The following is a 288358-nucleotide window of genomic DNA, read 5'->3' on the forward strand; positions in this document are numbered from 1 at the left end:
AAAATTTCTACTGGTTTACTAACATCCTTCAAGAAAAAAAATGTCACCAAGTCAGGTAGCATCCATGGAGGGGAATAAACAGTCAATGTTTTTGACCAAGACCCTTCATCAGTCCTGATGAAGGACTCGGAGCAAAACATTGATTATTTATTACCCTCTATAGATGCTACCTGACCTGCTGAGTTCCTCCAGGTTTTTGTGTGCGTTGCTCTGGATTTCCAGCATCTGGAGAATCAATTGTGTTTAGAGAAACATGCCATTTGGCCGAAATGTGACTCTAGAGCCATCAATTTGGTTGACCTCCTCAATTTCCAGCTTTGCCAGTAATGTCCACTTCCTTAGAGAATCTTCTAAACTCATTTTTTAAAGATGTGAATATCACTAAAACAATAAAACTGATTAAGTATGTGATTGAGATGAAGACCCCTGATTCCTAATTGCTCAGTTACCTTTCATTGGTTAGCCTACTCATATGATAGAAATGTGGGTGGAGCCTCAGTTTCTTTAAAGGGAGAGAGCTAAACTGGGAGCAGGTAGTGTTGAGGATTGCATTAACAGCATCTGCCGAAGGTAAGGATGGTTTGTTCAGCTGTATTGCTGTTCTGTGAGCTTTATGTCCTTGTCTCACCATTAATGTTTTTTCTCCTTTCTCTTTCAGTCATTCCCTACACACTCTAAGCCATGGCTGATGATGAAATTGCTGCGCTGGTGGTGGACAATGGATCTGGTATGTGCAAGGCTGGGTTTGCGGGCGATGATGCCCCAAGAGCTGTGTTCCCCTCGATTGTGGGACGACCTCGACACCAGGTGAGTCCTACTCCAGTGGAAATACTGATTTGGGGTTTTCACCTGAAATGTTGATAATTCTTTCTTTCTTTGTGTACTTCTTACACCCTTTCCCCCTTCCCTGCAACAGATGTTGTCTGACTTGCTGAGTTTTTCCAGCAGAGTGTTTGTTACCTCAGATCCCAGCGTCTGCAAGCCTCAGATTTCAGCATCTTTCCAAGCCTTAACTCCTGTAGTATATATATCTCACCATATACAATATATGATCTTGAGATTCAGTTTCTTGTGGGGAGAGTCAATAAATCTAATAACCATAATAGAATCAATGGAAGACCACACCCAACAGGGCAGACAACCAGTGTGCAAAAGGTAACAAACTGTGCAATAGAAAAAGAAAAACATAATAAATATCAAGAACCAAGAGATGATGGGACATGTGAAGTTATTCCCCCACCCCCCAGTTCAAGAGCTTGATAGTTGAGGGGTAATAACTGCTTCTGAACTTGGTTATGTGAGTCCTGAGGCTCCTGTACCTCCTTCCTGATAGCAGCAGCGAGAAGAAATTTAATAAAAATACCGCTTTGGATGTTGAGGGGAATGAACTAGCAGGGCAGAGCTGCAGTGACTGGGTCTCTAGCATTAAGTCTGGTGCAGTGGCTCAGAAGGGAAGAGAGATGAAGAGGACTGCAGGAGTGAGAGGAGATTCCATAGTTAGAGTAATGGAGATGGGGGTGGTGGGGTAAGAGAAAATCTGCAGATGCTAGAAATCCAAGCAACACACACAAACTGCTGGAGAAACACAGCAGGCCAGGCAGCAGCTATGGGGAGGGAAAAAGGTACTTCGACCTTTCAGGTCAAAACCTTTCAGCAGTACCGTGATGTTTCAGACAGACTCCCTTTGGAAGTCCTGTCGAAGGGTTTTGGCCTGAAGTATTGACAGTACTTTTTTCTATAGATGCTGCTTGGCCTGCTGAGTTCCTCCAATATTTTTTGTGCGTTGTAATGGAGATGAGACCCTGGACGCAATAGAGATATTGAGTTAGTATATTGCCTCACAGGGATCAGGAAATGTCTTTGATTGGGTCCATGGCATTCTAAGGTGGGGGAAAACAGGATCAGTATAGAATCATTGTGGGTAGAGCTAAGAAAAGGCAAGGGTAAATAGACCCTGATGGGTGTTGTACACAGAGCTCCAAACAGTAGCAAAGATGTGGTCTACAAATTACAATGGGAGATAAAAATACATGTCAAAAGGGCAATGTTTCAAGAGTCATGGGGGTTTCAATATGCAGGTATATAGGAAAAATCGGGTTGGAGCTGGATCCCAAGAGGGGGATTTTCTAAAATGCCTACAAGATGGCTTTTTAGAGCAGCTTGTGGTTGAGCCCACTAGGGGATCAGCTATTCTTGAATGGGTGTTGTGTAATGAACCAGAATTGATTAGCACACTTTAGATGAAGGAACCCTTAGAAGGCAGTGATCGTAACATGCTAGAATTCACCCTGCAACTTAAGAAAGAGAAGCTAAAGTCAGATGTATTGGTATTATAGCAGGGCAAAGTGAATTAGAGGCATGAGGGAGGAACTGGCCAAAATTGATTGGAAGATAACACTAACAGGGATCATGGCAAAGCAGCAATGGCTGGATTTCCTGTGAACAACTCAGAAGCTGTAGGACAAGTACATACCAAAGAAGTATTCTAAGGCAGGATGACGCAACCATGACTGACAAGAGATGTCAAAGCCAATTATGAAAGCCAAAGAGGACCTATAATACAGCAAAATTAGTGGAAACTTGGAGAACTGAAAAGCTTTTTTAAAAACCAACAGAAGGCAACTAAAATGTCATAAAGATGGAATACAAATATAAGCTAGCCAATAATATTAAAGGAGAGTACAAATATAAGCTAGCCAATAATATTAAAGAGGATGACAAAAGTTCCTTCAGATGTACAAAAGAAAAGCAAGAGTAGATATTAGACTGCTGGAAAATGATGCTAGAGTGGTAGTACTGGGGACAAGGAACTGGCAGATGAGCTGAATAAGTATTTTTCATCAGTCTTCACCATGAAAGACACTAGCAGTATGCCAGAGGTAATGTTCGGGAAGCAAAAAGGCTAAAGAAGTATTTAGACAGATTAGGAGAATAGGCAAAGAAGTAGCAGATGAAATAGTGTTGGGAAGTGTATGGTTATGCACTTTGGTAGAAGAAATAAAAGCACAGACTATTTTCTAAATGGAGAAAAAATTCAAAAATCTGAGGTACCTTTCAATTCTTGGGCTATTGCCATTTTCTATGTTTCTTTCTTCTGCAGGTGTACTGTTGATTCTAACTAAGTAGTTTGAAGTCAGTAGGAGGCACAGTGTTTAAGCACTACATACAAGTACAATACAATCAGATCTGTCTGTTAGATAAAGTGGTAAACATAGGCATGAGTGGTTGTTCCACATCGAGATCTTGGAAAAGAGTAATCAGAACACCATCTTATTACCTTCCTAATATTTTGCTACACTGTTTGCAGCTTGAACTGAATTTTCTGATTTGGTTACCTTCCAAGGGTCTGACTAGATTTAGTGCAGCTGTTAATTACTGGGTGACTCATCTAGTGGAGTTCCATTTCTCTGCCAAATTGAGAACTGAATTTGATCGTCTGAAATGCAAATAAATAATATCCTTTGAGGTTGTATATTTGCTGTATTTTCTGCTCTAAAACAACAATCCTACATGTAAATAGGTTTGAACAATAGCAAATAACCTTAATCCACGCCCAGGGTGAACAAGGAATGTCTCCCTGTTTTTTTGTAAATATTTAATTTCAGAAAATTACAAAGAATAAATGTGATGATAAATAGTGAGAAAAATAATATTAACCCTCCCCCCTCCCCTTAACCCTTATCTAAAGAAAAAAAAGAGAAAGATTGCCTGGATATCGGAGGATCACCATTTGCTCCATGGAGTTCAAAATAATTTTAATATTTATTTTTACTTTCCCCAATTACTTTATAATTTTATCTTCAAAGGACCTATGTATTTAATCCTCTTTTGTAGGTATGGGAGCCAAATTTTCAAAAATATATCATATTCATTTCTTAGATTGTATGTAATTTTTTCAAGTGGAATACAACTATGTATTTCATTATTCCAACGATCCATAGTTAAATATAAATCAGATTTCCAAGTAACTGCAATAACTTTTTTGGCTACTGCCAATGCAATTTTTATAAATATTTTCTTATGCTTATTCAATTTAAGTTTCTATATTGTCCCTTCGATGTCTCCTAATAAAAATAATACTGGACTATGTGGGAGTTGTACTCCAGTAATTCGTTCCAATAAAAGTCTTAGATTTATCCAAAATGGTTGAATTTTAAAACAAGACCAAGTAGAATATAAAAAAGTACCAATTTCTTGATTACATTGAAAACATAGGTCAGACATATTTGAATTTAATCTATTTATTTTCTGTGGTGTTAGATTAATACAATATAATTTTTTACATCAATTATATAAGTCGAACATTTATTGTATTTCTCATACTATCAGAACATATTCTTGATCAGTTTTTTCATCAATTTTAACATTCAAATCAGATTCCCATTTTTGTCTTGATTTATGAATTCCTGATTTAATTGTCTGTTTTTGAATCAAATTATACATACAAGATGTAAATTTAAATTTTTCCTTTTCAAATTAATATTTCTATTTCTCTAGATTTTGGCATCAACATTGTTTGACCCAGCTTTTCTCATAAATAAGCCTTTAATTGAAAATAACAGAAAAGAGTGTTATTTGATATTTTATATTTTTTAATTGATCAAACGACATCAGTCCCCTTTTGGAACCAATTATGTAAAAGTTTATTATCCATTGTAAAAGGAGCAAGCCTATTTAGAATTAAAGTTCTTTTTGCTAATAAAGATTTCTTTATCTCATCATCCATATTTACCTTATTCCATAAATCAATCAAGTGTCTTAATATAGGAGATTCGTTTTTTTTCCCGTATCCATTTAGATTCCCATTTATATATAAAATCTTCTGGTATATTTTCTCCTATCTTATCTAATTCTATTTTAATCCATGCCGGTTTTTCTTCATCAAAAAAAGACACAATAAATCTAAGTTGATTTGCTTTATAATAATTCTTAAAATTTGGAAGTTGTAACCCTCCTAAATCAAATTTACATGTCAATTTTTCCAATGATATTCTTGACATCTTTCCTTTCCAAAGAAATTTCCTTACATATTTATTCAGTTCTTGAAAAAACTTGAGGTAATTGTATTGGTAAAGTTTGAAATAAATATTGCAATCTAGGAAATATATTCATTTTTACAGCATTAACTCTACCTATTAATGTTATGGGTAACATCATCCATTTATCAAGATCCTCTTATTTTTTTCAAAAATGGCAAATAATTTTGGTTATATAAATTTTTTACATCATTATCAACTCTAATACCTAAATATTTTATCCCGTTTATTGACCATCAAAATTGAGTTACTAATCGACATTGATTATAATTTCATTTGTTAAGGGGTAAAATTTCACTTTTATCCCAATTTACTTTATACCCTAATACTGTCGTGGTTTCTCATGCCCCAGAAACCACCAGGAGACGCAGAAGATTCTTCAAGAAGTATTAAACTTTAATTTGCAAATCAAAGCTGAGACAGTCAGTGAGCTAGTCGCTGATTGCCCACCGATCCATGGACATAGCATTTTTTATAGCAATCTCCTGGTTTAGTTGCATTAGCATCGGTCTATAGTTTTGTATCACACGTACATCCGCCACTATTGTTTCTACCCATTGACTTAATCATGTTCCAATCTACATCTCTTAGCTACCTGTCATTAACACACCATTGTCTTCTACATTCTTAAGATTTCATTCTCCTACTAAATTGGGTACACGCATAGCAAATAGCAAACTCAGACTACATAATTTACATCTCTTAGCTTCCTCTTATTAACACACCATGGTCTTCTACATTCTTAAGATTTCATTCTCTAGCAAATAGCAAGTTGCAACTTTTATACTCCAATAAACCCCAGTACTGTATGTGCCGTTTAAGAATAGCTTCCAATAAACTAAACATCACTGCAGACAAGGTCTTTCAGCCACTTAAACCTTTACTGATTTTGGTGATCCTAATTGCATAGATACAGGCATCTCACAGAAAATTTTGCCTTTGCCCTGTTTCTTCATTCTAGGGTGTGATGGTGGGAATGGGTCAGAAAGACAGCTATGTTGGTGATGAAGCCCAGAGCAAGAGAGGCATCCTGACCCTAAAATACCCAATTGAACACGGCATTGTGACCAATTGGGATGACATGGAGAAGATTTGGCATCATACCTTCTACAACGAGCTGCGAGTGGCCCCAGAAGAACACCCTGTCCTCCTCACAGAGGCTCCCCTCAATCCCAAAGCCAACCGTGAGAAGATGACCCAGATCATGTTCGAGACCTTCAACACTCCAGCCATGTACGTTGCCATCCAAGCTGTGCTGTCCCTGTACGCCTCTGGCCGTACCACTGGCATTGTGCTAGATTCTGGGGATGGTGTGAGTCACACTGTGCCAATCTATGAAGGCTATGCCTTGCCACATGCCATCTTGCGTCTGGACCTGGCTGGCCGGGATCTCACTGACTACATGATGAAGATCCTGACCGAGCGTGGGTACTCCTTCACAACCACAGCTGAGAGGGAGATTGTCCGTGACATCAAAGAGAAGCTTGCTTATGTGGCCCTAGATTTTGACTCTGAGATGCAGACAGCCAGCTCATCCTCGTCCTTGGAGAAAAGCTACGAGCTTCCTGATGGCCAGGTCATCACCATTGGCAATGAGCGTTTCAGATGCCCAGAAACCCTCTTCCAACCCTCCTTCATTGGGATGGAATCTTCTGGTATTCATGAGACCACTTTCAATAGCATAATGAAATGTGATGTAGACATCAGGAAGGATCTGTATGCCAACACAGTCCTGTCTGGTGGAACCACCATGTTCCCAGGAATTGCTGACCGAATGCAGAAGGAAATCACAGCCTTGGCTCCAAGCACCATGAAGATTAAGATCATTTCTCCACCAGAGAGGAAGTACTCAGTGTGGATCGGAGGATCCATCCTGGCTTCTCTCTCTACCTTCCAGCAGATGTGGATCAGTAAGCAGGAGTATGATGAGTCTGGTCCCTCCATTGTCCATCGCAAGTGCTTCTAATTTGTTGGAGATTGGAACTGATTTAACCTTGACTAAATTGCATCTTTATTTGCTTTTGCAACTTGAATTTGGGGTGGTGTGGTGGTGATTGCTCTTCATTCTTGAATTCTCCTAGTGTGGTTCAGAACAAGGTGAGGACAGATTGCTTTGGATGTTCTGACATGTTGGAGATTTTTATTCAAGTTAGAAGCCAGTGATAGTCACACTCTATCCTTGCAAATTTGGTGCTTTGAAGTTTTTTAAACTGTCAAAAGCATTTGTGATCACCAACTCAATGTATGGAAGTAGCAAATTTTGTTGTTTTGACCATGAAGTTCTAAATTGTCACAGGAGGATCCAAGAACTTGAAGTTAATCTCCATATGTTCAGTGGCTAATCTCCATATGTTCAGTGGCTGAATTTTCAATTCTGTATAATTTGGCATAGGATGTTGTAGGAAATGTGTGAACTGTGTAACAGCTGATGATCCTGAGTGGGTTTGGGGGTGGGGATGAGGGAAGGGAATAAGTTCTCTTGTTAAGTTGTCAATCACAGTTTAACTGTGGTTATTATCAAACATTTAATAAAAAAAAGTTGTATTTGGACATGATTTCATCTGTCTTGTAGTTTCTCCTGCACCTCAAACTTCATTTTCTTGCAGCAGGTGTCCATTTGGCCCTTGCCTTGAGTTATCTATTTTATCCCACTTACCCTGGTGCTGCTTCCATAACCATGGAATTTCAGTGATACCAGGTAAGGAACAGTTGCCTGACAGATGATCAGTGTAGGAATTAAAGGGACCAAGGCATTTCTTTGCATGGGGCGGGGGGAAGGGGAGGGAAGCTGGTACAAGGAAGGTTGTTACATTATAAATAGGCTCAGCAAGGATTATGGAAACACAAAAGACTGATGTTGGAATCTGGAGGAATAAACAATCTATTGGAGGAACTATGACTCATGAGACATCTGTGAGGATGAAAAAGAGGAGTTGTTTTGGGTTGAAACCTTGCATCACCACTAATTATTCTGGGATGATTGGAAATGGATCTCAAAGGGAAGCAAAGCTGTAGCTCAACTAGTTCAAGTCAAGGTTATTGCCATTGAAGTATATACATGTATATTATGTGTATAACAATATAATGAACATAGAAACAAGACAACATTTCTCTAAACCAGGGTGTAAAGCGCAAAACATACGGTAAGTATAAAATCTACAGATGAATCACACACAAATAACAAACTGAAGTGCATTAATATTAAACATTGTAAGGTACAGAACAGATAACTAGTGACACTTTGAATATAAAGCAGCAGGGAGTTCAGAACCCTAATGGCCTGGGGGAAGAATCTGTTTCATCTGACTGTATTTGTTTTTGTGCATGATAGTCTCTTGCCTTTTGGTAGAAAATCAAAGGGGATGATGAATGGATGGGATCCTTAAAAAATACTTCTGTAAAATGCAGTTAAGATTTGGGGGGGGGGGGGGTTCAGAGAGGTGATATTAAGGGACCAAGTGAGGTCATCTGTGATGTAAACTCCCAGGAACTTGGTGCACTTAACTTTCTATGGAGGAGCCATGTATTCGTAGAGGGGGATGGTTTGTCTGCATTTTGCTGAAGTCCTCAATTAATTTCTTTGTCTTCTCCATGTTTGGGCTTGGGTTGTTCTTCTCACACCAATCCGCTAGCCACTCTACTTCCTCTATACTCTATCTCGTAATCATTCTTGATGAGGCCAACCACTGTTGTTGAGCTGGATTCTACAACAGTTATGCATTAGTAGTGTGAACAGCAGCAGGCTACGCACACAGCCTTGGAGTGCCAGTGCTCAGCAGAATGGGATGAATGTTCTGAAATTCTCCGATGTGAGGGCTGCAGATGCTGGCTGAGCTGATAAGTTAAACTGCTTAACTCCATCTTGTGTTAAGGAGTGAGTAATATAAAAAGTAGTTTTATTTTGAATATGGGATAATGATTAAGTGTACAGTCTATGTATTTTGGATTATTCAAGATGGTGACTTAAGGGGAAGAAAGGATTGAGCAAAGGATTCATTCTTGGATGGAAACACTTAGACTTTTATAGTGACACGGCCAAAATCTTGGGTCAAAAATCTGCTGGAAATACTCAGCAGATTGGGTTGCATCTATAGGAAGAGGGGAAGTAATTTTATGTTGAGACAAATAACTTTAAAACCAGTAACAGTTAGAAAATTGATAATAAACACACAGAAATTAAAAGGAAATGGAAGGCAAGGTCTGGGATGGAATGTTTGGACTAATTGACAATAGTGTAATGCTCTAGGGTATAAATATATTGCTGCTTCCACTGCATCAGTTCTGCCTTTGACCAGCTGAGAAGTATTTGATGTCCAAGAGATCAACTCAGCACTGTTCAATGATCTCCTGTATTCTACAGAGACATGGACAAAATGCAGCTGGCACCTCAGTACTGAATTGGTGCAAAAGTCACTGCATGATTAGTGACTCAATGCCCTCCATTCAACATCAGTTCCACCTGAAACATGCATTGGTCTGACCTCCACAAAGATTTCCAGAGGAAATGCTTTAAAGTAACTATCCTGAAATCTCCATGATAAGGTAGAATCCTTAACAACTATGTTATTACCTAGCCTGAAAATGGAGAGGCGCACCATAAACAAACATTTACAAAACTGCTTGAATTTCCAGCATCTGCAGATTTCCTCGTGTTTGCTTTACAAAAATACTGCTAGGCCTTGAAGACCTGAGTTAAAAGGAGAAGTTGGGCAGGTTGGGACTTTAATTCCTTGGAACGCAGGACACTGAGGTGACATAGAATGACAATACAGCACAGTACAGGCCCCTCAGCCTATGATGTACTGACATATAAACTTACTTCATGATCAGTCCAATGCTTCCCTCGATACAGCCCATAAACAAACTACAATCTTTCTCACATCTGTCCACATTTAATTGTATCAACCTTGACCACCATCCATGGAAGCGTGTTCCAATCACCCACTAACCCCCTATGAAGAAATATACCCACTGTGATTATATATTTAAAAAAGAACACATCTCTCTTAAATACAAGAGATTCTACAGATGCTGGAAATCCAGAACAACACAAAATGCTGGAGGAACTCAGCAGGTCAGGCAGTATCAATGGAAATGAATGAACAGTCAGCATTTCAGGCCAAGACCCTTCATCAGGACAGGAAACTAAGAGGGAAGATGCCTACCTCTCCCAAAACTTTCCTCCACTCACCTTAAATGGATATTCTCTGGTTTTGACTATTGCTGCCCTGGTTTTTTTTTAAAAAAAGGTGTGCACTCTACCTATACCACAAATTATTTTATATACCTTGTCAAGTTGCTTCTCATTCTCCATTGCTCCAAAGAAAAAACTCTTAACTCACTCAACCTTGCCACATAGACACATTTTCTAATCCAGGCAGTTTTCTGGTAAATCTCTTCTGCACCTTCTCTAGCTTCCATGTCCTCTCTACTATGAGGCAACCATAACTGTATTCTCCCAAGTATGGTTTAGCCAAGATTTTATAGATCTTCTGGCTCTTGAACTCAATCTCCTGACAAATTAAGGCCAGTCAACCTTATACCTTCTTAACTAACTTTTAATCTCGTTTAGCAGCTTTGAGGGATTTATGGACTTGGACCCCAGGATCTCTTTGCCTCCCCCATCCCACACACTACTAAGAATCCTGCCATTTGCCTTCTATCCTGCCTTCATGTTCAATCTTTTAAAGCAAATCACTTCATACTTTTCCAGATTGAAATCTTTCTGCAACTTCTCCCCTCAGTGCTGTTCCCTGTCTATATCCTATTGTAACCTGTAATCACCTTCCCCACTAACCACATCACCTCCAACCTCTATGTAGTCTGAACTCTCAGCTTCCTCATCCATTTATAAAAATCACAAAGAGGTGGTGTCCCAGGACAGGTGTAGAACACCACTAGTTACTGACCTCCAGGCAAAATAAGCTCTACCCAGCCAAGCTCCCTTGGATCCATGCCTCATGCCTTTCTGGATGAGCTTACTATGAGGAACCTTGTCAAACATCTTACTAAAAGCCACTTATACCACATCCACCACTTTACCTTCATCAATTTGTTTTGTCAGCTCTTTGATAAACTCAATCAAGCACATGAGGCAAAACCTGCCCCTCACAAAGTCAAGCTGACTATCCATAATAAGACTAAGGTTTTCCGAATGCTTACAAATCTTGCCCAAAAGATTACTCTCCAATACTTTCCCCACCACTGACTTAAGACTCAACAGTCTATAATTCCCAGGATTGTCTCTATTACCTTTCTTGATACTACATTCTCAGAATAACATTTGCCATCTTCCATTCCTGTGGTACCACTCCTGTGGCCAGGAAGAATGCAAAGATTGTTGCCAAGCCTTAGCAGTTTCTTCCCCTATTCTGCCCCCCCCCTTACCCTTTCTCTTCTTCTCATTTGTCCATCACATTCTTTTGGGGCTTGTCTTTCCCTTTCTCCCACAGTCCACTACTTTCCAATTAGATTCCTTCTTCAACTCTTTACCTTTTCCACCTATCACCTCTCAGCTTCTCACCACCTCCACCCTTCACCCACCTACCCTCCCCCGTACCTGGCTTCACCTATCACCTTCCAGCTTGCACTCCTTCTCCTTCCCCACATTCTCATTTTGGCTTCTTCTCCCTTCCTTTCCAGTCCTGATGAAGGGTCTTGGCCTGAAACATCAACTCTTTATTCCTCTCCTAACTGCTGCCTGACCTGCATGCTGTATTGTTACTCTGGATTTCCAGCAACTGCAGAATCTCTTCTATTCCAGATATGTGTTTCCCCTTTTATACCTGAGCATCCTATCATGTTCCTGTGTTTCACATACATATAGAATGCTTGGGGTTTTCCATAATCCTACTTGCCAAGGTCTTCTTGTATCCCCTTCTAGCTCTGATTTACACTCCTAAGATACTGTTTAATACCTTCAGTTAGCCCTTTCCCAATTAAATACTTTCCCATACTGTCTACTATCTTCATCCATGGCAATGTTAAAGTTCAGGGACATATATTCACTATCTCTAAAACGCTCCCCCCACTGAGAAGTCTACCATGGGACCAGGATCATCGCCTAATCCTAGATCCAGTAGGGCCCCTCCTCCAGTTGGTCTGTCAGGAATCCTTCCTGGACATACCTAAAAAAAATTCTGTCCCATAAGACAATAAGACTTGGAGAGGAATTAGGCCATTCAGCCCATCGAGACAGCTCCATCATTCCATCCTGGCTGATCCCAGATCCTACTCAACCCCATACACCTACCTTCTTGCCATATCCTTTGATACCCTGATCAGGAAACTACCAAATTCTACTTTAAATATACCCATGGACTTGGCCTCCACCACAGTCTGTGGCAGAGCATTCAAAAGATTCACCATTCTCTTGTTAAAATAATTCCTCCTTACCTCCATACTATAAGGTCATCCCTCATTTTTGAGGCTGTGCCCTTTAATTTTGGATACCCCCACCATAGGAAACATATTCTCCACATTCACCCTATCTAGTCCTTTCAACATTTGGTAGGTTTCAATGAGATCCCCCTGCATTCTTCTAATTTCCAGTGAGTACAGGCCCAAAGCTGCCAAACACTCCTCCTAAATTAGTCCCGTCATTCTCAGAATTATCTATTATCCAAATCATGGACAAACAATGCGAAAAGTAGCAGTCCCGTATTGGCCCTTGAGGAACACCACTAGTCACTGGCTGCCAACCAAAAAAGGCCCCCTTTATTCCCATTTGCTGCTTCCTGCCTGTCAGCCAATCCTCCATCCATGCCAGCATCTTTCCTGTAATGCCAAGAGATTTTATCTTGTTAAGCAGCTTCATGTGTGGCGCCTTATCAAATCCCTTCTGAAAACCCAAGTAAGTGACATTCATTGCCTCTCCTTCGTCCACCCTGCTTGTTACTTCCTCAAAGAACAGATTTGTCAAGCAAGATTTTCTTTTACAGAAACTATGCTGACTTTGACTTATTTTATCATAGTCTTCAAGTACCTGTGCCCTGAAACCTCAGCCTCAGTAATAGATTCCAACACTTTCCCAAACACTGAAGTTAGGCTAACTTGCTTATAATTTCCTTTCTTTTGTCTTCCTCCCTTCTTAAAGAGAGGAGTGACATTTACAATTTCCCAGTCTCCAGAGCCATGCCAGAATCAAGTGAAAGATCATGACCAGTGCTTCCTTTATCTCTTCATCAACCTCTCTTAGGACTCTGGGATGTAGTCTTATCTGGTCCAGGTGGCATATCCAACTTAAGACCTTTGAGCTTGCTTAGCACTTTTTCCTTTGTAATAGCAATGGTACTCACTCCTGCTCCCTGACATTCACAGACCTCTGGCACACTGCTAATGTCTTCCACAGTGTCTTCCAAAGTTCATCTGCCATTTCTTTGACCTCATTACTACCTCACAAGCATCATTTTCCAGTGGCCCAATATCAACTCTCACCTCCCTTTTTCTCTTTATATAACTGAAAAAACTTTTAGTATCCAGTTTTATATTGTTGGCTAGTTTGCCCTCATATTTCTTTTCCCTTCTTATAGCTTCCAAAGGTTCAAAGATCAAATTTAATGTCAGAGAAATATATACAATATACATCCTGAAATGTTTTTTCTTCCTAAACATCCGTGAACACAGAGAAGTGCCCTAGTGAATAAATGACAGTTAAATGTAAGAACCCAAAAGTACCCCCCCAGTTCTGCCCTCCCCCCACTGGCAAGCAACAATCTCCCCTCCTCCTCCCCCCACCGGCAAAAATAAACGCGCATCTGTACTATCACTAAGCCCAAGCATGTGCTAAGCAATTGCAAAAACACAGACCAAAGTTATCCCAAAGGCTTTGCATTTCATCTGAAATTCGACAACCCACAGGTTCTCTCTCTCCCTGGCAAGGGTGAGGGAGGTATCCCCCATTTTCACAGCGAGCGGGAAACATAACAACATGCTGGTTTACAATGTTAAAAGTCCATTTCATTGCTTTTTTCAAGCTCTGTGTCCAAAGATCGCAAAGACTTCAGGTCTTCAGGCCCGCAGTGAAAGACTTTCTGGCCTCCCCGACGACACACGAGTCCCCTGCACTGACCCTCTATCCACCCATCTGCAGAGACCCGAGGTCTTAGGCTTCCGAATACGATCGAGATTCTCAGGCCAAATAGCGGTAGTTGTGGAACCCTGAGAATCGGTCCCATTCCTGCAAAGAACCGTTGCCTTTTGTTTAAAGATTCTCGATCATCCAACTTCCCATTCATTTTTGTTGCCTTATGTGCCTTTTTCTTGGCTTTTATGCAATCCTTAACTTCCATTGTCAGCCACAGTTGCCTACCCCTGCCATTTGAGGACTTCTTCTGTGGAACTATCTATCCTGTGTCTTGTGAACTATTCCTAGAAACTTCTGCTCTGTCGTCATCCTCGCCAGTATCCTCCTCCAATCCACCTGAGCACGCTCCTCTCTCATGCTTCTGTAATTCCTTTTATTCCATTGCAAAATTGATATGTGTGACTTATGCTTCTCCCTCTCAAATTGCAGTATGAATTCAATCATATTATGATGACTGCCTCCTGAGGGTTCCTTTACATTAAGCTCCCTAATAAGATCTGAGTTATTACACAACACCCAATCTAAGATGGCCTTTCCCCGAGCAGGCTCAAGCACAAGCTGCTCTAAAAAGCCATCTTATAGATATTCAACAAATACCCTATCTTGTGATCCGACACCAACCTGATTTTCCCAATTCCCTTGCATATTGAGATCTCCCATTACAAATGTGACATTACTCTTATTACATGCCTTTTCCAGCTCCCTTTGCAATCTGAACCCCACATCTTGGCTACAATTTGGAGGCCTATATATGATTCCCATAATGGCTTTTTACCCCTTGCAGTTTCTTAACTCCACCCACAAAGATTCAACTTTCTCTGATCCTATGTCACCTCTTTTTAAAGATGTAATTCCATCTCTTACCAACAGAGCCACACCACCTCTTATGCCTTCCTGTCTGTCCTTTCTATACAAAATATATCCTTTGATGTTAAGCTCCCAGCTACAACCTTCTTTTAGCCACGACTCAGTAATGCCCACAACATCATACCAACCAATCTGTAATTGCGGCATGAGTTCATCCACCCTATTTCAAATGCTACACGCATTTAAATATAGCACATTCAGTCCTGCATTCTTCACCCTTTTGAATTTTGCCTCTGTGGTACAATTTAACTCCTTGCTCTGTAGCATTTGTACCCAACCATTGGCTTGTCCTTCCTTACATTCATATTTCATCCATCATCTAATTGTAAACCAGCTGGCTCATCTTCAGCTCTATCATAATACTTCCAATTCCCCTGCCATATTCATTTAAACCACTCTCAACAGCTCTAAGAAACCTGCCCGCAAGAATATTGGTCCCCCTTGCATTTAAGTGCAACCTGGCCATTTTGTACAGGTCACATCATCCCCAGAAGAGGACACAATTATCCAGAAATCTGAATCTTTGCTCCTTGCTCCAATTCTTCAGCCACATATTTATCTGCCACCTCATTCTATTCCTATCGTCACTGAAGCATGGCACAGGCAGCAATCCCAAGATTACTACCCTTGAGGTCCTACTTCTCAGCTTCCTTCCTAACTCCCAGTATTCTGTTTTTAGTGCCTCCTCCCTTTTTCTACCTATGTCATTGGTACCAATATGTACCACAACTTCTGGCTGCTTATCCTCCCTTTTCAGGGTATCGTAGATGCATTCAGAAACATCGGGGACCTGGCATTGGGGAGGCAAACTACTATCCGTGTTTCTTTTTTGCACCCACAGAATTGCCTATCTGTCTCCCTAACTATTGAGTCCCCATCTAAACCTTTTGCACTAAGGAGGTGTAAATCAATACCAGGGACTTTATAAGGTGCATTAAATCATGAGGGGCAGAGATAGGGTTAATTCCCACAGTTTTTTTCCCAGGGAAAGGAAGTCAAAAACTAGAGGTACACACACAAATGCTGGAGGAATTCAGTAAGTCAGGCAGTATCTATAGAGGGGAATAAAGATTTGATGTGTTGGACTAAGATCCTTCATCAGGACTGGAAAGAAAGGGGACAGAAACCAGAATAAGAAGGTGGGAAGAGGGGAAGGAATACAAGCTAGCAGGTAATAGGTGAGACCAGGTGAAGGGGAAGGTGGGAATGAAATAAAAAGCAGGAAAGGGATGGGTGTATAGGCCGAAGACAAAGAAACCTGATAGAAGAGTACAGTGAACCATGGAAGAAAGGAAGAAGGAGGGAAACTACCAGCATAGTTAAAGGAGAAAGATTTAAAAAGGGCCTGAGGTGCAACTTATTCACACTGAGAGTGATGGGTATATGGAATGTGCAGCCCGAGTGTTAGGGATTATTCAGGAGTTACGGAATTATGTGAATATATCAAGTACAAATTCAAACTAGAACTAGTCTTTAGTTCTTAATCTAAATTGGAAGCAGTAATCAGTATGAAGTTAAAGGGAAAATTTAGCAAACAAACAGTACTGTCTGCTGAGCACAGGCTGCAGGCCCAGAGCAGAGGGTTGGCTGCTAAGAAATATGGTCTACAAGGTGGTAACCATGATAGGTTCTCATTTGCATCAGCGAAACCTTAGTCAAAGGGATTATGTTTATTATATTGCATCAAACCAGACAGCTATGAACTAAGTTATTTTCACCATTGTAACCAAGTTCAAGGAAGTTTGCAGACCAGATCGTGCATTGCTGATCTATCAGTAGTTGATATATCTCTGTACTCAGAGCATCAGCCCTTACAAAACTTACCTTTGGTGTCTGGGTTCTCTGTCTGTAGAAGTTATAAGACCAGCTGTGTGAAGTAGGTTGTTGCAGCAACTGCATTGAACCTTTTGAGGTGTGTTATTAATTACAATTTGCTTCCACTGTAAATATGAAGTTCAAAGGAATTATCTGTCAGACTCAAAATATTGAAGTAAACAATGCCATTGTAGCTCATGAAAATGTATTGAATCACATACTGTTACGATTGTCCTCAAGAGTATAAAATCTTCATGCAATTTGATTTTGGGAGTCTTTACCAAGAGAGTTTCTAAGAGAATGCCTGCTTGTGGTGATTCATATCCACCAGCTTCTTCAGTGACTTAATTATAGTCTCAAAGCAGAGGTAATAGTTAAGGCAAATACAATAACAACGTTCAAAATACATTTATAGAGGTAAATTTAGCAGGTGCATAGTTAGGAAAGTTTTAAAGGGATAGAGGTCAAATGTGGGCAAAAAGAACTAGCTTGAAATGGCATCTTGATTGGCAGAGACCAATTAGGCTGAAGGACCTGCGTCTGTGTCATATTACTCATTGACTCAAAAAGGTAATATCTTAAGTCATGGCAGATTCACATTCAGATTCAGATTTATTTATTTATCACATTTCTGTTATCAACCAACACAAGAAAGGATGTGCTGGGGAGACCCCACAAGGGTCACCATACGTTCTGGTACCAACATAGCAGGAACACAATGTTCAGGAGAACAACACAAATATCAACAACAGTAATATAAAAAAAGCAAAACAAAGACAACAGGAAAACAAGATCCTTTCCCACACACCTACACATACAGGCCTCCAAGCTCAGGTCAGGCCATTTCCACCTCTATGACTCAAGTTCTTTAAATAAGAGAACACAACATCCTGCCTTTAACACCTGAAATGATCAAACCTCTCAAGATCTTGAAGTATTTTGACACGGTGGATGCAGAGAGCACATTTCCTCTTGTAAGTGAATCTAAAACCAAGTTTCACGTTTAAAAGAAAAGTCACCTAGCTAAGATAGAATTGTGACAATTTTTCTTCTCTCAGAGGCCATGAATTTTTTGAATTCTGTTCTTCAAAATGTGGTGAGAGAAGATCCTTTGAATATTTTAATGCGGAGTAGTGAATTACAGATAAACAAGTAGATGAAAGGGTACTAGGGATATATAGGATGGTGGAGTTGAAATTGCATTAATAACCAACACACGCAAGGATGTGCTGGGGGAAGCCCGCAAGTGTCACTACACATTCCTGTGCCAAAGTAACATGCCCATACTTTGACAGGAATATGAAAGGTCTGAGGATCCCATGCAGAAATGAAGTGAAGTAAGTTATCCTTGCAAAATAATTTAGAGTAATTTCATGTCTTTATACTGTACTGCCTCATTGGGAGACCAGTCAGTAGGGATTGGTTATAAAATTTCTTCACTGACACACAGGTGCACCTCAAAGATACATGCTTGGCCGTTTGCTCTATTCTTTCTATATCATGGCTAAGCACTGCACAAGTGCCACAGATTACACCACTGTTGTTGGTAAAATATCAAATTATGACAAGGAAGCAAACAGGAGTGAGATAGATTGGCTGGTTGAGTGGTGTCACAACAACAATCTCACCATCTGTGGACTTCAGGAAGAGGAAGTTTTAGAACACACACCAGTCCTCAGCAGTGGAAAAGGTGAGCAGCTTTAAATTCCTGAGCGTCAACAACTCTGAAAATCTGTCCTGGGCCAAACACATTGGTGCAATCATGAAGAAGGCATGCCAGCAGCTCTACTTCATTAAGAGTTTGAAGATCTTTGGTATGTCACTAAAGAGTCTTGGAAATTTCCATAAATTAACAATCTAAATCATTTTTCCAGTTGTATCACAGTCCAGTATGGAGTTTCCAACGCACAGAAATGCAAAAGGCTGCAGAGGTTTGTAAACCATTAACAGAGGAGTCTGTGGACCCCAGATTGGGAGCCCCTGCTCTAAAAGCTGTAACATCATAAAGAACCCTCACCAACAGAGACATGCCCTTTTCTTGTTATGACCAAGAAGGTATAGGAGCCTGAAGACTCACTCACTGTTCTAAGATCAGCTTCTTTCCCTCTACAATCAGAAGTCTAAACAATTCATGAACACCACATTCTTTTTTGCAACACACACAAAATGCTGGTGGAACGCAGCAGGCCAGGCAGCATCTATAGGAAGAAGCACTTCTGCCATTTCGGGCCGAGACCCTTTGTCTGCCCTGACGAAGGGTCTCAGCCGGAAACGTCGACAATGCTCCTTCCTATAGATGCTGCCTGGCCTGCTGCATTCCACCAGCATTTTGTGTGTGTTGTTTGAATTTCCAGCATCTGCAGATTTCCTCATGTTTACTTTCTTTTTTGCACTGTTTACTTATTTTGTAATTTATCGTAATTTTTATATCTTTGCACCATACTGCTGTTGCAAAATAACAAATTTCATTTAAGACAGTGATTATAAAACTGATTCTGAACAAATACTGTGAAGAAGTTTTGGTTGATCTCCTGTTCAAGGAGAAAATGGCCCTCAAGCTACTGACATATAGAGGGTTTGTATTCATTTGTGGTTTCAGCTAACAAGGCTTAATGACCCTGTTCCAGGGCAGACTGAAAATAGCTTCCTGACAGGATAAACCTCTCACCTGAGTGTTTCCACCCTCTTCCAGTGATTGGCTCCTTGGTCTTCCTGCTCTTCGGAACTGAGGGTGATTTCTCCTTATAAGGGAAGGAATAGGTTCCTGCTCAGGGAGGCACTCTGCAAAGCAAAGCCTTCCCTTCTTTGACCCATGTTCAGGCATGTCTTAAGAAGGTAAAAACAAAACTGGTAAAGGAACAGGGGGTGGGGGGCACATCAAGACACATCTTGATGCAAGATGTTGATAAACAAGAGAAAATCTGCTGATGCTGGAAATCTGAGCAACACACACAAAATGCTGAATAAACTCAGCAGGCCAGGCAGCATCTATGGAAAAAAGTACAGTTGACGTTTTGGCTGAAACTAGTCAGCAGGACCCTGAAGCCCTGAAGAGTTTTGGCCCGAAATGTCAAATGTACTTTTTTCCATAGATGCTGCCTGGCCTGCTGAGTTCCTCCAGCATTTTGTGTGTGTTGCAAGATCTTGATAGATCATGCAAGATGAGTCCTGATGGAGAGTGTTGACCCAAAATGTTAACTATGCCTCCACCGTTGCTGCTCAACCTCCTGAGTTCTTCCATCAGTTTTTTTTGTGCCAGACTCCAGCAGATGCTTATCTAAGAGGTATTGACTTCCAGGAGTACCTGGTAACACAGGTAACATACCCCTACTCAAGGATTTAGAAACAGTTTCCATACCTCCATGATCCAATTTCTGAATGGTCAATGAACTCACGAACACTACCTCAACATTCCTTTTTTGCATTATTTATTTTTGTAATTTATAGATTTTTATGTTTTACACTATCTGCTACTGCAGAACAATTAACTTCACATCATGTTAATTGGAGTCAGGAGACAGGTAGTCCTCGGAGTCAGGAGATAGGTAGTTGGGTGACTGTCAGGAGAGGGAAGGGGAATAGACAGGAAGAGCAGAGCACCCCTGTGGCCGTTCCCCAACAATAAGTATACCCTTTTGGATACTGTTGGTGGGGACGACCTACCAGGGACAAGTTGCAGTGGTTGCATCTCTGGCACTGTGATGCACCATCAATAACTCTTGGAGACGTGAGTCGAGATAGGCTTTTATTAGCTGGAAGAAAGCATTATTAGCTGGAAGAAAGCACCATCAGCAGCAAGAGACCACCACACAACATCCTGGAGACTGAGGGAGGAGCAGTGCCTCCAATCGCCTTTATACAGGAGTCTGTGGGAGGACAGGACCTCCAGGATAGCAATCTCAAGATTGCTACCAGTGCCACATGCAGGTGGGTTTAGAAATAATAAGATAGTGCAGATCAACACATGGCTGAAGACATGGTGCAGGAGGGCGGGCTTCAGATTTAAAGATAATTGGGCAGTTTTCCAGGGAAGGTAGGACCTGTTCCGGTGGGACGGTTTACATCTGAACTGGAGGGGGACAAATATTCTTGCAGGTTAAGTTTGCTAGAGAGGCTCCAGTGGATTTAAACTAGATATGGGGGGGGGGGGGGGGGGGAGGGGAACCAGAGTGTAGGAACAGATGTATGGGAGAAGGAAGAAAAAGAAGACAGTAAAGTTTTTTGTACTGTTAGAGATAAACAGAGAGAAAGAGGTGGAGAATTTCTTAAATGTATTTATTTTAATGCTAGGAGCATTGTAAGAAAGGTGGATGAATTTAGAGCATGGATTGATACCTGGAAGTATGATGTTGTAGCTATTAGTGAAACATGGTTGCAGGAGGGGTATGAATGGTAACTAAATATTCCTGGATTTTGTTGCTTCAGGTGTGATAGAATCAGAGGGACAAGAGGGGGAGGTGTTGCGTTGCTTGTCAGAGAAAATATTACAGCGGTGCTCTGGCAGGATAGATTAGAGGGCTATTTGGGTGGAATTGAGGAATGGGAAAGGTATAGTAACACTTATAGGGGTGTATTATAGACCACCTAATGGGGAGCGAGAATTGGAGGAGCAAATTTGCAAGGAGATAGCAGATATATGTAATAAGCACAGGGCTGTGATTGTGGGAGATTTTCATTTTCCACACATAGACTGAGAAGTCCATACTGTAAAAGGGATGGATGGTTTGGAGTTTGTAAAATGTGTGCAGGATAGTTTTTGCAGCAATACATAGAGGTACCATCTAAAGAAGGGGCAGTGTTGGATCTTCTGTTAGGGAATGAAATAGGTCAGGTGACAGAGGTATGTGTTGGGGAGCACTTCGGGTCCAGTGATCACAATGCCATTAGTTTCAATATAGTTATAGAGAAGGATAGGACTGGACCCAGGGTTGAGATTTTTGATTGGAGAAAGGCTAACTTTGAGGAGATGCGAAAGGATTTAGAAGGAGTGGATTGGGACAATTTGTTTTATAGGAAGGATGTAATAGAGAAATGACAGTCATTTAAAGGTGAAATTTTGAGGGTACAGAATCTTCACGTTCCTGTCAGGTTGAAAGGAAAGTTTAAAAGTTTGAGAGAGCCATGGTTTTCGAGGGATATTGGAAACTTGGTTAGGAAAAAGAGAGATATCTACAATAACTATAGGCAGCATGGAGTAAATGAGGTGCTTGAGGAATATAAAGAACGTAAGAAGAATCTTAAGAAAGAAATTAGAAAATCAAAAAAAAGCTAAGAGGTTGCTTTGGCAAGTAAGGTGAAAATAAATCCAAAAGGTTTCTACAGTTATATTAATAGCAAAAGGATAACAAGGGATAAAATTGGTCCCTTAGAGAATCAGAGTGACAGCTACATGTGGAGCTGAAAGAGATGGGGGAGATTTTGAACAATTTCTTTTCTTTGGTATTCACTAAGGAGAAGGATATTGAATTGTGTAAGGTAAGGGAAACAAGTAGGGAAGTTATGGAAACTATGATGATTAAAGAGGAGGAAGTACTGGCATTTTTAAGGAGTATAAAAGTGGATAAATCTCCAGGTCTTGACAGGATATTCCTAGGACCTTGAGGGAGGTTAGTGTAGAAATAACAGGGGTTCTGACAGAAATATTTCAAATGTCATTAGAAACAGGGATGGTGCCGGAGGATTGGCGTATTGCTCATGTGGTTCCATTGTTTAAAAAGGGTTCTAAAAGTAAACCAAGCAATTATAGGCTCATCAGTTTGATGTCAGTGGTGGGTAAATTAATGGAAAGTATTCTTAGAGATGGTATATATAATTATCTGGATAGACAGGGTCTGATTAGGAACAGTCAACATGGATTTGTGTGTGGATGGTCATGTTTGACAAATCTGATTGAATTTTTTGAAGAGGTTATGAGGAAAGTTGATGAGGGTAAAGCAGTGGATGTTGTCTATATGGACTTCAGTTAAGGCCTTTGACAAGGTTCCACGTGGAAGGTTAGTTAGGAAGGTTCAATCGTTAGGTATTAATATTGAAGTAGTAAAATGGATTTAACAGTGGCTGGATGGGAGATGCCAGAGAGTAGTGGTGGATAACCGTTTGTCAGTTTGGAGGCCGGTGACTAGTGGTGTGCCTCAGGGATCTGTACTGGGTCCAATGTTGTTTGTCATATACATTAATGATCTGGATGATGGGGTAGTAAATTGGATTAGTATGTATGCAGATGATACTAAGGTAGGTGGCGTTGTGGATAATGAAGTAGGTTTTCAAAGTTTACAGAGAGATTTAGGCCAGTTGGAAGAGTGGGCTGAGTGATGGCAGATGGAGTTTAATGCTGATAAGTGTGAGGTGCTACATTTTGGTAGGAATAATCTAAATAGGACAAACATGGTAAATGGAAGGGCATTGAAGAATGCAGTAGAACAGAGTGATTTAGGAATAATGGTGCATAGTTCCCTGAAGATGGAATCTCATGTGGATAGGGTGGTGAAGAATGCTTTTGGTATGTTGGCCTTTATAAATCAGAGCATTGAGTATAGGAGTTGGGATGTAATGTTAAAATTGCACAAGGCATTGGTAAGGCCGAATTTGGAGTATTGTGTGCAGTTCTGGTCACCGAATTATAGGAAAGATGTCAACAAAATAGAGAGAGTACAGAGAAGATTTACTAGAATGTTACCTGGGTTTCAGCACCTAGGTTACAGAGAAAGATTGAACAAGTTAGGTCTTTATTCTTTGGAGCGTAGAAGTGTGAGGGGGGGACTTGATAAGAGTATTTAAAATTATGAGGGGGATAGATAGAGTTGACGTGGATAGCCATTTTCCATTGAGAGTAGGGGAGATTCAAATAAGAGGACATGAGTTGAGAGTTAGGGGGCAAAAGTTTAAGGGTAACATGAGGGGGAACTTCTTTACTCAGAGAGTGGTAGCTGTGTGGAACGAACTTCTAGTAGTAGTGGTAGGGGCAGGTTCGGTATTGTCATTTAAGGTAAAATTGGATAGGTATATGGACAGGAAAGGAATGGAGGCTGCGTGCAGGTCAGTGGGACTAGGTGAGAGTAAGCGTTTGGCACAGACTAGAAGGACCGAGATGGCCTGTTTCTGTGCTGTAATTGTTATATGGTTATATCATGTTAGTGATAATAAAGCCAATGCTGATTCTGCAATGGAGGGAAGAAAGGAGGAGCAGTAGGGACAGAAGGGTAGGAGTTGTGAAAGAGGCAGCTGCAAGAGAGAAGGATGTTGTGTGGCAGGGGAATAACAATTGACCAGCTGCAAGTGACTCCATTCCCTTGTCATGCTTATAATTTGAAGACCCTCTCCTGCAACAATTGTACAAGGTGGCTCGACTCCTGATTAACCAGGGACCATCCAGCCAAGCCCCAGCTGAGGACACCCATATCCCAGGAAAAAGATGGGCTGGGGTATAAATATTATACATAAAATCATGTCGGGCTACACTGTACTGTGACAGGAATCTGAGTTTGCTTCGTCCCTTTAACGAAGGGACTCAGCAGCCTCTGCAGGTTAATTACCAAATAAGGCAAAGTCTGCAGTCTGCGAGCCGGCAGAATGCACAAAGTTTAACCCTTGGCGTGCTGGCCGCTCTTGCTCAAGGTGTGTCCGCAGTATTGATGTGTGTGTTGTTTGGATTTCCTGATTCTGCAGATTTTCTCGATTGTATCGATGCTCCGTGTCTAAGTCATCATCCCAGAGAGGCTGCGTGAACAGGGATTTCCAGGACATCTCGGACCAGAGCCGGGACATTCCTCTCCCATATTATTATCATTTTGACAAGATTGGGTGATGGGGGGGAGGAGGGTTCCGGCTTTTTGTCTCAGGACTAATTCTACCACCCCTGAGCTACTGACGTTAATCGCTGTCCGATTAAAGCACTGTATTCTTTTTATATTTTCAAATCGTCCTTTGGTTTTGCAGCTGCCATTCCTGGGATATCTTAGAAACATTTAAGGGTGTGGCGAACAATTGGGAAATCAGCGGGTCCTTCATCGCGCGCGTGTGTGTGTGTGTGTGGGGGGGGTGAACAGTCGACGTTTTGTGTCTAAACGCTGTATCAGGCAGGACTGAGCCACGCCAGAATGGAAGTAGACCAGACTGCATCTGCAATCTCTTGTCCCTACAGCCCTCCCAGATCTCTGCGCTGTTTTAAATTCTAATCATGGACTTTAATCACTCCCTATGCCTCTAATAAGCCCGGCCCCAGACTCGTCAATTCTTTCTCCACGACCTCCCTATCTCTGCTTTTAAAGTATTTCTTCACTCCCCCTCCCCCCACGTGCGATGCGATTTTGGTTACTAATCTCTCCCTTTGTCTGCATCAGGAAGGGGTAATTTTACAGGTGCTGGGTATTGCGAGATGAATCAGGTATTGCCCTGAGCACAGTGCGAAATGATGATGAACAGCCGAATAGGTAAAGCTCGAGCAATGATTTGCTCAATGATCAATGCATGTTGAGAAATATCAAAAGTGGGTAAACTCTACCCGCCTGATTGTGAATATTAAAGAAATACATAAATGAATGAACATTTCCACTATGATTTGATTTAGTCCCATGGAAACCGAGCTGTGGCTCTGCCCCCGGGATCTCATTGGCTGGCTGTGACGTGACTGTCTGTCGGTGTGTCTTCGTGCTCCATAAAGAGAGGGGGACTGTGCGATGAGGTCTAGTTTGTCGCAATAGCTTTGTTCTCTTGACTTGGTTGGTCCTGATGCATTGTTTGGTTTAGTTTGGTGGATTGAGGCGCTGTGCTTTGTGTTCTTGACTCACTATTTTTTTCCCCTTTTATCTTTCAGTCATTCCCTCCGCGCTGTAAACCATGGCTGATGATGAGATTGCTGCACTAGTTGTGGACAATGGATCTGGTATGTGCAAGGCCGGATTTGCGGGAGATGATGCCCCCAGAGCTGTGTTTCCCTCCATTGTGGGGCGGCCTCGACACCAGGTGAGTTATTCACTGAAAAGCCTCAACTCCTGCAACATAGGAGATTTGCGGGCGATGTCCTAGCTCAGGGCTTGAGAGTTGATTGTAGACTTTGTGATTATTTACTTTTGGAAGAGATTAGAGAGTAACTAAGTGTTGGAACCTTATTGGGAGAGGGTGGCTCAGTGTGATGTGTGAGTGCGGTGCCGGTGGGTAAATGGCCCCAACCCAATTATGGCGCTTTATTTGGGCGGTTGGCATAAACTGGATCATGGTCTCCATGAGAACATTTTTTTGTTAATGTGTTTGGGATGGTATTGTTGACTTTATAATGGAATCTCCTAGAGTCTTAAAGACAAGAGATTCTATAGATGGAAAATTTGCCAGCAATACACAAAAAACAGGAATTTAACATGTATGGAGAGGAATAAACAGTCGATGTTTTGGGTCGAGACTTAATCAGGACTGAAAGGAAAGGGGGATTTCGGCTTGTGCTCTCTTCCACCTGACTAGCGAGTTCCTCCAGCATTTTGTGTGTTGCTCTAATCTAGGCCCTTTTTATTACTGGTTCTTATACCCCGACTTTGAGGGCAAGAACTGGGTAGGTCTGGAATATATTAACCCTTCCTTGCCCTTGCTCAGTGATGGCGTTGAAAGGAATAGAACAATTGAAGGGGAGGCTCTCTAACGTAACGTCGGATTTGAATGGTTCTTTTGTGTAGCAACAGAATTATGGGACTAACAAAGGGCTGTATTTGCATGTGAATAAATAACGAAGGAAGTGAACAACGTCGTTGGGGTATAAAGTACAAAACTGGAAAGGTTATGTTTCTGTTATTACAAGGCATTGGTGAGGCAGCAATTGAAGCACTAAGCAGTAATTTCCTTGTTTAAGGAAGCTATATGCATTTGGAAATTAAGGTTATAATAGGCTATTTGCAATGTGAAAATAGTTGGATACCTTTAGAAATGTATTTTTTTAGGAGTTCTGTAAAATGACAGGATACATAAAACTCAAGGATCTGAGGCATCTTAACGAAATCGATGTGGACATGCTACTTCTGGAAGAATCTAGAATTTGTGGGTTGCACATCAAAGATGTGAGATAGGATTTCAGGCTGGTTAATTATTAGAACTCTTGGGAGTGGTGGTGGAAGGAGAGATTCTGAATATGTTTAAGACAAAAGTAGGTAAATGATAAAGCAATGGGATAAGTTGCTTGCTATACATTTGAGTTGCCATTAGATCAGCTTTTCGAGGTTTTTGTGTATACTAACATTTTATCTGGTTCACTAAATATCCCTTTATAAAGGCCTTCCCATCTCAATTTGTGTGACTTTTTTCCTGGAATGGAAAAATAATCCTGCCATTTCAGCACATACAAAATCTAAAAATTGTTGGAATTTTTTTTTCAACTTGGTCTGTATCAGTGGAGAGAAATGGTTAATGTTTTAGCTCTGGATTTTTCAGAACTAGGAAATAATGAGATGTTAAGATGCAAATGAGAGGAGGAAAGGAGAGAACAATGGGAGGTCTGTCTGTTGGATACAAAGCAGGAAAGGCAGTGGTAAAAAGACCAGAAACAATAGGTGTCTTGTGTAAATAAGAACAGTGAGACTATCTAAAATTGAATGTGAGACCAGAAGGCTGCAGAGTAATAAAGCATTAAATGATGGCTGTGCCTGTGACATCCACATCCTGTGAATGTTACTTTTTCGAAAAAGCCATAGATTCTTTTGCCAGTGCAGTGAATGAAAATCTAATTGGTCATTGTGAACAATGTAATATCTGTAATGTACAGCACAGTGTGTGATGCTAGTTTGATTATTTTAATCTTCAAATTCCTTAAGTTTGGAATTTTCTATCAGGGCTGACTTGCCAATCTCTTGTCTAAAAATTGACATCCTGCTTAATAAGTAACAATACATGGCGACAGGAAATTGTACAGCAGTTCACTACGTTAGTGATTGTGAGTTTATAAACTACAATACGATATACAATAGATACTTTGATTTGTGTGCAATATCATATTCAAGGTGACCCTGACCAGTAGTAAAAGTGGAAGGTGGAGTGGTGGAGAGTCAACTCATTAAACTAATTTCAGTACAAAGTTCCCTCCTTATCTTGCCCCATCATAAACTAATCTAAGACTTTTGTTTCACCAATTATGGAATTGACTGCAGTGGCTGCCTCACAGTTCTAGTGACTCAATCCTGACTCACTGTGCTGTCTGTACAAGTTGCATGTTGAAGGTCTTTATTTACACAGTGGGCTGAAGAGCTAGTTTCTGTGTTGTCTATACAAGACCATAAGATATAGGAGCAGAATTAGGCCATCTGGCCCATCAAGTATGCTCCACCATTTCCTTTCAGCCCCAATCTCCTGCTTTCTTCCCATATCCTTTAAGTGGGACTATCAGATTGATCCATTTAAAAAACAATTATTCTATTAGAGATGTTCAATCAGCATCCTCTACTGTCAACCAGCCAATGAATGCCAGTTTTGATGACAATTTTCCGTTGATGGAGTAGAATTTTTCAGGCTCTGGAGAAACACTGTCCTGCCAGGCTTCCCTCAGTGCCTTAGAAGTGGCAACACGGGTAGTGTGGTGTAGGTGTTTGGTATACTTCATTGGTCAGGGCTCTGTATACAAGAGTTAGAATGTCATATTTACAATGGTACCAGAGCCTGGTGAGATGGGACTGCAAGTGGTAAATCTGCAGCAACAAGTAATCCAATTTGAAGTGGTGGGGTGGGGGAACTGTCAGAATTTCGGGTCAAAATCCTGCATCAGGATTGGAAGGTGAGAGGGGAGATGTCCAGTATAAAGAGAAACAGATGTCTAAGACAAGAATATGAAGTAATTGGTGGACTAGGGTGGAGTGAAAGATGAGTGCTTGTGAAAGATGAGTGCTTGTGCCAGACAGGCTCTTCCATCAAAGATGTTGGGTGAAATCACACTTTAAATATTGTGCAACTTTGATTTACATAGCTATTAGAAAAATGTCATTAAGGATGGGGCAGGGATTGGAGAGCTTGAGTTGTAAGGAAAAATGGGATGGGACTGATTTTGCTGAAATACAAGGGCTGAGGGGTAATTTTATGGGGGTATAAAATGATGAAAGGCATGAATGGTCAGTTTTTACCCCAGAATAGGGTAGTTTGAAAATTGGATGTCATGGGTTTAAAGTGAGAAGAGAGATACAAATGGGACCTTATGGGGAAATTTCACAGAGCATAGTGTGTATTTAGAATGGGCTTCCAGGTAGTTGGATAAGTGTGGATAGAGGTTTAGTGGGATAGTGGCCACACACCCCACTAAATTGGAACTAGCTCGGATAGACGTCTTTGTCAGCATGGACAAGTTAGAACGAAGGGCCTATTTCCATCCTTTATAACTCTGGTTACTTAACTAACATGAAATTGACACTCAGATATAATAGTGAAGATTTTTAGCCTCTATCCTTCAGAATGTGTTCTAGACCTGTGATTTTTGTGTAAATTTTCCAACTTTCTGATAACAAAGTTCTGACCCTTTTCTATTTGACCTGTGTAGGCTGTTTTGTACATCCTTATTAACATGGAAGAATTGCCTCTGAAGAAAATGGTTTGAGATTACTGATTGCACATTGACTGTACTTGCCTGTCTCCCCAAACCCCATGCCCAGCATTTACTGAAAGAGCTGTGCAAATATAGTAAAGTTGCCCCTTCTTCCTCTGTCACCCTTCACAGCAAGTGCAGTCTAGATTAAGATTTGTCTTGTGCCACAACTTCAGCTCTGCACGAAGGTAGCAGATACTTGTATATGACAATGAAAAGCTGGTATTGTGGCCTGACAAACAGATTTGCCCCTTACTATAAGTCTCAATCATCAAATGCCTGTTATGCTGCTGGCTTTTAGAGGCAGCAATATTGTTCACAATGGAGATCTTGTAAACACATGGTAGTAGATGAGGCGTGGGTTCAAGAGCAGAAAGGACCACTTGTGGTGCAGTATTATCCTGTGTAATAGTCAAGGCATTTGGAAGGCCAATGAATTCCAAAACATTGCCTCAGTGACAATCCCTGAAAGACAAATCAAGAAATGGATCCACTCCTATTTCCTTGCGAGTAGTTGATATGTCTCAAGTGTTGCATTAATACATTCCAGATAACCCTCTTTAAAAGATGTCTTGTTGCAAAGATTACAAAAGCTTCTCTTTGTATTGCTTAGCAAGAGAACTGTCTCCTCTGCTGTATTAATTCTGCAGTTGCTAAAAAGGTCTTGGCTGAATTTTAAATCGTCCTTTGTCCCATTTTTCCATTCTAGGGTGTGATGGTGGGAATGGGTCAGAAAGACAGCTATGTTGGTGATGAAGCCCAGAGCAAGAGAGGCATCCTGACTCTGAAATACCCAATTGAGCACGGCATTGTAACCAACTGGGATGACATGGAGAAGATTTGGCATCATACCTTCTACAACGAGCTGCGAGTGGCCCCAGAGGAACACCCTGTCCTCCTCACAGAGGCTCCCCTCAATCCCAAAGCCAACCGTGAGAAGATGACCCAGATCATGTTCGAGACCTTCAACACTCCAGCCATGTACGTTGCCATCCAAGCTGTGCTGTCCCTGTACGCCTCTGGCCGTACCACTGGCATTGTGCTAGATTCTGGGGATGGTGTGAGTCACACTGTGCCAATCTATGAAGGCTATGCCTTGCCACATGCCATTTTGCGTCTCGACCTGGCTGGCCGGGATCTCACTGACTACATGATGAAGGTCCTGACCGAGCGTGGGTACTCCTTCACAACCACAGCTGAGAGGGAGATTGTCCGTGACATCAAAGAGAAGCTTGCTTATGTGGCCCTAGATTTTGAATCTGAGATGCAGACAGCCAGCTCATCCTCGTCCTTGGAGAAAAGCTATGAGCTTCCTGATGGCCAGGTCATCACCATTGGCAATGAGCGTTTCAGATGCCCGGAAACCCTCTTCCAACCCTCCTTCATTGGAATGGAATCTACTGGAATCCATGAAACCTGTTTTAACAGCATCATGAAATGTGATGTGGACATCAGGAAGGATCTGTACGCCAACACAGTCCTGTCTGGTGGAACCACCATGTTCCCAGGAATCGCTGACCGGATGCAGAAGGAAATCACAGCCTTGGCTCCAAGCACCATGAAGATTAAGATCATTGCTCCACCAGAGAGGAAGTACTCAGTGTGGATCGGAGGCTCCATCCTGGCTTCTCTCTCTACCTTCCAGCAGATGTGGATCAGTAAGCAGGAGTATGATGAGTCTGGTCCCTCCATTGTCCATCGCAAGTGCTTCTAAATCATTGGAGATTGGAACTGATTTAACCTTGATTAGATTGAGATGGAAATGTTGCCTTTTCATTCTCATTTCTCCAAATATTGCCTGCCCAGTTAACTTGAATTTTGTTAGGCCTTTGGGGTTATGATGTAAGTTTTAGTGACAACTGTCTATCTGATTCAAGAATGGTTGGGTTGCTCACAATCCTACAATATTAGGATACCTGAGAGAAACAATATTGATTTCCAGCTACCAGATAGACAGGCCTCTTACAGTACATAAATGTGAGTGAATTTGAAGGACAAAAGTCCCTGTGGTTTGCCCTCCTACATCTGATATCAAATTGTGAATTGGGAAAGAGACAGTTTTCATTTTTGCTTTGACAGTTGTCTTGAGCAGAATGGGACAATACACAATTGCCCTGGGGGGTTTGGGTTTCTGGGGAATGAGAATCATCTCATGGAAGTTTTCATCTCTGCTGGAAATGGTTGCAAAATATTTGTTATTGCAAAAACATTTAATAAAAATGCATTTGAACAACATGTTTAATTACTGCTACTGTATCTAACCACCTTTTCCATAAATACTTCAAGTAATTGCACTGAACTTTTCTCAATATTTCTCTCACTGCAGGAAAGTTGTGAAGTGGCACCTCAGACTTGGTGTTTGCTCCAAGATAATGGTTTTTTTAAAAAAAAAACAGCTTCTCAAAAACAAGAGCATACGTAGATTAAAATTACTTTGGTATATGACCCCCCCCCCCCCCCACCCTCCATACCTCTAGTCCTAGATTCCTCCAGAAGAGAAAGTACCTTGTCCTTGTACCCCATCAAGGCTCCTCATCTTGCTTTAATCAAGCAGTACTTTAGTCAAAGCCTCTCTGAATGTGATGTGCAATCAATCAAAGGCTTGACATTGCAAGGTGTCTGCAAATTAATAGGCAGCTGTGGCCTGTTTAAACCTGCCTTGGTAGAGATGGGAGGGCAGAACCATCAAAACACTTATTTGCAATTAGTCAAATTAATCCTTGGTTCTCTAGCTGTTAACCATATTTACCTGAAGATGCAGTAAATTTGGTTTATAGATGAGATGTATAACTAGAAATGTCTAGAGCAGATGGTTATGATTTTTGCAGAAAAAGAACTATGATCAGGTGTTCATAAGGCCACTGGGTTCTAGGCCCACCAAGATTCCGATCTAGGCTAGTCCTGCTTGGCCCATAATCCTCTGACACATTTCCGTCCATGGACCTGTCCAAGTATATTTTAAAAATGCACTCCCAGCTTAATGGCATCTTTCCTATAGCAGAGTAATGAAAGCTGAACATAATATTCCAAAATCTGGTGTCACTAGTGTCTAGTACAACTGTAATGTAAAATCTCAACTTCTGATTGATGAAGGCCATTGTGACCACTTTTTTGGTATAATTTTTTGGTATAATTGCTTATTAATGTAAATAACCAGCCAATCAGACATGGCCATTAAAATGAGGAAGAAATGTGACCTAAGTAGAAATATTGATGGTTCCAGATGGAGTGGTTTGAGTATCTTAGAAACTGCTGATCTGGGATTTTCATGCAACACTGTAGAGTTTGCAGTGAATGGTGTGGAAAAACAAAACAATGTGCACACACTCATGACCCTCCTGAGTAAAGAAATTTTCCTTCAACCTTTTCATCTTTCACTCATAAGTTATGAACTCTACTTCTGGGGAAAAAGCCTGTTTGCATTTACCTCATCTATACCTTTAATAATTTTGTGCACCATTATTAGAACTGCACACAATACTTCAAATTAGGTCTCACCAACATATTATTTGGATGTTTAACATAACCTAACATCCCATCTCCTGGACTCAATACTTTGATTTATGGATCACCAATGTAGAAAAGGTTTCTTTATGATCCTATCACTTCAACAAGTTACAGACCTGTAGCCTCTGATGCATTAATTCTACCATATTCTTTAATCCCCTGCCATTCGCTACGTAAGACCTATACCTGGTTGGTTCTACAGAAGTGCAAAATCTTGCACTTGTTAAATTCCAAATGCCATTTCTCCAGCTGATGCAGATCCCTCTGCAAGCTATGATAGTCTTCCTTGTTGTCCACTACAGTTCCAATGTCGGTGTCATCTGAAAATTTGCTGAAGCAGTTAAACACATTATCATCCAGATTGTTGATATAAATGACTAACAATGGACCCAGCACCAATCCCTGCAATCAACTACTACCGCTCTCTGGCTTCTCCCACAAAGCCAATGTCTAATCCAATTTACTAACCTCAACTTGAACGCTGAGCAACTGAACCTTCTTAACCAACCTCCCAAGTGGGACCTTATCAAATGCCTTGCCTTCATCCACTTCCTTGAAAAACTCTTAAGGGTGGTTAGACTTGACCTGCCATGCTGATTATCCTTAATCAGTCCTGTCTATCCAAATACTCATGTATCCATTCCCTTAGAATACCTTCTGGTAACTACTAATGTCAAACTCAATGGCCTATAATTTCCTGGTTTATGTTAAGAGACTTTCTTAAATAGCGGAACAACATGAGCTATCTTCCAATCCTCCGGTATCTCTCCTATTACTAAGGATGCTAGGGCCCTGGCAATTTCTGCACTTGCTTCCTGTAAGGTCTGAGGGAACACCTTGTCAGGCCCTGGGGATTTATCCACCCTGATTTGTCTCAGGATAGCAAACACTACCTCCACTGTAATCTGTATAGGGTCCACAAAGTTGATCCCACTTTGCCTTCGCCTCACTTCTATAGGCTGTGTTTATCTCCTGAGTAAATGCAGATGCAAAAAAAATTGATCTTTCCCCATCTGTTTTGGCTCCACACATGGATTACCATTCTGATCTTCCAGAGGGCTAATATTGTCCCCTGTAACTTTTTTGCTCTTAACCTATCTAGAATCCCTGAGGATTCTCCTTCACCTTGTCTGAAGGCAACTTCATGCCACCTTTTAGCCTTTCTGATTTCTTTCTTAGGTGCATTTCTTTCTTTCTTGCATTTCTTACACTCCATAAGCACCTCATTTCTTCCTACCTGTTTAAACCCGATATGCACCTCCTTTTTTTCTTAACCAGGGCCTCAATATCTCTTGAAAACCAAGATTCCCTACATTTGTTATCTTTACCTTTTGTTCTGACAAACACAAGCTTTGTACTCTCAAATTTTCACTTTTGAAGGCTTCCCACTTACCAAGTAGATCTTTGCCAGAAAGCAGCCTGTTCCAATCCACATTTGCCAGATCCTTATGATACCATCAAGATTGACTTTTCTCCAATTTAGAATCTCAACCAGTGGACCAGTCCTATCTTTTTGCATATTTACTTTAAAACTAATGACATTGTGATCACTAGATGTAAAGTGTTACCCCACACAAACTTCTGATACCTGCCCTGTCTCATTCCCTAATATCAGATCAAGTATCGCACACTCTCTTGTTGGGACTTTTACATACTGATTAAGGAAACTTTCCTGAACATATTTGACAAACTTTATCCCATCTAGTCATTTTACAGTATAGGAATCCCAGTCAATATGTGGAAAGTCAAATCACCTACTATAACAACCATGTGTTTCTTGCAACAGTGTGTGATCTCTTTACAAATTTGTTCCTCTAAATTTCATGGACTGTTGAATTATCTATAATATAGCCCTATTAACATGGTCGTACCTTTCTTATTTCTCAGATCCATTCGCAATGCCTCACTAGACTTGCAGGTTGAGTCAGTGGTGAGGAAGGCAAATACAATGTGAGCATTCGTTTTAAGCAGGCTTGAATACAAGAGCAGGGAAGTGATGCTGAGGCTTTATAAAGCACTGGCGAGGTTTCGCCTTGATTATTGTGAACAGTTTTGGACTCCTCATCTCAGAAAAGATGTGCTGGCATTGTAGAGGGTCCAGAGGCAGTTCACAAGGATGATTCTGGGAATGAAAGGGTTATCATTTGAGGAACGTTTGCTGGCTCTGAGTCTGTATTCACTGGAATTTAGAAGGATGAGGGGGGATCACATTGAAACCTTTCAAATGTTAAAAAGACCTAGACAGAATAGATGTGGAAAGGATGTTTTCCATGGTGGGGGAGTCTAGGACAAGAGGGCACAGCCTCAGAACAGAGGGGTGTCCATTTAAAAGAAAGATGCAGAGAAATTTCTTTAGTCAGAGGGTGGTGAATTTGTAGAATTTGTTACCACAGGCAGCTGTGGAGGCCAGGTCATTGGGTGTATTTAAGACAGAGATTGATAGGTTCTTGATTGGACATGGCATCAAAGATTACGGGGTGAAGGCCAGGGAATGGGGTTGAGGAGGGGAAAAAGGAATCAGCCATGATTGAATGTTGGAGCAGACTCGATGAGCCAAATGGCCTAATTCTGCTCCTATGTCTAATGGACTTATAGTCTTGTTTAGATAAGTTCTCCAGTCTGTCCTGACTGAGCAATGCTATGACATTTTTCTGACTAGTAACACCATCCTTCCTCCTTTAATCCTTCCCCCTCTGTCATGTATAAAGTAACAGAACCTCGAATATTGAACTGCCAGTCCTGCCCCTTCTGCAACCAAGTCTCATTAATGGCTACAGTATTATAATTCTATACCTGAGCTCATCCATCTTTCCTACAAAACTTCTTGCATTAAAATATAAGCAGCTAGGGACACTAGTCACACTATACTCAACCTTTTGATCCCTGACTTTATCTAAGGTCTTCTGTCTCCACAACCTCTCTACTAACTGTTTTGGCACTCTGGTTCCCATCCCCTGCAACTCTAATTTAAGCCCCACTGTGCAGCACTAGCAAACCTTTCCGCTAGGATATTAGTCCCCTTCTAGTTCAGGTACAAACCTTCTTTTCTGTACAGGTCCCGCCTTCCCTGGAAGAGAGTCCAATGACCTAAAAATCTTATGCTCCCTGTCCTACACCAACTCTTTAGCCATGTGTTAAACTGTATAATCTTCATTTTTCTGGCCTCACTAGCATGTGACATGGGTAGCAATCCTGTGATTGCAACCCTGGAAGTCCTGCTCTTTAAGTTAGCACTTAACTCCCTGAACTCACTTTGCTGAATCTCATCACTCTTCCTACCTATGTGATTGGTGCCTACATGGACCACAGTCTCTGGCTGTTCTCCCTCCCAAATAAGAATGCTGAGGACTCGATCCAAGATATCCCTGACCCTAGCACCAGGGAGGCAACATACCACCCAGGAATCACATTCTCATCCACAGAACCTCCCTTCTGTTCCCCTAAATAACAAATCCCCTATCCCCACAGCTCGCTTCTTCTCTCCCTTTCCTTCTGAATCACAGAGTCGGACTCAGTGTCAGAGACCTTACCGCTGCCTTCCCTCATCCCATAAGAGGAACATTCCACAGTCCTGCCTGGCATCTTTACTGTCCTAACTGAGCAAGTGTAAAGAAGGCAAACAAAAATCTACTTACAGCTTATCTTTTGTCTTCTCTGACTGAATCCTTGAAGGGCTAAAGCCTCAAAATCTCCTCTCTAATTCTGACTACTACAACCATGGCAGCTGCAAAGATGCAGCTCCCCCAGTGGAGATTTTGAGGCTTTTAGCTTTCAAGGCATCAGTCAGAGAAGGCAAAAAATAAGCTGTAAGTAAATTTTTGTTCCACTTGCCCTTGTCTTACCTTAAGTTTTTCTTGCTAATAAATCCTGAACGCTGATTGGCCACTACTGAAAGCCAAAACTGCTCTGATTTGTTGCATTTTCTACTTGATCAGCAAACCTGAGTGAAATACGTCTTCTCACGTTTTTGATCTCTCCAATTGGCCGCTGCTCAAAGTCCCCTCACCTATCTTCCCAAAATACAACACTCATATTTCTGAATTAAACTGAATTTGCCATTCTTCAGCCCACTTACCGAGTTGATCAAGACCTTTCTGCAAATCCTGATAACCACGTTCACTATCACCTAATGATGCATTAGTATAGTCTATTCAGCAGATGATTTAATCAAATCTCCCCCCCCCCCGTGAATAATTTCAAAAGTGATTGATAGGTTGAAGTTCATAGAACCAGTTTTACTAGATCGGCTAAGAATTTGCTTAATATGCAGTCTCTATCAAGATAGTGACTCTGATTTAGCTATTATTTAGGTTTGATAAGATGGTTTTGGGGACAGAGAGGGGAGTTGGGGATCAGGTTAGGGTTCAGGAACAGAAATATTGAGGAATTAGAGGTCAGGCCAGAGTCTAGGTGTTAGAAGGCCAGTGATATGGACACAGGAAATATATCTGTGATCAGATATTGGGCTGGCAGACCATCAAGGATGAAGTCTGGTGCCCCCTACCCAGGTCAGTGAGGGCAAGTTCCAGGATTGAATTTCTGTGAGGGCCAGTGATTCCCTAGATACATGAGACGGCCAGACCAGAATTCAAAGCCTAATGTTCACAATCCCATAATTGGTAAATCCAGAGTTTGAGGCCTGGAGTTCAGGGTTGTCATCCAGGATTCTCCCTCATTTGTCATCATTGGCAAGTCCTGAGCTCAATAGCAAAGACTGAAGCTCGAAGGTCAATAAGAAGACCAGATATCAAGGCTTAATAGCCAAAACCCTGGGTCTGCAAGTTCACTAGGGAAGTCGAAGGCCCAGTGTCTGTGGATCCATGAGTCTGCTGGAGAACTAGAGCAGGCCTATCCTAGGACTATGTGTGTGTGGGTGGGTCAGAGGGAGGTAACAGTGAAATGAATTGTTTATATAAGTGTCTCAACTCATTCTGGCCTCAGCATAGCATGGCCACCAAGTTCACAGAACACAGAAGCAACAACAATAACAGAGAAACAAACCAGTTATGTACATGTGTTAAGTGAATCTGAATGCATAATAAGGTTTATATTCCTCAGTGTATTCTTCAGAAAATGGTCTGTTTGAAAAGTTTAGGGGTAACAAACAGGAAGTGGGAGGAATTCACAATTGAAGTTCTATTTCTAGAGTCAATAAAATCTTATTAATGCATCTGATGGGCAAGAATGGCCATGATTAGATGCAGTGAATTTAACAGTGGATCTGGGTCATGGTAAGCAATGAAATGGTTTTGTTCTCAGAAGCCGTATTTTCCTCTTTCACACAGCTGGCAGTAGTGGTGCAGCTACAAAGGCCACAGCTATATGTCAAAACCCAGGTTCAATCTGATCTCCAGTGCTGGTTGTGTTGGGTTTGCACATTCTCTCTGTGAGCATGTGAGCTTCCTCCTACATCTTAAAGGTGTGTAGGTTGGTACATTAATTGATCACAATAAATTGTCCTTAATATGTGCCCTATATATAGGTGAGAGATAGGATCTAGGGGAATCTGATGAAAATGTGAGGCAAATTTTTAAACAGTGGACTAATGTAGGATTAGTATAAATTGGTGGTGATGAGTGGCACTAATTCAGTGTGTCAAAGAATCCGATTCCATGCCATATCTCTATAAGTATGAAGTGGCATAGTTTCTGGTGGTTGTAATTAATCCTCTCATAGAAGAGCAGTGGCCTTGTTTTAAGATACTGTAAATGCCCCCTCAAACAGTTGAGAGTGAAATAGCCCTGCTCAATGCTGCTGTATGTGCCCCCTCTCAGTGTTGTTCTAAGTTATCCCATCCTGTTGTCATTAACTGGAGAGGGAAGTTCTCTCCATGAAAGATGAGGTGTATAGAAATCTGTTTTTTTCTCTGGAGATACCTACTTACGTATTGCACTCTTTCTGCCATCCTACCCACTTGGTTGATCTGTGTCCAGTGCTTACTCATGACACCAGAATCAATCTCTATGTAGGTTTAACAGCTGGACAGCTCAGTCACACAGCACAGTAACAATCCCTTTCATCCACCATATCCATGCTGATCATCAAGTACTCATCTGCACCATTCCCATTTACCAGCAATTGGTCTATGAATTTCTATGTCTGGTCAATTGAAGTGTATATATATTGTTACATTATACAGTATATCTTATACATTGTTGGAGTGCCTGTCTCTACCTACTACAGAGGCAGCGAATTCCAGTTTCCAAACATCCTGTGCATAAAGAAATTTCTTCCTCAGATCCCCTCTAAACCCTAGAGTCTAGTTTTAGACATCTATACAGGAAAAAAGATCCTACTATCTTTTGTAGTAACTGTCCACACGCTCCTGATTTCCATGTTGATTAAAAATTATGTTTATTGACTATAACTCTGCCTTCAATACTGTAATTTCAAGCAAACTCAATACCCGAACTCCAGACCCTGTCAGTCAACACTTCCCTCTACAACTGAATGCTTGACTTCCTGACATCCTTACAACCAGTAAGGATTTGCAGCAACACCTCCATCATGATTATTCAACAATGATACTCCACGAGGCTATGTCCTTAGCCCTGTACACTCATGACTGTGTGGCTAGATTCTGCTCTAACACAATCTACAAGCTTGCAAATGATACCACTGTAGCAGAATGTATCTCAAAAACGATGAGATGGAGTACAGGAAGGAGATAGAGAGCTTAATGACATGGTGTCATGATAACAAGCTTGCCCTCAATGTCAGCAAAACTAAAGAGATGATAATTGACTGCAGGAAGGGGCAGTGCACATGTTTCTGTCTACAACAACGGTGTTGAGGTTTAAGAATTCCAATTTCTGAGGAGTGAAATATCACCAATAACCTGTCCTGGTCGAACCTTGTTGATGTCACTGCCAAGAAAGCTCACCAATACCTTTAGTTCCTCAGGATGCTAAAGAAATTTGAAATGTTCCTGTTGGCCCTTACCAATTTTTATCAATGCACCATAGAAAGCATCCTAACTAGATGCATAATAGCATTGTATGGTAACTGCTCTGCACGTGGCCACAAGAAACTGCAGAGTTGTGGATACAGCTCAGCACAACATGGAACCTAACCTCCCATCTATGGACTATATTTCTTGCTACTTCAGTAAATTAGCCAGAATCATCCCATTCTCTCTTTTATCCTCTTTCACTGGTTAAAGATATAGAATCCTGAAAGCAGGTACCACCAGCCTGAAGGACAGTTTCTGCCCCACTGTTATAAGACTATTAAATAGCTCTCTAGTATGATAAGATGAACTCTTGACCTCACAATCTACCTTATTATGAACTTGCACTTTATCGTTTACCTGCACTACACTTTCTCTGTAGTTGTTACACTTTATTCTGGATTGTTATTGCTTTACCATGTTCTACCTCAATGCACTGTATCTCGCAATGTGTAACAATAATAAACCAATACCAATACCCTAATTTCAGATGTCTGTGCTAAGGGCAAAAGTCTCTTACTGTCTATCTGTTTCTCATAACTTTACATACTGTACCTCTATCAGACACTCCCCCAAACTTGTCATCAGAATTAAAACAAACCCTGACTCTCCCCGTAACTGAAATGCTCCATCCCTGACAACATTCTTCCTGGTCAATCTCCTCTGCACCCTCTCCAGTATAATCATATCCTTACTACAGTATGGCAAATGAAACTGTACACAGTTTTTGTGGCCTAACCAATGCCTTATCAAATTGCATCAAATCCTCCCTGCACCTTTATTCCATGCCCCGTCTAATGAATCCTGTGTGCCTTGTTCATCACTTTATCTACTGTGCTGCCATCTGCAGGATTCTTTGACTTGTACACTGAGATCTTCCTGTTTCTCAATACATGCTAAGTATTACCCTTATTAGTCCTCCTGTAGTGCACCTCCTCACAGTTCATAAGGCTTTAAATTCCATCTATCATTGCTTCATCCATTTACCCACTGATCAATATCATCCTGTAGCTAATAAACATGCTTGAATCGACAGCACAACTGAGATACTGAGGGAACACAGACAGTTCGAAGTAAATTTATTATCAATATATAAATGTCACCATATACAACAGATCAGTGATGGAACGAGTGAAGCTGAGTGAAGTTATCTCCTCTGGTTCAAGAGCCTGATGGTTGAGGGATAATAACTGTTACTAAACTTGGTGTGGGTCCTGATACTCTGGTACCTGCTTCATGATGGCAGCAGTAAGAAGAGGACATAGTCTGGGTGGTGGGCGGTCCTTAATGATGGATGCTGCTTTTTTGTGTCAGCACTCGTGAGTAGATGTGCTCAATGGTGGGGAGAGCTTTACCCATGATGGACTGGGCCATATCCATTACTTGTTGAGGATTTTCCATTCAAGAGTATTGATGTTTCCATACCAGGCCAGTCAATAAACTCTCCACCACATAGCTATAGAAGTTTTTGATGACATGTCAAATATTTGCAAACTTCTAAGGAGGTAGAGGTGCACTTACATACTGGGTCAAGGACAGATCCTCTGAAATGTTGGAAGATTTCAGCAAGTCATGCAGCATCATCAGGACTTGAGTGTGTTGGTAGAAGAAAGAAAAGCATGGTAGAGGGTTGGTGATAGTGTTAGATGAGTGATAAAATGGAAGGAAAATGTGAAAGGAGAGGATTGGTGGTCCTACAGTAGAAGAAATGTTGGAGTGGTGATACAGAGACTGAATTAGGATATAAGAAAATAGGAAGAGGAGCTCCTTAAACCTGCCTTATCATTCAAAATGATCAGGGCTAATGTCTCCTGCAAAAGATGTAAGGGAGGTTAAACAACTGAACTAGCAGAACTCAGTATGGGACCTAACTTACTTGGAAGTAACCGAGAGCTATTATTACAAACTGTTCCTTAAGGTAGCTCATCTCTTTCTCCTGGGTAACTAGACACAAGCATGAATGCCGGCCCTGTCACTGACACCCACATCCTGGAAGAAGTAGTGACAAATGGTTCAGTGGGCTGGTGTGCAAACCTGTGGCACAATGCAACGTGAAGACCACATCCTGTTTAATTGCTGCCTTGCCCTGATGATTCACTCTGACAGGAAGATCTCACTCATAGGCAGTTCCGAGCTTGTTCAGCCCCTTTAACGGTTAAGGTGTGGCTCAAGCAGTGTTTGCAGGTTATTTACCAAATAAGGCAAAGACTCTGTACTTTTCAAACCAGCAACTTGTGCAGGGTTTAACCCTTGGAGAACTGAAAAACTCTTGTTCAAGATATGTCTAGTGCCAACATTCCCTACTCCTGCTACCACTTGAGGGGCTGAGCCTTACTGGCCATGGTGCTTTCCTGAGAAGAAAAACTGACAGTATTTTGAAGACTGACATATGCTATTTTAGAATTTGCTTTCTTGTTTTCAAAACATTCCAAGTTCTCAGACATCCCTACATCTGTAACCCCACCAGGTCCTACATTTCTTCCAGTTTCTGTAACTTCATCCGGCCCCCATACCCCTTCCTGTCTCTGTAATCCCCATCCAGCCCCCATACCCCTTCCTGTCTCTATAATCCCATCCTGCCCTCATACCCCTTCCTGTCTCTATAATCCCATCCAGCCCCCATACCTCTTCCTGTCTCTATAATCCCATCCAGCCCCTATACCTCTTCCTGTTTCTGTAACCCCCATCCAGTCCCTACACCCTCCTCTAACCCAATCCTGTTCCTATGCCCCTCCGTTTCTGTAGCCTCCCTTGTTCTTACACCTCCTCTCTAATCCCTCCAGCCCTATACATCTCCCTCTGTGATCCCCTGCCTCTTTACCCTATTTCTATATATCCTCCCTTGCCCCAACCCCTCCAACCACTACACCCCTCTTTCTCTGTAATTCATCCAGCCCTGCACTGCTCCCTGTCTCTGTGACCACCTCTAGGCCCTACACCTCTCCTCTAACCCACTCCTGCTGCCTATTGCTATTTCCTCTTTAGTTTCTGCACTCCTCTCTCTAAACCCTCCAACCCTCATAGCCCTTCTTTCTATAACTCCTTCCTGCCCCTATATCCCCTACACTCCTCCCTCTCTCTAACCCCCTCCCAATCTCTGTACCTCTCTCCTGTCCTTGTACCACTCCCATTACTGTGACTCAGTAAACAACTACTTCCCTCACCCCCTCCAGTTTAATACTCTCCCTGTCTAATTGGTTGGTTGTTGCTTGACTGCAGGTTTGTGATTGTGGATGATTGGCTCATTGAGTGGCAGGATTCAGGCTCTGAGTCAGCAACAGGTAAACTGCATTCCATTCCTTATAGGGAAGAGTGCCAGCTCAGGTGAAGCAGACAGTCGGTTACTGAAAATTGGTCTGAAAGACATGATATTTCTGCCTCTTAAGGGAAGCAATAGTCCTTTGTTCCCACTCTGCACTCAGAGTGGCTGCAGATCCCAACACAAGAAGTTTGGAATTGAATTCAGTAAATTTGGAAGTCTGACTAAATGGCCAAGAAAACTTCAGTTGGTTCAATCTCAGGAATGAAAAAAAGCTAGTCCTTCTGGGTCAACATTCGACTCCAGTCTTTGCCACATCCCTTACAGCACAAAGTATAGTTATTAGCTTAAAAATTAGCTTTATTTAACCAATGTACAGCAAAACATACAGTGAAATATGTTGTTTGCGTAAACAACCAACACAGTCCGAAGAGGTGCTGGGGGTAACCCGAAGGTGTCATCATGATTCCAATGCCTAACATGTCCACAGTTTATTAACCCATACACCTTTGGAATGTAGAAGGAAACTGGAGCGCTTGCAGGAAACACACACAGTCACGTAGAGAGAATGTTCAAACTCCTTACAGACAATGGCAGAAGGAAATGAACCCCGACTGCTAGCACTAGAAAATGTTATGTAATAGTGCCGCCCTAATTCTCCTCGGTCCTGATGCAGGGTTTTGACCAAAAATGTCAACTGTCCCTCTGTCTCCTCGAATGCTGCCTGCCTGACTGGTGAGTTCCTCCAGTGGGTTGTTTTTTTGTTCCAGATTTCAGCATTATGCTTTCAGTTTTACTGTAATCCTGCCTACATCCCAAGGGAAATTTTATAAAACACTCTTTTTATTTGGGAGTAATCTTCCTTGAAAGCCCAGCATTCACTAAATGGAGAGGGGCACTGAATCCCATTAATCCAGGACTAATGAGTTACTTTGTTTATAATAGGAAGAAAAGAAGAGCAACAAAGTATTTCCATTGCTACAGTAACTTTTTAAATTTTTAGGCAGTGTCTCAGGATTTAGGATGACTTACTACCAGTTGGTTCAGTGAGTCTTGAGGTTGGGAGACCAAAGGGATCTCCAAGCACTTCCACAGATCCAGTGGGTTGGTATTTTATCAGGTGGTGAGTTCTTCCTAATGAAAGGCACAAAGTTCTCTGTGTTATCATAAACACTCGTTCACTTTGGGTGATCGTGGGCCAGGTAGACCCACGAGTCAGTGAGGATATTGCATTTCTTCACAAAAGCTTTAGGCATATACTTGAATCTTTTTCTCTGTCCACCCTGCTATGCAATCTCTTTGCATAGCATAGCTCAGAAGTATAGTCTGGTCTGATGCAAACATGGCTTGTTCAATATATCCTCAATAAAGGAGTTTGGAAAAAGAGTCTTTGACCTGAAACATTAACTCTGTTTCTCTTTCCATGGATGCTCATGGAGTGTTTCCTGGATTTTTGAGTTGTTATTTCAGTTTCTCATCATCTGGAGGTTTTTGATTTCCACAAAATAAAGATGAGGCAAAACAATAAGAATTATATGAAGAAAAATGTTCTAAAGCAATGAATTGATATACAGTGGAATATATTGATGAGGAAGTAGTAGAAGTTGATCCAAGTGTGGTATTTAAAGGAGAACTGTATAAGTATCTGAAAGGAAAAAGGTGGAAAGTAGAACTGGCAAGATTACCCTTATTTAGATCTATTGTAGTAGAGACTTGACAGGAAACTCTGCTGTAACTATTCTATGATTGCCTGAAAACCACTTACCTTGAACTGATATTAGTTTTCAGATGAATAGCAGGCAAAAAGAACAGGAAGACACCACCCACTTTGTTTCACAAATGGTCATGATTTTTTTAAGTCTCGTGGTTAATCTGGCAAAAAGTGGTGCAGCTAAGAACACAAAAAAAGGGGTGGGATTAAGTCATTTGGCCCATTGATCCTGCTCTACCATTCAATACGACTATGACTGTTTTACCAATGTCATTGTGTTTATTTCAGTTTGCTGTGTAAATTATGTATAATTCATGTTAATTTAAGTTATATTAATTTATGATTGTCATGTACAATGCTGCCACTATATAAAAGCTACTTTACAAGGCCTGGGTATGTGTGTCCAGGTTCCTTAAGACTGCCAAAGCCAGAAGAAGTAGTGGGGATAGGCCCCCACTTCCTCTTAAATGCTCCCAATGGTATGTGTCTCAAAAAGCTTCTGACAATCAAGTCCAGCTCCTGGCCTTCAATGTGTGGCTTAGCTACCTGGCCTAGCAAAACTGTATCTACTGACAGAAGGGGCAAAGTTTGGTTACTGGCTTCAGGCAGATGGGGCTCAACAGCCGTGTTTGGGGGTTCATCTAGAAGGAAAATTCTGATCTCAAACCTCTTCTGCCTTGTGGCTATGCCCAGTCGTGGGGAAGGCTTCAGGGGTAAATCCGTAGGGAAAATTCCAAAGCTGGAGTCCCTAAGGCAGTCCTATGTTGAGTTCAATACTGACTGGCAACTCATGTGATGCAACTGGTGCAAACTGTATCTGTCTCTGCTGTTCCTTTGGATTCATCAGCTGTGTGAAGAGGGAGAGCCTGTTGTATGGGCAACAGCTTGCTCTCCATATCATACTACCCTGGCTTGCATATCACATAGACAGCTAGTACGAAATATCTGGGATCAACCCCGACTTACAGATGGCTTAATGTGTGTCCATGACAATATATTTGAAAGCAAAACACCAATTTCCAGCATTATCCCCATATGTCTTAATTCCTTTAATGCCCAGGAACGTTTCTCTCTTTTGAATGAAACTGGTGGGTGAGCTTTCACAGCCCTCCAGATTAGAGATTTCCAAACGTTCACTACTTTCTGCCTGAAGGAACATCTCAATTCAGTTCTAAATGGCTCTCTCCTTCTGTTGAGATCCACTGTGTCATACTCATAACTCTTAGACAGAAGACTGGATTTAGCTTTTACTCTTCAATCCTGCACTGAGCAATTTGCAAAATATTTTATTCTCAAGTCTGTGCAATGACAGGGGAGAGTACAACACAGTGAGTATTTCCTTAAACTTCAGGAAGAATATTTTTGCTTTCTGCCACAACTAAAGTCCCCCAAGTGGGATCATTCTAGTAAAATTCTCCCCAAGAACCTTCTGCAAGGCCAGATATTCTCCTTGAATCATGGGACTAGAACCGAACCTTTAACCTAGCTTAAGTCTTTCTTGCAAAATTGTGGTGTGATCTACTTTCTTGATCTGCTGCTCTCCTGGTGAAAGCACTTCCTCAGTGTTGCTGGGGAGGGAGTTCCATGATTTAGATTAGCAGTGAAGAAGGAATGGGGATATATCTCCAATTTGTGATGCTGCAGGGATTGAAGGGAAACTTTCAGTTGGTTGTGTTCCTCTGGGCACAAGAAGGGTGGGCTTGGGGATGCTGTTGGACAAATAACTGAAGCCTGCACTGACTGCAGCCAAGGAGCATCAATGGTGGGAGAGGAAGGTTTAGGGGTGTGACCTGTGGTACGTCCTAAAGGATGAGCCATGAGTCTCCCACTACAATCCAGGAGCCAGGGTCAAGTGGCAATTCAAGGACATCTTCAAGAGGCACTTGAAAAAGGCAGCTTCCATCACTAAGGACCCTCACCATCCAGGACATGCCCTCTTGTCATTACTACTATAGGGGAGGAAATACAGGAACCTGAAGACTCATTCTCAGTGATTCAGGAACAGCTCCTCCCCCTCTGCCATCATGATCCAAGTTTTGCTGAATTCTCAGTGCAAGATTGTAGAGAAAGAGCTAAATCCACAGTCTTCTAAGAATTATGAGTATGACACAGTGGATCTCAACAGAAGGGGCTAGCCAATTAGGACTGAACTTAGATGTTCCTTCAGGCAGCAAGTGGTGAACATTTGGAATTCTCTATTCTGAATGAACCTCATTTTGTTTTTGCTATATTTATTAATTTTGAAATTTTATGCCTTTGCACTCTTGCCACAAAATAACAAATTTCATGTCAATAAACCTGATTATGATTCAGATTGCCAGAAACATTTGCCAGGTCAGGTATCATCTATGGAAACACAAACAAAGCCAACATCCGTGGCCATGGAACCTTTCCAATCTGATTACCCTTCAATGCCCACCTTGAAATCCTGCTCCTCCTTTCAGGATTTCCATTACAAATAAAAAGAGAAAATCTGCAGATCTCTTTCACCATTTAGATGCAGTATGATGTATGCTTTTAATGAGGTTTTTCTGTTCTTTTCTATTCAGAATACTGACTGACCAGCTAATAGTTAACGTTTTTGTTTCGGATTCCCAGTACCAGCAGCTATTTTACCTCAGGTTCTCTCTTCGCAAGGTGGCGACCCCCTTCCCACAATGCTACGCTTCCGAGCTTACGTGCTCTCTGCAGAAGGCGGGATAATCACCGGGTGAGTCGCTGATTGATTGACAACTCGTCAGGAGCGGTGGAGGGCGAGGCAGGCGGCAGTAATTGGACATAAGGCGAGTTGACACTGGTGATTGGACATAAACTGTATGGGTCGGCGCCGGATTTTCGGGTAGTTCAACGGGCGGAGTCAACGCTGTGACAGATGGGCGGAACAGCCTCTGCGTAATTGGTGAGGGATCGGGGTCAATGGTTTTGATGGACGGATCTGCCTCGACGCCGGGGATTGGCTTGGGGGCGGGCTCACGGTGGTGATAGACAGTTGGAGGGTGGGGTCAGCACCGGTGCTGAGAGGGGCGGTCTTCGCTGACGGATGGGCGGGGTAATTTCAGAGATAATCACCGGCGTGGGCGGTGATGGATGGGTTTGAGGCCTGACAATGTTTGTGTGAGAAACAGCGACGCGCAGGTTGACGATAGTGGCATGGAGAACGGGGCAACAGTGAGTGGAAGGCGGAGAATGGGGGCTAGGATTCAGTCTGGCCACCCCAGCCAAAACTGTCTCCACCTTGTACCCTAATTAGAGCTAGGGTAGGCCTCATCGGCCTGGAGAGAGGCAACCTAGACGCTCCAGGGGTAGGGTAAGGTGGGTGAAGTTAGGAAAGGATAGGTTAGGTTCGGTTGAGGTGGGGGTAAGGCAGAGGACAGGGTTCGGGTTGGGATAGGAGTTAGGCAGTTGAGGGTATGAGTTGGGTTGGGATGGGGGTTGAGGGTCAGGTTTGGGGTGAGGTTGAGGTAATGGGCTGGGGTGAGAGTAGGGATGGATTGGGGGTAGGACTGGAAGTGTCAGGGTTGGAAGGACTGGTGGGTAAAATTGATTTTGGGGGTGATGGGACTGCCAGTGGGGTGGGAGGTCAGTCAGTTTGGCTGAAATCAGTGGGTAGAAAAGGGATGACATGGAAATGAGGGGGAGAGTGGTGGTAGTGGGGTGGTATGGATGACTGGATCAGGTGGAGGTGATGGGAGGAGAAATGTTATGGCTAGATCTTGGCTGTTCTTTGAGCAACTTCCCATCAACCCCACCCCTTCTTTGCCTCGTCCTGCCTGTCCTCTTTTCTGCCCTGCACATCCGCCCCCCCCACCACTGCTAGGGTCTCCATTGGCTTTGGCCAAAAGTGTAATTCCCTTACACCCTTACCCAGCTCTGTAGCCAGTTGGGGTGCTGGGAACAGAAGGCAGTGCGGTACACAAGACATTTTTGTAATAATGTGGGTTGTGTTTCAGCAAACCATCAATGACCTATTCCTTACTCTGTACGAAATGGGCTTTGAGGAGAGACAGGTGCAGGCTGCTCTCCAGGCTGGAATCCTCAATGTTCAGGACGCTGCTGAGTGGTGAGTGAGTCTGTTCTGAAACCCAGAGAAAATGCTTGCAGTTATAAGCCCTCATCCTTGAATTAAAATGTCCCAAAACACTGTCCAGATTCTCTCAAAAATGACATAAGTGTACAACAGGAGATGGTGACCAGAAGGGTACAGAAAATTTATGTCCAGTCTCTTTGGACTTTCTCGTCCCTATTTCTTGTCCCTTTTGATTCCCACATTTGTGTAAAAATATTAACTAACATTTTTCAGCTTCAGAATCCTGCTGTTGCTGCTAGCAAGTGATCCATCCAAATGCTCCTGATGTTCTTCAAAGAAGTTGTCTCAGTGCCTGTCAAAAATTCTTTCCTTACCTAATAAAACAATTAGCCCTAATCTACTCACCTTTCTGGGCTTCTGCACTTCAAAGTACTTGGGTTTCAGAGATCTCTGACAAGAGAGAAAGAGGGATGTGTATCGAAATTATTTACCAGTGTTTCCTCTTCATCTCTCAGTTCTTGCAGCAGTATTGTGCATTGACCCAGCCAAGTTCCTGGGTCAAAAATACTTTATTTATATATATATAAAACTGTGGAGTTTTTGATACTTCTATAATTATTGAACAATATTCCCATGTTGGAAACGCTCAATAGGTCAGACAGCATCTGTAGAATGAGAAACAGTTCAGCTTAAAGGAGATTCTGACATGTGGTTTTTGACCCGAAACATGAACTTTTTTTTCCACAGAATTTGCTTGACCTGTTGTGTTTCCAGCATCTTTTATTCTCACAATGTTTGATTTAATTTAACAATTCCTTGCAGTAAATCTTGAAATAACTTTTACTGCCTTTTTCCTATCAAACCTGTTCATCTGTAGGTTGCTGCAAGGAGGGGAGTGCACCACACGACAACAGGAGTCAGTGTCCTTAACAGCTGGGGCAGTATCGGCATTTAATCCACCCCTCGTCGGGAGAGCACACAGCAGTGTGGTCAGCCAGAGAGGCAACACTTCCAGCAGTGTAGAACCCCAGCAAGGTAAAGGGATGTCAAGATGCCGAGCCAGCCAATGGAGGGTGGATGGGATGTCCTGATTAATGGGGAGTGTTTTGCAAGGGGAGCTGACTAGAATTTGGAACAACTGTGGTTTAAGCATGTAGTAGTAAACTGATGGTTAGTGTCAGTACTTGGGAAAGACTAGTAATGAGTACAACAGATAATCCGCTGGAAAAATGTAGCAGGTCTAGCAGTGTCTGTGGAGGAGAAAGGAGTTAAGTTACTAGTGTTGGAACTGGGAGGGCAGCTGTTAACAGCACTGGGATGGGGTTTACTAAAGTCAACAGAGGGAGATGAACCAGCTTTATAATGTCAAAAGTGTCATAATCCCAGTTGAGTCCTCAATGTCTGTGTAGCCACTGATCTCTTACCTGATTACAATTCCACAACAAACCGTTTGTAGCAAATAATGCAACATCTACCTAGTGTTTGTGTAGTTATATTGAGGAGAGGAGGAATCCACATTCACTCCTGATCACAAATCAAGTGGTCCCAAATCAAGATTAAGCCATGCAGCTTGTCAGCTGCCCCAATAGTGATCCCGAACTGAAAATCAAGCTGTCAATGATTTTGTTCTCTGCCAGTGTGAGGAGTAGCAACAATATAGTCCAAAGGCTCTCAGCACAGAAGCCCAAGCCTGTGCATCCACAAATCTTTCTAGATGGCAGAACAAGTTGAAAACACAGTTAAAGCATAAGGGATTCTGAGTTTTGTAAAGGTGTAGAGTACAAAAGCGGGGAAGTTAAGCTGAACCTTAGAACATAGCACAGGAACAGCCCTTTTGACCCACAATGCCTGTGCTGACCACGATGGCAAATTAAACCAAATCTTCAGTGCAATGAGTCCTGAGTTTGATTTACTATTGCCGGGTACAAACTGAAAGCTGCCTAAGTGCTTGCTCCTATTTGGCAGTGTCAGTATGTCATCTTGGCACTTTTGTCTCTGACTGTGGATGCAAATCACATTCACGGAATTGGTAACTTGCACCAGCTCTGAGGGAGTGCCACACTGTCGGAGGGGACAGGACTGAGAGAACAACAGGCTTTCCAAGGGACAGCACAGAGGGAGCATTATACTGCTAGAGGGGAGGACAGTACTAAGGTAGCACTGCTGTTGGTGCACCACTGGGGATTGCTGCATAGTTCAAAATGCTAACTTTCAGGTGACATGCTAAGTTGATGCCCTGTTAATTTTATGTCCATCGGGGGAAGATCTTGTGGTCCAATATTTACTTATTCAACCAGTATCATTGAAACAGATTGTATAGACAGCTCATAAGAGATTCTGCAGATGCTGGAAATAGTGAACAACACACACAAAATGCTGGAGAAAATCAAGTCAGGCAGCATCTATGGAGGATCATGATGAAGGGTCTCAGCCCAAACATTGACTGTTTATTCCCTTCCATAGAAGCTGCCTCATTTGCTGAGTTCCTTCAGCATTTTGTGTGTCGGATGGGTAGTTGTTAGTTTTTATCCACTGATTTCCATGCTTCCTAAATTATAATCATGTCTCCACTTCAGAATGTGGTTTGGTTATCATTGACATCTGTTGTGAAAGTTTTTGTCCTGTAGCAACTCTACCATGTTATTCCTGTTTTGCAGTATTTATTTTTGTAACCTATAGTAATAACTTTAAAGCACTTTGAAAAATCCTAAAAGTCTGAATGCTGCTGGAGATGTTGAAATGTTTTTCTTCAAGTACCTGGTGTTGTACTTTTTTGGGTGATTATCTCCTTTTGTCCTTTATAAGGTATGCAGCATAAGATTTTGCTCAAAACTCCTTGCCATAAGCAGTCAGTTGCTTCCTTGAATGCTCTCTGGAGCCACTCAGAATAGTGCAGCTTGTCAATCACTTAAATGCCCAAGCAGGATCTGAGGAATTATCACAACTGTTCATTCCTTGTGACCACAGGAATGAGAGGGGACTGTTCTGCTTCAAGATACAAAAAACTGCAGATGTTGGAATCTGGCACAAGCATACTCAGCAGGTTCAGCAGCATCTGTGGAAGGAAATGACACTTGCCATTTTTGGTCAAGACCCTTCATTTGGACTGAGAGTTAGAGAGGAGACAACCTTTTTCTACTATCTCCCCTATATCTTTCAGTCCTGAAACATCAATTGTTCATTCTCCTTCTTATTCACTGCCTGGCCCACTGAGTTCCTCTAGTAGTTAGTTGCTCATTTCAACTTTGAGCTTATTTCCCTGGTACAGCTTGGCGGGGGCAATCTATCTCAGTCTGAACTTCCCATTTCCACAAGTTTTTTAACCTTGCCCTCTGAGGTCAGATCTCCAGGTTTAAGTTTTCAAATGATGTGTAGTCTTTTTTTGATGGAGTAAGAATTCCTGCCTGGAATTTTGTGTGAAGAATCACTTACTGACCTTTGAATAACTTAATTGTTCTCACTGAGGAAAATGATTTTCAATTCTTTTAATTATTTCGTATTGCCATTGATACTTTTTGCCAGTGGAATTACTGTATTTCCCATTTACACACTCAGAATTTTGAAGTCTTTTTTGTCCATGCCTGCCACATGGCCTTCCTTTTCTACCTTCCCTTCTCTGATAGTACTTGATTGTTTTTGTTTGCTTCTTTGGTGTATCCGTTTCTTCCTCAGCATTGTCCCTCTCCAGGAGAAACCATAATTTGAAGGAGTTCGAGGAGCAGCAGAGGGAGCGTGATGCTCGACAAATCAAAGCTGAGAGGCAAAAGAAGCAGAAGGTAAATAGTAATGATGCAGAGCTCCCTCTGCCCTACCTCTCTCCTTGGTGGTGGCTAAGGTACAGTTCCTTAATTCCTTTACCTCAGTGCCCCTTGCCACATGTCAGCTTAGTATCTGGGCCCCAGTGCTATGCCTGGTCTGTTCATTTCTGGATGTGTGGAGTCTGATCGATTTCAGCAGGACGTCGCCAGCAAGATGCAGACGAAAGACTGACTGCAGTTGAAGCTCCTTCTGGGAGGCCTTCCCCAAGACTCCTCAGCCTGAAAGCTGAGACTTCGATTCCAAGTCTGTGTTACTTGCAATGGGGGCATTTTTACGGGCTTAGGGAGTTCAAGGTCTGTTTTCCAACACCCATCTAGGTGGCCTGCCTTTGTGATAGACCCAAGATATTGCACATGTGGGATTACCATTCAAGAACCTGTTACTTATTTCCCAGCACTTTCCCCAACTCCATCACTTCATCCCTGGCCTTTACCGTCAAGGCATCCAGGGACACAACAAGAACACCTATTAAGGGATGCAAGTATATTGGCTTTTCCTTCATCAGCACTGCCTCTGACTGCTTTAGCCCTTCATCTGATGTCAGTACAGGAACCCATTCACCTCAGACCTTGTATAGATTGAAGTGGTGGTCCACCTGCTGCTCCTGAAGCCAGTGATGCACCCCAATGTTTTAAGTCTGGTTTCAACTCACTGACCTTTGTTGAAGAGGCACAGATGAACAAATGAAGCAGTAAAATCAAGGTTTGGGTTTGACTGAACTTGGCCTATGTCATGGCTAACAAGGCGTTTGAGCAAAATGGTAGCCACGTTAAAGTATTTAGCAGGCATTGTCTCCTTTAAGAAAGGAACAGCAAGAAATGTAAATCTCTAGGGACCAAGACAGAGTTGCCCTCTAAGAAATGCGGGGAACTTTCTGCAGCTGAAAATTGAGCCATTTCATTTGAGTTTATAATATATTTTTTAATATGGAAAATTTGTGCATAGCTGACATCATAATGAAATTTCTGTTTGCCTAAATGGAATGGGAGCTACCTATGTAAACAGATCAAACTCCATTGCACTCTACAATGAATAGTGGTTCTGCATTGCCATAACTGGACTGCTCTGATTTGCAGCCAGGAGATAATGAGTGGGATATGGATGGAAAACGAGTTTGGATGTCTTTGAAGTGTCCTGGTGGGACTGCTAGGTCATGGTAGGGACATGCGTAAGCTATGGCTCAACAAGTAACACCCTCTCCTCTGAATCAGAAAGTTGTGCCTTCAAGTTCAATTCCAGAAGAAAAGCTAGGCAGGCACTGCTGAGGGTGTTTGGAATCCGGACTGGAAATGTTCTTCAAGGTCAGGACAGATTTTTAGTTTTTTTAAAAGTAACACTTAAATAACATTTTCCCCCAATGTAGAAAAGTTGTCTCCCACCCTATCATTCCACTTCACTTGCAAAGGTCTGTGCTGTGACTGGGATCTCAGATCTAGACATGCAAATGGCTTCTAAATGTTTCTTGATTGCCTCTAAGCATAATGAATAAGCCAATAGCTGATTTATAATTTGGGGCAGTGGGTGAAGGGCTTTGTTGGGGTTTATGCTTAGTTTTCCATTGGTTTTGGGGATAGTGATTTACTTCCTTGATAAGCAGTCATTTGTTTGTTTTATCATTGTAGGATCATGAATTGGCATTGAAGAGAATAGCCGATGATCGTGAAAATCTGAAAGCAAAATTGCTGCCAACCTGCCAGCCTGATCCTCCTCCACAGAGCCAGAGGTTCGGGGACAAACTTCAAACAGCAGCGGGCAAACATTGCATCCTTGTGGTGAGTCGTGCCAAGCCAGGGTTCAGAATCAGAATCGGGTTAAATATCACTGGCAAATGTGAGATTTGTTTTGCAGCAGCAGCAGTACGTTACAATACTGAGAAACAAAAATACTGAGGTAATATGAGTTCATTATCTGTTCAGAAATATGATGGTGCAGGGAAGAAGCTGCTCAAAAAATGTGTTTGTCAAAATGTTGATGGAGAAGATCCTGAGAGGCAGGATTTATGAACATTCAGAGAGGCATAATATGATTAGGAATAGTCAGCATTGCTTTGTGAAAGGCAGGTTGTGCCTTACGAGCCTGATTGAAATTTTTGAGGATGTGACTAAACACATTGATGAAGGTAGAGCAATAGATGTAGTGTATATGGATTTCAGCAAGGCATTTGATGAGGTACCCCATGCAAGGCTTAGGGGACCTTGCTTTGTGGATCCAGAACTGGCTTACCCACAGAAGGCAGAGTGGTTGTAGACAGGTCATATTCTGCATGGAGGTCAATCACCAGTGGGGTGCCTCTGGGATCTGTTCTAGGATCCTTTCTCTTCATGATTTTTATTAATGACCTGGATGAGGAAGTGGAGGGAAGGGTTAGTAAATTTGCTGGTGGCACAAAGGTTGAGGGGTATTGTGGATAGTGTGGAGGGCTGTCAGAGTTTACAGCAGGACCTCTGCTGTAGACATCGATAGGATGCAAAACTGGGCTGAGAGGTGTCAGATGGATTTCAACCCAGATAAGTGTGAGGTGGTTCATTTTGGTAGGTCAAATATGATGGCAGAATATAGTATTAATGGTAAGGTTCTGGCAGTGTGGAGGATCAGAGGGATCTTGGGGTCCGAGTATATAGGACACTCAAAGCTGCTGCACAGGTTGACTCTGTGGTTAAGAAGGCATACAGTGCATTGGCCTTCATCAACTGTGGGATTGAGTTTAAGAGCCAAGAGGTAATGTTGCAGCTATATAAGACCCTGGTCAGACCCCACTTGGAGAACTGTGCTGAATTCTGGTCACCTCAGTACAAGAAGGATGTGGAAGCAATGGAAAGGGTGCAGAGGAGATTTACAAGGACGTTGCCTGGATTGGGGAGCATGCCTTATGGGAATAGGTTTAGTGAACTCTGCCTTTTCTCCTTGATCGACAGAAGATGAGAGGTGACCTGATAAAGGTGTATAAGTTGATGAGAGGCATTGATCATCAGGGGCTTTTTCCCCAGGGCTGAAATGGCTAACACGAGAGGGCACAGTTTTAAGGTGCTTGGAAGTAGGTACAGAGGAGATGTTGGCTAATTATTTCTACGCAGACAGCGATGAGTGCGTGGAATGGGCTGCCAGCAACGGTGGTGGAGGCAGATACGATAGGGTCTTTTAAGAGACTCCTGGACAGGTAAATGGAGCTTAGAAAAATAGAGGGCTATGGGTAACCCTAGGTAATTTCTAAAGTAAGTGCACGTTTGGCACAGCATTTTGGGCCAAAGGGCCTGTATCGTGCTTTTAGGTTTTCTATGTTTCTGTTTTCAGACTTCTGTGCCATTTCCTTGATGGTTCATGCTCTGGGTGATGGGATTCTTAATGCTGGATGCTGTCTTTTTGAGGCATCGCTTTTTGAAGGTGTCTTGGATGCTGGGGAGTCTAGTGCCCATGATGGAGCTGGCAGAGTTTACAACTTTCTGCAGGTTTTTCCAATCCTGTTTAGTATCCCATCCATACCAGAGGGTATTGCAACCAGTTAGAATGGTCTCCACAGTAGTCTGTAGAAGTTTGCAAGTGTCTCAAACTTCTAATGAAATATAGCCACTGTCATGCCTTTGTTCTAATTGCATCAATCTGTTGGGCCCAGGATAGATCCTCGGAGATGTTGACACCCAGGAACTTGAAGCTGCTCAGCCTTTCCACTTCCGATCCCTCAATGAGGACTGGTGTGTGTTCTCCCCGACTTTTCCTTGCTGAGGTCCACAATCAGTTCCTTGCTGTTAATGACATTGAGTGCAAGGTTGTTGTTGTGACACCTGTAAACCAGCTGCTCTATCTCACTCCTGTACACCACCTCGTTACCACCTGAAATTCTGCCAATAGTTGTCGACGGCAGATTTGTAGATGGTGTTCCAGTTGTGTGTAGCCACAAATTGTAGGCGTAGAGAAAGTAGAGCAGTGAGCTAATCGCACATCCTTGAGGTGCACCAGTGTTGATCCTCAGTGAAGAGATGTTATTTCTGATCTGCACAGACTGGTCTCCCAGTGAGGAAGTCAATCTACTTGCAGAGGGAGGGAGGTTGAAGGCCAATGTTTTGGAGCTTGTTGATTAAAAGTGAGGGTATGATTGTGTCAAATGCTGAGCTGAAATCAATAAACAGCAGCCTGATGTAGTTATTGCCAGCTGATCTGGGGCCGAGTGGAGAGCCTGTGAGACTGCATCTGCTATAGACCTATTGTGGTGATAGACAAATTGCAGCAGGTCCAGGTCCTTGCTTAGGCAAGAGTCAATTCTAGCCATGACTAACCTCTCAAAACACTTCACAGTCGATGCAAGTGTTACTGGGCAATAGTCATTGAGGCAGCTCACCCTGGTTGCCCTTTTGAAGCAGGTGGGAACCTCCATCAGCAGTGAGAGATAGAAGATACCCATGAACACTCCTGTCAGAAGGTTAGCACAGGTTTTCAGAGTCCCACCTGCTACATCAGGATATTCTCCCAGGATAGTATCAGCTCATTAGTCTGCTTGGTAATCCAAAGTCACAAACTGCAGATGGTGCAAATCTGAAACCAAAGCATTATTTGCTGGAAACACTCAGCAGATAAGGCAGTACCTGTTAAGAAATAAACTGGGCTAATGCTTTAGTTTTAAGACCCCTTGGAAATAGGGAAAGAGCTTTTTAAACAGTCCCAGACCTGACCTGCTGTCTTTTTGATATCAACAGTTGCAAGAAAAAATTTATGAACTCTCTCCAATTACCTGATTTTCTGCATTAATTACTCATAAAATATGGTCTGATCTTCATCTAAGTCCCAATAATAGACAAACACAATCTGCCTAAACTAATAACACACAAACGATTATGCTTTTCATGTCTTTATTTAACACATTGTTTAATCATTCACAGTCCAGACTGGAAAAAAAGTATGTGAACCCTTATATTTAATAACTGGTAGACCCTTCTTTAGCAGCAATAACCTCCACCAAATGTTTGCTGTGGATGCTGATCAGACTTGGCTAGCGGAGGAATTTTAGACCATTCTTCCGTACAAAACCGCTCCAGTTCATCAATATTTCTGGGATACCTTGCATGAACAGCCCTCTTCAGGTCATGCCACAATATTTCGATTGGATTAAAGTCTGAACTCTGACTTGGCCATTCAAAAACACAAATATTCTTTTTAAACCATTCTGTTGTTGATTTACTCTTGTGTTTAAGATCATTGTCTTGTCTTCTATTAAGTTTCAGGTGACAGACCACGACCCTGATTCTCCTGTAAAATGTTTTGATACAATTTTGAATTCATTGTTCCCTCAATAATTGCAAGCTGTCCAGGCCCTGAAGCATCAAAGTAGCCCCAAACCATGATGCTCCTTCCATCATGCTTCACAGATGGGATATGGTTTTTATGTTGGTGTGCAATGCCCTTTTCCTTCCAAACATAGCAGTGTGCATTTCAGCAAAAAGTTTAACTTTCGTCTTTCCACAGAACATTGTCCCATAAGTCCCAAAAGACCTCATACAGGTGGCCTTTTGCAAACTTGAGACACGCAGCAATGTTTTTTTTGGAGAGCAGTGGTTTCCTCCATGGTGTCCTTCCATGAACACCATTCTTCAGTATTTTTCTTATAGTGGACACATGAACAGAACTTTAGCAAGCTCTAGAGATTTCTGCAGGTCTTTTGCTATTACTTTGGGTTCTTTTACACCGCCCTCAGTATTGTCATTGTGTTTTTTTGGTGTGATCTTTGCGGGATGCCCACTCCTAGGGAGAGTAGCAGCAATACTGAATTTCCTCAATTTGTAGACAATTTCTCTTTCTGTGGACTGATGAACACCCTGGTCTTTAGAAATGCTTTTGTAGCCTTTTAAAGCATCATTCATCTCTACTATTCTTCTTCTAAGGTCCTCAAACTTGTTTTGATGGAGGCATGGTGCACATAAACAGATCTTTCTTGAGAAGAGCAGGCTCAGAGTCAGGTTTATTATCTCCGGCATGTGTTGTGAAATTTGTTAATTTAGCAGCAGCAGTTCAATGCAATACATAATATAGAAGAGGAACAACATAACTAAGTAAGCAAATCAATTCCAGTACATATATTTTGAATAGATTAAAAATTGTGCAAAAACAGAAATAATATATATTAAAAAAGGTTCAATGACCATTTAGGAAATGGATGGCAGAGGGGAAGAAGCGGTTCCTGAATCGCTGAGGGTGTGCCTTCAGACTTCTGTATCTCCTACCTGATGGTAACTGAGAAAAGGGCATGCCCTGGGTGCTGGAGGTCCTTAATAATGGACACTGCCTTTCTGAGACACTGCTCCTTGAAGATGTCCTGGGTACTTTTGTAGGTTGGTACCCAAGATAGAGCCGACTAATTTTACAACCCTCTGCAGCTTCTTTCAGTCCTGTCCAATTGCTTCCCCATACCAGACAGTGATGCAGCCTGTCAGAATGCTCTCCACAGTATATCTATAGATGTTTTTGAGTGTATTTATTGACATACCAAATCTCTTCAAATTCCTAATGAAGTATAGTTGCTGTCTTGCCTTCTTTATAACTGCAACGATACGTTGGGACTAGGTTAGGTACTCAGAGATCTTAAAACCCAGGAACTTGAAACTGCTCAATCTCTCCACTTCTGATCCCTCTATAAGGATTGGTATGTGTTCCTTCGTCTTGCCCTTCCTGAAGTCCACAATCATCTCTTTCGTCTGTAGGTAACCTGACTTTGTGACTTTTTTTTTAAAGGGCAGGGCAACTCTACAACCCACATCTCCAATCTCATCTCATTGATTGGAACACCTGACTCCAAACAGTTTTTGTAGAAGGCATTACCCCAGAGGTTCACATACTTTTTTTGAACCTAGACTATGATTATTTAAATGGTCTACTCAATATTGACGAAAAGTACAATTGTTTGTGATAGTTTAGGCCAGGGGTCGGCAACGTTTACCACTGAAAGAGCCAATATGGACCCATTTCCCACAGAAAAGAAAACACTGGGAGCCACAAAACCCGTTTGACATTTAAAATGAAATAACACTGCATACAACGGTTTTTTTTTGCCTTTATGCTATGTATAAACAAACTATAATGTGTTGCATTTATGAAATTGATGAACTCCTGCAGAGAAAACGAAATTACATTTCTGCATGCAACAAAAACATTTTGAACTCCGAAAAAAAGACGTTGGGTTGAAGGTTACTCCATAGTTAGCCTACCTTGGATCGAAGAATTAAAAGAAAGCGTGCACTGGCGGGTGTCAGGCATTGGCAGTGGTGATGTATATTAATAGCGATAAAAAAACACGTTGTAGCGGTGTGCTACACGCAGCGCTAAAATAACGACACTGTAGTCAAAGATAACTTTATTCGAACTAAACGGCCTTGCTTTAAAGCCTCCCTCAACCCGTCCCCGTGGGCGCGGATGCTCCAAAAGACACGTACTCACAAACCCCCGTAGGTTATCTCCCTTAGCCGGAACGGTGGCTAATTGTGAGCCGGTTCGGATGTGCTAGGAAATGGGGTCTCCACAATGTTTTATTTAGATTGTACAAGATCACCATAATCTTCAAATTTCAAATTACCTTTCAAAAACTAACAAACCACGGGGAGCCGCAGCACAGAGAAGAAAGAGTCGCATGCGGCTCCGGAGCCGCGGGTTGCCGACCCCTGGTTTAGGCAGATTATGTTGTCTATTATTGTGACTTGGATGAAGTTTCTGAGTAATTCAGAAAACCAGGTAATTGTAAAGGGTTCACAGACTTTTTCGTGTAATCGTACTCCTTTTATTTCAATTTTTATAAGTTATCAGCCACCTGCATCTTAATGAAGAGTCTCGGCCCAAAGTGTTGACTGTTTGTTCCCCTCCATAGATGCTCCCTTTCTTGCTGAGTTCCGCCACCATGTTGTGTGTGTTGTTCAAGATTTACAGCATTTGCAGAATCTCTTTTGGTTTTTTTTCTCCCTCCTATTATTACTTAAATTCTTGAATGCATCTCTAGTACTGCCCTCAATCACTCTCCGTGACAAAGTATGTCTTTGCTGTTGTCTGGGTTGTAGATATTTTGGTGTTGCATATACATGTCCTTGATCCCTCTGCTGTTTTTTCTCCTTCCTCCAGATCAGGCTTCCATCGGGAGACTCGCTGCGGGAGAGATTCCGGGAGGAAGACACACTGCAGAGCGTGAAGGAGTATATTACACAGCAGTGCCCTGAGCTGTTGTCCATCTCCCTTCTCCAGGGCTTTCCCAAGAGACATTTCACAGACTCTGAGCTCGTCAGCACATTGGCAGACCTGGGGCTGAGTCCTACTGCCACGCTGTGTGTACGGAATGAGCAGTGCCTAGCTACTGCCTCCTCAGGACTGCTGCTGGATACCCACATGCTGAGGATGCCCAGTGGGGATATTGTTGTGCCAGAGCAGCAGGCTGGAGCGTCTGCATCCCAGCTGTGCTTGCAATCACAGCACTCCACTCCCCGTACTTGGGGGCGAGGAGAGCTTCTGGGTTACAGGGTGATCGACAGCCCGCCATCCTCTAACATGGACGAACCTCCATCTGCTCCAGGACACAGGATCCAGTCAGATGTGAGAGAGGGTGGGATGGGAGAACTAATGGAATCTCCATCAAGATCAAGATCAGCACACAGCTGGGGTGAGAAGTATGAACAGTGGCCCACACCACAGACACAATCCTTAAACCCCTGCCCCCTCCTCCCACTCCCCATGAATTAAACCTCAATGCATCTTGTATGTTGAATGGAATTACTGTGAGCAAGTGGAATCGTGTTAACACTTTCCAATAATACTCTCCATGTTGTCTTCTTGAATTCCCAGGGCAGGGACAGGACAGGTTAGACACAAGAGTAAATCATAACACAAGAGATTCTGCAGATGTTAGAAATCTTGAGCAACACACAGACACAGTAAAATTCCCTCTGTACATTCCCATCACATATACGCAAGGAAGAGACAGCATAGACTAGAATCAGGGCAAGGCTCTCCTCATTGTCTCATCAAACACTCCATGGGCAGGGTCAGTATAGATTAAATACAGAATAAAATTCAATGGTGTTAGCTCACATACTCCCAGGTCAGGGAAGGCTCTGTTGGGTGTCTTCCTCTCCACCATTACATGAAATGCCTGCTGTTATCACCTTGGGTTTGCCCTGTCCCACAGCATTTGCATTCTGAGTAAGACTGGCAGTTTTCTTTCAGCGGAGGCATCAGTTAGCCTGACAGTCTGGATAACAATTTTAATCCTGTTGAGTTGGATTCCAGGCAAAGCTTGAGTCAGACTTCAGCATCCAGTCTGAAATGCTGGATACCTCTCAGCTGCTAATTCCACACTTTGCTTTTATTACAGGGCGGGGACGAAGGCTGGCTGCAGCTGGTAACAGCAGCCACCCTAATGAAGAGAAGCCCGTTGGAGATGTCGCAGAAAGGGAGGCAGAGATTCTCATCCCACAGCATCTGCTGATCCCTCCTGGTTAGTTAACCAAGATAAAATAACAGCTTGTCTCACTGAGCATCATAGAATGCTTTACAACCTGCAAAGTATGCTTCAGAAGTGTTGCCGCTGCCTTACTGAAGAAAATATACCAGCTTATTTACAGCAACTACATATGTGCTCATGAACAGGCAAGAGGCTGTAAATGTCAGTGTGTTTCTTACAGTAGGAATGTTTAAGCAATACTTTTTTGCCACCGAGGGAACTCCCTCCTTTTCAGATTAGTGGCCTGAGATGATGTCCTGTAAGGTAAATTCAAGGAATTAGATTCAGATTAATTTACTTATTACATGTACATCGAAACATACAGTGATAAGTGTTGTTTCACTTCCAATACAACCTAAGGAAGTGCTGGAGACAGCCTGCACTTGTTGCTGGTATGCCCATAATATTCAGCAGGACACAAGGAATAAAACTTAATATTAGCAAAACAAGCCCCTTCCTCCCACCTACCTATGCACACTTGCACTGCAGCAGACTCACAGACATCGAGCCTCTGATTTCCCCCAGTGAATTAAGAGGTCCCTCAAAGAGAAAGACCTCAAAAATAGTAATGTCAAGATTACCACCAATGCCCTATCTGTCTCTATACTCACTAACATACTGGACCCAATGAAAAGATTGTCCCAGAAATCCAAATCCCTCCCTTCTGCACGGAGTAATTGGTTGTGGGGAAGTTACTAGCTATAAATTAGGATGGGTTAATTCCAGTAAAACCAGGACTGTTGACAATCGTAGGGTTGAACAATATTTAAATAGAACCTCAAAATAAATCTAAAGTAAATTTCAAAGTCAGCTTATTATCCAAGTATATGTATGTCACCATATACGATTCTAAGATTAATTTTCTTGCGGGCATTTGTGGTAAATACAAAGAAACACAAATGAATCAATGAAAAACTGCACACATCCAAGTCAGACAGATAAAATAATATGCAAAAGACAACAAACAGCAAATACAATAAAAGAAAGAAAAATATTAAATAAATAAGCAATAAATATTGAGAACTTGAGTTGTAGAGTCCTTAAATGTGAGTCTGTAGGTTTGTGGAATCAATTCAGTGTTGGGTGAGTAAAGTTATCCCCTCTGGTTCAAGAGCCAACTTGTCCATGCTGACAAAGATGCTTATCTGAACTAATCATATTTGCCTGCATTTAGCCCGTATCCCTATAAACCTTTCCTATCCTTGTACTTGACCAAATGACATAAGTACTTCTCAACTACTTCTTCTGGTCCACTGCCTTGATTTGCAGGTATCAACGAGCAAGTTCTGGTTAATAACCATAGAAGACTATAACAAACTGCACAGTGCTACACTGTAGATAAGACAATACCAGCCAATGACTGCAAGAGACTACAAAGAGTTGTGAACATAGCTCAGCCCAGCACAGAAACCACCCTCCCCTCCATGGACTCTGTCTACGCTTCTCGCTGCCTCAGTAAAGCAGCCAGCATAATCAAAGACCACGGACATTCTCTGTTCTCCCTCTTGCATCAGACAGAAGATAGAAAACCCTGAAAGCAAGAATCACCATTTTCTATCCTGCAGTTAAAAGACGATTAAATAGTCCCCAGTATGAAAGATGACCTCACAACCTACCTCATTATGGCTGCCTGCACTGCAGTCTCTCTGTAACTAACATTTTTTACTGCATTTTGTTATCCCTTGTACTACCTGAATGTACTGTGTAATGAATGATATGCGAGACAAGCTTTTCCTTTATTTTCAAATATTATTATTCAAAAATAGCATAAGTACATCGAAGTAACAACACTTATAATGCCTCAAAAAAGAAAGACAAGCTTTTCCACTGTACTTCAGTACATGTGACTATAATAAACTAACAATCTTCAAAATTTGCTTTTAAGCCTTTGACCCAGAACTGATCTTTCGCCAAAATGGAAACCGTATCAGAAGTGGGTTTGAGCCTCGGTATCAGTGGCCTCTTCAGGGTAACCGTCTTAGGTAGGTGAAGCAGCTTCCCATTGTGTTTCTCACTGTTATTTATTCAGAACTGTTAATGCATTGAAATGTTCCAGTGTATCTGAGAGGAGTATGACCAGACAAAGTTCAACACTGCAGGATAGTCATTTTACCCTGCCCTTAGAATAGGTGTTACCCTGTCTCTGTGCACACATTGATGACTGCTAGTGACTGAATGCTGACTTGCATTTTTCTTCACTATCACCTCTCAATGTTTCTTTGTGAATGCCTGTCTGAGTATGATGTGGATGAGCTTTAATCTATATATGAGGTGCGTAAAACCACGCTGACCATGGAATCGGGGAAAACCTCTTGTGAGCCAGCAGACATTACTAGTTTCCTCTCCAGGACACCAGACATTAGCAAAATCTTAGCAGAGAAGGCATTTGGCACAGTCAGACCCATCTCAATGGTTTTTACTGCCTGGACTTGTAAAGGACAACCATAATCAGGGCAATTAGGAGTCTGAGGTCATCCCCAAATTGAACCAAACCTTTCCATACTGGGTGCCCAACGATCATGTGTGTGTTGTCCATGCACTGAGATTGTGAGGATTAAGCATGGAAGGAATTTTGGTCTGTATTTCTTTTAAAAATAACTTCACTTGCATTTTCAATTTGAAACATTGTCCTCTTTATCCACAGTTCATGCCAGCACTTGCAGTATCCATCAGTCCCCGAAGACCACTGGAGTGTGGGAATGTGTGATGGAATGATGTAGAGGGAGGTCCTTTCTGTGTCTGATTCTGATAGTGTGTGATGGAATGGAGGATGCTTTATTCTATGTCTGACCCCGGGAGTCATGGGACAATGTGAAAGGAGCTTTAACTTGTTTTTAACCCATGCCTTGGGAGCGATGGCAGGACAGTATAGAGGGAGCTTTACTTTGCCTTTAACTTGTACTGTACTTGCCCTGGAAGTGTGATACGTAGCTCCATGGGGAAAGCTTTACTGTTCATTCACTGGACAGTTTGACAGGACAGTTTAGAGTGAATGTTACGCTGTTTCTGTGCACACACTAATTTTTGCTAGTAATAAAATAGTAACTTATAGTTTTCTTAATGGTGTCATCTCTGCCTGAGTTGGTGTTTCATTCTGAATCCCCCTGCAGGGAGGGTAGAGAGGAGCCAGCAGTTCGGAAGAGTCAGGAGCAGCAGGATCTGCCCAGTGTCTTGGCTCAGGCAGCTTTGGATCGCCTGAACAAAGCAGCAGAGAGGCAGTCTCACCACTCGCCGCTGTCCTCACAGAAGAAGCTGTGCCGAGCCACACCAGTGCCTTCTCTCTTCAGTCTGGCAATTGGTAGTGCAGTGGTGCTAATGGCAGGTTGGTATTAATGGTGTGGGAGCAGTGGGCACCAGCAGGTAGCTTCACTCTCTGATCCCGGGAGTATGTGATAGGATGGTGCAGAGGGACGCTCACTATGTGTCTGACCCCAGGAGTATATGATGAAATAGTGTGGATTAATCTTCACTCTGTGCCTGATCCCAGGAGTGTGTGATGGCATGGTCCAAAACATCAACTGTTTACTCCCTCCATAATTGTGCCTGAATTGTTGAGTTCCTCCACCATTTTGCATACAGTATGTTGCAGTAGATTGAAGAGCAACTTTCAGAAGGCAGCCAGTTAAGTGACAAGAATCTCAATGTTTTGGATTGTGGACAGATGAATTAAAGATGAGATTTGTGTGGAGCTTGAGCTTTCATCAAGAGAGAAACTTTTACCTCAGTCATCTGTAGAAACTGGAATCTGAACCAGAATGGTCTCTGGGTTAGAGCAAGTTTTGGGAAGGACCTTTGGTGGCTGTGGTTGGAGTAAAGCTGTCTCTACACAGTCATTTCAAAATACTTATAGGGCACAAACACAAGATGCTACAGATGCCAGTACGTCTTAAGCAAAATAAAATGTCTGGAGGAACTCAGCAAGTCAAGCATCATCCAAGGAGGGGAATAAACAGTTGACATTTCTGGCTGACACCTTTATTGACTCTGGAAAGGAAGAGGTAAAAGCCAAAATAAGAGTGTGGGAGGTGAGGAGGAGAAGTGCAAGCAGACAGGTGAGATGCAGTTCCCTCTGCCTGTCCTGTCATGGAGTGCCAAGGCATAGGTTAGACAGTGAGGAAAGTTAATCAAAGTTAAGTTCATTGTCATATGCACAAATACACATATATATGCACAGATGCAATGAAAAACTTACAGCAGCACCACAAGCACATAGCATCAGATAAGCAACATTCACAAGGAAAAAATAAACACATTTTTAATAAGTAAGAAGCAAAAAAGTCTAGTGTAAAGTAGTCAAAGAGATCATAGTGTTACTAAACTGAAATGATTAAGGTTGTGCTAGCTGGTTGAAGGGAAATAGCTTTCTTGAACCTAGTGGTGTGGGATGTGTCTGTAATGTATTGAGCTCCATTACTCTCTGTAGCTTCTTACATCCTGCACATTTAAATTGCTGTATCAGAGTATAATACAACCAGTCAAAGTATTTTGAATAATACATCTCCACACTAACGTAGTCAGGGATAGTTCAAGTGTGTATGATGATGACGCTCCATGTAAGATCAGCTGTACTGGGTGACCTGCTGTGTTTCAGATGTTTGTTACTGGAAGGACCCTATTGGTTTCACTGAAGTTTTTATTCCTAGTGCCCAGTATGCAGTACAGTCGAAGCTTGGCTTCTCTCACCCCAGAGCTGGCGGAACATCTCCTCCACTACATGATCAATGAGCGTCTCCTTCGGCCCAAATCCTTTGAGATTTTCTTTGGCTGTCAGATTCAGAAGCTGGTGCTCGATTGTTACCCATACACCACCAATGAGCTCCTGAGGAAACTGCGAGCATTCCACTCCCTCAAGCACCTCAGCCTCTCATCCTGCTCCCTAATCACAGGTACAGTTGCAGATCTCTGGCCTGTCATGTATGCCCTTGCTGTTTCTCCTGCACCTCTACCAACTTTTCATTGTGACATTGTACTGTATTGTGGAGTAAATCTGATAAATTAGTTTATTATTACATACTGAGGTAGGTGATAATAAATATCACATTGTGGTATGTGGTGTGTGGTAAAAAACTTATACATACCATTCATACAGATCATTTAATTAAAATAGTTCATTGGTGGGGTAATTTCAGGGGAAAAATAACTGCAGAATATAGTGTTAGAGAAAGAACAGGCAGACAACAAGGTGCAAGGCATGTGAGGTCAAGAGTCTATCTCATACTAGATACTATTATGTCCTTGAGCCTGGTGTAAGTTCTTTCAGGCTTTTGTTTCTTATTCCCTATGGGAGAGGGGAGAAGGAAGAATGTCTAGGGTGGCACACAATGCTGGAAGAAGTCAGCAGGTCAGGTGGCATCTGTGGAGAGGAATAATTTTTTTAAATTTCAAGCTAAGACCCTTCATTAGGACTGGATAGGAAGGGGAAAGAAGCCTGAATAAGAAGGTGGGAGGAGGGGAAGGAAAGGAGTACAAACTGGCAGGTTATAGGTGAAGGGAAGGTAGATGGGTGGAAAAGGTAAAGGGCTGAAGAGGGAATCAGAGGAGAGGAGAGTGGAACAGGGAAGAAAGGAAAGGAGGAGAGACATCAGTGGGAAGTGATAGGCAGGTGAGAAGAGAAAGGGTAAAAGGAGCCAGTATGGGAAATAAAAAAAGAGAGGGGGGTGGGGAGAAATTACTGGAAGTTAGAGAAATCAACAATCATGCCATCGGGTTGGAGGCTACCCAGACGGAATATGAGGTGTTGCTCCTCCAACCTGAGAGTGGCCTCATTGTGGCAATAGAAGAGGCCAGAAAATGACTTATGGGAAAGGGGAATGGAATTAAAATGGCTTAATTCCTATCTGGTGGAGGGTACAAAAGCCTGATAGCTTGTACCACCAGACTCCAGGACAGCTGTTATAAGACTATTGAATAGCCCCCTTGAATGATAAGATTGACTCTTGACCTTACAATCTACCTTGTTTCTGTCTTGCACCTTATTGTCTGTCTGCACTGTAACTATAATACTGTAGCGGTGTGCTACACACAGCGCTGAAATAACAACACGCAGTCGGTAAGTCGTTTGGAGACTAGTTTATTCAAACTTCGCGGCGCTGGTATTTAATCCCTAGCGCCCGCCCTCTCCAGGCGGAAATAACGTCAGAGTTGCATTACCAAAGTCTCCCCCCGCGCGCTGGCTATTTGTGAGCCGGTTCGCCTGCGCAGAAAGTGGGTCGACACATACCCCCCCCCCCCCCCCAGAACTGGCGATACACCCCCCAATGTCCACGGTCCAGATCAGTCTCTGTTTGGGAGGTCTGCCTCTGCGCTGCGGTGCCTGAAACTCGACCGGCTGTGCCAAGTCCGCATGAGCTGGTTTGAGTCGGTCCACCGTGAGAACTTCCTCTCTCCCCCCAATGTCCAGAACGTACGTGGACCCGTTGTTGTTGATCACCCTGAATGGCCCCTCGTACGGCCGCTTTAGCGGTGCCCGGTGTCCGCCCCTTCGTACAAGCACAAACTTAGTTCTGCAGGTCTTTGGGTACATGGGTCGGGGTCCGTCCATGCTGTGAAGTTGGTACGGGGGCCAGGTTGCCAAGCTTTTCGCGTAGCCTGTCCAGGACTGCTGCGGGTTCTTCCTCTTGCCCCCTTGGGGCTGGTATGAACTCTCCCGGGACGGCCAGGGCGCGCCATACACCAACTCAGCCGATGAGATGTGCAGATCCTCTTTGGGCGCTGCGCAAATTCCAAGCAGGACCCAGGGAAGTTTGTCCACCCAGTTAGGTCCTCTCAGGCAGGCCATGAGAGCCGACTTCAAGTAACAGTGGAAGCATTACACTAGTCCATTCGACTGTGGGTGGTAGGCAGTTGTGCGGTGTAGCTGCGTTCCCAGCAGGCTGGCCACAGCCGACCACAGGCTGGAGGTAAACTGGGCGCCTCTGTCAGAGGGAATGTGGGCTGGTACCCCGAAGCGTGCTACCTAGGTTGCGATCAGTGCTTGGGCGCTGGAATCGGCAGATGTGTCGGTGAGCGGGACCACCTCTGGCAACCTCATGAACCGGTCTACCATAGTTAGGAGGTACTGCGCTCCTCGAGACACTGGTAGGGGGCTCACCATATCCACATAAATGTGGTTGAACCTCCGGTGGGTGGGTTCGAACTGTTGTGGCGGGGCTTTAGTGTGCCGCTGCACCTTAGCTGTTCGGCACTGCGCGCACGTTCTGGCCCATTCACTGACCTGCTTGTGAAGTCCGTGCCACGCGAACTTGCTGGAGACTAGCCAGACAGTTGTCCTGAAAGATGGGTGCGCCAAACCGTGTATGGAGTTGAAAACTCGCCGCCTCCAGGCTGTCAGGACGATGGGGCGAGGTTGGCCGGTAGCCACATCACACAGGAAGGTCTTATCACCTGGGCCTACAAGAAAGTCCTGCAGCTGCAAACCCGAGACTGCGGTCCTGTAGCTGGGCATCTCGTCTGCCTGCTGTGCCTCCACCAGTGCTGCATAGTCCATCCCCAGGAACAGGGCCTGGACAGCTGGTTTGGAGAGTGCATCCGCCACGACGTTGTCCTTTCCCGAGACATGCTGGATGTCCGTCGTGTACTCGGAGATGTAGGACAGATGTTGCTGCTGGCGAGCCGACCAGGGATCGGACACCTTCGTGAACGCGAAGGTCAACGGTTTGTGGTCCATGAACGCGGTGAACGGCCTGCCTTCTAAGAAGTACCTGAAATGCCAGATTGCCAGATACAGTGCCAATAGCTCCCGGTCGAAAGCACTGTACTTGAGTTCGGGTGGTCGTAGGTGCTTGCTGAAGAACGCCAGGGGTTGCCAGTACCCCTTGATGAGCTGCTCCAGCACCCCACCGACTGCTGTGTCGGATGCATCCACCGTGAGGGTGGTCGGAACGTCCGTTCTGGGGTGCAGCAGCATTGTGGCATCTGCCAGGCTTCCTTGGCTTTAACGAAAGCGGCTGTGGCCTCGTCGTCCCAAGTAATGTCCTTGCCTTTACCCGACACACAGCACTGAAATAATGACACGCAGTTGGTAAGTCGTTTGGAGACTAGTTTATTCAAACTTCGCGGCGCTGGCATTTAATCCCTAGTGCCTGCCCTCTCCAGGCAGAAATGATTACCAAAGGTGCATTACCAAAGTCTCCCCCCGCACACTGGCTATTTGTGAGCCGGTTCACCTGCGCAGAAAGTGGGTCGCCACAGTACTTTATTCTGTGTTCTGTTACTGTTTTCCGTTGTACTACCTCAATGTACTGATGTGATGAAATGATCTGTGTGGATATTTACCTTGGTACATATGACAATAATAAATCAATTTATTAATTTTTTTTCACCTGCCTGTCTGTCCACTCAAATTCTCTTGCTTTCTCTTGTTCTAGATTCTGGTTTGGAGGTTTTCACTTCTTTGCAGAGGCTGCAGTATCTGAACCTGGCAGTGTGTGTGAAACTTACCGACAACTGTCTGTGCAGCATTAAAGGTTTGTGCCTGATCCACCCAGACAGGTGGGACAGTTTCAGGGGGCTGTGCATAGTGTGTTGATTCCACATTGATTCTCTAAAGTCCTTTTAAATTTGTGGGGTGACTTCCTGAACATCACTTCCCTGTGTTGGGCAGCTGAAGTTGGCTGGTGGCTTGGATTGCTTGAAATGGTTGTTCAGTGGAAGGGAGGCACTGAGAGCAGAAGGGAGAATTTTGGGAGGATTCAGAATATAACGTGTATCTTATTTTATCCTAACTGCCTATACATGATAGGCAGTTCCTTTCTTCTTTTTACCTGGGCCTCAACATTTCTTGATTACCAAGGCTCCCTAAACTTGTTATCGTTTTATTCTAATAGGAACATACAAATTCTGTACTTTCAAAATTTCATTTTTGAATGCCTCCCACTTAACATCCTTTTGCTAGAAAACAACATATCCCAACCCTTGTCTGCCAGAACCTTCTGATGACATCAAAACTGGCTCTTCTCCACTTCAGAATCTCAACTCGAGGACCAGTCCTGTCTTTCTCTATAATTATGGTCTCTAGATCCAGAATGTTTCCCAACTTACCTGCTCTGTCTCATTCCCTAAGAGGTGATCCAGTATAAAGTTTTCTATCATTGAGGCCTCTATATATTGATTCAGGAAATTTTCCTGATCACATTTGACAAACTCAATCCCATCCAGTCCTTTTAGAGTATGGAAATCTAGTCAATATGTGGAAAGTTGAAATCACCTACTAACACAACTTTATTACTTACGTGTCTGTTATCTCTACAAATTTACTGCTGTAAATCCCACTGATTATTGGAAGGACTATAACACAGTCCCATTAATGTAGTCATCCTCTTTATTGTTCAGTTCCACCCATATTGCCTCAATAACATAGTCCTCCTCTTTGTCCTGTCTGAGCACTGCTGTTACATTTTCCCTGGCAAGTAATGCTACCTCTCTCCCTTTAATGTTTCTCCCTCTATAACCCCAGAATATTGAGATGGCAGTCCTGCCTTTCTGCAAGTCTTCCTAATAGCTACAACATCATAATTTTATGTGCTGTTCCCATGCACTAAGTTCATTCTATAATATAACTTGCATTGAAGTAGATGCAAGTCAGATCACCATGCTCAAACTTTAAATTTCTGTGTTTGCTTGCAAGCTTAACATTTATTTTCCCCACAGCCCTACACTTGCTACCCTGGCACTCTGGTTTCCACACCCTTCAAATTTAGTTTAAAAACCCAGGATCAACTCAAATAAACCTTTCTACAAGGATATCAATCCCTCTCCAGTTCAGATACAAACCATCCTGTTTGTACAAGTCTCATTTACCCTAAACAAGAGCCCAATGATCCAAGAACCTGAAGCTCTCCCTTCTGCACCATCTGCTTAGTCACAGAATTACACTATCTTCTTATTTCTTGTCCCACAAGCATGTGGCATGGGTAGCAATCCTGAGATTAGTACCCTGTCCTTTAACTTAGATGAAAGTACACTGCTGAAAGGTCAATACTGCAGACTTCCTGTAGTGTTTTTATCCTTAGATTCTGGTTTTGAGGCAGTGTTCTGGGTCATTTTCCATGGTCTATACCTCCTCTTCAGAATTCCATCCAGTAGACGTAGCAGTAAATCGCAAATGTAAACCTGTCCCCTGAGGATTGCATAAGGTCATTGTGTCCTTATTGTTTCTGAAGTGGGGCTTGCTCTACACGTTACAGTCTGCACCAGAGTCCCATTGTTGCTCTTCACCAGTTGTCTCTTCTTCATTGCACAGAACATGGCCAAGCTCTGAGTCAAATGTTTACCAGAAATTTGTACTCCAGGAATGGAGTAGACCATAGATCAGTACATCACTTGGCCCATAATGGCTGTGCTGACCATGATGCCAAACGAGGTTAATCTCACCTGCCTCCTCATGGTCCATATCCCTCCATTCTGTGCCAGCTTGTGTATCTGTCTAAACACTTGTTAAGTGCCATTGTCATGTCTGCTTCCACCACCATCCCCAATAGCACATTCTGGGGGGGGGGGGGGGGGGAATTACTTGCCCTGCACAACTCCCTATAACCTGCTCCCTCCCACAAAGCTATGTCCTCTAGTATTCAACATCTGTACCCTGGGGGGAAAAATCAAGTTGTCTAGCTGGTCTTCATTTTATAAACCTCTATAAGGTCACCCCTCAGCCTCTGATCTCCAGAGAAAATAATCCAAGTTTATCTAATCTCTCCTTATAGCTCTCACCCTCCGATCCAGACAACATCCTGGTTAATCTCTTCTGCGCCTTCTTCAAATCCTCCACGTAATAGGAGGATTAGGACTGCACATAATACTCAAACACAGCAAAGGGTGCAAGGAATTCTGGTGGCAATGGTTTGGGTGTGGTTTTACAGTATTTGTACTACCTATGTTCCATAGAGAACTGGTTGCAGGGGTTTAGTCAGCAGGTCTATAGGAACAGATGGATGGGTGTGTATAGGGAATGAGAACAGCTGAAAAAGGTAACCCAGGATAGTGGAGGCAGAGGACAGGTATGACTGTTAAACTTCCCACTGTCCTAAGACATCAGCACAGAACTGTAGGAGAAATCTGCTTTTTTCTTAAAGGTCTTAGGTGCCTTTCCCACCTGGTCCTGGATCAAACCAAAGTAAGCGACTCAGGAGTGATGGATTACCTGGGCGATGCTCCCACGTCACTCGTCCACCTCAGTCTGAATCAAACAGGTGTCAGTGATCGGGTATTGGCTGTGCTCCCTTCTGCAGTTCCACAACTTCGCTACCTCAGCATCAAGCACACTAAGGTCAGTAAGTGGGTGGGCTTGCTGCCAGGCACTGCCAGAGGTGTGATCCACCTCCAGTGCACTATAAAGGTAGCTACACTCTGGGGTTTGATAACCTGCTCCTCCCGAGATGCTAATATCTTTTGCACTCTGTCTTTTTGCTCGTGATCAGATTGGTCACAAGCATGCATACGCTGATCTACACTGGCGGGGGGGGGGGGGGGGGAGCTGGTCACTGAGGAAGAGAGTCATGAACAGACTCACACTCCAATCTTTTTGGTGTTTGTGCACAAATAATTCTTACTCTGTGTTAAATGTTGCTGGCTGCAGTGAGAACTTGAGGGAAAACAATGAACTTGAGTTGCTGTAAAAGCATCTGTTCCCTGGCACTGTTCTGTTTTGTTCTTGCTCTCTCCATCTCCAGGTCTGTGATGTTTCAGCCTTGAAGGATCTCCCATCTCTTCAAACCCTGCACCTGGACAACACAAGCATCAGTGAGAGTTCCCTCCAGGCACTGGGTTCCCATTCCACCCTCTCTTCACTCAGTGTGTCTGGCCTGCTATCTCTGGGTGGCGATGTCACCCTACAAATGATCTCGGGTAGGTCAACAGTGGCCACATTGAGCACTGTCCACACTATCTCCTCTGGTTTTCTGCTCAGTCCATTTTGCATCTGTTCTTGGGATGAAGCTTTCCATTCTAGAACAAATAAGATTTCCTTTTTCAAAGAACAGGGCTTCCCTTCCATCAGTTCAATGCTGTCCTCACCAACATCGCTTCCTTTTCCCACATGTCTTCACCCCAATCTACTGCTGCATAACAGGGATAGGAGTTTTCGTGATCTTATCTACCACTTCATGAGTCTCTGTATCCAACACGTCATTCTCCATATCTGCCACCTACATTGGGGTCCTACCATTAAAGCACATTTTTCCTTCCTTTCCCTACTCCCTGTGTTCAGTAGGGATTGCTTTCTACCTGATTCCTTTGTCCACATTTTTCTCCCCACTGATTTCCATCCTAGCACTTATCTCTGAAAGTGTGATTAGTGCTACCACTCACTCTGCTATATCACCTCCCTCACCACCTTTCAGGGTCCCAAACAGTTCTTCCAGGTGAGGTGACACTTCACCTGTGAGTTAGTCAGGGTCATTTACTGTATTTTGTGCCCCTGAAATGGCCTCCTCTACATTGGTGAGACCAAATGTAAACAGGGGACTGCTTCATCACATACTTTTGCTCCATACACTGCAAAAAGCAGGATCTCCTGGTGGCTACCCATCACCATTCTGACATGTCTGTCCAAGGCCATAGGCACCTTATATTCTGCTACAGTAGCATCCAAGCTGGTGACATGAACACTGATTCCTCTTAACTTCTGGTAATCTCTCCTCCCTCTCTCTTTTTCCATTCCTCATTTTGGTTCCCCTCTCTCCTCACCTCCCTCTGATACCCCTCCTTATTCCCTTTCTTCCATGGCCCACTGCCCTCATTTGTCAGATTCCTCCTTCAGCCCTTTACCACTTCCACCTTGCCCCCTCAGATCTTACTTCAGCAATTCCCCCGCCCCCCCCCAGCCAACTTCCTCCTCACCTGATCTTACTTGTCACTTGCCAGCAGGTACTCCGCCCTCTCCCTCCACCTTCCTATTCTGGCTTCTGCCCCATTCCTTTCAAGACCTGTTGAAGAGTCTCAGTCTGAAACAACTATTTATTTCCTGCAGCAGATGCTGCCTGACCCACTGAGATCCTTCGTGTATGTTGCTCAAGACATGGGAGTGGAATTAGGGCTAACTAGAGTCTGGGTTTTCAGCTTCAGAATAAGCATCAGCCCATCTCATCTCATATACTTAGAGGAAGAATCTCCTCTGAGGCTCGAGATTTTGAGGGCGACACGGCAATACTATTGCAGTGCCAGTGACCTGGGTTCAATTCTGCCGCTGTCAGTAAGGAGTTTGTATGTTCTCCCCATGACCGCATGGGTTTTCTCTCGGTGCTCTAGTTTCCTCCCACATTCTTAAGATATACAAGTTATTAGGTTAATTGGTTACATGAGATTAATAGGGCAGCACAAGCTGATTGAGCTGTAAGGGTCTGTTACTGTGCTGTATCTCTAAATAAATAAATGACTATTTGGAATTCTGTACCACAGTGAACCTGTGAAGGCAGTGTCATTGAATGTGTTCATGAGGGAGGGCAGCAGATATTTATCTGTAAGAAAGTTGAGAATAGGATGAGTGCAGGCCAAGGTTGTATCGACCATGGTCACATTGAATGGTAGACTAGACTTTCGACCATATGATATAAGAGCAGAATTAGGCCATTCCCATTGAGTCTGTTCTGCCATTTTATCATGGCTGATCCAATTTTCCTCTCAGCCCCAATCTCCTGCTTTCATATCCCTTCATACCCTGACCAATCAAGAATCTGTCAACCTCTGCCTTAAATATACAATGCATGAAGACTTGGCCTCTACAGCTGCTTGTGGCAAAGAATCCCACAGATTCATCATTTTCTGGCTAAATAAATTCCTCCTCATCTGTTCTAAAAGGACACCCCTATATTCTGAGGCTGTGTCCTTTGGTCTTGGACTCTTCCACCATAGGAAACATCCTCTCCACGTCCACACTATCAATGCCTTCCACCATTTGATAGGTTTCAATGAAGTTACCCCTCATTCTTCTGAATTCTAGTGAATATAGGCCCAGAGCCATCAAAAGCTCTTCATTTGACAAGCATTTAGAGGTCCGATGTCCTGTTTTCACTATTGTTTCTTAAATTTTTAAGGAACTTTACTCTGTATCTAACCAACATTGTTTTTGCCCTGAGAGTGTTTGGTGTGGAGGAAGCTTTACTTTGAATCTAACCTGTACTGTCTCTACCCTGGGAATGTTTGATGGGCTGGCATTGAAGGTGATTTACTCTGGATCTAACTGACAGTGTTTCTGCCCTTGTTTACAAAATAATTTTATTATAAATTCAAACAATTGTATAAACACATTACAAACAAAAAAAAAGACAAATCATGACCAGCACAGACTAAACTAACACATTCCCATCATCAAGAATGGCATTTATCCCCTGCGATGCCCACTGGTCTCAAAACACCTCCATGTCACCTCTAGATATTGCTTATTCTTTCTCAACTATCTAGGCATGGACATAACCTCTGAACATTGCTAGGCAGTTAGCTGAGACAGAATCCTTTGCTGCCCACCTCCACACCCACTGGTAGTTATCTTGGCCAGCCTCAGGAGCAGGTTAACTATGACATCCCCTTCTCTTCCCCCACCCCACTTCTGTACTGATTGTCCAGTGATAAAGGGGGTGGGGTTAAGATGTATCCAGAAAGCACTGGAGAGAGCTTTAATCAGGTGTAATTTGTGTTTGGAACCCTATCCAACTGCAGTGAAAATGTGATCTCTGTGTGAAATGGGCTGAGAAACACCCCTCTCATTTTGTTCCCTTACCCCTAGGTCTTAAGTTGATTCACCTGAAGCTGCCGGACAGACACTCAGTTAGTGATCATGGTCTCCGCTTCCTGTCTCACTTGGATCGACTGCTAGAGTTGGACCTCACTGATTACACTCACATCACAGATGAAGGTGTCAGCCATCTTGGCCGGCTGCTGAGGTGAGCAGTGCCCTGTTCCTAGCCAACTACACAGAGGGCCATGGACAAGTGGTTGTGAGACAAGGCACAGGACACTGACTGGGTGGGAACGGGAACTACCACCCTAAGCAGCCACTGAATACTTGGGAAAAGGACTCTAGAAAATAGGAGGTCATTCGGCCCTTCAGACCTGTCCTGGGGTTCAATGTGATGATGGCTGTTTCATGTTTGGCTCAGCTTCTATTCTCCACCAGTTCCACATCACCCTCACAGCCTGCAAGTAGGATGTGTGCTATAACTGCTCCTGCACCGCCTTCCTCACCGCCATTCAGGATCCTAAAGAGTCCTTCCAGGTGAAGTGACACTCCATCAGTTGCACCTCCACTACATTAGTGAAAGCTCGACGCAGGTTGGGAGACCGCTTTGCCTTTTCTCTGTTTGCTGCAAAAGGCAGGATGTCCCTGTTGGTGCCCATATCAGTTTGACATCCCATTCCTTTACTGACATGTCTGTCCATGGCCACCTCTACTGCCATGATGAAGCCACATTCAGGTTAGAGGAGCAACACTTCCTATTCTGCAAAGGTAACCTTCAACTTGATAGCATGAACATATATTCCAATAATTTCTGCTAATTTCTCCTCTGCTCCTCTCTCTCTTTCTCCTTACCTGCCCATCACCTCCCTCTGATCGTCCTCTTCCTTTTTTCTATGATGCAGTCTTTTCTCCAATTAGACTTCTCCTTCAATCCTCTACCTCTTTCACCTCTCCCCTCTCAGCTTCACCCCCTCTTCCCCACCCACCTACCCCCTCACCTGGTCTCACCTGTCACCTGCCAGCTTGCACTCTTTCCTGTCCCCTCCATAGATGCTGCTTGACTTGCTGAGTTCCTCCAGTATATTGTGAGCATTGCTCAAGATTTCCAGCATCAGTAGAACCTCTTGTGTTTATGATACACCATCACCACAGCCTAGTGGTCCTGAGGATAGGCCTGAAAGCACCAGGTTTGAACCACACACAGCCTCTGATCACCATCCTGTGACAGCAGCTGGAGCAGCAGTTCCAGTTCATGCAGACCCTTTGTGCAATTACACACAACCATTGTGTGTTTGTGGGGAGCATCTCTGAAGATGGGCTGTTACTGTGGACCCTGTGCTGCATTGTGCACTCCTGAGTGCCCAGTTGGGTTACTTACAGGCATCGTGTGTGGGACTGCATGATATTCTGCTTTGTTGTTGTTATTATGCATGTACCAAAGATAGCTCCATTGCCACTGTTATAAGACTGTTAAATAGATCTTTAGTACAAAAAGTTGGACTCTTGACCTCACAATCTAACTCATTGTGACCTTGCACTTTGTTTACCCCCACTGCACTTTCTCTGTAGCTGTTACACTTTATTCTGAATTCTATTATTATTTTACCTTATTCTACCTCAATTCACAATTCACCATGCAATGAATTGATCTGAATAAATATTATGCATTAGAAATTTTTCAACTTTACCTTGGTGCACATGATAATGATAAACCAATTCCAGTACCATTCAGTTGCAGTGTTTCAGAGTGCAGCTTGTGACAATGTGTGTGCACAGTGGTTCTTTATTCACAGGGTGTTGTCTGCAGACTCTCACTAAAGGCTTCTGTCCACCTATGCAGGCTGACCAAGCTGTCCCTGAGCAACACCCTGCTGACAGATGCTGGGCTGGTTCACCTGCAGCCCCTGCTGCACTTGGAGGAGCTGTGCCTCGACCGCACCAGTGTGGGTAGTAGGGCAGTGGCCCACTGCATCAGGAACCTGCCCCACTTACAGGTCTGCGGCAGGGCTTGGTGGTGGGTGGTACTGGGGGATCCATGTAATGCTTTACAGCACCAGCAGTTGTGGTCCAGTTTCTATCACTGTATGAGGAGTTCTCCCTGTGACTATGTGGGTTTCTTCCAGTTGCTCCAGTTTCCTACATTCCAAAGACGTAAGCTGTAGGTATGCAATGTTGGTGCCAGAAGCATGGTGACACTTGTGGGCTGTCCTCAGCTCATATTCATTATATGATAGTCATTGATTTCAATAACACATTTCACTGTATGCTTCAATGTACATGTAACAAATAAATCTAATCACTTATTGTAATCTTTTATTTCCCAGAGAGGGCAGGAGGCTGGTGCTGTACTGTCTTCCCTTCTGTAGGTGGCCTCAGTTTTATACCTGGGCAATTTTGGGTTGAACAAAACCTCGCTGTGAATCAGCCAGTAATCCAGACTCTTTTCCCCCACCTGAGGAAGGTTCTCAGCGTGAAATGTTGTCTGTTCATTTCTCTCCATGGATGCTGCCTGAGCAGCTAAATTCCTCCAGCAGTTTGTGCATGTTTGATTCCTCCTGCCTCCAATTTTTTTTAATTTAGAGATATAACATGGTAACTGCCCAATGGGCCCACACAGCCAATTACATCCATGTAACCAATTAACCTACTAACCTGTATGTAGGAGGAAACCGGAGCACCCAAAGAAAATCCATGTGGTCATGGGGAAAATGTACAAATGCCTTACAGACAGTGAAGAATTGAACCTGGGTTGCTGGTTCTGTAATAGTGTTACACTAACTGCTATGCGACAATGCCACCCGAAACTTATGTTCAAATTTTTATTCCTGAGTACGTTGTAACAAACTTCACTTAGAGTCATACAGCATAGAAACAGGCTCTTGTGACCAACTCGTCCATGCCAAATAAGATGCCTATCTAAATTTGCCTGCATTTGACCTATATCCCTCTACCTTTCCTATCCATGTACTTGTCCAACTACCTTTTAAATGTTGTTAATGTACCTGACTCAACCACAACCTCTGGCAGCTCATTGCATATACTGACCACCCTCTGGGTGAAGAAGTTACCCCACAGGTCCCTTTTAAATCTTTGCCCTCTCACCTTAAACCTTTGCCCTCTAATTCTTGATTCCTAAGCCCTGAGAAAAAGACTGTCTATTCAATCTGCCTATGCCCCAAAACTTCCTAATTTGGGCTCAGTGGGGTTTGAATTCCTAGTGTTCAGATTACTGGCGCAGGACCTTTCACACCATTGATGTACAGTGAGTTTGGAGCCCACATTGAGTCACAAGAGCACTAATGCACAAACAAGGCCATCTAGTCCATGCTGAATTGCTATTCTCCATCGACTTGCACTTGAAACATTGTCATCCATACTTCTCCCATTCATGTATGTACCTATCCAAATTTCTCTGCACCCATCACTTCTGCTGGCAGCTCATTCTACACTGGCACCACCTTCTGAATGAAGAAGTCACCCTTCATGTTCCCCTTAAATATTTCACCTTTCACTCTTAACCCATGACCTCTAGTTATTTATTTAGCAATAAAGTGGGAGTAGGCCTTTACAGCCTTCAACCCAGAGCATCCCAACAACCTCTAACAAACCTGATTAATCCTAACCTAATTATGGGATAATTTACAAAGACCAATTAACCTAGCTGGTACGTCTTTGGACTGTGGGAGGAAACCAGAAGACCCAGAGAAAATCCATACATTCCACAGAGACTTCTTACAGAATGGCACTGGAATTGAACTCCAAACTCCAGAATGCCCTGAGCTGTAATATCATTGCACTAACTGCTAAGGTGACACCAAACTCTGGAAAAAGCCTGCATTCACCCAATCTATACCCCTCAATTTGTATACCTCTATCAAATCTCCCCTCATTCTCCTACTCTCCAGGCAATAAAGTCCTAATCTAGTCAACTTTTCTCTATAACTCATCTTCAAATCCTGGAACCATCCTTGTAAATTTTCTCTGCATTCTTTCAAAATTATTTATATTTTTCCTGTAGATAGGTGACCAGTACTATACCCAGTGTGCCAAATTTGGCCTTGCCAGCATCTTGTACAACATTAATATAACATCCAAACTCCTATATTCAATACTCCCGATTTATGAAAGCCTGTATGCCAAAAGTTCTCTTTATGATCTTTCTACCTGTGAAGCCACTGTGAAGGAATGGACTGTATTCCTGAATCCCTTTTATTCTACCACATTCCTCAGTGCCTTACTGTTCATTGGGAGAACAAACCATGGTAGGATTTACTCTAAGTGGAACACCTCACATTTGTCTGCATTAAATATCATTTGCCTTTTTTTTTAGCCCACTTTTCCAGCTGGTCCAAATCTTGCTGCAAATTTTACTAGTCCTTTTTTTTTTTGCTGACAATATGCCCGCATCTGCAAGTTTGCTGATCCAGTTTCTTCCCAAAAGTGTCAATGCAAGTAGATAGAGTGGTAAAGAAAGAATATGACATGCTAGGAGTGCTAGGAGCCTGAGAGTCAAGAAACGTTACAGTTGTATAAAACTTTGGTTAGGCTGCACTTGGAGTATTGTGTGTAATTCTGATTGCCCCATTACAGAGAGGATGTGGAGGCTTTGCAGAGGGTGCTGAAGAGATTTACTAGGATGCTGCCTGGGAGTGTGCTGTAAGGACATGTTACATATACTTAGACTGTTTCCACTGGAGCATCAGAGACTGAGGAGAGAATTGAGCAGGGCAGCACAGCAGCATAGCAGTGAACATATGCTATTACAGTGCCAATGACCCTGAGTCAATACTGCTGCTGTCTATAAGGGTGTAATACATGGGTGTAAGGGGGTGACACAGGCATTTTGGGCCATAAGGGCTGTTACCATACTATATCTCTAAATAAAATAGGCATTTGTCTCCTGGCAAACCTTTCATGTAACTTTGTTCTGTACCTGAGACAGAGCTGGGTTCATACCCATGTACTGTTATCGTCTTAAGTTCAGAATTCTCTGGGGGGGGGGGGGGGGTGGTTGGTGTGGGGAATCTGAACATACTTCAGAGTGGGTGCAGGGAAGGGGAGGGACCAGGTGAATAATCACACTGTTCAATGATGTTTAACTGCAGGTCTTGAGCTTGGCATCGACCAGTATTGGGGACACGGTGGTGACACAGGGGCTGAGGCACTGTTTGCAGCTGCTGAAGGTGAACCTGAGCCAGACTCGCATCACAGACCGAGGTACTACCCTTCCCCTGTTTCCTTATGGAACCCCCGGGCCTAGATCGCCCCACCTTCCAGCTCATTGACAAATGATTGCATTCATTCCAGACATTACCCTCTGCCACTGGCCAGAAGATAAAAGCCAGGAAGCTACCACCAGGCTCGAGCACAGCTTCTGTCTCATTGCTATTAGACTTTTGAACAGACCTCTTCTACAATAAGATGGACTCTTGGCCTCACTATCTATCTCTTTATGATCTTGCACTGATCATTTACCTGTACTGCACTTTTTCGGTAGTTTTTACTTTATTCTACGTTATTATTGTTTTATCTTAATCTGGCTCAGCGCACCGTGTAATGATTTGATCTGTATGAACAGTGTTCGAGACAAGCTTTTCACTGTATCTTGGTACCTGTGGCAATAATAAACAGAAAAAGCCACAGTGTACCTTCAGTATGCTCCACCTACCACCTTCTCTGTGAAGAAATTGCCCCTCACATCTCTATTAAATCTCTCCCTCTCACCTTAAATGTGAACCCTCTATTTTTGAATTGACTGGGGGTGGAGGGAGAAGACTGTATTCACCCTATCTACACTGTTCATCATTTTATGCACCTTTATAAGATCACCCCTCATTCTCCTACACTCTAATGATGTCCCAGCCTCCCCTACCTCTCACTATAATTCAGGCCTTTAAGTCCTGGTAACTTTCTTGAGAAATCTTTTGTCCACTCTTTCCAATTAAATGACTCATTTCACATAACAGGGTGACTGAACCCATACATAGTACTCCCAGTGTAGCCTCACAGATATCACGTGATGGGAATGTAACCTCCCAACTCCTGTACTTAACGATGAAAGCCAGTGTACCAGATGCCTTCTTCACCACCCTACTTTTGACACATAGTGTAGAAGGAGTTAATTTCTCAGACTGATGTGATGTAGACCGGGCTAATGGATTACCTTGTGTACTCTGGTTTCTAGGCCTGAAGAACCTAAAGCAGACTAAGGTGGTCCAGGTGAACCTTGACAGAACAGGTGTGACGCTGTCTGGTGTCAGTGCACTATTGGCAGAATGCCCCAGAATCACCAGTATCCGTGCTAACAACCTGCATGCCCTCCCTCTGGACCAGGCCTCTGATGAGGAAATGGTGGCTGAAGACTGAAAAGCATCCTGTGGTGAAAGGATGGTGTGTGAGTGACAGGACGCTGCTAACTTGTGCTCTCCCTGCCTTGGGAGTGAGAGTGGAGAGGGAGGATTGTGTTGCATCTATCATGTTTTGATTTATTTTGGAAAATGAACAGGGAACTTTATAATCCATGCTGTTCCTGCCCTGGAATGTGTAACAGGACAGGATAGCAGGAACATTCACTCTGTCTGACCCTGGGAGTGTGTGATGGGTTCACTCTGTGTCTGACTCTGGCAGTGTACGATAGGAATCTTACTTTGTATCCAACTCATGCTGTTCCCCGCTTTTCCCCTGTTGTCCTTGTTGCTGAATTTGGATGAGGAGAGTTTTGGAAGAATATTCCCTGCAACGTCCCTACAATGACCAGCCCCCTGAAACCCAACATACCAGCAAACACCACACTTTGAGGGTTGGGTGTGTTGAAATTTTGAACATGTCAGCTTGTACAGGGAGCGTAACTGCCAGGTTCAGCCTGACAGAAGCTGCTGTGATCGTGGGTATCTAATCCATAGGAAGTGAGACTTGCCTGGAACGTCTGGGAACTGATCCCAATGGGTGGGGTTCAGATATGGTATCCATTTCTCGCCCACCACCCTCACCGTCTCCCAGTGGCCTTGCAGGTGTGAATGGTTTATGTAAACTGATATTTCACAAGTAAATCACTTTGTCCTGGCACTTCTGTGTGGCTCCAGTTATTTTCTGCAATCAAAATGAATCACAATCACAATGTGCTTTAAAATAGAAATGACTGCTGTAATCGAACAAATGGGTCAACTTAATTATTGTACAGCCTTCTCCCATAGCAGCAAGAGTTTGAAGGCTTAAATAGCATTTCAGTGTCTCATCTGAAATAATGTGTGATAGCACTGTAACATAGCAGCTAATGTAATGCTATTAACCCAGGTTCAATTCTGCCATTCTGTAAGGAGTTTGTATGTTCTCCCTGTAACCATGTGTGTATCCTCACACAGTTACCATACTGTATTTCTAAAAAAGATTAAACTCCATTTTCACTCCCTTGCCACTGACTTTCTGACAAGAGTCATTTCCTCCCTGCCCCTCTGACAGTGTACCACTCCATTGATGAAGTCCAACTCTTGTGGCTGAAGCTATTTGCTGCTTTGTGTTTAGATAACCGGAAGCACAGTGAAGCAATCTTCCCTCTCTCCCTGGGCCTATTTCCTGTCATGCCTATGTACCTAGATTTATGTCCCTCTCTGCTTCCTTGACCCCTCTCATTCCTAGTCTCTTCCAGCTATAAGGAAGTCCAAAAACGTGTGGAGTAACCTTCAGTCATTACTCCTGGTGGGTGGATAACTCCAGGAAGGAATGAAAAGACTGGTGGAATGTGTATTTTACAAGTTCTGAGAGCTATGGCATCATAACTTCCAGTAGGGAGCCAGATTAATATTTTCCACAGTCCCACAAAGAACAAGAGACTGGGACAGATTTGACCATTCCCTCAAGGAGATAGTGTAGTCACAATAGGCCAACTCATCTCTTAATTAGATATTTGGGGGTGTGTACAACCAAAAGCTTTTCACTGTAATGTGACAATAATAAATCAATTGCTAATTGGAGTTAAGGACATCAAGCTTAGAGAAAGAGCCAATCAGGAATGACTGGGAATGTCATTGGGAAAGCACACCCATTCACCAGTTAAAATGAGTACAATTTATTTCCTGAATTAATTTTACATCATTAGTACATTCACAATGTGCCAGAAGTTGGTCTTACTGGAATATTTATATATTTCTGTATAGTTTATGTATATATTTCACAAAGGATGAGAGATGGTTGGTGATCACACTGATTGGTCAGCATGCAGACAGTGGGGAAAACACCTGGGCTGGGGAGGAGGGGGTTTCAGTGGAAGGGGAAGCTACATCAATACAGTACACATACATTCATTCACGTAGTGAGTCACTGTGGGCAGATAGCTTGGATGGGAACAGGTGTCCAGCAATCACTGACCTGGCTGTGACTGCTGGGGTTGGTACAGAACAGGGACTGAGACAGTCATATTTCCCTCGGCGGAGAGGTCAATGACAAGAGGAGTGGATGGGATTGAAGCTATTAATGGGCTGGGAGGAATGTTCAGAATAAAGACAAGACGAGACTGCAGATGCTGGATCCGGAGCAATAAATAATCTGCTAGAGGAACTCTGTGTCAAGCAGCATCTGTTGGGTGGGGGTAAAGGATCTCTCCAGGTTTTGGGTTGAGTCCCTAGATCAGATCAAAACTGAGTTCCTCTAACATTTTGTTTTTCTGATTTCAGAATCAATGTTCCCAGCCAGTTAGTGGGTCTGGAACTAATTGCTGGGTTTTCTCACTGTGAACAGGAGGGGAAGACAGAATGGAATTGGTGTGAAAACAATCCAGTGTAAGCTGGAGAGGAGGAGCAAGGGATCAGGTGGTTGGATCTTACAATCGGTCCTTCACATGCTGTGACTGTTGGAGTGAAGAGGTTCTAAACACAGGGTGAGGTATTATCACTGTGGGCTGCATCTGTAAATGAAATTCACAGTAAAACCTCCAATGGGGCCAACTGAGGTTAATGTAGATTGTCCTGAAGCCTGGAGGTTTCACACTCCCCATGTCACACAAAGACATGGCAGATGCTTGTACAACACTATCCAGGCAATACATACAGACCACTAAATAATCCACAGACCCAAAACATGAGAAATACTGTGCTGAGGAAGGGCCACCTTGTGTGAGGGGCTGTGCTGAGATGGGTAGTACTAAGAAGTATCACACAGTGGGAAGAGCAATGTTAAAGGAGCAACATAATGGAAGAGGCAGGGCTGAGGGAGGTACTGAGGGATTGTTGCACTGTGGAAGGGGGGGTTAGTAGAGGCACTTTCTCTTAATAAAATATTAAACCATAGCCCTGTGTCAGTATGGGGGCCAAACTGAAGATCACCCTCCCACACATTTTAGAAAAAATCCCATATTCAAGCAGTAAAGCCAAGAATAAACACACTGGATGGTGTGTAAACAAAGGTTTTGCATCGCATCTTAACATTAATTAATAAATAAATACAATTGCAAATAATTCATCTGGCACCCACTAGTCCAGTGGGATGTGATTGACCCATTTCCATGCTGTATGACTGTGACTTACAAATACTGCAGTCTCTCCCACTTCCCTGTGTTTTACCTTCTCAGGTACAGTAACTCCAGAGCCACCCACTCGACCCACCACTCCTTCTGAACCATTAAACTGGGGATTGGGTCATTCTCAGGTTGTGGGTTTGTGCTAGTCTGGCCATTGACCTTTCTGACCCTCAGGCTCTTTTCCACCTGAGCCTAGGGCAGAGGGTGATGGTCCCAGCACAAGATTGGGGGGGGGGGGGTGCAGGGAATACATGCAGCAGAGCCAAGCATGGAGTTGAACTATTCTGTCCCACTACCCTTCCCCACAGTCAAACCCATGCCAGAGGGAATGAGGAAACTCTGAAACCCTGGAAAACAAGAGTCTGAAATCTCCAGGCCAGAAACTCCATCTTGCTCTCCCTAACCCCTCCAAATTCAAACCTCAAGAGGGATCAATCCAGACCACAAAGATGACATATTGCCAGGGGTGGGAGGGAGGTGATACTGGTGGAACTGTTAACCAAGATGTGGAAGGGTGGAGGTAGATGGAAGTGTTGATAGAGGTGTCTCCTGTACAGTAATTACAGCAAATATTTACCAGTGGCACTGTGGAGTGCTTGACTTCTAGTGTAGGAGAGGGGTCAGCGATCAGTCCCTGGTCTCCGCCACGTCCCCTCTGTTGGGATTGACTCGAAGCGGCGCCATGCAGTGCTTCTCCTCTCCCTACTGCTGCCTGTCCTCCTTCCCCACCGACCCACCATCTTTCCCAGGGTGTCAGCAAGCAAACTCCTCAAAGTTACCCAGGGTGTGGTGGCGGGGTAGCACGTTGGGGGTGAAGCCCAGACTGTCTGAGTGGCTCCGCAGTGTGTCGCAGGTACTCTGAAAGGGAGGGAAGGAGAACAACATTACACAGGTGGGGAGGGCAGTTTCGAAGCTGCATTCGGTCACTGTCCCTGCGTAGAAACCACAACCCCAAACCCCCACCCCTACCTCCATCCAAATGCCCCCATTTTTCAAATAATGTGTCAACGAGTCACAGTCGCATTCTGGACACATGTGAACGCATGTGTACTGTACATTTATGTATTCCCACAGCAGCACAGATGTTTGTATGTGTATTTGACTGTTACAGATGTTTTAATTTGTCTGTAAGTGTATGTGCATGGGAATATTTGACAAGTGTACATATGAACAGTATGTAAGACCAAGCCTTTCACTGTATCTTGGTACACAATCATGGAAAAATACAGCACAGAAACAAACCATTTGGCCCATCTAGTCCATGTTGAACCATTTAAACTCCTATTGATCAACAGTGGGACCATGCAACTCAATACCCTGACCATTCATGTACCTATCCTAACTTCTCTTAAACGTTGAAATTAAGCTCGCATGGACCACTTGAGCTGGCAGTTTGTTCCATACTCTCATGACTTTCTGAGTGAAAATTTCTCCTTAAAATGTTCACTCTTTTACCCTTAACCCATGACCTCTTATTGTACACCCACCCAACCTCAGAGGAAAAAGCCTGCTTGCATTTCCTCTATCAATACCCTCCTAATTTTGTATACTTCTATCAAACCACCTCTCAATCTTCTACAGTCCTAACCTATTCAATCTTTCCATATAACTCAGGTCATCCAAACCTGATAACATCATCATAAATTTTTTCTGCACTCTTTTATTTACATCTTCCCTGTAGATAGGTGTAACAATTGCACATAATATTCCAAATTAGGCCTTACCAATGTCTTATACAACTTCCAACACAATATAACCTCCTTCACTCAATACTTTGATTTATGAAGGCAAGTATGCCAGAAATTTCTTTATGACCTTATCAAACTGTGATGCCACTTTCAATGAATTAAGAACCTGTATTACCAGATCCCTCTGTTCTATTGCACTCCTCAATGCCCTACCATTCACTGTATAAGACCTACCCTTGTTGGACCTACTGAAGAGCAACACCTCACACTTGTCTGCATTAAGTTCTATCTGCCATTTTTTAGCCATTTTCCCAGCTGGTTCAGATTCTGCTGCAAGCCATGAGAATCTTCCTCGCTGTCCACTACACCCCCAATCTTGGTGTCATCCACAAATTTATCATCCAGATCATTGATAATAGATAACAAACAACAAAGGATCTAGCACTGATCCTTGCAGCTCTCCACTAGTCACAGGCCTTCAGTCAGGAAGGCAACCATCTACTACCATTCTCTGGTCTCTCCACAAAGCCAACATCTAATACAATTTATTACATCAACTTAAATGCTGAGTGACTGAACCTTCTTGACCAGCCTCCCATGTGGAACCTTGTCAAATGCCTTACTAAATTCCATGCAGACAACATCCACTGCCTTGCCTTCATCCACTTTTCTGGTAACTTCCTCAAAAACGCTAGAAGATTGGTTAGACATGACCTACCAAGCATGAAGCCATGCTGACTATCCTTTATCAATCCATGCCTATCCAAATACTCAATTATCCTATCCCTTAGAATACCTTCCAATAACTTTCCCACTACTGATGTGAGATTCATCGGCCTATAATTTCCTGGTTTATTTTTAGAGCCTTTCTTAAACAGCATAACAGCATTGGCTATCCTCCAATCCTCTGGCACCTCATCTGAGCTAAGGATGATTTAAATATCTCTGGTAGGGCCCCTGCAATTTCTGCACTTGCCTCCTCCACAGTCCGAGGGAACACCTGTTCAGACCCTGGGGATTTATCATCCTGAATTCAGCCCAAGATAGCAAACACTTCCTCCTCAGTAATTTGAATAGAGTCCATGAAGTTGATGCCATTTTGCCTTACTTCTATAAACTTTTGTGTCCTTCTGAGTAAATACAGATGCAAAAAATGCATTTAAGATATACGCCTCCCCATCTCTTTTGGCTCCACGCATGGGTTACCATTCTGATTTTCCAGAGAACTAATTTTTTTCTTTGCAATCCTTTTGCTCTTAACATGTCTGTAGAATCCCTTAGGATTCTCCTTCACCTTGTCTGCTAAGGCAACCTCAAGCCTTTTAGTTTTCCTGATTTCTTTCTTAAGTGTTCTCTTGCATTTCTTATAAGTACCTCATTTCTTCCTACCTGCCTATACATGGTATACACCTTTTTTTTTAAACCAGGGCCTCAATATCTCTTGAAAACCAAGGTTCCCTACACCTGTTATCTTCACCTTTTACTCTGACAGGCTCCATGCGAGCTTTGTATTCTCATTATTTCACTTTTGAAGGCTGTGCACTTACCAAGTACACCTTTGCCGGAAAACAGTCTGTTCCAATCCACACTTGCCAGATCCTTTCTGATATCATCAAAATTGGCCATTCTTCAATTTAGAATCTCAACCCAAGGACTAGACCAATCTTTTTGCATATTTACATTGAAATTACTGGCATTGTGATCACTAGATGCAAATTTCTGTCATGATAATAACAAACCAATATCAATGCATATATATATGTGGATGCCTATCTATGCCCACATGGGTCATTATGTTAGATTACATGTCTGCGTGCGCCTGCCGTGTGTGCTGCAGGAGCACCATGTCTTTACCAGGTTGTCAGAGTGGCTCCTCTTTGGCCTCTTCCTGCGCTTCACATAACTCAACATTTTGTCCTTTAAAACCTGAAGGGCAGAAAGAGAAGCTGGTCAGGACACAATGGGGGAGGTTGAATAACCAGCTGGAGGAACAGTCTGGGGAGGTAGAAGGCTAGTCAACCATTTGGATCAAGATCTTGTATCAAGGCTGAGTGTGCAAAGGGGAAATGGCTAGTACAAAGAGGCAAGACAAGGGCTGGGTATGTGATAGGCAGAGCAGGTGAGGAGGTGGTGGTGGGCAAATGAAGTCAGCTGAGGGGAGGGGTGAGACAGAGGCAGAGCTGGTGGGTATTGGGTGCAGAGGTGGGATCTGATGCAAGGAAGGTGATAAGTGGTGCCAAATTCAGGTGGGGTAGATGGTGATAGGTGGAACCAGGTGGACCAGGGAGAAGGGTGAGATGGTGAACCCAGAAAGGGAGGGAAAGGAGCACAGGGAGTGAAGGTTATCTGAAGCAAGGAAATTCAATGTTCATACCAGGCAGAATATGAGGAATTCTTCCTGGACTTTAATTCAGATGGTGCAAGGTGTTGTATTTCAGGAAGACAAATCAGGGTAAAGCTTTCACAGTGAACAGCAGGGTCCTGAGGAACAAAGGGACCTAGGAGAACATGATTCCCTGATTGACAGGGTGGTGAAAAGGCATGCGGTATGCTGATTTTCATCAGTCAAGGCACTGAGTTGATGAGGCTGCATTTGGAATATTGTCGTTAGCTTTGGTCATCCTGCTGTTGGAAAGATGTCATTAAACTGGCAAGAGTGCAGAGGATATTTACAAGGATGTTGCCAGGACTTCAGGGGAAGGATGAGACTGTTAAATTGGAGCATAGCAGAATGAGAGGGTAACATTGCAGAAGTCTATAAAATCATGAGGGGCATAGACATAATGAATGGACAGTCTTTCTCAGGGTTGTGGAATCAAGAATTAGAAGACATTAGTTTGAATTGACAGAGGAGAGACTTAATAGGAACCTGAGGGGCAACTTTTGCACCCAGTGTGTGATCAGTATATGGAATTAGCTGCCAGAGGAAATGGTTGAGGCAGGTACTCTAACACAGACGTAGATAGGAAACGTTTGAAGGGATATGGACCAAACACAGAAAATGGAATTAGTTAAATGAGAGCCTTGGTTAGCATGGATGAGATGGGCTGAAGGGTCTGTTTCCATGACTGTTGATGTTGGATCTTGCCTGGCAGTAGAGAGGACTGAGGGCAGACACATGGTGTGAGATGGGAAGAGGAGGTGAAATGACAAGTAACACGGGTGGCCAGGATGGCTGATGGCAGACAGGGTGTTCATGTTCCACAAACAGTCAGTGAACTAGACATTCAGCACTACACAGTCCTTCTCATGAAAACATGGCTCCAGACAACTCTTACCTCATATAAATAGTCAATAATTTCCAGAATGGTTAAAATACTGGCTCCAATGAACAAGCCCATTTGTCCACCGATATCACCTGTGAGATCAAACAGCCAAGGTTAGTGATCAGACCCCTTTCAATGGTTCCATGTTTGGAATTGTCAGCCAAGGAAGGGAGGGAAGTTCCTGGTGGGTGGGACAATAGCATAATGGTTAGTATAACACTACTACAGCACCACTGACCCGGGTTCAATTCTGCCACTGTCTGAAAGGAGTTTGTATGTTCTCCCTGTGACCACATGGGTTTCCTCCAGGTGCTTTGGTTTCATCCCATATTCCTAAGATGTACAGTTAGAATTATCAGAATCGGGTTCAATATCGCTGGCATATGTCATAAAATTTGTTGTTATGCAGCAGCAGGACATTGCAATACATAATACTAACTGTAAATTGCAGTAAATATATATAGTTAAGTTAAATAAGTAATGTAAATAGAGAAAAATTAGAGGTTATGGAAAAGGTATTAACTTACGTGATGCTATTTTCATGCCCAGAGTGTGGTGATGCTTGCAAGCTGCGTCATATCCTCAGACTATATTGGTTGTTGATACAAATGACACATTTCACTATGTTTTGGTGGACGTGACAAATAAAGCTAATCTCTAAGTACCAAGGGTTGGAGACAGTTAATGGGATCAGAGGGTAAGGACAGCAGCAATGCCAGAGGTTGCTGCTTGTTGCATTTCTTGCATTGGAGCAAGAAAGCATTAGCCAAGGAATGCTGCAGATGATGAGAGAACAGTCCATCTCTGCCTCTCCCACTGGTGAGGATTGGGTTGGGAGCTTATGACCTTGGGGCTTCAGGGACTGAGACTGACAGGGGGTTGGGGGTGGAGAGGGCTGGTCACTTCTTTACCAGAAAATAATTAGTCCATTTACCAAAGACCCTGACTAAACCATGAAATCCAGGTCTTCTTCAGGTACAGACAGCCAACAGATTTGGGCTGCCAATTGCTTCAAAGGACTGAATGGCCTCCTCCTTTACTTACTGAAATGGTTGAGGTAGGGAGTTCCAAGATTCAGAGACACAAAAGACTGTAGATGCTGGAATCGAGCAACACAAGATGCATGGGTTGAACAGCATCTGTGGAGCGAAATGGATGGTGGACATTTTGGGTTGAGGCCCTTCATCTACATTCACTTTGAGTCTTAGCCCAACTATTTCCATCTGCAGATGCTGCCCAACTGGCTGAGTTCCTCCAGCAGCTCATCTTACTCCAGGATTTTGGCCTGGTGATAAGGCCATAAAACAGAATTAAGCCATTTGGCCTGTGTGTCAGCTCCGCCATTCAACCATGGCTGATTTGTTTCCCTCCTTCTCATTTGTACCTCATTCTGCTGTTTTTCCCCTGTAACCCTTGACACCCTTACTAATCAAGAACCTATCAATCACCACTTTAAATATACACAATGACTTGGTTTCCACAGCCATCTGTGGCAATGAATTACACACATTCACTGTCCTCTGGCTGAAGAAATTCCTCCTTATCTATGTTCTAAAGGGACTGTGCCCTCTGGTCCCAGACTCATAGAACATAGAACAGTACAGCACATTACAGGCCCTTTGGCCCACAATGCTGTGCCGACACTCAATCCCCGCCTCCCATATAACCCCCCACCTTAAATTTCTCCATATACCTGTCTAGTAGTCTCTTAAACTTCACTAGTGTATCTACCTCCACCACTGACTCAGGCAGTGCATTCCACGCACCAACCACTCTCTGAGTGAAAAACCTTCCTCTAATATCCACCTTGAACTTCCCTCCCCTTACCTTAAAGCCATGTCCTCTTGTACTGAGCAGTGCTGCCCTAGGGAAGAGGCGCTGGCTGTCCACTCTGTCTATTCCTCTTAATATCTTGTACACCTCTATCTTCTCCTCTCATCCTCCTTCTCTCCAAAGAGTAAAGCCCTAGCTCCCTTAACCTCTGATCATAATCTATACTCTCTAAACCAGGCAGCATCCTAGTAATTCTCCTCTGTACCCTTTCCAATGCTTCCACATCCTTCCTATAGTGAGGCGACCAGAACTGGACACAGTACTCCAAGTGTGGCCTAACTAGAGTTTTATAGAGCTGCATCATTACATCACGGTTCTTAAACTCTTATCCCTCGACTTATGAAAGCTAACACCCCATAAGCTTTCTTAACTACCCTATCTACCTGTGAGGCAACTTTCAGTGATCTGTGGACATGTACCCCCAGATCCCTCTGCTCCTCCACACTACCAAGTATCCTGCCATTTACTTTGTACTCTGCCTTGGAGTTTGTCCTTCCAAAGTGTACCACCTCACACTTCTCCGGGTTGAACTCCATCTGCCACTTCTCAGCCCACTTCTGCATCCTATCAATGTCTCTCTGCAACCTTCGACAATCCTTTACACTACCTACAACACCACCAACTTGCCAACCCACCCTTCTACCCCCACATCCAGGTCATTAATAAAAATCACAAAAAGTAGAGGTCCCAGAACAGATCCTTGTAGGACACCACTAGTCACAAACCTCCAATCTGAATGTACTCTCTCCACCATGACCCTCTGCCTTCTGCAGGCAAGCCAATTCTGAACCCACCTTGCCAAACTTCCCTGGATCCCATGCCTTCCGACTTTCTGAATAAGCCTATCGTGTGGAACCTTGTCAAATGCCTTACTAAAATCCATGTAGATCACATCCACTGCACTACCCTCATCTATATGCCTGGTCACCTCCTTAAAGAACTCTACCAACAATCTGCCCTTCACAAAGCCATGCTGACTGTCCCTGATCAGACCATGATTCTCTAAATGCCCATAGATCCTATTTCTAAGAATCTTTTCCAACAGCTTTCCCACCGCAGTCTTAAGGCTCACTGGTCTATAATTACCTGGACTATCCCTACTACCTTTTTTGAACAAGGGGACATTTGCCTCCCTCCAATCCTCCAGTACCATTCCCGTGGACAATGAGGACATAAAGATCCTAGCCAGAGGTTCAGCAATCTCTTCCCTTGCCTCGTGGAGCAGCCTGGGGAATATTCCGTCATAATGTATTTTAACAACTCCAACACCTCCTCTCCCTTATTATCAACATGCTCCAAAACATCGACCTCACTCATATTGTCCTCACCGTCATCAAGTTCCCTTTCAGTGGTGAAAACCGAAGAGAAATATTCATTGAGGACCTCGCTCACTTCCACAGCCTCCAGGCACATCTTCCCACTTTTATCACTTTTACTTACCTTCACTCCTGTCATCCTTTTGTTCTTTACATAATTGAAGAATGCCTTGGGCTTTCCTTTACCCTACTCACCTTCTCATGCCCTCTTCTTGTTCTTCTCAGCCCCTTCTTAAGCTCCTTTCTTGATACCTTGTATTCCTCAATAGACCCATCTGATCCTTGCTTCCTAAACCTCATGTATGCTGCCTTCTTCCACCTGACTAGATTTTCCACTTCACTTGTCACCCATGGTTCCTTCACCCTACCATTCTTTATCTTCCTCACCGGGACAAATTTATCCCTATCATCCTGCAAGAGATCCTTAAACATCGACCACATGTCTATAGTACATTTCCCTGCAAAAACATCATCCCAATTCACACCCGCAAGTTCTAGCCTTATAGCCTCATAATTTGCCCTTCCCCAATTAAAAATTTTCCTATTCTCTCTTATTCTATCCTTTTCCATGATAATGCTAAAGGTCAGGGAGTGGTGATCACTGTCCCCCAGATGCTCACCCACTGACAGATCTGTGACCTGACCCGGTTCGTTACCTAATACTAGATCTAGTATGGCATTTCCCCTAGTCGGCCTGTCAACATACTGTGACAGGAATCCATCCTGGACACACTTAACAAATTCTGCCCCATCTAAACCCTTGGAACTAATCAAGTGCCAATCAATATTAGGGAAGTTAAAGTCACCCATGATAACAACCCTGTTATCTTTGCACCTTTCCAAAATCTGCCTCCCAATCTGCTCCTCGGTATCTCTGCTGCTACCAGGGGGCCTATAGAATACTCCCAGTAGAGTAACTGCTCCCTTCCTGTTCCTGACTTCCACCCATACTGACTCAAAAGAGGATGCTGCTACACTACCCACCCTTTCTGCAGCTCTAATAGTATCCCTGACCAGTAATGCCACCCCTCTTCCCCTCCCCCCATCCCTTTTAAAGTACTGAAATCCAGGATTTGAACTCTCCAACTATTTGAAACATCCTCTTCACATCCACCCTATCTACCCATTTCAATATTTTGTACATTTCAATGAGAACCCCTCCAAATTCTTCTAAACTCCAGCAAGTACAGAGCTATCTAATAGTCCTCATCTGATAACCCTTTCATTTCCAGGATCATTCATGTGAACCTCCTCTAGACCCTCTCCAATAGTCTTTCCTAGTGATGGGACCTAAAACTGTTCACAAAACTCCAAATGTAGTCTGACAAATACCTTAGAAAGCCTCAGCTAAAGGAATGGTGATATATTCCCTAGACAGAATGGTGTGCCTGAGATGGGAACCTGCAAGACGGTGGTGCCCCCCGCACCTGCTGCCCTCATCCTCCTTGGTGAAAGAGGTCCCAGGCTTGGGAGGGGCTGTTGGAGTAGACACTGTGTGCCAGTGCGTGAGGGAGGGAGTGTTCAAGGAAGAGGACAGGGTGCTGATGAACATAATTGGGAAGAGGGACAGGAGTGGAAGGAAGATCTGGAAAAGCAGAGACCCCAGAACTACACTTGAGGGTTCACCCGGCAGTCCCAGGGAGGTGATGGATAAGTGCAGAATAGGAACACTCACCTAGCAGCCCAGCCATCTCATAAGCTTTCTTCTGTTCGATGGTCTCGTAGTTAAGGGCCTCGAAGAAAATATCCAAAACCAGTATGTTCTCCCTGGAGAATGGATGTACTGAGAGAGATTCTGGGTGCCTCTTTCTCCTCGTCTCCCAGCATCCCACCTCCCTTACACTCACCTCCTCCCCCACATCTCCTTTTCCTCCTTTACTAATCTCCCCTTCCTTTTACCAATATCTTCTTCTCCTCCCTCTCCCTTCCTCTCATCTTCACTTCCCTCAACCCTTTTTCCTTACCCACCCTTACTCTTTCCTTCCCTACACCAATATCACTCTCTTTCGTCTTCCATCCCCTTGATTTTGTCCCCATCCCCTCCCCTTCTCTCCCTCCTGCTCTTATCCCCCTCCACATGGATGACCCACCAGCCCCTCCTCTCCTTCTTCCCCTATCCCCTCATAAATCACTCACACATGCATCAACCTCTCCCCTACCCTACTCCCAGTAACAGGTACGTATGTGGATACTCACGCTATGTATTGCTCTGTTTTATTAAACTTTTTGGCGAGAAATTTTGCGGAGGCTTTGCTGGGTATCTTCACCATGGAAATCTCCTTCCCAAATCGTGTCACATTACATGGGGTCTCACAAAGGCAATATTTACTGTCCTGTTCTACTAGAAACTCTGTGTGAGCACAAGTAGGGAAAGCAGAGTGAGAAAGAGCAACAAAGCAGAGAAAATTGGTAAATCAGTTTATTATTGTCACGTGTATCAGTATAACAGTAAAAATACTTTGCTTTGCATGCCATCCAAACGGATCAGTTCACAACATCTGTGCGTTGAGGAAGTAGACAGTAAACTAATAACAGAATGCAGAATAAAGTATTACAGTTACAAAAAAACCGGTGCAGGCGGACAATAAGATGCAAGGTCACAATGAGGCATATTGAGGTCAAGAGTACATTTTATTGTATCAGGAGACAATGCAAGGGAGGAGATGGAGAGAGGGATAAGGAGTGGGGAGGGAGAGAAAAATTTAATGGAAATGTAGAGGGAAAGGAGAAAATATGAAAGGAGTTACAGAGAAAAAGAGAGAAGGAGGATGGAGAGAGATGGATCATAGGACAGGAGAGAAAAATAGGGAACAGAGTGAAGGATAGAAAAACCAAAGGTAATGGTTGGGGGAGGAGAGGGAAGGAAGAAACAAGGTGAGAAAAAATAGTCCCAGTGGGGAGAGATGGAAAGGAAGTGGAAAAGAGAGAGAGAGAGAAATATCAAGCTGAATGAGTATGATTGGGAATGACAGAGAGAATAGAATGCGAAGAAAGCATTAAACAAGGGAAGAGAGCAGGATGGACCAGGAAAATAGTATCAGAGAGAGCAGAAAGGAGCAAGAGTGATGAAGTCACAGGGATGGAAGTCAGGGGGCGGGAGGATAGCGAGAATGAGGCACACACAGAAAACTGAGACTGAAAGAAAAAGGTTAGAATGAGGAGATGGAGAGAGTGTAGAAGAATGAGGGAGTGTGGAGGAGAAATGGGAAGAGGCCAAAACAGTTAGGAAATATCCACAGCCAGAGAGAATGGGAAGCAAGTTGAATATTGGGAACAGCAAGAGCAAAGCACTGGGTGTTTCCAAAGCTGTCATCCACCTCCACCTGCAGAGCAAGTGAAGCCTGAGAGCTCCTGTCTGAAGTCAAAACCCAGATATCGCATGAAGGATGAAACTTGATAAATCAGCACATGGCTGAACCCCTGACCAGGTAACTCAAGTCTCCAAGCAATGGGACAATGATCTTGATCGGACTGATACCTCAGACATGTGGGGCTGGCCTTGAGAGATTGGATCATGACGATTCATTGCTAGAGGGTCTCAGTAAGCGGGAGATCCCATGATACAGGAGTTGGAGGGGGGCTCATCTACTTAGGACCCCAGGCTTTGGTGGCACAGCAATGGAAAATGCAAGTAGTTTCAAAATCCTGACAGTGCACATCACATACAACCTCATGTGGTCCCAAAACACATCCTTAACAGAGTCTGGAAAGCTCACCATCACCTTTATTTTCTGAGGAAGCTGACTTTGCATATCCATACTCAAGTCATTCTACAAATGCACAGCAGAAAGCATCCTAACAAGCCACATCACTGCTTGGTATGCAACTGCATTGCGGCAGACTGGAAGGCTGTACAATGGGGACTCGATACTGCTCAGTGCATCACTGGCACCAGACTACCTGCTATCAAGGACATATATACAGAAAGGTGCTGGGAAAAAGGCCAGTAACATCATGAAGGATCCCACCCACCCTGCTCACATTTTGTTTCTCCCACTCCCATCAAAGAGGTGGCTATGCAGCTTCCATGCCAACACCACCAGTCTCAAAAACAGATACTTTCTCCAAGCAGTAAAACTGATTAACACCTCCACCCACTAATTCCTCCACTACTTTACTATTTCCTGTCAGTCACCTTATGTACAGCCTGGAATCACTTTATGGACATACAATCACTCGATGTATATAAGCTATCTGTGTATTTATATTTATTGTCTTTTTATTTTTTTTATTATTATTATTGTATTCTTTTTTTTGTACTGCATCAGAACTGGAGTAACAATTATTTAATTCTCCTTTCACTTGTATACACCTCCAAGAGGACCACAACCTTGATGTTGTGTTTCGAGCCTTGCATGTCTCAATGACCTGGAGAGCTCTTCTTGCTGGAGTCTGGGCTTTATGCTTTGCCTCTTGGTGGGTCACAGGACAGAGACCAGACTAAGAATGGTCCACCAGTCCTCCAGGTTCGGGGGTTCAGTTCAGGGCTACCAACCCTGACTGGTAAAACAAAATTGTTACGGAAATAGCAATGAAGGATCCTTCTACATTTGAAGGTGACTGTATTCCTGAGTTTTCAGCCAGGATTTGCATGACTGACAGTAGTGAAAACCGAAAGGCAGCTACTGACATGATGAAGGAAGCCCTGAACACCATCAGTAATACAGGACATTCATTGCTGCCCCTATTGCCAGTGGCATAATGGGCAGTAAGTACACGTGTGCAGGAAATGACATTAAAAAATCTTGAATTTTTAGTGGTTATCTTGGTCAACATGGACCAGTTGGGCCAAAGGGCCTGTTTCCCTTCTGTGTGACTCTAAAAGGGGTCACTTTTCAGGATAGAGAAGAAGAAATGTCTACACCCCGAAGATGGTGAATCATTAGGATTCTCTTTTGAAGGATCAACGTGAAGATTGGTTATTAAGAGACTGAATGGGTTGCCCCTGACTCACCTAGAGCTGGATCAGCACAATTCTTGTACTGCTCAGGAGTGCAGACATCTGCATTACCTGGGGGAGAGAAAGACAAAATTCAAAATAAAATTATTTTCAAAGTACATATATGTTTACGATATACTACCTTGAGATTCATATTCTTGCAGGCACTTACAGGAAAAATAAAGTAGTACACTGGAATTTTCAAAAAAAAACTATACATAAACAAAGACAAGCAACCAATGTGCAAAAGAGGACAAAATGCAAAATAAAAACTGAGTACAAGAGTTATAAAATGATCTTGCAGTAAAGGAGCCATTAGGAGGTAGTGATCATAATATCATAAGTTTTTATCTGCAATTTGAGAAAGATAAGGGCAGCTCGGAGATGTCAGTGTTGCAGTTGAACAGGGGAAACTATGGAGCCATGAGGGAGGAACTGGCCAAAGTTGACTGGACGGATAGCCTAGCAGAAAAGACAGTGGAACAGCAATGGCAGGTATTCTTGGGAATAATGCACAAGGTGCAAAATCAGTTTATCCCCCAGAGAAGGAAGGATTCAAAGGGGGGAAAGGGGCCACAGTGGTTGACAAAGGAAGTCAGAGATTGCATAGCATTAAAAAAAAGGAAGTATGACAGAGCAAAGGTGAGTGGGAGGACGGATGATTGGGAAGTTTTTAAGGAACAACAGAACTTAACTAAAAAGACAATACAGGGAGAAAAAATGAGGTACGAACACAAGCTAGTCAGGAATGTAAAGGAAGATAGCAAAAGCTTTTTTAGGTATGTGAAGAGAAAGAAGATAGTTAAGAACAATGTTGGGCCCTTGAAGAATGAATTGGGCGAAATTGTTATGGGAAACAGAGAAATGGCAGAAGAATTTAATGAGTACTTTAGATCTGTTTTCACTAAGGAAGACACAAGCAATCTCCCAGATGTATGGATGGGCCAAGGACATAGGGTAACAGAGGAAATGAAACAGATTGACATTAGGAAGGGAATGGTGATGAGAAGACTGATGGGACTGAAGGCTGACAAATCCCTAGGTCCAGATGGTCTGCATCCTAGGGTACTAAAGGAGGTGGCCCTGGAAATTGCGGATGCATTGGTAATCATTTTCCAATGTTCCTTAGATTCAGGATCAGTTCCTGAGGATTGGAGAATGGCTAATGTTATCCCACTTTTTAAGAAAGGAGGGAGGGAGAAAGCAGAGAACTATCGAACTGTCAGCCTGACATCAGTGGTGGGGAAGATGCTAGAGTCCATTATTAAGGATGAAATGGCGGCATATCTAGATAGCAGTGATAGGATTGGGCCGAGCCAACATGGATTTACCAAGGGTAAATCATGCTTGACTAATCTGTTGGGAGTTTTTCGAGGATGTAACCAGGAAGTTAGATGGGGGAGCTCCAGTGGATGTAGTGTACCTCGATTTTCAGAAGGCATTTGATAAGGTCCCACAAAGGAGATTGGTGGGTAAAATCAAAGCTCAGGGCATCGGGGGGAAGACATTGACATGGATAGAAAACCGGTTGGCAGATAGAAAGCAAAGGGTAGCGGTGAATGGGTGTTTCTCGGAATGGCAGGTGGTGACTAGTGGGGTGCCACAGGGCTTGGTATTGGGACCACAGCTGTTTACAATTTACATCAACGATTTGGATGAAGGCATTGAAAATAACATCAGCAAATTTGCTGATGATACTAAGCTGGGTGGCAGGGTGACATGTGATGAGGATGTCAGGAGAATTCAGGGTGACTTGGATAGGCTGGGTGAGTGGGCAGATACTTGGCAGATGACATTTAATGTTAATAAGTGTGAGGTTATCCACTTTGGGACTAAGAACAGGAAGGCAGATTATTATCTGAATGGTGTAGAGTTAGGTAAGGGAGAAATACAAAGAGATCTAGGAGTCCTTGTTCATCAGTCACTGAAGGTGAATGAGCAAGTGCAGCAGGCAGTGAAGAAGGCTAATGGAATGTTGGCCTTTATTACAAAGGGAATTGAGTACAAGAGCAAGGAAATCCTCTTGCATTTGTACAGAGCCCTGGTGAGACCACACCTGGAGTATTGTGTACAGTTTTGGTCTCCAGGGTTAAGGAAGGACATCCTGGCTGTAGAGGAGATGCAGCGTAGATTCACGAGGTTAATTCCTGGGATGTCTGGACTGTCTTACGCAGAAAGGTTAGAGAGACTGGGCTTGTACATGCTGGAATTAAGGAGATTGAGAGGGGATCTGATTGAAACATATAAGATTATTAAGGGATTGGACAAGATAGAGGCAGGAAATATGTTCCAGATGCTGGGAGAGTCCAGTACCAGAGGGCATGGTTTGAGAATAAGGGGTAGGTCATTTAGGACAGAGTTAAGGAAAAACCTTCTCCCAGACAGTTGTGGGGGTCTGGAATGCACTGCCTCGGAAGGTAGTGGAGGCCAATTCTCTGGATGCTTTCAAGAAGGAGCTAGATAGGTATCTTATGGATAGGGGAATCAAGGGATATGGGGATAAGGCAGGAACCGGGTATTGATAGTAGTTGATCAGCCATGATTTCAAAATGGCGGTGCAGGCTCGAAGGGCCGAATGGTCTACTTCTGCACCTATTGTCTTTTGTCTATTGTCAATTGAATCTATGTAAACTTCTAAGAAAGTAAAGGCGCTGTTGTGCCTTCTTTGTGATGATACTTACATGAAAGCAGCTTCAGAGGCTTTCCAAACTCCCAGGACTCACGAGGAACTCAACAACCACAGTACGTTATTTATATAGTGCCTGTTATTACATCCCAGCAACTCAGCCATGCTCGGAGTTACCGGGTCAGGGAGCAGAGAGGTACAGGGTCACAGAAGAGAGGCTGAGGTTCAAGGAGAGAGGTCAGGATTCCAAGGGCATTATTAGTGAACCTAGTCTGAAAGATCAGTAAAGTGGAGGGGTTAGAGAGGACAGAAGGTCAATGTGAGATCGGGGTTGTTTTGGGCACAGTCAGAGATTGGGATAATTTTATATTTACTATGTTTGATGCATTGGGAGATCAGGTGAGAGGCATAGATAAGGTAGACCGAATCTTTTCCACGGGAGAAATGTCAAACACCAGAGGACATGCTTTTAAGGGTAGAGAGGGGATATTTAAAGATGACATGAGGAGCAAGGTTTGTTTTAACATGGGGAGTGTTAAGTTGGGATAGGATACCAGCGGAAGTAGTGGAAACAGACAGTTTGGTGGGGTTTAAGAGGTTTTAAGATAGACACATGAATATGAAGGGAATGGGGGAGGAGGAGAACTCTGTGGGACAAATGGCCTATCCAATGTTGTACTGTTCCATGTTCTCTTTCAGGACCTGGCTAGGAATGGCTACACACAAAAGACACAGCAGGAGCCCAGAGCCAGGAGCCCAATGCTCTCTCATTGTGGGATTGACCTTGACCTCAGCACCACTTCCCTGCTCTCTCCCCTTTAACTCTCCAATGAAACCTCTCCACAGATATTTTCAGAGAATCCGCTTCCACAGACCCCAGAAGAGAAGCCAAGTAGTTAACACCTCCGTCTCCTTCTGAAATGGGGAACACCCTCATTCTAAATGAATTCCCCTGGTACTTGATACTCCCAGTGGGGGATACCCTCCCATTCTGTTAATTCCCCCCCAACCCTTGTCTCAATAACATCCACTGTCATTCTTCCCAACCCCACTGAGTGTTGGCCCAACCTCCCTCATACAACCGGTGACCCTACCTAGCACAGCCTCGCAGCACAAGCACGTAAATACAGTACACGGGTGTCCGGGGCTTGCCTCACCATTGCCTGTGAAGGTGCATCAAAACCTAGCACCATTTTTACCCCTCTCCACTGAAATAAACAGTTAAGCCTTCAAATTCCATCTGGAGCAGCTGAGAATTTAAATTCAAGAAATTAAATTAGAACAGTACAGCATAGAGAGGGCTTTTCGACCTATTAGGTTGTGCTGACCTTTTAACCTACTCTAGGATCAATATAGCCCTTTCCTAATACATGACCCATAACCCTCCATTTTTTCTCATATCCATGTGCTTAAGGGCCTCTTAAATATCCCTATTGTTTCAGCCTCTACCAACACCCCTGGCAGTGAGTTGCAGACACCCACCACCCTCTGTGTAAAAGGTAAAAACCTTCCAGCTACATCTCCCTAAACTTTCCTCCATTCATCGTAAATGGATGTCTCTGGCATTGGACATTGCCACGCTGGGCTAAAAGGTGCTGACTGTCCACTCAATCAATGCCTCCAGTAATCCTATACAGTGGATTCCAGTTAATTGGGCCAACAGTTAATTGGGGCAGCCGCTTATTTGGGCCAACTCTTCATCAAACTAATCATGAAAATAGCCATGATTCCCTTTGTTTATATGGGGCACTATGCGGCTTAATCGGACAGGAGACTTGCTGAACAGTTTCTAACTAGCGCCAATCGTGTGCACTTACATAGCCATTAGACACTACATCATGTCTAGAGTGAAGAGTTCTTAAATAGTGTCAGATGCGTGTGTTTGTATTCAAAAATCAATAGCTTTTGCTACTGATGGTTGGTGAGAAATAAGCAGTACAACATTTCAGAACCGTTTTGCTCACTATGATTTCAAGCATTCAGGCTTGGAGATGCCAGAAACAGCGAGGAGTGAAAATGAAATGATTTCACTGTTTCAACAAGTTAGGGACTATGAAGAATTTGAAGATATTGACAATCATCTTGAATGTCACAACGAAAATGAAGATTTGGAGAATGTAATCATCAAAAGGATTGTATGAAGGCAGTCCATTATCTACACTAGGTTTTGCTCATTTACAGTCAATCAAAAGAACTCACTGTACTCTGGATTACTTCCTCAGTCAATAATTACTAGGAACATATACACAGTTTTATAGTGCTGTAGTAGTTCTAATTTCATCTGTTTTTCATTTAAACACTTAATTTGTTACTCATTTAAACAGTAGTTTTTTTTAAAAATACCTTTTTAACAATTTCCATGAAACTTTGGCAGCCACTTAGTTGGGCCAAAATATACTGGTCCTGGTGCATCCCAATTAACAGGAATCCACTGCACATCTCTATGAAATCGCCTCTCATCTTCAGTTGCTGCAAAAAAAGGCTGAGCTCACTCAACCTTACCTCATAAGACATGCTCTCTAATCCAGGCAACATCCTGGTAAATCTCCTCTGCTCCCTCTCTAAAGATTCCACATTTTTCCTATAGTGAGGTGACCAGAATGCAACAGAGTACTCCAAGTGTGTCTGACAGTTTTACAGAGCTACAACATTATCGCGTGGCTCTTGAACTCAACCCCCGACTAATGAAGGCCAGCACACCATACCTCTTTTTAACCACCCTATCAACTTGCGCAATAAACATAGAAACATAGACAAACCTACAGCACAATACAGGCCCTTCGGCCCAGAAAGCTGTGCTGAACATGTCCCTACCTTAGAACTGCCTAGGCTTACCCATAGCCCTCTATTTTTCTAAGCTCCATGTAGCCATCCAGGAGTCTCTTAAAAGATCCTATCGTTTCCACCTCCACCGCCACTGCCAGTAGCCCATTCCACGCACTCACCACTCTCTGCGTAAAAAACGTAACCTTGACATCTCCTCTGCACCTACTTCCAAGCACCTTAAAACTGCGCCCTCTCGTGCTAACCATTCCAGCCCTGGGGAAAAGCCTCTGACTATCCACACAATCAATGCCTCTCATCATTTTATACACCTCTATCAGGTCACCTCTCATCCTTTGTCGCTCCAAGGAGAAAAGGCTGAGTTCACTCAACCTATTCTCATAAGGCATGCTCCCCAATCCAGGCAACATCCTTGTAAATCTCCTCTGCACCCTTTCTATGGTTTCTACGTCATTCCTATAGTGAGGTGAACAGTATTGAGCACAGTACTCCAAGTGGGGTCTGACCAGGGTCCTATATAGCTACTACATTACCAGTAATATACAAAATATATTTGAAGTAAAATAAATTTGAAGATCTTTGAATGTAGATGCCAATGTCCCACAATCCTTCTCAATTACTCACCATACCTGCACAACAACCTCTGTGTTTTCACGTACCATAAACCCCAACCATCCGTTGCCTCATTTCATAGTCTCACCCCATTCAAATAATAATTTGGTTTTTCACTCTTCTTTCCAGAATGGATAACCTCACTGAAGCCCACCATTGGTCAGGGTTGACCATGGATGTTGTGTCCTAGCCCTCTATATGACACCAGTATTTATTTACTTAGAGATACTGCGCTAAATAGGCCCTTCTGGCCCTTTAAGCTATGCCAGCAGCAACCCACTGGTTTAACCCTAGCCTAATCATGGGACAATTTACAATGACAAATTAACCTACTAACTGGTACAACTTTGGACTGTGGGAAGAAACCAGAGCAATGGAGGAAACGCACGCATTCCACAGGGAAGACATACAAAGGGGGCGTAAAAACTACTTACAGAGGATGCCGGGATTGAACTCTGAACTCTATTGCCCCGAAGTGTAATCACATTGTGCTAACCAGTACACAAGCCAGGGCAATACGATGTGGTGAACAGCCTGTCGCCCATGTAGCAGGCCCCCCCTCTCCATGCAGCTAATGAATCCAAAGGAAAGGAAGAGACTGATACAGTTTGGCATCAGCAGCGTACAGGGGTTGCTAGTCAATATTGAACTCAATGTAGAACTGCCTTAGTGACTCCAGTTCAGGGTTTGTTCCTGAAATCTTCCCCATGAGTGGGTATAGCTGCAAGGCAGTGGAGGTTTGAGATCAGAGTTTTCCTTCTCCCAGAAGAGCTGCCAACCACAGCTGACAAGCCCCATCTGCTCAAAGCAACTGGTTTTAAGGTGCCAGTAACCCACCTTTGTCAGTTCTGCCAGGCTTAGTGAAGGACACAAGCTGGACTTTGTAGTCAGAGGCACGCCATTGGGAGCATTTAATAAGTAATGGGAACTTATCCCCAATCCCCACCCCCCCCCCCCGCCATGACAGCTTTAAGGAACCATAACCTCACATTCTTCCACAAATTGTTTCCTACATATCTTTTTAGGATTTCTGTATCTGCCTCTTACTAACCCATCTATCTTTGTATCGTCAGCAAATTTGGCACAGTCCCCTCATCCATAATATCTTTGATAGTCCAGGGCCCAACATTCACCCCTGTTACACATTACTTGTCACTGATTGCTAAGCCAAAGGGAATCCATTTATTCTCAATGTCAGTTTTCCTTCCCAATCCAAACTAATTAAAGATTAATCCTCCAAGCACTCTTATGCAGTAAACTTTTATGTGTGACCTTATCTAATGCCTTCTGGAAATCTAAGTATACTACATCAACTAACGCTCCTCCATCTACCCTATTTGTCAAGGCTTGGGGCAGTCAACCTCATTAGGAAAGGGTTGGATCTCAGGACATCACAAGAAGGCCAGTAAGGGGTCACAAGAGGTTGAGATGGGTGTTGGGGCTCTGGGAAAAAAGAATGAGGTGGGGGCTGATGGAGGCTGGGGTGAGGTTGGTGGGAGTTGGGGTGGCTACCTCCCACTGTACCTGGCATATGTACCATGCGACAGTTACAGTTCTCCACCAGGTACCGCGTCTCACAGTCGATCCTGCATGCCGTGATACTGTAGGTGCTGAAGAAACCAGAATTCAGAGTGGCTGCTCTGCAGTCGCCCCACGGAGGTGGAAGGTAGAGTATCTGGAGGGGTGGAGACAGAGAGAGATTGTCCCTATAGCTGCTGAATAAGAATCGTACTCTGAGGAGTGCTAATGAAGCTGGGGTTCTCAAGTTGATCTACCCAGATAACAGTATGGCTTTTAACCAGGTCTAAGGGGGAGAAAGGAGGGGCAAATCAGATTCAAAACAGATGCTGGGGCAGGAGGGGTAAGGGAATGGCTTCCAGGTGTTTTAGGGACTGAAAGACTGTCACCTGGGGAATTTCACAGCTCAGGCCTCAAGCGCTTGGTGCTAAATACATTACACTTTAGCGTAGAGTGCACGAGGAGGAAGTCTGCAGATGAATTAACAACCTGCCATGTGTTGACAGTGAGACTTTATAGCTTTAAACCATTAGAGAAAAGTGATGGTCTGCTCAGTTGATAAATATATGATGATATCTCTGAGGAAGGGTGACAATGAATGGGAAGAGGGTGGGAGGAGTGGGGGGACCTTGGAGTGCACACCCACACTCTTAAAGGAAGCAGGACAAATTAATAATGAGGTTATATGAAGGCTCACAGGATACAAGATTTATTAGCAGACGAGTTATGCTAAAACCGGGAACATTAAGGGTGCCACAAATGTGTGATGGCTGTGGACGGGGTGTAGAGGGGAAGGTGCCTGACCCTTGTGATTGTAGGTGGGCTGCCTTCCCTTCCCTGAACCGAAGGTGAGGGCATACTGAAATGAAGCATGGAGATTTACAGCCGTTGAGGCAGAAACCCCCATCGCAGTTCCACAAAACTGGTGGGGGGGTCGCAGAGGGGGTAAGGAGCTATTGAGTCTGCTCCAAACCCAGTGCTGGAAGTGGGGTCACTGGGGAGCTCTGCTACAATAGTGTCAAGGTGTTTGGCCAAATGGCTTCCAATGTTGAAATTTTCCAGGATTCTGATCCTTCTGTTCCTACCCCACAACACAGAATGACCCTGAGCCCTGAGATAATGGGACAAAGAGAGGAGGTAGGAGTGTGGGGGGGGGGGCAGAGGAGGGTTGGAGTGTGGAAAGGGGGGTTAGGAGTGTGGGAAGGGGATGGGGGGGTTAGGAGTGTGGGGAGGAGACAGAGGGGGGCAGGAGTGGGGAGGGGACAGAGGAGGTTAGGAGTGTGGGGAGGGGACAGGGGAGTTAGGAGTGTGGGGAGGGGACAGGGAGGGTTGGAAAGTGGGGAAGGGTTGAACAGTGGGGAGAGACAAGAGGGTTGGAGAGTGGGGAGGGGATGAGGAGGGGTAGTTATGTGGGCATTTGTAGGTGGGTAGTTGCGTGTGGGGTGGGTTTGATGGGAACAGAACTGACGGCGAATGATTACATGATGGGGAACAATTGGGAGGCAGCCAGGATCTGGTAGGTGGACGGTCAGCACTGAATAATACACAGCAAACAAATGGGACCCCTACCCGCTGCTCTTGGGTGGAGACGAAGGTCTGGAAGCCTGGTGCCACCCCGAAGCCAAGTTCATGGATGTAGGGAGGCTCATCCTGCGTGTGGATCTGGATCTTAAGGCCAGCTTCGAAGGACGTTTCCTCTGGACCGATGGATATTGGAGGGAGGGTGGGGGGGGGGGGGGACAGAGGCAATGATCAGCAGAAAGATTCAGCCGCCTGACAGCTGCAGCCCTCCATCCCAAAGACACCATGTCCCACAACACTGTTCCACCAGCAGCTCTGGTAAACAACACCAATCTTTGGCTTGTACCTTGTGGGTGGGGACAGCATTTAGTCCCCAGCCACAATGCCAGCATTTATTAACCATCCACAAGGACAACATTTGTACCCCATCCCTCTCTGTCCTTGACGACCCTCTGACCATTCATGGGAGACACACATCACCCACTCCAGGCAAGGAAGGGTTTTCACCATCATTTGGCGGTTCATGACCTTTGTTACCAAGACCAGAGTCTGATTTATCAGAGGAACCAAATTTAACCTCTGGCAGCTGTGGTGGGACCAAACCCCCGAACAGGAACACCCATGGAAATCCCATTATCAGAGGGACTACAGCCATTGGAGGAGCCACCACCTCAGGGACAGTGGGGGAACAGCCAATAAATGCTGGTCTCACTTGTAAGATCCCCAAATGATATTAACCTTCCCAGGATTCGCCACCATTCAGTCTTGTTCCTCCCCTCTCCCATCCACCATCCATTACCCTCACCCTTCCATCCTCACCTCTCTTCTCCCTGTCCATCCCCCACCTTACCTTCCCCATTCCCCACCTCCCTCCCTCACTTTCCCTCTCATCTATCCCACACCTCCCTTTACCTGCCCCCCACCCTCCACCACTTCCTCAACCCATTCATCTGCATGGCCTCCTATCCTTCACATCCTCTCTCCACCATCCATCTCCTCCTTTTTCTCTGGCTTCTCCCTCACACCTCCATGCCCATCTCCTTCTCAGCCACATCCACCTTACCTTCTCCCCTCACTCAGCTCCCTTCTCTGTCCCCAATCTACCTCACCTCTCTGCAATCTCTTTCATTCCCAAACACTTCAAACCTTCCTTACTTTCCCCATTCTTCCTCAACCCTCTTTCATCTTCTCCCTCCAATCCCTCCACCTCCCCATCCCCTTTCTCTCAATCCTGCCCATCTTCTACCACCCTACTCCTTTCTCCATCTCCATCCCTTCTTTCTCCAATTCCTCCATAGCCCTCTTCCTCAATCTTCTCCCCTCCAATCCCCCTCATCCGCTCCCCTACTCTGCCCTCCTCCCCACCTCTTCCACTCTACTCGCCCCCTCCCACCTCCTTCCCTTCCCCTCCCAGCCTCCCTATCTTCATCCTCTGACCCTGTGCTGTATAGGGGCCCTGTGCACATACCGGTCTTGTCCCACACGGGCAGGTAATCGTCCTGCTGGATGTCCAGCATCACCTCTAGGCCATTGCCGGTGCCGCCCTTCATCGTGGTGAGGAGAGGATAACCCTCCTTCCCTGAGTTAAAGGTGTAGCATTTCCCGTACCGAGTGAAAATCTGCGGACACAGTGGCAGGGAGTTGGGGTGTTAAGCCAGCTCAGGAGCCTGCCCCTCCCGCAGCACGCTCCCCTTCCCACCAATCCCATCAACAGGCTCCTTCTGAGGACATCTCTGCCTCCATGCCCTGGGGTCTCCCCCTGCCCCCGTATTAAGAGCTAAGGGTCATGATACCCCAACAACGAGTCACAGGGTGGGGGCAAAGGGTGGTATGGGAGGGTGACATCTCAATCCAGAGAGCAGCACATAGAACTGAGGCTGCAACAAGCAGTGTGCTGGAGCAACTCAGTGGGTTGAGCAGCATCTGGGGAGGGAGAGGAAATGTTGACATTTCAGGGTTGAATCAGGACTGAAAGGGGAGAAGGGAAAGGATGAGACAGGGATCCAAGCTGACTGGTGGACTGAGAAGGGGTAGAAGATAAAGAACATTTGTCTCAGAAAGGTGAGGGGAGAGGCTTCGAGTCTCAACCCTCCTCCTCTCCATACCGACCATCTCCCATCTCAGCCGGCACTGGGTTTAGATCCAAAATGGACAATTCCTTTACCCCACAGATGCTGCTCAACCTGCTGTTTCCCCCAGCAGATTCCAGCATGTGCAACCTCTTGTGTCTCCATAAACTGAAGGGTTGTTCTGAGGGAGGAGGGAGGAGGGAGGAGATGATGCACCATATATAATGGCATGTGTGAGTGCTGCTGTCCGTTTGAGTATCTGAAGGCACTGTTCTTCAAGTTCACTTCAGCCTGCACTCCTAAATTACAATCACCCAGTTCTGTGGGGAAGGGTGGGGGGGGGTGTAGGTTGTTGGGGGAGAAACATGGTATGCTTGCTCGGAAGCTCAGTATGCTTGGTCAAGAAGGCCATTCCTAGATCCAGGCAATGGGAACTCTGCCCAAGCCAACTGCCTGCTCCTCTTCCAGGGCTACATTCATGCCCAGGTATCCTTGCAGAGGGAGTACATGATCATCATGAGTACAGTGGATGATTTTGTAGATTACAGTGTTTTGTCGATTTTAGTAACTGCATTTTAATTTGAAATCATTAACAGTGTTGTAAACCCCTGACCTTTGTTTGTGTCTGAATAAACTTCTGTACATTTGTAAGAAAAAGTGATACTGAGAGAGAATCACACTGTGGGAGGAAAAGAAGAGGGGCAATGCGGCAGGAGGGTCAGTACTGAGGGAGCAACACTGCGGGAGGGACAGTACTGAGGGAGCAACACTATGGGAGGGTCAGTACTGAGGGAGCAATACTGTGGGAGGGACAGTACTGAGGGAGCAACACTGCGGGAGGGACAGTACTGAGGGAGCAACACTATGGGAGGGACAGTACTGAGGGAGCAACACTGCGGGAGGGACAGTACTGAGGGAGCAACACTGCGGGAGGGACAGTACTGAGGGAGCAACACTGCGGGAGGGACAGTACTGAGGGAGCAACACTGCGGGAGGGACAGTACTGAGGGAGCAACACTGCGGGAGGGACAGCACTGAGGGAGCAACACTGTGGGAGGGACAGTACTGAGGGAGCAACACTGCGGGAGGGACAGTACTGAGGGAGAAACACTGCGGGAGGGTCAGTACTGAGGGAGCAACACTGCGGGAGGGACAGTACTGAGGGAGCAATACTGCGGGAGAGACAGTACTGAGGGAGCAACACTGCGGGAGGGACAGTACTGAGGGAGCAACACTGCGGGAGGGACAGTACTGAGGGAGCAACACTGTGGGAGGGACAGTACTGAGGGAGCAACACTGCGGGAGGGACAGTACTGAGGGAGCAACACTATGGGAGGGACAGTACTAAGGGAGCAACACTGCGGGAGGGACAGTACTGAGGGAGCAACACTGTGGGAGGGACAGTACTGAAGGAGCAACACTGTGGGAGGGACAGTACTGAGGGAGCAATACTGCGGGAGGGACAGTACTGAGGGAGCAACACTGCGGGAGGGACAGTACTGAGGGAGCAACACTGTGGGAGGGACAGTACTGAGGGAGCAACACTATGGGAGGGACAGTACTGAGGGAGCAACACTGTGGGAGGGACAGTACTGAGGGAGCAACACTATGGGAGGGACAGTACTGAGGGAGCAACACTGCGGGAGGGACAGTACTGAGGGAGCAACACTGTGGGAGGGACAGTACTGAGGGAGCAACACTGTGGGAGGGACAGTACTGAGGGAGCAACACTATGGGAGGGACAGTACTGAGGGAGCAACACAGCGGGAGGGTCAGTACTGAGGGAGCAACACTGTGGGAGGGACTACTGAGGGAGCAACACTGCGGGAGGGACAGTACTGAGGGAGCAATACTGTGGGAGAGACAGTACTGAGGGAGCAACACTGCGGGAGGGACAGTACTGAGGGAGCAACACTGCGGGAGGGTCAGTACTGAGGGAGCAACACTATGGGAGAGACAGTACTGAGGGAGCAATACTGTGGGAGGGACAGTACTGAGGGAGCAATACTCTGGGAGAGACAGTACTGAGGGAGCCGCACTGTGGGAGGGACAGTACTGAGGGAGCAATACTATGGGAGAGACAGTACTGAGGGAGCAACACTGCGGGAGAGACAGTATTGAGGGAGCAACACTGCGGGAGGGACAGTACTGAGGGAGCAACACTGCGGGAGGGACAGTACTGAGGGAGCAATACTCAGGGAGGGACAGTACTGAGGGAGCAACACTATGGGAGGGACAGTACTGAGGGAGCAATACTGTGGGAGAGAGTACTGAGGGAGAAACACTGTGGGAGGGACAGTACTGAGGGAGCAACACTGTGGGAGGGACAGTACTGAGGGAGCAACACTGCGGGAGGGACAGTACTGAGGGAGCAACACTGCGGGAGGGACAGTACTGAGGGAGCAATACTGTGGGAGAGACAGTACTGAGGGAGAAACACTGTGGGAGGGACAGTACTGAGGGAGCAATACTGTGGGAGAGACAGTACTGAGGGAGCAACACTATGGGAGAGACAGTACTGAGGGAGAAACACTGTGGGAGGGACAGTACTGAGGGAGCAATACTGTGGGAGAGACAGTACTGAGGGAGAAACACTGTGGGAGGGACAGTACTGAGGGAGCAACACTATGGGAGAGACAGTACTGAGGGAGAAACACTGTGGGAGAGACAGTACTGAGGGAGAAACACTGCGGGAGGGACAGTACTGAGGGAGAAACACTGTGGGAGGGTCAATACTGAGGGAGAAACACTGTGGGAGGGACAGTACTGAGGGAGCAATACAGTGGGAGGGACAGTACTGAGGGAGCAACACTGTGGGAGGGACAGTACTGAGGGAGAAACACTGCGGGAGGGACAGTACTGAGGGAGCAACACTATGGGAGAGACAGTACTGAGGGAGAAACACTGTGGGAGGGACAGTACTGAGGGAGCAATACTGTGGGAGGGACAGTACTGAGGGAGAAACACTGCGGGAGGGACAGTACTGAGGGAGCAATACTGTGGGAGGGACAGTACTGAGGGAGAAACACTGCGGGAGGGACAGTACTGAGGGAGAAACACTATGGGAGAGACAGTACTGAGGGAGCAATACTGTGGGAGGGACAGTACTGAGGGAGCAACACTATGGGAGAGACAGTACTGAGGGAGAAACACTGTGGGAGGGACAGTACTGAGGGAGAAACACTGCGGGAGGGACAGTACTGAGGGAGAAACACTGCGGGAGGGACAGTACTGAGGGAGCAATACTGTGGGAGGGAGAGTACTGAGGGAGCAACACTGTGGGAGGGACAGTACTGAGGGAGAAACACTGCGGGAGGGACAGTACTGAGGGAGCAACACTGTGGGAGAGACAGTACTGAGGGAGAAACACTAAGGGAGGGACAGTACTGAGGGAGAAACACTGTGGGAGAGACAGTACTGAGGGAGAAACACTGTGGGAGGGACAGTACTGAGGAAGCAATACTATGGGAGGGACAGTACTGAGGGAGCAACACTGTGGGAGAGACAGTACTGAGGGAGAAACACTGTGGGAGGGACAGTACTGAGGGAGCAATACTGTGGGAGAGACAGTACTGAGGGAGAAACACTGTGGGAGAGACAGTACTGAGGGAGAAACACTGTGGGAGGGACAGTACTGAGGGAGCAATACTGTGGGAGGGACAGTACTGAGGGAGCAATACTGTGGGAGAGACAGTACTGAGGGAGCAATACTGTGGGAGGGACAGTACTGAGGGAGCAATACTGTGGGAGGGACAGTACTGAGGGAGCAAAACTGCGGGAGGGACAGTACTGAGGGAGCAACACTGCGGGAGGGACAGTACTGAGGGAGAAACACTGTGGGAGGGACAGTACTGAGGGAGAAACACTGCGGGAGGGACAGTACTGAGGGAGAAACACTGTGGGAGGGACAGTACTGAGGGAGAAACACTGTGGGAGGGACAGTACTGAGGGAGAAACACTGTGGGAGGGACAGTACTGAGGGAGCAACACTGCGGGAGGGACTGTACTGAGGGAGCAATACTGTGGGACGGACAGTACTGAGGGAGAAACACTGCGGGGTGGGAGGGACAGTACTGAGGGAGCAACACTATGGGAGAGACAGTACTGAGGGAGCCGCACTGTGGGAGGGACAGTACTGAGGGAGCATTACTGTGGGAGGGACAGTACTGAGGGAGCAACACTATGGGAGGGACAGTACTGAGGGAGCAACACTGCGGGGGGGTCAGTACTGAGGGAGCAACACTGTGGGAGAGACAGTACTGAGGGAGCAACACTGTGGGAGGGACAGTACTGAGGGAGCAACACTGCGGGAGGGACAGTACTGAGGGAGCAACACTGCGGGAGGGACAGTACTGAGGGAGAAATACTGCGGGAGGGACAGTACTGAGGGAGAAACACTGCGGGAGGGACAGTACTGAGGGAGAAACACTGCGGGAGAGACAGTACTGAGGGAGAAACACTATGGGAGAGACAGTACTGAGGGAGCAACACTATGGGAGGGACAGTACTGAGGGAGCAATACTGTGGGAGGGACAGTACTGAGGGCGCCGCACTGTGGGAGGGACAGTACTGAGGGAGCAACACTATGGGAGGGACAGTACTGAAGGAGCAACACTGTGGGAGGGACAGTACTGAGGGAGCCGCACTGTGGGAGGGACAGTACTGAGGGAGCAACACTGCGGGAGGGACAGTACTGAGGGAGCAACACTGCGGGAGGGACAGTACTGAGGGAGCATTACTGTCGGAGGGACAGTACTGAGGGAGCAACACTATGGGAGGGACAGTACTGAGGGAGCAACACTGCGGGAGGGTCAGTACTGAGGGAGCAACACTGCAGGAGGGACATTACTGAGGGAGCAACACTATGGGAGGGACAGTACTGAGGGAGCAATACTGTGGGAGGGTCAGTACTGAGGGAGAAATACTGTGGGAGAGACAGTACTGAGGGAGCAACACTGCGGGAGGGACAGTACTGAGGGAGCAATACTGTGGGAGAGACAGTACTGAGGGAGCAACACTGTGGGAGGGACAGTACCGAGGGAGCCGCACTGTGGGAGGGACAGTACCGAGGGAGCAATACTGTGGGAGAGACAGTACTGAGGGAGAAACACTGTGGGAGGGACAGTACTGAGGGAGAAACACTGCGGGAGAGACAGTACTGAGGGAACCGCACTGTGGGAGGGACAGTACTGAGGGAGCCGCACTATGGGAGAGACAGTACTGAGGGAGCCGCACTGTGGGAGGGACAGTACTGAGGGAGCCGCACTGTGGGAGGGACAGTACTGAGGGAGCAATACTGTGGGGGAGACAGTACTGAGGGAGCAACACTGTGGGAGGGACAGTACTGAGGGAGCAACACTGTGGGAGGGACAGTACTGAGGGAGCAATACTGTGGGAGAGACAGTACTGAGGGAGAAACACTGTGGGAGGGACAGTACTGAGGGAGCAATACTGTGGGAGAGACAGTACTGAGGGAGCCGCACTGTGGGAGGGACAGTACTGAGGGAGCAACACTATGGGAGGGACAGTACTGAGGGAGCAATACTGTGGGAGGGACAGTACTGAGGGAGCCGCACTGTGGGAGAGACAGTACTGAGGGAGCAATACTGTGGGAGGGACAGTACTGAGGGAGCAATACTGTGGGAGGGACAGTACTGAGGGAGAAACACTGTGGGAGAGAAAGTACTGAGGGAGCAATACTGTGGGAGAGACAGTACTGAGGGAGAAACACTGTGGGAGGGACAGTACTGAGGGAGAAACACTGTGGGAGAGACAGTACTGAGGGAGCAATACTGTGGGTGGGACAGTACTGAGGGAGCAATACTGTGGGAGGGACAGTACTGAGGGAGAAACACAGTGGGAGGGACAGTACTGAGGGAGAAACACTGCGGGAGGGACAGTACTGAGGGAGAAACACTGCGGGAGGGACAGTACTGAGGGAGCAATACTGTGGGAGGGACAGTACTGAGGGAGAAACACTATGGGAGGGACAGTACTGAGGGAGCAACACTGCGGGAGGGACAGTACTGAGGGAGCAATACTGTGGGAGGGACAGTACTGAGGGAGAAACACTGCGGGAGGGACAGTACTGAGGGAGAAACACTGTGGGAGGGACAGTACTGAGGGAGAAACACTGCGGGAGGGACAGTACTGAGGGAGAAACACTGCGGGAGGGACAGTACTGAGGGAGCAATACTGTGGGAGGGACAGTACTGAGGGAGAAACACTCTGGGAGAGACAGTACTGAGGGAGAAACACTGCGGGAGGGACAGTACTGAGGGAGCAATACTGTGGGAGGGACAGTACTGAGGGAGAAACACTGCGGGAGGGACAGTACTGAGGGAGAAACACTGTGGGAGGGACAGTACTGAGGGAGAAACACTGCGGGAGAGACAGTACTGAGGGAACCGCACTGTGGGAGGGACAGTACTGAGGGAGCCGCACTATGGGAGAGACAGTACTGAGGGAGCTGCACTGTGGGAAGGAGAGTACTGAGGGAGCCGCACTGTGGGAGGGACAGTACTGAGGGAGCAATACTGTGGGAGAGACAGTACTGAGGGAGCAACACTGTGGGAGGGACAGTACTGAGGGAGCAACACTGTGGGAGGGACAGTACTGAGGGAGCAATACTGTGGGAGAGACAGTACTGAGGGAGAAACACTGTGGGAGGGACAGTACTGAGGGAGCAATACTGTGGGAGAGACAGTACTGAGGGAGCCGCACTGTGGGAGGGACAGTACTGAGGGAGCAACACTATGGGAGTGACAGTACTGTGGGAGCAATACTGTGGGAGGGACAGTACTGAGGGAGCCGCACTGTGGGAGAGACAGTACTGAGGGAGCAATACTGTGGGAGGGACAGTACTGAGGGAGCAATACTGTGGGAGGGACAGTACTGAGGGAGAAACACTGTGGGAGAGACAGTACTGAGGGAGCAATACTGCGGGAGAGACAGTACTGAGGGAGAAACACTGTGGGAGGGACAGTACTGAGGGAGAAACACTGTGGGAGAGACAGTACTGAGGGAGCAATACTGTGGGTGGGACAGTACTGAGGGAGCAATACTGTGGGAGGGACAGTACTGAGGGAGAAACACAGTGGGAGGGACAGTACTGAGGGAGAAACACTGCGGGAGGGACAGTACTGAGGGAGAAACACTGCAGGAGGGACAGTACTGAGGGAGCAATACTGTGGGAGGGACAGTACTGAGGGAGAAACACTATGGGAGGGACAGTACTGAGGGAGCAACACTGCGGGAGGGACAGTACTGAGGGAGCAATACTGTGGGAGGGACAGTACTGAGGGTGAAACACTGCGGGAGGGACAGTACTGAGGGAGAAACACTGTGGGAGGGACAGTACTGAGGGAGAAACACTGCGGGAGGGACAGTACTGAGGGAGAAACACTGCGGGAGGGACAGTACTGAGGGAGCAATACTGTGGGAGGGACAGTACTGAGGGAGAAACACTCTGGGAGAGACAGTACTGAGGGAGAAACACTGCGGGAGGGACAGTACTGAGGGAGCAATACTGTGGGAGGGACAGTACTGAGGGAGAAACACTGCGGGAGGGACAGTACTGAGGGAGAAACACTGTGGGAGGGACAGTACTGAGGGAGAAACACTGTGGGAGGGACAGTACTGAGGGAGAAACACTGCGGGAGGGACAGTACTGAGGGAGCAATACTGTGGGAGGGACAGAACTGAGGGAGCAATACTGTGGGAGGGACAGTACTGAGGGAGCAACACTGTGGGAGGGACAGTACTGAGGGAGCAATACTGTGGGAGGGACAGTACTGAGGGAGCAATACTGTGGGAGGGACAGTACTGAGGGAGCAATACTGTGGGAGGGACAGTACTGAGGGAGCAACACTGTGGGAGGGACAGTACTGAGGGAGGAATACTGTGGGAGGGACAGTACTGAGGGAGCAACACTGCGGGAGGGACAGTACTGAGGGAGCAACACTATGGGAGAGACAGTACTGAGGGAGAAACACTGCGGGAGGGACAGTACTGAGGGAGAAACACTGCGGGAGGGACAGTACTGAGGGAGCAATACTGTGGGAGGGACAGTACTGAGGGAGAAACACTGTGGGAGGGACAGTACTGAGGGAGAAACACTATGGGAGGGACAGTACTGAGGGAGAAACACTGCGGGAGGGACAGTACTGAGGGAGAAACACTGTGGGAGGGACAGTACTGAGGGAGAAACACTACGGGAGGGACAGTACTGAGGGAGAAACACTGCGGGAGGGACAGTACTGAGGGAGAAACACTGCGGGAGGGACAGTACTGAGGGAGAAACACTGTGGGAGGGACAGTACTGAGGGAGAAACACTGTGGGAGGGACAGTACTGAGGGAGCAACACTGTGGGAGGGACAGTACTGAGGGAGAAACACTGCGGGAGGGACAGTACTGAGGGAGAAACACTGTGGGAGAGACAGTACTGAGGGAGAAACACTGTGGGAGGGACAGTACTGAGGGAGCAATACTATGGGAGGGACAGTACTGAGGGAGCAACACTGTGGGAGAGACAGTACTGAGGGAGAAACACTGTGGGAGAGACAGTACTGAGGGAGAAACACTGTGGGAGGGACAGTACTGAGGGAGAAACACTGCGGGAGGGACAGTACTGAGGGAGCAACACTATGGGAGAGACAGTACTGAGGGAGAGACAGTACTGAGGGAGCAACACTATGGGAGAGACAGTACTGAGGGAGAGACAGTACTGAGGGAGCAATACTGTGGGTGGGACAGTACTGAGGGAGAAACACTGCGGGAGGGACAGTACTGAGGGAGCAATACTGTGGGAGAGACAGTACTGAGGGAGCCGCACTGTGGGAGGGACAGTACTGAGGGAGCAACACTATGGGAGTGACAGTACTGTGGGAGCAATACTGTGGGAGGGACAGTACTGAGGGAGCCGCACTGTGGGAGAGACAGTACTGAGGGAGCAATACTGTGGGAGGGACAGTACTGAGGGAGCAATACTGTGGGAGGGACAGTACTGAGGGAGAAACACTGTGGGAGAGACAGTACTGAGGGAGCAATACTGCGGGAGAGACAGTACTGAGGGAGAAACACTGTGGGAGGGACAGTACTGAGGGAGAAACACTGTGGGAGAGACAGTACTGAGGGAGCAATACTGTGGGTGGGACAGTACTGAGGGAGCAATACTGTGGGAGGGACAGTACTGAGGGAGAAACACAGTGGGAGGGACAGTACTGAGGGAGAAACACTGCGGGAGGGACAGTACTGAGGGAGAAACACTGCGGGAGGGACAGTACTGAGGGAGCAATACTGTGGGAGGGACAGTACTGAGGGAGAAACACTATGGGAGGGACAGTACTGAGGGAGCAACACTGCGGGAGGGACAGTACTGAGGGAGCAATACTGTGGGAGGGACAGTACTGAGGGTGAAACACTGCGGGAGGGACAGTACTGAGGGAGAAACACTGTGGGAGGGACAGTACTGAGGGAGAAACACTGCGGGAGGGACAGTACTGAGGGAGAAACACTGCGGGAGGGACAGTACTGAGGGAGCAATACTGTGGGAGGGACAGTACTGAGGGAGAAACACTCTGGGAGAGACAGTACTGAGGGAGAAACACTGCGGGAGGGACAGTACTGAGGGAGCAATACTGCGGGAGGGACAGTACTGAGGGAGAAACACTGTGGGAGGGACAGTACTGAGGGAGAAACACTGTGGGAGGGACAGTACTGAGGGAGAAACACTGCGGGAGGGACAGTACTGAGGGAGCAATACTGTGGGAGGGACAGAACTGAGGGAGCAATACTGTGGGAGGGACAGTACTGAGGGAGCAACACTGTGGGAGGGACAGTACTGAGGGAGCAATACTGTGGGAGGGACAGTACTGAGGGAGCAATACTGTGGGAGGGACAGTACTGAGGGAGCAATACTGTGGGAGGGACAGTACTGAGGGAGCAACACTGTGGGAGGGACAGTACTGAGGGAGCAACACTGTGGGAGGGACAGTACTGAGGGAGCAACACTGCGGGAGGGACAGTACTGAGGGAGCAACGCTATGGGAGAGACAGTACTGAGGGAGAAACACTGCGGGAGGGACAGTACTGAGGGAGAAACACTGCGGGAGGGACAGTACTGAGGGAGCAATACTGTGGGAGGGACAGTACTGAGGGAGAAACACTGTGGGAGGGACAGTACTGAGGGAGAAACACTATGGGAGGGACAGTACTGAGGGAGAAACACTGCGGGAGGGACAGTACTGAGGGAGAAACACTGTGGGAGGGACAGTACTGAGGGAGAAACACTACGGGAGGGACAGTACTGAGGGAGAAACACTGCGGGAGGGACAGTACTGAGGGAGAAACACTGCGGGAGGGACAGTACTGAGGGAGAAACACTGTGGGAGGGACAGTACTGAGGGAGAAACACTGTGGGAGGGACAGTACTGAGGGAGCAACACTGTGGGAGGGACAGTACTGAGGGAGAAACACTGCGGGAGGGACAGTACTGAGGGAGAAACACTGTGGGAGAGACAGTACTGAGGGAGAAACACTGTGGGAGGGACAGTACTGAGGGAGCAATACTATGGGAGGGACAGTACTGAGGGAGCAACACTGTGGGAGAGACAGTACTGAGGGAGAAACACTGTGGGAGAGACAGTACTGAGGGAGAAACACTGTGGGAGGGACAGTACTGAGGGAGAAACACTGCGGGAGGGACAGTACTGAGGGAGCAACACTATGGGAGAGACAGTACTGAGGGAGAGACAGTACTGAGGGAGCAACACTATGGGAGAGACAGTACTGAGGGAGAGACAGTACTGAGGGAGCAACACTATGGGAGGGACAGTACTGAGGGAGCAATACTGTGGGTGGGACAGTACTGAGGGAGAAACACTGCGGGAGGGACAGTACTGAGGGAGCAATACTGTGGGAGAGACAGTACTGAGGGAGCAACACTGTGGGAGGGACAGTACTGAGGGAGAAACACTGTGGGAGGGACAGTACTGAGGGAGAAACACTGCGGGAGGGACAGTACTGAGGGAGAAACACTGCGGGAGGGACAGTACTGAGGGAGCAACACTGTGGGAGGGACAGTACTGAGGGAGAAAAACACTGCGGGAGGGACAGTACTGAGGGAGCAACACTGTGGGAGGGACAGTACTGAGGGAGAAAAACACTGCGGGAGGGACAGTACTGAGGGAGAAACACTGCGGGAGGGACAGTACTGAGGGAGCAACACTGTGGGAGAGACAGTACTGAGGGAGCAATACTGCGGGAGGGACAGTACTGAGGGAGAAACACTGCAGGAGGGACAGTACTGAGGGAGAAACACTGCGGGAGAGACAGTACTGCGGGAGAAACACTGCGGGAGGGACAGTACTGAGGGAGCAATACTGTGGGAGGGACAGTACTGAGGGAGCAACACTGTGGGAGGGACAGTACTGAGGGAGCAATACTGTGGGAGGGACAGTACTGAGGGAGCAACACTGCGGGAGGGACAGTACTGAGGGAGCAACACTATGGGAGAGACAGTACTGAGGGAGAAACACTGCGGGAGGGACAGTACTGAGGGAGAAACACTGCGGGAGGGACAGTACTGAGGGAGCAATACTGTGGGAGGGACAGTACTGAGGGAGAAACACTGTGGGAGGGACAGTACTGAGGGAGAAACACTATGGGAGGGACAGTACTGAGGGAGAAACACTGCGGGAGGGACAGTACAGAGGGAGAAACACTGTGGGAGGGACAGTACTGAGGGAGAAACACTATGGGAGGGACAGTACTGAGGGAGAAACACTGCGGGAGGGACAGTACTGAGGGAGAAACACTGCGGGAGGGACAGTACTGAGGGAGAAACACTGTGGGAGGGACAGTACTGAGGGAGAAACACTGTGGGAGGGACAGTACTGAGGGAGCAACACTGTGGGAGGGACAGTACTGAGGGAGAAACACTGCGGGAGGGACAGTACTGAGGGAGAAACACTGTGGGAGAGACAGTACTGAGGGAGAAACACTGTGGGAGGGACAGTACTGAGGGAGCAATACTATGGGAGGGACAGTACTGAGGGAGCAACACTGTGGGAGAGACAGTACTGAGGGAGAAACACTGTGGGAGAGACAGTACTGAGGGAGAAACACTGTGGGAGGGACAGTACTGAGGGAGAAACACTGCGGGAGGGACAGTACTGAGGGAGCAACACTATGGGAGAGACAGTACTGAGGGAGAGACAGTACTGAGGGAGCAACACTATGGGAGAGACAGTACTGAGGGAGAGACAGTACTGAGGGAGCAACACTATGGGAGGGACAGTACTGAGGGAGCAATACTGTGGGTGGGACAGTACTGAGGGAGAAACACTGCGGGAGGGACAGTACTGAGGGAGCAATACTGTGGGAGAGACAGTACTGAGGGAGCAACACTGTGGGAGGGACAGTACTGAGGGAGAAACACTGTGGGAGGGACAGTACTGAGGGAGAAACACTGCGGGAGGGACAGTACTGAGGGAGAAACACTGCGGGAGGGACAGTACTGAGGGAGCAACACTGTGGGAGGGACAGTACTGAGGGAGAAAAACACTGCGGGAGGGACAGTACTGAGGGAGCAACACTGTGGGAGGGACAGTACTGAGGGAGAAAAACACTGCGGGAGGGACAGTACTGAGGGAGAAACACTGCGGGAGGGACAGTACTGAGGGAGCAACACTGTGGGAGAGACAGTACTGAGGGAGCAATACTGCGGGAGGGACAGTACTGAGGGAGAAACACTGCGGGAGGGACAGTACTGAGGGAGAAACACTGCGGGAGAGACAGTACTGAGGGAGAAACACTGCGGGAGGGACAGTACTGAGGGAGCAATACTGTGGGAGGGACAGTACTGAGGGAGAAACACTGTGGGAGGGACAGTACTGAGGGAGAAACACTGCGGGAGGGACAGTACTGAGGGAGCAATACTGTGGGAGGGACAGTACTGAGGGAGCAACACTGTGGGAGGGACAGTACTGAGGGAGAAACACTGCGGGAGGGACAGTACTGAGGGAGAAACACTGCGGGAGGGACAGTACTGAGGGAGAAACACTATGGGAGGGACAGTACTGAGGGAGAAACACTGTGGGAGGGACAGTACTGAGGGAGCAATACTATGGGAGGGACTACTGAGGGAGCAACACTGTGGGAGAGACAGTACTGAGGGAGAAACACTGTGGGAGGGACAGTACTGAGGGAGCAATACTGAGGGAGGGACAGTACTGAGGGAGCAATACTGTGGGAGAGACAGTACTGAGGGAGAAACACTGTGGGAGAGACAGTACTGAGGGAGAAACACTGTGGGAGAGACAGTACTGAGGGAGAAACACTGTGGGAGGGACAGTACTGAGGGAGCAATACTGTGGGAGGGACAGTACTGAGGGAGCAATACTGTGGGAGAGACAGTACTGAGGGAGCAATACTGTGGGAGGGACAGTACTGAGGGAGCAATACTGTGGGAGGGACAGTACTGAGGGAGCAAAACTGTGGGAGGGACAGTACTGAGGGAGCAACACTGTGGGAGGGACAGTACTGAGGGAGAAACACTGCGGGAGGGACAGTACTGAGGGAGAAACACTGTGGGAGGGACAGTACTGAGGGAGAAACACTGTGGGAGGGACAGTACTGAGGGAGAAACACTGCGGGAGGGACAGTACTGAGGGAGCAATACTGTGGGAGAGACAGTACTGAGGGAGCAATACTGTGGGAGAGACAGTACTGAGGGTGCCGCACTGTGGGAGGGACAGTACTGAGGGTGCCGCACTGTGGGAGGGACAGTACTGAGGGAGCAACACTATGGGAGAGACAGTACTGAGGGAGCATTACTGTGGGAGGGACAGTACTGAGGGAGCAACACTATGGGAGGGACAGTACTGAGGGAGCAACACCGCGGGGGGGGTCAGTACTGAGGGAGCAACACTGTGGGAGAGACAGTACTGAGGGAGCAACACTGTGGGAGGGACAGTACTGAGGGAGCAACACTGCGGGAGGGACAGTACTGAGGGAGAAACACTGTGGGAGGGACAGTACTGAGGGAGAAACACTGCGGGAGGGACAGTACTGAGGGAGCAACACTGCGGGAGCGTCAGTACTGAGGGAGCAACACTATGGGAGAGACAGTACTGAGGGAGCAATACTGTGGGAGGGACAGTACTGAGGGAGCAATACTCTGGGAGAGACAGTACTGAGGGAGCCGCACTGTGGGAGGGACAGTACTGAGGGAGCAATACTATGGGAGAGACAGTACTGAGGGAGCAACACTGCGGGAGAGACAGTATTGAGGGATCAACACTGCGGGAGGGACAGTACTGAGGGAGCAACACTGCGGGAGGGACAGTACTGAGGGAGCAATACTGTGGGAGGGACAGTACTGAGGGAGCAACACTATGGGAGGGACAGTACTGAGGGAGCAACACTGTGGGAGGGACAGTACTGAGGGAGCAACACTGTGGGAGGGACAGTACTGAGGGAGCAATACTGTGGGAGAGAGTACTGAGGGAGCAACACTGCGGGAGGGACAGTACTGAGGGAGAAATACTGCGGGAGGGACAGTACTGAGGGAGAAACACTGCGGGAGGGACAGTACTGAGGGAGAAACACTGCGGGAGAGACAGTACTGAGGGAGAAACACTATGGGAGAGACAGTACTGAGGGAGCAACACTATGGGAGGGACAGTACTGAGGGAGCAATACTGTGGGAGGGACAGTACTGAGGGCGCCGCACTGTGGGAGGGACAGTACTGAGGGAGCAACACTATGGGAGGGACAGTACTGAAGGAGCAACACTGTGGGAGGGACAGTACTGAGGGAGCCGCACTGTGGGAGGGACAGTACTGAGGGAGCAACACTGCGGGAGGGACAGTACTGAGGGAGCAACACTGCGGGAGGGACAGTACTGAGGGAGCATTACTGTCGGAGGGACAGTACTGAGGGAGCAACACTATGGGAGGGACAGTACTGAGGGAGCAACACTGCGGGAGGGTCAGTACTGAGGGAGCAACACTGCAGGAGGGACATTACTGAGGGAGCAACACTATGGGAGGGACAGTACTGAGGGAGCAATACTGTGGGAGGGTCAGTACTGAGGGAGCAATACTGTGGGAGAGACAGTACTGAGGGAGCAACACTGCGGGAGGGACAGTACTGAGGGAGCAATACTGTGGGAGAGACAGTACTGAGGGAGCAACACTGTGGGAGGGACAGTACCGAGGGAGCCGCACAGTGGGAGGGACAGTACCGAGGGAGCAATACTGTGGGAGAGACAGTACTGAGGGAGAAACACTGTGGGAGGGACAGTACTGAGGGAGAAACACTGCGGGAGAGACAGTACTGAGGGAACCGCACTGTGGGAGGGACAGTACTGAGGGAGCCGCACTATGGGAGAGACAGTACTGAGGGAGCCGCACTGTGGGAGGGACAGTACTGAGGGAGCCGCACTGTGGGAGGGACAGTACTGAGGGAGCAATACTGTGGGAGAGACAGTACTGAGGGAGCAACACTGTGGGAGGGACAGTACTGAGGGAGCAACACTGTGGGAGGGACAGTACTGAGGGAGCAATACTGTGGGAGAGACAGTACTGAGGGAGAAACACTGTGGGAGGGACAGTACTGAGGGAGCAATACTGTGGGAGAGACAGTACTGAGGGAGCCGCACTGTGGGAGGGACAGTACTGAGGGAGCAACACTATGGGAGGGACAGTACAGAGGGAGCAATACTGTGGGAGGGACAGTACTGAGGGAGCCGCACTGTGGGAGAGACAGTACTGAGGGAGCAATACTGTGGGAGGGACAGTACTGAGGGAGCAATACTGTGGGAGGGACAGTACTGAGGGAGAAACACTGTGGGAGAGAAAGTACTGAGGGAGCAATACTGTGGGAGAGACAGTACTGAGGGAGAAACACTGTGGGAGGGACAGTACTGAGGGAGAAACACTGTGGGAGAGACAGTACTGAGGGAGCAATACTGTGGGTGGGACAGTACTGAGGGAGCAATACTGTGGGAGGGACAGTACTGAGGGAGAAACACAGTGGGAGGGACAGTACTGAGGGAGAAACACTGCGGGAGGGACAGTACTGAGGGAGAAACACTGCGGGAGGGACAGTACTGAGGGAGCAATACTGTGGGAGGGACAGTACTGAGGGAGAAACACTATGGGAGGGACAGTACTGAGGGAGCAACACTGCGGGAGGGACAGTACTGAGGGAGCAACACTGCGGGAGGGACAGTACTGAGGGAGAAACACTGCGGGAGGGACAGTACTGAGGGAGAAACACTGTGGGAGGGACAGTACTGAGGGAGAAACACTGCGGGAGGGACAGTACTGAGGGAGAAACACTGCGGGAGGGACAGTACTGAGGGAGCAATACTGTGGGAGGGACAGTACTGAGGGAGAAACACTCTGGGAGAGACAGTACTGAGGGAGAAACACTGCGGGAGGGACAGTACTGAGGGAGCAATACTGTGGGAGGGACAGTACTGAGGGAGAAACACTGCGGGAGAGACAGTACTGAGGGAACCGCACTGTGGGAGGGACAGTACTGAGGGAGCCGCACTATGGGAGAGACAGTACTGAGGGAGCCGCACTGTGGGAGGGACAGTACTGAGGGAGCCGCACTGTGGGAGGGACAGTACTGAGGGAGCAATACTGTGGGAGAGACAGTACTGAGGGAGCAACACTGTGGGAGGGACAGTACTGAGGGAGCAACACTGCGGGAGGGACAGTACTGAGGGAGCAATACTGTGGGAGAGACAGTACTGAGGGAGAAACACTGTGGGAGGGACAGTACTGAGGGAGCAATACTGTGGGAGAGACAGTACTGAGGGAGCCGCACTGTGGGAGGGACAGTACTGAGGGAGCAACACTATGGGAGTGACAGTACTGTGGGAGCAATACTGTGGGAGGGACAGTACTGAGGGAGCCGCACTGTGGGAGAGACAGTACTGAGGGAGCAATACTGTGGGAGGGACAGTACTGAGGGAGCAATACTGTGGGAGGGACAGTACTGAGGGAGAAACACTGTGGGAGAGACAGTACTGAGGGAGCAATACTGCGGGAGAGACAGTACTGAGGGAGAAACACTGTGGGAGGGACAGTACTGAGGGAGAAACACTGTGGGAGAGACAGTACTGAGGGAGAAACACTGTGGGAGAGACAGTACTGAGGGAGCAATACTGTGGGTGGGACAGTACTGAGGGAGCAATACTGTGGGAGGGACAGTACTGAGGGAGAAACACAGTGGGAGGGACAGTACTGAGGGAGAAACACTGCGGGAGGGACAGAACTGAGGGAGAAACACTGCGGGAGGGACAGTACTGAGGGAGCAATACTGTGGGAGGGACAGTACTGCGGGAGAAACACTATGGGAGGGACAGTACTGAGGGAGCAACACTGCGGGAGGGACAGTACTGAGGGAGCAATACTGTGGGAGGGACAGTACTGAGGGAGAAACACTGCGGGAGGGACAGTACTGAGGGAGAAACACTGTGGGAGGGACAGTACTGAGGGAGAAACACTGCGGGAGGGACAGTACTGAGGGAGAAACACTGCGGGAGGGACAGTACTGAGGGAGCAATACTGTGGGAGGGACAGTACTGAGGGAGAAACACTCTGGGAGAGACAGTACTGAGGGAGAAACACTGCGGGAGGGACAGTACTGAGGGAGCAATACTGTGGGAGGGACAGTACTGAGGGAGAAACACTGCGGGAGGGACAGTACTGAGGGAGAAACACTGTGGGAGGGACAGTACTGAGGGAGAAACACTGTGGGAGGGACAGTACTGAGGGAGAAACACTGCGGGAGGGACAGTACTGAGGGAGCAATACTGTGGGAGGGACAGAACTGAGGGAGCAATACTGTGGGAGGGACAGTACTGAGGGAGCAACACTGTGGGAGGGACAGTACTGAGGGAGCAATACTGTGGGAGGGACAGTACTGAGGGAGCAATACTGTGGGAGGGACAGTACTGAGGGAGCAATACTGTGGGAGGGACAGTACTGAGGGAGCAACACTGTGGGAGGGACAGTACTGAGGGAGCAATACTGTGGGAGGGACAGTACTGAGGGAGCAACACTGCGGGAGGGACAGTACTGAGGGAGCAACACTATGGGAGAGACAGTACTGAGGGAGAAACACTGCGGGAGGGACAGTACTGAGGGAGAAACACTGCGGGAGGGACAGTACTGAGGGAGCAATACTGTGGGAGGGACAGTACTGAGGGAGAAACACTGTGGGAGGGACAGTACTGAGGGAGAAACACTATGGGAGGGACAGTACTGAGGGAGAAACACTGCGGGAGGGACAGTACTGAGGGAGAAACACTGTGGGAGGGACAGTACTGAGGGAGAAACACTATGGGAGGGACAGTACTGAGGGAGAAACACTGCGGGAGGGACAGTACTGAGGGAGAAACACTGAGGGAGGGACAGTACTGAGGGAGAAACACTGTGGGAGGGACAGTACTGAGGGAGAAACACTGTGGGAGGGACAGTACTGAGGGAGCAACACTGTGGGAGGGACAGTACTGAGGGAGAAACACTGCGGGAGGTACAGTACTGAGGGAGAAACACTGTGGGAGAGACAGTACTGAGGGAGAAACACTGTGGGAGGGACAGTACTGAGGGAGCAATACTATGGGAGGGACAGTACTGAGGGAGCAACACTGTGGGAGAGACAGTACTGAGGGAGAAACACTGTGGGAGAGACAGTACTGAGGGAGAAACACTGTGGGAGGGACAGTACTGAGGGAGAAACACTGCGGGAGGGACAGTACTGAGGGAGCAACACTATGGGAGAGACAGTACTGAGGGAGAGACAGTACTGAGGGAGCAACACTGCGGGAGGGACAGTACTGAGGGAGCAACACTATGGGAGAGACAGTACTGAGGGAGAGACAGTACTGAGGGAGCAACACTATGGGAGGGACAGTACTGAGGGAGCAATACTGTGGGTGGGACAGTACTGAGGGAGAAACACTGCGGGAGGGACAGTACTGAGGGAGCAATACTGTGGGAGAGACAGTACTGAGGGAGCAACACTGTGGGAGGGACAGTACTGAGGGAGAAACACTGTGGGAGGGACAGTACTGAGGGAGAAACACTGCGGGAGGGACAGTACTGAGGGAGAAACACTGCGGGAGGGACAGTACTGAGGGAGAAACACTGCGGGAGGGACAGTACTGAGGGAGCAACACTGTGGGAGGGACAGTACTGAGGGAGAAAAACACTGTGGGAGGGACAGTACTGAGGGAGCAACACTGTGGGAGGGACAGTACTGAGGGAGAAAAACACTGCGGGAGGGACAGTACTGAGGGAGAAACACTGCGGGAGGGACAGTACTGAGGGAGCAACACTGTGGGAGAGACAGTACTGAGGGAGCAATACTGCGGGAGGGACAGTACTGAGGGAGAAACACTGCGGGAGGGACAGTACTGAGGGAGAAACACTGCGGGAGAGACAGTACTGAGGGAGAAACACTGCGGGAGGGACAGTACTGAGGGAGCAATACTGTGGGAGGGACAGTACTGAGGGAGAAACACTGTGGGAGGGACAGTACTGAGGGAGAAACACTGCGGGAGGGACAGTACTGAGGGAGCAATACTGTGGGAGGGACAGTACTGACGGAGCAACACTGTGGGAGGGACAGTACTGAGGGAGAAACACTGCGGGAGGGACAGTACTGAGGGAGAAACACTGCGGGAGGGACAGTACTGAGGGAGAAACACTATGGGAGGGACAGTACTGAGGGAGAAACACTGTGGGAGGGACAGTACTGAGGGAGCAATACTATGGGAGGGACTACTGAGGGAGCAACACTGTGGGAGAGACAGTACTGAGGGAGAAACACTGTGGGAGGGACAGTACTGAGGGAGCAATACTGAGGGAGGGACAGTACTGAGGGAGCAATACTGTGGGAGAGACAGTACTGAGGGAGAAACACTGTGGGAGAGACAGTACTGAGGGAGAAACACTGTGGGAGAGACAGTACTGAGGGAGAAACACTGTGGGAGGGACAGTACTGAGGGAGCAATACTGTGGGAGGGACAGTACTGAGGGAGCAATACTGTGGGAGAGACAGTACTGAGGGAGCAATACTGTGGGAGGGACAGTACTGAGGGAGCAATACTGTGGGAGGGACAGTACTGAGGGAGCACAACTGTGGGAGGGACAGTACTGAGGGAGCAACACTGTGGGAGGGTCAGTACTGAGGGAGAAACACTGCGGGAGGGACAGTACTGAGGGAGAAACACTGTGGGAGGGACAGTACTGAGGGAGAAACACTGCGGGAGAGACAGTACTGAGGGAACCGCACTGTGGGAGGGACAGTACTGAGGGAGCCGCACTATGGGAGAGACAGTACTGAGGGAGCCGCACTGTGGGAGGGACAGTACTGAGGGAGCCGCACTGTGGGAGGGACAGTACTGAGGGAGCAATACTGTGGGAGAGACAGTACTGAGGGAGCAACACTGTGGGAGGGACAGTACTGAGGGAGCAACACTGCGGGAGGGACAGTACTGAGGGAGCAATACTGTGGGAGAGACAGTACTGAGGGAGAAACACTGTGGGAGGGACAGTACTGAGGGAGCAATACTGTGGGAGAGACAGTACTGAGGGAGCCGCACTGTGGGAGGGACAGTACTGAGGGAGCAACACTATGGGAGTGACAGTACTGTGGGAGCAATACTGTGGGAGGGACAGTACTGAGGGAGAAACACTGCGGGAGGGACAGTACTGAGGGAGCAATACTGTGGGAGGGACAGTACTGAGGGAGAAACACTGCGGGAGGGACAGTACTGAGGGAGAAACACTATGGGAGAGACAGTACTGAGGGAGCAATACTGTGGGAGGGACAGTACTGAGGGAGCAACACTATGGGAGAGACAGTACTGAGGGAGAAACACTGTGGGAGGGACAGTACTGAGGGAGAAACACTGCGGGAGGGACAGTACTGAGGGAGAAACACTGCGGGAGGGACAGTACTGAGGGAGCAATACTGTGGGAGGGAGAGTACTGAGGGAGCAACACTGTGGGAGGGACAGTACTGAGGGAGAAACACTGCGGGAGGGACAGTACTGAGGGAGCAACACTGTGGGAGAGACAGTACTGAGGGAGAAACACTAAGGGAGGGACAGTACTGAGGGAGAAACACTGTGGGAGAGACAGTACTGAGGGAGAAACACTGTGGGAGGGACAGTACTGAGGAAGCAATACTATGGGAGGGACAGTACTGAGGGAGCAACACTGTGGGAGAGACAGTACTGAGGGAGAAACACTGTGGGAGGGACAGTACTGAGGGAGCAATACTGTGGGAGAGACAGTACTGAGGGAGAAACACTGTGGGAGAGACAGTACTGAGGGAGAAACACTGTGGGAGGGACAGTACTGAGGGAGCAATACTGTGGGAGGGACAGTACTGAGGGAGCAATACTGTGGGAGAGACAGTACTGAGGGAGCAATACTGTGGGAGGGACAGTACTGAGGGAGCAATACTGTGGGAGGGACAGTACTGAGGGCGCCGCACTGTGGGAGGGACAGTACTGAGGGAGCAACACTATGGGAGGGACAGTACTGAAGGAGCAACACTGTGGGAGGGACAGTACTGAGGGAGCCGCACTGTGGGAGGGACAGTACTGAGGGAGCAACACTGCGGGAGGGACAGTACTGAGGGAGCAACACTGCGGGAGGGACAGTACTGAGGGAGCATTACTGTCGGAGGGACAGTACTGAGGGAGCAACACTATGGGAGGGACAGTACTGAGGGAGCAACACTGCGGGAGGGTCAGTACTGAGGGAGCAACACTGCAGGAGGGACATTACTGAGGGAGCAACACTATGGGAGGGACAGTACTGAGGGAGCAATACTGTGGGAGGGTCAGTACTGAGGGAGAAATACTGTGGGAGAGACAGTACTGAGGGAGCAACACTGCGGGAGGGACAGTACTGAGGGAGCAATACTGTGGGAGAGACAGTACTGAGGGAGCAACACTGTGGGAGGGACAGTACCGAGGGAGCCGCACTGTGGGAGGGACAGTACCGAGGGAGCAATACTGTGGGAGAGACAGTACTGAGGGAGAAACACTGTGGGAGGGACAGTACTGAGGGAGAAACACTGCGGGAGAGACAGTACTGAGGGAACCGCACTGTGGGAGGGACAGTACTGAGGGAGCCGCACTATGGGAGAGACAGTACTGAGGGAGCCGCACTGTGGGAGGGACAGTACTGAGGGAGCCGCACTGTGGGAGGGACAGTACTGAGGGAGCAATACTGTGGGGGAGACAGTACTGAGGGAGCAACACTGTGGGAGGGACAGTACTGAGGGAGCAACACTGTGGGAGGGACAGTACTGAGGGAGCAATACTGTGGGAGAGACAGTACTGAGGGAGAAACACTGTGGGAGGGACAGTACTGAGGGAGCAATACTGTGGGAGAGACAGTACTGAGGGAGCCGCACTGTGGGAGGGACAGTACTGAGGGAGCAACACTATGGGAGGGACAGTACTGAGGGAGCAATACTGTGGGAGGGACAGTACTGAGGGAGCCGCACTGTGGGAGAGACAGTACTGAGGGAGCAATACTGTGGGAGGGACAGTACTGAGGGAGCAATACTGTGGGAGGGACAGTACTGAGGGAGAAACACTGTGGGAGAGAAAGTACTGAGGGAGCAATACTGTGGGAGAGACAGTACTGAGGGAGAAACACTGTGGGAGGGACAGTACTGAGGGAGAAACACTGTGGGAGAGACAGTACTGAGGGAGCAATACTGTGGGTGGGACAGTACTGAGGGAGCAATACTGTGGGAGGGACAGTACTGAGGGAGAAACACAGTGGGAGGGACAGTACTGAGGGAGAAACACTGCGGGAGGGACAGTACTGAGGGAGAAACACTGCGGGAGGGACAGTACTGAGGGAGCAATACTGTGGGAGGGACAGTACTGAGGGAGAAACACTATGGGAGGGACAGTACTGAGGGAGCAACACTGCGGGAGGGACAGTACTGAGGGAGCAATACTGTGGGAGGGACAGTACTGAGGGAGAAACACTGCGGGAGGGACAGTACTGAGGGAGAAACACTGTGGGAGGGACAGTACTGAGGGAGAAACACTGCGGGAGGGACAGTACTGAGGGAGAAACACTGCGGGAGGGACAGTACTGAGGGAGCAATACTGTGGGAGGGACAGTACTGAGGGAGAAACACTCTGGGAGAGACAGTACTGAGGGAGAAACACTGCGGGAGGGACAGTACTGAGGGAGCAATACTGTGGGAGGGACAGTACTGAGGGAGAAACACTGCGGGAGGGACAGTACTGAGGGAGAAACACTGTGGGAGGGACAGTACTGAGGGAGAAACACTGCGGGAGAGACAGTACTGAGGGAACCGCACTGTGGGAGGGACAGTACTGAGGGAGCCGCACTATGGGAGAGACAGTACTGAGGGAGCCGCACTGTGGGAAGGAGAGTACTGAGGGAGCCGCACTGTGGGAGGGACAGTACTGAGGGAGCAATACTGTGGGAGAGACAGTACTGAGGGAGCAACACTGTGGGAGGGACAGTACTGAGGGAGCAACACTGTGGGAGGGACAGTACTGAGGGAGCAATACTGTGGGAGAGACAGTACTGAGGGAGAAACACTGTGGGAGGGACAGTACTGAGGGAGCAATACTGTGGGAGAGACAGTACTGAGGGAGCCGCACTGTGGGAGGGACAGTACTGAGGGAGCAACACTATGGGAGTGACAGTACTGTGGGAGCAATACTGTGGGAGGGACAGTACTGAGGGAGCCGCACTGTGGGAGAGACAGTACTGAGGGAGCAATACTGTGGGAGGGACAGTACTGAGGGAGCAATACTGTGGGAGGGACAGTACTGAGGGAGAAACACTGTGGGAGAGACAGTACTGAGGGAGCAATACTGCGGGAGAGACAGTACTGAGGGAGAAACACTGTGGGAGGGACAGTACTGAGGGAGAAACACTGTGGGAGAGACAGTACTGAGGGAGCAATACTGTGGGTGGGACAGTACTGAGGGAGCAATACTGTGGGAGGGACAGTACTGAGGGAGAAACACAGTGGGAGGGACAGTACTGAGGGAGAAACACTGCGGGAGGGACAGTACTGAGGGAGAAACACTGCGGGAGGGACAGTACTGAGGGAGCAATACTGTGGGAGGGACAGTACTGAGGGAGAAACACTATGGGAGGGACAGTACTGAGGGAGCAACACTGCGGGAGGGACAGTACTGAGGGAGCAATACTGTGGGAGGGACAGTACTGAGGGTGAAACACTGCGGGAGGGACAGTACTGAGGGAGAAACACTGTGGGAGGGACAGTACTGAGGGAGAAACACTGCGGGAGGGACAGTACTGAGGGAGAAACACTGCGGGAGGGACAGTACTGAGGGAGCAATACTGTGGGAGGGACAGTACTGAGGGAGAAACACTCTGGGAGAGACAGTACTGAGGGAGAAACACTGCGGGAGGGACAGTACTGAGGGAGCAATACTGTGGGAGGGACAGTACTGAGGGAGAAACACTGCGGGAGGGACAGTACTGAGGGAGAAACACTGTGGGAGGGACAGTACTGAGGGAGAAACACTGTGGGAGGGACAGTACTGAGGGAGAAACACTGCGGGAGGGACAGTACTGAGGGAGCAATACTGTGGGAGGGACAGAACTGAGGGAGCAATACTGTGGGAGGGACAGTACTGAGGGAGCAACACTGTGGGAGGGACAGTACTGAGGGAGCAATACTGTGGGAGGGACAGTACTGAGGGAGCAATACTGTGGGAGGGACAGTACTGAGGGAGCAATACTGTGGGAGGGACAGTACTGAGGGAGCAACACTGTGGGAGGGACAGTACTGAGGGAGCAATACTGTGGGAGGGACAGTACTGAGGGAGCAACACTGCGGGAGGGACAGTACTGAGGGAGCAACACTATGGGAGAGACAGTACTGAGGGAGAAACACTGCGGGAGGGACAGTACTGAGGGAGAAACACTGCGGGAGGGACAGTACTGAGGGAGCAATACTGTGGGAGGGACAGTACTGAGGGAGAAACACTGTGGGAGGGACAGTACTGAGGGAGAAACACTATGGGAGGGACAGTACTGAGGGAGAAACACTGCCGGAGGGACAGTACTGAGGGAGAAACACTGTGGGAGGGACAGTACTGAGGGAGAAACACTACGGGAGGGACAGTACTGAGGGAGAAACACTGCGGGAGGGACAGTACTGAGGGAGAAACACTGCGGGAGGGACAGTACTGAGGGAGAAACACTGTGGGAGGGACAGTACTGAGGGAGAAACACTGTGGGAGGGACAGTACTGAGGGAGCAACACTGTGGGAGGGACAGTACTGAGGGAGAAACACTGCGGGAGGGACAGTACTGAGGGAGAAACACTGTGGGAGAGACAGTACTGAGGGAGAAACACTGTGGGAGGGACAGTACTGAGGGAGCAATACTATGGGAGGGACAGTACTGAGGGAGCAACACTGTGGGAGAGACAGTACTGAGGGAGAAACACTGTGGGAGAGACAGTACTGAGGGAGAAACACTGTGGGAGGGACAGTACTGAGGGAGAAACACTGCGGGAGGGACAGTACTGAGGGAGCAACACTATGGGAGAGACAGTACTGAGGGAGAGACAGTACTGAGGGAGCAACACTATGGGAGAGACAGTACTGAGGGAGAGACAGTACTGAGGGAGCAATACTGTGGGTGGGACAGTACTGAGGGAGAAACACTGCGGGAGGGACAGTACTGAGGGAGCAATACTGTGGGAGAGACAGTACTGAGGGAGCCGCACTGTGGGAGGGACAGTACTGAGGGAGCAACACTATGGGAGTGACAGTACTGTGGGAGCAATACTGTGGGAGGGACAGTACTGAGGGAGCCGCACTGTGGGAGAGACAGTACTGAGGGAGCAATACTGTGGGAGGGACAGTACTGAGGGAGCAATACTGTGGGAGGGACAGTACTGAGGGAGAAACACTGTGGGAGAGACAGTACTGAGGGAGCAATACTGCGGGAGAGACAGTACTGAGGGAGAAACACTGTGGGAGGGACAGTACTGAGGGAGAAACACTGTGGGAGAGACAGTACTGAGGGAGCAATACTGTGGGTGGGACAGTACTGAGGGAGCAATACTGTGGGAGGGACAGTACTGAGGGAGAAACACAGTGGGAGGGACAGTACTGAGGGAGAAACACTGCGGGAGGGACAGTACTGAGGGAGAAACACTGCGGGAGGGACAGTACTGAGGGAGCAATACTGTGGGAGGGACAGTACTGAGGGAGAAACACTATGGGAGGGACAGTACTGAGGGAGCAACACTGCGGGAGGGACAGTACTGAGGGAGCAATACTGTGGGAGGGACAGTACTGAGGGTGAAACACTGCGGGAGGGACAGTACTGAGGGAGAAACACTGTGGGAGGGACAGTACTGAGGGAGAAACACTGCGGGAGGGACAGTACTGAGGGAGAAACACTGCGGGAGGGACAGTACTGAGGGAGCAATACTGTGGGAGGGACAGTACTGAGGGAGAAACACTCTGGGAGAGACAGTACTGAGGGAGAAACACTGCGGGAGGGACAGTACTGAGGGAGCAATACTGTGGGAGGGACAGTACTGAGGGAGAAACACTGCGGGAGGGACAGTACTGAGGGAGAAACACTGTGGGAGGGACAGTACTGAGGGAGAAACACTGTGGGAGGGACAGTACTGAGGGAGAAACACTGCGGGAGGGACAGTACTGAGGGAGCAATACTGTGGGAGGGACAGAACTGAGGGAGCAATACTGTGGGAGGGACAGTACTGAGGGAGCAACACTGTGGGAGGGACAGTACTGAGGGAGCAATACTGTGGGAGGGACAGTACTGAGGGAGCAATACTGTGGGAGGGACAGTACTGAGGGAGCAATACTGTGGGAGGGACAGTACTGAGGGAGCAACACTGTGGGAGGGACAGTACTGAGGGAGCAATACTGTGGGAGGGACAGTACTGAGGGAGCAACACTGCGGGAGGGACAGTACTGAGGGAGCAACGCTATGGGAGAGACAGTACTGAGGGAGAAACACTGCGGGAGGGACAGTACTGAGGGAGAAACACTGCGGGAGGGACAGTACTGAGGGAGCAATACTGTGGGAGGGACAGTACTGAGGGAGAAACACTGTGGGAGGGACAGTACTGAGGGAGAAACACTATGGGAGGGACAGTACTGAGGGAGAAACACTGCGGGAGGGACAGTACTGAGGGAGAAACACTGTGGGAGGGACAGTACTGAGGGAGAAACACTACGGGAGGGACAGTACTGAGGGAGAAACACTGCGGGAGGGACAGTACTGAGGGAGAAACACTGCGGGAGGGACAGTACTGAGGGAGAAACACTGTGGGAGGGACAGTACTGAGGGAGAAACACTGTGGGAGGGACAGTACTGAGGGAGCAACACTGTGGGAGGGACAGTACTGAGGGAGAAACACTGCGGGAGGGACAGTACTGAGGGAGAAACACTGTGGGAGGGACAGTACTGAGGGAGAAACACTGTGGGAGGGACAGTACTGAGGGAGCAATACTATGGGAGGGACAGTACTGAGGGAGCAACACTGTGGGAGAGACAGTACTGAGGGAGAAACACTGTGGGAGAGACAGTACTGAGGGAGAAACACTGTGGGAGGGACAGTACTGAGGGAGAAACACTGCGGGAGGGACAGTACTGAGGGAGCAACACTATGGGAGAGACAGTACTGAGGGAGAGACAGTACTGAGGGAGCAACACTATGGGAGAGACAGTACTGAGGGAGAGACAGTACTGAGGGAGCAACACTATGGGAGGGACAGTACTGAGGGAGCAATACTGTGGGTGGGACAGTACTGAGGGAGAAACACTGCGGGAGGGACAGTACTGAGGGAGCAATACTGTGGGAGAGACAGTACTGAGGGAGCAACACTGTGGGAGGGACAGTACTGAGGGAGAAACACTGTGGGAGGGACAGTACTGAGGGAGAAACACTGCGGGAGGGACAGTACTGAGGGAGAAACACTGCGGGAGGGACAGTACTGAGGGAGCAACACTGTGGGAGGGACAGTACTGAGGGAGAAAAACACTGCGGGAGGGACAGTACTGAGGGAGCAACACTGTGGGAGGGACAGTACTGAGGGAGAAAAACACTGCGGGAGGGACAGTACTGAGGGAGAAACACTGCGGGAGGGACAGTACTGAGGGAGCAACACTGTGGGAGAGACAGTACTGAGGGAGCAATACTGCGGGAGGGACAGTACTGAGGGAGAAACACTGCAGGAGGGACAGTACTGAGGGAGAAACACTGCGGGAGAGACAGTACTGAGGGAGAAACACTGCGGGAGGGACAGTACTGAGGGAGCAATACTGTGGGAGGGACAGTACTGAGGGAGCAACACTGTGGGAGGGACAGTACTGAGGGAGCAATACTGTGGGAGGGACAGTACTGAGGGAGCAACACTGCGGGAGGGACAGTACTGAGGGAGCAACACTATGGGAGAGACAGTACTGAGGGAGAAACACTGCGGGAGGGACAGTACTGAGGGAGAAACACTGCGGGAGGGACAGTACTGAGGGAGCAATACTGTGGGAGGGACAGTACTGAGGGAGAAACACTGTGGGAGGGACAGTACTGAGGGAGAAACACTATGGGAGGGACAGTACTGAGGGAGAAACACTGCGGGAGGGACAGTACAGAGGGAGAAACACTGTGGGAGGGACAGTACTGAGGGAGAAACACTATGGGAGGGACAGTACTGAGGGAGAAACACTGCGGGAGGGACAGTACTGAGGGAGAAACACTGCGGGAGGGACAGTACTGAGGGAGAAACACTGTGGGAGGGACAGTACTGAGGGAGAAACACTGTGGGAGGGACAGTACTGAGGGAGCAACACTGTGGGAGGGACAGTACTGAGGGAGAAACACTGCGGGAGGGACAGTACTGAGGGAGAAACACTGTGGGAGAGACAGTACTGAGGGAGAAACACTGTGGGAGGGACAGTACTGAGGGAGCAATACTATGGGAGGGACAGTACTGAGGGAGCAACACTGTGGGAGAGACAGTACTGAGGGAGAAACACTGTGGGAGAGACAGTACTGAGGGAGAAACACTGTGGGAGGGACAGTACTGAGGGAGAAACACTGCGGGAGGGACAGTACTGAGGGAGCAACACTATGGGAGAGACAGTACTGAGGGAGAGACAGTACTGAGGGAGCAACACTATGGGAGAGACAGTACTGAGGGAGAGACAGTACTGAGGGAGCAACACTATGGGAGGGACAGTACTGAGGGAGAAACACTGTGGGAGAGACAGTACTGAGGGAGAAACACTGTGGGAGGGACAGTACTGAGGGAGAAACACTGCGGGAGGGACAGTACTGAGGGAGCAACACTATGGGAGAGACAGTACTGAGGGAGAGACAGTACTGAGGGAGCAACACTATGGGAGAGACAGTACTGAGGGAGAGACAGTACTGAGGGAGCAACACTATGGGAGGGACAGTACTGAGGGAGCAATACTGTGGGTGGGACAGTACTGAGGGAGAAACACTGCGGGAGGGACAGTACTGAGGGAGCAATACTGTGGGAGAGACAGTACTGAGGGAGCAACACTGTGGGAGGGACAGTACTGAGGGAGAAACACTGTGGGAGGGACAGTACTGAGGGAGAAACACTGCGGGAGGGACAGTACTGAGGGAGAAACACTGCGGGAGGGACAGTACTGAGGGAGCAACACTGTGGGAGGGACAGTACTGAGGGAGAAAAACACTGCGGGAGGGACAGTACTGAGGGAGCAACACTGTGGGAGGGACAGTACTGAGGGAGAAAAACACTGCGGGAGGGACAGTACTGAGGGAGAAACACTGCGGGAGGGACAGTACTGAGGGAGCAACACTGTGGGAGAGACAGTACTGAGGGAGCAATACTGCGGGAGGGACAGTACTGAGGGAGAAACACTGCGGGAGGGACAGTACTGAGGGAGAAACACTGCGGGAGAGACAGTACTGAGGGAGAAACACTGCGGGAGGGACAGTACTGAGGGAGCAATACTGTGGGAGGGACAGTACTGAGGGAGAAACACTGTGGGAGGGACAGTACTGAGGGAGAAACACTGCGGGAGGGACAGTACTGAGGGAGCAATACTGTGGGAGGGACAGTACTGAGGGAGCAACACTGTGGGAGGGACAGTACTGAGGGAGAAACACTGCGGGAGGGACAGTACTGAGGGAGAAACACTGCGGGAGGGACAGTACTGAGGGAGAAACACTATGGGAGGGACAGTACTGAGGGAGAAACACTGTGGGAGGGACAGTACTGAGGGAGCAATACTATGGGAGGGACTACTGAGGGAGCAACACTGTGGGAGAGACAGTACTGAGGGAGAAACACTGTGGGAGGGACAGTACTGAGGGAGCAATACTGAGGGAGGGACAGTACTGAGGGAGCAATACTGTGGGAGAGACAGTACTGAGGGAGAAACACTGTGGGAGAGACAGTACTGAGGGAGAAACACTGTGGGAGAGACAGTACTGAGGGAGAAACACTGTGGGAGGGACAGTACTGAGGGAGCAATACTGTGGGAGGGACAGTACTGAGGGAGCAATACTGTGGGAGAGACAGTACTGAGGGAGCAATACTGTGGGAGGGACAGTACTGAGGGAGCAATACTGTGGGAGGGACAGTACTGAGGGAGCAAAACTGTGGGAGGGACAGTACTGAGGGAGCAACACTGTGGGAGGGACAGTACTGAGGGAGAAACACTGCGGGAGGGACAGTACTGAGGGAGAAACACTGTGGGAGGGACAGTACTGAGGGAGAAACACTGTGGGAGGGACAGTACTGAGGGAGAAACACTGCGGGAGGGACAGTACTGAGGGAGCAATACTGTGGGAGAGACAGTACTGAGGGAGCAATACTGTGGGAGAGACAGTACTGAGGGTGCCGCACTGTGGGAGGGACAGTACTGAGGGTGCCGCACTGTGGGAGGGACAGTACTGAGGGAGCAACACTATGGGAGAGACAGTACTGAGGGAGCATTACTGTGGGAGGGACAGTACTGAGGGAGCAACACTATGGGAGGGACAGTACTGAGGGAGCAACACCGCGGGGGGGTCAGTACTGAGGGAGCAACACTGTGGGAGAGACAGTACTGAGGGAGCAACACTGTGGGAGGGACAGTACTGAGGGAGCAACACTGCGGGAGGGACAGTACTGAGGGAGAAACACTGTGGGAGGGACAGTACTGAGGGAGAAACACTGCGGGAGGGACAGTACTGAGGGAGCAACACTGCGGGAGCGTCAGTACTGAGGGAGCAACACTATGGGAGAGACAGTACTGAGGGAGCAATACTGTGGGAGGGACAGTACTGAGGGAGCAATACTCTGGGAGAGACAGTACTGAGGGAGCCGCACTGTGGGAGGGACAGTACTGAGGGAGCAATACTATGGGAGAGACAGTACTGAGGGAGCAACACTGCGGGAGAGACAGTATTGAGGGATCAACACTGCGGGAGGGACAGTACTGAGGGAGCAACACTGCGGGAGGGACAGTACTGAGGGAGCAATACTGTGGGAGGGACAGTACTGAGGGAGCAACACTATGAGAGGGACAGTACTGAGGGAGCAACACTGTGGGAGGGACAGTACTGAGGGAGCAACACTGTGGGAGGGACAGTACTGAGGGAGCAATACTGTGGGAGAGAGTACTGAGGGAGCAACACTGCGGGAGGGACAGTACTGAGGGAGAAATACTGCGGGAGGGACAGTACTGAGGGAGAAACACTGCGGGAGGGACAGTACTGAGGGAGAAACACTGCGGGAGAGACAGTACTGAGGGAGAAACACTATGGGAGAGACAGTACTGAGGGAGCAACACTATGGGAGGGACAGTACTGAGGGAGCAATACTGTGGGAGGGACAGTACTGAGGGCGCCGCACTGTGGGAGGGACAGTACTGAGGGAGCAACACTATGGGAGGGACAGTACTGAAGGAGCAACACTGTGGGAGGGACAGTACTGAGGGAGCCGCACTGTGGGAGGGACAGTACTGAGGGAGCAACACTGCGGGAGGGACAGTACTGAGGGAGCAACACTGCGGGAGGGACAGTACTGAGGGAGCATTACTGTCGGAGGGACAGTACAGAGGGAGCAACACTATGGGAGGGACAGTACTGAGGGAGCAACACTGCGGGAGGGTCAGTACTGAGGGAGCAACACTGCAGGAGGGACATTACTGAGGGAGCAACACTATGGGAGGGACAGTACTGAGGGAGCAATACTGTGGGAGGGTCAGTACTGAGGGAGCAATACTGTGGGAGAGACAGTACTGAGGGAGCAACACTGCGGGAGGGACAGTACTGAGGGAGCAATACTGTGGGAGAGACAGTACTGAGGGAGCAACACTGTGGGAGGGACAGTACCGAGGGAGCCGCACAGTGGGAGGGACAGTACCGAGGGAGCAATACTGTGGGAGAGACAGTACTGAGGGAGAAACACTGTGGGAGGGACAGTACTGAGGGAGAAACACTGCGGGAGAGACAGTACTGAGGGAACCGCACTGTGGGAGGGACAGTACTGAGGGAGCCGCACTATGGGAGAGACAGTACTGAGGGAGCCGCACTGTGGGAGGGACAGTACTGAGGGAGCCGCACTGTGGGAGGGACAGTACTGAGGGAGCAATACTGTGGGAGAGACAGTACTGAGGGAGCAACACTGTGGGAGGGACAGTACTGAGGGAGCAACACTGTGGGAGGGACAGTACTGAGGGAGCAATACTGTGGGAGAGACAGTACTGAGGGAGAAACACTGTGGGAGGGACAGTACTGAGGGAGCAATACTGTGGGAGAGACAGTACTGAGGGAGCCGCACTGTGGGAGGGACAGTACTGAGGGAGCAACACTATGGGAGGGACAGTACAGAGGGAGCAATACTGTGGGAGGGACAGTACTGAGGGAGCCGCACTGTGGGAGAGACAGTACTGAGGGAGCAATACTGTGGGAGGGACAGTACTGAGGGAGCAATACTGTGGGAGGGACAGTACTGACGGAGAAACACTGTGGGAGAGAAAGTACTGAGGGAGCAATACTGTGGGAGAGACAGTACTGAGGGAGAAACACTGTGGGAGGGACAGTACTGAGGGAGAAACACTGTGGGAGAGACAGTACTGAGGGAGCAATACTGTGGGTGGGACAGTACTGAGGGAGCAATACTGTGGGAGGGACAGTACTGAGGGAGAAACACAGTGGGAGGGACAGTACTGAGGGAGAAACACTGCGGGAGGGACAGTACTGAGGGAGAAACACTGCGGGAGGGACAGTACTGAGGGAGCAATACTGTGGGAGGGACAGTACTGAGGGAGAAACACTATGGGAGGGACAGTACTGAGGGAGCAACACTGCGGGAGGGACAGTACTGAGGGAGCAACACTGCGGGAGGGACAGTACTGAGGGAGAAACACTGCGGGAGGGACAGTACTGAGGGAGAAACACTGTGGGAGGGACAGTACTGAGGGAGAAACACTGCGGGAGGGACAGTACTGAGGGAGAAACACTGCGGGAGGGACAGTACTGAGGGAGCAATACTGTGGGAGGGACAGTACTGAGGGAGAAACACTCTGGGAGAGACAGTACTGAGGGAGAAACACTGCGGGAGGGACAGTACTGAGGGAGCAATACTGTGGGAGGGACAGTACTGAGGGAGAAACACTGCGGGAGAGACAGTACTGAGGGAACCGCACTGTGGGAGGGACAGTACTGAGGGAGCCGCACTATGGGAGAGACAGTACTGAGGGAGCCGCACTGTGGGAGGGACAGTACTGAGGGAGCCGCACTGTGGGAGGGTCAGTACTGAGGGAGCAATACTGTGGGAGAGACAGTACTGAGGGAGCAACACTGTGGGAGGGACAGTACTGAGGGAGCAACACTGCGGGAGGGACAGTACTGAGGGAGCAATACTGTGGGAGAGACAGTACTGAGGGAGAAACACTGTGGGAGGGACAGTACTGAGGGAGCAATACTGTGGGAGAGACAGTACTGAGGGAGCCGCACTGTGGGAGGGACAGTACTGAGGGAGCAACACTATGGGAGTGACAGTACTGTGGGAGCAATACTGTGGGAGGGACAGTACTGAGGGAGCCGCACTGTGGGAGAGACAGTACTGAGGGAGCAATACTGTGGGAGGGACAGTACTGAGGGAGCAATACTGTGGGAGGGACAGTACTGAGGGAGAAACACTGTGGGAGAGACAGTACTGAGGGAGCAATACTGCGGGAGAGACAGTACTGAGGGAGAAACACTGTGGGAGGGACAGTACTGAGGGAGAAACACTGTGGGAGAGACAGTACTGAGGGAGAAACACTGTGGGAGAGACAGTACTGAGGGAGCAATACTGTGGGTGGGACAGTACTGAGGGAGCAATACTGTGGGAGGGACAGTACTGAGGGAGAAACACAGTGGGAGGGACAGTACTGAGGGAGAAACACTGCGGGAGGGACAGAACTGAGGGAGAAACACTGCGGGAGGGACAGTACTGAGGGAGCAATACTGTGGGAGGGACAGTACTGCGGGAGAAACACTATGGGAGGGACAGTACTGAGGGAGCAACACTGCGGGAGGGACAGTACTGAGGGAGCAATACTGTGGGAGGGACAGTACTGAGGGAGAAACACTGCGGGAGGGACAGTACTGAGGGAGAAACACTGTGGGAGGGACAGTACTGAGGGAGAAACACTGCGGGAGGGACAGTACTGAGGGAGAAACACTGCGGGAGGGACAGTACTGAGGGAGCAATACTGTGGGAGGGACAGTACTGAGGGAGAAACACTCTGGGAGAGACAGTACTGAGGGAGAAACACTGCGGGAGGGACAGTACTGAGGGAGCAATACTGTGGGAGGGACAGTACTGAGGGAGAAACACTGCGGGAGGGACAGTACTGAGGGAGAAACACTGTGGGAGGGACAGTACTGAGGGAGAAACACTGTGGGAGGGACAGTACTGAGGGAGAAACACTGCGGGAGGGACAGTACTGAGGGAGCAATACTGTGGGAGGGACAGAACTGAGGGAGCAATACTGTGGGAGGGACAGTACTGAGGGAGCAACACTGTGGGAGGGACAGTACTGAGGGAGCAATACTGTGGGAGGGACAGTACTGAGGGAGCAATACTGTGGGAGGGACAGTACTGAGGGAGCAATACTGTGGGAGGGACAGTACTGAGGGAGCAACACTGTGGGAGGGACAGTACTGAGGGAGCAATACTGTGGGAGGGACAGTACTGAGGGAGCAACACTGCGGGAGGGACAGTACTGAGGGAGCAACACTATGGGAGAGACAGTACTGAGGGAGAAACACTGCGGGAGGGACAGTACTGAGGGAGAAACACTGCGGGAGGGACAGTACTGAGGGAGCAATACTGTGGGAGGGACAGTACTGAGGGAGAAACACTGTGGGAGGGACAGTACTGAGGGAGAAACACTATGGGAGGGACAGTACTGAGGGAGAAACACTGCGGGAGGGACAGTACTGAGGGAGAAACACTGTGGGAGGGACAGTACTGAGGGAGAAACACTATGGGAGGGACAGTACTGAGGGAGAAACACTGCGGGAGGGACAGTACTGAGGGAGAAACACTGAGGGAGGGACAGTACTGAGGGAGAAACACTGTGGGAGGGACAGTACTGAGGGAGAAACACTGTGGGAGGGACAGTACTGAGGGAGCAACACTGTGGGAGGGACAGTACTGAGGGAGAAACACTGCGGGAGGTACAGTACTGAGGGAGAAACACTGTGGGAGAGACAGTACTGAGGGAGAAACACTGTGGGAGGGACAGTACTGAGGGAGCAATACTATGGGAGGGACAGTACTGAGGGAGCAACACTGTGGGAGAGACAGTACTGAGGGAGAAACACTGTGGGAGAGACAGTACTGAGGGAGAAACACTGTGGGAGGGACAGTACTGAGGGAGAAACACTGCGGGAGGGACAGTACTGAGGGAGCAACACTATGGGAGAGACAGTACTGAGGGAGAGACAGTACTGAGGGAGCAACACTGCGGGAGGGACAGTACTGAGGGAGCAACACTATGGGAGAGACAGTACTGAGGGAGAGACAGTACTGAGGGAGCAACACTATGGGAGGGACAGTACTGAGGGAGCAATACTGTGGGTGGGACAGTACTGAGGGAGAAACACTGCGGGAGGGACAGTACTGAGGGAGCAATACTGTGGGAGAGACAGTACTGAGGGAGCAACACTGTGGGAGGGACAGTACTGAGGGAGAAACACTGTGGGAGGGACAGTACTGAGGGAGAAACACTGCGGGAGGGACAGTACTGAGGGAGAAACACTGCGGGAGGGACAGTACTGAGGGAGAAACACTGCGGGAGGGACAGTACTGAGGGAGCAACACTGTGGGAGGGACAGTACTGAGGGAGAAAAACACTGTGGGAGGGACAGTACTGAGGGAGCAACACTGTGGGAGGGACAGTACTGAGGGAGAAAAACACTGCGGGAGGGACAGTACTGAGGGAGAAACACTGCGGGAGGGACAGTACTGAGGGAGCAACACTGTGGGAGAGACAGTACTGAGGGAGCAATACTGCGGGAGGGACAGTACTGAGGGAGAAACACTGCGGGAGGGACAGTACTGAGGGAGAAACACTGCGGGAGAGACAGTACTGAGGGAGAAACACTGCGGGAGGGACAGTACTGAGGGAGCAATACTGTGGGAGGGACAGTACTGAGGGAGAAACACTGTGGGAGGGACAGTACTGAGGGAGAAACACTGCGGGAGGGACAGTACTGAGGGAGCAATACTGTGGGAGGGACAGTACTGACGGAGCAACACTGTGGGAGGGACAGTACTGAGGGAGAAACACTGCGGGAGGGACAGTACTGAGGGAGAAACACTGCGGGAGGGACAGTACTGAGGGAGAAACACTATGGGAGGGACAGTACTGAGGGAGAAACACTGTGGGAGGGACAGTACTGAGGGAGCAATACTATGGGAGGGACTACTGAGGGAGCAACACTGTGGGAGAGACAGTACTGAGGGAGAAACACTGTGGGAGGGACAGTACTGAGGGAGCAATACTGAGGGAGGGACAGTACTGAGGGAGCAATACTGTGGGAGAGACAGTACTGAGGGAGAAACACTGTGGGAGAGACAGTACTGAGGGAGAAACACTGTGGGAGAGACAGTACTGAGGGAGAAACACTGTGGGAGGGACAGTACTGAGGGAGCAATACTGTGGGAGGGACAGTACTGAGGGAGCAATACTGTGGGAGAGACAGTACTGAGGGAGCAATACTGTGGGAGGGACAGTACTGAGGGAGCAATACTGTGGGAGGGACAGTACTGAGGGAGCACAACTGTGGGAGGGACAGTACTGAGGGAGCAACACTGTGGGAGGGTCAGTACTGAGGGAGAAACACTGCGGGAGGGACAGTACTGAGGGAGAAACACTGTGGGAGGGACAGTACTGAGGGAGAAACACTGCGGGAGGGACAGTACTGAGGGAGCAACACTGCGGGAGGGACAGTACTGAGGGAGCAATACTGTGGGAGAGACAGTACTGAGGGAGCAATACTGTGGGAGAGACAGTACTGAGGGTGCCGCACTGTGGGAGGGACAGTACTGAGGGAGCAACACTATGGGAGAGACAGTACTGAGGGAGCATTACTGTGGGAGGGACAGTACTGAGGGAGCAACACTATGGGAGGGACAGTACTGAGGGAGCAACACCGCGGGGGGGTCAGTACTGAGGGAGCAACACTGTGGGAGAGTCAGTACTGAGGGAGCAACACTGTGGGAGGGACAGTACTGAGGGAGCAACACTGCGGGAGGGACAGTACTGAGGGAGAAACACTGTGGGAGGGACAGTACTGAGGGAGAAACACTGCGGGAGGGACAGTACTGAGGGAGAAACACTGCGGGAGGGACAGTACTGAGGGAGCAACACTGCGGGAGCGTCAGTACTGAGGGATCAACACTATGGGAGAGACAGTACTGAGGGAGCAATACTGTGGGAGGGACAGTACTGAGGGAGCAATAGTCTGGGAGAGACAGTACTGAGGGAGCCGCACTGTGGGAGGGACAGTACTGAGGGAGCAATACTATGGGAGAGACAGTACTGAGGGAGCAACACTGCGGGAGAGACAGTATTGAGGGATCAACACTGCGGGAGGGACAGTACTGAGGGAGCAACACTGCGGGAGGGACAGTACTGAGGGAGCAATACTGTGGGAGGGACAGTACTGAGGGAGCAACACTATGGGAGGGACAGTACTGAGGGAGCAACACTGTGGGAGGGACAGTACTGAGGGAGCAACACTATGGGAGGGACAGTACTGAGGGAGCAATACTGTGGGAGAGAGTACTGAGGGAGAAACACTGTGGGAGGGACAGTACTGAGGGAGCAACACTGTGGGAGGGACAGTACTGAGGGAGCAACACTGCGGGAGGGACAGTACTGAGGGAGCAATACTGTGGGAGAGACAGTACTGAGGGAGAAACACTGTGGGAGGGACAGTACTGAGGGAGAAACACTGTGGGAGGGACAGTACTGAGGGAGAAACACTGCGGGAGAGACAGTACTGAGGGAGCCGCACTGTGGGAGGGACAGTACTGAGGGAGCAACACTATGGGAGAGACAGTACAGAGGGAGCCGCACTGTGGGAGGGACAGTACTGAGGGAGCAATACTGTGGGAGGGACAGTACTGAGGGAGCAACACTGCGGGAGGGACAGTACTGAGGGAGCAACACTATGGGAGAGACAGTACAGAGGGAGAAACACTGCGGGAGAGACAGTACTGAGGGTGCAATACTGCGGGAGAGACAGTACTGAGGGAGCAACACTGCGGGAGGGAAGGTACTGAGGGAGCAACACTATGGGAGGGACAGTACTGAGGGAGAAACACTGCGGGAGAGACAGTACTGAGGGAGCCGCAGTGTGGGAGGGACAGTACTGAGGGAGCAACACTATGGGAGAGACAGTACTGAGGGAGCCGCACTGTGGGAGGGACAGTACTGAGGGAGCAACACTGCGGGAGGGACAGTACTGAGGGAGCAACACTATGGGAGAGACAGTACTGAGGGAGCAACACTATGGGAGAGACAGTACTGAGGGAGCCGCACTGTGGGAGGGACAGTACTGAGGGAGCAATACTGTGGGAGGGACAGTACTGAGGGAGCAATACTGCGGGAGGGACAGTACTGAGGGAGCAACACTATGGGAGAGACAGTACTGAGGGAGCAACACTATGGGAGAGACAGTACTGAGGGAGCCGCACTGTGGGAGGGACAATACTGAGGGAGCAACACTATGGGAGGGACAGTACTGAGGGAGCAACACTGCGGGAGGGACAGTACTGAGGTAGCAATACTGTGGGAGAGACAGTACTGAGGGAGAAACACTGTGGGAGAGACATTACTGAGGGAGCAACAGTATGGGAGAGACATTACTGAGGGAGAAACACTGTGGGAGGGACAGTACTGAGGGAGCCGCACTGTGGGAGAGACAGTACTGAGGGAGCAATACTGTGGGTGGGACAGTACTGAGGGAGCAATACTGTGGGAGGGACAGTACTGAGGGAGAAACACTGTGGGAGAGACAGTACTGAGGGAGCAATAATGTGGGAGAGACAGTACTGAGGGAGAAACACTGTGGGAGGGACAGTACTGAGGGAGCAACACTATGGGAGAGACAGTACTGAGGGAGAAACTGTGGGAGAGACAGTACTGAGGGAGAAACACTGCGGGAGGGACAGTACTGAGGGAGAAACACTGTGGGAGGGTCAGTACTGAGGGAGAAACACTGTGGGAGGGACAGTACTGAGGGAGCAATACTGTGGGAGGGACAGTACTGAGGGAGCAACACTGCGGGAGGGACAGTACTGAGGGAGAAACACTGCGGGAGGGACAGTACTGAGGGAGCAACACTATGGGAGAGACAGTACTGAGGGAGAAACACTGTGGGAGGGACAGTACTGAGGGAGCAATACTGTGGGAGGGACAGTACTGAGGGAGAAACACTGCGGGAGGGACAGTACTGAGGGAGCAATACTGCGGGAGGGACAGTACTGAGGGAGAAACACTGCGGGAGGGACAGTACTGAGGGAGAAACACTATGGGAGAGACAGTACTGAGGGAGCAATACTGTGGGAGGGACAGTACTGAGGGAGCAACACTATGGGAGAGACAGTACTGAGGGAGAAACACTGTGGGAGGGACAGTACTGAGGGAGAAACACTGCGGGAGGGACAGTACTGAGGGAGAAACACTGCGGGAGGGACAGTACTGAGGGAGAAACACTGCGGGAGGGACAGTACTGAGGGAGCAATACTGTGGGAGGGACAGTACTGAGGGAGCAACACTATGGGAGAGACAGTACTGAGGGAGAAACACTGTGGGAGGGACAGTACTGAGGGAGAAACACTGCGGGAGGGACAGTACTGAGGGAGCAATACTGTGGGAGGGACAGTACTGAGGGAGAAACACTGTGGGACAGTACTGAGGGAGAAACACTGCAGGAGGGACAGTACTGAGGGAGCAACACTGTGGGAGAGACAGTACTGAGGGAGAAACACAATGGGAGGGACAGTACTGAGGGAGAAACACTGTGGGAGAGACAGTACTGAGGGAGAAACACTGTGGGAGGGACAGTACTGAGGGAGCAATACTATGGGAGGGACAGTACTGAGGGAGCAACACTGTGGGAGAGACAGTACTGAGGGAGAAACACTGTGGGAGGGACAGTACTGAGGGAGCAATACTGTGGGAGGGACAGTACTGAGGGAGCAATACTGTGGGAGAGACAGTACTGAGGGAGAAACACTGTGGGAGAGACAGTACTGAGGGAGAAACACTGTGGGAGGGACAGTACTGAGGGAGCAATACTGTGGGAGGGACAGTACTGAGGGAGCAATACTGTGGGAGAGACAGTACTGAGGGAGCAATACTGTGGGAGGGACAGTACTGAGGGAGCAAAACTGTGGGAGGAACAGTACTGAGGGAGCAACACTGCGGGAGGGACAGTACTGAGGGAGAAACACTGTGGGAGGGACAGTACTGAGAGAGAAACACTGCGGGAGGGACAGTACTGAGGGAGAAACACTGTGGGAGGGACAGTACTGAGGGAGAAACACTGCGGGAGGGACAGTACTGAGGGAGCAACACTGTGGGAGGGACAGTACTGAGGGAGAAACACTGTGGGAGGGACAGTACTGAGGGAGCAACACTGCGGGAGGGACAGTACTGAGGGAGCAACACTGCGGGAGGGACAGTACTGAGGGAGCAATACTATGGGAGGGACAGTACTGAGGGAGAAACACTGCGGGAGGGACATTACTGAGGGAGCAACACTGTGGGAGAGCCAGTACTGAGGGTGCAACACTCTGGGAGGGACAGTACTGAGGGAGCCGCACTGTGGGAGGGACAGTACTGAGGGAGCAACACTCTGGGAGAGACAGTACTGCGGGAGCCGCACTGTGGGAGGGACAGTACTGAGGGAGCATTACTGCGGGAGGGACAGTACTGAGGGAGCAACACTGCGGGAGGGACAGTACTGAGGGAGCAACACTGCGGGAGGGACAGTACTGAGGGAGAAACACTGTGGGAGGGACAGTACTGAGGGAGAAACACTGCGGGAGGGACAGTACTGAGGGAGAAACACAGCGGGAGAGACAGTACTGAGGGAGAAACACTGCGGGAGGGACAGTACTGAGGGAGAAACACTGTGGGAGGGACAGTACTGAGGGAGCAACACTGTGGGAGGGACAGTACTGAGGGAGAAACACTGTGGGAGAGACAGTACTGAGGGAGAAACACTATGGGAGGGACAGTACTGAGGGAGAAACACTGCGGGAGGGACATTACTGAGGGAGCAACACTATGGGAGAGACAGTGCTGAAGGAGCAACACTGTGGGAGGGACAGTACTGAGGGAGCAATACTGTGGGAGGGTCAGTACTGAGGGAGCAATACTGTGGGAGAGACAGTACTGAGGGAGCAATACTGTGGGAGGGACAGTACTGAGGGAGCAACACTGTGGGAGAGACAGTACTGAGGGCGCAATCCTGTGGGAGGGACAGTACTGAGGGAGCAACACTGCGGGAGGGACAGTACTGAGGGAGCAACACTGCGGGAGGGACAGTACTGAGGGAGCAATACTGTGGGAGAGACAGTACTGAGGGAGCAACACTGTGGGAGGGACAGTACCGAGGGAGCCGCACTGTGGGAGGGACAGTACCGAGGGAGCAACACTGTGGGAGGGTCAGTACTGAGGGAGCAATACTGTGGGAGAGACAGTACTGAGGGAGAAACACTGTGGGAGGGACAGTACTGATGGAGAAACACTGTGGGAGGGACAGTACTGAGGGAGAAACACTGCGGGAGAGACAGTACTGAGGGAGCCGCACTGCGGGAGGGACAGTACTGAGGGAGCAATACTGCGGGGGGGTCAGTACTGAGGGAGCAATACTGTGGGAGGGACAGTACTGAGGGAGCCGCACTGTGGGAGAGACAGTACTGAGGGAGCAACACTGTGGGAGAGACAGTACTGAGGGAGCCGCACTGTGGGAGGGACAGTACTGAGGGAGCAACACTGCGGGAGGGACAGTACTGAGGGAGAAACACTATGGGAGAGACAGTACTGAGGGAGCAATACTGTGGGAGGGACAGTACTGAGGGAGCAATACTGTGGGAGAGACAGTACTGAGGGAGCCGCACTGTGGGAGAGACAGTACTGAGGGAGCAATACTGTGGGAGGGACAGTACTGAGGGAGAAAGATTGTGGGAGGGACAGTACTGAGGGTGCAATACTGTGGGAGGGACAGTACTGAGGGAGCAACACTGCGGGAGGGACAGTACTGAGGGAGCAACACTACGGGAGAGACAGTACTGAGGGAGAAACACTGTGGGAGGGACAGTACTGAGGGAGAAACACTGCGGGAGGGACAGTACTGAGGGAGCAATACTGTGGGAGGGACAGTACTGAGGGAGAAACACTGTGGGAGGGACAGTACTGAGGGAGAAACACTATGGGAGGGACAGTACTGAGGGAGAAACACTGCGGGAGGGACAGTACTGAGGGAGAAACACTGTGGGAGGGACAGTACTGAGGGATAAACACTATGGGAGGGACAGTACTGAGGGAGAAACACTGCGGGAGGGACAGTACTGAGGGAGAAACACTGCGGGAGGGACAGTACTGAGGGAGAAAACACTGCGGGAGGGACAGTACTGAGGGAGAAACACTGTGGGAGGGACAGTACTGAGGGAGAAACACTGTGGGAGGGACAGTACTGAGGGAGCAACACTGCGGGAGGGACAGTACTGAGGGAGAAACACTGTGGGAGTGACAGTACTGAGGGAGAAACACTGTGGGAGGGACAGTACTGAGGGATCAATACTATGGGAGGGACAGTACTGAGGGAGCAACACTGTGGGAGAGACAGTACTGAGGGAGAAACACTGTGGGAGAGACAGTACTGAGGGAGCAATACTGTGGGAGGGACAGTTCTGAGGGAGCAATACTGTGGGAGAGACAGTACTGAGGGAGAAACACTGCGGGAGGGGACAGTACTGAGGGAGAAACACTGCGGGAGGGACAGTACTGAGGGAGCAACACTATGGGAGAGACAGTACTGAGGGAGCAACACTGCGGGAGGGACAGTACTGAGGGAGCAATACTATGGGAGGGACAGTACTGAGGGAGCAACACTGTCGGAGAGACAGTACTGAGGGAGAAACACTGTGGGAGGGACAGTACTGAGGGAGCAATACTGTGGGAGGGACAGTACTGAGGGAGCAATACTGTGGGAGAGACAGTACTGAGGGAGAAACACTGTGGGAGAGACAGTACTGAGGGAGAAACACTGTGGGAGGGACAGTACTGAGGGAGCAATACTGTGGGAGGGACAGTACTGAGGGAGCAATAATGTGGGAGAGACAGTACTGAGGGAGCAATACTGTGGGAGAGACAGTACTGAGGGAGCAATACTGTGGGAGGGACAGTACTGAGGGAGCAAAACTGTGGGAGGGACAGTACTGAGGGAGCAACACTGCGGGAGGGACAGTACTGAGGGAGAAACACTGTGGGAGGGACAGTACTGAGAGAGAAACCCTGCGGGAGGGACAGTACTGAGGGAGAAACACTGTGGGAGGGACAGTACTGAGGGAGAAACACTGTGGGAGGGACAGTACTGAGGGAGCAACACTGTGGGAGGGACAGTACTGAGGGAGAAACACTGTGGGAGGGACAGTACTGAGGGAGCAACACTGCGGGAGGGACAGTACTGAGGGAGCAATACTATGGGAGGGACAGTACTGAGGGAGAAACACTGCGGGAGGGACAGTACTGAGGGAGCAACACTGCGGGAGGGACAGTACTGAGGGAGCAATACTGTGGGAGAGACAGTACTGAGGGAGCAACACTGTGGGAGAGACAGTACTGAGGGTGCCGCACTGTGGGAGGGACAGTACTGAGGGAGCAACACTCTGGGAGAGACAGTACTGAGGGAGCCGCACAGTGGGAGGGACAGTACTGAGGGAGCATTACTGTGGGAGGGACAGTACTGAGGGAGCAACACTGCGGGAGGGACAGTACTGAGGGAGCAACACTGCGGGAGGGAAAGTACTGAGGGAGCAACACTGCGGGAGGGACAGTACTGAGGGAGCAACACTGCGGGAGGGACAGTACTGAGGGAGCAACACTGCGGGAGGGACAGTACTGAGGGAGAAACACTGTGGGAGGGGCAGTACTGAGGGAGAAACACTGCGGGAGGGACAGTACTGAGGGAGAAACACTGCGGGAGAGACAGTACTGAGGGAGAAACACTGCGGGAGGGACAGTACTGAGGGAGAAACACTGTGGGAGGGACAGTACTGAGGGAGCAATACTATGGGAGGGACAGTACTGAGGGAGCAATACTATGGGAGGGACTACTGAGGGAGAAACACTGTGGGAGGGACAGTACTGAGGGAGCAATACTGTGGGAGGGACAGTACTGAGGGAGCAATACTGTGGGAGAGACAGTACTGAGGGAGAAACACTGTGGGAGAGACAGTACTGAGGGAGAAACACTGTGGGAGAGACAGTACTGAGGGAGAAACACTGTGGGAGGGACAGTACTGAGGGAGCAATACTGTGGGAGGGACAGTACTGAGGGAGCAATACTGTGGGAGAGACAGTACTGAGGGAGCAATACTGTGGGAGGGACAGTACTGAGGGAGCAACACTGTGGGAGTGACAGTACTGAGGGAGAAACACTGCGGGAGGGACAGTACTGAGGGAGAAACACTGTGGGAGGGACAGTACTGAGGGAGAAACACTGTGGGAGGGACAGTACTGAGGGAGCAACACTGCGGGAGGGACAGTACTGAGGGAGCAACACTGCGTGAGGGACAGTACTGAGGGAGAAACACTGTGGGAGGGACAGTACTGAGGGAGCAACACTATGGGAGAGACAGTACTGAGGGAGAAACACTGTGGGAGGGACAGTACTGAGGGAGCAATACTGTGGGAGGGACAGTACTGAGGGAGAAACACTGCGGGAGGGACAGTACTGAGGGAGCAACACTGTGGGAGGGACAGTACTGAGGGAGCAATACTGTGGGAGGGACAGTACTGAGGGAGCAATACTGTGGGGACAGTACTGAGGGAGCAATACTGTGGGAGGGACAGTACTGAGGGAGCAACACTGTGGGAGGGACAGTACTGAGGGTGCAATACTGTGGGAGGGACAGTACTGAGGGAGAAACACTGCGGGAGGGACAGTACTGAGGGAGAAACACTGCGGGAGGGACAGTACTGAGGGAGAAACACTGTGGGAGGGACAGTACTGAGGGAGCATTACTGTGGGAGGGACAGTACTGAGGGAGCAACACTATGGGAGGGACAGTACTGAGGGAGCAACACTGCGGGGGGGTCAGTACTGAGGGAGCAACACTGTGGGAGAAACAGTACTGAGGGAGCAACACTATGGGAGAGACAGCACTGAGGGAGCCGCACTGTGGGAGGGACAGTACTGAGGGAGCATTACTGTGGGAGGGACAGTACTGAGGGAGCAACACTATGGGAGGGACAGTACTGAGGGAGCAACACTGCGGGGGGGTCAGTACTGAGGGAGCAACACTGTGGGAGAGACAGTACTGAGGGAGCAACACTGTGGGAGGGACAGTACTGAGGGAGCAACACTGCGGGAGGGACAGTACTGAGGGAGAAACACTGCGGGAGGGACAGTACTGAGGGAGAAACACTGCGGGAGGGACAGTACTGAGGGAGAAACACTGCGGGAGAGACAGTACTGAGGGAGCCGCACTGTGGGAGGGACAGTACTGAGGGAGAAACACTGTGGGAGGGACAGTACTGAGGGAGCAATACTATGGGAGGGACAGTACTGAGGGAGCAATACTATGGGAGGGACTACTGAGGGAGCAACACTGTGGGAGAGACAGTACTGAGGGAGAAACACTGTGGGAGGGACAGTACTGAGGGAGCAATACTGTGGGAGGGACAGTACTGAGGGAGCAATACTGTGGGAGAGACAGTACTGAGGGAGAAACACTGTGGGAGAGACAGTACTGAGGGAGAAACACTGTGGGAGAGACAGTACTGAGGGAGAAACACTGTGGGAGGGACAGTACTGAGGGAGCAATACTGTGGGAGGGACAGTACTGAGGGAGCAATACTGTGGGAGAGACAGTACTGAGGGAGCAATACTGTGGGAGGGACAGTACTGAGGGAGCAACACTGTGGGAGTGACAGTACTGAGGGAGAAACACTGCGGGAGGGACAGTACTGAGGGAGAAACACTGCGGGAGGGACAGTACTGAGGGAGAAACACTGTGGGAGGGACAGTACTGAGGGAGCAACACTGCGGGAGGGACAGTACTGAGGGAGCAACACTGCGTGAGGGACAGTACTGAGGGAGCAACACTGTGGGAGGGACAGTACTGAGGGAGAAACACTGTGGGAGGGACAGTACTGAGGGAGCAACACTGTGGGAGAGACAGTACTGAGGGAGAAACACTGTGGGAGGGACAGTACTGAGGGAGCAATACTGTGGGAGGGACAGTACTGAGGGAGAAACACTGCGGGAGGGAGAGTACTGAGGGAGAAACACTGCGGGAGGGACAGTACTGAGGGAGAAACACTATGGGAGGGACAGTACTGAGGGAGAAACACTGCGGGAGGGACAGTACTGAGGGAGAAACACTGCGGGAGGGAGTACTGAGGGAGAAACACTGCGGGAGGGACAGTACTGAGGGAGCAACACTGTGGGAGGGACAGTACTGAGGGAGCAATACTGTGGGAGGGACAGTACTGAGGGAGCAATACTGTGGGAGGGACAGTACTGAGGGAGCAATACTGTGGGGACAGTACTGAGGGAGCAATACTGTGGGAGGGACAGTACTGAGGGAGCAACACTGTGGGAGGGACAGTACTGAGGGTGCAATACTGTGGGAGGGACAGTACTGAGGGAGCAACACTGCGGGAGGGACAGTACTGAGGGAGCAACACTACGGGAGAGACAGTACTGAGGGAGAAACACTGTGGGAGGGACAGTACTGAGGGAGAAACACTGCGGGAGGGACAGTACTGAGGGAGCAATACTGTGGGAGGGACAGTACTGAGGGAGAAACACTGTGGGAGGGACAGTACTGAGGGAGAAACACTATGGGAGGGACAGTACTGAGGGAGAAACACTGCGGGAGGGACAGTACTGAGGGAGAAACACTGTGGGAGGGACAGTACTGAGGGAGAAACACTATGGGAGGGACAGTACTGAGGGAGAAACACTGCGGGAGGGACAGTACTGAGGGAGAAACACTGCGGGAGGGACAGTACTGAGGGAGAAACACTGCGGGAGGGACAGTACTGAGGGAGAAACACTGTGGGAGGGACAGTACTGAGGGAGCATTACTGTGGGAGGGACAGTACTGAGGGAGCAACACTACGGGAGGGACAGTACTGAGGGAGCAACACTGTGGGGGGGTCAGTACTGAGGGAGCAACACTGTGGGAGAGACAGTACTGAGGGAGCAACACTGTGGGAGAGACAGTACTGAGGGAGCCGCACTGTGGGAGGGACAGTACTGAGGGAGCCGCACTGTGGGAGGGACAGTACTGAGGGAGCACCACTATGGGAGGGACAGTACTGAGGGAGCAACACTGCGGGGGGGTCAGTACTGAGGGAGCAACACTGTGGGAGAGACAGTACTGAGGGAGCAACACTGTGGGAGGGACAGTACTGAGGGAGCAACACTGCGGGAGGGACAGTACTGAGGGAGAAACACTGCGGGAGGGACAGTACTGAGGGAGAAACACTGCGGGAGGGACAGTACTGAGGGAGAAACACTGCGGGAGAGACAGTACTGAGGGAGCCGCACTGTGGGAGGGACAGTACTGAGGGAGAAACACTGTGGGAGGGACAGTACTGAGGGAGCAATACTATGGGAGTGACAGTACTGAGGGAGCAATACTATGGGAGGGACTACTGAGGGAGCAACACTGTAGGAGAGACAGTACTGAGGGAGAAACACTGTGGGAGGGACAGTACTGAGGGAGCAATACTGTGGGAGGGACAGTACTGAGGGAGCAATACTGTGGGAGAGACAGTACTGAGGGAGAAACACTGTGGGAGAGACAGTACTGAGGGAGAAACACTGTGGGAGAGACAGTACTGAGGGAGAAACACTGTGGGAGGGACAGTACTGAGGGAGCAATACTGTGGGAGGGACAGTACTGAGGGAGCAATACTGTGGGAGAGACAGTACTGAGGGAGCAATACTGTGGGAGGGACAGTACTGAGGGAGCAACACTGTGGGAGTGACAGTACTGAGGGAGAAACACTGCGGGAGGGACAGTACTGAGGGAGAAACACTGTGGGAGGGACAGTACTGAGGGAGAAACACTGTGGGAGGGACAGTACTGAGGGAGCAACACTGCGGGAGGGAGAGTACTGAGGGAGCAACACTGCGTGAGGGACAGTACTGAGGGAGCAACACTGTGGGAGGGACAGTACTGAGGGAGAAACACTGTGGGAGGGACAGTACTGAGGGAGCAACACTGTGGGAGAGACAGTACTGAGGGAGAAACACTGTGGGAGGGACAGTACTGAGGGAGCAATACTGTGGGAGGGACAGTACTGAGGGAGAAACACTGCGGGAGGGACAGTACTGAGGGAGAAACACTGCGGGAGGGACAGTACTGAGGGAGAAACACTATGGGAGGGACAGTACTGAGGGAGAAACACTGCGGGAGGGACAGTACTGAGGGAGAAACACTGCGGGAGGGAGTACTGAGGGAGAAACACTGCGGGAGGGACAGTACTGAGGGAGCAACACTGTGGGAGGGACAGTACTGAGGGAGCAATACTGTGGGAGGGACAGTACTGAGGGAGCAATACTGTGGGGACAGTACTGAGGGACCAATACTGTGGGAGGGACAGTACTGAGGGAGCAACACTGTGGGAGGGACAGTACTGAGGGTGCAATACTGTGGGAGGGACAGTACTGAGGGAGCAACACTGCGGGAGGGACAGTACTGAGGGAGCAACACTACGGGAGAGACAGTACTGAGGGAGAAACACTGTGGGAGGGACAGTACTGAGGGAGAAACACTGCGGGAGGGACAGTACTGAGGGAGCAATACTGTGGGAGGGACAGTACTGAGGGAGAAACACTGTGGGAGGGACAGTACTGAGGGAGAAACACTATGGGAGGGACAGTACTGAGGGAGAAACACTGCGGGAGGGACAGTACTGAGGGAGAAACACTGTGGGAGGGACAGTACTGAGGGAGAAACACTATGGGAGGGACAGTACTGAGGGAGAAACACTGCGGGAGGGACAGTACTGAGGGAGAAACTCTGCGGGAGGGACAGTACTGAGGGAGAAACACTGCGGGAGGGACAGTACTGAGGGAGAAACACTGTGGGAGGGACAGTACTGAGGGAGCATTACTGTGGGAGGGACAGTACTGAGGGAGCAACACTACGGGAGGGACAGTACTGAGGGAGCAACACTGCGGGGGGGTCAGTACTGAGGGAGCAACACTGTGGGAGAGACAGTACTGAGGGAGCAACACTATGGGAGAGACAGTACTGAGGGAGCCGCACTGTGGGAGGGACAGTACTGAGGGAGCCGCACTGTGGGAGGGACAGTACTGAGGGAGCAACACTATGGGAGGGACAGTACTGAGGGAGCAACACTGCGGGGGGGTCAGTACTGAGGGAGCAACACTGTGGGAGAGACAGTACTGAGGGAGCAACACTGTGGGAGGGACAGTACTGAGGGAGCAACACTGCGGGAGGGACAGTACTGAGGGAGAAACACTGTGGGAGGGACAGTACTGAGGGAGAAACACTGCGGGAGGGACAGTACTGAGGGAGAAACACTGCGGGAGAGACAGTACTGAGGGAGCCGCACTGTGGGAGGGACAGTACTGAGGGAGCAACACTGCGGGAGGGTCAGTACTGAGGGAGAAACACTGTGGGAGCGACAGTACTGAGGGAGCAACACTGTGGGAGGGATAGTACTGCGGGAGCAACACTGCGGGAGGGACAGTACTGAGGGAGAAACACTATGGTAGAGACAGTACTGAGGGAGCCGCACTGTGGGAGGGACAGTACTGAGGGAGCAATACTGTGGGAGGGACAGTACTGAGGGCGCCGCACTGTGGGAGGGACAGTACTGAGGGAGCAACACTATGGGAGAGACAGTACTGAAGGAGCAACACTGTGGGAGGGACAGTACTGAGGGAGCAACACTATGGGAGAGACAGTACTGAGGGAGCCGCAGTGTGGGGGGGACAGTACTGAGGGAGCAATACTGCGGGAGGGACAGTACTGAGGGAGCAACACAGCGGGAGGGACAGTACTGAGGGAGCAACACTATGGGAGAGACAGTACTGAGGGAGCCGCACTGTGGGGGGGACAGTACTGAGGGAGCAACACTGCGGGAGGGACAGTACTGAGGGAGCAACACTGCGGGAGGGACAGTACTGAGGGAGCATTACTGCGGGAGGGACAGTACTGAGGGAGGAACACTATGGGAGGGACAGTACTGAGGGAGCAACACTGCGGGAGGGTCAGTACTGAGAGAGCAACACTGCAGGAGGGACATTACTGAGGGAGCAACACTATGGGAGAGACAGTACTGAAGGAGCAACACTGTGGGAGGGACAGTACTGAGGGAGCAATACTGTGGGAGGGTCAGTACTGAGGGAGAAACACTGCGGGAGGGACAGTACTGAGGGAGCAATACTGTGGGAGGGACAGTACTGAGGGAGAAACACTGCGGGAGGGACAGTACTGAGGGAGAAACACTGTGGGAGGGACAGTACTGAGGGAGAAACACTGCGGGAGGGACAGTACTGAGGGAGCAATACTGTGGGAGGGACAGTACTGATGGAGCAACACTGTGGGAGGGACAGTACTGTGGGAGCAACACTGCAGGAGGGACAGTACTGAGTGAGCAACACTATGGGAGAGACAGTACTGACGGAGAAACACTGTGGGAGGGACAGTACTGACGGAGAAACACTGCGGGAGGGACAGTACTGAGGGAGCAACACTGCGGGAGGGACAGTACTGAGGGAGAAACACTGTGGGAGGGACAGTACTGAGGGAGCAACACTGTGGGAGAGACAGTACTGAGGGAGCCGCACTGTGGGAGGGACAGTACTGAGGGAGAAACACTATGGGAGAGACAGTACTGAGGGAGCAATACTGTGGGAGGGACAGTACTGAGGGAGCAACACTGTGGGAGGGACAGTACTGAGGGAGCAATACTGTGGGAGAGACAGTACTGAGGGAGAAACACTGTGGGAGGGACAGTACTGAGGGAGCAATACTGTGGGAGAGACAGTACTGAGGGAGCCGCACTGTGGGAGGGACAGTACTGAGGGAGCAACACTATGGGAGGGACAGTACTGAGGGAGCAATACTGTGGGAGGGACAGTACTGAGGGAGCCGCACTGTGGGAGAGACAGTACTGAGGGAGCAATACTGTGGGAGGGACAGTACTGAGGGAGCAATACTGTGGGAGGGACAGTACTGAGGGAGAAACACTGTGGGAGAGAAAGTACTGAGGGAGCAATACTGTGGGAGAGACAGTACTGAGGGAGAAACACTGTGGGAGGGACAGTACTGAGGGAGAAACACTGTGGGAGAGACAGTACTGAGGGAGCAATACTGTGGGTGGGACAGTACTGAGGGAGCAATACTGTGGGAGGGACAGTACTGAGGGAGAAACACTGTGGGAGGGACAGTACTGAGGGAGAAACACTGCGGGAGGGACAGTACTGAGGGAGCAACACTGTGGGAGGGACAGTACTGAGGGAGCAATACTGTGGGAGGGACAGTACTGAGGGAGCAATACTGTGGGGACAGTACTGAGGGAGCAATACTGTGGGAGGGACAGTACTGAGGGAGCAATACTGTGGGGACAGTACTGAGGGAGCAATACTGTGGGAGGGACAGTACTGAGGGTGCAATACTGTGGGAGGGACAGTACTGAGGGAGCAACACTGCGGGAGGGACAGTACTGAGGGAGCAACACTACGGGAGAGACAGTACTGAGGGAGAAACACTGTGGGAGGGACAGTACTGAGGGAGAAACACTGCGGGAGGGACAGTACTGAGGGAGCAACACTGTGGGAGAGACAGTACTGAGGGAGCAATACTGCGGGAGGGACAGTACTGAGGGAGCAACACTACGGGAGAGACAGTACTGAGGGAGAAACACTGTGGGAGGGACAGTACTGAGGGAGAAACACTGCGGGAGGGACAGTACTGAGGGAGAAACACTGCGGGAGGGACAGTACTGAGGGAGAAACACTGTGGGAGGGACAGTACTGAGGGAGAAACACTGTGGGAGGGACAGTACTGAGGGAGCAACACTATGGGAGGGACAGTACTGAGGGAGAAACACTGCGGGAGGGACAGTACTGAGGGAGAAACACTGCGGGAGGGACAGTACTGAGGGAGAAACACTGCGGGAGGGACAGTACTGAGGGAGAAACACTGTGGGAGGGACAGTACTGAGGGAGCATTACTGTGGGAGGGACAGTACTGAGGGAGCAACACTACGGGAGGGACAGTACTGAGGGAGCAACTCTGCGGGGGTGTCAGTACTGAGGGAGCAACACTGTGGGAGAGACAGTACTGAGGGAGCAACACTATGGGAGAGACAGTACTGAGGGAGCCGCACTGTGGGAGGGACAGTACTGATGGAGCAACACTGTGGGAGGGACAGTACTGTGGGAGCAACACTGCGGGAGGGACAGTACTGAGTGAGCAACACTATGGGAGAGACAGTACTGACGGAGAAACACTGTGGGAGGGACAGTACTGACGGAGAAACACTGCGGGAGGGACAGTACTGAGGGAGCAACACTGCGGGAGGGACAGTACTGAGGGAGAAACACTGTGGGAGGGACAGTACTGAGGGAGCAATACTGTGGGAGAGACAGTACTGAGGGAGCCGCACTGTGGGAGGGACAGTACTGAGGGAGAAACACTATGGGAGAGACAGTACTGAGGGAGCAACACTATGGGAGAGACAGTACTGAGGGAGCAATACTGTGGGAGAGACAGTACTGAGGGTGCCGCACTGTGGGAGAGACAGTACTGAGGGAGCCGCACTGTGGGAGGGACAGTACTGAGGGAGCAATACTGTGGGAGGGACAGTACTGAGGGAGCCGCACTGTGGGAGGGACAGTACTGAGGGAGCATTACTGTGGGAGGGACAGTACTGAGGGAGCAACACTATGGGAGGGACAGTACTGAGGGAGCAACACTGTGGGAGAGACAGTACTGAGGGAGCAACACTGTGGGAGGGACAGTACTGAGGGAGCAACACTGCGGGAGGGACAGTACTGAGGGAGAAACACTGTGGGAGGGACAGTACTGAGGGAGAAACACTGCGGGAGAGACAGTACTGAGGGAGCCGCACTGTGGGAGGGACAGTACTGAGGGAGCAACACTATGGGAAAGACAGTACTGAGGGAGCCGCACTGTGGGAGGGACAGTACTGAGGGAGCAACACTGCGGGAGGGACAGTACTGAGGGAGCAATACTGTGGGAGAGACAGTACTGAGGGAGCAATACTGTGGGAGAGACAGTACTGAGGGAGCAACACTGCGGGAGGGACAGTACTGAGGGAGCAACACTATGGGAGAGACAGTACTGAGGGAGCAACACTATGGGAGAGACAGTACTGAGGGAGCCGCACTGTGGGAGGGACAGTACTGAGGGAGCAATACTGTGGGAGAGACAGTACTGAGGGAGCAACACTGCGGGAGGGACAGTACTGAGGGAGCAACACTATGGGAGGGACAGTACTGAGGGAGCAATACTGTGGGAGAGACAGTACTGAGGGAGCAACACTGCGGGAGGGACAGTACTGAGGGAGCAACACTATGGGAGAGACAGTACTGAGGGAGCAACACTATGGGAGAGACAGTACTGAGGGAGCAACACTGCGGGAGGGACAGTACTGAGGGAGCAACACTATGGGAGAGACAGTACTGAGGGAGCAACACTATGGGAGAGACAGTACTGAGGGAGCAACACTATGGGAGACAGTACTGAGGGAGCAACACTATGGGAGTGACAGTACTGAGGGAGCCGCACTGTGGGAGGGACAGTACTGAGGGAGCAATACTGTGGGAGAGACAGTACTGAGGGAGCAACACTGCGGGAGGGACAGTACTGAGGGAGCAACACTATGGGAGGGACAGTACTGAGGGAGCAATACTGTGGGAGAGACAGTACTGAGGGAGCAACACTATGGGAGAGACAGTACTGAGGGAGCTGCACTGTGGGAGGGACAGTACTGAGGGAGCAATACTGTGGGAGAGACAGTACTGAGGGAGCAACACTGCGGGAGGGACAGTACTGAGGGAGCAACACTATGGGAGAGACAGTACTGAGGGAGCAACACTATGGGAGACAGTACTGAGGGAGCAACACTGCGGGAGGGACAGTACTGAGGGAGCAACACTGTGGGAGAGACAGTACTGAGGGAGCAACACTGTGGGAGAGACAGTACTGAGGGAGCAACACTGCGGGAGGGACAGTACTGAGGGAGCAACACTATGGGAGAGACAGTACTGAGGGAGCAACACTATGGGAGACAGTACTGAGGGAGCAACACTATGGGAGAGACAGTACTGAGGGAGCAACACTATGGGAGACAGTACTGAGGGAGCAACACTATGGGAGAGACAGTACTGAGGGAGCAACACTATGGGAGAGACAGTACTGAGGGAGCAACACTATGGGAGACAGTACTGAGGGAGCAACACTATGGGAGAGACAGTACTGAGGGAGCAACACTATGGGAGACAGTACTGAGGGAGCAACACTATGGGAGAGACAGTACTGAGGGAGCCGCACTGTGGGAGGGACAGTACTGAGGGAGCAACACTATGGGAGACAGTACTGAGGGAGCAACACTATGGGAGAGACAGTACTGAGGGAGCAACACTATGGGAGACAGTACTGAGGGAGCAACACTATGGGAGAGACAGTACTGAGGGAGCCGCACTGTGGGAGGGACAGTACTGAGGGAGAAACACTGTGGGAGAGACAGTACTGAGGGAGCAACACTATGGGAGAGACAGTACTGAGGGAGCCGCACTGTGGGAGGGCCGGTATTGAAGGAGGGTCACATTGTAACTCTCCAGTGGTTCCTGCTGAGCACTATTAATGTTTCCAGGAAGTCTTATTCTGATCTTTCATCAAACAGCTGAATTCAATCCCTTCTTTCTGCATCAAATTTCACTGAATGGATTGCATAAATAGCAAGTACTTGCTTTTCTTAACGATCCTTCAGGCACTTAACCTGGTCAGCAGCAAACTGATCTGTTAATGGAATCGTTGATGAGAGCAGTGGTTTATGAGATTACACTCAGTGCCTGTTAGTTGAATTAACCATTTCATTACAAGATACTATGTGCGAGGTAAAAGTATGCTGGGTTCTAATGTTCTAGCCTCACTCTTTCTGCATCTTTCAAGAGTGTGAACCCTTGCGAGGCGCCTGGCCCCAATGGTGATGCCTCCCCATTGAAGACATCTTCAAAAGGCAATGTCCATTATGAGGAGCAAACACGAGGAAATCTGCAGAAGCTGGAAATGTCTGTTGTTATCCTTTATGAAGGCCTCTCACCATCTGGGACATGCCCTCTTCAGGAGTTACAGTAGCCTGAAGACTTACACTCGGTGCTTTAGGAGCAGCCTCTTCCCCTCTGCCATCAGGCTTGTGAACAGTCCATGAACCCATGAATCAGAATCAGAATTAACACCAAGTCTGAGGACACACACAGGGAATTTGATGCCGGTTTCCCTGAGCGCTCTCTACAGAATTAAAAGCAAACAAAAACAATAGTGCAAATAATCATAAACTATATACAATGAGGTCCACTTCATTGAATGTACAAGTGGACTTGATTTACAATAGACTAAAATTCAAGTGTTCATAAGACTGATGGCACACGGAGAGAAACTGTTCTTGTACCTATTTGCCCTGACATACAGTGATCTAAAGCGCCTACCAGAAGGAAGGAGTTGGAACAGGTGATGTCCAGGGTGTGACGGGTCTACAATAACGCTGCTTGCTCGCTTCCTGACTTTAGATACATACAAGTCCTGGATCGAGGGCAGCTTCACACCAATAATCCTTTCCACAGTCCTGATGGTTCTTTGGAGTCTATTCTTGTCTTGTTTGGTAGCTGATTCAAACCAGACAGTGATGGACGAACAGAGAACAGATTATTCCTGAATAGAATTGAATCAGCAGCTCCTGAGGCAGGTTGTACTTCCTGAGTTGACGTAGGAAATACAAACTCTGCTGAGCCTTTTTGATAAGAGTATCCGCGTTGGGTGTCCACTTCAGGTCCTGGGAGATTGTGACACCCAGAAATCTGAAGGTCTCCACAGCAGACACAGTACTGTTGAGTATAGTGAGTGGGGGGGGGGGAGTATTGGGGGGCTCCTCCTGAAGTCCACTGTCATCTCCACAGTCTCGAGCGTATTTAGCCCCAGATTGTTCTGACCACACCAGAGGGCCAGCGTTCCACCTCCCGTCTGTATGAAGACTCATCACGGTCTCGGATAAAGCCAATGACAGTTGTGTCGTCTGCAAACATCAGGAGTTTAACAGATGGATCCTGTGAGGTGCACTATTACCACTACTATGAACACTATTTCATTATTTTGCTCTTTTTGCATTTTTTAATATATTCTTTTTGTAATTTACAATAATTTTTATGTCTTGCACTGCACTGCTGCTGCTGCAAATTTCACAACATAAGTCAGTGCTAAGCCTGATTCTGCTTCTCCACCAATCCGAAAACTATTTCCCTCTGAATTTCCACTGTTGAAGCTTTCCCCTTCAGGATGGGGTCAGATCACAGCCCCTTTCCACTACACCACTGGCTGACAGTCATTACCCTTCAGACTCTCCACCATTCCCTTCAGCTGGGCCTGAGTTCTGGAATTCCCTACCTCAAATTCCATCTTTTCTTCAGTATGGGTCACTGAAATTAAAAGAGGTCAGGCAGCAGCTGATAGTCAATATTCCCAGAGGAAGCTCATCAACTCGAAGCAAAATCTTTGTTCCTCTCTCCTTAGGCGCTGCCTGACCTAGAACACAGAACACAGAACAGTACAGCACAGCACAGTAAAAGCACACCACAGGTTTGCAAGGGAAACGGACACAGTAAATGGCAGGACCCTTATTAGCACCGCTTTACAGAAGGTCTTAAGATTCAAGTCCATAGTTCCAGGAAAACGATAACACATGTAGATAGGGTTCAAAGTAAATTTATTATCAAAGTGTGTGTGTGTGTGTGTGTGTGTGTGTGTGTGTGTGTGTGTGTGTGTGTGTGTGTGTGTGTGTGTGTGTGTGTGTGTGTGTGTGTGTGTGTGTATGTATATATATATATAAAACATAGAATAGTACAAGCCCAATGGCCCATGATGTTGTGCCAACCTTTGAAACCACTCCATGATCAATCTAATCATTCCTCTCCCACGCAGCCCTCCATTTTTCTTTCATATCCATCTCTACCATGGTAGAATGTTCCATACACCCATCACGCTCTGTATAAAAGCACTACCTCTGACATACCTCCCTTACTTTCTTCCAATCATTTTAAAATTATATCCTCTTCCATCAGCTATTTCTGTCATGGGAAAAATTGACTGTTCTACATATTCCTCTTATTATCATCTGCACCTCTATCATGTCCCCTCTCATCCTTCCCTGTTCTAAAGAGAAAATTCCTAGCTGAATCAACCTCTCCTCATAGGACATGTTCTATAATCCGGACAGCATCCCCTCTAAAGCTTCCACATCCTTCCTATGCAGCAGAACTGAACACAATATTCCATAACACAATGACCTGCTGAGTATTTCCAACTTTTTCTGTTTCCAATTTCTAGTATTTGTAGTATTTTGCTTTCCTATTTTTGTTTCTGTGGCTTTTGTTAACAAATCATTCCAGAGTTGAAATTAAAGACAGTGAGGTTGGGGTTGACCATGGATATAGCACCCTAGCTATCTATGTGATATGCAAACTGTACCTAAGCCAAAGCAGTACGATATGGAGAGCAGGCTGTAGCCTCCCCCTCTCCACACAGCTGATGAATCCAAACGAACAGCAGAGATCAATACAGATTGGCACCAGTGGCATTGCAGGAGTTGCCAGTCAGCATTAAAAGCTCAAAGTAAAATTTATTATCAGATTGCATACATGTCACCATATACAACCCTAAGATTCTTTTTCCTGCAGGCATACTCAGAAAATCTACAGAACAGTAACTATAAACAGGATCAATGAAAGAGCAAAAGCATAGAGGACAACAAAGGCAAATATAAATAAATAGCAATAAATAATGAGTGCATGAAATAACAAGGTAAGAGTTCTTAAAGTGAGACCATCGGTTGTGGGAATACCAGAAATAGAATGAGTGAAGTTATCCCCTTTTGTTCAAGAACCTGATGGTTGCGGGGTAGTAACTGTTCTTGAACCTGGTAGCGCGAGTCTTGAGGCACTTGTACCTTCTATCTGAGCAAGGCCTGGGTGGTGCGGATCTTTGATGATGGATGCTGCTTTTCTATGGTAATGTTCCATGTAGATGTGCTCAATGGTTGGGAGGGTTTTACCTGTGATGTACCGGACTGAATCCACTACCGTTTGTAGGATTTTCTGCTCAAAAGCATTGGTGTTCCCATACCAGGCCATAATGCAGCCAATCAGTCCGGACTTGGCTCTCAGACGATATTTGAGATGCCAACCATTGGGGGCATTTAATTGGTAGTAGGAGCTTATCCCAAATAACTCCTCTGGCTATGACAACCTTAAGGTCCTTCAATTTGAGATAAGTGACACAGAAACTGGTCTTTCAGTCAGTGCCAATCATCAACCACCCAATTACATTAATCCAATGTTTTAATCACCCCACATTCACCCACACACAGGGGGCATTTTACAGCCCACCACCAACCCTACATGCCCTTGGGAAGTCAGTGGACACTGGAACATCCAGGGGAAACTAACTTGGTCACAGGGAGAACATGCAAACTCCACACAGACAGCACCAGAGGTTAGGTTCAAATCCAGGTCCCTAGAGGCATGAGTGCCGGCGTTGGGCTTTGCTTGATGACTATTCTTAGCAAACATTATGCCAAGTCTCACTATGTTACAAACACAGAGTTTCAGTCTGCACAGCTGCCCTGGAGCAGCAGAAAGCCCCTCCAGCCTGGCTCCCTGGACTGGGAGACTCTACTTGAAGCTGGCCAGGGCAGTCATGAAATGGTACCATCACTCTCAACCCTCAAACCCTGGTGACATCTGAATTTTCACTGGTGGTTGGTGGAAGCTGGGTCATTAGAAGTATTTAAAATAGAGATGGATAAATATTTGAAAGATCCCAGAATACAAGGGGATGGAGAAAAACATAGTGCTATGTTATTTACGTAATGCAAATATCTAATCAGCCAATCATGTGTCAGCAACTCAATACATAAAAGCATGTAGACATGGCCAAGAGGTTCTATTGTTGTTCAGACCAAACATCAGAATGCAGAAGAAATGTGATCTAAGTGAGTTTGACCGTGGAATGATTGTTGGTGCCAGACAGGATGGTTTGAGTTTCTCAGAACTGCTTATCTCATAGGATTTTCACACACAGCAGTCTTTAGAGTTTACAGAGAGTGGTGCAAGAAACAGCGACCAGCGGCTCTGTGAGCGAAAACGCCTTGGTAATGAGAGAGGTCAGAGGAGAATGTCCAGACTGGTTCAAGCTGACAGGAAGGCGACAGTAACTCAATTAACCATGATTTACACCAGTGGTGTGCAGAAGAACATCTCCGAATGCACAAAACATCAAACCTTGAAGTGGATGGGCTAGGAGGCCACACGCATTTCACTCCTGTAGCCACTTTATTAGGTAGTGCACACTCCAGTACCACAGAAGAGGAGTTGAGGCCAACCGGTGATCACAGTACTCCCCCCATTCACCATTCCCTCTCTCACCCTATCTGCCTACCTGCCCAGCACCTCCCTCTGGTACTCCTCCCCCTTTTTTCTTTCATGGCCTTCTGTCCTTTCCTATCAGATTCCCCCTTCCCCAGCTCTTTACTCCACCCCTCCCAGTTTCACCTATCATGTTGTGTTTCTTCTTCTCTCCTTCCCCCCCCCCCACCTTCTTACTCTGACTCATCTTTTTATCTCCAGTCCTGACGAAGGGTCTCGGCCCGAAACGTCGACAGTGCTTCTCCCTATAGATGCTGCCTGGCCTGCTGTGTTCCACCAGCATTTTGTGTGTGTTGTTTGTGTGTGCTGCTTGGATTTCCAGCATCTGCAGATGTTCTCATTTGTGACAGTGAATACCTCCGTTGTTGTGACACACATCAATGACTTGGATGAAAATGTAGAGGGGTTGGTTGGTACAGTTGTAGATCAGTGGATTATGGATAATACAAAAGACTACCAAAGGAATCAGTGGGACAGCGATCAGTTACTGATATGGACAGAGAAGTGGCAGATGGGAGTTTAATCTGGGCAACTGTGAAGAGGTCAAATGAAAACAGTTAATGGTAGATCCCTTAATAGCATTGAGGTATAAATTGAACATGGGGTCCAGGACCACAGTTCGGTGAAAGTGGATATGGAAGTGGATAAGGTGATAAAAAGAGCACATGGCATGCTTGCCCTCATTGGCTTGGGCATTAAGTAATAGAATAAAGAAATCGTGCTACAGCTATGTAACACTTCAGTTAGATGACACTTTGAGTATTGTGTGTAGGTACCCCATTATAGGAAGGACATGGAAACTGTAGTGAAGGTGCAAAAGAGGTTTACCCTCAGTTAGAGGGTATGAGGTACAATAAAAGATTGGATAAACTTGGGTTGTTGACCTTAGAGCATCAGGGGCTGACAGGAGACCCAAAAGAGGTGTCTAAAATTATGAGAGCCATAGATAGGGCAGACAGAATATTTTCTCCAGGGCAGAAATGTCAAACACAATTTTTCTTTTTGAAGTTAGAGGGGGAAAGTTTAAAGGTGACATGAGGGGCAAGTTTTTTTTCATACAGAAAGAGATGGATACATGAAATGAGTTACCAGGGTTAGTGGTGAGAGCAGGCAGTTTGGTGGAGTTCACAGGTTTTTGGATAGATCATTAATATGAAGGGAATGGAGAGATATGGATGATACAGAGGAGGAGAACATTTAGTTTAAAAATGATACCTAGATCAGCACATCCCGGGCAGCACTGCAGCATATAATGCTATCACGGCACCAGTGACCTGGGTTGAATTCTGCCCCTCTATGTAAGGAGATTGTACATTCTCCCCGTAACCATGTGAGTTTCCTCCAGGCACTCTGATTTCCTCTCATATTCCAAAGTTAGTAGGTTAATTGGTACAAGAGTATAATGGGGTTGTGTGAGCTAAAGGGCCAGAAGGACCTGTTACTGTGCTGTATTGCAGAATAAGTAAACAAATAAATGAAGAAACATCATGTTCCGAATGGCCTGTTTCGTTCTGTACTGTTCTGTTCTATGAATGGTGGGATAGGGCTGAGGGGCTGAATGGTCTACACCTGCTCCCATTCTCTTGTTTTTTGTGATCTAGACCATCAGTGAGGTGAAGTCCCCATTTCAGTGTCAGCCCCACTTCCCACAGAAGCCCTCAGCCCAAACCTCCCACTCCTGTTTCAACTCTTGTCCCAGTCTTGGTGGGGTGGTCCTGTGTCCTCCAACAGAGCCTGACCTAATCCAGGAACGCCCCCCTCCTTCTCCAGTCACAACCCTCCGTAAATTCCAGACACATCACAAGGGACTGTTTAACTCTGATCTGGCCTTGGATTCTGCTCCACCTCCCTGACTTTTCCCATAACCCTTAATTACTCTACTAGGCAAACATTAGTGTTTTAAAATATATTTATATGAGGTAGCTGCTCCTGTTTCCCTGGGCAGAGAATCCATAGATTCATTACTCTCTGGAAAAAGCACTTTCTACTCATCTCTGTCCTAAATCGACCCCTGATGCTATGGCCCTATAGTTCTAGTCTCAATTACACTCTGTGGCCACTTTATTAGGTACAGGGGTGTAAGTGGCCCCAGGAGTGTTCTTCCACTACCCCAGTTGCCATCTCTTCAAGGTTTGACATGTTGTGCGTTCAAAGATACTCCTCTGCACACCATTGTTATCACACGTGGTTACTGGAGTTCCTGTCACCTTCCTGTCAGCTTGAACCAGTCTGGCCATTTTCCTCTGACCTCTTTTATTAACAGCGTGTTTTCGCCCACAGAACTGTTGCTCACTGGATGTTTTTAATTTCTCACACCATTCTCTGTAACCCTAGAGAATGTTGTGCATAAAAATTCCAGAGATCAGCAGTTGCTAAGACACTCAAGCCATCCCGTCTGGCACCATGGTCGAAGTCACTTAGTTCAAAAATAAATTTATTATCAAAGTTTATAAATGTCACTGTATACAACTCTGAGATTCATTTTCCTGCAGGCATTTACAGTAAACTCAAAGAAACAACAAAATAATAATAAATAAGTAAGCAATAAATATTGAGAACATGAGATGAAGAGTCTTTGAAAGTGAGTTCATAGGTTGTGGGAACAGTTTGGAGTTGGGATGAGTGAAATTATCCCCTCTGGTTCAAGAGCCTGATGGTTGAGAGGTAACAACTGTTCCTGAGCCTGGTAGTGTGGCCCTGAGACTTCTGTACCTCCTTTCCGATGGCAGCAGTGATAAGAGAGCTTGTCCTGAGTGGTGGGTATCCCTGATGATGGATGATGCTTTCCTGTGACAGAGCTGCATGCTGATGTGCTCACTGGTGGTGAGGGCTTTCCTGTGATGGACTGGGCGGTATTCATTACTTTTTGTAGGCTTTTCTGTTCAAGGGCATTTATGTCTCCATGCCAAGCCGCGATGCAACTAGTCAATATACTCTCCACCACACATCTACAGAAGTTCAGAGTTTTTGATGACATGCCAAATCTTTGCAAATTTCTAAGAAGATAGAGGGGCTATTGTACTTTCTTTGTAATCACCCAAGACAGATCCTCTGAAATGATAACACCAAGGAATTTAAAGTTGCTGACCCTCTCCACTTCTGATTAGAACTGGCTCATAGATCTCTGGTTTCTTCCTACTGTAGTCAATAATCAGTTCCTTGGTCTTGCTGACATTGAGTGAGATGCTGCTTTTGTGACATTACGCAGCCAGATTTTCAATCTTCCTCCTATGTGCTGATTCATCACCACCTTTGATGCAGCTCACAACAATGGTGTCATCAGTGACTTTGGAGCTGTGCGTAGCCTCCCAGTCATTAGTATAAAATGAGTAAACCAAGGGGATAAACACATAGCCTGTGGTGCACCTGTGTTGATGGTGACTGTGGAGGAGATGTTGCCAATCCAAACTGACTGGCATCTGAAAATGAGGAAATTGAGGATGTAGTTGCACAAGAAGTTATTGAGGCCTAGGTCTTGGAGCTTATTGATTAGTTTTGAGGGGATGATGGTACTGAATGCCGAGCTGTAGTCAACAAAGAGCATCCTGATGTATGCATCTTCACTGTCCAGATGTTTCAGGGTTGAGTGAAGAGCCAAAGAAATGGCATCCACCTGTTGTGATGGTAGGCAAACTGGAGAAGATTCAGGTTGCTCCTTGGGCAGGAGTTTGATATGTTTTATCACCAACCTGTCAATGCACTTTATCACAGTGGACGTAAGTGCAACTAGTTGTTGAAGCAGGTTACCACTTTAATCTTAGGCACTGGTACAACTGAAGCAGGCAAGTACCTCAGACTGCCGAAGAGAGAGGTTAAAGATATCAACGAACACTCCAGCCAGTTATCAGCTCAGCCTCCATGTTTAGGCAGTCAAATTAAGTATAAAAGACACAAGAGGCCATTTGGGATCAAAACCTTGTTGTTATCTTTCTCACTTGGATTCATTTTGTAGGAGGCAATAAGATTCAATCCCTGCCACAGCTGTCGAGCATCTACAGTGATTCAAGTTTGTTCCAGAATTGCAAGTTCGCATACGAGATGGCTTTCCAGAAGCCATACCTGGACCTCTTGTTGCCACACCTGAATGCCACTGATCTGGTCCTCAGCAGATTAGAGACCTCTTGGTTCACCCAGAGCTTCTAGTTGAGGAAGACTGGATGATTTTGTGGGGACAAACTCATCTATGTCTGTTTTATTAAAAGTCTTTGACAACTGTGACATTCAGATCCTCTGGTGAATACTGGAACATGGTCCAGTTCACTGACTCAAAGAAATCTCATAGTCGCTCTACCTCCCGCAACCACCTCTGTTGCCTTTATCTCTGGAGTCTTGCTCTTTAGCCTCTGCCTGTCTGCTAGTAGGAAGATGACTGCCAGACGATCAGATTTCCCAAAATGGAGTCTAGGAATAGATGGTAGGCATTCCTACTCGTAGTATAGCAGTAGTCGAGTGTGTTGGGACCCCTGGTGCTGCAGGTGATATGTTGATGATTAATGGGCAGAGATTTCTTCAAATAAGCCTGAATTAAGTCCCCAACAATGATTTGAATGGTGTCAAGGTAGGCTGTTTCTTGTTTGCTAATCGCTACACTAAATACCTCGAATGCTTAACATTAGCTACATTTTTTCCCCTATTCTGATGTTTAGTTTGAACAACTGAACCTCTCAACGATGTCTGTATACCTTTATGCATTCAGACGCTGCCATGATTAAATATTAACATTAATGAACAGGTGTACGGGTGTACCTAATAAGGTGGCCACTGAATGTATATTGGCCAGCAGCTCAATGGCGCCCCCTGCTGCATGTTGGTGGTTCCGTCAACTCCTCAAACCTGATCAGGGTGAAAATTTGCTGCTCACTGTAGCTTGATCTGAGAAGTTCTATAGCACTGTTTTAAGGGAGAGATTGAGGGGTGACCCCTTACAGAAGCATTCATTCTGGATCTATCAGAGATTGGTACAGCAACTGCTCTGCTCATGACCACAAGTAACATCAGCACATCACAGGAACCAGCCTCCCCATCCATGAACTCTGTCTCTACTTCTTGCTGCCTCAGTAAAGCAGCCAGAATAATCAAAGGCCCCTTCCACCTTCAACATTTTCTATTCTTCCCTCTCCCAACAGGCAGAAGAAGCCTGAAAGCACTTACCAACACACTCAAAGACTGCTTCTAGCTCACTTCCGGTCAAGATTCCTCGGGTGACAACTTTCAGATAGCAAATCAATCTAATTATTATACTTTTTCTATGCCTCCTGCTTGATCTTTTTGTCTCATTTGTGTATGGAAACTGTTGGAGCATGTGACATACAGTTTGTACCTCGATCGAAGGATCCAGAGCTGTGCTGTATCTGGAGAGCTGCCTCGTGGAGACCAGAAACGGCACTGAAAAGGTCGGAGAACACGAGCTGACTCATGGAAAAGACCTGGGACGAGGGGTGGAGTCATGATCAACTCCATCTCAAAGTGGCGAGGAAGACTGAAGCATCAAGGTGATTGAGGAGTGGCTCAGCCCAAGAGACAATCAACAGCCATATCGGCATGTTCAGCCCCGTGGGGGGGGGGGGGGGGGGGGTCAGCAGTCACTCTTCACAGAAGGACTGAGTTCATGTGACCGCTCTCCTCTTATGCAGATGAAAAGATTTTTCCCACATTCTGAGATTTATATAATTATTGAACAGAACTTTATATTGGCTTCCTTCAGTTTTTCAGTGTTTTCTTTCTTGTGGATAATTGGTGGGTGGGTGATCTTTTAATTTGTGTTTGTTAGAGGAAGGTTGGGGTTTGGTGCTATTGTCGTTGTTCTTTTTTGTGAGTGAGGGAGCCGGGGATTGCTATGGGTAAGGGGTCAGTGATTGTTATTGTGGCTTTTTTTTTGCTGTGAGCGAGGGGCGGATTTTGGGGTCTGTGAGTTTTGTTTCTTTTTGTGCCAGTTGGGGGGGGAAGTTGATGTCTTTTCTTTCAACACCCATGGTCTTTCTGTAATCCATGGCTATCTGGAGAAGACAAATATCAGAGTTGTATTGTACATGCATACTTTGACAATAAAGTGGATCTTTGAACTGTTACCAGACACTTGAACAGACCTCTTGATAGGAAAAGATAGACCCTTCGTCTTGCTTTGTTATGGCTTTACACTTTTATCATTTACCTGCATAGCACTGTTGATTGTTCTTACAATTTATTCAGCACTGTTATTGTTTTAACTTATTCTAGCTCAATGCACTGTGTAATGATTTAATCTGTATAAAGAGTCTGCAAGACAAGCTTTCACTGAATCTTGGTACATGTGACAATAATAAACCAATACCAATACACAAGATCATCAGGAGCACAGACAAGGTGAAAGCACAGTCTTTTGCCAAGGAAGAGGAGCTAAAAACAAGAGGGTATAAGTTTAAGATCAGAAGTGGGAGATTTAAAAGAGGCATTAGGGGCAGCTTCTTTATGCAAATTGTGCTGCATATTTGGAACGAGCTACCAGAAAGAGCAGTTGAGGCAGCATATTAGCAGTGTTTAAATTCCATCTAGATAAGAACATGGGTAGGGAAGGTATAGAGGACACTGGGCCAAGTGTGGGCAGAGGGTACTAGTTCACTGGATGAGTTGGGCCATAGGACCTGCTTCCGTGCTGTATGACTCTGACTCTAAGATTTCTCCCTCCTCTCCAAGTCAAAATGTATCTACTAACCAGCCTCACCCAAACAGCTTATCCTGACACCTTGCTTTGCACAGTTAGAACTGCTGAGTTTCCAACAGTGCAATAGTGATTACATAGAACAGTACGGCACAGGATCAGTCCCTACAGCCCACCATAGGTACCAACCATGTCAAAGAAAATTAATCCCACCTGCCCACACAAGGTTCATACCCATCCATTCCTGCTTATTTATGTCTCTATATAAAAGCTTCTTAGATTCATACTTAAACTGATGAGCACGATGACTTTTATATACGTTTTTAACACTATGCCTATGCAAATTATCTACAGCATCTGGCAACTGTGTGGTCACTCCTGAAGACTGACGTAACAACATCCTTCAAGTAGGTGACCTCTTGCAAGATTTCATTCCCTGATAGTGTACCTGGCAGGGTACTGTAAACAAGCTCGAGTGTTCAAGGACATCTTCAATCTCTCACTGCTGCAGGAAGAGTTTTCCACCTGTTTCAACAGGGCATCAATCATACCGGTGCTCGAGAAGAGCAGGTCAGCTGCCTCAATGACAATCGCCCGGTAGCACTCACATCTACTGTGATGAAGTGCTTTAACAGGTTGGTCATGACTAAAATTAGATACTGCCTGAGCAAGGTCCTGGACCTGCTGCAATTTGCTTACTGCCATAACAGGTCTTACAGTGGATGCAATCTCTCTGGCTCTCGACCTGGCTTTGGAGCACCAGAAGAACAATAGTACATATGTCAGGCTGCAGTTTATCAATTACGACTAGGTTTTCAACACCATTATCCCCTCAATACTTATCAATAAGCTTCAAAACCTGGACCTATGTACCTCCCTCTGCAACTGGATCCTTGACATTCTCATCATGGAGACCGCAGTCAGCACAGACCAGTGATAACAACTCCTTCTCACTGACAATCAACAGAGGCGTATCTCAAGAATATGTGCTTAGCCCACTACTCTACTCTGTTTACACTCATGACTGTGTTAAACACAGCTCAAACGCCAACTATAAGTTCTCCAATGGCATCACTGTTGTGGGCTGAATGTCAGTGGCACCAAGGAGGAATACAGGAGTATGACTGATTGGCTGGTTGAGTGATGTTGCAACAACCCACTCCCAACCTCAGCAAGATCAAGGAATCGATTGTCGACTTCGAGAATGGAAGTCGGGATAACACACAACAGTCCGAGGGTTGGGTTGGAAAGGTTACCACACTGCGAAAAAGATTCTGACTGTTTACTGTACATCTCTCATAACCTTACAAACTTCTATCAGATCTTCCCTCAGCCTCTGCCACTCCAGAGAAAACAACCCCAGTTTGTCCAACCCTTTCCTTATAGCACAAGCCCTCTAATCCAGGCAACGTCCTGATGAACCTCCTCTGCACCCTTTCCAAAGACTTCACATCCTTCCTGTAATGGGGCAACCAAAACTATACAAAAGACAGACAGACATACTTTATTGATCCTGAGAGAAATTGGGTTTTGTTACAGCCACACCAACCAAGAATAGTGAAGAAATATAGCAATATAAAACCATAAATAATTAAATCATAAGTTAATCATGCCAAGTGGAAATAAGTCCAGGCCCAGCTTATTGGCTCAGGGTGTCTGACACTCTGAGGGAGGAGTTGTAAAGTTTGATGGCCACAGGTAGGAATGACTTCCTATGACGCTCAGTGTTACATCTCGGTGGAATGAGTCTCTGGCTGAATGTACTCCTGTGCCTAACCAGTACATTATGGAGTGGATGGGAGTCATTGTCCAAGATGGCATGCAACTTGGACAGCATCCTCTTTTCAGACACCACCATCAGAGAGTCCAGTTCCACCCCCACAACATCACTGGCCTTACAAATAAGTTTGTTAATTCTGTTGCTATCTGCTACCCTCAGCCTACTGCCCCAGCACTCAACAGCAAACATGATAGCACTGGCCACCACAGCCTCGTAGAACATCCTCAGCATTGTCCGGCAGATGTTAAAGGACCTCAGTCTCCCCAGGAAATAGAGACGGCCCTGACCCTTCTTGTAGACAACCTCAGTGTTCTTTGACCAGTCCAGTTTATTGTCCTTTTATATCCCCAGGTATCTGTAATCCTCCACCATGTCCTTGGATGGAAACAGGGGTCACCAGTGCCTTAGCCCTCCTCAGGTCCACCACCAGCTCCTTAGTCTTCTTCACATTAAGCTGCAGATGATACTGCTCGCACCATGTAACAAAGTTTCCCACCGTAGCCCTGTACTCAGCCTCATCTCCCTTGCTGATGCATCCAACTATGGCAGAGTCATCAGAAAACTTCTGAAAATACCCCATGTGTGGCCTAATCAAAAATTTTATACAACTACAACGTAACTTCCTGACTCTTATACTCGATGCCCGTACCAATGAAGGAAAGCATGCACCTTTTCACCCTCATACACCTTTTCCAAAAACAATTGTCTACAGGAAATGGTGGATACAGGCCAATCCACCATAGGGAAAGCCGTCCTCACCATTGGGTGTGGAGTGCTGCCACAATAAAATAGTATCCATCACCAAGGCCTACCACAACACAGGCCATGCCTGCTTTGCCCTATTACCATCACCAGGATCAGGAACAGTTATTATCCTCCAAACATCAGGCTCCTGAATCGGCATGGATAACTTCAATCATCACTACTATGAACCAACTATACGACCAACAGACTCATTTTTAAGGTTTCTTTACAACTCATGTTCTCAGTATTATTTTTCTTTGCACAGTTTGTCTTCTTTTTCTTTTTAGTATTTGTCAGCTTTTGTCTGCACACATATAGTTTTTTGTAACATTTTATTGTATTTCTCTTTCCCCCTATAAATACCTGCAAGAAAAGAATCTTAAAGTAGCATATGGTAACATATATTTACAAGTAGGGGCAGATCATCAAGGACATTTAAGAGACTCTTGGCTAGGCACATGGATGAAAGGGAAATGGAGGGCTATGTGGGAGGGAAGAGTGAGATTGATCTTGCAGTAAATTTAAAGGTCAGCACAATGTTTTGAGCCAAATACCTATATTGTGCTCTACTGTTCTATGATTTACACACACACACACACAATAAAATTTACTTTGAACCCTATATACCTGTTTTGCTACTTTCATAGAGTTATGAACTTGAATCTCAAGACCCCCCTGTAAATCAGTTAAGGGTCCTGCCATTTACTGTGCCCATCACATTTCCACCGGCTGGATGACGAGACTCTTGCTTGAAGCTGAGAGCACACTAACCACACACCACCCACCTGTTCACTCCAGCTGCCCTTGCTCCGTGACATCCAGAGTGGAATCAGGGTGGCATATCCAGGTTTTCTCTGAGCCTTGCTCAGAGCCAGTGAGAGGCTGAAATTATTGGGACCCCAGATATAATGGGGATGGGTGCAGAGTTTGCCCGGGTTACCTGGGGTAGGTGCCATGGGTGGTTACCAGCCACTGTCTTCTGCACCACTCCCATCAGTCCTGTAATGCAAATCTAAGCTGAATTCACTGCTTGCTCTTGCTGAATGAGCCCACCCACCACTCCCGACCCTTCCCCTCTCAGTCATTAATCAGCAGGAATCACTCTGTATTTCCAATAGACAGTAGCCTCGGGGACTCTCAGGTTTCCAAATCTGATACAGCCCAAAGCTCCCTGAGAGGCTGGAGATAGAAACTAAAGTCTGACCATTGACCGGAGTCAGAAATCAGAGAGGAAAAGGCAAAGCAAGGTCGTCTGTGCTCATCTGGGGAATGAGTGAGAGGGTGGGAGGATGAGAGAATGAGAGACAGAGGCAGAGTGTGTTTCTCTCTCTCCCTCTGTGAGTGCATGTGTCTCTGTCCCTCTCTCTGTGCCTGTGTGAGTGTGTGTGTTTTTCTAACAGTGTCTATGGTGTGTCTATATACACTTGTGTCTGTGTGTGATTGTATTAAAATACATATACATATTTTTCTAGGTCTGTGTAGCTTGCTGCATAGATGAGAGTCTCTATAAATGTGAGTGTTTGTGACCCTCTGTGTTCATGTCCGCTTGTGTGCTGAAATCTGTCAGAGATGAGCATCATTTGACTGAGTGACATCTTGGAACTGTGAGGAACCCAGTCAGTGGTATCTATTAAAACCACCTCCCCTTCCCCCACAAGCCCCACCGTGGTTGTAGCACACTAAGTGAGATGATCATTGGACATCGGTCATCCAGCCCAGACAAATACCTGAGCTATACTCCGCTGGAGAAGCAGCACTGTGGGTTCACCAACACAGCTGAGAGAAACAGGCCATTCGTCCCCTCAAGTCAGCTCCCTATTCAATGATATTGGCTAATCTGATTGTAACATCATCTTGTAATCTCTTTTCACCCCTTGCTCATCAAATTTCTTGCTCTGCATTAAATACACCCAGAGACCCTGCTTCTGCCACTCTTGAAGAGAGTTCCAGAGGCTCTTCACACTCAGCTCACAATGTCGTAAGTTAAGCCAGTTCTAGATTCTCCCCTAAACCACCGTCAGTCCCACTCGGTCAGAACTCCTCTCCCTTACTACTGTACTCGCTGGAATTCAGAAGAATGAGAGGAAATCTTATAGAAACTTAAAATTATGCATGGAATAGGTAAGATAGAGACAGGAAAGTGGTTTCCTCTGATAGGTGAGACTAAAACTAGGGGACATAGGGGGAGTAGATTCAGAGCAGAGATGAAGAGGAACTGCTTTTCCCAGAGAGTGGTGAATCTGTGGAATTCTCTGCCCAATGAAGCAATGGAGGTTGCCTCAGTAATATACGTTTGTATTTAATACAAGGTGGGATAGATTTTTGCATAGTAGGGGAATTAAGGGTTATGGGGAAAAGATAGGTCGGTGGAGATGAGCCCATGGCCAGATCAGCCATGATCTTATTGAATGGCAAAGCAGGCTTGATGGGCCAGATGGCCTACTCCTGCTCCTATTTCTTATGTTCTTATGTACTAAACTCCAACACTTACAAGCACAATCAGTCCAACTCAGCATCCAGTATAGGAAACCTTCTCCCAACTGCTCCCAGTGTATTTAAATCCCTCTTTTTAGAGAAGGAGCCCAATTCAGTTCTATATAACTGAAGCATTTCCTCCCTACTTTTGTTTACAATTCTCTGGGTACGGCCTGAAATTGTCCACGGCTCAGCACATTAAGGAAATCAGCCTCCCCTCCATGGACTCTGTAAAGTGGCCAGCATAATCAAAGTCCCCAACCCATTCTTCTCCTCCCCCTCCTGTCCCCTGCTGGGCATAAGATATAAAAGCACATACCACTAGGCCCAAATACAGTATACATCGCACTGTCATAAGACTATTGAACAGAGCTCTTGCTCAGTAAAGAAGAACTCGATATCTCAATCTATCTCATTGTGGCCCTTGCACCTTACCATTTGCCTGCACTGCATTTCTCTGTAACTGTGACACTACTTTCTGTCATTTTTCTTTACATATGGAATGATCTGTCCAGACAGCTTGCAAACAAGTAATTCTCTCCATACTTTGGTACATGTGACAATAATACACCAATTTCAATTAATCAATTACATCCTGTTTATCCTCCTAAATACTCGCTAAACTGACACTTCACACTCTGTGGATCTTACAGACAATAGACAATAGGTGCAGAAGTAGACCATCTGGCCCTTCGAGCCTGCACCGCCATTTTGAGATCATGGCTGATCAACTACTATCAATACCCAGTTCCTGCCTTGTCCCCATATCCCTTGATTCCCCTATCCATAAGATACCTATCTAGCTCCTTCTTGAAAGCATTCAGAGAATTGGCCTCCACTACCTTCTGAGGCAGTGCATTCCAGACCCCAACAACTCTCTGGTTTTTCCTTAAATCTGTCCTAAATGACCTACTTCTTATTCTCAAACCATGCCCTCTGGTACTGGACTCTCCCAGCATCTGGAACACATTTCCTGCCTCTATCTTGTCCAATCCCTTAATAATCTTATATGTTTCAATCAGATCCCCTCTCAATCTCCTTAATTCCAGCATGTACAAACCCAGTCTCTCTAACCTCTCTGCGTAAGACAGTCCAGACATCCCAGGAATTAACCTCATGAAGCTACGCTGCACTTCCTCTACAGCCAGGATGTCCTTCCTTAACCCTGGAGACCAAAACTGTACACAATACTCCAGGTGTGGTCTCACCAGGGCTCTGTACAAATGCAAGAGGATTTCTTTGCTCTTGTACTCAATTCCCTTTGTAATAAAGGCCAACATTCCATTAGCCTTCTTCACTGCCTGCTGCACTTGCTCATTCACCTTCAGTGACTGATGAACAAGGACTCCTAGATCTCTTTGTATTTCTCCCTTACCTAACTCTACACCGTTCAGATAATAATCTGCCTTCCTGTTCTTACTCCCAAAGTGGGTAACCTCACACTTATTCACATTAAACGTCATCTGCCAAGTATCTGCCCACTCACCCAGCCTATCCAAGTCACCCTGAATTCTCCTAACATCCTCATCACATGTCACACTGCCACCCAGCTTAGTATCATCAGCAAATTTGCTGATGTTATTTTCAATGCCTTCATCCAAATCATTGACGTAAATTGTAAACGGCTGTGGTCCCAATACCGAGCCCTGTGGCACCCCACTAGTCACCACCTGCCATTCCGAGAAACACCCATTCACCGCCACCCTTTGCTTTCTGTCTGCCAACCAGTTTTCTATCCAAGTCAATGTCTTCCTTCCGATGCCGAGCTTTGATTTTACCCACCAATCTCCTATGTGGGACCTTATCAAATGCCTTCTGAAAATCGAGGTACACTACATCCACTGGATTTCCCCCATCTAACTTCCTGGTTACATCCTTGAAAAACTCCAACAGATTAATCAAGCATGATTTACCCTTGGTAATTCCATGCTGGCTCGGCCCAATCCTATCACTGCTATCTAGATATGCCACTATTTCATCCTTAATAATGGACTCTAGCATCTTCCCCACCACCGATGTCAGGCTGACAGGTCAACAGTTCTCTGTTTTCTCCCTCCCTCCTTTCTTAAATAGTTGGATAATATTAGCCATTCTCCAATCCTCAGGAACTGATCCTGAATCTAAGGAACATTGGAAAATGATTACCAATGCATCCGCAATTTCCAGGGCCACCTCCTTTAGTACCCTAGGATGCAGACCATCTGGACCTGGGGATTTGTCAGCCTTCAGTCCCATCAGTCTTCTCATCACCATTCCCTTCCTAATGTCAATCTGTTTCATTTCCTCTGTTACCCTATGTCCTTGGCCCATCCATACATCTGGGAGATTGCTTGTGTCTTCCTTAGTGAAAACAGATCTAAAGTACTCATTAAATTCTTCTGCCATTTCTCTGTTTCCCATAACAATTTCACCCAATTCATTCTTCAAGGGCCCAACATTGTTCTTAACTATCTTCTTTCTCTTCACATACCTAAAAAAGCATTTGCTATCTTCCTTTATATTCCTGACTAGCTTGCGTTCGTACCTCATTTTTTCTCCCCGTATTGTCTTTTTAGTTAAGTTCTGTTGTTCCTTAAAAACTTCCCAATTATCCGTCCTCCCACTCACCTTAGCTCTATCATACTTCCTTTTTTTTAATGCTATGCAATCTCTGACTTCCTTTGTCAACCACTGTGGCCCCTTTCTCCCCTTTGAATCCTTCCTTCTCTGGGGGATAAACTGATTTTGCACCTTGTGCATTATTCCCAAGAATACCTGCCATTGCTGTTCCACTATCTTTTCTGCTAGGCTATCCGTCCAGTCAACTTTGGCCAGTTCCTCCCTCATGGCCCCATAGTTTCCCTTGTTCAACTGCAACACTGACACCTCCGAGCTGCCCTCATCCTTCTCAAATTGCAGATAAAAACTTATCATATTATGATCACTACCTCCTAATGGCTCCTTTACTGCAAGATCGCTTATCAAATCCTGTTCATTACATAACACTAAATCCAGAATAGTCTTGTCCCTGGTCGGCTCTCGTACAAGCTGTTCCAAGAATGTATCCTGTAGGCACTCTACAAACTCCCTATCCTGTGATCCAGCACCAACCTGATTCTCCCAGTTCACCTGCATGTTGAAATCCCCCAATAACTACTGTGACATTACCTTTGCCACATGCCAATGTTAACTCCCTATTCAACTTGCACCCAATATCCATGTTACTGTTTGGTGGCCTGTAGACAACACCCATTTGGGTCCTTTTGCCCTTACTGTTCCTCAGTTCTATCCACACAGACTCTACTTCTCCTGACACTATGTCCCCCCTTGCAAAGGACTGAATCTCATTCCTCACCAACAGGGCCACCCCACCCCCTCTGCCCACATTTCTGTCCCTACAATAGCATGTATACCCTTGTACATTCATTTCCCAGGTCTGATCTCTCTGCAGCCATGTCTCCGTTATCCCAACAACATCATAGTTACCCATTCGCACCTGGGCTTCAAGCTCATCTGCCTTATTTCTGACACTTCGTGCATTCAGATATAGAATTTTTAGCCCATTTCTCCTCTCTCTGTTTGAATCGCTGCCTATTGTGCTTAACCCAGCACCCCAATCTCCCATCTGGCTATACGCCCCTAGAATTTTGTTGTCCTTCTTAAATTTACTTATTCTTTCAACACATCTGACTCCATGTTCCGTCAGACCATCCCTCTGTACATGTGTCCTCCTTATCACTTGTTCCGCCCCACCTTCCTCTACTACACACTTAATATTCCGGAACCGTGTAGTCCCCACCTGTCCTTTATTCTTCCTCTCACTATTCTCTCTCACATTCTGGATCCCCGCCCCCCTGCAAATTTAGTTTAAACCCCCCCAGAAGCACTAGCAAACTTCCCTGCAAGAATGTTAGTACAGCTTCAGTTCAGGTGTAAACCGTCCCTTCGGAACAGATCCCACCTGGAGCAGATCTTGCACTGGAATATCCAGATCCCTCTGTGACAAACCATTCATCGCATCTTACCCACCAGCAAACAACCCGTCTCCTGTTAACCACTCAGTCCTTCGTACAAACATCACAGTACCTCTGACACCTTCAGAATAACCTCTGATGCAGGAATACCTGTTTCTTCAAATCCATCAGTGGGTCCCACTAGTTCGCAATTCCCAAACAGATCCCATCATCAGTGAGTTACTGCCAACCTGCCACCCACAGGGACACACAGGATACAGGTCCAATACACTCAGAGGATTTGACTTACACTCACTCACACACAGTTTACAGGGTCTGACACTGGAATACTCACAGAGGTTCTCTCTCACCACAGATGTACAGACACTGAGAAGCACATAACCACAGAATGAATTTGCTACATCGACCTACTCTCCTGTCCTTCACAGCTCTGCTCAATCACATTCCCCCAGATCCTCTCCATCACCACCCTGCAACCATTCCCTTCCAAAGCCCATGTTCATCGAGTCTCAGAACAGATGTCCACTCCACCCATCACCTAGTGCTGTCTCACTGACAGACAGAATCTCTCCTCCACTGCCAACAAATTCCCTCTCCCATTTCCCTTTCAAAGTTTCCATTGAATCAACCCTCCCAGGGAGCAGGTCACAGAAAACCATTAGCCCCCACTCCCTCAGATCATCCTCTGATTCTCTCACCTTCACCCTCCCTCCCCTCCGCTTTGACCATAATCCTCCTACCTCTGACCCTGCAGTTGCAAAGGTCTCAATGATGTCTCCCTGGACCTGTTTCAACTCAAAGAGGGTTAGGAGATGGGAACAGCCAGCCAGAGACGCACTAGTGAATGCTCACTCACAACCAGGATGTCACAAAGCAGATGAACAGCACAAAAATAGGCCCTTTGGCTATCAGTTATTCTAACCTTCAAATGCCCTTTATAGTACCCACTGTTCAAGTCCTGCCAAGGTGCATCACCTCTCATATTGATTACATCTCAGCATAGCACCCTGTAAAGATTGTAACCCAAGACAACCCTCCTTGTTATCCACATCAATACTAACTGGTGACCCAACCCATTGCGGCCTACAGTCACATCCGGATATTTGCCTTTGCCAAATTCACTGTCTGCACGGGGATAGTAGAAGGAATAAAGGCAAATTCAGAAATCAAATTTGCAAGGAGACTTGGAAGTCCCAGTGCACGATTCCCTAAAGGTTAACTTGCAGATTGAGTCAGCAGTAAGGGACAGCAAATGCAACGTTAACATTCATTTCCAGAGGACTAGAATATAATGCTGATTCTTTTAAAGGCACTAGTGAGGTCTTACTTGGAGTACTGTCAGCAGTTTTGGGCTCCTTATCTGAGAAAAGTTATGTTGACATTGGAGAGTGTCCAGAGGTTTATGAGAATGATTCCGGGAATGAAAGGGTTAACATGTGAGGCGCTTTTGATGGCTCTGGGCCTGTACTCAAAAGTGTTTAAAAATCACCTCTGAAACTTATTGAACATTGAAAGGCCTAGGTAGATGGCCAGAGGACACAGCCCCAGATTAGAAAGATGCTCCTTGAGCCAGAGGGTGGTGAATCTGTGGAATATATTGACAGATGACTACGGAGGCCAAGTCATTGGGTACATTTAAAGCAGAAGTTGATAGGGGTATGGCAGAAGAGATTCAATAGGATGAATGGCCTAATCCTGTTCCTATTTCTCATGGATCTCAGTTCCTCTCTGGCAGAGGAAGAGACCATAAGACTATAGATTGCCCCTATCCCAACCCCAGAGCATCAATCCATCAAACCCCTGGATCCGACAGTAGCTTGCGCTACACCCACCCCTCAGGGCAGGAGGGCAGGGCAACTGTGGAAAGATCCGCCCTGTGATGTACCAGGGCCTGTGGGTGGGACACCACCCCCTCCCCAACCCCGCTAACTCACTGTGGTGAAATCCTCGACTGTGCACTCTTCACCGCGGTACTTGCAGTCGAGCAGCATCTCAGAAATGTCGTGTCCTGCCCGGTCGAAGAGCTCGGTCATGTCATACGTCCTGGTGGGGAGGAAGCGGGACAGATCGGGGTTCTGCCCGATGGCTTGCAGGAAGGCAGAGAAGTCAGGTCGCTGGACCCCCAACAAGGAGCCCAGCCAGTATACATCATTTTGGTCTAGGCGGGACTTGCGGAAGCTGTTCTGATTGCAGAAGGTGACGGCAGGGAACACCATGTTGGAGCTGTCCAACTCGTCCAGGGTGGTGACATGGTGGTACTGGGTATAGTAGTCGATACGGTCAGCCACCTGGTAAAGGAAGGAGGTCAGCGACAGCAGGAAGGCGAGCAGCCAAAGCAACCGGCGCAGGGTCACACCGCCCGGCAGGAAGATGTGGCTCACGCCATGTAGCGTGCTGCCTTCCGCAAAGACGGTGATGTCTGACGGCTTCCTCCCTTCCTCCGGCAGCCCCATCCTGCTGCCTACAGAGAGTTAAGCTCCGTCCCTGACAAGGAAGTGTCTCACTGTGGGCTCACACTGACAACAGCAGAGAAAGGGAGGGAGGGAGGGAGGGAGGGAGGGAGGGAGAGAGAGAGAGAGAGAGAGCTGTCCCTGTGGGCCAGCCTGAGCTCGAGTTACAGAGAGCCAGAGACTTTCATAGACAGAGGGAGGAGGGAAAAGAAAGGGCAGGAAGAGGGTTCTGGTTTGGTGGGAGATTGTGTGTGTGGGGGAAGGGGGAAATGGGGGGTAAATGGGGTAACTGGGGGGTGAAACAGGGGGTAACGGGGGGTGTAATGGGGGGTAATTGGGGGGTGTAACGGGGGGTAACTGGGGATCTTCCTAACATTAACAGCGGATGTTGATATGCTTAGTAATATGTTCATAATCGTAAGAAATTGCAGAAGATACATGAAGGGAAATTCGGAAGTTGCAGAGGAGCCTGAAATTACCAGTGGCAGACAAGAATACAGAGAAAGCCCCAAGGCAGTTTAAAATTTTAAAAGCAAGAGGAAAAGGTGTGATGGTACTTTTGAAGTACTTCCAGAAGAGGATTTTGAGCAAGTACATGGAGGCCCAGCTAAAGAAGGGGCAGTCCCAGGGAATGAAGCTGGGTGAGTATTAGAAGTATCTGTGCGTGAAGATTTTGGGGAAAAAATACACACAAGTTTCAAGGTAGCGACGGAACGGGAGAAAGGTTATCTGGAAATGAAGGTAGGCTGATTTCAGCATCAGAACCAGGAACTGGGAGCAGCAACCTGCAGTCAAGTCTACATCTGACATGTTGGAATATTTCAAAAGTAAGCAGCCAGAATTCAGGGCCAAAGGTAAAAGGTAAGGAAAGCCATTCCAGGGAATTCTGGATGTCAAGAGTTAATAAGGAAAAGGAAGCACATGGCAGGGTGAGAGTACTGGAAGCAACTCAGGCTCCTTGGAATTGTAGAGAGTGCAAGGATGTGATTAATTAAGAAATTAGGAGGATTTCTTGAATGAGGGACAAATTATCACTGGCAAACAAGATTACAGAAGATCCCAAGATAATTTACTGGTATATTAAGAGCAAGACAGTAACCAGAGAAAGAGTGGAGCCCATTAGGGACCAAAGGAGCTGTGTGAGGTTTGAAATGAATGCATCTCATCTGTATTCACCAAGGAGAAAAGGACTGTACTTGCAAACTTCACAGATATTCTAAAGTTTGTTAGTGTTATATAGGTATTAAATGTTATAGTAAACACAAATCATCATTAGCAGCAGGGAGGTGCTAGATGACTGAAGGACTGAATATGCAGCACCTTTATTCGAGGGCAGCAGCAAAAAGCCATGTAATTACCGGCCAGTGAATCTGATGTCACTGTAAAGTCATTGCAAACATTTCAGAGAAGCAGGATTAATCCAGTTAGTAAAGCATGAAAAAGTCATGGATGGCCAACACTATTTTGTTGGGGTGGGAGAGACCATGTTTGAGTGATTTGAGCAACACACACTCAATACTGGAGGAACTCAGCAGGCCAGGCAGCATCTAGGAAACAAGTACAGTCGATGTTTTCAGTAGGACTGAAGGGTCCTGCCTAAGAGTTTCAGCTCGAAATGTCAACTGTCTTCTTTTGCAAGATGCTGCCTGGTCTGCTGAGTTCCTCCAGCAGTTTGTGTGTGGTGCTCAGATTTCTGGCATTTGCAGATTTTCTCTTGTTTGAGTGATTTGATTGAGTTTTTTGAAGAGTTAAAATACTTATTTAAAAAAAAAGGATCTAGTGCTTTAAGAAAAAAACATACAACATGAATGGTAGGGTCCTCAAGACTATTGAGGAATAGAGGGACTTTGGTATACAAGTTCATAGATCCATAAAAATAAGCACATATAGATGAAGGTGTCCAGGATACTTACAAACCAGGTATTGGTAAGAGGGATTAATATGGATGGGTACTTCAAAATCAGAATCATGTTTATTGTCGTCATCTTGTATAATTTGAATTTTATTGTTTTGCAGCAGCAGTACAGGGCAAGTACATAAAATTACTATAAATTATAAATTGCGTATATAGTGCATAAAAAGGAAGAATGAGGCAGTTAGCATGGACAGAGTGGACTGTAGGGCCTGTTCCTGAGCTGTATGCCTCGATGACACCAAAACGCCAGTTCTGATGCCACTTTGTAACACTGACTCAGTCTTTCCCTTCCCACAGATGCTGCCTGACTGCTGGGGAGTTCCAGCAATTGCTGTGTCCTCACATTTCTTTTCCTCATCCCTACAGAGGCTCCTTGATACACTGTTCCTCCAGCAGATTGTGTATTGCTCCAGATTCCAGCATCCGCAGTTTCTGAGCCGAACTGTTTCTCTCTTTCTCTCTCTAGATGCAACCCGACCTGCTGAGTGTTTCCAGCAATGTTGCCACTATTGATTTTAATTACTATTTCTCACTGCAGATCAACATGGTCATTCCATGCAAGAACAAAGATCAGTCATGCAAAAAGGAAAAATTAGTTATCTGAAAATGGCAGTCTTCAAGTCATAGGTACAGGTAGATACTGTTCTCTCTCTGTAGAACACTGGGGTACCCATGGGGATGGGTTTGTCACTGTTTTCACTGGGATACAGTACCCAGTTGCTGCATAACAGAACTGGTGGGGATGGGATTGTCAGGATATAACACCAGGTATAGTACCATTAGCAACAAGTCTGTCACTAGGGTATGGTACCAGGGGACAGGTCTGTCACTAGACACTGAGTTTCAATACCAGTGGGGTCCAATCTATCGCTGCATAACACCAGGGTATAGTACTGGAATGGATAGGTCTGTCACTGTATAGACTGAGGCACAGTACTGGTAGGGACTAGTAAAGCTAAAAGCTGACATGAAAAACCCTTGGCAAGTAGGATTAAGGAAAATGCCTAGGCATTCTACAAGAATAGATTAACTAGAGTGAGGGTAGAACTAATCTAGGATAAAAGTAGAAAAGTGCCTGGAGTAAGAGGAGATAGGGAAGGTCCTTAATAAATTAATAAATACTTTGCCTCAGTATTCATTCGTGCAATGGACATTTACTAATGCAAGGACAGGCTAATATGCTGAACATATCAATGTTAAAAAGAGGATGTGCTGGAAAAAAATATCAGGATAGTCAAATAATCCGGGGCCAGAGGGGATATACCCCAGTTACCAAGGGAAGTAAGAGAAGAGATTGCTATGTCTTTGGCTATAATCTTTGCATCCTTACTGGCCATAGGAGTAGCACCAGAAAGTTGGAGGGTGCAAATTTTTATTTCTGTGTTCAACAAAGGTAATAGGGATGTTCCTGAGAATTATAGAACAGTGAGTCTTATGTCAGTGGTGGGCAAACTATTGAAGAGGGTTCTTGAGAGACAAGAGTTATGAACATTTGGAGCAGCAAAGTTTGATATGGGATAGTCAGCATGGATTTGTGAGGAGCAGGTCATGCCTCACAAGCCTGACAGAATTCTTCAAGGAAGTAACAAAACAAATTGGTGTAAACGGAGCAGTGGATATGTGTATGGATTTTAGTAAGACACTTGACAAGGGTCTCCATTGTAGGTTCCTTCAGAAAGTCAGAATTTAAGGGATCCAAGGAAACTTGGCTGTGTGAATTCAAAATTGGCTTGCCCATAGAAGGGAGAGGGTAATAATAGAGGGGAGTGTGTTCTGCCTGGAGGTTGGTGACCAACAGTGTTCCACAGGGATCTGTTCTGGGACTCCTGCTCTGCGTGATTTTTATAAATTACTTGGATAAGGAAGTGGAAGGGTGGGTAAGTTAGTTTGCAGATAACATGAAGATTGGCAGTGTTGCGGACAGTGTAGAGGGTTGTTGTTAGGTGGCAACGGGAGATTGATAGAATGCTGAGCTGGACTGAGAAGTGGTGGATGGAGCTCAATCTAGAAAAGTATGAAGCACTAATTTTGGAAGGTTGAACTTGAGGAAGAATACAGGGTTAATGGCAGGATTCTTAGCAGTGAGGAGGAACAAAAGGATTTTTTAGTCCATGTTAACAGATCCCTCCAAGTTGCCATGCAAATTGATAGGGTGGATAAGAAGGCTTTTAGTGTATTGGCTTTCATCAGCTGGGGGATTGAGTTCAAGAGCTGTGAAGTAATGTTGCAGCTCTACAGTTAGACCATACTAGGAGTATTGTCTTCAGACTTGGTCACCTCATTATAAGAAGAGCGTGGTAGCTTTAGAGAGGACACAGAAGAGATTTGCCAGGATGCTGCCTGGATTAGTTGACCTGGTAGTGTAGTAGTTAGCACAATCACTTTACAGCACCAGTGATCAGTAATCAGGGTTTGATACTCGTCGCTCTCTGTAAGGGGTTTGTATTATGGTCTATGACCACGTGGGTTTCCTTCATGTGCTCTGGGTTCCATAAGACATAATAGTGGAATTATGCCATTCGGCCCATTGGGTTGGCTCCGCCAATCCATCAGAGCTGATTTATTACCCCTCCCAACATCATTTTCCAGCCTTCTCCCTGTAACTTTTGACACCCTGACTAATCAAGAATGATCAACCTCCTCTTTAAATATAAACAATGACTTGGCCTCCACAGCTATCTGTGGCAATAAATTTCACAGATACACTATCCATCTGACTAAAGAAATTCCTCCTCATCTCTGTTCTAAATGGATGGGGCTGTGCCCTCTGGTCTTAAACTCCCCACACTATAGAAAATATCCTCTTCATAGCTCTGCTTTATCTAGGCCTTTTAATATTCTATAGGTTTCAATGAGATCTCCTCTTCAAGCTCTTCTAAACTTCAGGGAGTTCAGGCTCAGAGCAAATGAATGCTCCTCATACATTAACCCTTTCATTCCTAGGATCATCCTTGTGAACTTCCTCTGGGCTCCCTCCAATGCTAGCACATAGTTTCTTAGATATGGGGCCCAAAACTGCTCAAAGTACTCCAAATGTGGTACAACCAATGCCTTATAAAACCTCAGCATTACATCCTTGCTTTTAAATTCCAGTCCTTTTAAAATAATTGCTAAAATTGTATTTTTCCTTCCTTACCAGCAACTCAACCTGCAAGTTAATCTTTAGGGAATCCTGCACAAGGACTCCCAAGGTCCTATGCACCTTTGATTTTTTTTTTGAATTGTCTCCCCTCTTAAGGAACAGTTTTTGCCTTTATTCTTTCTAAGAGTGCATGACCAGACACTTTCCTACACTACCATCCATCCGCCACTTCTTTACTCATTATGTCTAAGTCCTTTTGCAGATTCCTGCTTCCTTAGCACTCCACCTATCTTTATATCATTCACAAAATTGGCTACAAGTTTCTTCCACATTCCAAAGATGTACAGTTAGGGTTAGGGAGTTGTGGACATGCTATGTTGGTGCCAGAATCATGGTGACACTTGCAGGGTGCTCCAGCAGACCTCGGGCTGTGTTGGTTGTTGATGCAAGCAATGTATTTTGCTGTATGTTCTGATATACAATAAAACTAATTTTTATGAGGAAAGGTTGAGGGAGCCAAGGCTTTTCTCTTTGGAGCAAAGGATAAAAGGTGACATGAAAGAAACATATAAGATAATAAGAGGCTTTTACAGAGCGGACAGCCAGCACCTTTAACCCAAGGCAGAAATGGTTAATGTGAGAGAGCATAATTTTAAAGTGATTGGAGAAAAGTATAGAGGTGATCTCAGATGTAACTTCTTTTTTAAAAAACAAACTCAGAGTGGTGGTGTGTGTTGCCAGGGGTGGTGGTAGAGGCAAATACATTACGGACATTTAAGAGACTCTTAGATAGGCACATGGATGAAAAGAAAAATGAAGGAGTATGAGGGAAGGAGGCATTGGTTTAAATTTGGAGTGGCTTAAAAGATGACAAAGCAGCGTAGGCTAAAGAGCCTGCATTTTGGTGTTCAATGCATAACACCAGGGTACAGGCAGACAGAGACAGGCCTGTCACACTATAATTCAGGGGTACAGTACCAGTGAGGACAGGACTGTCACACTGTAGCACCTGGGTACCTTACCAGTGGGGTCAGGTCTGTCACACTGTAGCTTACCAGTGGGGACAGGTCTGTCACTGTATAACACCAGGGTACAGTACCAGTGGGAATAGGACAGTCACTGTATAATACTGGGGTATAGTACCAGTGGGGTCAGGTCTGTCACACTATAACACCTGGGTAACTTACCAGTGCGGACAGGTCTGACACTGTACCAGTGGGGGGGGGGGGGGGATCTGTCACTGTGTACTACTGAGGCACAGTACCAGTGGAGACGGGGCTGCCACTGTATAGCACTGGGGCACAGTACCAGAGGGGGTCAGCTCCGTCACTGTATAGCACTGGGGTACAGTACTGGTGGAGACAGGGCTGTCACTGTGTAACAATGCATTACAGTACCTGTGGGGGCAGGTCTGTCACTGAAGAACACTGGGGTACAGCACAAGTGGGGACAGAATGGTCACTGTATATTACTGGGGTACAGTACCAGTGGGGATAGGATGGTCACTGTATATTACTGGCATACAGTACCAGTGGGGATAGGATGGTCACTGTATGTTACTGGGGTACAGTACCAGTGGGGATAGGATGGTCACTGTATATCACTGGGGTACAGTACCAGTGGGGTCAGGTTCGTTCTATAAAACATATGTACAGTACCAGAGGGGACCAGTCTGTCACTGTATAACACTGGGGGGGGGGGCAGTACCAGTGGGGATAGGATGGTCACTGTATGTTACTGGGGTACAGTACCAGTGGGGATAGGATGGTCACTGTATATCACTGGGGTACAGTACCAGTGGGGTCAGGTTCGTTCTATAAAACATATGTACAGTACCAGAGGGGACCAGTCTGTCACTGTATAACACTGGGGGGGGGGGCAGTACCAGTGGGGATAGGATGGTCACTGTATAACACTGGGGTACAGTATGTAGGGACTGGTGTGTCATTGTTTAACACTGGGGTACAGTACTAGTGGGAACAGTTTTGTCACTGCATAACACTGGGGTACAATGTCGGTGGAGACAGGTTTGTCACTGCATAACACTACTGGGGACAGATCTGTCACTAAACAAGGAGATAATGCACTATAAAACACTAGTCAGGCTGCACTTGGAGTACTGTCTACAGTTTTAGGCACCTAATCTCAGAAAGGATGTGTTGTCATCAGAGGGAGTCCAGAGGAGGTTCACAAGGATGATTCTGGGAATGAAGGGGTTAACATGTAAGGAGCATTTGGCATCTTTGAGCCTGTACTCACTGGAATTTAGAAGAACGCAGGGGATCTCATTGAAACCTACTGAATGTTGAAAGGACTGGATAGGGTGGATGAGGAGAGGATGTTTCCGAAGGTGGGGGCATCCAAAACTATAGGGCACAGCCTCAAAATTGAGGGATGACCTTTCAGAACAGAATTTTTTAATCAGAGAGTGGTGAATCTATGGAATGTTCTGCCACAGATTGCAGTGGAGGCCAAGTCAGTGGGAATATTTAAAGCGGAAGTTGATAGTTTCCTGATCAGTCAGGGTATCAAAAGACATGGTGAGAAGGCCACGTCTCATGGGGTTGCGTGGGATCTGGGATCAGCCATGATTGAATGGTGGAGCTAACTCAATGGGCTGAATGGCCTAATTCTACCCTTGTGTCTTATGGGCTGATGGTCTTGTACACTGAGGCACAGCACTGGTGGTGAAGGGCAGCCTGTTGTTATATAACACCAGGATGCAGTACTGGTGCAGATAGGTCTATCATTGTATAATAATGTGATACAGTACTGGTGTTGGCAGGTCTATCACTGTAATACACTGGGTACACTACCAGTGAGAATCAGTCTATCACTGTACAATACTAGGATACAGTACCAGCTGGGACAGGGTTATCACAATATATCACTGCTGTATAGTAACATTCAATGAGTAAGCTCCATGCATTCTCTGTCTCATTCATTTTCCTGCCACAGATTTAGGTGTTGTGTATTTGAAGGAATGAACTGTCAGTCATGTGGGGGTGGGGGGGGGGGTGGGAGAAATGGAATAAGTCCTGTCCTATCTAATCCTGATACAGGGTTTCAACAAAAATCAATTCCTTTCCCACCTACAGATGTTGCTTGACCCACTGAGCTCCCCCAGCAGACTGTCCTTACTGTTAGCTCCCCCTGCTGCTGTACTTTTGGCCTCAAACTTGAATTTAATTTTTTGTTACACATCTTCCCTGTATTATTAGTGATCCTTCCTGTACCTGGGATCAACCCCTCCCATGTTGCCAATCTCAGGCGATGGAGGGATCATTGATCTCTCTGGGCCGGTACGGGAGTTACCACTTGGGCTGCCCTCTCCTCCCTCCAGGTTATTTATGAGTTGGACACTTTAGTCAGCACAATCCCACAATGTACAATTGCTGTGTCTAGGAGGTTATTCATTTAGTAAATTAACTCCAGTGTCACAGTGAGATTTGAAATTGCATCTCAAAGCTGTTGAATTGTTAGCTCACTGATATTTCTGAGAAGTTTCTACTGTATCTTTCAGTGTGTGTGGAATTACTCAGACTTGCTCCAGAATCACAGATTATTAAGTACACATCATGTGTGAAACAGTCTAGGGGAAACCACCCTGGAAACGAACAGCATGCAGAACCCAGTGGTCTATGTGGGTCTTGTTTGAGCATGGAGATGCAGTGGTGTATCCCGGGGATGGAAGTTTGCAACTAGGTCCCGGTGTAAATAAGGGTGTAGATTGCAATGAAAGAGTGTAGCGGCATGCAGTGGTGAAATGCAGGACTCCAGTGCACAGACCGAAGCTGCAGGATGATGCTAAAAAGAGAAACCCAAGATGCAAGGGTGCAGGGAGATGCAGCGGTAAATTGTGGGACTGCAGGGGTGTGGTGTGGAGATGTGCAGCAGGTGGAGGCTTGATCTGAGGGATAAGGTGAGATGCACAAGTACAGGAGACTCCTGTGTAAACCGCCAGCGTGCAGAAGGTCCAGTTGCTGGAGTGCAAAGACGAGACACCAGTGCGGGATCATGAGGGAAACGGTGAGGGGGCGCGCGTTGCCTGGGTACTTACTGTGCTAAAGTTGCGGTGTGTGCAGTTGCTTCCCCGGAAGGTGCACATCAGTAGCATGTCCCGTAGAGCGTGGCCAGTGCGGTTGTAGAAGTCGGCCATGCTGAAGGGCCCGGGCCTGAAGTGTCGGAAGTTGGCGAGTCTCTGCAGCACGGCCAGGGCGCGGGCCTCGGCTAGGGCGGGTCGGCTGATCTCATGCCGCCGGTCGAGCAGCGCCAGCAACTCGCCCACGTGGAACAGGTCGTTTTGAGTGATCTGCGAGAAGCGGAACTCGTTGAGGTTGCAGATAGTGACAGCGGGGAAGGTAAGGTTGGCAGCAGACACCTCGTCCAGCTTGGTTACGTGCGGGTACTCCAGGTAGAACGCGACTCGCTCCAGACACACCAGGGCCAGCAGGCTGACCGAGGCCAGGAAGGAGGCGGCCCAGAGCAGGCGGCGGAGTCCGGCGGGCCCCGATCCCAGAATGTGGCTGATGCCGTGCAGTGTGGAACGGTTGGCGAACGCCTCCAGCGTGGCGGGGTGAGTGGGGCCGTCGCTGCCCTCCGAGACCCTGCTCCCGTCCATGGCACCAGCCCCCGGTCCCCCGACGATGAGGTCGTTCCCCTGGCTCCTCTTATCCCGAGGATGCTCTGGCTCCCCGCCGCCTGACCAACCGGCAAACAGATCTGCCACCGCCGACCGACAGATGAACCGGTCTCCCCGCCCGCCGGTGCTTCACGGACGTTACGGTCTCCCTTCTCTGCCCTCCCTCCCGACCGATGGACGCCCCGGTTTTCCGCCACCTCCTGCCGTCTGTCCGACACTCCGATCTCCAACGCCTGCCTGCTCCCGGCGCTCTCTAGGACCGTGGGAAAGCGCCGTCAGTCGAGCGGTGCGGGACTCGTGAAGGATCCCGGCCCCGCACCGGCTCGCCCCCTCCTTGTTAGCAATCCGGCCGTGTGCGCTGTGCCGACGTGGTTTTGTCAGAGCTTCCCATCGCCGGGCGGCTGGTAACCGGGGAGTGGACGGGTTGGGGAGCAGTGAGAAAGGTGTAGTGGGAGGGGAAGGGGTAGTGAAAGGGCTGTGAAAGGAAGCGGATGCCAGAGGGAAGACCTCACCAAACACGTCCTCCCTCCCCATACAGACATAGCTGCCAAATCCCCCACACAAAAATACACATACGCCCCACCCGCACATATATTGGTATCATCTTTAGCTATAGGTGAGGTACCAGAAGACCTAAGGGGACTAATGTTGTCCTGAAAGGGCTGCAAGGACAGGCCAGGGAACTATAAACTGTGAGCCTAACATTCGTGATGGGAAAATTACTGTTAGGGATTTTGAAGGACAGTATCTACCTGCATTTGGAAAGGCCAGAACTGATTGGGGATAGTCAGCATAACTGTGTAAGTTGGAGATAATGTCTCATAAGTGAAGAAGTGACCAAGAAGATTGGCCAGGCCCCACATGGTATGTTGGTCCAGAAAGACAGATCACATGGGGATCATTTAGCCAAAGTGGATGCTTGACAGAGGGTGGTAATGGAGGGCTGTTTTTTTCCATTTGGGAGGCCAGTGATCAGATAGGGATTGGTGCTAGGTCAACAGCTGATTGCCTCTTATTTGGATTTGGATGACAATCTTGTTAACATCTTAGTAGGTTTGTGAACAGCACCAAGACAGTGAAGAGGTTTATCTAAGTTTCCAAGGGGGATTTAAACCAACTTGAGAAGTGGACCAGGGAATGGGAAATGGCATTTATCTCAGACAAGTGTAAGGTGTTGCATTTTGATAAGTTCAGTCAGGTCAGGGCATGAGGTAAATGGAAGGCCCTGGAAGTTGAAGATCAGAGTGTATTGTCATTTATATTACCAGGTGACACCATATTAACACCAGTGGTAGGTACAATTACAATGTTTAAAACTTTGGACAGGTATATACATTGAAAATGTGTGAAGGATATTGGATAAATGAGGAAGTGGAACTAGTTCAAGTCAACAATTTGGTTGATATAGATGCACAATGCCAAAAGGCATGGTTCCATGCAATATACCTGATGTTATTCCATTTAATTCTCTCTCTTTCTTTTTGCACAGTTGAGCAGTGGGGATGCCAGGCAGGATAATAGAATGTTCATCTTGTAGAATGTGGGAATGCAGGGTGACCTCCAGTGTCCCTGATGACTACACCTGCAAGTGCATCCAGCTGCAGCTTCTTTTGACCCTGTTACAGAATTGGAGCAGGAGCTGAATGAACTCTGGATCATTCAGGAGGCTGAAGGGTTAATTGACGGGCTATACAGGAAGGTAGTTACTCCCAAGTGCAAAGCATATAAACAGGGTGGTCATCAGGAGAGGCAAGGGGGATAGACAGCCAATACACCTGTGGCTGTACCCCTCAACAACAGGCTTTGGATACTGGTGTGGAGGGGGGGGGGGGTGACCTAGCAGAAGAAAGCTACAGCAGACATGTCTCTGGCACTGAGTTTGGCTCAGGGAGGGATGGTGGAAGAAGAGGAGTGCAGTAGTGACTGCAGATTCCATAGTTAAGAGCAGACAGGAGATTCTGTAGATGCGAAAGGGACACCTGAATGGCATGTTGTCTCCCAGGTGCCAGGGCGTCCCAGATCAGGTCCATAGCATTCTTGGGGGTGGGGGGGGGGGAAGTGCGTGGTCAGAAGGTGATAACCAACATCGTTAGGAAAAGGGAGGAAGTCCTGAAGAGAATATAGGGAATAGGTAGAAAGCTGAAAAGCAGGACCTTCAGATTATAATCTCTAGATTGCTACCTGTGCCACATACCAGTAACGGTGAAAATAGAATCATTTGGCAGATGAATGCATGGCTGATGAATTGGTTCAGGGGGGGTTAACTGCAAAAGGTGAAAAGACCCTGATATGTTCAGTTATATTCAGACTTCCAACTATAACCCAGGATTTGAGGTACAAATTCCAAGGGGATATAGAAAAGGTATGTAAAAAGGGCAATGTTACGATAGTTATGGGGAATTTTGATATGCACGTAGATGGGGAAAATCAAGCTTGTGCTAAATCCCGAGGGGGAGTTTGTAGCCTATGGGATGGGTTTTTAGAGTAGCTCGTGGTTGACCTCAATAGGGGATTGGGCATTGCATAATGAACCAGATTTGATTAGGGAGCTTCAGGTAAAGGAACCCTTAGGAAACAGTGATCAAAATATGATAAAATTCACCCTGCAGGTTGAGAGGGAGAAGTCAGATGTATTAGTAGTAGGGAATTACAGAGGCGTAAGTGAGGAGCTGGCTAAAGTTGATTGGAAGGGGACACAGCAGGGAATACAGCAGAACAACCATGGCTGGAGTTTCTGGGGACAATTTGGAAGGCACAAGATAGATACATCCTAAAGTAGTAGCAGTTTTCTAAAGGAAGGAAGAGAGAACTGTGGTTAAACAAGGGAGTCAAAGACAACATAAAAGCAAAAGAGGATGTATAATATAGCAAAAATTAGTGGGAAGGTAGAGGATGGGGGGGGGGGGGGGGGTTTAAAAACCAACAGAAGGCAACTAAAAAGTCCTTGGAGAGAAAAGATATGAAGGTAAGCGAGCTAATAGTACAAAAGAGGATACCAAAAGTTTTTTCCCCCGGATATACAAAGAGCAAACGAGGCAATGGATATCAGACTGCTGGAAAATATCGCTGGAGAGGTAGTAATGCAGGACAAAGAAATGACAGACAAATTATATTTTGTCAGTCTTCATTGTGGAGGACAAGAGCAACATGCCGGAAATTCAAGAGTGTCAGGAAGCAGAAGTAAGCACTAAGGTTAGGGTGCTTGGGGAAGCTGAAAGGTCTTAAGGTAGATAGATCATCTGGACCAGATGAACTATTCCCCAAGTTCTGAAAGAAGTTGAAGAGATTGTGGAGACACATTTCAAAAATCACTAGATTCTAAAGAGGGAGGGAGGAAGACAGGAAATTATAGCCCAGTTAGTCTGACTTCAGTGGGTGGGAAAATGTTGGAAGTCCATTATTAAGGATGAAATTTCAGGGTACTTAGAAGCACATGATAAAACAGACCAAAGTGAGCATGGTTTCCTTGAAGGAAAATCTTGCCTGACAAATCTGTTGGAATTCTTTGAGGAAAGAACAGGCAGGATTGATAGGAGTCAGTAGCTGCTGTACATGTGGACATTGAACCTATGAACACTACCTTGCTTTTTTAATGTATGTTTTTGCACAATTTTTAATCTGTTTGATATGCATATGTAATTGGTTTACTTTTTTCTTCTATTTTATGTATTGCATTGAACTGTTGCTGCTAAGTTAACAAATTTCATGACACACGCTAGTGATAATAAACCAGATTCTGATTTTATACTACACTTTTGTACATTATTGCTCCACATTACAGCATTTACAGTCTTGTGCTTGTTACATTTATGCACTCATTTAATAACATCAGACACACTTCTGTACACTTACAAACACATCCTTTCAGCCCACATCATGGGCCAAAAGGCCCATATTGTGTTACACTGTTCTATCTTTACAACAATACTCAGTCACACACTTAAGACATTATGACATACAGAAAGCTTCCTGCTCTGACATGCACAAAACCCAATAGACATGACACATTCAAGCCCCTCTAGCTCACAAAAACAGAAACACTGATATTAAAAAACACACTTATGCACTTGTAACATTACTTGTTGCAGTAATGTATCAGCCATCCCTGCAAGCTGCAATGTATTGGCATTCAAAACCTATATCTATTTGTTTCAGATTCTGGCCCAAGCCATCTGCTGATCCCATCAACTAGAGAAGGATGAGCCCATGAGAGCAATAGGGGAGAGTGTGAGGTCTATGTATCTGTGTTAATGAGCATTCTGACTGGCTACATCATCTGGTATGGTGGGGGCTATTGCACAGGATCGAAGTAAACTGCAGAGAATTGTAAAATTAGTCAGCTCCATAATGGGTACTAGCCTCCATAGTATCCAAGACATCAAGGAGCAGTGCCTCAGAAAGCTGTGTCCATCATTAAGGACCCCCACCACCCAGGACATGCCCTCTTCTCATTGTTACCATCAGGAAGGAGGTACATAAGCCTGAAGGCACGCAGCTTCATTGTCAGCTTTTTACCCCGTGTCATCTGATTTCTAAATCAACATTGAACCCACAAACACTACCTCACTACTTATTTAATTTCTGTTTTTGCACTACTTATTTTAACCACTAAATATACATATATACTTACTGTAATTTTTTCTATATGTATTGCATTGTACTGCTGCTGCTAAGTTAACAATTCTCACAACATATGCCAGTGATATTAAACCTGATTCTGATGTGTGAGCAAATCTTCCTCCAGCTGCATGTATAAAAATATAACTTGCAACAGTACAACACAAGAACAGGCCTCTTAACCCACAATGTTCGTGCTAACCATGATGCTAATTTAAACTGCACATCTGCCTGCTCTTCATCCATATCCCACCATTCCCCGCTTCTTCATATACAGGTCTACTGCGTCTTGAACATTGCCATCTTGTCTCCTTCCATCACCTATCCTGGCAACACATACTATGCTCTTAACATTCTGGCTCTTCTGTACATTTTCCCCACTCTCACTTGTGTATCCAGTATTTGACATTTTCACCCTGGGGAAAGACTGACTGAGTGCACATTTATGTGTATATGCTAGCACGTGCACGAGGTTACATGATGTTTCCAATTCAGGAATGCCTTATACTTGCAACTTAGTGCCTGGTAATTCTCAAGCTAATCCTGGTGTTTTCTGATGAAGAAGCGAACAGTTTTATGGAGGAGCAGTCCTTCCAGACACTGCAGGAATCAACAGCTGCTCTTAGATGCATTGTCTAACTATCTCTAACTTCCATCATTGTCCATAGTACAGAGGCAATGCTTGTGTTGACTGTACTCAGAAGTCAATCTTACTGAAGTGAATAAGAGAATGGAAATTACACTCAACATCCACTAAACAGTGCTCTACCCAACCTGCTGCTCCATCCTTGGACAGCAAAGGTTTACACACGGATCATGGGAAGTATGAACCACCTATATCTTCTGGTAAAAGTGTATGGCATGCTTGCCTGCTTTGGTTTGGGTATTGAGTATACAAGAAGTCATGTTGCAGTCGTATAAAACTTTGGTTGAGCTACATTTGCAGTACTGTTTTGCAATTCTGATTGACTCATTGCAAGAATGTGCAGACTTTGGAGAGGGTGAATAAGAGGTTCAACAAGATTGACTAGATTAGTGTATGAACTAGTATGACAGGTATAATGATAGGAAAACTGCAGAGGGACACAGGTCTGATGTGGGCAAATGGAATTATGAGTGGTCAGCATCACAGCCAGCATGGATGAGTTGGGCTGAAGGGCTGTCTCTGCTGTACGATTAAGAATCTACAACAGGCTAGTGAGAACACAACATCACCAATTCCTGAACTACCATACCATCCAACATCAGCACCTCTTCCCCAATAAATCAGACAATCTTTCTGCATTTCTCATTCAAATTTTGAATGTTATTTATTGAATCCGTATATTCAAAGGCAGGGTCAGTGTTCTTGGCCACAAAATCTGCTGGTGGAGATTTCCTTAAAGCTTAGAATCAGGAATCCATTTGAGGGAGAAGAAGGGAGTCCAGAACAAACCTTGGGGAAGCAGACATTAGGAAGCTGTTCTCCATAGGGGAACCTGGACATTTTACCCAAAAGCCAGCCAAGTTGGGATCAGCGTGTTTTCCATGTCCAAAGAAAGGCAGCAGAGGATGGGGTCGGAGTCCGCAGCCAATGTCATGGAACATTAGGATAGACGAGGCTCAGACAGCTGGTCAATATTGGTTCAAAGAGCACCTCTCCTGATCCATTCCTTACCAGCAAAACTGCAATCAACTCAAAGCCACACTGATATTTAGGTGAGGGAGGGCCTTAAGGTTATCTGGGATTTAAGTGAAGATCACTGGGTTAACAATTCCCATTTCATGTTTCAGCCCAGTTGGAGCTCATTTTAGGTTTCATCTCAATTCCCTCAACAGAGACAGCAAAGCTTAATTAACCATTCAGCCCATCAAATGAGTTCCACCATTCAATCTTAGCTGATTTTTGTAATTTTCATTGTTTTTTTATCTGTAACCCTTAAACCCCCTCCCCAAACCAATCAAGAGCCTATCAATCTCTACCTTAAATACACCCAGTGACAACTCCACAGCCCTTTGTTTTAAAGAAACATCCTTTTACTGTGCCACATCCTCTGCACGTCTACTCTATCCAGTCTCTTAATCTTTTTGCCATTTCACTTTCTGTAGCCTTAATCATTTTAACAGATTAAGATACAACAGGATCCCAGTAAGATGCCAACACTGGAGTTGTTGTAACACCAGCTAGTAGGGCTGGCTCACAGCACTAGAGACCCAGTTTCAAATCTTGATATTCAGTGCAGTCCGTGTGGAGTTGGCATGTTCTTCGAGAGGTCCATTTTCCTCCACATCCTAAGACACGGTTGGGTTAAATGGCTCTGTAGATTTCCCCCACTATGGTCGAGGGGTAGAATCAGATGTGGGGAGAACATGCTAATATGGGATTACTATGAACAGGTGATTGGTGGTCAGCACAGACTGGAATGGCTGAAGGGCCCATTTCCATGTTGTAAAACCATCTAAGTTTGACAGGTTCCTTTTCAGTAGCATGATGAAGGCAATGATGAAAATATTGGTTTCAATGGTGTCTCACTTGGGCTCACTGTACAAATACATTCATGGAGTAATTGACCAAGGATAGTATCCTCATGACTATTGTCCAGCAGTACTTGTAGCCACTGTGACTTGGATCTGCTCCATTTTGCCTTCTGGAACAGCAAAGAGGCATATATCAGGATGCTCTTTGACTGTAGCTTGGCATTTATCTTCTCAATAAGCTTTAATGCTTGGCCTCAATACCTCCTTGTACAATTGGATCCTTGACTTCTTCACTTTCAGACCCCAGTTTGGATTGGCAACATCTCCAGTCTCCATCAGCACAGGTGCACCACAAGGCTGTATACTTAAGCTCCTACTCCACTTGCTTTACACTTATGACTATGTGGCTAAGCACAGCTCCAATGCCATATTTTAATTTGCTAATGACAAAACTCTCATTGGCCAAATCAATGGTGGTGACAGATCAGCATTTGGGGGAGATTGAAAATCTGGCTGAATCATGCTACAACAATCTGTCAGCAAAACCAAGGAGCCGATTATCTTCAGCAATAAACTAGATGTCCATAAGCCAGTCCTCATTAGGAGATCGGAGGCAGAGAGGGTCAGCAATTTAAAATTACTTGGTGTTATTTCAGAGGACCCATCCTGAACCCAGCACACAAGTGCAATTATGAAGATAGCACAGCAGCACCTTTACTTCCTTAGAAGTTTGTGACAAGCAGACATGACATCCAATACCTTAACAAACTTCGATAGAATTTGAGTGGAGTATATTGACTGGTTGGATCACAGCCTGGTATGGAAACACTAATGCTCTTGAACAGAAAATCCTACAAAAAGTAGTGGACATGGCCCAGTCCATCACAGGTAGAGCCCTCCCCACCATTGATCACATCTACATGGAGAGCTGTTGCAGGAAAGTAGCATCCATCATCGGGGTCTCCATCACCCAGCTCATGCTCTTTGCACTGCTGCCATCAGGAAAATGGTACAGAAGCCTTACAACCCACACCACCAGGTTCAGGAACATTATTATTCAGTGAGGATAACTTCACTCAACCCCATCATCGTACTGTTCCCACAACCAATGGACTCACTTTCAAGGACTCCATCTCATGTTCTTGATATCTTTTGTCTATCCTGGTGGGTGTGGTCTTTCATTGTGACACATGTACATTGGTAATAAATTTACTTTGAACTTCTGAGATTTCCTTCCTGACAGGAGTGAAGGAGGTTTAAAGCTGGTTCGTTACTCACCCCAGCTTTATTCTCCAGACTGATCTCGCAAATTCCCTCGCTTCCTTCACAGCCCTGACACTCCCCCAGGGAATGTGAAACTTTACTGCACTCACTGCTCAAAGCTTCCAGGAAATGATCAGAAGGATCAAAATGATCAATGAACCCCCAAAACACAAGACTATGACACGTAGGAATATAATTGGGACATTTGCCCATCACATCTGCTCTCCCATTTTCCAGCTTGTAACCTTGGACCCAATTACTAATTAAGTATCTTCCAACTTCTGCTTTAAATGTATCCGATGACCTGGCCTCCACAGCCACCTATGACAATGAATTCCACAGATTCACTACTCTGGCTAACGAAATTCCTCATTTCTGTTCTAAAGGAACGTCCTTTTATTATGAGGCTGTGCTGTCTGGCCTTAAGCTCTCCCACTTGGAAACATCCTCTCCATATCCATTATCTGGGCCTTTTAATATTCAATGGACCTCAATGAGATCCCCTCATTCTTCTGAATTCCAGTGAGTATAGGCCCAGTGCCAAATACTCCTCATATTAACCTTTCATTCCAGATTATTCTTGTAAATCTCCTCTGGACCCTCTCCAGTGCCAGCACATCTTTTCTTACAGGGGCCCAAAACTGCTCACAATTCTCCAAATGTGATCTGACCCGTTTAACTTCTGACTTAAAGCCTCAGCATTACATCTTTGCTTTTACATTCTAGTCCTCAAAATGCATTTGCCTTCCTTACCACCTGCAAGTTAACCTTTAGGGCATATATGTCAAACTCAAGACCTGCGGGCCAAATCCGGCCCGCGGTGGAATTACCTTTGGCCCGTGAGATAATATCTAATTACTATTAAAGCTGGCCCCAGTAATCGAAGCGCCTATGGCGTATGATATGGCTAATGCTGAGTTTATTCAGATACCAGGTTTTCAGGGTTTTTAGTGTTTATTCGGCAGTCTTCTTCATAAGAAACAGAATTTGTAAAGTGAAACACTTTGTAGTTATAGCAGAGACTGAGACACACGAGGGCAGGCTGAAAAAACGGAGGCAAAGAAAGCTGCGTTCGCACGCGCCCGACTGATCCGGCCCGCATGAAGCTGCATTTTGCTCAATCCGGCCCGTGACCTAAAATGAGTTTGACACCCCTGCTTTAGGGAATCCTTGACAAGGACTCCCAAGTCTCTTTGCACGTCTTGATTTCTGAATTTGCACCCCATTTAGAAAATAGTCTTCACCTTTATTCCTTCGACCGAAGTACACAACCATACACTTCCCTACACTATATTCCATCTGCAAGAGAAAGTCCGCAGATGCTGGGAATCCAAAGCAACATAAAATGCTGGAGGAACTCAGCAGGCAGGTAGCATCTATGGAAATGAATAAACAGTCAATGTTTTGGGCCGAGACCCTCCTTCAGGACTGGGGGGTGGGGGCGGGGAGAAGAGGAAGGAGGGAGACTGAAAGGCGCTTTTTCCATTTGCTGCTTGTTTTTCTTTTGCCCATTCTAATCTGTTCAAGTCCTTCAGCAGACTGCTTCCTCGACACTATCTGCCTTCTCCGCCTATTTTTGTATCTTCCGCAAATTTGGCCGCAGACCCTCACTTACCTGGTGGATTGGAAGTAGCCACTCAGCACATCCCACTTGCATACATGGAGCATCCTATCTTGATGCGTCACAGCTTGGTACAGCAACTGCTTAGACCAAAACTGCAAGAAATTAGAGTTGTGAACATAGCTCTGTCCATCACGCAAACCAGCCTCCCCGGCTTTGCCTGCATTTCCTGCTTCTTCAGGAAAACAGCTAAAATAATCAAAGACCCCTTCCACACCAGTCATTCTGTCTCCTCTCAACTTCCATTCAGCAGAAACTTGAACATGCATCACCAGGTCAATGACAGCTCCTATTTTTCTGTTAGACTCTTGAAGATGAGCAATACACACAAAATACTGGAGGAGCTCAGCAGGCCAAGCAACACTTAACAAAAAGAGTAAACAGTCAACGTTTCAGGCAGAAACCTTTTGGCAGGACTGGAGATGAGCTCCTGATCTCCCAGTCTACCTCATTGCGGCTTTTGCACTTTGTCTAGCTACTCTGTACTTTCCTGCAACTTTAACACTATATTCCACATAATTTTTATATTTAAAAATACAACATGGTAACCAGCCCTTCCTGACCTATTGAGCCCATACCACCCAGTTACACCCATATGACCAATTAACCTACTAATCTGTAGGTCTTAGAATGTGGGAGGAAACCCACACAATCACAAGGAGAATGTGCAAATTCCTTACAGACAGCAGAATTGACCCCAGGTCACTGGCATTGCAATAGCATTATGCCAGCCCTACCGTGCTATTTTTCTTTGATTTCGATGAACTTGTGTATGGAGTTATCTGTCTGGATGGCACACAAAAGCTTTTCACTGTATCACAGTACATGTGACAATAATAAACCAATTCTACACAGCGTTCTGCAGCAACATTTTGCCTTTATTGAGGTTCACACCCGAAAGGCCCTCTACTTGGCGCTGGTATATTTAGTGACCGCCTTTGTGCCCTCTGATACTGCATGCTTTGCCAGTTCACCAGGGAGCAGGAGCCGGACTGCAGTCTGCACCTCCCGGCTGGTGATGGTGCTCCGCCGGTTATACTGAGTCAGCTGCGAAGCCTCTGTGGCAATCCGCTCAAATACATCGTTCACAAAGGAGTTCATGATGCTCATGGCCTTGCTGGAGATTCCAGTGTCAGGATGCACCTGTAGGTATAGGATCACAGCATCAGCCCAAGAACACCTCCCCAGACAAGCCCAGAATCCTTTAACTCCTCAGGAAAAGCAGCATCCATCACTAAGGAACTTCACCATCCAGGACATGTCTTTTCCTCATTACTACTATCAATGAGGTGGTACAGGAGCCTGAAGACACACTCAATGTTTTAGGAACAGACTCATCCCCTCTGCCATCAAATTTCTGAATTGTCCATGAACACTACCTCACGATTTTACCCTATGTACTATTTATTTTATATTCCTATTGCAATTTACAATAATGTATTACCCTGTTCTGCCTTCCCAAAACAAATTTCATGATTATTCTGATTTTCTATAAACTGCATAGCCACCATTTCAACCTCATCCTCCCTATCCTTGTCTGATGTTAAGATCAGATGCCTGTGACACAGGGTCACAACCCGGTATTCCGACCATACTACGCCTGCACAAATACTGCTCAACCTGCCAAGTTCCTTCAAGTAGTCATTGTTCCAGATTCCAGCATCTGCAGCCTCTAGTTGTCCCCTTAACCAGTACTTGACTGCTCCCTCTCTCCAGGCTTTGCTCTCCATCTGTCCCACAAGTCCCAATGTACCTAAGGTTTTAAACAAATGCAGGTTTTTGAAGGATACCAAGTATTCCAGCATCCATTCCACAACCCATCATGGCAATAAAAACAAAACTCATCCATTCTGGGCGAGTCAGGACACATAATGCTACACCTGCTCTTGTCTAGTGCTGGCCAGGTACAGGCAGTGGGTGAGGACAATACCAGTAACATTCACCCTCAATAACCTCAAGGTGGTTGTGAGCTGCTGTACTTCTGAAGAAGGCACACTCAGCATTTGACCCAATATCACTTTCCTAGATCAGGATAGTCAGAGACTTGGATGGAAACATTGTCTAGCAGTGCTCCCCTTTGTCCTAGGTGGTAGTGGTGATGAGTTTAGTGCTAGTGTTAAGCTGGGCAAGTAACAGCATCTGCAGTTGGGAACAGAACAAAATTGCAGCCCATTGGAAGAACTCTGGGGATCATCCAAACCCTCTGGTCATAGAAACTCACCACACCACAAAGCTTGAACTCCACCATGCCCAGCTGAAAAAGGAGAGGGATAGGCATGGGCTATCAATACCATCCCATAAAAATACTGTCCTACAGGAATGCTAATAGAAGCTCCAAAGTCCTTATCTCTGGGAGAGAAAGGATACACCAAGATGATGGGCTACACCTGGAGACAACTTGAAAGCCTGGCCCAGGATGGAGGACTCTGACAAGCTACTGTTAGTGGTAGGAGTGATGGTCTTAAGTACACTACAGCCTTCAGGTTGGCCACTGCAGGAATGCAAACAATATATGACATGTTCCTATTCAAATTTTCAGCATCAACACCAGAAGCCTTGAAGGACAACTTAGTAAAGGACAATATGGTGTAGGTCAAGGTCCTCAGCCCACAGTGGGAGAGAGTACAGATTCATTTTAGTTACCTGTTTGAGCACCTTGTAGATGTAGACAGAGTAACTCTCCTTCCTCCGGGGCTTACGTTTTGACAGTTTCTTGTCTCCATTTTTGGGAGCTGCTGACTTCTTCTTCACTGGCTCATTAACCATGCTGGGCAAACAAGACCAGGAACCCACCAGAATCCACAGGGCAGAGAACCTCTCCCTCCAATCTAAACAAGAGATCGTGGTTCTAATTCAGATTATTAAATATAACCTTATCTCTCTCTCTCTGCTTGTTAAGCAATTGACCAATCCCTCCTTTCCTAGGTACATTTCACAGGGTTCAAATGAAGGTTAATACTTAACAATTGAAATTATCCAATCCCCACCATGGCTCCATTGAGCTCACAAAAATCGGTTTGATCAGGACTGCAACCAAGTGGAAGGGTGCAGCAAACACAATAAAACTGGGGACAAGCAACAATTCTTCAACTAATTCTCTATAATGTAATGCTAAATAACAGCTTACTATTAATTCTGACCACATTTGGCTTATTATCTAGACCAAGGAACTTAACTGCCCATTAGTGGCAACATTACCTCACCCAAACTCACAAAGAATTTACACTCACCACCCTCTTCATCTTCCCTGGCACCTTACCCACTGCCCTCCTCATCTCTCTATCTCACCCACTGTCCTCCCCACCTTAGCTACCTCACCCACTATCCCACCCACCTTTTCTGTCTCCCTGATTCCGCCAACTTACCCACTGTCCTCCTCACCTCTGCTACCTCACCCACCTCTCCATCTTCAATGCCTCCTCACCTATTACTTCCCCCTCTCCTGTCACCTCACCACCACCCACTACACCTTCCTTGCCAGCTCATCCATTACTCTCCCATCTTCTCTGCAATTTCCCTTCTCACCTTCTATGCCTCCCCTCCCACAACCTCGCTGGCCACTCCACCTTCCCTGCCACCTCATCACCTCACTCTTCACCTTCTCTGCTACCTCACCCAATGCCCTCCCCACCTAACCTGCCACCTCACTCACTACTCCCCCACTTTCACTGCCACCTAATCCACCACCTCCTTATCTTCTCTGCCATCTCACCCACCACCCTCCTCGCCCATAATCTTGCCACTTCACCACCACCCACTCCACCTTCCCTGCTTCCTCACTCACTGTCCTCCCCACATCCTCTGCCATTTAGACTAACTTGCTTTCTCTTTCTCAGTTCTGATACAGGCTTTTTCACCTAAAATATGAACATTTCTCTCCACAGCCATTGCCTGACTGCTGAATGCTTCTGTTCTTACTAGGGTTTATACTTTTTATTTAGATATACAGCACAGTAACAGGTCCGTCTGGCCCAATGAACATATGCTGTCCAATTACACCTATGTGACTAATTAACCTTCTCACATGTACATCTTCAGAATGTGGGAAGAAAGCCGGAGGAAATCCACAGTCACAGGGAGAACATAAACTCCTTACAGACAGTGGCGGAATTGAACTTTGGTCACTGGCACCGTAATAGCATCATGCTAACTGCTACACTACAATGCCATTCTCAAAAACTAGTGACTACCTCTTGCGCAGGTAGGAGTCGATACACGTCTATGGCTGTGGGTAATGCGACCAGGTTCAACATCCCACCATCACCAGGGTTGATTGACAGGGTTGTGAAGCTGCTCAACTCACTGAGTTCCTCCACCAGTTTGTTTCCTTTACCCCAAGATCCTGCTGCCCACACATGTGAATGGTCACCATAGTCTGACCCAGGAGCGGACGCTTGTGGAGGTCCCCAAACAACCATTTCCCCATCATTCTGCTCCACACTGTAAGCCCATACCCCAGAGTGTGGGGCTGAGGTGTATTCAGAAGCAAAGAAGCATTCCTTTCAAATATTCAAACAGACATTGCAGCTTAATATAAGACCTTAAGTCATAGGAGACAAATTAAGCCATTCAGCCCATCTCCTCCACAATCTCCATCAGTACAGGTGCACTACCAGGCTGTGTGCTTAGCTCCCTACTCTGCTTACTTTATACTTATGAGTGTGATGCTAAACACAGCTCCAAAGCCGTATTTAAGTTTGCTGATGACACCACTGTCACTGGCTGAATCAGAGGTGGTGATGAATCAGGAGGGAGATTGAAAATCTGGTTGAATGGCGCCACAACAACAACCTCTTACTCAATGTCAGCAAGAATAAGGAGCTGAATATTGACTTGAGAATGAGACAGCTGGAGATCCATAAGGCAGTTCTCATCAGGGATCAGAGGTGGAGAATATCAGCAACTTCAAATTCCCCTGTGTTATCATTTCAGAGGATCTGGCCTGGGTCCAGCATGTAAGTGTCATTATGAAGAAAGAACAAAAGAGCCTCAACTTCCTTAGAAGTTTGCAAAGATTCGGTATGACATCTAAAACTTTGACAAACTTCTATAGACGTGTGTTGGAGAAAATATTGACTGGTTTACAGCTTGGATTATGGACTGTTTTCCATATCAGGATTACAGCCTAGTATGGAAACACCAATTGCCCTTGAATGGAAAATCCTAGTGAATATGGCCTACTCCATCATGGGTAAACTCTCATCGCCATTGAGTTCATCTACACAGAATACTATCACAGGAAAGCAGTATCTACTATCCAGGCCCCCCTCTATCCAGGCCATGCTCTCTTCTCACTACTGCCATCAGGAAGAAGGTACGGGACCCACAGGGGCAGTTATTACCCCTGAAGCATCATGCTCTTGAAACAGTGGGAACAACTTCACTCAACTTCTCACTGAACTGTTCCCAGAATGTATGGACTCACTTTCAAGGACTCATCATTTTGTCTTCCTGGAATTTATTGTATTTTCCTACTTTTACACATTGGTTGTTTGTTCGTCCTGTTGAGTGCAGTCTTTCATTGATTCTATTGTGTTTCTTAGATTTACTGTGTATGCCCACAAGAAAGAGTTGTATTTGGTGGTATATATGTACTTTGATAATAAATTTACTTTGAAATTTGAACTTACAGTTCTAGATATTGATTTTCCACAGCTTAGGAATGTAATTCAAAAAAGCTGACCTGTCAATTATCTTTTGAGGAAAATTGTTTAAATTTAAGTTATCAGTGGAAGAAGACCTGAGAGCTCGAGCAGAATTATAAAACGAAAATGATTCTGTGATGTATCCTGTCCCAGACCATTAAGAACTTTAAAAACAAGTAAGGGAAATATAAATCAACTCTAAAAGATACAGGAAGCCAATGCAGAGTAGCTCGGACATGAGGGCTATGCTCCCTCATTCTGGATTGAGCTAAGAGTCTAGAAGCAGCTTTCTGAATGAGTTGAAGGTTGTCAATAGATTGATTTGGAAGGCCAGTAAAAAGAGCACCTAGTTTATTCAATATAAAGGCATGAACTAGTTTTTTAGCACCATTACATGACAGATACAGACATACCTTTGCAATATTTCTTAAATGTAGAAATGGTTACTTTCTTTATGAGAGATTTAAAATTCAAACCTAAGTGAAGGATAACACCCAGGCTTATTCCGATTTTACAAGGAGAGCCAAGTTGCCAAGTTTATCGAGAAGTTAATCACTTTTGGCTTTGGGACCAACCAAAAGTATATCAGTTTTATCTTCATTTAGTTTTAGAAAATTATTGCTCATCCACTTGTTCATTGCAACCATACCAGAAGTTGGAAAAGATAGAGTGTTATCGTCATCATGCTCAATCGAGATACTTGAGTGTGGAAATCAAGTTTATGTTCTCTAAAGATGCCTCCTAAAGGGAGCATGTATATGAAGAGTAGAGACAAAGACAGCTTCCCTGAGCAACACCAAATGACAGACATTTGCCTGTCTGACTCTCTTAAATGTCCCTGTAGTATCAGTCTTATCACCACACACAGCAGTGTGGTCCAGGCACCCACCATACACTGTATATCCAAGCTCTGATATCTCCCCTAAATTTTCTTCCTCTCATCTTATACGGATATCCTCTGGCATTGTCTATTGTCATCTTGGGGAAAAGGTGCTTCACTCTAATTATGCCTCTCATAATCCTATGCAACTATCAAGTCACCTCTCATTCTCCTTCGCTCCAAAGAGAAAAGTCCTAGCTCGCTCAAATTTTCCTCATAAAATATTATCCAAGCAACATCCTGGTAAATCACTTCTGCACCTTCTAAAGTTGCCACATCCTTCCTATAATAATGTAACACATTGTATGGCAGGATTCTTAACAGTGTGGAGGAACAGAGAGTTCAAGAGGCATAAGGTTATGTCCCAGCTCTATAAAACCCTAGTTAAACCACACTTGTTTTCAAGTCTGAAGTGTTTTTAAAAAATTGACTCATGACTGTCTGGGAGCCATGAAGCCTCGTTTGTTTCATTAGACGAAGGGTTGTAGTGAGATACGGCAGGAAAACAGGCCCTTCAGAGCACTGTCAGTGACAACCAACAACCACCCATATATAGTGTAGTTAGTGACTACACTAACCATGTTTTATTCTCACCACATTCCCAACAACTCCACAATATTAGAACATAAGACCTTAAGACATAGGAGCAGATTTAGGTCATTCAGCCCATCAGGTCAACTCCACCATTCCATCATGACTAGTTAGAGATTGGCAGGTATGATGTTGTGGGCATCACTGAGTTGAGGCTGAAAGAAGATCATAGCTGGGTGTTTAACATCCAAGGGGTGTTAAGATCTAACTATCCTCAGCCTCTTCCACTCCTGGGGTGAGGATCAACACAAACCAGAGGACAGCACCTCGTATTCTGCCTGGGTAGGCCACAGCCCTATGTATGAATATAGTGATCTCAAATTTCAAGTAGTCCTCCTCTCCCCACCTCTTCTGGTCTTCTCCCCCATTTTTGTCCCCTTTTCAACATGCTTCCTCCAGTTCCACACCACAATTTTTATCCCCTCCTAGTTCCATTCACCTTCTGGTTCTTCTCCTGTCCAACCCCCTCTTTTTCCATCTGGTTCTCTCTTCCACTTCATCAGAGTCCAGCCCTGGTGGATAAGTAAGGTGAGAACTTATTATTTATAATAATAAGTAATTATAATAACATTATGTATAAAAATACTTATTATAAATGATAATTTCTCATCTTATTTATCAGAATCCAGCACTGATAGCCCACAGACATAAGAGCAGCAATGGACCATTCGGCCCATCCTGCCTACCATTCAATCATGTCTGATTAGTTTCTCTTTCAACCACATCCTTCTGCTTTCTCCCCATAATCTTTGATGCCCTTACTAATTAAGAACCTATTAATCTCTGTTTTCAATACACCCAATGAGTTGGCATCTACAGCCATCTGTGGCAATGAACTCCATGGATTCACCACTCTCTGCCTAAATAAATCTTTCCTCATCTCTATTCTAAAGGATGAGGCAGTGCCCTCTGGTCCTTGACTCTAACGGAATCATCTTCTGCACATCCACTATTTAGGCCTTTCAATATTTGGTATGTTTCAATGAGATCCTCCATCATTCTTCTAAATTCCAATAAGTACAGGCACAGAGCCATCAAATGTTCCTCCTGCATTAACCTCCTCATCTTCAGGATAATTCTCATGAACCTTCTTTGGACCTGAAAGCCCTTCCCCTGCTTAGCTCTCTCCAGCAGCTGTCTCCACTTTCACTTTTGGTAGGCCCATTGCCTTGCCTGCTTCTGCTCCAGTGAACTCATGTCTGTGTACCTTGACTCTATTCTATCGCCCTGTGTTCATTCCCTTCCCACCTACATCTGTGTCTCTTTACATGCTCTTGGTCTCCTCAACAACTTTTAATTCCCTGGCCCTGACCACCATTTTTTCACCATGGATATCCAGTCCCTATACACTTCTATCTCCCAGCAATAAGGGCTTGAAGCTCTCCACTTCCATCTTAACGAAAGACCCAACTAGTTCTCCACCACCACACTTCTTCATCTAACAGAACCGGTCCTCACCCTCAACAATTTTTCCTTTGGCTCCTCTCACTTTCTCAAAACTCAAGAAGTAGCCATAGGCATCTGCATGGGCCCCAGCCATGCCTGCCTTTTCGCTGGCTACATAGAACAGTCGATGTTCCAAGCCATCCCTGGTGATGCTCGCAAACTCTTCCTGTGCTGCATTACATCTTCATTAGTGTTGTTTCGTGCACCCGTGATGAGCTCAAAAATTAAATCAACTTTGCCTCCAACTTTCATCCTGTCCTTAAATTCACTTGGTCTATTTCTGACATTTGTTGATTGAGACTCTTATTAATACAATCACAGCAGAGGCCGAACAATGGCTGAAGCTAACATGTTGAAAGTCAAGTTGCTGGAGCAAATGAAAATATTTATCAATCTCCTGCAAATGCTTTCACTATGTTAAAGCTGAATGATGTACACCCGGATGACAGTGCATCCAAGTGCATGCAGCAGGTTCTTTTGCTAGCAACACGTCCCTTGCATCTTATGCCTCCTTGGCAGGTATTAGAATGGAAACTGATTTCACTGAGTTATGCGCAATGCAACAAATACTGAAGGACAGACATGTATTGGAAGAACAAGAAGAGCAGATAGAAGAACAGCTACAGAGAAACAAAGTGCAACTTTGGAGAAAAAAGGAGCAGCTTAAGCAGCCGGAGGAAATTGCAGACAATAAGACATAGGAGCAGAATTGGGCCATTCAACCCATTGAGTCTGCTCCACCATTCCATCATGGCTGATCCTGGATCCCATTCAACCCCATACACATGCCTTCTCATATCCTTTGATGCCCTGACCGATCAGGAAACTATCAACTTCTGCCTGAAATATACCCACGGACTGGCCTACACCACAGTCTGTGGCAGAGCATTCCACAGATTCACCACTCTCTGACTAAAAAAAATCATGTTACCTCTGTTCTAACAGCTCACCCCTCAATTTTGAGGCTGTGCCCTCTAGTTCTGGATACCCATACCATAAGATATATCCTCTAAGAAATATCCACATCCCCCCCCCCATCTAATCATTTCAACATTTATAAGTTTCAATGAGATCCAGCTAGTGCAGGCTCGAAGTTGCCAAATACTCCTCATATGTTAACCCCTTCATTCCCAGGATCATCCTTGTGAACCTCTTCTGGACTCTCTCCAATGTCAACACATCCTTTCTGAGATATGGGGCCCAAAACTGTTGACAATACTCCAAGTGCAACCTGACTAGTGTCTTATAAAGCCTCAGTATTATCTCCTTGTTTTTACATTCTATTCCCCCTGAAATAAATGCCAACATTGCATTTGCCTTCTTTACCACAGACTCAGCCTGTAAATTAACCTGTGAGTCTTGCACAAGGATTCCTAAGTCCCTCTGCCCCTATGATGTTTGAACCTTCTCTCCATTTAGTCTGCACTATTGTTCCTATTACCCGTACATTTCCCAACACCATATTCCATCTGCCATGTTTTTGACCATTCTTCCAATATGCCTAAGTCCTGCTGCAAGTGCATTCCATCCTCAGCACTACCTACCCCTCCACTTAACTTCGTATCATCTGCAAACTTTGCCATCAATTCCAATCTAAGTCATTGACAAAGAATGTGAAAGGTAGCGGTCCCAATATTGACCTCTGAGGAATACCCCTGGTTACTGGCAGCCAACCAGAAAAGGCCCTGTTTATTCTCATTCGCTGCCTCCTGCCTGTCAGCCATTCCTCTATCCGTGCCAGTATCTTTCCTGTAACACAACAGGATTTTATCTTGTTAAGCAGCCTCATGTGTGGCACTTTATCAAAGACCAAGTAAGTTACATTCACTGCCTCTCCTTTGTCCACCTTGCTTGTTAATTCCTCGAAGAACACTAACAGATGTGTCAGGCAAGATTTCCCTTTACAGAAAGCATGCTGACTTTGACTTATGTTATCATTAATCTCCAAGTACCCCAAAACCTCATGTTTAATAAAATACTCCAACACTTTGACAAGCACTGAGGTTAGGCTAACTGGCTTATAATTTTCTTTCTTTTCCCTTCCATTAAGAATGGAATGACATTTGCAATCTTCCACTCCTCCGGGACCATGTCAGGATCAAGTGATACTTCAAAGATCATGACCAATGCATTCTGTTATCTCTTCAGCAATCTCCTTCAAGACTCTGGGATGTAGCCCTTCTGGTCCAGGTGACTTATCTACCTAAGGATCTTTGAGTCTGCCTAGCACTTTTTCCTTCCAATAGCAATGGCACTCACTCCAGCTCCCGGACACTCAAACACTTCTGGCACACTGGTAGTGTCTTCCACAGTAAAGACTGATGCAAAGTACCCATTATGTTCGCCTGCCAATTCTTTGTCCCCATTACTACCTCACCAGCATCATTTTCCAGTGGTCCAATTAATCTCCCTTTTACTCTTTATATTACTGAAGAAACTTCTAGGATCCTGTTGTATATTATTGGCTAGTTTGCCCTCATATTTCTTTTCCCTTCTTATAGCTTTTTAGTTGCCTTTTATTAGGTTTTAAAAGCTTCCCAATCATCCAATTTGCAACTCACTTTTGCTACTTCAAATATGCCCTTTCCTTGGTTTTTATGCAGTCCTGTTCCTTTGTCAGCCACGGTTCCCCAGCCCTGCCATTTAAGAACAACTTCTTCTGTGGAACATATCTGTCCTGCACCTTGTGAACGAGTCCCAGAAACTTCAGCCAACTCAACTCTGCCATGATCCCCACCAGTATCCTCCTCCAATCCACCTGGGCAAGCTCCTTTCTCATGCTTCCCTTTATTCCATTGCAATACTGATATGTGTGACTTATGCTTCTCTCTCTCAAATTGCAGCATGAATTCAATCATATTATGATCAATGCCTCCTGAGAGTTCCTTAACATTATGATACTAGATAATATTCACTAGATATTGTCTATTAAGATATTGTTGCACAGTTACAGTATTTTACAGACATGAGTGAAGATGGTTTTGCAGCAGTGACCTACCTATTGCTGCATGACTCATGTTTGCAGATACACAGTGCTTTTATCATGGGAAAATCTACGGTAGCTCCGTTGAAGTTGGTTTTCATCCCTCATGTGGAACTACGATGGAAAGCCACATGGACACATTGGGGAAGAAGGAGTTGCATATGCTGCTTCAGGACTCAGTTTTTTGAACTGATAATAGTTCTGTGTTGAAGTATATTAGAATGAAACTTTCAGATTTGGATGAATGCCATGCAGATTGAAGAGGAGGTGGATGTAGTAATATGTACTGTAATCCATCATTTCTCATCTTGGACCCATTTGAGGAAGACAGTGGCCTGGATTCTTAGGTTCAAGAACGTGCCCTTATTTCTTAGTCAGAAGAGAAAGCAATTGAATATTGTTTCCTCTCAGTCTTTGAAAAGAGAGATGGAGAAGGCCAAAGGTCAGATTGGCCATGATCATCTCTCAGTAAAGGAGCTCAGAAAGGCTGAATTGGAGATTGTTAGTTTTTGTCAAAGAAAGAGATTTCCAGATGAATTATCAAGTTTGCAAAAGGGAGAAAGTGTGCAATGGAATAATCATAATTTCAAGTTTAATTCAGTACTTGAAGATGGTGTCTTGAAAGTTGGTGAATTGCTCAGCATGGCAGCCTTGCCTGAAGAGTCCAAACATCCTGTTATATAGCCAAAAGATCTTCATATCTCAGTCCTCATTCTGAGGTATGTACAACAAGAAGTGGGACATGGTGGCCATTACCACATGTTACTCAGGTTGTGCCAAAAATACTGGATGTCCAGCACTAGTGCAGTTTTAAGAAGAATCCTGTCTGTGTTGTTTGTCAATGATTACTCACAGTTTGAGAATGTCAGTGCATGACAGATCTACCTCTGGACAGGATCTCTCCAGTTGAACCTCCATTCACACATGTAGGGGTGGACTACAATACACTATACAAGCTATTCATATTGTAGTGGCATCTTACAGAGATTCCTTTGTTAATGTGCTTTGAAACTTTATAGCAAGAAAAGGACAAGTTCATAACTTGGGCTGTGATAATGCAACAGTCTTTGTTGAAGTTGAGCATGAGTTGAGAGTGGAATCGTTCACACATCAAAGGTGTACTTCTTCAGAAAGAAATTAAGTGTATTTTTAACACCTCAGCTAGTTCATATCATGGAGGAGCTTGGGAGAGATTGATCAGGTCAGTAAGGAAGTCTGACATTCCCCTCTCTGAGGCAGAATGTTCTGTCTTCAATAAGGGCCTCACCTTTGTTGCCTGTGCCCGCACCTCAGTGAGTTCCATGCCCACCATGATGCTGATCTCTTCTTCCACCACCTCCGTCTCCAAAGAGGTCTCCCCACCCACACCAATGACCCCCTCCTCACATCTTCAACCCTCCTCCTCTTCCTGGACACCCCACCCTTGTCTGGATCTTTTCATTGCTAACTGCTAATAAGACATCAACTGTCTCAACTTTACCACTCCTCTCTCCAATTTCAACCTCTCACTCCTTCTGAACACACTGCTTTCCACTCACTCCACACTAATCCTAACCTCACCATCAAACCTGCAGATAAGGGGAGTGCTGTAGTGGTCTGGTGGACTGAACTCTACGTTGCTGAGGCTGGGAAACAACTGTCGGACACCTCCTCTTACTTACCCCTCAAACAGGACCCCACTAAGGAGCACCAGGCCATTGTCTCCCATACCATCACTGACCTTATTAACTCTGGAGATCTCCCATCCACTGCCACCAAATTCATTGTTCCCTCACCCCGCACCTCCCATTTCAACCTCCTACACAAGATCCACAAATCTGCCTGTCAAGGTAGACCTATTGTTTCTGCTTCTTCCTGCACCACTGAACTTATATCTGCATACCTCGACTCAGCTTTATACCCGCACCTACATCCGTGATATTTCCTGCCTCTATCTTAATCCAAAGGGATCCACTTTGGGAGTAAGAACAGGAAGGCAGATTATTATCTGAATGGTGTAGAGTTAGGTAAGGGAGAAATACAAAGAGATCTAGGAGTCCTTGTTCATCAGTCACTGAAGGTGAATGAGCAAGTGCAGCAGGCAGTGAAGAAGGCTAATGGAATGTTGGCCTTTATTACAAAGGGCATTGAGTACAAGAGCAAGGAAATCCTCTTGCATTTGTACAGAGCCCTGGTGAGACCACACCTGGAGTATTTTGTACAGTTTTGGTCTCCAGGGTTAAGGAAGGACATCCTGGCTGTAGAGGAAGTGCAGCGTAGATTCACAAGGTTAATTCCTGGGATATCTGGACTGAGAGGTTAGAGAGGCTGGGCTTGTACATGCTGGAATTAAGGAGATTGAGAGGGGATCTGATTGAAACATATAAGATTATTAAGGGATTGGACAAGATAGAGGCAGGAAATATGTTCCAGATGCTGGGAGAGTCCAGTACCAGAGGGCATGGTTTGAGAATAAGGGGTAGGTCATTTAGGACAGATTTAAGGAAAAACTTCTTCTCCCAGAGAGTTGTGGGGATCTGGAATGCACTGTCCTGGAAGGTAGTGGAGGCTAAATCTCTGGATGCTTTCACGAAGGAGCTAGATAGGTATCTTATGGATAGGGGAATCAAGGGATATGGGGACAAGGCAGGAACTGGGTATTGATAGTAGTTGATCAGCCATGATCTCAAAATGGCAGTGCAGGCCCAAAGGGCCGAATGGTCAACTTCTGCACCTATTGTCTATTGTTTATTGTTTCTGGCCCTGATCATCTTATCTTCACTATGATGTTCAGCCCCTATACACATCCATCCCCCACCAGAAAGGCCTCCATTTCTTTCTGGACACCAGACACAACCAGTTCCCCTCCACCACCACTCTCCTCCATCTGGCAGAACCTGCCCTCACTCTTAATAATTTCTCCTTAGGCTCCTCCCACTTCCTTCAAACAAAAAGTGTAGCCAAGGGTACTGGCATGGGCCCCAGCTTGCCTACCTGTTTGTTGGCTACATGGAACAGTCTGTGTATCGCTCCCCAACTTTTCCTATGCTACATCAATGACTGCATTGGTGCTGCTTCCTGCATCCATGCAGAGCTTTTTGACTTAAGCAACTTTGCCTTCAACTTCCACTCTACCTTCAAATTTACCTGGTCAATTACTGACACATCTCTCCACTTTCTCGATCTCTCTGTCTATATCTTTGCAGACAGCTTATCTACTGATGTCTATTATAAATCCACTGACTCTCACAGCTACCTGGACTATACCCCTTCCCACCCTGTTACTTGAAAAAACACCATCCCCTTCTCTCAATTCCTCCATCTCCACTGCATCTGATCTCAGGATTAGGCATTTCATTCCAGAACTAAGGAGATGTCCTCCTTCTTCAAAGAAAGAGGCTTCCCTTCCTCCACCCTCAACCACATCTCTTCCATTTTGTGCACGTCTCTCCTCAGCCCATTTTCCCACTACCCCACCAGAGATAGGGTTCCTCTTGTCCTCACCTACCACCCCACCAGCCTCTGCGTCCTACATTCTCTGAATCTTCTGCCATCTCCAATAGGATCCCACAACCAAACCTATCTTTCCTTTACCCCCCCCCCCCACCAACTTTCACCTTTCTGCAGGGATCACTCCCTAAGTGAGTCCCTTGTCCATTTGTTCCTCCCCACTGACCTCCCAGTAGCCACCTATTTTAATTCCATGTCCCATCTCCATTCCAACATGTCAGTCCATGACCTCCTCTACTGTCATGATGAGGCCACACTCAGGTTGAAGGAGCAACATCTGGGTAGCCTCCAACCTGATGGTGTGTACATTGATTTCCCGAACTTCCAATAATGCCCTGTCTCCTTCACCATTCCCATTTCCCTCTCTCACCTTCTCTCCTTTCCTGCCCATCACCTCCCCGGCCTTTCCATTCTAGCATAGCTTTCTGTCTTTTCTCCTTCTTCAGCCCTGTATCTCTTTCACCAATCAACTTCCCAGCTTTTTACTTCACCCCTTCCCCACCCTCCTGGATTCACCTATCACCTTGTGGTCCCTCCTCCCCTTCCCCCATTTTCTTATTCTGACTCATCTTTTTTTCCAGTCCTGCTGAAGGGTCTCGGCCTGAAATGTCAACTGTACTCTTTTCCATAGATGCTGCCTGGCCAGCTGAGTTCCTCCAGCATTTTGTGTGTGTTGCTTGGATTTCCTGCATCTGCAGATTTCCTCGTGTTTGTGATTGGGCCAATATATGTTAAACTTGTTTTGGAAATGGTGGGTCAAGGACTATTTACCACAGCTACAAGAATATCAGAAGTGGTCAAGTATAAGAAACAGTTTCCTCCCAGGAGAAATTGTGCTTATAGTTGATAACACAGCACCTCAAAGCTCATGGGTCATGGGAAGAATCATTAAAAATTTTTCAGACAGAAAAGGATTTGTGCCTGGTACGCATCAAGAGCAAGACCAGCTACTTGGATCAGCCTATAACCAAGATTTGTCTTCTATAGGATGCAGAGGTTTGAGAAGCTACAGCACTAGAAGCTTCATGATTCTGTCTTGTCAGAGAGTGATGGTAAAGATCACTCTGTACTGGGATAAGTGCTGGTAACCTTTGGCTTAGATGTATGTTGCATGAAGAAGAAAGAAGAGGACTTTTGTGTGAACATTAAAATTTCATGTCTCCTGTGCTTTGGTAGTATATAGATGTGACTATTATAGCATAATAATTTGGAGGCTGGGATGTAGGTGCCATGCATGTTTTATATTTGCATTGTATTCTGTGTTACGTTAATTGTGGTAGCTAGTCACGTGGGTGGGGGTGTCATAAAAGCAAAGGGAATAAGTTACGTATTCGTACTTTGTTATGGGTAATTTAGAGCTGGGGACTGCCAGGTGAGATATATTTTTCCTGATTGCTTAATTACATTTAAAATCATTTAACTCTACTTAACTTTGCTTAAGTAAGTTTAATATTACTAGTTTTAGCTTCATTAGTTTCATCACTTAAGACTGTATGTTTTACTAATTACTAATAATGGATTGAATACATTTCTTCGACTTTTCTGAACATTATTACTGGATTGGATCAGAGGAGGCATCATACAGGATGACTTCCAGTGCTTTGTCTTTCACAGTGATATTGGTTTGTTCGAGTAGCTACTACAGTGCTATTTGCTTTCCTCGGTTCCTTTGTTTCTTCTATAATCTGTTGCCAGGATGAGGTTTTCTTTTCTAGGATATCAGAGATAGAAACATAGGAACAGAGACATCTCCAGCACATTACATGTCCTTCAGCCCACAATGTTGTGCTGACCATTTAACCTACTTTAGAAACTGCCAAGAATTTCCCTACTGCATTGCTCCCTATTTCTTTAAGCTCCATGTACCTAAGAGTCTCTTAAAAGACCCAATCAAATCCCAGTGTTCTCTTTCTTCAAAGAACAGGGGTTCTGTTCCTTCACCATCTCCTTCATTTCCATGACATCTTCACTCACCTTATCTTCCCACTGTCTTATTTGTTCCCCTTGTACTTACCTACCACCACATGAACTTCTGTACCCAACACATCATTCTCTGCAGCTTCTGCAACCTTCAAGAGGATCCTATCATCAAACACGTCTCTCCACTTTCCGCAGCAATCACTCCCTCCATGATTCCTTTGTCCATTCATCATTCCCCACTCATCTCCCTCCTGACACTTATCCCTGCTACACCTATCCACTTACCTCCTCCCTCACCTCCATTCAGGGCCCCAAACTGTCATTCAAGGTGAGGCAACACTTCATCTGCTGTGGAATCCGGTGCTCCCAATGCAGCCTCTTCTGTATTAGTGAAACCTGTGTAAATTGGGGGTCCTCTTTGTCAAGCACCTCCACATCAACCGCAAAAAACAGAATTTCCCTGGTCAACCATTTTAATTCCTTAATGATGAATGCCACTTTTTTGAGGCATCGCCTTATAAGGGTGTCCTGGACACTGGGGATACTGGTGTTGGTGAAGCAGCTGGCTGAGTTTACAACTTTCTGCAGCTTTTTCTAATTCTGTGCAGTGCCCCCTCCATACCAGACAGTGATGAAACCAGTTAGAGTGCCTTTCATGATACACTTTTAGAAATTTCTGAGTCTTTGATGACATACAAGACTTCTCAAACTCCTAATGTTTGAGAATCTTAAACTCCATAGCTGCTGTCATGCCTTCTCTGTAATTGTATCAGTATGTTGGACCCACGATAGAGCTTCAAAAACGTTGACACCCAGGAATTAAAACTGCTCGCCATTTCTACTGCTGATCCGATAATAAGGACTGGTGTGGGTTCCCATGAATTTCCCTTCTGAAGTCCATAATCAATTTCTACATCTTACTGACATTCAGTGCAAGATTGTTGTTGTGACAGCACTCAACCAGCTGATCTATCTTGGTCCTGTATGCTTCCTCATCCCATCTGAAATTTTGCCAACAATAGATTGATGGATGGCATTGAGCTGTGCCTAACCACACAGTAATGGGTGTAGAGACAGTAGAGCAGTGGGCTAAGCACACATCCTTGAGGTGTGTCAGGGTTGATTGTCAACAAGGAGGAGATCTTATTTCCAATCTGCACTGACTGTAGTCTCCCAACGAGGAAGTCAAGCATTCAGTTACAGAGGAGGGTACAGAGACGCAAGTTTTGGAGCTTGTTGATCAGTATTGAGGGTATGAGCTGTAATCACTAAACAGCAGCCTGATGAAGGTATTACTATTATCCAAGGCCAAGTAGAGAGCCAGCGAGATTGCATATGCTGTAAACCAATTGTGGCAATAGGCAAATTGCAGCTGTTCGGGGTCCTTGCTCAGGCAGGAGTTGATTCTGGCCATGACCAACCTCAAAGTACTTCATTACGTAGATATGAGTGCAACTGGAGTGCATCACCCCTCCTTCTCCACCTCTGACCCCTGTTTTACCCCTTTTCTCTTTTTTAATAGATGTACAGTGGAGATTTATTCTGGCTGGTTGCATCACCATCTGGTAAGCTACAGTGCACAGGATTGCAAGGAGCTGCAGACGGTTGTAAACCCAGTCAGTTCCATCATGATTACCACCCTCCCCACCATCAAGAACATCTCGAGGAGATGGTGCCTTAGGAAGGCAGTATCCATCCTCACCATCTGGGACACACCTTTTCTCTTTACTATCATCAGGCAGGAGTTATAGAATGAGAACCAGGTTTATGATCACTGGCATATGTCATGAAATATGCCTTCTCTACTGCCACAATGAGGCCACACTCAGGTTGGAGGAGCAACACCTTAAATTCTATCTGGGCAGCCTCCAACTTGATGGCATGAACATCGATTTCTTGAACTTCCAGTAATTGTGTCCCCCCCCCCTCACCATCCCATCTCTCACCTCATCTCTTTACCTGCCCATCACCTCCCGTTGGTGCTTCTCCCCCTTCCTTTTCTTCCATGATTATCTACCCTCTCCTAGCAGATTCCCCCTTCTCCAGCTCTTTACTTCACCCCTCACCCTCCAAGTTTCATCTATCACCTACCACCTTGTACTTCCTCCCCTCCCTCCACCTTCTTGCTCTAACTTCTCATCTTTTTTTCCAGTCCTGATGAAGGGTGTTAGCCCAAACCATTGTTTACACTTTTCTACAGATGCTGCTTGGCCTGCTGAGTTCCTCCAGCATGTTGTGTGTGTTTCATGAAACATGTTGTTTTGTGTCAGTAGTAAAATGCAAGACTTAAAAATGACCATGTCACAATAAGAAATGTAAAAAATGAATAAATAGTGTAAAAAGAGAGCTAAATTGTGAGTTTATGAATTCACGGATCATTCAAAAATCTAATGGTCCAGTTCTTAAACGGTTGAGTGTGGATCTTCAGGCTCCTGTACTGCACCCCTGATGGAAGTAATGAGAAGAGCACCTGTTCTGGAGAGTGAAGGTCCTTAATGATTGACAGTGTCTTCTTGAGGCACCACCTTTTGAAAATATTCTCAATGGTGGAGAGGCTAGTGGCCATAATGACTCTACAGTTTTTTTCAGTCCTGTGTATTGGAGCTTCCAACTGGCAGTGATGCAACCTGTCAGAATGCTCTCCACTGTACATCTGTAGAAATTTGCTAGAGTCTTTGGTGACATATCAAATCCCCTCAAACTCCTAATGTATTATCACCATTAGTGTGTCTTCATCATAATTGCATCAATGTGTTGGCCCAGGATGGATCTTCTGATGGCCAGGAACTTGAGGCTTCTCACCCTTTCCACTGCCTGAAGATCCACGCACACTGATTCAGAAACAGCTTCTTTCCCCTCCACCATCAGATTTCTGAACTGTCCATAAACCCATGAACACTATTTTATTATTCCTTTTATTGCTGTTTATTTGTAATTTGTAGTGATTTTCATGTTGTTGCGCAGTACTGCAACTGCAAAGTGACATATTTCTTATCATATAAGACAGGGACAATGATCTTCCTTCAGTCCTGATACAGGGCTTAGGCCTGAAACGTCAGCAATTCCTTTGCCCCAAGAAACTACTTGAGTTCCTCCAGCAGATTATCTGTTGAAAAATGGAGACACAAGAGACTGCAGACTGGAATCTGGAGCAACACACAAAATGCTGGAGGAACTTAATGGGCCAGGCAGCACCTGCGGAGGAAGTACACCGCTGACGTTTTGAGTCAAAATGCTCATCTGGACTTCTGAATATTTTTTGCAGCAGATTACAGCACCTGCAGTCTCTTGTGTCTCGATATCAATACGATATAGTATGAATGTGATTTGAAAACGATTCCTGAATTGTGGCGAGCCTATTCTTCGTTTTTGATACGCTTTGTGATTTGTAGATGAACCCTTTTATGTAGCAGGGTCTGCTCTTCGCCGTGATGTAGGCCCTGATTTTGTACACACTTCCTTAAGTTCCAGGGACCGGCCGGTAATTTACTGGCCGGCTGGGGTAATTCTGCGCCTGGGTGCGAGGCTGTGATTTGTAGACGGACCCTCTACCGCATTGCGCAAACGCCCTCCCCTACACCCCTGGGATTTCTGCGTTTCTGGCTTGAGCGACGATCCCTGGGGCCATGGACCACCCTCCCCCACTACCTCTCTCTCCTCCCCTCACCTCTCCACCCCCTCACTCCTGCACTTGCGCAGTAGGTTTGGGGGCTGCAGCCCCCCTCCCTGCACCGAGTGCCCACCCCTGCAAAAGCGGAGACAGACAAGCACAATGGAGAGGAAGGTAAGAATGAAACCAGAGCCCGATTCCTGCACCCCATCTCTGCAGAACCCCCACCCCCCGCCCTGCAGCCACCTTATGGCACCACCTTTCTGCAATTCCCCTTCTTGCAACCCCCATCCCTTCCCGCCGCTACCACCCTCCCACCCTGCCCGAACACGGGCAGGAGCTGCATCACCAGCTGGGCAGCAGGTACAGTGACACTGTCGCCCATCTCTACAGTGATCAGCAGGCAGAGCATGACAGTGCCCCTTCTCGGGTCACCCGTTCCCCTCTCCACCTCCCCATCTCAATATCCCCTTCCCCTGCCTTCTCCATCGCTCCCCCTCTCCCCTCCCCACCCGCTATACCCTCTCCATCCCTCCCTTCCCCCAATCCCCATCCCTCTGCCCCTTGCTTTTGCTGGAGAGGCCAGCACTGGGTAGTCTGCAGCTCATCGCAGAGACTGTGTGTGTGTTCTGAGGATGAATTTTCTCCGCTGCCTGTCCGGGAGACTGTTCTGCGTGGACGATCCAGAGGCAGGACTGGCGATTTGTCGGCAGTGTTGCAGCTTTTGTTCAGCTCCATTTTCGGCAGCTCAGCACCGGCTCGCTGGAGCTTCTGCTCGGTGAAGCGCGATCCCAGCCCAGAGACCCGGCAAGGCTGGGAGCCCTCTCCGCTGTCAGAAGGTGTAGGGAGGGGAAGGGAGCAAGAGGTCATTCTTCGCGGATTCTCTTGTGTAAGGGGTGATGGTTCTCCCCTGAGGTGGCGGGATGAGGGTTTTCCCCAGATGGGGTGGACGGGGGTGATGATGGGCAACAGTCGAGGGAAAACGAACCCCTTTTGCCCTTGATGTGGTGGCCCTGTCTGCGTGACTAGCGATACAAAGCGCCTGGTCGGATTTTCCAAATGATGTCCAATAACCAGGGAAGTTTCTGGTCGGGAATCGTCGCCACAGAAGTCGGGTAGTTATCGAGTGACAGGGAACGCGTTAACGGTGCGGTTAAACTTCCAGACTAAAAGTCCCTCCGCAAGGAACCTTGACATCGTATGTAATGTGGTAATGGTCCTCAATGGCACTCAGTGCCAACAAATTCATGTCGTTTAAGACAATGATACGAATGATTCGGGTGGCTCGGTACTTCATGCTGCCTGATGTGCCTTGAACTACGGGCACGGTGGTACTTTCAGAAATGTGCCCAGTAACTAGAGAACTTGAAAGACCCCAGGTGGATACCTGAAAGAAAGAATATGTGACACGAAGTTTGAGGGGAAGGGTTTTCAGGAACAGGAGACAGTATTTGTGAGAGAGGAAAATAATTTTAATTTGCCTCTTACTGCTCACTATTGATTTCAGTTTAACCCAGAAGCTAGTGACTGAAGGTTGTTCCCCTATGTTACATGTGTTGATCAACATTTAGAGTTTCAGTCACAAGGCATTGAAACAGGCTCTTCGGCCCAAGTCACCTCTGCCTATTGTGTTGCCCAGTGAACAAGTCCTATCTGCCAGCCAATGGCATTCACCTGAATGGATCTCCAATCAAGTTGTAGTTGTCTCAGCCAATCACATCCTTACAATGTTTTTAACCACAAGCTCAATATGGCTTGTTGTTTTTTTCATTTCACTGTTATAAACCTCATTCCCGCAGGAGTTATATTTTCTCCAGGTTAAGTTCTTGGCTGCATATCTGCAGGCTTCAGTTTAGTGTTTTTGAAATGCTGTTCAAATTCGGTTTGTGGAATGACTGAAACAGCCAAACCAGTGTCCAGTTTCATTTTAATTAATTTGCCATTCACTTCTGGTGTAGCCATATTGCTTGACTATTGTCAGTTTTGACATTGTAAATCTCAAGGCTACACAGTCATGTCTCACTCTCATCATTATCAGATTTTTCATCAAAGCATGTAGATTAGTGCTCTTTTTGCAACTGCAACTTGACTATCTTTTTTCTCTTCCCTGCGCAGTCCATTCATTTTTGTCTACCCGACATGCACTTTGTATGTGTTCTACTTTGTTGCATTTTCTGCAAGTTTCACCTTTATACCTGCATTGGTCTGGTGTACGTGAGCCCCTGCCTCAATGGTAACACAATTTGTTCAGCCAGGTAGGTTTCTGTTTAGATGTTGCAATTTTGTTCAACTCACTGACTGCAACTCAATTGTGTCTCTCCCTGCGGTTCTATTGAAACAGCAATTTCAACTTTTTTTAATGTAAGTTGTGCTTCTGTTATGAGCCATTTTTGAATGCTTACTTGTAGGATTTCACAAACTAAACAATCGCTCAATTCATCTTATCAAACTGACAATGCTCAGACAACCTTTTCAATTCAGCCAAATTACTGAAATGGACTCTCCTTTCTTTTTATTCCGCTTATGAAACCTAAAGTGTTCTGCAATCAAAGCTCATTTCTCTAGTTTGGTTGGAGCAGTTAAACTTTGAAGCAAGCTGTATGGCTTTTAACCCAAAACACTCAGCAAAATTGGTACTCGTTTCTCATTAGCTATTTCATTTGCTACAGAATATTGTTCAATTAGCTCAGTATACATGAGTCAATTATCTGTTGTGGAATCAGAAGTGCCAATCTTTACAATGCAGCCAGCCGTTTATGTTTTTTTTAAAATGATTATTATCACTCAGTATCCACTCTTTATGAACCTGTGAATTCTTCCGTTTACCGCCTTAAAAAAAACTCGATTGTGTCTTCCCTTCTGAAGAACGCACGCTGCCCTGCCTTTTCTTTTAACTCAGCAGCCTCCTCACATGCAGGGATGCGTTTTTCACTCATCATTCCTCAGTGCATTTCTCTTAGTTTGAATGTCTCGCTGTGCTTCAACAGGTTGGTATTCGTATTAGGTTCATTTTTAAAATACCTTGTCACCACTATTATGTTTTGTAACTTTGAAACGTTAAACTAATTCAAAGGAAGACACGGGAGGCCAAAATGTTAATCTAACTTCATGTTCTACTTTAAGCAAGGCACGCCCGTATCACATAGCATGATGACGTATGCAATTCATAGATCCATAGTTATGACTCGTAATGAATTATTTAAACGAACAAGAATGCCTGATCAACTGTATATACAAGATTACTTAAATATTAAATATACAACAGGTCCCTACTATTTTCTGCTGTAAAACCCCCAGCTGCCCCCTCGCCTGTTGCCTGTAGCATTCGGTGATAAGTCAGGCATCGTCCCTGTGACTGTTCTGTCATCTCCTGTGTGATTGCCCATGGGCTGCAGCTCAAATCTGCTCTTTTCCACATCCTTCTGTGGCCTTGTCTCAACGTCTTCTGAACCCCTTCACCCCGGTGAATCTTTGATCTCTCCTCTCCTCCTGCCTTGGTCTCAAAATCATCCTCTTTCTCTTATCAGTGATTTGGTTGTACTTGGACCTCAGAATTCCTCTCCCCAGTCCCTCCACACCCCCTGCTCTCAGAGTCACATTGCACAGCAGCAGCAGACCCTTAGGCCCAACTCATCCATCCACACCAAGTATCATGCCCGCACTGGTCCCACTTCCCCAGGTTTGGACTGTATCCCTCCAAACCTTTCCTATCCATGTACTTGTCTAAATATATTTTATATGTTGTTACAGTACCCACATCTACCACTTCCTTTGGCAGTTCATTCTATGTACTCACCACCGTCTGTGTGAAAAAGTTTCCTCCCAAGTCCTCTTTAAATCTTTCCCTTCTCAGCTTAAGTCTATACCCTTTGGTTATAGGTTCGCCTACCCTAGAGACAATTAAGCTTATGTATGCTCCTTGTGATTTCATAGAACACAGAACAGTACAGCACAGGAAAAGCCCCACAATGTTGTGCCAAACTAATTAAATTTGTTTAGCTGGGCATTTGATTACTAAATGAATCCCTGGAGAGGAATAAACAATAGACATTTCAGGCTAAAAACCTTCACAGGACTGTTCATTCTCCTTGGTAGATGTTGCCTGACTCGCCTAGTTCCACCAGAATTTTGTGTGCGTTCCTTAAGATTTCCGGCATCCGTAGAATCTCTCGTGTTTAAACTAATCCCTTCTGCCTACACATATCCCTCCATTCTCAGCACATTCGTGTGCCAATATGAGTTTCTTCAACGCCTCAGTCGAATCTATGCCCCCTTCCCCCCCCCCCCCCCAGCCTATTTCAGTGCAGGGTAAACAGTCTTAGCCGGTCCCCTCTCTCTTTAACTTAAGCTCTCCAGTCCCAACAACATCATTGCCCCCTTTCCGTTTTGCTGGCGTGCTTCCCATAGCTGGGCGACTAATGGGGCTCTAACACAGATCCTGGTTCTCCGTCCTTGGAGCCAGTGAGTAGCTCACCTGCCGCCTTGTACCAGGCAGTACTCCTGCAACCGTCCGCCTGTTGACTGCGGCGCGGACGGCCACCTCCGCTGGTCTCCTCATCCCGCCCCTGGCGCGGTTCGCCCCGTTATCAGTGCCGCAGCTGGTACAGCGTGTTCTCGGGCAGTGAAGGACACTCGCTTGGCTCGTTGGCCTTCAGGCTGGAATGTGCACAGCAGCCCGGCCTGTTGGCAGGGTTGTGAAATACTTCAACAGCTGTTCCGTTGCCTCCGCTCAAGCAACAGTGAGCCTGGCTCCTTGCAAAGCCGTTGCCGGAACTTGAGGACCTGAGACGCAGGGAAAAGTTGAATAAGTTGTAACTTTATTCCCTGTAGCGTCGATAAATGACGGGAGATTTGATAAGAGTTAAAAGAAATTATGAGGAGTGTAGACAGGGTAAATGTAGGCAGACCTTTTCCACTGAGGTTGGATGAGACTAGAATTCGTATAGAGGTCATAGGTTAAATGTGAAAGGTGAATTATTCAAGGAGAATCTGAGAGTAATGTAAGTTACCAGCAAAAAAAATGGTGGATGCAGGTTCAATTGTAACATTTAAGAGAGGATTGGAAAGGTACATTGATGAGAGGGATTTGGAGGGATCTGATCTGGATGGAATTGGGTGGAAGATCAGGTTGACATAGACTAGATGGCTGAGGAGCCTGCATCTATGCTGTGGTGCTTTATGACTCAAGGAACAGGTCCTTCAGCTCACAATATTTGTGCTGACCACAGTATCCCATTCCAGACCCCACCACTCTCTGTGCTGTTTTGTTTAAGTTGCTTCACCTATTCCCTTGTACTTTCCCCCACCACCTTAAAACTATGCCTTCTGGTGCTTGACATTTCAACCCTGATTCAGGCTGTCAGCCTTATCTATGCCTCTCATAATTTTGTAAACTTCTATGAGGAAATTTTAGAAACCAGCTTTCTTAAAAAATGATTATAAATAGGGAGAAGGATGTAAAAACTGACCAAGGAGTTTCTACAGGATCTGCGACAAGGCAGAGAATAGCTAAGCATTACAACAAATTAGCCTGCCCTCCAATGTCTCCAACTACATGTCCTGCTGCCTTGGGAAAGCAGCCAACATAATCAAAGACCTCACTCACCCCAAACGTTCTCTATTCTCCCGCCTTCCATCAGGCAGAAGATACAAACGCCTGAAAGTATGTACCATCAGGCTCAAGAACATCGTCTATCCTGCTGTCATCAGACTCTTTAAAGGATCACTGATATGCTAAAAATTAACTCCTTATCTCTATCTACCTCGTCATGCTTGCTATACTGATATTTGTTGGTTCAAGGGATGAATGGTTGAAGGAAAGTAGCTATTCTTGAACCTGGTGGTGTGGGACTTCAGGCTTCTGAACTTCCTGCCCAATAGTAGCTGCGCAAAGATGGCATGGCCCGTATGGTGGGGACCTTTAATGGATGTTGTCTCCTTGAGGTGGTGTCACCTGAAGACACTACCAACGGCGAGTTATTGGGCAGAGTCCACTACTCTCTGCAGCTTCTTGCGTTCATGCACATTGAATTGCAATACCAGACAAAAATGCACCCAAGTAGGATACTCTCAGTAGTAAATCTGTAGTCGTTTGTTAGAGCATTCAACAACAAGCCATCCTCCTTAACCTCCCAAGAAAGCTTCTCACTGTATTTTCCCTTATCGCTCTATGCTGTTAGCCATCCTCCTGTGTGGGACCTTATGACCAGCCTCAGGGACATCCGTACACCAGATTCACTAAGTGCCTCTAATCTAGTTTCACCGGCATAGAACAGAAGTACCTAGTTTCAAAGTAAGGCTCTCCCACTTTAGACAGATGAGGAGATTCTTCTTTCCAAGCATCATAGATGTGTGGAATATTATCTCCCGGTGTTAAGGCCAGGAGGGGGATCAACTATGAACTTTCAATAATGGGACAGACTTGAAGAGCTGAGTGGCCTACTCTTGCTTTTGTTTTCTGTTTCATATACAAAATTCATACAAAATTATGAGTGGTATAGATAGGCTAAATGCATGCAAGCTTTTTCCCCTTAGGTTGGGGAAAAAGAGGTCATAGGGTTCATGGTGAAAGATGAAATAGTTAAGGGGAATCTGAGGGGAAACTTCTTCATTCAGAGGGCGGTGTGAATGTTGAAGAAGCTGCCATTGGAAGTTCAATTTAAATATTTAAGAGACATTTGGATAGGTAGATGAATGAGAGTGTTATGGAGGGCAATGGTCCAGGTACACGTAGATGGGACTGGGCCGAAGATCAGGTTGCCACAGACCAGATGGGCTGAGGGGCGTATTTCTGTGCAGTAATACTCTGTAACTCTATCATAATAGATTTACACATATACTTTTGTAGATTACAGGTGGGTGTACACTTCCTGTGTACCAAAAAAATCATTTCTTGCAGTTGGTGCCCATAAATTGTTATCTTTCCCTATAGAATTTTACAATGAAATCATTGTAATTCTGAAGATCCTGAGTAATACACTCAACATGTCAGAGGAACTCAGCAAGTCAGGCAGCATCTTTGGAGGGAAGTAAACAGCTGACATTTTGACTTGAAACATCACTGTATTCTACTCGGTATAAGCTGCCTGACTTGCTGAGTTCCAGCATTTTATGTGTTACTATGTCAATCAGTCACGTTGTAATTAGAAGCTCTAGTCAATAGGTGGCATAGTGGGGACAGTTTCTAGTGTCAATTGGACCCCATCAACTTCACAGTTTAATATCAAAATCAGGTTTAATATCCACAGGCATGTGTCGTGAAATGTGTTGTTTTGCAGCAGCAGTACAGAGCATTACACAAAAAACTATACATTATAATAAAAATATACATTAATTTAAAAAATATATTTAAATTAAATTAGCAGTTCATGTAAATGAATAATATAAATTCATTTTTTTTCTTGGCTTTGATTTATTCTCTAACCAGCATTCAGTCTTGTTTTCTCACTTAACATTATCTTTAATTATCTGCATCCTTGTGAACATAATTTTCAATAGCATGGAATAAATGCAAAGCAATCACAATCGTGTTTTATTATCATTGTCTTAGATGACATCAGATTCGTTGTATCATGGTGGCAGTATAGTATAGAGACATAAAATTACTATAAATTACATAAATAAATTTAGTGCTAAAAGAGGAATAACGAGAGTGTTCATGAACTATCCAAAAATCTGATGCGGAGAGGAAGAATTTGTTCATGAATGTGGGTCTTCAGGCTCCTGGCCCACCTAATGATGGTAGTAATGAGAGAAAGGGCGTGGCCTGGATGGTGATGTGTAGTGATACAGCCTCTTGATGCACCACATCTTGAAGATGATCTGGATGGTGGTGGTGGGGGGGGGGGGGGGGGGTTGTGCACATAATGGAACTGGCAAAGTCTACAAGCTTTACAACCTCTTGTAATACTGTGCAGTGGAAGTTCCATTTGAGACTTGTGATGCAGCCAGTCAGAATGCTCATTTACAGAATTTGTAAGAGTCTTTGACATAAATCTCCTCAAGCTCCCAATGAAGTAGAGCCTCTAGTGTGTGATTGCATCAAAGTGTTGGACCCAGGGTAGATATTTTCCATCTTGGGGGGGAGATGAATGTAAATCCCTCCTGTGGTTTCCAGCACTGTAGAACACAGTTCCCTAATGTCTCATCACTGCTGAGGATTGCTTTCACCCTGGTTGAGCTGCAGATGTAAGACTTGTATAAATACCATCTTGATGCTAGACTCCCTCTCCGTCTTTTTTCATACGGGAATCCATCTGGTGTAATCTTTGCTGACAGCGTGAACAGGGAACAGTCTTGTGCACAGGAATTCATAAAACAACAGCTGAGCTGAACCTAAGGGACAAGCTGTGACGCTGGACACGGCGAGTAACTTATGGCAACTTTTACCTCTTACACAGTACTGCTGCTGCACAACATCAGATTTCACATTTGCCACTGATAACAAACCTGACCCTGATTCTGTTGGCAGCCCAGCAATCTCTACTCCGGAATACGCTGCTCACAACTAAGAGCGACCCAGACTCCTGTTTCACCGTCCTTTACACTCCCCTTGCTCATTCTACCTGCGTTCTTGTCTTTTCCTTTCCAGCCCTTCCTCGCTTTCTCTCTGTCTTGTTTCCTCCCTCTCTCTGCGTACTTTTCTCTCTCCCCCTTTCCTCTCCCTCCTTATTCCTGCATATTCGCCATTCCCCACATCTCCCGCTCCACATTCTCTTCTCTCCAACCCCCTTCAATTTTACCCTCCTGTTCCCCCTTTCTCGCTGGGGTCCTGATTCAGGGTTTCGACATGTAAAACATCGTCAATTCCTCCACCACGTCCACAGACGCTGCTCGACCCGCTGAATTCCTCCACAATTTTGTGGTTGCTCCAGATCTCAGCATCTGCGGTTTCATGTGCCTCCTGTCTCTCTCAAGTCTCCACTCCTTCCTTTTTTCTTTTTTCTCTCTCTCGTCTCCACTCCTCTCTCGTCTCCATTTCTCTCTCTTTCCAGTCTCCACTACTCTCTCCTCCCCCAGTCTCCCTCCCTCCGTCCCGCCGCTGACCTTCACGCTGAGCGGACACCACGCATGCTCCGGCCTCTGGGACACTTCGTCCCCCCAGGTCTCGGGCAGCGGGAGCGGCGCCTGAGGGGGGAACGAGGGCGCAGAGGCTCCGGGCACCGACACCTGCCCTGGGAATAGGACTCCCGCTCCTGACGCTGCCTGTACTAGGGCTCGGTCTCTTTCCGAAAACCCTCACTGCTGCTCTCCTTTCACCACCCTCAATTCTCACAATCCTCCACCCTCCTTCCTATCACCCTCTGTATTCACCATCCTCACTCCTTAATTCCTCTTCCCTCTCCTCGACCCACCCTCACCGCCTCCTCCTGATTCCACCCTGTTTCATCATTTTCACCATCTCCGTCCCTACCCCAGTTCTCCCCTCCATTCTCCCTTCTCATTCCGTGGGGCCGTTCAGTCCGTCTCTTCCCTGTCACCGATTATTTTTACCCCTTCCCAATTCCCTCTCCCCATTCCCTTCCTCACCTCTCTCTCCCTATTCCCTTCCCCTCAACTCATCCATCCACTTCTCTTTGTCCACCTCTTCCTCCAACACTCTTCTTGTCCACTTTACCCCTTTCACACTCCACCATTTCACCCCGCTTCACCTCTCCTTCGCCTATCACCTCACCCTCCTGTCCCTCTCCTGCCCCTTACCTACTCTTCCTCTCTCCTCTCCCTCGCTCTTTTCCCCCATTTCCCTCCTCCTTCCCCTATTTTCTCATTCCTCTTGCCATTCACCTCTTCTCATTCCCTTCCCCTCTCGCCCTCATACTCTCCCTCTCCTTCCCTCTCGCATTCATTCCCTCCACTCTCCCCTCATCCCCTCTCTCTCCATCCCACGTTCCCGCACCCCTTCTTGAGAGGGAACATTTTACCCAACTCTGATACCGGATCGTGTCCTCCCGTCACTACGCCGCTGACGGAATGTGACAGCTGCTCAATTGCCTGTGTTGGCCGTCAGGAACCCCCTTCGTCCCCCGGTCACCACCCACCCCACCCCCTCCGCCCGCTCCACATTGAAAGGGAGCACTATTAAAGTGTGAGGGGGGAAGGACTTAGCGCAGGAGTCGGCAGAGAGCTGAGGAAATGTCCGCTGAAGAGCTGAGCGGCGGTGCTCGGAGAGCGACCAAGAGCAAACTGTTTGAGTTCCTAGTTCACGGTGTGGTGAGTGGGCAGTGAACTCCGTCACCGGGACCAGAGCCCCCAAGCAACACGGATTCCCGGGCGGGAGCTCAGCACGACTGTCTGTGTGGCTGAGAGAGCAGGAGGGGGTCGCGGCACAGGCAGGGAGAGAGATAGTGTAGTGGGCAAAGAGAAAATGTGGTGGGGTAAAGCGAGAGAAAAATGTGACAAAGGAAAGGGGAAAATGTGGCAGAGGAGAGAGAAGGGTATCGTGGCAGGGCAGAGAGAGGGGGATTGTGGCAGAGAGAGGGGGGATTGTGGCAGAGGAGAGAGAAGGGTATCGTGGCAGGGCAGAGAGAGGGGGGATTGTGGCAGAGCGGGGACTGTGGCAGGGCAGGGACGGAGTGGGAGATTGGCAGGGTAGGGGCAGGGAGAGAGAGAGAGATTGTGGTCGGGCAGGGCCAGGGAGAGGGGGTTGTGGCAGGACAGGGAGGGGTGAATGTGGCAAGGGACAGGATTTAGTGTTTGTGGAAGGCAAAGAATAAGGTGAAGGAAGAGAGAAAAGTGAGGAAGTGAAAGGGAGAGTGTAGTAGGAAGAAGAGGGAAGGTAGTTGAGAGAGGGAGAACAGAGAAAATGTGGATTTGTGTGGAAGGGAGAAGGATGGGGAAGAGAAAGAAGGGGATTTGGATGGGAGGGAGAGAAAATGGATTGGGCAGACAGGATGGGTAGAGTTTCTACTGAATCTGATGTGAGGGTTTGGGTTGTAGTGGGGTAGACCCAGATAATTAACAACTCCTCTTCCCTGTCTACCCCATCAACATGTCAATGCAAAGCTTGACTTTTTTTGGCAAAATGGGGACATGAGAGGACAGATACTGGAGTCTGCAGCAACACACAAAACGCTGAAGGAACTCAGTAGGTCATGCAGTATTTGTGGAGGGAAATGGAGAATCCAGATTTCAGGATAAAACCCTTCAGCTGGCCTGAGAGATAAAGGGGAGATGGCTGACGTAGAAAGGGTGTGATGCTGGCAGATAATGAGTGAATCCTGGTGAGGAGGGGTAATAGGCAGTTGGAGGAGGGGGAGTGGGAATAGTGACAGAGGTTGGGAACTGGTAGGTAGAGGTGACAAGTCTGCAGATGGTCGAATCTGATGGCAGAGGAAGATGGACCATGGAACCAAATAAGGGAGGTGGGAGTGGCAGATGGGAATAGTTGGGGGGGGGGGTGTTGGTGGGACCCACTAAGAGGAACATGAGTGCCCCTGTCTTTCAATTCAGATGAAGGGTCTTGTCCCGAAACATCAACTGTCCATTTCCCTTCTCAGGTGCTTCCTGACCCATTGAGTTCCAACAACTTTTTGTGTGTTGCTTCCTTTGTGAAAGCAGTACTTGGGATCACATCAGTCCCTATCTCACCTCCTTCCACCTCTGAACTACATGTGCTTTTTGGTCCACAGTGCTGTGTCAATTTTTTAATTTACTCCAAAATAAATCTAATCCTTCCCTTCCATGTAAATCTCTATTCGTCTTTCATCCATGTGTCTATATAAGAGTCTCTTAAATGTCCCTAATGTATCTGCCTCTATTACCACCCCAGCAGTGCATTCAACACACCACTCTGTGTAAAGTTTCCAATTCTGATGAACATATCACGAGACAACCAGAACTGAATACAATACTCCAAGTGTCGTCTAACCAGAGCTTTATAGAGCTCTGACAGTATCTTGTGGCTCTTGAATTCAGCCTCACAACTAATGAAGGTCAACACACAATATGACTTCTTAACAAAAACTTGTGTGACATCTTTAAGATGAGACCTGTGGATTTGGACTCCAATATCCCTGTTTCTGCATACTATTAAGAATTCTGCTATTAATTTTGTACACTGCCTTCAAATATGACCTTCTGAAGTGCACTTTACACAGACATTTAGACCATATTGATATAAGAGCAGAATTTGGCCATTTGGCCCATTAAATCTGCTCTGCTATTCCATCATGGATAATTTATCATCCATTTTCCTGTCTCCCCTGTAACCTTTGATGACCTGACTAATCAAGAACCTATCAGCCTCCTCTTTAAATGGCCTCCAAGCCATCCGAGGCAATGAAATCCACAGATATACTGCCCTCTGGCTCACAAAATTCCTCCACATCTCTGTTCTAAATGGATGTCTCTCTCTTCCAGGATTTCATAATGTGTGGCCCACGACACCTTGTTTAATGGTATTGGTCCATGACATAAAAAATGTTGAGAGCCCCGTCTATTCTGAGAATGTGCTCTCTGGTCCTAGACTCACCCACTGCAGGAAACATCCTCCCCACATACACACTATCTGGACCTTTAAATATTCAGTAGGTTTCAAAGAGATACTCCCTGCTAATTCTTCTAAAGTCCTGCAAGTGCGTGCCCAGAACCATCAAACACTCCTCATATGTTAACCTTTTCATTCTGGAATCATTCTTGTGAAACTGCTCACAATATGCTGTTTGACCAATGCCTTATAATGTCTCGGTATTACATCCTTGTTCTTGTGTTCTAGTCTTCTCAAAATGAATGTTAATGTTGCATTTGTCTTCCTTACCACTGACTCAATTTACAAATTAACCTTTTAGGGAATCCCAAGTCCCTTTGCACATCTGATTTTTGAATTTTCTCCCTGTTTAGAAAATAGTCTATATTATTTCCTCAAAGAATTCCAACAGATTTGTCAGGCAAGATTTTCCCTTTAAGGAAAACATGCTGACTTTGGCCTGTTTTACAGTGTGCCACCAAATACCAAAAAACCTTGTATTTAATAATGGACTCCAACATCTTCCCAACCTCTGAAGTCAGACTAAATGAACTATAATTTCCTTTCTTCTGCCTCCATTCCTTAAAGAGTGGTGACATTTCTCCTTTACCAGTCCTCCAGAACCATTCCAGAATCTAGTGATTCTTGAAAGATCATTAGTAACACTTCCACAATCTCTTCAGCTGCCTCTTTCAGAGCCCTGGGGTGTACACCATCTGGTCTAGTTGATTTATCTACTTTCAGATTCCCAAGTACATTCTTAGTTATAGCAACAGCACTCACTTCTGCCCCCTGACACTCTTAAATTCCTGGCATATTGCTAGTGTCTTCCATAGTGAAAACTGACACAAAATACCTATTAGGTTTGTCTGCCATTTCTTTGTACCCCATTTCAACCTCTCTAGCATCATTTTCCAGTGGTCTAATATCCATTCTCGCCTCTCTTACTCTTTATATATTTGGATAAGCTTTTGGTATCCTCTTTTATATTGTTGGCTAGCTTACCTTCATATTTCATTTTTTCTTTCCTTATGGCTTTTTAGTTGCTTTCTGTTGGTTTTTGAGAGCTTCACAATCCTCTAAATTCCCACAGATTTTTAGCCATATGCTCTCTCTTTTGCTTTCATGCTGTCTTTGACTTCCCTTAGCCACGGTTACATCATCCTCCCTTTAGAATACATTGACTTGGGATGTATCTATCCCGTGCTTTCCGAATTGCCCCCAGAAACACCAGCCATTGCTGTTCTGCTGTCATCTATGCTAGTGTCTTCCAGTCAACTTTGGCCATCTCCTCTCTCATGCCTCTTTGATTCTCTTTACTCTAATTTAATACTGATATTCCTGACTACCTTCTCCCTCTCAAATGCAGGGTGAATTCTATCATATTATGATCACTGCTACCTAAGGATTCCTTTATGATAAGCTGCTTAATCAAATCTGATTCATTTTATGCCATTCAATCCAGAACTGCTTTTTCCCCAGTGGGTTCAACCACAAACGCTCCAAAAAAAACCATCTCATAGTCATTCTACAGATTCCTTATCTTGGGATCCAACACCAACCTGATTTTCCCAATCTACCTGCATATTGAAACCCCCCCATGACTATCAAAACATTGCCTTTTCTATCTCCCATTGTAATTTGTATCCCACATCTTAGCTACTGTTTAGAGGATTGTATATAACTCCCATAAGGGTCTTTTTACCTTTGCAGTTTCTTAACTCTACTCACAAGGATTTTATATCTCCTATGTCAACTCTTTCTAAAGATTTGATGTCATTTTTTTAACCATCAAAGCCCCGCCACCTCCGCTGCCTTCCTGCCTGTCCTTTTAGTACAAGATGTATCCTTGCAGTTAAGCTCTCAACTATGACTTCTCTGGATTGAACACCATCTGCCACATTTCAGCCCAGCTCTGCATCCTATGCATCCTGTTGTAACCTACAAAGACCTTCTACACTATCCACACACACCGCCACTAACCTTTGTGTTATCTAGTAACTTACTAACCCACCCTTCCACTTCCTTATCCAATTTCATTTACGTAAATCACAATGAATGAGACCCCTGCCGAACACCATTGGTCAACAACTTCCAAGTAGAATACATTTCTAAATCTGGATGGTGTACGACCTGCAATGGAGCCTAAAGGTGGTCGTATTCTAAGTGCAAGGGCTCACAGGTTTGGGAGATGCTATTGGAGTAGTCTGGGCAAATCACAGCAGCTAGTGGTTGAGGGAATGGATGTTTAGGATGGTGGATGGACAGCATTGTCCTGAATTGTGTTGAGAATGGCTGGTGCTGCTCTTGGAGAGTATTCCATTACACTCCTGATTATGGTGGAGGGACTTTGGGGGTCACTCACCATAGGATTCCCAATCTCTTGCTTGCTTTTGTGGCCATGTTATTAGTGTGGCTGGCTGGGTTGGGGCGGATGGTGAGCCCCATTCCCAGGGTGTTGTTGGCGGGTCATTTGGTGAATGGTACTGCTCTTGATTGGCAAGGGCAGCCAGTAGGCTCTTTCCTCTTGGGGATGGTAATTCCTTGGCACTTTTGTGGTACCAGTTTCATTTGCCACTTGCCAGCCCACACATTGGTGTAACTACAAGCTGAGAGGGCAGCTTTGTCTGCTGAGGTGTTAGGAATGGAATTGAAATGACATCACAGAATGGTCAGAGCACAGGAGGAGACTGTCGGGCCTTTACCAGCTCTATGTAAGAACAACCCAGCTAGTCCCCTCTCCCCATTGCCCTACAAGCCTCTTCTTTTCAAACTGTAGTCCAGCTCCATTTTGAACACTGCAGTCAAGCTTCAGAAGTGCACTCCTGGCCCTCATGGCTCATTTTGTGAAAAGGATTTTTCCTTGTGTCAGTTCTGGGTTTCCTCACATCCTGCTCTGTGCCAAGGGACTAATCCTAGTGTCTCCAATCTTCCCATATAAAGTCCCTCAAAGCTGGAATCATTTTGGAATCACTGGACAATCTCTAAAACTCTCATACCTTTCCTAAAGCACGGCACCCAGATCCAAAATTTCAACCGCAGCCGAGCTGGAGGTTTATAAAGATTGGTCATTTTGCCCTTATTATCGCACTTGTTATTCAATTTATAAAGTCAAGGCTGTCTGACTCTTCAAGCATTCCCTCATCCTCCCTATCAGTTCACTGAACTGTAGACATGAACCCTCAGATCCCTGCTCTTCTATTCCTGTTGGAATCATTCCCCCTAACTTGTACTTCTACTTCTCATTCCTTATACCAAACTTCAATACTTCACAGTTCTCATTGTTAAACTTCACCTGTCACTCATTTGCCCATATACCCAGTCTGCTTCTTAATGTAACAAACAATCTGTTAGAGGGACTCAGCATCTGTGGGGGGAAGGACCTTTTGGTGATTTGGGTCAAAAGCCTGCATCAGGACCTGAAACACTGGCAATTCCTTCCCCCTCCCCCACAGATGCTGTTCAACCTGCTGAATTCCTCCAGCCGATTGCTTGTTCCATATTCCAGCGTCTGCTGTTTACTGAGTCTGTTACTCTTCTTCAGTTCACTGTGTCTCCAAGTTGTATGTAGTGTGCATCTTTAGAAATGGCTTCCCCTTCCCCTCCTCCGTCAGATTTATGAACACTACCTTGTTATTCCTTTACTTTGCTCAACTTAATTACTTTTGTAATTTATAGTAACTTTGCAATGTACTGCTGCTGTAATACAACAAATTTTACAATACATAACATAGTGATAATAAATCTGATTCTGTGTACCCAAATCCCAGACCATTAACATGTATTAAGAACAACTGTGACTCTTCTATCAATCCCTAGAGAACTCTACAGTATACATTCTCCCAGACTGAGAAACAACCTCTCACTCCCACTCTCTTTCCTGTTATAGTCAGTTTCCCATCCATGCTGCTGTAGCCACTTTTATTCTAAGGCCTTAATGACAGTCCAATTGTCATCTTATCAAATGTTTTTTTTTTGAAATATCACATCAACAATATTTCCCTTATCAATCCTCTCTGTTATCAAAAAATCTGTGACAATTTAGTTGGCAAAATCATCACTGGCTTTTTCCATTCACTCCTCACATGCCCAAGTAACTGTTAATTCTGTCTCTGGTTATTGTGTCTGGAATTTTCCCACTATCAAGGTTAGACATTTGGTCTGTACACACCGGGTTTGTCCCCTAGCTGTATTCTTTTAAACAGAGGTAAAAATATTCACAATCTTTTGGTTTCTAGGCACTACCTAGTAGGGATAATCCAGAAAATTATAGACCACTGAGCCTCACATCAGTGGTGGTGAAATTACTGAAGCTGATTCTTAAGAACCATATCTACCCCCACATTTGCAGAAGTATGGACTTAAAAACAAGGATAGGATTGACTTCAACAGCACAAAACTACTGTGAAATGGCAACAGCATTTGGGACTGCCTGGTGAAGGAAGTCATTGAAATAAAACTAGCAGAAAAGAATTTTAACAAAGATGACGGTCTTACTCTAAGAACTGGAATTCCACTGGAAAGAATCTTCATCCTCGCTGGTGAAGTTTGTCATCGAAACATTCCTGGCTAGAAGCCCGAGAAGAATTTATTTGTTAAGCATGGGCTTATTAGAGAGAATCCGCATGGCTTTGTGTGGGTCAGGTCATGTCTTATCGACTTGATTGAACTTTCTGAGGTGGTGTCAAAATTATTGATCAGATTCAGGTTTATTATCTCTAACATAGGTTGTGAGATTTGTTGTTTTGTGGCTGCAGTGCAGTGCAAGGCATAAAAACTGAATAAATAGTGTGAAAGAGGAATAGTGAGGTAGTGTACATAGAGCATTCAAAAATCTGAAGGCAGAGGGGAAGAAGCTGTTCCTTCCTGAGAGTAAGGCAGTGACTGTTGTCCACGTGGACAATGTAAGGCACTTGACAATGTTACTCATCATAGGCTGATCCAGAAGATTATTGCATGTGGAATCCACAGTGATTGGTAGATTAGATTCAAAATTGCTTTGGCCATAGAAGATGGAGGATAGAGGTGGAAGGATATTTCTCTGACTAGAGGTCTGTGACTACTGTTGTTTCACAAGGATCTGTGCTGGGACCTCTATTTATAATATGAGAATGGTATTGAGATAACTGTGAAACATATAGACAAATATATAAGCGGGCTGATAGTTTGCAGGCACAAAGATTGGCAGAGTTGTGGATATAGTGAGGAAGATGGTCAAAGGATATAACAGGATACAGATCAGTTGGAGACGTAGATGAAAAATAGAAGATGGAATTTAATCGAGGAAAGTGAGAGGTGTTGCACTTTGAGAGGTCAAATGTAAGGGAAAAGTATGCAGTAAATATCAGAACCTTAAGGACCATTGATGTCCAGAGGGATCTTGGAGTACAAGTCCAAAGCTGCCTGAGGAGGCAGTACAAGTGGATGAGGTGGTTGCGAATGTATACAGTGCGCTTGCTTTCATCAGTAGGGAAAATAAAATTTGGTAAGTTGTGTTGCGGTTGTATAAAACTTTGGTTAAGCAACACTAGGAAGGATGTGGAGGCTTTGGAGAGGGTTCTGTAGAGTTTTGCCAGGATGCTGCTTGGATTAGTATATGTACAGTAAGGAGAAGCTGGGTTGTTTTATCTGGAACATTGGAATCTGAGGGGTGACTTGACAGAAGTTTATTTTGTGAGGCATAGATAGGGTAGGTGATCAGTCTTTGTTCCAGGGTAGAAAAGCCAAATACTAATTGCATTTGTCTTTCCAAAGTGCAGCAATTAGACTTGGTGACATAAAGTTATATAGAAACTGGTTAACGCTATAAACGCAAGAGATTATGCAGATGTTGGAAATGTGTGTGTTACTCTGGATAAGTGGAGGTATGTGCCTTACTCTGGATAAGTGGAGATATGTGCCTTACTCTGGATAAGTGGAGATATGTGTGTGTTACTCTGGATAAGTGGAGATGTGTGTGTTACTCTGGATAAGTGGAGATGTGTGTATTACTCTGGATAAGTGGAGATATGTGTCTTACTCTGGATAAGTGGAGATGTGTGTGTGTTACTCTGGATAAGTGGAGATGTGTGTGTTACTCTGGATAAGTGGAGATGTGTGTGTTACTCTGGATAAGTGGAGATATGTGCCTTACTCTGGATAAGCGGAGATGTGTGTGTGTTACTCTGGATAAGTGGAGATGTGTGCCTTACTCTGGATGTGGAGATATGTGCCTTTGGATAAATGGAGATATGTGCCTTACTCTGGATAAGTGGAGATATGTGCCTTACTCTGGATAAGTGGAGGTATGTGCCTTACTCTGGATAAGTGGAGATATGTGCCTTACTCTGGATAAGTGGAGATATGTGCCTTACTCTGGATAAGTTGAGATATGTGTGTGTTACTCTGGATAAGTGGAGGTATGTGCCTTACTCTGGATAAGTGGAGATATGTGCCTTACTCTGGATAAGTGGAGATATGTGTGTGTTACTCTGGATAAGTGGAGATGTGTGTGTTACTCTGGATAAGTGGAGATGTGTGTATTACTCTGGATAAGTGGAGATATGTGCCTTACTCTGGATAAGTGGAGATATGTGCCATACTCTGGATAAGTGGAGATATGTGCCTTACTCTGGATAAGTGGAGATATGTGCCTTTGGATAAATGGAGATATGTGCCTTACTCTGGATAAGTTGAGATATGTGCCTTACTCTGGATAAGTGGAGATATGTGCCTTACTCTGGATAATTGGAGATATGTGCCTTACTCTGGATAAGTGGAGATGTGTGCCTTACTCTGGATGTGGAGATATGTGCCTTTGGATAAATGGAGATATGTGCCTTACTCTGGATAAGTGGAGATATGTGCCTTACTCTGGATAAGTGGAGATATGTGTCTTACTCTGGATAAGTGGAGGTATGTGCCTTACTCTGGATAAGTGGAGATATGTGCCTTACTCTGGATAAGTGGAGATATGTGTGTGTTACTCTGGATAAGTGGAGATGTGTGTGTTACTCTGGATAAGTGGAGATGTGTGTATTACTCTGGATAAGTGGAGATATGTGTCTTACTCTGGATAAGTGGAGATGTGTGTGTGTTACTCTGGATAAGTGGAGATGTGTGTGTTACTCTGGATAAGTGGAGATGTGTGTGTTACTCTGGATAAGTGGAGATATGTGCCTTACTCTGGATAAGCGGAGATGTGTGTGTGTTACTCTGGATAAGTGGAGATGTGTGCCTTACTCTGGATGTGGAGATATGTGCCTTTGGATAAATGGAGATATGTGCCTTACTCTGGATAAGTGGAGATATGTGCCTTACTCTGGATAAGTGGAGGTATGTGCCTTACTCTGGATAAGTGGAGATATGTGCCTTACTCTGGATAAGTGGAGATATGTGCCTTACTCTGGATAAGTTGAGATATGTGTGTGTTACTCTGGATAAGTGGAGGTATGTGCCTTACTCTGGATAAGTGGAGATATGTGCCTTACTCTGGATAAGTGGAGATATGTGTGTGTTACTCTGGATAAGTGGAGATGTGTGTGTTACTCTGGATAAGTGGAGATGTGTGTATTACTCTGGATAAGTGGAGATATGTGCCTTACTCTGGATAAGTGGAGATATGTGCCATACTCTGGATAAGTGGAGATATGTGCCTTACTCTGGATAAGTGGAGATATGTGCCTTTGGATAAATGGAGATATGTGCCTTACTCTGGATAAGTTGAGATATGTGCCTTACTCTGGATAAGTGGAGATATGTGCCTTACTCTGGATAATTGGAGATATGTGCCTTACTCTGGATAAGTGGAGATGTGTGCCTTACTCTGGATGTGGAGATATGTGCCTTTGGATAAATGGAGATATGTGCCTTACTCTGGATAAGTGGAGATATGTGCCTTACTCTGGATAAGTGGAGATATGTGTCTTACTCTGGATAAGTGGAGATATGTGTGTTACTCTGGATAAGTGGAGATATGTGCCTTACTCTGGATAAGTGGAGATATGTGCCTTACTCTGGATAAGTGGAGATATGTGCCTTTGGATAAATGGAGATATGTGCCTTACTCTGGATAAGTGGAGATATGTGCCTTTGGATAAATGGAGATATGTGCCTTACTCTGGATAAGTGGAGATATGTGCCTTACTCTGGATAAGTGGAGATGTGTGTGTGTTACTCTGGATAAGTGGAAGTATGTGCCTTACTCTGGATATGAGCCTTTGGATAAATGGAGATATGTGCCTTACTCTGGATAAGTGGAGGTATGTGCCTTACTCTGGATAAGTGGAGATGTGTGTGTGTTACTCTGGATAAGTGGAGATATGTGCCTTACTCTGGATAAGTGGAGATATGTGCCTTACTCTGGATAAGTGGAGATATGTGCCTTTGGATAAATGGAGATATGTGCCTTACTCTGGATAAGTGGAGATGTGTGTGTTACTCTGGATAAGTGGAGATATGTGCCTTACTCTGGATAAGTGGAGATATGTGTGTGTTACTCTGGATAAGTGGAGATATGTGTGTGTTACTCTGGATAAATGGAGATATGTGCCTTACTCTGGATAAGTGGAGATATGTGCCTTTGGATAAATGGAGATATGTGCCTTACTCTGGATAAGTGGAGATATGTGCCTTACTCTGGATAAGTGGAGATATGTACCTTACTCTGGATAAGTGGAGATATGTGCCTTACTCTGGATAAGTGGAGATATGTGCCTTTGGATAAATGGAGATATGTGCCTTACTCTGGATAAGTGGAGATATGTGCCTTACTCTGGATAAGTGGAGATATGTGCCTTACTCTGGATAAGTGGAGATATGTGCCTTTGGATAAATGGAGATATGTGCCTTACTCTGGATAAGTGGAGATATGTGCCTTACTCTGGATAAGTGGAGATATGTACCTTACTCTGGATAAGTGGAGATATGTGCCTTACTCTGGATAAGTGGAGATATGTGCCTTTGGATAAATGGAGATATGTGCCTTACTCTGGATAAGTGGAGATATGTGCCTTACTCTGGATAAGTGGAGATATGTGCCTTACTCTGGATAAGTGGAGATATGTGCCTTTGGATAAATGGAGATATGTGCCTTACTCTGGATAAGTGGAGATATGTGCCTTACTCTGGATAAGTGGAGATATGTGCCTTACTCTGGATAAGTGGAGATATGTGCCTTACTCTGAATAAGTGGAGATATGTGCCTTACTCTGGATAAGTGGAGATATGTGCCTTTGGATAAATGGAGATATGTGCCTTACTCTGGATAAGTGGAGATATGTGCCTTACTCTGGATAAGTGGAGATATGTGCCTTACTCTGGATAAGTGGAGATGTGTGTGTGTTACTCTGGATAAGTGGAGATATGTGCCTTACTCTGGATAAGTGGAGATGTGTGTGTGTTACTCTGGATAAGTGGAGGTATGTGCCTTACTCTGGATAAGTGGAGATATGTGCCTTACTCTGGATAAGTGGAGATGTGTGCCTTACTCTGGATAAGTGGAGATATGTGCCTTACTCTGGATAAGTGGAGATGTGTGTGTGTTACTCTGGATAAGTGGAGATATGTGCCTTACACTGGATAGGTGGAGATATGTGTGTGTTACTCTGGATAAGTGGAGATATGTGCCTTACTCTGGATAAGCGGAGATGTGTGTGTGTGTTACTCTGGATAAGTGGAGATATGTGCCTTACTCTGGATAAGTGGAGATATGTGTGTTACTCTGGATAAGTGGAGATGTGTGTGTGTTACTCTGGATAAGTGGAGATATGTGCCTTTGGATTAATGGAGATATGTGCCTTACTCTGGATAAGTGGAGATATGTGCCTTACTCTGGATAAGTGGAGATATGTGCCTTTGGATAAATGGAGATATGTGCCTTACTCTGGATAAGTGGAGATATGTGCCTTACTCTGGATAAGTGGAGATGTGTGTGTGTTACTCTGGATAAGTGGAGATATGTGCCTTACTCTGGATAAGTGGAGATGTGTGTGTGTTACTCTGGATAAGTGGAGGTATGTGCCTTACTCTGGATAAGTGGAGATGTGTGTGTGTTACTCTGGATAAGTGGAGATATGTGCCTTACTCTGGATAAGTGGAGATGTGTGCCTTACTCTGGATAAGTGGAGATATGTGCCTTACTCTGGATAAGTGGAGATGTGTGTGTGTTACTCTGGATAAGTGGAGATATGTGCCTTACACTGGATAGGTGGAGATATGTGTGTGTTACTCTGGATAAGTGGAGATATGTGCCTTACTCTGGATAAGCGGAGATGTGTGTGTGTGTTACTCTGGATAAGTGGAGATATGTGCCTTACTCTGGATAAGTGGAGATATGTGTGTTACTCTGGATGTGGAGATATGTGTGTGTTACTCTGGATAAGTGGAGATATGTGCCTTACTCTGGATAAGTGGAGATATGTGTGTGTTACTCTGGATAAGTGGAGATATGTGTGTGTTACTCTGGATAAGTGGAGATATGTGCCTTACTCTGGATAAGTGGAGATATGTGTCTTACTCTGGATAAGTGGAGATATGTGCCTTACTCTGGATAAGTGGAGATGTCTGTGTGTTACTCTGGATAAGTGGAGATATGTGCCTTACTCTGGATAAGTGGAGATGTGTGCCTTACTCTGGATAAGTGGAGATATGTGCCTTACTCTGGATAAGTGGAGATGTGTGCCTTACTCTGGATAAGTGGAGATATGTGTGTGTTATTCTGGATAAGTGGAGATGTGTGCCTTACTCTGGATAAGTGGAGATATGTGTGTGTTACTCTGGATGTGGAGATATGTGTGTGTTACTCTGGATAAGTGGAGATATGTGCCTTACTCTGTATAAGTGGAGATATGTGTGTGTTACTCTGGATGTGGAGATATGTGTGTGTTACTCTGGATAAGTGGAGATGTGTGCCTTACTCTGGATAAGTGGAGATATGTGTGTGTTACTCTGGATGTGGAGATATGTGTGTGTTACTCTGGATAAGTGGAGATATGTGCCTTACTCTGTATAAGTGGAGATATGTGTGTGTTACTCTGGATAAGTGGAGATATGTGTGTGTTACTCTGGATGCGTGGAGATATGTGCCTTACTCTGGTCCATGCTGACCAAGATTCCCACCAAAGCCAGTCTATTATGTCACATTTGGCTTGTATCTCTCTAAATCTTTCCTATCCAAGTGCCTTTTAAATATTGTAAATTGACCTGTCTAAGCCATTTCTTGTAGCAGTTCAGTCTATATGCAGACCATTCTCTGGGTGAAAAAGTTGCCCCAAAGCGTCCTTTGAAATCTCCCCCCTCTTTCCCTAATCCTTTGTTCCCATGTCCTTGATCCCCTAACCCTAATTCTGTTTATGTCCCTTGTTATCCTACTAACCAATGAATAAAATCCTAACCTTTTCAGCCTTTCTCCTCAACTCCCTCTGGTCCTGGTATCATCCTCGTAAATCTCCTCTGCACTCTCAATTTATAAGAATGTTGCCAGGACCTGAGTTAGAGGGAAAGGTTGAAGAGGTTAGAAATTTATTCAATGGAGTGTAGGAGATTATGAGGAGATTTGATAGAAGTATAAAAATTATGTGGGGTATACATAGGGTAAATGCATGCAGACTTTTTTTCCACCAAGGTTGGGTGAGACTTGGTTAAGGGTGAAAGGTGAAATTTTTTGGGGGAACCTGAGGGTGAACTTCTTCACTTAGAAGCTGGTGCGAGTGTGGAACAAGCTGCCAGCAGAAGCTGCGGGTAAGCACTTGCAGCTCTCAAAAGAAGTTTGGATAAGTACATGGAGGGGAGGGGTATGGTCCAGGTGCAGGTTGATGGGGCTAGTTTGATATGGTCTAGATGGGCGGAAGGTTCTGTAGTGATCTGTGACTCTTCAGTTGAAAGGTATCTTTCCTACAACAAGGTGACTAAGACCCAATAAAACATTCCAGAGTGTGGCCTCATTGATGCCTTGTCCAACTGCAACCTAATATCCCTACCCTTGTACTCAGTGCCCTGAATTATGAAGTTCAGTGAGCCAGAAGCCGCCTTCACCGCCCTCTTTACCAGTGATACCACATTCATGGAAATGTGTACTCGTACTCCATAGGACCATAAGATATAGGAGCAGAAGTAGGCCATTTGACCCAATGAGTCTGCTCCACCATTCAGTCATGGGCTGATTCAATTCTTCCAGTCATCCCCACTCACCTGCCTTCTCCCCATACCCTTTGATGCCCTGGTTAATCAAGAACCTTTCTATCTCAGCCTTAAATATACCCAATGTCTTGGCCTCCACAGCCTCTCGTGGCAACAAGTTCCTCAGACTTACCAGCCTCTGACTAAAGTAATTCCTCCGCATCTCAGTTCTGAATGAACATGCTTCAATCCTGAAGTTCTGCCCCCTTCTCCCCTACCATTGGAAATAACTTTGCCATATCTAATCTATTCAGGCCTTTTAACATTCGGAATGTTTCTATGAGATGCCCGCTCATTCTCCTGAACTTCAAGGAATACAGCCCAAGAGCTGCCAGATGTTCCTCATACAGTAACCCTTTCATTCCTGGAATCCCTCTTGTGAATCTTCTCTGCACCCTCTCCAATGTCAGTATATCCTTTCTAAAATAAGGAGCCCAAACCTGCACACAATGCTCCAAGTGTGATCTCACGAGTGCCTTATAGAACCTCAACATCACATCCCTGCTCTTATATTCTATACCTCTAGAAATGGATATCAACATTGCAATTGCCTTTTTCACCACCGACTCAATCTGGAGGTTAACCTTTAGGGTATCCTGCACAAGGACTCCCAAGTCCCTTTGCAACTCTGCATTTTGAATTCTCACCCCATTTAAATAATAGCCTGCCCTTTTATTTCTTCCACCAAAGTGTATGACCAAACACTTTCCAACATTGTATTTCATTTGCCACTTCTTTGCCCATCCCCTAAACCAGGGGTCAGCAACCTTTACCACTGAAAGAGCCACTTGGACCCGTTTCCCACAGAAAAGAAAACACTGCGAGCCGCAAAACCCGTTTGACATTTAAAATGAAATAACACTGCATACAACGTTTTGTTTTGCCTTTATGCTATGTATAAACAAACTATAATGTGTTGCATTTATGAAATTGATGAACTCCTGCAGAGAAAACGAAATTACATTTCTGCATGCAACAGAAACATTTTGAACTCCGAAAAAAAGACGTTAGGTTAAAGGTTACTTTTAAGTAAAATACTCAACGTCTATTTGAGTCCTTCTTGTATTTATGAAAAACGCCAAACTTAAATTTGCCGCCAGCAGCAAACCAAAAATAACGTCAGCCGGCTGTCAACCTGAAAAATAAAAGGACTATTTCACTGAACAATGAAAACATATGAATATACGTAAAATAATAGGCAATTAAAATATTTATCATACTTGTTCAGGTTGACTCACACCTGACAATGCAGTCGTATTCAGTAGGGATGGATCGATGCTTAGGGGAGTGACTGGGAAGGATAATGTGTGTTTTTCCTCTCTGAACTCACAGAAGCGTTTCCCAAACGATGTTTGCATTGCGATGATTGCAGAATGTAAATACTCCGAATTTATCATGTCGTGACATTGTTTGAACTCTCTCAAATTGGGCAAGTGAGACAATGTGCCTTTCTGTAAATCTCTGGCAAGCAACGTCAACTTGCGCTCGAATGCCAAAACATCCTCCAACATGTGCAGGGCTGTACGTCCTTACCCCGTTGAAGAGCTGTGTTCAGCGTGTTCAGGTGCGCTGTCATGTCTACCATGAAGTGTAGCTTTTCCAGCCACTCTGGCTGTTCCAGCTCAGGAAAGTTGAGTCCTTTGCTGCCCAGGAAAGTTTTCTCTTCTTCCAGACACGCGACAAAGCGTTTCAGCACCTCCCCTCTGGACAGCCAGCGATAAAAACACGTAGCGGTTGCTACACGCAGTCAGTAAACTGCAGTCAAAGATAGCTTTATTCGAACTAAACAGCCTTGCTTTTAAGCCTCCCTCAACCCGCCCCCCATGGGCGTGGATGCTGCAAAAGACACGTACTCACAAACCCCCGTAGGCTATCTAATTGTGAGTCGGTTCGGATGTGCCAGGAAAAGGGTCGCCACAACCAATTATTTCCCAAAGTAACAGGGAGCCGCAGCACAGACGTAAAAGAGCCACATGTGGCTCCGGAGCCGCGGGTTGCCGACCCCCGCCCTAAACTATTTAAGTCTCTCTGCAGGCTCTCTGTTTCCTCAACACTACCAACTCCTCCACCTATCTTTGTATCATCAGCAAATTTAGCCACAAATCCATTAATATCCTATTCCAAATTATTGACATACATCATAAAAAGCAGCGGTCCCAACACCAACCCCTGTGGAACTCCACTGGTAACCAGCAGCCAGTCAGAATAGGATCCCCTCAATCCCACTCTCTGCTTTCAGCCAATGCTCCACCCAGGCTAGTAACTTCCCTTTAATTCCATGGGCTCTTACCTTGCTATTCAGCCTCAAGTGCAGCACCCACAGCACTCCTCAGGGTCCTGTGTACACAGTGAATGTACTTCCCTGTCTTGTCATCCTGAGATATAACAGCTCGCGCTGATCTGAATTAATCTCCGCTCGCCACTCACCCAGCCAGTCCAGGCCGCTCTGTGATCCCTGCTGACTGCACTCACTCTCTCCTCCTCCCCACCCCCAGCGCCCTGGGATGCCCTCGGCTGCACGGATGGCTCCCCAAGGTTCAGCGATGGGTCCCCCGGGAGCGCCATATGGAACAGGTCCTACTGTTCGCCCTGGGATCCCACAACCGGTCCTGGAGCAGACCCGCAAGCGCGCCGCACCGCAGCAGATGCAGCAGCCACAGGCAGCCGTGCAGAGCCGCGCACGCAGGTAGGGGTAGGGAGCTGGCGTGGTGGGGGGGAGGGGGAGGGAGAAGAATGGGACAGGGAAGGGTGTGGTGGGGGGAGGGGGAGAAGAATGGGACAGGGAAGGGTGTGGTGGAGGGAGAAGAATGGGACGGAAGGGTGTGGTGGGGGGAGGGGAGGGGGAAGAATGGGACAGGGAAGGGTGTGGTGGAGGGAGAAGAATGGGACAGGGAAGGGTGTGGTGGGGGGAGGGGGAGGGAGAAGAATGGGACGGAAGGGTGTGGTGGGGGGAGGGGAGGGGGAAGAATGGGACAGGGAAGGGTGTGGTGGGGGGAGGGGAGGGGGAAGAATGGGACAGGGAAGGGTGTGGTGGGGGGAGGGGAGGGGGAAGAATGGGACAGGGAAGGGTGTGGTGGGGGGGAGGGGGAGGGAGAAGAATGGGACGGAAGGGTGTGGTGGGGGGAGGGGAGGGAGAAGAATGGGACAGGGAAGGGTGTGGTGGGGGGGAGGGGGAGGGAGAAGAATGGGACAGGGAAGGGTGTGGTGGGGGGAGGGGAGGGAGAAGAATGGGACAGGGAAGGGTGTGGTGGGGGGGAGGGGAGGGAGAAGAATGGGACAGGGAAGGGTGTGGTGGGGGGAGGGGGAAGAATGGGACAGGGAAGGGTGTGGTGGGGGGGAGGGGAGGGAGAAGAATGGGACAGGGAAGGGTGTGGTGGGGGGGAGGGGGAGGGAGAAGAATGGGACAGGGAAGGGTGTGGTGGGGGGAGGGGGAGGGAGAAGAATGGGACAGGGAAGGGTGTGGTGGGGGGAGGGGAGGGAGAAGAATGGGACAGGGAAGGGTGTGGTGGGGGGAGGGGGAGGGAGAAGAATGGGACAGGGAAGGGTGTGGTGGGGGGAGGGGGAGGGAGAAGAATGGGACAGGGAAGGGTGTGGTGGGGGGAGGGGGAGGGAGAAGAATGGGACAGGGAAGGGTGTGGTGGGGGGAGGGGGAGGGAGAAGAATGGGACAGGGAAGTGTGTGGTGTGGGGAGGGGAGGGAGAAGAATGGGACAGGGAAGGGTGTGGTGGGGGGAGGGGAGGGAGAAGAATGGGACAGGAAGGGTGTGGTGGGGGGAGGGGAGGGAGAAGAATGGGACAGAAGGGTGTGGTGGGGGGAGGGGAGGGAGAAGAATGGGACAGGGAAGGTTGTGGTGGGGGGAGGGGGAGGGAGAAGAATGGGACAGGGAAGGGTGTGGTGGGGGGAGGGGGGAGGGAGAAGATTGGGACGGAAGGGTGTGGTGGGGGGAGGGGGAGGGAGAAGAATGGGACAGGGAAGGGTGTGGTGGGGGGAGGTGAGGGAGAAGATTGGGACGGAAGGGTGTGGTGGGGGGAGGGGGAGGGAGAAGAATGGGACAGGGAAGGGTGGTGGGGGGAGGGGGAGGGAGAAGAATGGGACAGGGAAGGGTGTGGTGGGGGGAGGGGGAGGGAGAAGAATGGGACAGGGAAGGGTGTGGTGGGGGGAGGGGGAGGGAGAAGAATGGGTCAGGGAAGGGTGTGGTGGGGGGAGGGGGAGGGAGAGGAATGGGTCAGGGAAGGGTGTGGTGGGGGGAGGTGAGGGAGAAGATTGGGACAGGGAAGGGTGTGGTGGGGGGAGGGGGAGGGAGAAGAATGGGACAGGGAAGGGTGTGGTGGGGGGAGGGGGAGGGAGAAGAATGGGACAGGGAAGGGTGTGGTGGGGGGGAGGGGGAGGGAGAAGAATGGGACAGGGAAGGGTATGGTGGGGGGAGGGGAGGGTGTGGTGGGGGGAGGGGAGGGAGAAGAATGGGACAGGGAAGGGTGTGGTGGAGGGAGGGGGAGGGAGAAGAATGGGACAGGGAAGGGTGTGGTGGGGGGAGGGGGAGGGAGAAGAATGGGACAGGGAAGGGTGTGGTGGGGGGAGGGGGAGGGAGAAGAATGGGACAGGGAAGGGTGTGGTGGGGGGAGGGGGAGGGAGAAGAATGGGACAGGGAAGGGTGTGGTGGGGGGAGGGGGAGGGAGAAGAATGGGACAGGGAAGGGTGTGGTGGGGGGAGGGGGAGGGAGAAGAATGGGACAGGGAAGGGTGTGGTGGGGGGAGGGGGAGGGAGAAGAATGGGACAGGGAAGGGTGTGGTGGGGGGAGGGGGAGGGAGAAGAATGGGACAGGGAAGGGTGTGGTGGGGGGAGGGGGAGGGAGAAGAATGGGACAGGGAAGGGTGTGGTGGGGGGAGGGGGAGGGAGAAGAATGGGACAGGGAAGGGTGTGGTGGGGGGAGGGGAGGGAGAAGAATGGGACAGGGAAGGGTGTGGTGGGGGGAGGGGGAGGGAGAAGAATGGGACAGGGAAGGGTGTGGTGGGGGGAGGGGGAGGGAGAAGAATGGGACAGGGAAGGATGTGGTGGGGGGAGGGGAGGGTGAAGAATGGGACAGGGAAGGGTGTGGTGGGGGGAGGGGGAGGGAGAAGATTGGGACAGGGAAGGGTGTGGGGGGGAGGGGGAGGGAGAAGATTGGGACAGGGAAGGGTGTGGGGGGGAGGGGGAGGGAGAAGAATGGGACAGGGAAGGGTGTGGTGGGGGGAGGGGGAGGGAGAAGAATGGGACAGGGAAGGGTGTGGTGGGGGGAGGGGGAGGGAGAAGAATGGGACAGGGAAGTGTGTGGTGGGGGGAGGGGGAGGGAAAAGATTGGGACAGGGAAGGGTGTGGTGGGGGGAGGGGGAGGGAGAAGATTGGGACAGGGAAGGGTGTGGTGGGGGGAGGGACCTGATGCATAATGTGAGGAGCAGGCTCCTCGACTCATTGAGCCTACCCACCAGCCGGTCAAATTGGATAGAAGCTGTTGTGAGGGCTGCGCTATGCCCATAGTGATTGTTTTCTGTTGAACGTCCACAGTGCCAAGCGGAGGAGGATGGTGGACAAGATCCTGCCCCAGAGGGTGAGTGAGGGGGGAGGGTTGGTGGGTGGGGTGGGGCTGTTTGGAATGAGGGGTAGGATTGCTCCAGGGGGTGGAGCTTAACCTGAGCACAGGAACCGTAGGCAGTGTTTGGTCAAATGTCTACCTCCAATATTTTTTTAAAATAAAAGGGTGTTTATTACAAAAACCATTAAACTACTGCAGACCACAGCAACCAGAACTTCAGATTCCGATATTGGCATCCTAATCTGAGACACATCCAGTCTCCCACAGTGCCAAAACATAGATCAGTAGGCACCACAGATTCTTCTGACACTATCGGACGATTAGGCCACTCGGGGCAAGGAGGGTCAACATAATGGATCCTAATCCCAGAGTGAACCAGTTCCATGCTGGGGCTTACTCACAGTGCTCACCTGTAATGGATCCAGGAGTCCCCTGTCCCTGTCTCTGTCCCCCCACATTCCTGTCCTTACCACTGCAGCCTATCCTGCACAACTAGACCCGCAGTGGATGTGGGGAGGTGTAGGGAGGGAGACCTGCCTGGTGGTGGGGGAGGAAGATTGAAGTACCATCCCAGAAGATGGAGAAGAGTGCCCAACTCCAAGGTGTGACGGGAAAGCAGGACCCAAGTTTGGGTTTGTTCCCATGAGGAGCAACAGGAGGCCACTCAGTACTTCTAGTTTGTCCTATCTCTCACCTAATCCCCACCCCTCATCCAAACACCTGTCCATCAGAGAGGCTAGGGGCAGCCTGGCCTGTAAAGTGAAGGGAGGGATAGATTTCGGGCAGTGAGTGAGTTCCAGAATGTTCTCCTTGTTCCTCAGATCCGGGAGCTGGTGCCGGAATCCCAGGCCTACATGGACCTGCTGGCCTTTGAGAGGAAGCTGGACCAGACCATCATGAGGAAGAGAGTGGACATTCAGGAGGCTCTAAAGAGGCCGATGAAGGTGGAAAGTGGGGCAATGGGGTGTCCAGGGGAAGGGGGTAACGGGGAATCCAGGGGTCAGGGAAGGGACAGGCAATGGGGTGTCCAGGAGGAAGGGGGGTGAGGGGTTGGACAGGCAATGGGGTGTCCAGGAGGAAGGGGGTGAGGGGAGGGATAGGCAATGGGGTGTCCATGGGAGGAAGGAGTCATGGAGCAATAGGTTGTCTGGAGAATGGGCAATGGGGTGTCCAGGGGAGGAAGGAGGGGGTGGGGAAGTGGGGCATCCAGGGAAGGGAGAATGAGGTGAATGGGATTTCCTTGGGGGTAGGACCAGGGAGGTAAGGATTACAACACCAGCAAATGGGTAGAGATCGTGCCGCTGTCTGTAAGGAATTTGTACATTCTCCCCATGACCGCGTGGGTTTCCCCAGGGTGCTTGGGTTGCTCCAGCACATATTCAAGATTGGTCATTACAACAATGTATTTCACAGCATGTTTCAATGTAAGTATGACAAAAAAAAACTGTCTTTAGATGCTCACTGGGGAGGGGATCCTGGTGTAGGATGGTACTGAGAGATATCAGCGGGAGAGAGGGGTGCCTTTGTGGGGAAGGAAGAGGTCCTGGGGGAGGGGACTCGGAGAGAATGTGGGATGGATGGTCATTGACCTCTGACCTCTGATATCCAGCAAAAGCGAAAGCTCCGGCTATACATCTCCAACACCTTTAACCCTGCACGCTCAGACGCCGAGGATTCGGACAGCTGCATCGCCTCCTGGGAACTGCGAGTGGAGGGAAAGCTTCTGGAGGATGTGAGTGTTGCAGGGGTAGGGCAGGCCTTTCTATCCCTCTAGACTACCCCACCACTCACAGCTGGACCTCTGTCTCAGCTCCATCTTCCTGCACAATTCCTATTTACCTTAGAGCATAGATTATGTACAGCACATACAGCACAGAACATGGAACAGACAAGTTCAAAGTGAATTTGTTATCAAACTACCTATATATTATCATATACTACCTTTTAGATTCATTTTCTTGCAGACATTTGCAGGAGGAATAAAGAATTTATGAACAACTATACAGCAATAAACAACCAATGTGCAAAAGAAGATAAACTGTGCAAGTAAAAATTAGTAGCAAGAACATGAGTCATAAAGAACAAAGAACAGGAGCAAGTCCATTCAGCCCATAATTTTGTGCTGTTAAATTAAGGCTAACTAAAAGCCCAAAAGCCCAACTAAACTAATCCCTTCTCCCTACACAATATCCTTATCCTTCCATTCTTTGTACATTCATGTGCCTATCTAAGAGTCCCTTGAACACCTCTATCATACTTTCCTCCACCGCACATTGCAAGTACCCATTGCTTTCTACGTGTAAAGAAAAACTTGCCCCGTGCGTCTCTTTGAACATACCCTCACCTTAAATGCATACCCTCTGGTATTAAATATTTCAACCCTGGGGGAAAAATCTACTGTCTGTACCCTATCTATGCCCCTTGTAATCTTGTAAACCTCTATCAGATCTCCCCTCAGCTTCTGGCACTCCAGAGAAAGCAACCTAGATTTGTCCAACCTCTCTTTTAGCTCATGCCCTCTGATCCAGGCAGCATCCTTGTGAACTTCTTCTGCACCCTCTCCCAAGCCTCCACATCTTCCCTATAATGGATGACCAGAACTGAATGCAATATTCCAAATGCAGCCTAACTAGAATTTTATAAACCTGCAACATAACTTCCCAACTCTTGAACTCAGTTCCTTGACTAATAAGCACATGCCTGCCATTTGCCAGTTTTACCAAATTCCTAGAAATTAATTCCAGAAAACTAATAAAGAATAATCATAGCAACAACCTCCACTGCTCTGCATTTTAGAAATTCACCACCCTCACTGTAAAGGAATTTTCCTAATCCCAGTCCTTGATACCCTGTCCCTTACTTGGAGACCATGACCATGGTCCAGAATTCTTCCGTTGGAGGAAACACCCTCCCTTTTGAACCCTGTAAAAAGCTTAAGTGAGATCTCCTCACATTCAAGTTCAATTACACCTCATCCAGCAAACAATCTGACTAGTGAATTTTCACTGCTGCTTCTATACTCCTTGGGTAAGGAGAACAGAAATGGCCATAGCAACCAGGTGTGGTCTCTTCAAGGCCCTGTCTAATTCCTATCAGGCATTTAACTCCTGAGTTCAATCTTCTGGTAAGAAGAACTAATGTACTATTCCATCTTTCTGTTTGTTTCTGCACGGGCATGGCACATTTCAGTGACTTGAGTGCAAGGGCAACAGGCAGAGATGGTATAGCATCACAATAAAGGGATGTCCCTTTAGAACTGAGATGAGGAGGAATTTCTTCAGCCAGAGGGTGGTGAATCTGTGGAGCTAAGTCACTGGGTATATTTAAGGCAGAAATTGGTAGGTTCTTGATGGGTAAGGGTGCGAAGAGTTACTTGGAGAAGGCAGGAAAATGTGGTTGAATAGTTTTGAAAAGAAATTTCCCAGATTTATATGCAAAGAAATTCCTACACTATGCCCCTCCCAGGATGACCTACCCTCAGTACTACCCTCCCACAGTGTAAAACACCCTAAGTACTGCCCCTTCCAGAGTGTAACCCTCCTTCAATACTGCCACTCCCATGTGGTCTTTACAGTGAGGTTACTGCCTGCTCTCTGGAATGTGTGGCTGACTCTCTGTCTGAACAGAACCCTGTCTGTTCACTGAATTGGCCCCTTGCTGTGGGTAACTGCAGTTTTGACTGAGTATGTTTTGTTGTAGACTGGGAAACAGAAGAGAAAGTTCTCCTCGTTCTTCAAGAGCTTGGTGATCGAGCTGGACAAGGAACTGTACGGACCTGATAATCATCTGGTGGAGGTAACAACCTTTTGGTCACAGACCTTCCTACCTGTCTCCATCCTTTCCTGGTTCTTCCAAAGTGTGTCCATTACACTTTCCAGGCCCTACACCCCTCTCTGTCATTGTGCCCCCCTGTACTCCATCTCCTTGACATGACCTCTACCCTAAACCCCTCCCTGTCTCTGTGCCCCCCCGGCTGCCACACCCCTCCTGTCTTTGTAACCCCTTCCCTCCCTTACACCCATCCTCTGTGACTCCCTCCAGTCCCTACATCCATTCTCATCTCTGACTTCTTCAGATCCTATACCACTCCCTGTCTCTATAACCCCCTCCAGCCCATACACCCCTTTCTGTCTGTTAATCCCCCTGTCTCTGTGATGCACCATCAATAACTCTCGGAGACGTGAGGCGAGATATAGGCTTTTATTGGCTGGAAGAAAGAACAAGCAGCAATTGTCCACCACACAACATCCTGGACACTGAGGCCAGGGCGGTGTCTCCAATCGCCTTTATACAGGGGTCTGTGGGAGGAGTCACAGGAGCAGTCAGCAGGGGGGGCTTGTCCAGACAGGTATATGTAGTTTACCACACTCTGTGACTCCCCCCTCATGCCCTTACACCCCTCCCTGCCTCTAACCCCCTCTGACACCTATACTGTCTTTGTAACCCCTCTGGTTCCAGTCTCTGACCCTGCCCTCAGTGTACATCTCATTTAGAACTCAGTCATCACACCCTCCCATCTGCCCCTGATCCAGTAAGCTCCCAGGATCACCGAGAGCTGCCCCCTCCCTCCCTCCCGGTTTAGGGTCAGCTCCTTTGAGAAGGATCAGGATGTTTGGCATTTTTCCTGACGCTATACAAAAGTTGTGGCATCTCTGGTATCTGAAGTTATGTTCCCAGAGTGGGGAGATCCTGGAGTTTGGGATGAGCTGTAAGGTATCTTGTCCTCAGCGCTCTGTCAGTTGTGATGGTAATGGAAGACAGGACGGGACAGCAGAGCACAGTGACAACAGCAGTACATAGAACATTTGACATCGAGCTCACTGGTGTGACGTGTTGTTCCCTTGCCCTGTGCGCCCCGCTCCGAATTAAACCAAAGGCTTTACACACCATGGTGATAAACATGAACGATGCTGGAAACAACAGATCTCAGAGCTGAACATCCGACAGTACAGCACAGGAAAGACACTTCAGCCCACAATGTCTGTGCTAAGCATGAGCCCTGATTAAACTAAATCCTGTCTGCTTGTACGTCATCTCCATCGTTCCTTTCCTGACATACTTACGTGCTTATCTAATAGTGTATTAAACACCACCAACTTATCTGCCTCTACCACCGCCCCAGTAGCCTGTTCTAGATACCCACCACGCTCTGTAATAAAAACTTACCCCACACATCTCATCTCCTTTAGACTATCCCTCTGACCTTAAATGCATATCTAGGAGTTGACATTTCTACCCTGACTGTCTCTGACTCTTATAATGTTATAAACTTTAATCAGGTCCTCCCTCAACCTCCAATGCTCCAGGGAAAAGTGAACAAGTTTGTCCACGCTCTCCTTATAGATCATGCCTCTAATCCCGGCAGCATCTTGGTCAACCTCTCCTGCTCCCTCTCCGAGGTGTACTGACCAGGCAGCATCCGGGTAGGGTGCGAAGCTTCCTGCGGTTGAATGCCCCCTCCTGTCACCGGACCCAAACCATGGGGTGTGGTGGGGTTGTCGGTTTGATGGGGAGGGGGGTTATCTCACTATGTTGTTCTCTCCGCAGTGGCACCGGACGCCCAGCACCCAGGAGACTGATGGCTTCCAGGTGAAGAGGCCGGGAGACGTCAGTGTCCGCTGCACTCTGCTGCTCATGCTGGATTACCAGGTGGGGCCTTGGGTGAGGATTAGGGCCTGTCGAGGTCTGTGGGATCAGTGGGCTGGGTCTGTGGAGTTGTGAGAGCGTGGGGCCTGTGGGTGGTGGGGAGGGATTCACAAATCACAGTGGGATGATGGTAACAGGTTTGTGGGTGTTGCAGTTTGCTGAGGGGGTGGGGTGACAAGGTTTGGGTGGCGGTGGTGTGTGTGAGTAGTGGGTGACGACAGCATCGTGTGATGCAGGTGATTGCTGAGGGATGGGCTGGGTAGGTGACAGGTTTGTTGTGTGAAGGATATGATGATGGGAGTGTGACAAGGGTGAGTGAGAAAGGGACTGGGTGATAAAGGTAGGTGGGTGACGGCTGGTGGATGGAGAAGTGTGTGACGCGGGTGGGTGCTGGGAGTGGCTGCAGAGAATAGGGAACAGGGATCCTGGGTGCAAGGGGTGGGTTCTGGGGGTGCTGGGTGATTCACTTGGTTAACTCCTCCCACCCTTGCAGCCCACCCAGTTTAAGCTGGATCCCCGCTTGGCCCGACTGCTGGGGATTCACACCCAGACACGATCAGCCATCGTCCAGGCCCTCTGGCAGTACATCAAAACCAACAAACTGCAAGACTCCCATGACAAGGAGTACATCAGCTGTGACAAGTACTTCCAGCAGGTAACTCCCACCATACTCCATCAGGGGCTGGAGGTTTGAGAGAAGCAAAAGGGAGGGTAAGTGTACAGTGAGGGACTTCAGGTTGCGCTGAGAGGAAAGTTCTTCTACAGCTGAGCAGAAGCCCCTTGGGAGGAAGGAACACCCAGGGTGTTCCTTGCACTCTGTCCTCACAGCGGAGTTGGGGAGGATGTGGGTGAAGATGCTGGGTTCAATCCTACCGAATAAACCCCAACCTGACAATGTAACACACAGAGTGAAGCTCCCTCCACACTGTCCCATCACACACACACAGGGTCAGACACAGAGTGAAGCTCCCCTAATAATGATCCATCACATACTTCACAAAGTATGAGTTGACACATCTGGGAAGAATAATAAGACGAGGATACACCCGGTAAATGGTAGGACCTTAAGGCATCACAAGGACCTTGATGTACAGGTCCAAGGACCTCAAGGTTGCACAGATAGATCAAGTGGTGAAGGTGGTGTACAAGATCTTCATTATTTGGGGAGTTTCTGTACCGATCTATCAGACATCAGTCAGGTTAGGGTACTGTGTGCCGTTTTGGTCCCCACATTATGGAAAGGACATGATTGCACAGAGAGGGTGCAGAGGAATCCGTCAGATGTTACCTGGGATAAAGGAGAGACTGGTGAGGAGGCTATGGGCGGGGATCTGATGGAAGTCTCAGTCTGAAATGTCAGCTCTTCATCCACGTGCAAATTGGCACAGGGTTATGAAAATTAGGGAATTAAATGCGTGGCTCAAGGATTAGTGTAGGAGAAGTAGGTTTGAATTCATGGGAAACTGGCACCAGAATTGGGGAAGGAGGGAACTGTTCCACTGGGATGGGCTCTGCCTGAACCGTGATGGGACCTCTATTCTAGTGAATCGCATTACTCGGGTTGTGGATAGGGTTTGAAACTAAATAGTAGGGGAGTGGTTTCAACAGATTGGAGAAGTATGGATAAAGTAGAAGAGAAAAGTGTGGATAAAGGTAAAGTAAAAGCAGAAGTTAAAAAAGAGAAAGTAAGGGCGGAGTGAAGAAAAGTCAAATGCATAAGAGACAAAGATTACTAGATCCTAAAGGCACAATGAGTGTAAGGGGATTTTAACTGAATGCCCATAGTATTCGTAGCCTGTGAACTTGTGGCACAAATCAGTACAAAGGGGAATGATTTAGTGGCCATTACAGAAATGTGGTGCAGGGTGGAGAGGATTGGAATTAAATATCCAAGGATATCAGGTTATACGGAAGGATAGGCAGGAAGGTAAGGGAGGTGGGGTAGCTCTCCTAATTAAGGATAAGATCAGAGTGATGGCGAGAGATGATATAAGGTCTAAGAAGCAGAATGTTGAATCCATCTGGGTACAGATTAGGAATAGTAAAGGGAAAAAAAATCACTGGTGGGAGTTGTCTATCGGCCACCAAATAATAACATGACAGTGGCCCAGGCAATAAACAGAGAAATAATCTGAGGCATGTAAGAATGGAACAACAGTTTTTGTGGGGGATGTTAACTTGCATTTAGATTGGGTGATTTAAGTTGGTCGAGGCAGTCTTGTGGAGGACTTAATAGAATGCATCTGTGATGACATTTTTGGACAGCATGTTACTGAACCTACAAGGGAATGTGCTATTTTAGATTTGGTCCTGTGCAGTGAGCCAGGTAAAATTAGCAATCTTGTTGATAGGGATCCTCTTGGAAAGAGTAATTACAGTATGACTGAGTTTCTCTTACAAATGCAGTAGTTCAATCTAAAACCATTATTATGCCTAAACAAGGGAGACTACAATGGGATGAGAGAGGAGTTGGATAGGGTAGACTTGGAACACGGGCTCTATGGTGGAACGGTTGAGGTGCAGTGGAAGACTTAGAAATAAATTTTTCACGGTGCTCAACAGAAGTATATTCCAGTTAAAAGCAAGGACTGTAATGATGGGGAGAGCCAGCCATGGATAATTAAGGAAATAAAGGAAGGCATCAAACTAAAAGCTCGTGTGTACAAAGTCACCAAGAGCAGTGGAGAAACTGGAAGACTGGAAAAACTTTAAAAAGCAACAAAGAACCACAAAGCAAGCAATAAATAAAGAGAATATAGATTATGAAAATAAACTAGCACAAAATATAAAATTATATAAAGTGGAAAGGGGTGAATGTAGGTCCCTTGGAGGACGAGAGGGGGGAGTTGATATTGGGCATTGAGGAAATGGTCAAGGCTTTGAAGGACTCGTGTCAGTTTTCACGGTGGAGGGTTTGTCTAACATACCAAAGAGAGATGTTATAGATGTTGTAGATGTGATGGGAGGTGAGGACCTCAGTACAATAGCTATCACTAAAGAGGTTGTGCTGAGCAAACTTGTGGACCTGAAGATAGACAAGTCCCCTGGTCCTCATGGAATGCATCCCAGGGTACTGAAAGAAATGGCAGAGGTTATAGTTGAGGCTTTGGTGATAATTTACCAAAATTCTCTGGACTCTGAGCAGGAAACCTGGAAAGAAATGGATCAATCAGGCAGATGCACCATGGATTCAGCAAAGGCAGATCCTGTTTGACAGATTTACTGGAGTTCTTTGAGGATATAACAAGCACATTGAATAGAGAGGAACAGTTGGATGTTATTTACTTGGATTTCCAGAAAGCATTCAATAAGGTGCCACATAAAAAACTTTTCCATAAGATAAGGATGGTTTACCAACAGAAGGCAGAGAGTTCAAATACATGGGTGTTACTCTGGTTGGCGATCAGTGGTGAGTGGTGTGCCGCAGGGGTCGGTGCTGGGCCCACAACTGTTCACGATACACATTAACGATCTGGAAGAGAGGAATGAGTGTAGAGTATCTAAGTTTGCTGATAAAACTAAACTGAGTAGAAAAGCAAATTTTGCAGAAGATACAGAGAGTCTGCAAAGCGTAGGCTACGTGAGTGGGCAAGGGTCTGGCAGATGGACAATGTTGGCAAATGTGAGGCCATCCACTTTGGAAGGAAAAATGGAAGAGCAGATTATTATATAAGTGGTAAAAATTTGCAGCATGCTGCTGTACAGAGGGACTAGGGAGTGCTTGTGCTTGAATCACAAAAGGTTGGTTTGCAGGTGCAGCAGGCTATCAAGAAGGCAGTTGGCCATCATTGCTAGAGGAAATGAATTGAAGAACAGGGAGGTTATGCTGCAACTGTACAGGGTACTGATGAGGCTGCACCTGGAGTACTGTGTGCAGTTCTGGTCTCCTTACTTGGAGAAGGATATACTGGGTTTGGAGGCAGTGCAGAGGAGGTTGTCAGGTAAATTCCAGAGATGAGGGGTTAGACTATGAGGAGAGATTGAGTCTCCTGGACAGTACTTGCTGGAATTCAGAAGGATGAGAGGAGATCGTATAGAAACATATAAAAATTATGAAAGGGATAGATAAGATAGAGACAGGAAAGCTGTTTCCACTGGTAGGTGAGACTAGAACTATGTTCTCTATCGATGTTGCCTGATCTACTGAGTTCCTCCTGCATTTTGTGTGTGTCTCCACTCTTTCTCTTTAAACCCCTTCTCACATCACTCCAAAAATCTGTCTATCAGGAGCTACCTGTGTTCATGCCCTTGGGATTGATCCACCTGATGTCACAGAGTTATGCAGCATAGAAACAGGCCCATCAGCCCAACACAATAATCCAGCTGAGTTGCCTATCTGAGCTGGTCCCTATTTTCTACATTTGGCCCATATTTCTGCAAAACCTTCCTATCCATGTAGCTGTCCAACTGTTTTTAACTGTTGATATTGTACCTGCCTCAACCACTTCTTATGGCAGCCTGTTCAATTTATCCACCAACCTCTTTGTGGGAAATCCTGCTGCTCAGTTCCCCTATAGATCACATTAAACCTCTGTCCTCGAGTTTTAGATTCTTCTACCCTGGGAAAAAACATTGATCATTTACATTATCTATGTTCCTCATGATTTTATAAACCTCTACAAGGTCACCCCTCAGTTGCCTTCGCTCGGGAAGAACAGTTTCCAGTCTGCCCAACCGCTCCCTAAAACTCAAGCCCTTCAGGGCCAGCAACATCTTTGTGAAGGCTCCTCCTTTTTGATGTTAATGTTCTGAAACTTCACTGTCTTCCCCTCTCCCCCACACTGAATTCTCTACCTTGAATGTCCTCCTGAGTGAACAGCCCCCAACCCCTTTACCCACCCACCAGTCTTCTAACTCCACACCACAGATTACCGCTGTGGTTCCTGGTAGGTCTTCCACCTTCCCTGCTTATCCTCTTGACCTTCGGGATTTATGTTAATCTTGTCTGCCAGTAACATTTTGTGGCCTCTGATGCCCTTCTAGTTACTTCATGGTGTACCTGCTCCCTGCTCTGTTTTCCTGAAAGGCCTCCCCGGTTCGATTCTCTATCACCTTGTGCTTCCTTACATCCTGGGTTTCTTGGACTTACTGTTTGTACCTTTCGCCCTTACAAGAACATGTTGTCCCTGAACTCTCTATTTCACTGTTAAATGACTCCCACTTACTGGATATAGAACTATCTGCGTTATCCCTCTTGTTCCTTCCCGGCTGTTACCAATATGTTACATCAAAGCTCTTCACTTAACCTTTTGTGAGGCACTTTGTTCAAAGTCAAAATAGAGTTTATTGTCATCTGCACAAGTAATGTACTTACCACCGCACCACAGGCTCATAGCATCAGATAAGTAACATTAAACGAAACATAAATGTAGATTATACAGTTTTTTTTACAAGAAGATATGGAACAAAAAGTAACAGTCGACTTTAGCTCAAGACACACAAAATGCTGGTGGAACGCAGCAGGCCAGGCAGCATTTATAGGAAGAAGTACTGTCGACGTTTCGGGTCAAGACCCTTCGTCAGAACTAACTGAAAAAAGAGATAGTAAGAGATTTGAAAGTGGGAGTGGGAGGGGGAGGGGAGGCCAGAAATGATAGGAGAAGACAGGAGGGGGAGGGATGAAGCTAAGAGCTGGGAAGTTGATTGGCAAAAGGGACACAAGGCTGGAGAAGGGGGAGTATCATAGGACGAAAGGCCTTGGAAGAAAGAAAGGGGGAGGGGAGCACCAGCGGAAGATGGAGAACAGGCAAGGAGTTATTGTGAGAAAGAAAACTTAAAAATTAGGGATGGGGTAAAAAGGGGAGGAGGGGCATTAACGGAAGTTAGAGAAATCAATGTTCATGCCATCAGGTTGGAGGCTACCCAGACGGTATATAATATAAAGTCCACCAGAGAAAGCAGGATCTCCCAATGGCCGCACATTTTAATTCCATGTCCCATTCCCATTCTGATATGTCTATCCATGGCCTCCTCTACTGTCAAGATGAAGCCACACTCAGGTTGGAGGAACAACATCTTATATTCCGTCTGGGTAGCCTCCAACCTGATGGCATGAACATTGATTTCTCTAACTTCTGTTAATGTCCCTCCTCCCCTTCTTACCCCATCCCTAATTTTTAATTTTTCTTTCTCTCTCACAATAACTCCTTGGCTGTTCTCCATCTTCCTCTGGTGCTCCCCTCCCCCTTTCTTTCTTCCAAGGCCTCCCGTCCTATGATACTCCCCCTTCTCCAGCCTTGTATCCCTTTTGCCAATCAACTTCCCAGCTCTTAGCTTCATCCCTCCCCCTCCTGTCTTCTCCTATCATTTCTGGCCTCCCCTCCCCCTCCCACTTTCAAAGCTCTTACTGTCTCTTTTCTCAGTTAGTCCTGATGAAGGGTCTCGGCCCAAAACGTTGACAGTGCTTCTCCTTATAATGCTGCCTGGCCTGCTGCGTTCCACCAGCATTTTGTTTGTGTTGCTTGAATTTCCAGCGTTTGCAGATTTTCTTGTGTTTTCGATTTTAGCTGAAATGGTCGAAGTGGTCATAGTGCTGCTAAGCAGTTTTGCCAGTTGGTTCTAGAACTGAATGGCTGAAGGAAAGTACAGTCGGCCCTCCTTATCCGCGGGGAATTGGTTCCGAGACCCCCCGCGGATACCAAAAAATGCAGATGCTCAAGTCCCTTATTTAACCTGTCTCAGTGCGGTGGGCATTAGGACCTGGCAGTGTGGTTCTGAATCTGCGGTGTTTCTGTTCACGAAAATAATCACCGTCACGATTGAAAATAAGGTGGAAGTAATAAAGCGATCGGAAAGAGGTGAAATGCCTTCTGTCATTGGAAAAGTGTTAGGCTACAGTCGGTCAACGATCAGAACAATTTTAATGGAGCATGTGAAAGGCCCCGCCCCAATGAAAGCTACAATTATTACTAAGCAATGCAGTAGTTTAATTATTGAAATATGTATGTTTCTTGTGTTTTATATGCATAGAAAGGTAAAATATGTACTATATACTAAGAAAAACGTTTGACTAACTGAAGCTAAATAACACCGGATGTACCTGTTCCGACTTCAAATCCAACTTAAAGACGGACTCAGGAACGGAACTCATTCATAACCCAGGGACTGCCTGTACTTTTAAGTCATCTCTAGATGACTTAAAATACCTAATACAATGTAAATGCTATGTAAATAGTCGTTATACTGTGTTGTTTAGGGAATAATGACAAGAAAAAATAGTCTGTACATGCTCAAACAACGAGTGCTGGAGAGAGAAGCTTCGGGTTTTCCTGATCCGCAGTTGGTTGATTCCATGCATGCGGAATCTGTGGATAAGGCAGGCCGACTGTAGCTGTTCTGGATCCTTGTGGTGTGGGTCTTCAGGCTCCTGTACCTCCTGCAAAAAAATGGTATGGGCTTGTTGGTGGGGATCTTTGATGATGAATATTGCCTCCTGTAGATACTCCCAGTGGTGGGGAGGGACGTGCCGACGATGTACTGGGCTGAGTCCACTAGTCTCTGCATTGTCTGGCACTCCTGTGCATTTGAATTGCCGTACCGATCCACAATGCAAAGTCAAGTTGCTTTCAGCGGTACATCCGTAGAAGTTTGCTAGCATGTTCAGTGACAAGCCCTCAGAAAGTAGAGATGTTGGCTTGCATCTATGTGCTATCTATCTGTACTATCCCTTCTCACTGCGTCCTGTCTGTTACCACTCCTCTCTCCAAACTAATACATTACATCCAACACGGTGAGCTCTTCACTTAACCTTTTGTGAGCTACTTGGTTCAAACCAAACAACCAGATTAAACTAGAAAAGGTTCATCAGAGTGATGCCAGGACTGGAGGGCTTGTGTTACAAGGAGAGGCTGGATCGGCTGTGTTCCCTGGAGTGAAGGAGACTGAAGGGAAACATGATAAAGGTTAGCAAAGTTATAAGGGTAGGGTAGACAGCCAGAATCTATTTCCCATGGATGATGCAGATACAATAACAATATGCAACAGACACCTGGTTAGGAAAGGTTTATAATGATACAGGCCAAATGTAGGGAATTGGGACTAGCTTGGTGGGCACCATTTTCGGAACAGTTTGGCCAAAGGGCCTGAATTCTTTACTGTATAACTTGATAGTAGGGGGTGTCTAAAACAAGAGGCATAAGGTGAGAGGGAACAGGTTTAAAAAGGATCTGAGAGTACGTTTTACATAATGCATAGTTGGTATTTGGAATGAGCTGCCAGAGGAGGTGGTGACGGCACGAACATAACAGCTAGACAGTACCTGAATGAGCAGGGCAAAGAGGAAAGTGGAAGCAGTGTAGGTATGATGTTCAGCTCAGACACAGTGGGCAGTAAAACTTGGCCGTGAATCTCGGCATGAGGCCAACATGCCCGTCCTTTCCAGCACATTCTCTGGTGTGGATACACACTATCATGTACACACTTATCTCAGAGGCTCCTCCATGTCAATTCCTCACTTGATCATTTCTCCATCCTTCCTGCAGATATTCGACTGCCCGAGGCTAAAGTTCTCCGAGATTCCTCAACGACTGACCAACCTGCTGCTTCCGCCTGACCCCATCATCATCAACCACCTCATCAGGTAGGAAACACTCTCTTGCCTTTGTATCTGCCCACTATCTCCCCTCCCTTCCACCCCTCCTCCCCTTCACTGACCACCCCCTACCTCAGAATGTCCCTGCCTGCCCACCATCTCCTCTCCCTTCCACCCCTCCTCCCCTTCACTGACCACCCCCTACCTCAGAGTCTCCCTGCCTGCCCACCATCTCCTCTCCCTTCCACCCCTCCTCCCCTTCACTGACCACCCTCTACCTCAGCATCTCCCCACCTGTTCATGATTTCCCCTCCCTCTCTTTCCACCACCCCCACCTTTGTGTCCATGTGTACATGACTTCAGGCTCCTGGGGTCAGCAGCATTATCCCCAATTAGGTCATTGAGTCCTGGAACTGTCCACTGGCCCTTAGCCCTTATTATCTCCTTATACACTCCCAGCCCCTGTGCCTTCTCCTGCATGCACTTCCCCCCAACCCCATCTCCTCACTACAATCAACATGTCAGGTACTGGTGAAGTCTCCTTGGAGGCGTGGAGGAGAGTGAAGACTGTGGAGTCACTGAACATTACCAGCGCGTGAGATCATTCAGCCCATCGAGTCTTTTGTGGGATTGTATGTTTCACAACCTCATAGCTTTCACCTGAAGTTGAGTTTCTGGTTATCATGCAAGTTAAATTGGTTTATCACTGTCGTATGTTCAGAGGTACAGTTTATAAAAAAACTTGTCTTGCATTATTTTCCTATAGATGAATTCATTACGCAGTGCATTGAGATAGAACAAGGCAAAACAATGGTGGAGTGCAGAATATACACACGACATGCTGGAGGAACTCAGCAGGCCAGGCAGCATCTATGGAAAAGAGTAATCAGTCGACATTTCGGGCCGAAACTCTAAAGCAGTTCCTGGATTGCAGATTAAAGTGTTACAGTTACAGATAAAGTTCAGGCAGACAAGATGGTGCAAGATCATAGTTATGAGGGAGATTGTGAGGTCAAAGGTCCACTTTAACATATTGGGGAACTCCAGTCATCTTATAACAGCAGAATAGAAGCTGTCCTTGAGCCCGGTGGTGCGAATTTCTGGGCTCTTGTATCTTCTGCCCCATGGGAGATGGGGAAAAGAGCGTGTTGGAGGTGGGTAGGATCTTTGATTATGCTGGCTGCTTTAGCTGAGGCAGTGAGAAATGTAGACAGAGTCCATGGATGGGGAACTGATTTCTGTGATACGCTGAGCTGTGTCCAGAAGTCCCTACTGTTTCTTAGTCATGGGCGTAGCTGCCATGCCAACCATAATGCATCAGGATAGGATGTTTTCTGTAGTACATTGATAAAAATTGGTGAGGGTTAAAGGACCCGTGCCAAGCTCCTTTAGCCTTTTGAAGATGTAGAGGTGTTGGTGAGCTTTATTGGTTGTGGTGTCTGTGGTTGGGCAATAGGCCACTTCTGGATGAAGCCCTCCACCTCAACATCGTTGATGTAGACAGGAGCATGTGCACTGCGCTCTTCCTAAAGTCAATGACCAGCTCTTTTATTTTGCTGACAATGAGGACAAGGTTGTCAATACATGCATTAAGCTGTGTATCACCTTCCTGTACTCCGATTCGTTCCTATTTGTGATTTGTCCCAATATGGTAATGTTATTTTAAAACTTGTAGATGGAGTTAGAGCAGCACCTAGCCATGCAGTCGTGAATGTACAGGGAGTAGAGAATGCATGGTGAAACATACAACATTGTGGGCACATGGGTGCAGAGAACACAATATAAATTATGTATAACTTACACAGAGCATTGGAAAAAAAGACTGCACTGAACAAGAAATTAGTGCAAAATAAGCTCAGAGATAAGTCTACGGTAGTGCAAGAGTTGGTGCATTGTGCTCTGCTACTGAGGTAGGGTTAAACTTGTGCAGGTCAGTTCAAGAACCTGATGGTTATATGAAAGTAGTTGTTTCTGAACCTGGTGATGTGGGACTCCAGGCTAACGGGGGGTGGGGGGGGGGGGGTGCACACAATCTGAGGGTTATAGTAAAAGCACCATCTTCAATCACAAAGCTTATGCAGACCATTGGCACAATTCACCCAACTCTCATCTGTGAGTTCAGTGATCATTGAACAACATCTATGGGCTGGGATTATAGACAATTCCTCTCCCTCCACAGACACTGCTCGACCTGCTGAGTTCCTCCAGCAGATTGTTCCTCCAGAAGCAGGTAACTCCTGTGCAAAGGTGGAGAGATCTTCTCTTGGTCCCACGGTCCTGCAGACACCTCACATGGACCCTGCCCACCTCACCTCCCTTCAGCTCACGGTATTTCCGTATCCTGACAAACACCTCCATCAAAATCAGGCTCAGTGTTAAAATCTTATGTCAATGCTCCTGAGGGTGGACTGGTGTTTTACAGAGTTCGCTCTGCCAGGGTTTGGGGCGTTTCAGCCAGTCAGCCATTGCAATGCCAGAGCTGTTCCCGGGGGAGCAGTTGCACTGTTGCTCAGACAGCTCGCTGCTGCCACCTGCTGTTACTTCAGGGAGTAGCAACTCAGTATCAGAGTCAAGAGTTGAGAGTGGGCATACATGGGAGAGAGGGTATACAGTGAGCGAAAGAGTACAGGCAAGGAAGAGAGGGGAGATACACATAAGGGAAGATAGGATATATAGAGAGGTTATACAGGGGAGACAATACACATACAGTAAAGAGAAAAACATGGGTGAGAAATAGGGACTTGCACAATGATAGGACAGACACAGTGAGAGGGTGCATGCTGTGAGCAGCAGTGAACGTGACAGGGAACGATGTTGAGAGAGAGAGGAAGATGCAGAAAGTGAGAGAGGGAATGGGGAAAGTGGTGTTTTAGTATTGGTTTATTATTGTCACATATATTGATGTACAATTTAAAACTTGTCCTGCATACTGTTCATATGGATTAATTCTTTATGCAGTGCACTAGGGTAGAACAAGGTAAAACAATAACAATGCAGATTAAAGTGTTATAGTTACAAAGAAAGTGCGGGTAACCAGAGTTCAAGATTATGAGGTCTGGAGTCCATTTTGTCATACTAGGGGACTAGATCAATGGTCTGATAACTGGGTTAAAGTGTGAGAGGCATTGCGATGGAGAGGAGTGAGTAGAGTTGACTGGTTCGCTATGGTTGCACCTTGTGATTCCCCCACAGCGTGGACCTCAATGACCAGAAGAAGACTGCTTGTTACGATATTGACGTGGAAGTAGACGACCCCCTGAAGTGTCAGATGAGCAGCTTCCTGCTGTCCACGGCCAACCAGCAGGAGATCGCAGGCCTGGACAACAAGGTAATGGGGTCAGAGATGAATGGGGGGGTGTTGTTACTCACTACTCCCCACCCTGACCCATTCTGTCACCCTCCAAGTGTTGACATTGAGTGGAGGGAAGTCACAGGTCGGAGGTGTGACCCTGGACACAACCATATGTGTTGTTACACTTTGGTATACACCAGTCGTTCATCCATGCACCTTCAGTGGCTCCTCCCTTTCTCCCACCGAGGAGAGCAGGCGCAGAGGGGCACCATCACCTGCAGGTTCCCCACCACTATCCCAGCTTGGAAACACATCACCATGACCTAGAACTCCCTCCCCAAGAGTACTGTGGGAGTGAGCACCTTTCCTAGAAGGACTGTAGTGGTCCAGGAAGGCAGCTTACCCCTCACCTTCTCAGGGGGAAGTCAGGGAGATAACAGTAAAGGTTATTATAAAGATAATGGTTAGCTTTATCTGTCACATGTACATTGACATATAAGGTGAAATACGTTGTTTATGTCAATGACCAAAAGAGCCCAAGGATATACTTGAGTAGCCCAGGTGTGCTGTCATTCTTCCAGTGTCAATGCAGCATGCCCACAACTTACTAGCCCATACGTCTTTGGAATGTGGGAGGGAACAGTAGCACTGGGAGGAAACCCATGTGATTCTAGAGAGAAACATAGAAACTCCCTACAGATAGCAGTGCAACTGAACCCTGGTCACTAGCACTGTAAAGTACTACACTTCCCTTGTAGTAGATGCTTGCCTTGTCAGTAATATCCAGATCCAATAAATGAAGATGTTCCTGGGAAGTGTAATGAGAATCTGGACATGGTTAATTCCAGAGTCTGGAAGTCTGGAAAAGACCTGGGTTTTGCCTGCTCTGAGAAAATCCAGCGTCCAATCTTTCTACAGATCCATGAGACCATCGAGTCCATCAATCAGCTGAAAATTCAGAGGGATTTCATGTTGAGCTTTTCCAAGGATCCAAAAGGCTATATCCAGGAGTGGCTGAGATCCCAGAGCCGGGACCTTAAGGTAGGAATCGGAATCAAGTTTATTATCACTAATATATGATGCAAAATTTGCTGTTGTGTGGCAGCAGTACAGTGCAAGACATAAAAGTTATTCCGAAGTTACAAAAATAATTAAATTGTGCCTCAGAGGAATAGTGAGGTAGTGTTCATGGACCATTCAAAAATCTGATGATGGAGGGGAAGAAGCTGTTCCTAAAACATTGGGTGTGGTTTCATAGGCTCCTGTACCTCCTCCCTGTTAGCAGTAATGAGAAGAGGACATGTCTCAGATGGTGAGGGTCCTCAGTAATGGATGCCACCTTCTTGAGATGTCCTGGATGGAATCCTTAAGTTGTGTCCATGATGGAGCTAGAGCTACAACCCTCTGCAGACTCTTGTGATCCTGTGCATTAGAGCCTCCATACCAGACAGATACAAACAGTTAGAGTGCTCTTACCATACATCTGTAGAGATTTCTAGGAGTCTTTAATTACACACCAAGCCTCCTGTACTCCAAACAAAGTAGCACAGATTTAGCTTTACGCATTCCCATCAGATCAGGATCCCAGGAAAGAGCATGAAGATGTGGACGTTGATTGGGGTGCAGTTGCCACACACGGGCTGCTGCCTCAAGGCTGCGGAGACCCGGTTCGATCCTGACCTCTGGTGCTGTCTGTGTGGAGTTTGCATATTCTCTCTGTGGCTGTGTAAGTTTCCACCATGGTCTTTCCCACATCCCAAAGATATTAATCGGGTGCTGTAAATTGTGAGTGAGGGTAGAATCGGCTGGGCAGGGAGATGATGACAATGTGGGATCAGTGTAAGTGGGTGGTTGGTGGTTGACAGAGACTCGGTGAGCCGAAGAGCCTGTTTCTGTGCTGGGTGACCCCAGGCTGTGCTTTCAGGTGTTTGTACCTTCAGCACACTGGGGGTGGGGGGGGTGGGGAGAGAATGTCCAGGGTGGGTGGGGTCTTTGATTATCCTGAGTGCTTTACTATGTTACAGTGAATAACTTTATTTTACTGCCATCCATTCAGATAATTTCATCACCAGTGCATTGAGGTAGTACAAGGGAAATCAATAACTGAATGAAGAATAAAGTACAGGGAGACAATAAGGTGCCAGACCACATTGAGGTAGATTGGGAGAACAAGAGTTCATTGTTAGTGTACAGGAGGACCATTCAGGAGTCTGATAACAGCAGGGTAGAAGCTGTTCCATGGTCTGTGTGAGATCTGGTGTGTCCTTTCTCCAGATAATGACAGACGTGGTGGGGAACCCAGAGGAGGAACGGCGTGCCGACTTCTACCAGCAGCCATGGTCCCAGGAGGCAGTTAGCCGATATTTCTACTGCAAGGTGAGGATGTTCAGTGGGTCCAGGCCTCACTATCTCATGCTCCCTATTGTGTGTGTGTGTGTGTGAGTTAGTGCCACGCTCTCACAGCCAGAAGTTGCACCAGTGAATCAAGGGGAAGGTGGTTAACTCCCCTAAGGTTGAGCGTTCGATCCCACCTTGGCTCATTGGAACTTGGTCAGAAAAGAGCAAGAGTGGGGGAGTGAGGTTTCCATGGCAAAAGCACACCCAATTTACTCCATCCCTCATTAGGGGGTGTAGGAACCTCGCTCTCTCCAGGGAGGGGGCAAGGAAGCCTGGCATAGCATGATCCTACAGACAGCAGCCAGGAGATGTTGTACAACAGGTACCCTCCCCCAAAACCTGGTGAAATGCTGGTGGGGTGGAGATAGTACCTTGGACTCTGCAGCATTCCCTCACCCCAAGGACCCCAGTGATCCCTTCCCCACATCATGGAGGTCTCCTCTGTCCCTGAGGAGACAAGCTGCTCGCAGTAAGGCTTCAGCAAATGGCCAGGCTTGTGTTTAATACAAAGACTTGGTTACAGAGAACAGTTCAGGAACAGGCTCTTCTGCCCACAGTGCCTGTGCTGACCACAAAGCCAATTTAAATGTATCCATACTGCCTGCATGTGATCCCTACCCCTCCATTCCTTGCATATTCATGTGATTGCCTTAATAACCTCTTAAGCACCACCGTTGTATCTGCCTCCACAATCTCCCATAGTAGCCTTGAGTTGTGTAAAAAAAACTTGCCCACATATCTCCTTTAAACTTATCCCCTCTCACCTTAAACCTCTTCTCTTGAGTATTTGACATTTCCACCCCATAAAAGATTCTGAATCTCTAACCTATCTATGCCTGTCATCATTTTAAACACAGCTGAGAATTGAGGGCCTTGCTGTGTGCAGTTTGGACATTCCATTTCCCTTACAGTACTGGAGGAAATCAGTGGGGTTGAGCAACATCTGTGGGAGAGGGGATTGTTGAGACCCTGTATGGTAACAGTGTTTATTTGCACCAGATCACGGTAACTACAGCTTCCTGTGTCTCCACCCCTCTTGTCCTGACCAGCTTCTTGTTTCTATTACAGATACAGCAACGGAGGCAGGAACTGGAGCAAGCCATGGGTGTGCGCAACACCTAGATCCTTTCCCCCGTGCAACCGCCACCACTGGAAAACACAAAAACACTGCTGTCCCTCAGAAGTCCCCAGATGCTGATGGCCCCTGTTTCGGGGGTCTCAGTACCCTTCATGGCTCCTTCTCCAGCCTCTGCAGCACCAGGCCAGCCCCCCACCCACCTCATTCATCTCTGTTGAGTCCCACATGCCTGGCACAGCCTGGGATTAAGTGGGTGGGCAGTCTGGGTCCATGGTACCACTCAGTGCGCACCAGGTAATCGAGGGGTGGGAGGATGGGGTGTTGTGATGGGTTGTTGAGGAGGGAGGGAAGGACTGCACTGTGGTGGGGGGTGTCCAGTCCCAGGCCAATGCTTGCTATAGTTACTTCTCTGTTCTTCAGCACATTGGCCGTTGCTGAGGAGATCAGTTTACTCTATCCAATCAAATGAGCTGATTGCAGAGCCAAAACTTCACCCAATTGGCCAGGACGATTGGTCCTTCTCTCCTTCCCAGTTACCGCCACCTCACCCTTACGGCTTTCAACCATCCTCCCAGGCTGGGATGTGAGGTCTGGCAAGTCAGGGTCTGTGCCAAGTTCGCTTCAGTGTGGGTGTGAGGTGGGTTGAGGTTGATGGGTTAACAGAACTGGTTTGGAGAGCCAGAAGTGACTGAGGGAAAGGTCCTTGTGGCTACAACTGTCTGTCATCTCCTGTCCTGGCTGTCTAGTCTCTGGGTCCCTCATAGACAGGCCAACAGACATTAATCACATTGACCAGACACAAGCTCCAAGATCAAACCTGGGATATCAGGACATGGATTATTTGGGCTTTGGTTGTTTTATTCATCCTGCAGCCTTGATGGGTTGTGGGAGAGGTGTGATGGTGCAGAGTTTGTGGCTGAGATAAATAATTCGAAACTTGCTGCTATCCCTGCCCTTGGAGTGTGTGATGGGATGGTACAGAGGGAGCTTCACTCTGTGTCTGATCTGGGTGTGTGTAATGGGATGGTGTGGAGCAGAGGTTCCTGACCTGTTAATCGGTTAATAGTAAGACTCCACAGCATAAAAAGAGATTGGGAACCCCTCATGTGGAGGGAGCATCACTCTGTGTCTCACCCTGGGAGTGTGTGATGGGATGGTGTAGAGGGAGCTTTACTTTGTTTCTATTCTCTTCCCAAGGAGTGTGTGATAGGACATCATAGTGGGTTTTACTTGGCAGTAAAACTCTGATAATCCATTATTATGCCAGACCAGCAAGTTTTCTGGACTGATGGACATCCTTCCATTAAATACCGATCCTAATTTAATTTCTCATTTTTGTGTTACCCAATAGAAGAATAAATTTTCCAGTGAACCCAATAAGTTTAAAAGAATTGGGAAATATACAGCTGTTGGGACCCTGGCTCTGATCACAAGCCCCCCCCCCCCCCCCCCAAGTTTTTGATCCTGGCGTTCCAGATTCCAGCTCCCATAGTCCAAACCATGTCACCAGCTCACACTCTGAACTACTGAGTGAGCCAGATGCCAAACCATCAGGAATTTCGAATATTCAGATTCCAGATTTAGAGCAACAAACAGCAGCTGGAGGAACTCATTTCGGAAGAAGGTTTTGACCTGAAATGTTGACTGTCCATTTCCCTCCAGAACCACTAAGTTCCTCCAGGTTCCGGCACCTGCAATCTATTGTGTCTCCATTTTACTGTTTTGCGAGTTTAACTCTGAATCTTGCTTTTCATCTGACTATTCTTGCGGGGGGGGGGGGAAGGGTGTGTGTGTGTGTGTGTGTGTGTGTGTGTGTGTGTGTGTGTGTGTGTGTGTGTGTGTGTGTGTGTGTGTGTGTGTGTGTGTGTGTGTGTGTGTGTGTGTGTGTGTGTGTGTGTGTGTGTGTAACAAGGCCAATGAAAGCAGAGAGAGTGCATACACACAGCCAGTGGTGGAAGTCCCTCTGTGTAATGTGGGGACTATTTCTGATTATCAGCTCAGCTATGTGGCACTGATTTTGAGGAGACTTTGTGGTCTGCTTTAGTAATTCCCATTTGCTGAGCCCAGTCAAGATCACTCCATGCACTTGAGCTTCCTCAACACCCACAGAGGCTCAGGCTGTACTGAGGAGCTGACCTTGTCCCAGACTCTGAAAAGATCTTGGTAAAGTACACTCAAAGTTACACGGTACAGTGAGACTGACATAGAACATTGAACAAACAGCACAGGAACAGGCTATTCAGCTCATAATGTTGTGTCAAATCAGCTAAAAAGCAAATTTAAAACATCCAAATGCTAATCCCTCCTATTTACACAATGTCCATATCCCTCCATCTTCCTTACATGCATGTGCCTATTCAAATGTTTCTTAAAAACCTCTAATGTATTTGCCTCTACCATCGTACCAGGCAGCACTCTCCAGGCATTCTCCACTCTCTAAGTAAAATAACTTCCCCCTCACATCCCCCTTGAATCTACCCCATCTCACCTTCAATGCATGCCCTCTAGCATTAGACATTTCAACACTGGGAAACAAATACTCCCTATGTTCTCTATCTATGCCTATCATAATCTTATAAACCTCTATCAGGTCTCCCTTTGGCCTCTGACACTCCAGAGAAAACACCCCAAGTTCATCTAGCCTTTCATGTCAGCACATTCCCTCTAAACCAGGCAGCATCCTGGTAAACCCTTCACCCTTTGCAGACCCTCAACATCTTCTGCGTGCAATATTCCAGATGTGGCCTAACCAGAGTATTCTCTCCTTGCGTTTGCCCTACTGAGGTGCAACACCTCACATTTATCTGGGTTAAACTCCATCTGCTATTTCTCAGCCCATTTCTGCAACTGATCTATATCACTCTGTATTCTTTGCCAGTCTTCTACATTATCCACAGCTCCACCAATTTTGGTATCACCCGCAAACTTACTAACCCACCCATCTACATTTTCATTCGGGTCATTTATATACATCACAAACAGCAGAGGTCCCAGCACAGATCCCTGCAGAACTCCACTAATTACAGACCTTTAGCTCGAATAAGTCCCTTCAACCACTACTCTCTGTCTTTTATGCACAAGTCAGTTCTGAATCCAAACAGCCAGTTCACTGCAGACCCCATACATCTTAATCTTCTGGATTAGCCTCCCATGAGGGACTTTGTTAAATGCTGTATTAAAATCCACATAGACAACATCCATTTCCCTACCCTCATCAACTTTTGTCACATTATCAAAAAATTATTGGAATTGGTAAGACACAACCTGCCCCCACAAATCCATGCTGGGTCTCCCTAATTAGGCCATGGGATTCCAAATGCTCATATCCCTAAGAATTTTCTCTAGCTATTTCCCTACAACTGTTGTGAGACTCACCAGTCTCTAGTTCCCAGGATTTTTCCTTGTTCCTTTCATTAGCCACTCTCTGTTCCTCTGGGACTTCACCTGTGGCTAGAAAGGACATGAAGATACTGGTCAAGGCCCCAGTAACCTTGTCTCTTTCCTCCTTCAATAACCTGGGGTAAATCCTGTTAGGCCCTTGAGACTTAACTCATTTAATACTCATTTGGAGGCCCAACACTTCCTCCTCCTTGCCCTAATGTATTTATACACTCAGCACTGATCTCCCGGTCCTCCATATCCTTTCCCATGGTAAATACTGAAACAAAGTACCTCACTCACATACTCCGCATCTAAGCAAATGTTTCCTCTTTTATCCTAGAATGCCGTGGAAGTCACCTTAATCCTACTTACCAAGGATTTTTCCTGGCCCCTCCTGGCTTTCCTAATTCCCTTCTTTAGTTCTTTTCTGGCTTCTTTATAAACCTCATGTGCTTCATTTGATCCTGACTTCCGAAGCATTATGTACTTTTCCGTTCTTGACTAAATTCATCAACTCTCTGGACATCCAAGATTCTCTTATCTTGCCATCCCCATCCTTCCTTTTAACAGGATCAAACCTTTCCTGTACCATGTGCAATTAACCTTTAAACACCACTTTCAACTTAGGGAAGTTGAAAGCCCCCATTACTACAACTCTATTATTTCTACACATTTCCTTAATCTGATTACATATCTGTTCCTCAATGTCCTGGTGGCTGTTGGGGGTCTGTAATACAATCCCATCAGTGTGATTGCATCCTTCCCATTCTTGAGTTACACCCAAATGGACTCAGTGTCTGATCCCTCCATTATGTCTCCCCTGAGTGCAGCTGTGATAGTGTCACAACTCCACCCCCACCCCATTTACCTCCTCCTCTATCTTTTCTAAAACTTGGAAAATCTGGTACATTAATCACCCATTCCTGCCTCTCACTCAACCAAGTTTCAGTAATGACACAACATTGTGGTTCCATGTACTGATTCATCACCTTTACCCATAATACTCCTCACATTAAAATATACACACTTCCAACTATGCAACTTATCATGTTATTTCAATTTGACCTTTCAATACTTACCCTGACATCTACCAGGAACTCTATACTGTCTTGGCTATGCCTCTAGTAAAGGTTCCCAGTCCACATCAACTGGACTCTGTACAGGTTCCTTGCCAGGTCTGAAGGTGCTGGGTGGCAGACAGGCTGTGGACATTTGAAATCCTCTTCTGTGTTCTGTGTTCTCCCCCTGTGGCAGTTCAGTAAAGACCAGGCAGTGGGACAGGGTGACATGGTGACCTGAAGGTTGAGCAGAAGGGTGATCCTCAATCTCCCTTCCATGAAATGAAGAGAGGGGAGCTGCTCAGTGGGACATCTGGTGATTTCTATGCATTCCACCTGTAGCTGGCCCTGGCCACAGTCACTCCTTGTCTTGGACTGGGCTGCCACCCAGCCATAGAAGGAAGCAGCATAGAAACAGGCCCTTTGGCCTAACTTGTCCATGCTGACCAAGATGTCTTTCTGAGCTACTTCCATTTACCTGTATTTGACCCAAATCCCCTAAACGTTTCTATGAACCAGTCTGTCTTTTAAATGTTGTAATTGTACTTCATGTCAGTGTTTAGGACAAAGGCAGGTGGAAGATTTATCATTTTGCAGTTGTAGTTTTCATGGTACCAAGCTTCCTAATTGAACCCAACTCAAGGCACTGGCTCCTGATACAATAAATCACTGTGGATACAGTTTATAAGTAATTTATATCCAGTTCCAAGAATTAATGCTTAACAAATAGAATAGCCTTGGTCTGTCTTTCCAAATGACTGCACGTGCTCTCTCTCCCTCCTCCTGACTACAGATCTCCTTACTTTTGGCCTGCTCTTTCTTGGAATCTTTTTTTTTAATTTTCTGAGAGTCTCCCAAGCTTCCTTACCCCTGTTCCTTCTAGGGGACACAGACCAATCATCTATAATTTGTGAGAAATGTTAGCTTTGATGGCATGCTTTTCTTTGCCCTTTCAAGTTTCTCTTTGTTCTCTCTATCTTTTCATCAGTGTGCAGGCCCCAAGTTTTACTTTGTTAGCAAGTTTCTCATGGATTTAGTATTCTCTTCCAGGCTGTCTGCTTTGAACACAACCACACTGTCTAAACCACTGCCCTGACCTTCAGAGTCTGGAAGTTTTGTTTCAGTACTTTCATTGCAAATCACATCATTTTTGAGTTCACTGGCCATTCTTTGTTCTTCAGCCATCTGCCATATTGGTAGAACAACACTTGCAACTCCGTTCTGTTAGAGAGTATAGCACATACCTCTGGACTCACGAGTGTGGGTATATGTCACAATCATGTTTTGTTGTTGTTAATGCAAAAGATGATGGAACCACATGGGGAGAAGGCAGGAACGGGGTACTGATTGTGTATGATCAGCCATGATCACAGTGAATGGCAGTGCTGGCTAGAAGGGCCGAATGGCCTACTCCTGCACCTACTGACTATTGTCTATTGAGCCATTGCAGCTCTGTGAGAGAAACTCACACTGGGAGCTGCAGTGGTGTGAGAGGGCTCCACTCTGGAGATAATGCTTTGCTGCTGAGTGGTTTGAGAGGGTTTCACACTGAAGACTGAGATCCACAAGCAGGTACCTCTGAAGTAGTGAGAAGGTGAGAGATGTCAGGGCTGGGACAGATAGTGGAAGGTGAAGGATGACAGATCCGGCAGTGATCTGGGGGTATTCAGCTAGAGTAGACATCCACCCCTGGCTCACTAAAAACTTCCCACGTTTGAGGTACAAACTGTTCTTCAGCCAGACACCTCCAGAGTACCAGTGCTTGGGAATGGGATGAGGTGGGTAGTGAGGGGGTAAGGTTCAATGACAAACCAGGGAGAAACTCAATGCACCCAACTTAATTCTGTGGGACAGATTGGTGAGGGTGAACTCAGAACAGTGGCACTGGCACCTGTCTTCTTTCAGTGGGATCTCCCTTCCTGTCCTGTTTCTAACAGGCTCGCATTTCCCTGCCATTGCCATAACATAACATAACCTGCAGAGGGTTGCACAAGTGGGTCTGAGCTGATCTAGACCCGACTAGTGAAAGCCTCCTATGTTCACTGGGATGTGTGGTGCTGCTGGGGGGGCAGGGAGCATGGTTGGATTTCTGACAGCTGAGCTCCTGTTCAACTCCAGAAGACAAATAGTTTCCATAAAGTTAACTGAACAGCAGTGGGGGGAGAGACACCACTGGTGCTGCAAAGTGAAATAATGCAAAAAATGCTGGAAATGGTTGGGCAGCATCTGTGGAGAAAGGAATGAAGTTAATGTCTCAGGTCAGTAAGCCTTATTAAAATTGAAGAAAATAGAAAGCAGTCAGGTATCAAGTTATAGAGAAGGAGGTGGGTGTAGGGATACAGAGGGATAGAGGGAGGGTAGCAGAATAGAGAGAAAAGAAGAGGAGGGGTAGGGGCTGAGAGAAAAGGAGGAAGGAAGAGCGGCAGACAGAGAGGAGAATTGGGCTGTAGACATAACGGGGGTAAGGGAAGGGGAAAGGCAGACAAATGGGTTGTGGACATAACAGAGTGGGTAAGGGAAGGGGAAGAGTGGAGAAAGCAGAGGGGATGTGAGTGCTGGGTTGGGGAGACCAAGGGAGCTGGTCCACACATGGTTAGATCATAGAACAATGCAGCACGAAATGTTGTGCTGACCTCTTAACCTATTCCTCTATCACTAACCCTCACACCCCCCCCCCCAAAGTTAGTGCCTTTATCTCAGATTTGTAAGTGACGCAGTATCTCACAGTTCCAGACTGTTCATTCCCTCTTTCTGCTCTCTTTCCTCTCCTTCTGCAATTCAACCCTGAGGAACAAGTCTTCGCCCCCTTTCAGCTGACACCCAGCAATGTTCTATCTCTGGAACATTGTGTCCACCCTCCCCTGCGACTTAAAACTTTAATTTTTCTCATTCGATGGGTATCATTGACCTGAAATGTCTCTGCAGACACTGCATGACCTGCAGAATTCTCATTTTTTTTACTACATCTACAGGCTCTGCATCAGTAACTCCGTTCATACGTGGTCTGTGGCCAGCTGCTATAACACGGGGAGAACTGTCCACTGGCTTGTGTGACACTTCTCTGCGTGTGTGACCAAGAGGGAAGAGTTTGAGGCCTGGTTATCTGGAAAATCACATTGTGTGGGGTCTTGGCACTGAGATCCCACTGCTGGATGAACACAAGTGCCCCTAGAGCCATTGATTCTGCCACTTCACCTCAGCCCAACCCCGGTCTTGTTCTGCCTTCTCACTGTAGATTTTGCCTTCAAACTGGTATTGTTCCAAACTGCGAGGCATTGTCCTGAAGGCATGTGTCCTCATCATTGACCCAAGTTGTTTACTGTATAAAATCCAGTATTGCCCTTTAATGGAGGATCTGCTGTTGTCAACATGAGGATCACAGTGCACAATGTTCCAAAAATGTAACTGTGAAGTCGCTTAATGGGGTTTGTATTTTATTTCGGGTGGGGAGGTTTGTGTGTTGGGGGAGGGGGTTATTCTTTGTAGCAGGTCAACCTACATTCTGTAAACTGCTAACTTTATTAAAAGTATCTTTGATGGTGCTTGCATTGTTGAAACAATATGCAGTTGTTATTGTCTAGCTCCAGAACAAT

General features: G+C 46.8%; 6 protein-coding genes and 1 long non-coding RNA gene across 16 annotated transcripts; 4 read left to right on the forward strand and 3 right to left on the reverse strand.

Moving 5' to 3' along the window:
• The first annotated feature begins 518 nt into the window (after window positions 1–518).
• LOC132398513 (actin, non-muscle 6.2) lies at window positions 519–7510 on the forward strand. The gene is made up of 3 exons (XM_059978094.1): window positions 519–570; window positions 659–807; window positions 5998–7510. Exons 2-3 carry the CDS (start codon window positions 682–684, stop codon window positions 7000–7002), a joined length of 1131 nt encoding a protein of 376 aa, XP_059834077.1. The 5' UTR covers window positions 519–570; window positions 659–681; the 3' UTR covers window positions 7003–7510.
• A 17855-nt stretch (window positions 7511–25365) lies between these two features.
• On the forward strand, window positions 25366–31579 carry LOC132398498 (actin, non-muscle 6.2-like). 2 transcript variants are annotated; one of them, XM_059978060.1, is made up of 3 exons: window positions 25366–25520; window positions 25616–25764; window positions 30054–31579. In XM_059978060.1, exons 2-3 carry the CDS (start codon window positions 25639–25641, stop codon window positions 31056–31058), a joined length of 1131 nt encoding a protein of 376 aa, XP_059834043.1. In that variant the 5' UTR covers window positions 25366–25520; window positions 25616–25638; the 3' UTR covers window positions 31059–31579. The 2 variants fall into 2 exon arrangements, with proteins under 2 accessions (XP_059834043.1, XP_059834053.1); XM_059978070.1 differs by lacking the exon at window positions 25366–25520 and having other exon boundaries at window positions 25532–25764.
• A 12026-nt stretch (window positions 31580–43605) lies between these two features.
• On the forward strand, window positions 43606–83812 carry si:ch73-173p19.1 (uncharacterized). Of its 6 annotated transcripts, none has more exons than XM_059977842.1 (18): window positions 43606–43794; window positions 47369–47480; window positions 48721–48830; window positions 49675–49832; window positions 52470–52573; window positions 54239–54388; window positions 60708–61239; window positions 61951–62073; window positions 63965–64061; window positions 65190–65401; window positions 66723–66965; window positions 70446–70544; window positions 73149–73342; window positions 73746–73920; window positions 76796–76952; window positions 78588–78741; window positions 81853–81964; window positions 82932–83812. In XM_059977842.1, the coding sequence occupies exons 1-18, from the start codon at window positions 43730–43732 to the stop codon at window positions 83111–83113; spliced, it is 2979 nt and encodes a 992-aa protein (XP_059833825.1). In that variant the 5' UTR covers window positions 43606–43729; the 3' UTR covers window positions 83114–83812. The 6 variants fall into 6 exon arrangements, with proteins under 6 accessions (XP_059833825.1, XP_059833831.1, XP_059833870.1 ...); XM_059977848.1 differs by having other exon boundaries at window positions 43607–43794; window positions 47408–47480; XM_059977887.1 differs by lacking the exons at window positions 43606–43794; window positions 47369–47480 and adding an exon at window positions 47533–47669.
• Window positions 43820–47506, reverse strand: LOC132398544 (uncharacterized). Of its 2 annotated transcripts, none has more exons than XR_009513686.1 (3): window positions 47387–47506; window positions 44825–44950; window positions 43820–44193 (listed from the first exon to the last, which is right to left on the reverse strand). It is a non-coding gene; the product is annotated as an uncharacterized LOC132398544 (long non-coding RNA). The 2 variants fall into 2 exon arrangements; XR_009513684.1 differs by having other exon boundaries at window positions 43820–44704.
• A 494-nt stretch (window positions 83813–84306) lies between the features above and the next one.
• On the reverse strand, window positions 84307–202820 carry asic1c (acid-sensing (proton-gated) ion channel 1c). Of its 3 annotated transcripts, XM_059977948.1 has the most exons (11): window positions 198092–202820; window positions 188519–188872; window positions 109830–109980; window positions 108410–108537; window positions 106847–106997; window positions 99316–99372; window positions 96558–96711; window positions 96037–96128; window positions 91225–91304; window positions 89801–89872; window positions 84307–87116 (listed from the first exon to the last, which is right to left on the reverse strand). In XM_059977948.1, exons 1-11 carry the CDS (start codon window positions 198650–198652, stop codon window positions 87012–87014), a joined length of 1905 nt encoding a protein of 634 aa, XP_059833931.1. In that variant the 5' UTR covers window positions 198653–202820; the 3' UTR covers window positions 84307–87011. The 3 variants fall into 3 exon arrangements, with proteins under 3 accessions (XP_059833931.1, XP_059833937.1, XP_059833946.1); XM_059977954.1 differs by lacking the exon at window positions 188519–188872; XM_059977963.1 differs by lacking the exons at window positions 84307–87116; window positions 89801–89872; window positions 91225–91304; window positions 96037–96128 and having other exon boundaries at window positions 96595–96711; window positions 106860–106997.
• Window positions 202821–205773: 2953 nt separating this feature from the next.
• LOC132398531 (late histone H2B.L4-like) lies at window positions 205774–216252 on the reverse strand. The gene is made up of 3 exons (XM_059978143.1): window positions 216187–216252; window positions 211275–211459; window positions 205774–209774 (listed from the first exon to the last, which is right to left on the reverse strand). The coding sequence occupies exons 1-3, from the start codon at window positions 216245–216247 to the stop codon at window positions 209538–209540; spliced, it is 483 nt and encodes a 160-aa protein (XP_059834126.1). The 5' UTR covers window positions 216248–216252; the 3' UTR covers window positions 205774–209537.
• A 23010-nt stretch (window positions 216253–239262) lies between these two features.
• On the forward strand, window positions 239263–284570 carry LOC132398484 (SWI/SNF-related matrix-associated actin-dependent regulator of chromatin subfamily D member 3-like). The gene is made up of 13 exons (XM_059978005.1): window positions 239263–239404; window positions 256310–256500; window positions 259356–259398; window positions 260205–260327; window positions 260993–261115; window positions 263083–263178; window positions 264931–265032; window positions 265523–265684; window positions 273510–273607; window positions 276752–276887; window positions 277770–277892; window positions 279126–279227; window positions 280317–284570. Exons 1-13 carry the CDS (start codon window positions 239327–239329, stop codon window positions 280368–280370), a joined length of 1431 nt encoding a protein of 476 aa, XP_059833988.1. The 5' UTR covers window positions 239263–239326; the 3' UTR covers window positions 280371–284570.
• Window positions 284571–288358: the final 3788 nt, after the last annotated feature.

This window comes from Hypanus sabinus, chromosome 1, assembly GCF_030144855.1.
Source record: "Hypanus sabinus isolate sHypSab1 chromosome 1, sHypSab1.hap1, whole genome shotgun sequence".
In the NCBI taxonomy this organism is placed as follows: Eukaryota; Metazoa; Chordata; class Chondrichthyes; order Myliobatiformes; family Dasyatidae; genus Hypanus; species Hypanus sabinus.

Excerpts from the sequence above, each read along its gene's own strand:
- LOC132398513 (XM_059978094.1), top strand. The coding sequence starts at position 682 with ATGGCTGATGATGAAATTGCTGCGCTGGTGGTGGACAATGGATCTGGT. Across the intron at positions 808-5,997 it reads TGGGACGACCTCGACACCAG|GGTGTGATGGTGGGAATGGG; the intron begins GTGAGTCCTACT and ends TCTTCATTCTAG.
- LOC132398498 (XM_059978060.1), top strand. The coding sequence starts at position 25,639 with ATGGCTGATGATGAGATTGCTGCACTAGTTGTGGACAATGGATCTGGT. Across the intron at positions 25,765-30,053 it reads TGGGGCGGCCTCGACACCAG|GGTGTGATGGTGGGAATGGG; the intron begins GTGAGTTATTCA and ends TTTCCATTCTAG.
- si:ch73-173p19.1 (XM_059977842.1), top strand. The coding sequence starts at position 43,730 with ATGCAGGGTTTTGACCAAAAATGTCAACTGTCCCTCTGTCTCCTCGAA. Across the intron at positions 43,795-47,368 it reads GAATGCTGCCTGCCTGACTG|TACCAGCAGCTATTTTACCT; the intron begins GTGAGTTCCTCC and ends TCGGATTCCCAG. Across the intron at positions 70,545-73,148 it reads CTGTCTGTGCAGCATTAAAG|GTCTTAGGTGCCTTTCCCAC; the intron begins GTTTGTGCCTGA and ends TTTTTCTTAAAG.
- asic1c (XM_059977948.1), bottom strand. The coding sequence starts at position 198,652 with ATGGACGGGAGCAGGGTCTCGGAGGGCAGCGACGGCCCCACTCACCCC. Across the intron at positions 89,873-91,224 it reads TTATTGACTATTTATATGAG|GTTTTAAAGGACAAAATGTT; the intron begins GTAAGAGTTGTC and ends TCTGCCCTTCAG. Across the intron at positions 87,117-89,800 it reads GGAGCCACTCTGACAACCTG|AGTACCTGCGACACACTGCG; the intron begins GTAAAGACATGG and ends CCTCCCTTTCAG.
- LOC132398531 (XM_059978143.1), bottom strand. The coding sequence starts at position 216,247 with ATGAAGTGGAAGAGAGAACCAGATGGAAAAAGAGGGGGTTGGACAGGA. Across the intron at positions 211,460-216,186 it reads GACAGGAGAAGAACCAGAAG|ATTGGAGGGAGAGGTTCTCT; the intron begins GTGAATGGAACT and ends TCTCTTGTTTAG. Across the intron at positions 209,775-211,274 it reads TCTACAAGGTGCTCAAACAG|GTGCATCCTGACACTGGAAT; the intron begins GTAACTAAAATG and ends CTATACCTACAG.
- LOC132398484 (XM_059978005.1), top strand. The coding sequence starts at position 239,327 with ATGTCCGCTGAAGAGCTGAGCGGCGGTGCTCGGAGAGCGACCAAGAGC. Across the intron at positions 265,685-273,509 it reads GTGACAAGTACTTCCAGCAG|ATATTCGACTGCCCGAGGCT; the intron begins GTAACTCCCACC and ends TCCTTCCTGCAG. Across the intron at positions 279,228-280,316 it reads GCCGATATTTCTACTGCAAG|ATACAGCAACGGAGGCAGGA; the intron begins GTGAGGATGTTC and ends TTTCTATTACAG.